General features: G+C 43.5%; 8 protein-coding genes across 20 annotated transcripts; 2 read left to right on the plus strand and 6 right to left on the minus strand.

Annotated features, from left to right (window-relative positions):
* Window positions 1-29,458: 29,458 nt before the first annotated feature.
* Window positions 29,459-45,591, minus strand: B3GNT2 (UDP-GlcNAc:betaGal beta-1,3-N-acetylglucosaminyltransferase 2). Of its 4 annotated transcripts, none has more exons than XM_066546369.1 (2): window positions 45,473-45,591; window positions 29,459-31,892 (listed from the first exon to the last, which is right to left on the minus strand). In XM_066546369.1, exon 2 carries the CDS (start codon window positions 31,881-31,883, stop codon window positions 30,690-30,692), a length of 1,194 nt encoding a protein of 397 aa, XP_066402466.1. In that variant the 5' UTR covers window positions 31,884-31,892; window positions 45,473-45,591; the 3' UTR covers window positions 29,459-30,689. The 4 variants fall into 4 exon arrangements, with proteins under 4 accessions (XP_066402466.1, XP_066402465.1, XP_066402467.1 ...); XM_066546368.1 differs by lacking the exon at window positions 45,473-45,591 and adding an exon at window positions 45,275-45,409; XM_066546370.1 differs by lacking the exon at window positions 45,473-45,591 and adding an exon at window positions 44,837-44,946.
* Window positions 45,592-54,774: 9,183 nt separating this feature from the next.
* COMMD1 (copper metabolism domain containing 1) lies at window positions 54,775-120,923 on the minus strand. The gene is made up of 4 exons (XM_066546372.1): window positions 120,723-120,923; window positions 102,819-103,100; window positions 59,424-59,571; window positions 54,775-54,911 (listed from the first exon to the last, which is right to left on the minus strand). The coding sequence occupies exons 1-3, from the start codon at window positions 120,909-120,911 to the stop codon at window positions 59,464-59,466; spliced, it is 579 nt and encodes a 192-aa protein (XP_066402469.1). The 5' UTR covers window positions 120,912-120,923; the 3' UTR covers window positions 54,775-54,911; window positions 59,424-59,463.
* A 256-nt stretch (window positions 120,924-121,179) lies between these two features.
* Window positions 121,180-126,613, minus strand: CRLS1 (cardiolipin synthase 1). The gene is made up of 7 exons (XM_066547820.1): window positions 126,332-126,613; window positions 125,892-126,029; window positions 125,321-125,450; window positions 124,787-124,872; window positions 124,350-124,418; window positions 123,942-124,033; window positions 121,180-122,493 (listed from the first exon to the last, which is right to left on the minus strand). The coding sequence occupies exons 1-7, from the start codon at window positions 126,611-126,613 to the stop codon at window positions 122,406-122,408; spliced, it is 885 nt and encodes a 294-aa protein (XP_066403917.1). The 3' UTR covers window positions 121,180-122,405.
* A 1,137-nt stretch (window positions 126,614-127,750) lies between these two features.
* Window positions 127,751-142,373, minus strand: MCM8 (minichromosome maintenance 8 homologous recombination repair factor). 3 transcript variants are annotated; one of them, XM_066547822.1, is made up of 18 exons: window positions 142,127-142,373; window positions 141,872-141,946; window positions 141,503-141,585; window positions 141,169-141,318; window positions 140,735-140,838; window positions 139,673-139,871; window positions 138,880-138,965; window positions 137,826-137,977; window positions 136,794-136,992; window positions 135,988-136,018; window positions 135,122-135,262; window positions 133,998-134,139; window positions 133,195-133,390; window positions 132,718-132,931; window positions 131,865-132,074; window positions 131,198-131,274; window positions 130,192-130,381; window positions 127,751-128,448 (listed from the first exon to the last, which is right to left on the minus strand). In XM_066547822.1, the coding sequence occupies exons 1-18, from the start codon at window positions 142,257-142,259 to the stop codon at window positions 128,356-128,358; spliced, it is 2,475 nt and encodes an 824-aa protein (XP_066403919.1). In that variant the 5' UTR covers window positions 142,260-142,373; the 3' UTR covers window positions 127,751-128,355. The 3 variants fall into 3 exon arrangements, with proteins under 3 accessions (XP_066403919.1, XP_066403921.1, XP_066403920.1); XM_066547824.1 differs by having other exon boundaries at window positions 141,872-142,018; XM_066547823.1 differs by lacking the exon at window positions 142,127-142,373 and having other exon boundaries at window positions 141,872-142,054.
* A 168-nt stretch (window positions 142,374-142,541) lies between these two features.
* Window positions 142,542-155,736, plus strand: TRMT6 (tRNA methyltransferase 6 non-catalytic subunit). Of its 3 annotated transcripts, XM_066546375.1 has the most exons (11): window positions 142,542-142,658; window positions 144,045-144,172; window positions 144,573-144,682; window positions 146,948-147,039; window positions 147,127-147,210; window positions 148,367-148,491; window positions 149,715-150,079; window positions 150,305-150,390; window positions 153,377-153,479; window positions 153,562-153,648; window positions 154,517-155,736. In XM_066546375.1, the coding sequence occupies exons 1-11, from the start codon at window positions 142,564-142,566 to the stop codon at window positions 154,688-154,690; spliced, it is 1,449 nt and encodes a 482-aa protein (XP_066402472.1). In that variant the 5' UTR covers window positions 142,542-142,563; the 3' UTR covers window positions 154,691-155,736. The 3 variants fall into 3 exon arrangements, with proteins under 3 accessions (XP_066402472.1, XP_066402473.1, XP_066402474.1); XM_066546376.1 differs by lacking the exons at window positions 142,542-142,658; window positions 144,573-144,682 and having other exon boundaries at window positions 144,060-144,172; XM_066546377.1 differs by lacking the exons at window positions 142,542-142,658; window positions 144,573-144,682; window positions 146,948-147,039 and having other exon boundaries at window positions 144,064-144,172.
* Window positions 155,737-156,405: 669 nt separating this feature from the next.
* On the minus strand, window positions 156,406-166,766 carry CHGB (chromogranin B). 2 transcript variants are annotated; one of them, XM_066546373.1, is made up of 5 exons: window positions 166,646-166,766; window positions 161,598-161,641; window positions 160,294-160,387; window positions 157,826-159,504; window positions 156,406-156,773 (listed from the first exon to the last, which is right to left on the minus strand). In XM_066546373.1, exons 1-5 carry the CDS (start codon window positions 166,749-166,751, stop codon window positions 156,690-156,692), a joined length of 2,007 nt encoding a protein of 668 aa, XP_066402470.1. In that variant the 5' UTR covers window positions 166,752-166,766; the 3' UTR covers window positions 156,406-156,689. The 2 variants fall into 2 exon arrangements, with proteins under 2 accessions (XP_066402470.1, XP_066402471.1); XM_066546374.1 differs by lacking the exon at window positions 166,646-166,766 and adding an exon at window positions 165,368-165,484.
* Window positions 166,750-209,163, minus strand: SHLD1 (shieldin complex subunit 1). 3 transcript variants are annotated; one of them, XR_010783328.1, is made up of 7 exons: window positions 208,662-209,163; window positions 205,844-206,010; window positions 175,417-176,443; window positions 171,627-171,727; window positions 169,021-169,210; window positions 168,795-168,859; window positions 166,750-166,765 (listed from the first exon to the last, which is right to left on the minus strand). XR_010783328.1 is itself a non-coding variant. In XM_066546379.1 (3 exons), the coding sequence occupies exons 2-3, from the start codon at window positions 206,001-206,003 to the stop codon at window positions 175,926-175,928; spliced, it is 678 nt and encodes a 225-aa protein (XP_066402476.1). In that variant the 5' UTR covers window positions 206,004-206,010; window positions 208,662-209,163; the 3' UTR covers window positions 175,344-175,925. The 3 variants fall into 3 exon arrangements, 1 of the variants encoding a protein (XP_066402476.1); XR_010783329.1 differs by lacking the exons at window positions 166,750-166,765; window positions 168,795-168,859 and having other exon boundaries at window positions 168,974-169,210; XM_066546379.1 differs by lacking the exons at window positions 166,750-166,765; window positions 168,795-168,859; window positions 169,021-169,210; window positions 171,627-171,727 and having other exon boundaries at window positions 175,344-176,443.
* A 26,402-nt stretch (window positions 209,164-235,565) lies between these two features.
* On the plus strand, window positions 235,566-278,474 carry GPCPD1 (glycerophosphocholine phosphodiesterase 1). Of its 3 annotated transcripts, none has more exons than XM_066546381.1 (20): window positions 235,566-235,716; window positions 244,071-244,156; window positions 247,606-247,690; window positions 248,608-248,701; window positions 255,051-255,126; window positions 256,920-256,961; window positions 258,115-258,238; window positions 260,647-260,890; window positions 261,928-262,090; window positions 262,182-262,314; window positions 262,531-262,585; window positions 264,176-264,268; window positions 265,339-265,416; window positions 266,240-266,279; window positions 267,029-267,090; window positions 267,970-268,035; window positions 268,876-269,012; window positions 269,794-269,929; window positions 270,246-270,406; window positions 276,758-278,474. In XM_066546381.1, exons 2-20 carry the CDS (start codon window positions 244,108-244,110, stop codon window positions 276,960-276,962), a joined length of 2,043 nt encoding a protein of 680 aa, XP_066402478.1. In that variant the 5' UTR covers window positions 235,566-235,716; window positions 244,071-244,107; the 3' UTR covers window positions 276,963-278,474. The 3 variants fall into 3 exon arrangements, with proteins under 3 accessions (XP_066402478.1, XP_066402477.1, XP_066402479.1); XM_066546380.1 differs by lacking the exon at window positions 235,566-235,716 and adding an exon at window positions 236,212-236,342; XM_066546382.1 differs by lacking the exon at window positions 235,566-235,716 and adding an exon at window positions 236,484-236,501.
* Window positions 278,475-283,078: the final 4,604 nt, after the last annotated feature.

A 283,078-nucleotide genomic window follows, 5' to 3' on the forward strand; every position in this document is an offset into this window, starting at 1 on the left:
CGGGGGAAGGAGAGTGAGAAGCCAAGACACTGCTAATCCAAGAAATGTTACAGGTTATAGCAGTTCCCTGCCAAGCCAGCAGCACAACATTAACCCTACCTTTTGACATCCTGTAACTTTATTTCACTGACTTTATTGGGAGAAAGCTTCAGGTTCTTCTGGATCTGCAAAGGAACAGAGTGACCAGTGCTGATTTGATGTTCAACCAGGAGGAGCATGACAGCAAACAGCTTTTCTCACTCTAGCACCCCATCTTGCTCTCCCCCTTCACAAACCCCCTGGGATGCAGAGGATGTCCCATAGCCCACTGCTCTGAGCCCCTTCTTTAGAAGAATACCAGTTGTTCCCATTTGCTTAGCTCCAGGTCATCTCCCCCAAACAAAAAAGCACAAAATGCTCTCTTCTACATGAAGATTTGGGACATCCCATCTGTTCTTCTCCACCTCCCTATGCCCACACTTACATGATCCTTCAGAGATTCAAGGAGATCCTTTTGGAACTCACTTCCACCGTGAAGAATCCAGTCCTTTGGTTTGATTTCAGCAGTGACTTCAAACAGCACATCTGCCAGAAGACACAAGGATCCTGGCGTGTTCAAATGCACAAAATACAAACAGACTCCCTAAATGAGTTAGTCCTTAAACATCAACACCAGAGCAGCACCATGCTTGTGCAGGTCAGTGCCACAGGGTATTTCCAGGGGTTCTGCATCAGGTGGGACAAGCTGACTAACAGGTGAACACAAATCTTAGTTAATGCTTGTTGATGAACACTAGAATTGATCTTTCAGTGAAAAACTGACACAAAGCTACATTTCCAATACATATCCAATCACATTCACATGCCTTTAGCCCTTCTGTTTCCCAACGGGATTGTCATAGTTATTGATGCAGTCTAAAAGCCAGTTTCTCTTGGAATCCAGGTTTGCCTCTTGGCTGTTTAAAACCCATTTGTTCATCAATATTTCCCCCCGTTCAGAGCTCAGGCTCCTTCTGTATTGACTCCTTTGTGCAAGCTGTTTCTGTGGCTTGCTGGGCCATACAAACCCTGCATTTATATTGTTTAGTTGCTCTCCCATAAGAGAGTTTTCCTTCTGTCCCTGATCTGAGGAGCAGGATTTCTGCACATTTCTGATCCTGGTAGTCATGGAACATCCATTGGAATACACTGGAGGAATTGAGGTTCATTCACCCTCATTCATCTTAGAAAAACCTTATTTAAATAGCCAACAAGTATTGCTTGGACTCAAACAAGCCAGCATATATGCCAAGGTTGGCACCTGAACTCAGGTTTCTCCAGGGGAGACACAAAGTGGCCAAAGCACAAGTGTGGGATTGCAGTGCCATCTTAAAAATAGCATCTTCAGAGTGTTTACTACTCAGAAACAACCCCCACTGCTTTCTAAATGTGATGAGCAGGTGATGTCCAGCATCACCTCAGGCAGCTCCCTGGGCTTAGGACAGTGTTTTAAGGCACTTAACTCTGCATGGCTCACCTCCAGGATGGTGCTGGGATTGCAGTCCTGTGTCATTCTCCACAGATGACATCAGATCTGCCAAAGCAAGGGAAAGCATCAGGCTGCTATCACTGATGTACCAGTAAGGGGGAGGAAAAGTATGTTAGGTCTGTGTCACTTTGCAAAAAGAGTGCCATGTGCCAGCTACTGCCTCTGTTCTCCATACTAAAATTAAATGACAGACTCTGAAGACAATCTCTTCTCCCCTACAGTGGAAAGTGCTCTTTAGAAAGAGATCACCCCAATAAATCTCATTTCCACTTCTGGAAGCAGAAAAACTCTTATCCCTGTAAAACCACCAGAGCTGCCCTACAACAGAGGGGCAAGAACAGTTTGGAGGTGAGGCAATACCATTTGAAAACATCTTCTGCTTTCAGGCAGAAATTAAAACATATCAGTAGCTAAATATTGCCTGTGTAAGTGATCTACCATCAGCTCCTAAACTTTCTTAAGAGACAGAGGATTTTTCTAACATTTCTCCAGCTTCTGGAGCTCAAACTCAGTGATGATGCCTGGAGCTGTGACAGGCTACAGAGGAATCAGTGCAAGACAGGGCTGTTTAAAACCAAGATGAGCACTCCCAGTCTGCTTTGGGGGTGAAGTCACAGCTGGGAGGATGGCTCCTCCATGGGAAACTCAAAACACTTGGATTAGTAACCAGCCTGTCCCTATGATGAGTAGCATAATCCCATAGATGCCCATGTTAGAACTGAAAATCCTGTGTCTTCTCAAGTCCCTTCCTCCCTGGATACAGGAGTCAAGAGTGGTACCACATGGCCCAGCTGAAGGTAACAGCCATGTTTACAAATAAAACCCCTTAAGAGAGTGCTGCATCACTGGAGGAGAATATTGCACATTGTCAGGCATCAGTTCAGCCGGTAATAACCAAAAAATCCCCTTACCAAAGAGCTCTTCAGTCCTTCCTCCCTGAGACTCCACATCAGCAGCAGTCACACCAGGAGAGGGGTAGAGAGGTGGTTTTGTGCTGGTGCTCAGTGGTGGCTCTGCCAGCTCTGGTGTCTGTGTGTGATGTGCAGCAGCTGGCACTTCTGAGGGGCTGGCACTGGCCTGACCCAGGGTAGGTGATGTGTCAGAGACACCTACACTGCTGCTGGGCATCTCTGAGCAAGGGGAAGCAGCTGGGTGACATGGGACCACGGTGACCAGAGCTGTCCCAGGGGAGAGCTCCAAGGCAGGTGGCTCAGCTTTGCCCCCAGTGTCCTGCCCAGCTGGAGCTGGCTCCACCAACATGTCATCTTCAGTTTCTCTACCCTTGCTGCCTCTGTCCTCAAGGTTCCTTTCCAGCCTGGTTTCATCCTGACCATGCTCACCCTGGTTAGCACCAGACTGGCCATCTTCCATGAGATCAGGAGAATGTTGGCCCACCTCTTCTGGGCTCACAATGTCAGGCTGGATCCTGCCACCAGCAGATGCAGCTGGTGGGCCTGGAGGAGCTGTCAGCATGGACAACAAACCTTTGGTCTCCACTGTCCTCCAGTTCTCATTTTTAGAGGTCTCCTGGGCAGGCTCCTGGGGGGCTGCTATGGTATCACTTGAAGAGCCCACAGTTTCAGAGTCCCTGAATACATAATACTGTCCTCTAAAATACCTGTATTCATGGCTTCTGGAGCCACTCCCTGACAGAAACAACACCTGCACCTCAGTGGCTTGTGCAGCAAAGACCAGAGTGCCTCGGTTATGGCAGGCAAACACCACTTTGGTTTCCACGCTTGATGGGACCCCCTGGAAGATGATCCTGTCCTGGTTGTTGCCACAGCCATGGCTCCCCTGGAACCCTTGGACATAGATGACAATGTGCTTCTGGGGGCCTGCCCAGATGGTCCAGTTGCACCAGATGTTGGCTTTAATGTCCATGTGCAGCGGGAGGTGGAACAGGCCAGACCCATCCCGGAAGATGCGGTGGCAGCTCCTGATAGGAAAGTACTCAGTTACCCAGGGAGGGCCCAGCTCTGACACATCTGGAACACAGAAAAGAAACATTCTATCAAAGGTTATTATATTCACAAATTATATCACATAGCACATTTTAAATTATACATCAGACTTTTGGGAGCACTGCAAACTTCCATGGGAGAGGCAGGATTTTTGCATTTCCTGCTGCAAGATTTCTGTAGTTTGAGCCCCTGGAGTCACATATCCACACTTCAGCTGGAGCTAAGCCTCTGTGAGAGGCTGCACGAAGCAGAGCCAGCACTAGGCAGACCAGTGAGGAGTCCTCCCCTGAGAAGGAAGGAGTGGCTAAGGCAAGGTGTGATGAACTGACTGCAGGTCCCATTCCCCTGCCCTTCCAGAGGCACGGGAGGAGGTAGAGAAACCAGGAGCGAAGTTGAGCCTGGGAAGAAGGGAGGGGTGGGGGGAAGCTGGTTTTAAGATTTAGGTTGATTTCTCTTTATCCTACCCTAATTTGATTGGTAAAAAATGAAACCAATTTCCCCAAGTCTGTTTTGCCCATGATGGTAGACTGTCAGTGATCTCTCCCTGCCCTTATCTCACCTCACAAGCCTTTAATCACATTTTCTCTCCCCTGTCCTGCTGAGGAGCAGCTTTGGAGGGCACCTGGTGTCCAGCCAGGGTCACCCCAGCCCAGTTCTCCCCAGACAGCAGGTTAGGATTGCCAGGTGGAGACTGCAGGTGAAAGGCACAGCCTTGTCCTTGCCCCCACCAAGTATTTTCACTTCTAAAGATGACTTGTGCCAAAACACAAAGCGCTGGGACACCTACCAGCATGTTTCCCTTGCTGTCCTTCTGCCATATGGGTGTTCCTGGGTACCCCAGAGGGCTCCCAAAGCTTTCTGTCTCTTGGCAGTGCATCTCCCCATGGAGCTGCAGGCAGATCAGGGTGTGCAGGAGTGGTGCTGAAGGAGGCAGCTATCCTCTGTCCTGCACGCACTTGCACAGCTTCTGTGGCTCCCTGCATTTCAGACCCCCTTGATCTGGAGACAGAAGCTGGTTTGTCACTAGCAGCACTGTCCTGATGCTGCACAGGCACCTTGTGCACCTCTCTGGTGTCTGACAGGGAAGCTGGTGTCACCCCAGAGCCTCTGCTGACATGGCTCTCAGGCTGAGCAAGCCTCACAGTAGGCCCTGGGACAGTGATAGGGACTGGGGAGGGACTCCTGGCCATCAGGCCCACAGAGGCTGTGCTTTCACTTCCCTGTCCCAGCACCAACTTTTGCTTTTGCTTCCCAGGGCCAAGGCATCTGGAGGACCCATCTGTGCCCAGTTCAGAGGCTACTGATGAATGGCAAGGTGGTGAAGGGGAGACCATCTCCTGTCCTCCTGGGCTAACTGGGGAGATGTCCCTTTGCCTGAGACTGACAGGATCCCAATCCAGAGCAGCTGGTGGAGTGGCCACCATGGACAGAGAGTCCACTTGTGGAGGAAGAGGTTCTTCAGGAACTAAATCTAGAGAGCCAAAGCCTGCAGGGACAGGCACTGTGGAGGAGGTCACCAGCACAGGGATGGTTTCTGTCCGCAGGGCAGGCACAGGTGTGAGAGAATGCTCCAGCCCTGTTGCCAAAGCAGGTGCCAGCCCTGGTGCTGTGGGATGCAGTGCTGTTCTCCTCCTGACAGGTCCCCCAAAACTTCCCAGTGGGAAAATATCTATGAGCTTGGTATACTGGAGGCCAGTTGTGCCTAGCTCAGGTTTAGGCATGGACAAATGCCCCAAACTGCTTTGGCTTCTCTCAGGAAGCCACTGCAAGTGGTCCCTGGTGACCACATCAGAGGGGCTCCTCAGGCTGGGCATCAGGCCCTTGGTGAGGCCATCAGCTGGGACACTCAGCAGGGCAGGGCTTCCATCCTTCTCCAGGCTGGCTGTGCTGACCTGGCTGTCCCTGGTGGGCCCTCTGCCCTCCTGGCTTTGTCCTGTGCCAGGGGACAGAGGCTCAGAGTGTGCAGCCAGGGCCAGGTGACCCGTGCCTGTTGGTTTGATGGTAAGCTGCAGGTGGCCCAGACCTTTGGGCCTCAGGGTAGGGCTCAGGACAGGCTGGCTGCTCTCCAGACTCACGTCTGCTGGCTGCCAAAAAGGTTCTGCTCCCTGGAAGGCACCAAGCAAAGGAGTTTCCAAAAGCACACTGTGCACCGGAGCAGAACTCACAGCACTGCTCTCACTCACAGAGGACTTCTGTCCCCAGATGTCCTGGGCTGCAGTGGGGATTATTCCCTCAGGTGTTCCTATGCCTGGAGCCTCCAGCAGCTCAGATCCCAGCCCAGAAGGAGCTTTTGTTTTTGGAGCCTGTGTCCTTGCACTTTCACATGGGAGAAGTTCTGTAGGCCTTCCCACAGCCATGGTGTCCAGAGTGATCCCTCTTCCCTGCATCTGCTCACTGCTTAGCACAGTGCTGCTGCCACGTGTGGCTGCAAAGCCCAGTGCACCCCTAAGGTTTTCAACCCAGCCAGACTGAAGACCACCACCTTTCTTTGGCAGTTTTGAAGCAGAAGTTCCAGAAATTGCATCATCTTTGGAGGAAGAGGCACCTTGCTGGTCTTGGAAGATGTAGTACTTCCCTTTAAATCCTGCATCTCTCTGCTTTGGCAAGTACCTCTTCAGCAGCACAACATGGACAGCCTGGGCAAAGGTGGCAAAGACATGCATCTCCTTTTTCCAGCAGGCATAAACAACACTGTTTTCCACCAGGGAGGAGACTCCTTCAAACAGAATTTTGTCCTCATTTTTGTTGCAAGCATCCATAGCAATAAATCCCTGGATATAAATTATTATGTGCTTCCTGGAGCCTGCCCAGATTGTCCAGTTGCACCAAAAGCTTAGAGGGAAATCAGCATGGAATGCTGGAGGAGAAAACTCCCCATGTTCGTCCTTCAACACTCTGTGGCAGCTTCTTATAGGCACATAGGCCAATAACCAAGGAGATGCCAGCTCTGAAAGACAAGAAGCAGCAACCAAGTTTTCCCCCATTTCCACTCTCAAAGAAATAATTACCATCTTTATTTCCAGAATTATCTTCAGGATCCCTCTCCTCCCCATTTTGGTACCTCCTGCTGCCATTTGCCAACCAACACAGAAACCCATGACTGGGAAAACGTGGGAGAAAGCCCTTGGAAAGCTGGAGAAGCCCTGGCCAGCACCACCTCCTGGCTCCATGGAGAGCCAGGCTGTGCCCCCACAGCCCCAGAGCAGGGCACACCCATGCTTTGAGCCCCCCATGGCCATGCAGGAGCACAGAGGTCCCAGGACAGCCACACAGGGGGTGCCACTCATGCCAGGGAGGCAGCTTCTCCTCTGCAGGGTTGGGCTGTTTAGGGACCAGGGCTAAAGGCTCAGGGAGCTGCCCCAGCTGGGAGAATTAGGAAAGCAAAGAGAGCTCTGCTACATTTGGGTTCAGCCTGTGGGCTGGGTTTGTTGTTTATACACCTGCAGAGCTGAGAGACAAAGCTCTCCTGAAGGCATTTTCAATCTCTTTGGTTTAAAGAGCTCAGCCAAGCCAGAAGCCATTAGAGCCCCAATATTAATATCTCCCCAGAGCACTCAAAGTGGAAAGCAGCTTTCCTTAGGCAGGGAAAAGCAGTGTTTTCCAAAACCACGTTCTCAAAGCCAGAAGAGTGGCAAGTTCAGGACAGATCTACCCTACAGGAGCACGCTTAGTTTGGGTTGGACTTTCGCCACTTGTTTTAATTGTTGCAGAGCTTTGCTCCTGCCTGCAGGACCTGCTCTGTGGCAGGGACTTGGCAGCCACAGGACAGTGGCACAGGTTATCTCCCACACCAACACTGATTTCTCCCTACCCCAGCACTCAGTACTGATCAACATCCCACATCCCACTCCCTCTCCACACCACCCTGCAGCCAGATTGTTGCTCCTGATTTTCCACACTACTTATTGGTGGCTTAAAGCAGCCAACAAGTTCTGAGGGAACAGGAAAAAAAAAAAAGAAAAAACCAAAACAAAACAAAAAACCAAAATATACAAACAAAAGCCCCCAAAACAACAACAACAAAAAACCAAAACCAAACAAACAAAAAACCACCAAACAAACAAAAAAAAACCCAGAAAGCAAACAAACAAAACAAAAAAAAACACACAAAAAATGAAACACAAACAAGCAAACAAAAAACCAGAGGCTGATCTGAGAACTAATTCTTACCTGGTTTAACCTTCCAGTGTTCCTGAGAGGATCCCCTTGCCTATAAAAAAAAAAAAGTCCAATTGCAGGCCCAAATACCAATTCCCAATGTTTATAACACTGCTCGGAGAAATGCCAACACCAGCCTAGTACGAAGGGACAACCAAACCCAGCCCGGTGGGTTGGGGCTTTGCCTACACCTGGACTGAGTCCCAGGGTCACATAATTTATTCCATGTGATTATAAACCCTCTCCCTTCCCTCTTCCCTCTCCAGAAGCACTGCCTGATTTGTGCTGTTGGACCACAACCAACACAAAAACCAGCCCCAAAACGCAGCAAGCAAAGCCAGTCAGGCTTTAATCTCTCAGGGCCATGCAGAAGAGAGAAGGATTTGCAAGCAGACAGGACACCACAGCCAAGAGGGGAGTTTCCCCCAGGGAAGCAAGGCCCCACTGCCCCTCACTCACCCCTGCAGCAGCAGCATCACAGCAGGGCCCCAGCATCACCCCAGGACCCTGCCCAGCAGGGGCTGGCCCCAGCACCCAAGGCATTGAGAGCAGGGTCAGAATAAACAGGGAGGGCAAAGGCTTCATGGCAAGGGTTTACCAGGGGCACAACATTAAACAAGACAAACAAAAACCCCAAGCAAACAAAACAAAACAACAACAACAAAAAAAAAAAAAAAAAAAAAAAAAAAACCAAAAAACCAACCAAAAAACCCTCCCTGTCTCTCCCCAAAATAATCCCTCAGGCAGAGCAAATGTGTGGTCACCACCTTTCCCAGACCCTCTCCAAAACTCATCCCTACAGCAAAAGGGCAACCCTCACAGCCCACTCAGTCATATAGGGCCCTGCTTCACCAGTGCCAGCAATTAGCTAATAGCAATTAGCTAATCAATGAAATGAGGCCAGCTATAGCTTGTTAGGGACAGACTTGTCCTTTCAGTTTGCTGCCCAAGTGTTTTTTCTGTGCTGGGTATTTGGGTAAAAAACATCTTTCCATTAATGACACATAATATTCTAACTTGAAATTAAAGTGGTGCTGATACCCCAATGTGACACAGAAGCAGAGCCCAAGTTGCTTGTTGTCTTATAAAAGAAAAAAATATTCAACTACTAGAGTGGGGAAAAAAAGAGTCCTAATGTAAAAGTGAGTGTTTTCATCACAACATTTTACCAGCTTCTGCTGAAGGCTGTGATTTCCCCCAGTTCTGCACCATCCTGAGACAGGACTGAGTGAAGCAGGTGAAATTGCCTCCAAACACAAGCAGCTCATCTACTCATCTACATTTACTGAAGTGTGGAAAGCAAACAGCCCAGGTGATGATGTATAAATTATTAGATGCTTAAAATTCTTTCAGCTGTAAGAGTCTAGCTTGTCATTAGGAGCCACACAGATTAGGCAATTAGGCTGTTTGACATGCAGCTTTGACAATGTTGCTTTTAAAATGTCAATCGTCATTTAGCAAAATAAAAAATCTTTTTTTTTTTTCATTCCACCTCATCACAGCTTGACAGGATGATGGATGTTCAGGGACAAACACCCCCATGGGTTTTTTGGGGGTCAAATCAAGCAGTTCATCAGACTGTCCCAGCTGCCTGGGTTTTCAGTTGTATTGGAGCAAGCAACTGCATCCCAGCTCACAATTTTTAAGCTTTTCCATCCACCCTATTGCAGTCCCAATGGCCAAAAGGCCAGTGAGAGCCTGTAACTCTTGCAGAAGAACAAACCTTTCCCTCCACAGCCATCTGTCCATAACTACACATGTTCACAGTGACCCCCAAGCCCCTTCTGCTGTCCAGGTGTGGACAGACCTGCACAACCCCTTTCCCACTTACCACAGAAAGAGAGAATCTTGGAAAATCACCTTGAGAGGATGGAGTCCAACCATTAACCAAACACTGCCTGGCCCAACACAGAGCCATGCCCCTGAGCACCACATCCACAGGACTGAAATCCCTCCAGGTGTGGAGCCTTTGTCCTTATGGAGTGCTACAGCTTGCCAGATGTTGACTGGGAACACTGCACAGCTGGCACAAACAGGTTCAGAAGGTTCCTACAACACCTGGGTGATGATTTCCTGGTACAGTACTAAGAGAGCTGACTGAGATGCCCTCCTTGCTTTGCTGCTTGCTCACAGAGAGGGTCTCATGAGGGAAAGGGGCATTGGTGGCTGTCTTGGCCACAGCGATCGCAAAACCATCGAGTTTAAAAATCTCTGTTGAAAATGAGGAAAAGTGCCAGCAAAACTTCAACCCTAGACATGACTTCAGGCTGCTCAGGGAAGCAGAGGGGAAGGTTCCCTGGGAAAATGTTTTTATTTTTTACAGCCACTGCTGTCCATCAGTGCTGGCCACTTTTTAAGCATCACCTTCTAAGGGCACAGGAACAGGGAATTCCCCAAATGTCAGAAGTCAAGCAGACAAGATAAAAAGCTGGCTTAGCTGAACACGGATCTTCTTCTGGAAGTATGGCAAAAAAGGAAGCAAGGTCAGGTAATATGGAAGGAATACACAGGTGCTGTTCACCACTGCAGGGAGAAAATTCATGTGGCCAAAGCTCAGCTGGAGCTGAAGCTGCCCAGAGCTGTGGGAGACCATAAAAACAGGGTTTTTTAAAAAATGCATTAATAACAAAAGTCAGTGCAGTGATAGCATCAGCCTGTTACAGGGTGGGGATGGTCACCTCACAAACAGGGCCATAAAGCAAAGATGTTTAATGCTTTCTTTGTCTCTGTCTTCAATACCAATGATGGGGTAAGGGGCTCCCAGTGCCCCGAACTGAGCCCTGAGGACCATTCCAGTGCTCCAGCTGCACCCCCATGAGGCTGTGGGGCCTGCTGGGATTCATCTGAGAACACTTCAGGAGCTGGCTGATGTCATTGTGAGGCCTGTCTCCATGATTTTTGAATTGGCTTGGGAATCTGGAGAGGCCACAGCTAACCAGAAGCTGGCAAACATTGTCCCAGTTTTCAAGAAGGATAAGAAGGATGACCCTAGAAACTTCAGGCCTGTGACATTCACTTCAGTGACTGGTAAATTATGGGGAGGATTATTCTGGGAGGTATTGAAAAGCACCTGAAGGACAAAGCACTCCTCGGTCGCAGCCAGCACAGCTTCATGACAGGAGAGTGCTGCTCAAACCTGATTTCCTTTTATGGCAGGGTAACCCACCCAGCTGATCAAGAGAAGCCAGTTGTTGTTATGCTTTTGGATTCCAGTAAAGCTTTTGATACTGTCTCTCATGGGATCCTTCTGGACAAAATATTCATCCCTCAGCTGGATAAACACATCCTGGGATGGGTGAGCTCACAGCTGGGGCACAAAGGGTTACAGTGAATGGGGTGACATCAGACGGGGGACCTGTCACTACTGGGGTTCTGCAGGGCTCCATCCTTGGCCCAGTGCTCCTCAACATCTCCATAAATGACCTGGACACAGGACTGGAGGGACACTGAGCCAGTTCACAGACAATACACAAGGGAGAGGAGCTGTTGGCTCCCTCCAAGTCAGGGAGATGCTGCAGAGAGACCTCAACAATTGAGAGGACTGGGCAGTCACCAACCATATGAAGTTTAACAAGGGCAAGTGGCAAATTCTGCACCTGGGATGGGGCAGCCCTGGATGTACAGCCTGGGGAATGAGAGGCTGGAGAGCAGTGCCATGGAAAGGGACCTGGGGATCCTGGTCCATGGCAAGTTGAACATGAGCCAGCAGTGCCCTGGCAGCCAGGAGGGCGACCTGTGTCCTGGGGGACATCAGGGACAGCATCCCCAGCTGGGCAAGGGAGGGGATTGTTCTGCTCTGCTCTGCACTGGGGCAGCCTCACCTCGAGTGCTGGGGGCAGCTTTGGGTGCCATGATATAAAAAAGACATTAAGGTATTAGAGAGTGTCCAAGGGAGGCCACAAGGAAGGTAAAGGGTCTGGAGGGGGAGACGTGAGGTGTGGCTGAGATCACTTGGTCTGTCCAGCCTGAAGGAGACTGAGGGGAAACCTCACTGCAGTTACAGCTCCCTCAGGAGGGGCAGAGGAGGGGCAGGCACTGATCTCTTCTCTCTGTGACCAGTGACAGGACCTGAGGGAATGGCTCTGATGCTGTGTCAGGGGAGGTTTAGGTTGGATATCAGGAAAAGGTTCTTCACCCAGGGGGTGGTTGGGTGCTTGAACAGGCTCCCCAGAGCTGTGGTCACAGCACTGAGCTGATGGAGTTTAAGAAGTGTTTGGACAACACTCAACAGGCACTTGGTGGAATTCTTGGGGCTGCTCTGTGCAGGGCCAGGAGATGGACTTTGATGATCCTTGTAAGTCCCTTCCAACTCAGGATATTCCATGGTGACTCACCTCTTTTGGGCCTGGCCATGCAGTTTTTTACCCAGCAAAGAGTACACCTGTCCCTAGCAGGAGCAGCCAGCTCCTTCAAGGGAATGCTCTGGAAAATGGTCTCAAAGTCTTTAATAAAGTTTAAGTAGACAGCATCCATGGGCCATAGACTCCTGTGTGTCCAAGTGGTGTAAATTCCATGTAGGTGAAGTTTGCCCTCCTGAACACTGAACAGTGTTGTGCTACCAGGATGTAAACCCTGGAAGGGAACCCTGCTGCAAAGCAGGGAGGTCCCTAAGGCATCTTCTGGTTCATGAAGAGAAGAGAAGCATTCACTTAATTTAAGCTTAACAGGTGGTAGAGATGGTGAAATATTAAATATTAAGCCCCGAATGTTTCGGGGTGTGTCCTGCCTGGCTTCGTCTGGCCTCACTGCTGGACCAAAGGCGGCAGCTGTGGCGTTTTTCACCCCAGAGATGCCTGTGGCTGGCTGGGTGCTGCAGCTGGGCGCTCAAAACAAGTCCAGGCAAAATAGGAACTCAGTTTACCTTTGGTAGAAAAGGTTCAGACGGTGAAGAGAAAAGGAGTGGGTTCTGCCGTGTAGCTTAGATCCAGAGTTTATTGTAGCATGGTAGATTTCTGAATGTGGTATCAGCTCCAGCCAGACAGGCAGAGACCGAACCACGGCAGAGACAACGGGAGAGACCCCGACCGCATGGTCTCGTGTTCTTTTTAAGCCCCGGGGACAGGGGGAGGGGAGGGACAGGTGAGGGCCAACCAGGTGTGAGCAGGGGAAGGCTCAGGGGATGTGGACGCTGGGACAAACCAATGAGCCCAGGCCTGGGGGGCATCTGCCAATCACACGACGCCTTGCTGGAAGGTGCCAAGCAGGAGGGCAAAGGGGGAGGGGGAAAGGTTGGCATGCTTGAGGGGGATGGGATAGGTGAGACAGGAAATGGCGACGCACTGCAACAGTGAAATAAATTGTAAGGCCAAGTTTGTTTTTTATGTGCTGATATGTAAGTATTTGAGTGATGAATCTTAATGTGGTTGGTTTGTTTGTTTGGTAGCAAATCTTGATTTTCAGCCAATCTCCATAAAAACATAAACTACCTATTAGGATGTCTGGCCCTTTTGACTAAGTCTTCATGTTCAGCAGTTGCTGATCCTTACTTATTTTGGGGTCACCTGGCCTGAGAGCATCTCTTGGAGATCTCGTGGGCACGTCCACACTGGCCTGGGCCAAGCTGCACAAATTCTGCACCATGGGACCAAAATCCCCAAATGGAATGTCACAGCCTTTCTACCAGCTCCTGCACCCCTGATTTCTCAGGAGGGGATTGAATCACCCCAGGATGAGCTGAGGGACCCAGCATGACCTTCAGGAGCCAAGCAGCTCCACAGCTGCTGAGGAGGGCACAGCTGCCTTGGGGGCTGCCAGTGTGGACAGTCAACAAAATTAGGCTGATTTCAGCAAGTGTTCAAGTTTCTCCCCCAGGCAGCATGATATACCAGGAGCTACTACTTACAACTGTTCTGCTATCATTTATAAGGCACCACAGAGTGTCTGAGAGCTTAGGATAGATAAATTTACCATCTACCTCCCTCTAGTGATTGCATTGCTGAATAAAGAGAAAGTGAAAATCACACTAGGCTAACATTCATAATTCTCTCATGCATCAAAAGCAAGTGGGAAGACCTAAAGTAGGATGAGAAATTAAAATTTTGCTCATCACCTGACTAAATAGAAATAACTAGGGTCCAAAAAAAGGGTGACAGCTAAAAGCTGTTTGCAAAACAAACTTTTTTTTTCTCAAAGACAAGATTATTTTTTAGGAAAAATAGTAACATCACTGGTAGATTTTTTAAAATAGGTTTCAAAAGCTGTGTTCTTTAGAGCTTAGCAATGTGTCCGGTGAAATTCCAGGGAGAGATGCAGTGTGCTCATCTCAACAGCTCCATCCCTCCGAGTGAGCTGGGAGGGCTCTGCTTGCTGGGGCTGCTCTATTATTTATATGTAGACTATGTAGAACAAGATCCCTGTATTCAGTGACCAGAGATAAGCATCAGTTTAAGTCCCATTTCTTTGTGTCGCTCATTAAATTCCCATTTCTTTGTGTCACTCCTCAGCCAGATTGATTTTAGCTCTGTTGGGGCCAAAAGTGCAATTGCACTCTCAGATACAATTAAAGGTAAGGGATTTCTCAGGAGCTGATGCTGTCCTTAAATAGGGAGCTGGCTTTCCTTGATCACCAGTTGCTCTTCCTTGATTCAGCTGCAAATCCTCTGCTCTGTGCTCAGGGATGTTTTACATTAGTGATGCCATCATGCTCCACTCTATCACGGTGTTTCACCTGTGTTGATGGTGGACTGTAGTACTGTTAATATAACTGATATATAGCTTAAACTCTGCATTTTGTGGGATTTTTATAGACTAATAGCACAGATTGTACACCTGCAAGATTTGTAAAAATATTAGTAGTGATTTTCCCCTAGGCTTTCAAGGCACCTATTTCTTCTTTATCCTGACCCAGACATCCTCAGGCACTATTATTTAACCTCAGTGAGAGAAATTAGACCCACTGGTACATCCACAAACAAGAGCTGCTAGTCCTGACCTCCCACCTCACCTTGAAGGATGCTCCTGCTCCTCAGAGAAGCAAAACTGATTGCAGCAACACCCACAGTCAGCTCCTACTGCAGCTGGGAGAAATCTAGCCGAAAACCAGTATTGCTCAAACAAAATAAAATAAAACCCACCAAGAAGTCCAAGTTCAACACCCAAGCTGTAATATCTTGTTTAGCCCATGAGGGCATCCTCAGATGTTGACAGGAATTCTTTTCCTGATGGGATTATCCTACAGAGTAGAGGGAGCTTCATCAGGAGCATCCTGCTGCCAGAGAGAGCATCTCCCTGACAACTTTCTATGCCACTTTGGCTCAATAGCAAGGCAGGAAAAACATCTCCTTCTTTTTCTTTTTTATCTTGCAGGGTGACTTTTATTGGTCCTTCAACACAAGGACTCAGAGCAGCCATTCCTGCCGCCAAGAAAAGCTGCTTGCACCCAAAAAAGAAGATGAAACTCACTGAGATGAGTTTGGTGAAGCGACTCATGATGAGAGGGACAGAATAGCTGTCACCCCAGCCAAGGATTTGGGCCCTCTGCTCTGTCCTGGCAGGGGTGGACATGGCCCTTCTGCCCCAGACCAGAAGGACAGTGGCAGGCAGGAGGGCTGATGGCCGTCTCTTCAACACCAGGAGATTCCAAAGCCAGGGCTAGCTCGGGAGGACACACTCCAGAGGATATGGGAGGGCTGGCATTCAGTCGGACACAGGCAGGCTCATACCATTCCTGGAACAGCTGCCACCTTCTGCAGCAGGAGGAAAATCCAGAACACAAACCCTGCAGCAGGGATGCCCCAGCCACTGGCCCTCCCACCCAGCTGGGCCACTGCTGCTGCTGGGAGGAAAGCCAGGCTGCAGGCAGCTTTGTGTCCTGCAAAGCACTGCAAAATTGATTTATATTAAAAATAAAGAGCACACAATACCGAAGTGCTTGGGGTTTGTCTATTAATCTCTCAACAGTCAGCTGCAAAACTAACAAATCCTCTGAAATAGCAGCGGGGAGCCACGTCCCAGCTCATTCCTCCCTGCCCCCTTTTACAGCTAAAAATAATCAATAATGGCTCTCCAAAACAGGGAGATCAAAGCAACCTCACAGGCTGCGAGATTGTGACTCACATCTTCACTCACAGGCTGGCTGGGCACAAAAACCCCACGGGGCTGTGTTTGCCAGCACAGGTGGAAAATCACCTCCGGACCAGCAGGCACCCAGCCGGAGCTCCAGCATCCCTCCTTTTGCCGTGCCCCTGCAGCACTGCTCTGCTGGTAAGGACTGAAAACGAGAGTGATGCAGCCAGGGTGAGGGTGAGTGATGCAGCCAGGGTGAGAGGGATGCAGCCAGGGTGAGAGTGGCATTATCCTCCCTGCTTTGTGCGAGCGAGGGCTGATTGAACCTCTCGGGAGCAGCGAGCCCCCGGGAGGCAGCGGGGTTGTTATTCTGCAGCTAATTGCTGTTTTCGGCTGCCATCGGCACCACCGGGGACTTGCTCAGGGTGGCCCGGGGTGGTGGTAATGCTGCCGGAGGAGTTTTCCATCCCAATCCCCCTCCGAAGGTGCCACCCTCCTGCCCAGGCAGCTCACCCTGCTCGGGTGGGTCCGTCCTCTCTCGGGCACATCTGCACGCAGCTGTTTCCCCTCGAAAAGCAGCGGTACCGAGGGAGAACCAAAACCAAAACAAAACCAAAAAGTCTAACCCATTCTAACTAGTCTAACCCATTCTAAGCCTAGTCCTCCTGTTAGGAAAATTAATTTACAAACACCTGAAGTTTATGTCCAAAAAGGAGACAGAGTCGTTGTCCTTTCTGGCTTTATTCAAATAAAGGGAGAGGCCATGGGGCATTCCCCTGGGATCTCTCGAAGTTTTGGAGGACGCAGCCTCCTTTTTATCCCAATTTCCATCTCTCTTTCTCCACTGGCTGAGATACTTGAGAGGTACAGACTTCCTGATTCTCCTGATAACAAAGATTTCCCACTAATGTATAACCCTCCCTTTTCATTTTTAACTCTTATGGAATTTAGGGTTTTTTCTTCCCCTTTGTTTCTTTCATCTCTCAATGTCTAATTTCGTTTATCAGCAAACCTAAAGTTTATTTATAAAAGCAAATATCTTTTTCCATTCATCAATCAATGGAATCCTTCCCATTGTTTCTTTTTATCTTCCAGGCTAGTTTTATCTACCAACAGACCCACAGCTTGTTGGTAAAGACAAATCCGCTAGTCCTCTCACCACTGGTTATGAGTAGAAAAGTTGCACATTTTTTAAAAGGTTGCAGAGTTCACAGGTTCGGCCAGTTGCTGCCAGGGCGGAGTTCTGCTTGTTGTTGTAATCACCTGTTGTTAATAATTTTTCGTTAACACCCTGTTGTTGATGGTTGAGAAGTCCCCTTTTTTTTCGAGTAACACCCTGCTGCTTCCTGGAGGATGGCACCCGGGATGGTGAAGAGGAGGGGACATTGGGGCGGGCAGGCAAATGAAGAAGCGCCTCACCAAACCTAGCAAAAACCCCTGAAAACAATGAGCCAACACGGAATTGAGGGATCAAAGTGATGTTTAAACGCGAGGAACAGAATCCAGTATCCGCTAAGACCCTTTTTACCCTCACCCTAACCTAAAAGATATCAGCTGGACAGAGGACCTCGAATGCCAAAGCAAGAAAGTGAAAAGCTTTCGATGTTCTCGTAAGTCGGAAAGCCCCAGCTCTGCCCACAGACCAGGGGACAAAGCTGCGCTTCTCCCGCTCCTGCGAGTCTGTCCTGGGAGCAGCGGCGGCGTGGGTGCAGAGCTGACGGTGCTCCCCACCCGAGCTGATTATTAATAAAGGCACTAAAAGGAAAAAGATCTCCAGCCCTAATTGTTTCAAGGACCGTTTCCTCTGTGGCGACCACATTTCGGGAAGCGGCATCAAAGCCCAAATTTCCCACCTGGCTCGTTGCTCTCCCGGCTCCCTCGGCCCCGGGGGCGGGACAGACCCAGCCCGGTGTCCCTGCGCTGGCACTGCCCGGGAAAAGCCCCGGAGCGCCTTGGGGACTTTCCCAGCCTGGCAAAAAAAATGGTTCTGTTGCGGCCTTCTGTCCCAAAGCAGCCTGGCCTGCGGTGCACAGGAAAGGGACGCGCCAGCACCGCCCCGCACTTTCGGGCTGACGGCGAGCCCAGGTGTGAGGAGCGCCCGGTGTTTGTCACCGCTTTGTCACGGGTCTGTCACCGGGGCCATCCCCGCCCACCACTGCCGCTCTCCGCGGCAGCGCCGTGAGGGGGAGGCGGCCGCGACGCTTCTCTGTTCCTCTGCGTGCTGCTTCCTCATTGCACAGCTGGGGCAGAGGCAGGGAGATCCTGTTTAAAAATAAATAAATTCTAAAAAGATCTGGGGGAGAAAAGAAAAAAAAAAAAAAAAGATAAAATACCTGCCACAAAGGCTGTGGCTGGATTGATGGGATTTACTGCCTGCCTGCTCAGGAATGGGGTGCCAAGGGGTGGCACGGATCCTGTCCTGTTGCTGTCACAGGCCCGGTGCAAGCTGCTCTTTCCCTGTTCCAGGCCAGCGTGGCTGGGTCTGCAAAGGGACTGACCCAGCACGGCTGGAGTGGGGCTGGAGCCGGCCTGGTGTCATGGCAAACGTGCCAAGAGGGCCCAGAGGAGGGATTTTCCCAAAGGCCTGGGTAGGTCTGCACAGCCCTGGTCAGAGGAGCTCCCTGGGGTAACACCCCCCTCCCCTCCCCTCCCCTCAGCCAGAGCTGTCACACACGCTGTGGGGAGGTGGGTGTGGGATCCCATTGCTCGGATTTGCTTGGGATCCCAAACTTTGGCCAGGTGTGTGCCCCAGGCTGGGGCTGTGACTGGAGGCTGCTGGTGGTGAGCTCTGCCCGGGATGTTCATTGCTCCACAGGCAGGCACTGAGCACTCAGGGGCACTCAGACTTGCCTTATCTGGGCTGATATCCCATCGTCTGGCCTCCCGCAGTGAGGAGGTTCACCACAGGCTCCAGGAGGTGCTGTAGCCTTGAACTCCCTGCCTGGGAAAAGGTTTCAATTCCAACGTGCTGCTGCTGCCTTCACTGGGCACCACCAAACTGGAAGGTGCTGGAGGAAGGCAGCAAGGATTGCTGGGGTGTGAAAAGGAAAAGAACCCAAAGGAACTGGTGCTTTCAGGATGATACTGCAGTCAGGAAGTGGTTTAAGAAACAGTGTTGAAGTTCAAAGTGAGAACATGGCACCAGTTTTTCCTCCAGTGCTGTTAATTACACGTGATTCTGGAGCATGACAATGTATTCCTGGTACAGAGCTACCACTTCCTGCTCTTTCTAAAGACTCTCACACAGAGCAGAAGTGAAGGCAAATGTTGAAAATCCAACAAACAAATCATGAAAATGAGGACAAATCCCAGCTCTGGAAGGCTGCAGGAAGTGCTGCTCTGTAAGCCCACGCCACGAAGCTGCTGGGGGACTACAGTAGCAAAGGCAATAAAAGAGATGGATTCTTCTTCCTGCTCTGTGCAGGGAGCAAATGGCTCCCAAATATTGTGCACAGCCTTTGAAATCACCCAGACATGAGCTGTGGTGCCTCCAGCTTCAGACAAAAGCCAGGTATTTTGGTGGAAACCCCTTGGGGAATGGGTGCTCAGAAACATTCTGTTGTACTGGGGCTGTACAGCAAAGCCAGAGGCAAAGCCCTGCCTGATTCAAGGCAGAAATGAGCTCAGCCTGAAAAGTCTAAATCCCAGCTGCTCTGAGAGTGCCTGCAGGGAGGATGACTGGGCCCATGCTGGCAGCTGCCATCACCCTCAGCATCAGCTCTTGGAGAGACAATCAAAAACACATCCAGTTCCTCCAGCAGAGCATTCCAGTGACTGTGCCACAAACGTGAACATCCCCAAACCACAGACTGAATGAGTTGTCAAAGGGGAATTTCCTCCCCCTGCAGCCTGAGCTCTCTTTTACTTCTGTTAATGACTCCACATGAAGGAATCCAGATGTGGAAAACAGCAGTCAGGCCAAAAAGCTGGCCCGTGTCCGTGTGTGACACTTCCCCTCTGTCCTGGCTGGCTGGGCTGGGAAGGAACAAGAACCCAGCTGAGCAACATTGGCTGAACAACTGCCAGCAGCCACAGCAACTCCCCAGCCAGAAAGGAAAATCCCACCTGGAGCAAGCCAGAATAATTGTTGGTTAAAAAAAAAAAAACAAACTTAGCAAACATTGCAGCTCTTCAGGGCTCTGAAAAACAACATAAAAATTTTAAAAAGGTAGTAAGAGGTGTGCTTGAAAAGGGGATTTGTAAAATGGGGCCTTGGTCACCATAGGGAGTGCCACCTACGCTGAGTCAGGGAGGATCTTGTGCCATGGATAATTCTACAGGGCCCAGTTCACATTTATAGGGATTTTCAACAAATTGGTCTGCCTGCAGTGGAACAGGACCTTAATATCCCCTGGTGAGGCTGGTTGGTGGCTCTTAGCCACCAGCCCCCATCAAAAACCCTCCTGGTTGGGGCATTTGTGCTCAGCTGAGCTGATTTGTGCATGGCTTTGAGGTCTCCAGCCCTGGTTTGGATGGAAATGGTTCACCTGGTGCCACCCCTGCCCTGGATGCCTGCTGGCCATGGAGCACAGGGGCTGAGACAGTAATTCTGTAAATGCAGAAGTAATTTGGCAGCTGGGCTTATGGCAAATGATCCTAATGAAAAGCAGCTGTCTCATGCCTGTAAATAGGATTGTCTATGCAGCACTTTGTCCTGATAGAGTAAAATCAGAAGATAGGAATTTTTTATAGAAGAGGAGTTGCAGTCTCAAATCTAAGCTCTACTGACAGGCCAGCACCATTGCTTAGAGCAGGAGGGTTGAGGGGCAGTAAAAAAAACCTCAGCACAGAGAAGTCAGGGTACCTCAAACAGCTTTTAATACCCTCCCTTGCTTTCAGCCACTCTGTGAAACCCTCTAGCAAAAGACAGACCTTATATCACACAAACCTCTCCAATCCTAACCTTCCCTTGCTCTCCCAGGCTTGTTTCTCTGCCAGGCCCTTGTTGGCCTCCCCAGGCTCTTGTGCTGGTGGCTCATCCCCAGGTGGGTTTGTGCTGAGAAATCCAGCTCAGCCTTCCTCCCTGAGCAGGCACTGATCCAAGTGACAGCCTGTCTGTGACATGGAGTGGAAGCTGGGGGACACCAGCATGGTGAAGGGTCTGGAGGAGAAGCTGTGTGAGGAGCAGCTGAGATCTCTTGGTCTGATCAGGCTGGACAAGAGGAGACTGAGGGAAAACCCCAGTGAGCTTTCAGCCTCCTCACTGGGGCAGCACTCTCAAGGCCAGTGACAGTGACCCCAAAATCCACCAGAAAAGAAACTTTCCAACACAGTTTGAAGCATTAGAAAGCTGGCATCCTTTATCAGCACAGGACACACAGAAGGATGTCTCCTTCAGTCTGAGGTGTGTGGTGAGACTTTGCAGCAGGGTTTTTATTCCATCATAATCATACATATTCATTACAATGTGCCTCCTAGCTTATACATAAACATCACTTCTCCTAGAAGTAATTTGCATGCATCAGTCGCCTACTGGAAGGCCTTTTATGGTCCTGGAGGGTCATCTAGAGGGGTCTCTGCTGGTTGTACTCACTGAATCCTTCAATATTACAGGTGGCCTTTCCTTCAACTTTTTTTTGGGCATGCAGTGTTGCTTCTTGTTACATGATTTGCCAAAAACCTACTACAGACCTCATTTTCAGTTTCTCCACACATACGTTTCCAGCTACATTTATCATCCTGAGTGCATGCCTTTACATTCTTTCATCTTTTTTGCTAGTTAGCCTTTAGGCTCTGCCCAGCAACTTCAGGGGAGCTGAAAATTTCTATTCTCTATGTTATTTGTCAACAGGATTTGAGGAAATGGTATGAAGCTGAGTCAGGGGAGGTTTAGTTTGGTATCAGGAAAATCCAGTGCCTGCTGTGTGTAAAAAAGCCCACAGTTTTTCCTGTGCTTCTGGCTCACTCCTGTTGAAGAACCCCATTTGCTTTTCCAGGCTACTCTTGATTCTGTATCCTTCTCTCAGGCCTTTCCTCAGTCATTCCTTCCCAAATCCAGGGCTCACACCTCACACAGACTGAAGCTGCTATGTGTGGTCTCCTTCTGCACCTCCTGCAGTTCACCTCTGTCCCTTTTGGGGTGAGCAAACCCAAACTGTGTGCATATTGAAAATATGGATGGGCTGTGGATTTACTCTGTGTCAGCCCAGTAAGATATGATACAGCTGCTAAGAGCACTTGGAGCTCTTCTAACTCTTTATCCTGCTTCTTGAATACCAAACTATTTTTCCTCCAAGTGTATGTTTATAAAGATTTTCAGATCTTAACACGAACAAAAAATTCCCTGGAGCTGAGGCTGGCATCATGCCGAGCTATATATCACTGTAAAAGACAAATTCCAGACCCTGGGATATTCAGAACAGACCAGAATAAAAGGAAAAGAAACTCGAGAGGAATTTAAAAAGAAGTAGGTGGGAGGGATGTTTAATGTAATGTTAAAGCAGCACCAGTTTATTCAAGCAGATGCCAGGTGACTAAATGAAAGGCTGGTTGTTTTCTTCTGCAATTTGTGCCCTTTTCTTTCACAGATCTCCCTTCTGGGGATAGAAACAATAACATCAGCTCTGGAGCACCATGTTTATCTGCTCACTCTCACAGAACTACACCCACACGGGTGATCTGGAGTCTGTTTGGCCCCCCAGAGATATGCAAGGTGTAAACATGCATCTGGAAATAAACTATCCACGGGTTTTTCAAAACCACTGTGCTTCACTTGAAATCACGGGCAAGACACAGACCAAGGGGAGAAAACAGCCTCTAAAATATTTCTGTGAACCAGATACAGGCACATGAATGGCATCATTTACCACTTCAGCTGCTCCTCATGAGGCTGGGCTTGGCACCATTCCTTCCCTGACCACTCCTGCTGGGCTGGATTGCCAGGGGAAGGGCACAGCTGCTGGGTCTGGAATCCCACTGCCCTGGAACACCTTCTCCCAGCCTGGTGAAACTGGGAGAGGCGGTGACTTTATCACCTGGGCTTCTCCTGTTTGCTGCACTGCTCTGGGACACTGCCCTGCACATTCACCTGTTAGGAAGGTGTGGAGTGACTCTCCTGGATTGTGCAGGAGCCTCCTCTCCAGACAGACGCCATCCACAGGATGGATGTCAGCAGAATGGAATACAAAGATGGATCTTCTCGAGTGGGCTTCCCACTCCACAAATGTGGCCTAAGGGTTTCCTGAGCAGAGCTGTGCTGAGTCTCCCTATCCTCATCTGACCTTGGCAATCTCCTGCAGAGATCTGAGTACTTCCACATCCTGTTTGGATGAGGGACAACAGAGTGTCACTGGGTTCAACCACAGCTTTCTCCATGGAGGGGCTGGACTGCAGCAACTCGCCTTGCTTCTCCAGGCAGGAGGCACAGAGAGTTACCCAACACAAACTAACGAGGGAAATAACTCCATCCAATGACCTTGTTCTTTGAAGTCACATGAAGCAAAGGGCTGATCATAGACACAGGGAATGAAGGACTCTTATTATTATTAAGTGCTATTAAAAATTCCAGTGCAAAACTCATCTGTGTAATTAGGTCAGTATCAATTACCCCGATAGAATGATTCAGGTATCTCCAGCATTAAACACCAGCTACATACAACAAACATCCTCAAGGAGGGAAAATCCAGAATGGACTAACTGGGAACAAGCAAAAATAAATCTAGGAAAGATGTCACACTCTTAACCACCCACACAGAGCAGGAGGTCCACGTTCTCTCCTAAAACACACTCAGAGTACAGAAAAAGCACAGGCAAGCAGGAAAGGACCCTCACATGTGCTGGAAGTGCCTGGAAGTGGAATAAGAGACCAGGCATCCTCTGAGATTCAGTGCATTGGGTCTGTGCCAGGTCCTCCTCCCAAGACACAGGCACATATTTTACTTCACTTTCCATCAGGCAGCTGCAACTCCATCACACAGGATGGCTCAGGCAACACAGAGGACAGCTGGTAACAAATTATGGCATAAACAAATGCTTTCAGAGTAGCAAATTGAAGGATGTCAGTTCCAAACTTAGATCAAACGTGAATATTCTTGAAAAGTTTTGAGATGCTTCAATTAGAGGTCCAAAGACAATCCCTCCATAATGCCCCTACTGTGGCATTCACTTTCTGGCAGCTCTGAACCAAATTTTTTCACATTTAATATTATTCCACTTATAGCTAAAATGGTTCTTGCTTTCCTGTGAGGAAGAAAGCACAAGAATTAAAAATTAGAAAGCTGGAGAAGAATAAATGGATAATCAGCATTGAATAAGAACTGCTGGCATGTATCACATGAAGACACACTTCATGGAGGAAACAAAAGCCCTGCTCAATGCATATATAACCACTGACAACCTATAAACCTTCAGTTTTTCCTGTCACACCTTGTGACTAAAAGATCACCAGGGCATCAGGTTTAAGTTGTATCACTGATAGCTGTACCAGCAACACCCCCTGGGGATGGACCAAAAAGATACTGAAGATATTCCCAGTGTTCACTCAAATTGTATCCAGGGAGGAGGCAGCTGACTGACAATCTTCTCATTCTTGGAGCACTGGAAGCTGCATGTTCGTACAGCACAGGGTTTGTTATAGAGCTCTTTGCCAGTGAAGGTAAAAAACCCCAAAAAAGACAAATTCCTGGCAGATAATTTTGCTGCTTGTCACCAACCACTGTGGTCTAGAAGCAGCTTCTAATGATTAAAGGCTCTCATGAACTACCAGAAGTGTTTTGTTCTTTCTCTGAGGGGCTGGAGGGTGGATGGAGCCCTGGGTAGGTCCAGCTCTTCCTTGAGCACACATTAGAACAATCCAGGTTGTATTTTTATAGAGAAAAGATGATAACTCTAAGAACAAATTCCCAGACCAGCTCCAACAAGGAGCCTCTCTGAAAACTGAAGGGCACAAACAAAGCTCACCTCTCTTGAAAGTCATCCAGTTTCCAGGTATCACAAGGCATGGTTCATGTTTCAGCTTTCTTGATAGGGATACTCTCCATTATCTGCTGCTAAGCATCATCACTGCTGGCATTGTATCAAAATCACGCAGGACAGGCCTAAGGAAAACAATTCTCTTGGCCTCTCTGGCATTTATGTTCTCATAAACAAAGTGGTCAACAAGTAACAAGATGATGAAACTTTTAGGTCTCTTGGGCAGCAGCCAAAAGCTGCTACATCTAAAGCAGAAGTTTGTTTCCTAACATATTAGAAAGATTGAAAGGAAAGGAAAATGAGACAATTTCCTTTAGATTTTTATCTTTAAAAATTTTCTCCCACTTCCCACTGTAACTAAATAAGATATCCACCAAAGTGAGGGTTCATTTTTTTAGTTCATCTCAGCCTAGTATTTCCTACCCTGGCAAGATTTTGTAACATCTGTATTGGGGATTTCTTTCCACCCACTGCTCTCCTCCCTCATTTGTTTCTCAAAAAGAATTTGTACATGTTTTAATATGGGATGATAAGAAATGCAAACAGTCATGCAAATTTTGGAAGAGAAGAAAAGCACAAGGGGTCTCAGGGACATAAACATGCTTCCGCTTTCTTCAATATTGCTGCAGAATAATTCAAATCTCAGTAAAATTTTGCTTTGATAGGAGGCTCACATGTGAGCTTTCAGGTCTGATCTGCTTAAGACAGGTGAGAGCCTCCCCACTTGGCCAAGCAGTTCTATAGACTGAGCATAAATACACAACAATTTCCAGCTCTACCACAATCTAATGTTACAGGATTCCAGGAAAGCAACAGCACAAAATATTAAGAACCGGAATGATTCTACAGGTAAGAAGACACAGAAGAAGTGGCTTGAAGGATGATGTTTTCTGAAGTCACAACTTAAATTTATTGTGCAAATGAAAGGTCTGTGCTCTTAAATCTTGTGACTTCCTTTCAGCAGGGCTTTCAAATGCTCATCACACACAGGCATCCTGGCTGATCTGCCAGCACAGTGTGGATGTAATGTCCCCAGAAAAAGGGAAGATTTGGGCTGTCATGAGACATTGACTTTTCTGGAAGAGGGGGAGTATCAGTGATAGGAGTAGTGAGGAAAAAAACATGACACATTTAAGACAAGTGAGGAAACACAAATGAATCATCTTTGCAGAATTCAGCCAAAATTTATCCAGAGGCATGGAAGAAGAGGGGAAAAGGACACAAAAATACAGCCACAGCAAATCCTAAACTGCAGCTCTGGTCATAAAAATCTAACAGAAGATGTCTGGGGATTATTTCTAATCCCTGTAGAAACTCTCTCCAAATCTGTCCAGAGCAGTTTTGTTTAAAGAAATTACAATGGCAGTGGCAGTAGAAAAGCCACCTCCAAAATCAGGAAGTTCACAGCTTGTTTGGCAGCTCAGCATTTTTCCTCCATTTACTCCCATTTTTCCTCCATTTACTCCCCTGTTTGAAACAGTTTGAAATCAGGCTCTGATAGAAGCGATTTTGTAAATTTTTTGTAACTTTCTCAGCAAACCTTGAGGTTTACTGGAGAGGCAAGCACAGTGTCCACCAAGAGGTGAGAGAGATGAGGGGACAGAGGGAACAAAAACATATGACAAGGCAGGAAAGATGGATCCCTTTAGATGGAGAGCTTAGCAGGGAAGACTGGGAATGACACAGGTTGAACACACAGAGGTAAATCAAGGAGCTTAGAAATTAGGACACTGATTGGAATTTTCTCCACAGAAAATTTGAAATTGTCAAATTTGTCTTGATGCACTTCTGACAGGAAACTTACTGCATTCAACTGAAGCACATAGCTTATGTCTGAGGTCTTTAGGCTTGAAGGCAACTTAAATAAATTAATATATATATAATATATATATATATAACTGCAATAACAGGAAAATACAGTAAACTGAGCAAAAATTGAGGTCATTGTTCCATACCTACACAGACATTAACAGAGCCTGAAGTGATGACTGACACCCCAAGACCAACTTAAGCCCAGCTCACCTGGTTCAGTCAGGTGTTATTAGACAGGGTACAAATGTTTCATTGACAAATGGAAATGGACTCTTTTATCTTTTGAAAAGGCTGGCCTGCAAAGTCCACAAGGTGCTGCTCAGCCACCCCTCAGCAGAACCCAGCCAGAGCTGTTTAAACACTACTTAGAGCAGGCTGAGCCAATACAAATATAAATTGTGATTAGCAATCAAATACCTGGTCTGAGCACAACAGCAGAAAAACTGACCTGCTCAGTATTTCATCACTCCTGACATTTTGAAAATTTGCTTCCAGAACTGCAGTTTACTTTAATTCTCACTCCCACTCCTGTTCTTACCTTCATCCAGCAAGGAGGGGGGCAACAGCTTTAAAAAGTTAGAGGAAGGGAAAGGAGACAATTTGAAGAGTGTTTGGTGCTGGGGCTGATTGACAGCCATTGCTCCATTCAGAACCACCTCCATGATTTCTGTCGATGAAAGGGATCCATTAAGCAGCTCTCCCTGCCCTATTTGCTTGCTAAGTTGGTTTCATGACTATTCTGAGAAGGAAATAGTTCAGTGCAGACATGAACTCATTTGGATTGGTGCCCTCAAGCAAACGCAACTCGAGTGGAAATCTTACACATATGAGGTGCAGCAAGGCAGAAGGGAAAGGAGGCCAAATTTCAGGGGGTGAATGCTGACTGTGGGCTAGATAAGAACAGCAGCACCAGATAAGAGCTGGATTGCTCACTGCTGCATCACAAAGCCCCACATGCAGCATTACCTGCATAAGGATCCTTGATGACTTGCATACCCAATGCAAACCTTCCAGTGAATTCTAATGAGCCTCTTTCTTGTACTTTCCAGCCAAAACCCTTTTTGAAGTTTGGCTTTCTGTGCTCCCAACATTGAAAAGAAGAAAAGGACTGCTAGGAATTCTCTTATCACCAGCCCTGTCAAGTGCTACATTTCACTCAAGCCTGCATAACAAAACTGGGTAGGGGAGGAAGGGATCCAAGTGTAAAATGCAGTCAGGCCAAAGAACCAGCTGGCAGAAAACAGGGACTCCATCCTCTCGAAGATAAACATTATAATTTGTGCATTAATTATAGCTCATTTACCTTCCTTATCCTGTATTTTCTCCTCCCAACTGGATTTTGAAGCAAAGGCCTGAGCCTTTATACAAACAAGCTAATGGATTCTAATGGCTCACCCTGATGCAGCATTATTTAATCATAGCAGCACTTCATTTTCCCTGCTGTATTCAGGGAAGAACAAAGAACAAAGACTGCATCCACATTCAGCTGTCTCAACCAAACACATCTTATTTCAGTTTCCAAATTCCATTCTTTCTATTGTAGTCAAATTTTCTCATGCCTTCATCTTAGTAGACTCCTTCCCTTTAATTTAAGAAAAAATACAACAGAAATTTAAGTATTTAACAGCATTTAAGAAAGATGTGTAGAATGCAGCAGTTACAGGTTGTTGCACATACTTTTTAAGGACTTTTCACCTTCTGTGTTCCAGCTGTCTCCAGATCCCATTCCCATCGTGCTTTTGGATGCATTCTGTTCCTTTATCTCTGTTATTTATTCCCCTTACTCTTCACTCCACACACTCCCAATTATTTGCCAAGACAACTCTTTCTCCGTGGGAGTGGACCAGGCATAGCCATCAGTGCTCCCCCGCACTTGGAGTAAACAAAAGTGGTCTGTCAGATTTCTCCCCCAGCACCTTTTGCCTATTTGGCCCCCCAGCACCACTCAGCCTTGTCCTCTGCCCTTCCTCCTGTCCCTTCTGAGGGTGGGGAAATTGGGGAAATGCTTTCTCACAGCATTTCTCCTCCCCAGGTGCCACTCAGCCTGTTTTTCCTTATTATCAGGTCTGTCCCACGCAAGAGACCTGGTTTTTACCTCACAGATGCCAGGAAGGGTATAAATTAAATAATTAATGCTGGCACTCCACCAATCACACCTGTTTCACTTAACATCACATGTGCACTCCACCCTATCTTACTCACACGATATAATTCCTGGGCTCTTTTCCTGTCCCTTTTTGCTGCAATCCTTCTGTTTGTGTTTGATCCTCCCACAGACCTCAGCAGTTTTAGTCAATGTTCACTTGTCTCTGCCTCTCCTTCCCCTCCTCGTCTCCACTCTCCCCCAGCGCCCTCCTTTTCATCTCTGCCTCACCTTTTCTCTCTCCCCCTTCCTCCACACCATGACTCTTAACACTACATCTCTCCTTGCATCTCTCACCATCAGCATAACTTATTTTTTTTCACTTGGCCCAAATCTTGAGGAAAATCCCATGAATATTTAAAGAAATAGAGTAGGAAGTGACTCGTGTAAAACCTGCAGCTCTTTCAGAAAGGTGTCACTTCCCATAAGGAATGACAAAGCACAAGGGTCAAACCTCACAGCACAACACCAGAGCACAGCCTGTCTTTTATTCACACTGGGGTCAACATGATCATTACAAAGAACAAAGAGGTGGAAGACCAGAACACCTCACCCCTCCCCAAATAAAGCACTCCATTTGTTCCAGATAAACGAAGGAAAAAGAAAGCAGGTGAAAAAGTAAAAAAGAGCTGTTGCTACCAAGTTGTTTCAATCAACAATTCAAGTGCCAGCCATTCAATCCACTCCTTGACTCCTTTCAATTGCACCAGCAATGGTATTGCACAGACAATTATTCCTGTACTTACTGTTTGTCCCAAGGCACTTAATGTCGCCCTTGCTTTCACCAGAGTTGTCCAGCACCTATTCCAGCACCTAATAAATACTGGTACAGCTGTGACATTTTCTTGATAGTCTGCTACGCAAGCTTAGAGAAATCTGTCAAATGAAACCTTTTGTTTCTGAACTTCTGAAATGTAGAATGCAACTCCTCTACAAGTCAACATGAAGCATTACCAGAAATATTTAAATCACATTTTATTTTTCAAGTTCAAAAATAACAATTAGCTTTATTTACCACGTTACACATCTCAGATTTAAAATATCATGCTCTATTTAAATATCCAAGTGACAACACTATACAAATAAAATGTTACACAAAATATATTTAAGAAAATGTTTTGGTCTTCAATCTTAACAATAAATAGACAGGCACTTCTACATATACAAAGAAAGCGACCACTATTTAGAGTAATTCTTCTAAGCAAGATGTGGAAATAGAGAAGATCTGAGTTTCGAGGACACATGGAACTCTACATGAGGCTTCATGCAAACTTCAGCGTTTGGTTTGGAATTCGAAACTCTTGGGATGTGCACAATTCTGGATTCACCGGCGCTTTACAGGAGACCCAAACCATGCTCTCGAGAAGCAATGTGCAATTTCAGTCATTTCCAGCAAATCAAGCTACCTGATCACATTTAGTGCCCAAACAGAAAACAAGGATTGACCAGAGTAGCTTTCCACACAGATAACATGAGCAACAAGTCAGCTTCAGTATGTAGGCTTGAGGCAGGGGCAGCCCTACCTGCCCAGCCCTGAAAAAACCTCATCTTTTTCCTTACACATTGAGCTCTTAGGGGGCATTTCAAGCAGAATTTTGGTTTTTTTTGTAAAAAAAAAAAAAAAATCTTCATCTAATAAAAGGGTAAATCCTTCAGACACTGTGTACACTTTGCACAAAGGATCATAAGTGAAGGGAAAAAAATACTGTTCCAGGGTGCAAAAGAACTGAAAACTGTAAATAAAATTTAAAAAAACCAAAATTTGAAGTCTTGTAACCATAGCACATCTAAAAGTAAAACTACATTCCCCCAATTTGTGTATTTTCAATTTACAGTGGTTTCCACACACAAACACCACTCAAGGGAAAATTATTTTCCACCATCACAATTGATGAAAGATGCATTGTGGTAGGCAATCTCTGTTTCCAGTACAGCTAACCAGTCACTGACAGCTAGTTATAGCCTCAAAGTCTTTTTTAAAATTAAGACCAATATTGAAACATAACGACCACCAGGACCACCAGTGGAAAAGTCAGGACCAAGTCTTCAAGCCATCCCTTCAAATTTTAGTATTACTCTCGATTTCAGAAGTACAGGAAAAAGTTTACAGCAAAAATTCAACTATTAAACAGAGCTTCAGTGATCCAAACTTGCAAAGTTTTTTGGACTTAAGACACTTATGCATATTACTTTAACAATTTAAATGTGGGTCTTGCAAGCGTGTCCAAATCTTAATCATTTCTTGAGGTTTTCTACTATGCACTAACATTAAGTTTGTGTAGGAACAGATGTTATTTCTGTATTTCTCTTCAATATCAAATGTTTTGAAGCCTTTGTGTTTTTCCGGAGCAAGCCCAAGCTTCTGAAGGCACATTCCAGTATAAACATCATCGATGGGGTAGAGGAGTACCTGGTCAGATGCATTATTCAGTCTCAGTGCCAGATCACCAGAGTACAGGAACCCACCGCCTCCTGCGTACGGCGGATACGAACCTTCATAAACGCTCTCTGGGATGTAGTACTTCAATTTTTTCTCTCTGTGAGGTCCAGCATCTTTGATCACGTCACCTATAAATAAGTCTTTGGCTTTTTCCTTTGATAAGCTCTTCAAGTAATCCAGGATCTGATTGGTATTCACAAAAACATCATCATCACCCTTAAAAATAAACTGGACATTTGCGCAGCTACTGCTGACCCACTTCAGAAACAGCACCTCTTTCAGAGTCAGATTGAAGAAAGTGTCTCTGTAGTTCCAGAGGAGAATGTCATGGTGGGTGTCACTCTCAAATTTAATCATGTGTGAAAGGTCAGGAAAATGATCCTCTGGTGGGGTCTGCCCAAGTAAGAAGACCCTTCTGACTATCACATCCCCTGATTCTATTTCCTTGCCCCAGGATTCCCTAATTGCTTGTCTTCTATCAAAATGGGGTATAAGTGACTTAATAGCCAGCAGCAGGAAAGGTTTCTGTTCACACTTGTTTGGCTGATCCATTAGCAATGAGTAATTTCTACACCTCAAATAGAGGAGGAAGTCTTTGAATCTCTCTGGCAAGTTTGCAAAGTCACTAACCTCTGAGTGCACCAAGGGGTCAGGGTCACAGGAACTGAGGACACTCAGGTTAGAAACCAAGTTCTCTTCCACAGTCATATTGGAAAGCAAGGACAGAATAGGGTTGTACAGCAGCTCAAGCTTCTGTTGCTGTTTGTTCCAATAAGCTTTGTGAGGAGTGTATTTCCTCCAGAATTTGCTACGTGGTATAACAACACGGCCTTTCACATTCTTGTCTTGGCTGCCGCTCTTCGAGACTTCCACAATCACATAAATAAAAATGTTTACCATCATCAGAATTCCCAGCAGCTTTAATCTTCTGCGTCCAACACTCATTTCTCATATCTAGAAATAAATTCAAAAAAAGATTTTTAGCTTTCTTCACAGCAAGTTCTTGATCTCATTAAAAATGCAAACTACTTTCAAATGCAAGTTAGTAGCCTAAAAACCAAGGTTACCTACACCCCCGAAGAAGCAAAAGCTGATCTGTCTCTAATACACACACATATGGTTTGTGGTTTCATCACCAAGCTGGTACAAATGTGAAGTTTCCATTTGCAGCTTAGGAAAGTTACACAGCTTTTCATGGTGAGTCTAAATTAGCCAGCAGTTTCTGCTTCTCATTTAGATCCCCTTTAAACACTTGACTGTATAATAATTAGAATCTGAGCCCTTAGCTTGGCAGACTGAGAAACTTTTTTTTTTTCCTGCTAGTAAGGTGAGCTGAAGGGTATAGAATAAATTGCTATATGATAAGGTCAGTTATTTTTAAATTAGGTTTCAAGCTTTTATACTTGCACTCTCACACCTTCCAACTACCTAACAGGCAGAGCCAAGTTTTAAAGCACACAATCAGTTTTCTGACAATTTCACTTGGCTGTTCCTTGGAAGAAAGGCTGACAAAACTTGCCAGCTTCATTGCTGATATTCAGACAGAAGAGAACAAGAACTAGGAATTTTTTTCCCCTTCCAACTGGAAAAAAGGAATTCAAACAGTAAATGAAAGTAGTACTGTAATTATTACTAGGAAGGAAAAAGCCCTGAAAAGAAATAAAAAAGGAGAGGTCTCCCATATATGCAAGACTTGGAACAGTATGTGTACATCTTTGTCATACAAAAAGTTCCATGATCCATCTTCAGTTTTTACTGGGGGAGAAAATGGATCAATCCCGCTTTCTTCCACAGCTGGCAGAATGCAAGGCATCCAGTACAAGGAGCATGAAAACAGTCTGTTCCTCTAGAGCAGTGCCTACCAAACTGTTTACTAGCCCTGGGGTACATCAGCGTACAAGCTCCACAAATAATTCAGAATGAATAAGAAGGTTACAAAGACTGTGCTGAAGTCACATACAGAACCCACTGTCAAAGACGCTTTCATGTGCCAGGAATATAAATGATTATTGGAAGATCAGAAAAAACCTAATGTAATAAAGAATTTGTACTGACTGCTGGAAGCCCAGCTGTGAGCACTGCCTCAGGCCCTGAGGTCACAGAGCAACAGCAGACAGGGAGGCAGACTGAGAAGTACACCTTGTACTTGCTGCTGTTCTCTTTTTTTCAGCCATCCCCAGACACCTGAACTACACTGACCCTTGGTCTCTTATGGTTTCATCAGTCTTACTTTGTTTTACTCCTCAACAAGGTAAACACTAAACTTCTAAAAATTTAGGAAGAAAGCATCAAGTAAATAATCAGTAATCTTTTTTCTCTTATTTGATCCACAGCCATTATTAAATCCAAAAGGGGGTGTGTGGCTGTTTTTCTGGAACTGAAATCTAAATCCAAATCCAAATCCAAATCCTAGAAAACATGGTCTCTCAGAAAAATGCCTGTGCTTCCTCAAGTACCATCTGCGTATTTATCTGTGTATAAGCTCAAGCCAGATCTACTTTATTTCATATTCTACTCTCAGTCAGCTACGAAGTTTCTGTCCTAATTTTAAAGTAGTTTTCCTCTATACCTCAAAGACAAAACCATACTTGTGGTCAGTGCCATCATTTAAGATAAACGGATGAACTGTTCAGAAAGCACTGGGTTTGGTCACATAGACTTCAAAGAAACTTTATCTTCCTCTTTAAATGCCACTAAAACCAGATAAATACACTGGTTTTCTAAACTTATCTTTCATTAGACACAAAAATACTGGAGAAGGAGCAGTCCCCTGTTTTGTGCTGTTCCACAGAGCTCAGCATGAACATCAGGGCTTATCTGCCCTGTCCTGAACAGCACTCCCCACTAAGCAACAAATGAGGTGGTATCTGATCTATGATCCCGGGAGCCCAGAGACAACAGGGTGACTGCTCCCTCCAAGGAACAGCCAACAAACAAGAGCTCGATCAAAGATTGATTTTCCAGGATATGCAGCACCATACAGCTCAGCTGTCACAGCCCCCAGCTTACCAAGCTGAGACTATTCAACACCTCTAAGGCATCTGGATACTTGACCTGGGACTTGTCTGACACAATGAGACACCATTTACAAAGAATTTATTTCAAACACTTAACAAAATCCTTCAGTCCACTATGACTGCAATCCCCTGCAGCAAATGAGACAGGGATCCTGGGCAGAAAAATCCCCATTTACTGTTGGACTTGGTGGAGCTTTTCAGCGGAAGAGGTACAAGTCTGGTGAGGTGACAGTGGCTCCATCTCACAAAGCACAGTAAATGGTGACAGTAGCTCCATCTCACAAAGCACAGAAAATGGTATCACCACCACAAGCAAATACTCACAGCCTCTACCCTGTGCCAGGCTGTGGATCCACAAGCAGCTGAACCAATCTAATCATCTGATGTAAAAGCCCCAGGTAAAACACCCAACTTTTTCACCTCCAGAGTCTGACAGAAGCCATGGCCTTTCACTGTAAATGCCCTTCTGCGGGCAGGAGTTAGGCTGTATTTTCTAAGTGGGCTGAGTACCACATCTACATTATCTGACTGCCAAACCCAAGAATTACAAGTATATTTACTTACTGGGGCTGACAAAAGATAAGATAATCCCTATGACCTGCAGGTATCACACCTACCACCCTACTGGTCCAGGACTAATCTATCAGAATCTGGCGAAGCCAAGCTGCAATTCAGGTATCTAACAGACATCACCACCCTTCTCTCTTTGCAGAGACTGTAACTGGGCAGACTTGGATGTTCCCATATAACTTCAATTTAGGGCCTGATATCCCTTGCAGCGGCTGTACATGCAGCACCACTTCTGACAGTGCCAGCAACAGCACGTGCAGTAGTGACACTGCTGCTTCTGAAATTAACTGGTTTAGCTACTTAACACATCACAAGCCGTATGGAGTCCTTCTAAACCTCCTGTGAGATGAATCAGTTGTCTAATAGCTCAGCTCTGTTCAGTGAGTCAAGAGATTTCTGGACTGAGCAACAGCAGTTTTGGAGCGAGAGGATGTTGAGAACCCCGGGCTGCTGTAACGAGCCCGTGCTATTTCCAGCTTTAAAGAACTTGAACGCTGTTTATTTTCTAACTGCACACCATCAAAGCTCTTTTCCCCCCTCAGAATTTTACACAAATCCCCTTTCATAGGACAGTAATTAAGAAAACCTTAAGAATGGGAGAATATTGAACAGATACCCATGCTGCCCTTCTGCAGAAGCCGGTCTCACACAGTGATTACCACTGGAAACAGTCAATGTTTTCTGTGTTCTCCAACCAAGACAGCCTGAAACAATGTTCCAGCTGCAGGAAAGTAACCACGATAGCAGCACACACTCAGAGCTTGAACAACTGCACTGAAATTCCAGGGCAGCTGATGTTTGTTTTAACATTACTTTTAATTATTTGCGTATACCTGCTTTGAGACATCTTTGAGCATATTATTTAGCTTTGGGAGAAATTCCAGTCTTCCAGTATTTTAATACCAAAGGACACCAGTGAAACTCAGGCATGGAATTTCAAGATCCAAGTAAATATAGCAAGACTAGGGAAGGATGTGCATATATTTTCCTAAAACACAGCCCAAGGCATAAAGAACTAAAAAGAGTTTGAATAAAGGCCAAAGTAACTTCATGTTCTGTCTCCCACTAGTTATCTTCAGCACATTTTTGCTCAAAAACCCCTCAAAAGCAACACCAAAAAAACCAACAACCCTACCAAACCCCCCCCCCCCCCACACCCCCAAGAGAACCAGTGGTAGTGAGTCATTTCTCCAGTAGTGCTCCTCTGGTTTTCTGTAATAAAGTTTTAGAGGACCAGACTTGCATTTGAGCAATGTTTACTTATGTAATTGAGCCTAGTCTCACTTTGTCCAACCATTTTTTTGAATCTCTCTATATTTTCAACTTCTGTGAATTATCCTCATTCCTCAATTTTTCCCCACACTAAGAACTCACTATTCTATTACCACACAAGAGAGGAACCCTCAGAAAGCACTAATTATTAATTAAAAATATATGACATTATTTACTCTATACACATTTGCCATACAAGCTACACTATGAACTTTCATCGGTCAACCCTTCCCCTTCTATCTGGTCATTTTTGATATGACAGTAATGACATCAAAAAGAAATAATTTAGTACTTTAATTTAGCTCTTTAAAAATTAAGTGGAGATTTTTTTTTAGAGTTATATATCAGTGGATTTTGGTATGAGGTGTAAGCCATTCTGCACAAAGACCGTGAAGTCATCGTGCACCCCACGCAAGGGATGGCTCGGGAGTGCAAGAGCAAAGCAAGACTCCACTTGCAGGCTCTGACCTCACCCAAGTCACAGCCACAACCGAGCAGAGGAGACATGTTCCAGCAGGGCTCCTCTCCAGCCCCAGCCACAAGTGACCACATTCCTGCACCGAGCCTCCCTGAGCCAGTCAGCCTTCATTAGGTGAGAGCATCATCCTACAAGCCTGCCAGCAGATGCCAGCTGAAGGCAGCTGCTGCAGGAGCACGGCAGACAGCCCCTGCAGCCATCTGTGGACTCTGTGAGCACTGCCTTTGTATCTCTCACACTGCTACCACCTGCACGGCAGCAGGGTTTTGTTGTCCCGAGTCTTGCTTCTCCAAGCGATCAGATAACTCACATTGCTCGGAGCAGTCACATTCCGGTCAAACTCCAGAAGTTAACTTGTCAAAAGCTGCTACAAACCGGTGGGGAAATCCCGACTGCATTCAGGGTTGTGAAAGCTTCATAAGAACTCCAAACTCCCTCTCTCTAATACCTACTTGACTTGTGCCCCACACCACTGATGTCAGCTCTCAACTGTGCTATTAAAAGACTAAAGAGTTCTTTCATTTACTGCTGAATGCTAAGTTCTGAGAAGCAGAATTCCAGAATCTTTACAGTAAGATTTTTACTATGTTTCCTGCCACCATGTGGACTAATTTCAGGTCTTCCTCTACCCCTAGGTCCTTCAGCAGAAAAGAGAAGCTACCAGAACATTGCCTTTTAAGGTGTGCTATTTAAAATAACATCTATGAAACAGAAGTTTTGTTGACTTTATATTGGTGCTTAGAAATACTGCAGCAACACCCACAGAGTCTGCATCGAGTTATCTTTACAAAGTCATTCAACAGTAAAAACTTACTTTTAACTACTTTAAAATCACCCTATGTGAAATTTCTGCTTGACAGAACACTTAGAGAAGGAAGAGATACCATCGGCTCACCACTGTCTCTAACTGAACTCTTCCAACCCCAAACCTTCAACCAGAGTCATCTATTTTTTCAGCCATTTTTAAATAAGTCAGCTACCAGTAAATCATCAGATTATCCCAACCCTATCTGTCTTTTAAGTTATTTGCAGGTGTCTCTCACAAAAGCTCTGGGTTTGATTGAGAAAATATTTAAATATGGTACACCTACTGAATTCACTGCAAGTTAGACCTAAATACTTTCTTTTAACCTGTTAAAATTAAATCCTTGGATTGGCTGAAAGAATGTTCAGTTGCATATTTGAATTCTTGTGTTTCTATAGAAGATCAAGGCATATGCAAGAAAAGGCCATTATGAAAAATATTCTGTAAACTCAATCCCGGGTTTAATGGATATTCCAATTTTTCTACTGGTATAGACTACTTGGGTTTGGTCATGGTTTTCCATAGGGATGAACAAGCAATGTAGCTGCACATGTACACCACACCTCCATAAGTCAATTTAAACAATGGCAGTGTCTCAATAAATTAGTACATCATGCTAACATTACCATTCTGCACTGGCATGCCTGCAGCCACACTAGACAGCTATGAAGGTGTTCCTAACTGCTCATAAAAAAAACCAAACCCAAACCAACAAAAGACTTGTGATGAAAAAGGTTTGGTTTCTTTGTTTAACAGTAAAAATAGTTTGGGTTGTTGGTCTTGGTTTTTTTTTCCCAGTAATTTAGATTTCACACTGACAACCAAGCGTAAGATCTCAACTCACTATAAAAATGAATATTTAAAGTTTAATATGCCAGTAGTTGAGAGCCTGTGGTAGCAGAGATGACCTGTTTTTCCCAATTGGTTAATACAGAAAATTCCCATGCCATTCTAAGGTCAGTTCAAGCTTGAGAATGATGATGTTGTAAATTTGTTAGGAATAACCCAGAGCTGCCAGCTTCTGCTTTAAGAAGAATTTTAGTTTTCATTTGACAGGCATCAGCTTGAAGGAACAGTAAATTATAAAGAATCAAGAGAAGGGGTTTAACCAAGTGTCAGCAGAGAAATATTTCTTGGAACAAAATTAATTGTCATTCATCACATCAATTAGAAGTTGGGGAGCACAATTCCATGGCAGTTTAAAATAGTTTCAGTCACAGCTGACTCATTCCTGTAATTTATTCCTTCCCCTGCATAAGCTGCACAGTCCTATTTACCTTTGCACTGATTTGACTGTGGTGAATCATTTCAGTTAGCTGGAGGACGATAAAGAGCCGACAACAAAGCAGCAATTAGCGTTCAGCCAGCTCCCATCACCCGCTGATGTGCTGCACAAACACCAGGAGTGGTGCAGGAGAAGAGGGAAGGCTCGCACAGCCCAGGCCACAGCAGAGCCCATCTGCCACCAGCCTCAGCTTTCGTGTACCAGCACACTGCTGCTGCTGCTTCCCACCTTCATCCAGAGCTCCCTCGGGCAGGGCCCGACACAACCAGCACTGCTGCCCCAGAGGCACAGAGAGCCTGGGACACCCATTCCGAGTCTGGGCCATCCATTCCACTACAGGGTGCACCCCGGGCCCGAATTTTTCTGGCACTTTCTGTACCCAGGTCAGGGGCAGTGACTGGCCCAGCGTGACCCACCCACGCCTGCTGTTTGCTGTGGGATTCCTTTCAGCTGCACCTTATCTGCCCGTAATTACTAGAAAGCCAAGGAAGTGGATAAGGAAGCACCTTCCTGGCAGACACCCAGCACTTGGATCAGTGCTAGTTCTGGTGAGAAAGAATGGATATAACACACTGCAAACCTGACTGATGCTTTCAGCAGGCATTAAAGAGAGAAGTCTGCAGGACAGACACTCTCTTACTTCCTACTTTTGTGCTGTATTTGAAATACAACTCATCATTTAGAAACCTATGCAAAATGCAGATAACCATAATTTCCACAAACAAGACAACTCATCTGCTCCTGATCTTTTCCAGTTTTAAGATAAAACCAGTAATTAATCCTGCCTTAACTATATTCCAACCACCTTTATGTCTGCACAGAGAGCAATCATTATTTAGTCAACTAACAAAACCATCCTTTAAGCACCATACCTCAGGCCATCAAAATTCTACCTCTGCTCTGTGTTCTTGCCCGCCGTAGACATAAAACACACTACTAAAAACTATGCTTCAAAAGCAGGAACAGTGTAACTTGGAACTGCGGATGAAGTCAACACCTACCCCTGGTTACCACTGTCGTTTTGGGTTAAAAATAAACGCTGGTTTTCAATTTGACGTCCCCAAACTGCTGCCTTTGTGTGATGGGATACACAACTGGGAGGGTAAAATTCCCAGCCATATTCCCTGCCAGTGCTATGTGGTTACTCAGAAGTCAATTCAAACCAAATTCATACTGAGAATATTCATCTCAGAGTTCTGGGATCTGCCTCTGAAACTACAGTACTGTCTGGAGCTAAACACGCATTGAAGAACGCAAAAACCTACTATTTTAAAATGCAAATACATGAAAAATATTTTTGCCTTCAAGTGGTTTTGGTTTCAGGTGTAATTAACATTTACAGGAAAAGTTCTTCATCTTTCTGAATAATTCATTTAAAGTTCAGAAAAATCAGTCGAGTTGTAATCAGAGAAGTTCATTGTCTTCCTTCAAAGCTGTAAAACATAAGATACAGATCTCGTTCCAGCCTACCAAGTTTATGGAAAAGGGAACAATTTCTCCAGCAGCTTTAGGCAGCTAAAGATGCATATAAGTATCAGGAGGATTTTGTAAAGGAGCTTTAAGCCGGCTAGGCAGCTAACTCCGGTTTTGTTAACAGCAGATAAGCATCTAACCCCATTAGAACTTCTACATCCGAGTAGCCCCTTCTGTACCTGTTACCTGCACACCAAAGTGAGCATCCACAAAGATTGAGAGTAGTTTCAGTAATCAACTTAAGGCTGCTCTGAATGGGTTTTAATTGTTTTTATTCAAAAGCAGATCGACAATAAGTTTGCAACAACAATTTTCATCCCAAAGACAGCTTCCTATTAGCAGTGTCTAACTTTCAAATACGAGATTGAAAAATATAATTGCTCAAGTGAGATAAACCAGCACTACATTCAGGATTCAGTTGGGCATTCAGCAGCAGCTCTCCTTAAACTCAGTTAAAAGGATTCCCCCCTTTCCCAGGCCATGAATTCTCATATTTGCGTGGCTCACTGTGTTACATTATGTATAACCCTGAAGACAGGCAAACAGAAGAGGTTATTTCTCAACTCGCTTAGTTCCTCAATTCAGTTCACCACCCAGCTGCACGAACAGCTACACCAGCACAAGGCTGGGAGCACAGACACCGCTCCAGCCTCCGAACCGCCCCGGGATCCCGCGGGCTGCTCCCGGGATCCAGCAGGATCGGGCAGGAGCCTGCACATCCCACAGCACGTACACCTCGGGGGGCACACAAACCTTCACCCACACCGTGAACTCTCCTGTAAATCCCATACCGATACGCAGGTCGTCGGCCGGTTCGTAAACCACTGAGCCTCGGGGAATTACCCTTTTATGGTGAAATTAGTCATTCACAGCCACAAGTCAAGATTTCTTGCTCATTTGATCCAGATAGCTGGCTTACAATTGAAGGGATTTGGTCAATTCACTCTCAAGACTAACTCTTCTGAGTGTGCTTAAGATGAAGCAGCTGCTAAATTTCAGAAGTTATTTACAAAAACGAACAAAACTGTCTCCAAATTAAATGCTTTTCAATTCTTACAGTTGTATTTCTCCCAAACAACAAAGCTTTCTTAACCAACTGCTGACGGAAACTGTTTCATCAATTCTCCCATGAAAACTCTCAGCGCCGCACCCATCACACACAGGGATTCTTTTCCTTACTTAAATGCTAATTGCCTCTCACGAGGCACCAATTCAATCATTCTTCTGCACAGTTCATCACAAGACACTTTAATGATCCAGTCTTTCACTGGGTTTTACACGATCTGGAAACTGGGGGAGGTTTATACTTTGGCACTTTTGAAATCCTAAAAGGCTCAAGGAAATCAGCGAGGAAGATACAGGCAAAGAGCAGGATCGAGTCCCAGGTACCTGTCGATGCTTCCTATGTAAAAGCAAAATGTGACTGGACAGGTCTGACATTTATTCCACAACTTTTGGTCAGTGATTTCTTCACTCTATGCTAAAACGACAGGAAGAGCCTGTATTTCCTTCTACCATCATCATATTTTATTTCTTTTTTGCTGATTTTCAGCACACGAAGGGTGCTTGCTTACATAAAGGGATACACAACAGTGAACTGATAAAAACATCTAAATATATCTCTGTGGGGTCAGAACATGGCAGAACAGGGATAACACATTAGGAATTTTTGTGACCCGCACTCACAGGCACAAATTCTTCTCCAAAGCACATGAAGCACTGTCCCGTGCAGGGCCAGGAGGTGGACTCCAATGATCCCTGTGGGGATCCCTGTTCCAACTATGATTCCATAATAAGCACTCACATGAACACAGCCCATGACACACCAGAAACATCAAACACTAACCCCATGACTGCACATGCACCCAATGACCCAACCTTCTTCCTAAATTAACTGTTAACATTCTGGTTTAAAATGTATTAGGGACTAATATTGCATATACCTGAAAAAAAAAATTAAGTTTGAATTTAAAAAGTAAATTCATGCCTATTTGCTTCAAAATTACTGCTGCATTTCTACCATAGAGTAATAGAAAATGTAATGAAGATAGTATATACTAAGAAAAGAATCCCCTACCAACAACCTGTGAGAGGGCCTTCAAGAAGCATTAACATGAAAACAAGAAGTTCTCATTATTTTGATGAAATATGTGGCTTTTCTATATTCTGTGCGTTTTACAGAAAAAATCACTCTTGCCAATATTTTCCATCCACCCTGCCTTTGGCCTATTCTTGGCAAGTTGGAGAATCACACACTTTAAGCTCTGCCTACAAGAAACCTCACAGCCTCTACTATGCAGACTGCAAATTCTTCAAAAAGAAGCAATTTACGGTTTTATTACGCAGGAAGCGTAACCAAATCCAGTAAAAGATGAAGATCTGGAATGTCAGCCTGGTGCATTTTCCAGCAGAGCTGCTTTAGTCACTTGGCAGCACAAGTCACAAGTCTGACAGCACACAGGAAAAGCCCACCAAGTAACCAGCTCTGAGAAGTTTCACAACCCGCCTGAAGTCAAGATTTTGCAAGATCGTCTGACACATTTGTCAAAAATTCAGTGATCTGTGGAGGAAGAACAAGGTACCAGAGAGCTTGGTTGAGGATTTGAATTGATACTGCTCAATCTTTTCCCTGTCCTCTGGTTAATTTGGAGCAATATGACCACCCAGGTTTTGGTCAAGTGCACCGATTGATGAGAAGCCAGCCCTGCTTCCTGGCTGGTGTGACAATGACAATATTGTGTGGCAGGAGACACGATCACATCCTATGCTGCAAACACGATCAGCACTGACACAGCCTTTTGTCACTAGTATTTTTCCTCCTTCAAGTGGAATTACACAGCCAACAGGAAAAACAAAGCTGGATCCACTGTGAATATAGCTGCACCAGGTGGCAGTAAAATGACAATTCCTCAGGGTCTCAGCACTCACAAGTCACCATGGAGCAGCACTCCTCCGAAAGGCTTGGTTCTCCAAGGAATCTTTGCCAGGGTAGGCAAGAAGATGACGACTCAAATCCTGCTTCCCCCCCCCATATATACTCTGTGACTTATTCATACAGACAATTGCCCAGATTTGCCAGCACAGAATACAACACCACTTTACTCACTCTCATTTCTCATCAAACACGGCTTTTTCTCTGAGCAAACACCACTGCTCGCTCCACTGATCTCCTCAGCAGCATCTTCATTACTCAGAAGTATTTTTAAAAATTCAAGATCAGCTTCCAGGCAATAATAATTTTTTTTTGACTACCAGTGACAGTGTGTTCGTTAGGAACAAGCTCTGGGGAGATTAGTGAGCTTTACCTATTATGAAACAGGGCATCAGGCAGCCAGCTAGCACTCCCAGCCATCTAAAGCATGACCTTCAAAACAAGTCCCTTCAGCAATGCTACCTTGCTGCATTTTCCTCATCGTAGGGAAAAGAAATGAGCACAAATCCAAGCAAAACCCCTTTACAGGTGACAAGGTGACAGAATTACTTAAAATACATTCTACTTTTTTATGCTCTATCTGTAGGTTCCCTACAGCCATACAGCTCGGTACTGCACAACATCTCCTGTAGAAAGTCACACGTTCAAAGCAAGCAGCAAAACCAGGGTTTCTTTTAAGCCAAAATACTTCGACTCTGTCTGACAATATTACATTTTTAGGTACAAGTCAGAGATTCTGTATTTTAATCCACCTCCACGGCAGTGTTGTTTTTTTAAAGATATCTATCTTCTCGAGTTGTTTACAGCCCCAGGAAGAAAAAAAAGGGAAAAAAACCCCCAAACCATTACAAATTAAATCTGCCGAATGAGAAAAGCTGATTCTCTGTTTCGTTTCTTCCACGCATTTCGTAACAATTCAGCGCTCATTCAACTCCTCCGGTGGCTTATCAGGCATCACGGCTGGTTCCCCGGGCGGCAGGGCAGCTTCTGCCAGCAGCGTGGGCTCCCCATCCGAACCGAACCCCGAGCGTGCCACTCACCCGAGTGTCACCGGCCGCCCCCGCCCCACCCTCCGCACACGCCCTCGCTGGCAGCACCCGAGCCTGTCGCCAAAGCGGAACTGCAAGAAGAACACGAAACGGCTTTGAGCAGCTTGGGAAGAGAGCTGCATTCCGGGCTGTCTCTCTCTTTAAGACGGTGAACAATAATTTACCAGAAATTTCCTCAAAGGACAACGCTATAATCATGTTTCCTCAATAACTCGCAGATGCCATGTCCAGCATGTAATTTTGTGCATGCATCTTTCCACGGCTAGACTAAACTTCTTCTGTGTCCAAACCGAGTCTTTCTGTCCAAAATATATTAAAATTAAAAAAAAAAGAAAAAAGGAGGGGGGAAGTAGAAAACCCCACAAGGAAAAAAAAAATACAACAACCAAACCACGTAAGCTCTTATTTTCCATAGTTAAAACTAACCATGAGTATTTAATAATCAACCCCAATAGCACTGAGCATTTTGGGCAGTCGGATTAAAGGGTTACTCAAGTAACTTTCACCACAAATTTTTGCAGGATGACGAATGAGTCGCGAGCTGCAGTTTAGCCACAATCCCTGCGAGTAACCTAAAGTCCCCTCCTGACGGGGCACAGGATGCGTCGGGAAGTTTGACGGAAAAAGCATCATCTCGTAGGCGAACTCCAGCAAAAACACCACTTTCTCCCCTTTCAGGTGCACCCAAGCCCATACTTTAGCGCCACTGCCTCAGCGCTACACACTCTAGGATCCCGACGCGGATGTTAATCATTAACCCGCTGGGTCTCAGCGGGCTGACGAGGTGACCCGAGGAGCGCTGCGAGTGTCCCCGCTCCGCCACCGCCGCGCTCTGTCCCTCCCCTCCCGCCGGGGAGCGAACTGCAGCAGCCCCGGCACTGCCGCAGCCCCACGGCTCGGGCTTTCTCCGGAAAAACCTCACGGCTTCGGCAGCACCAACGCCGCCTCCCCACGGGTAAATGAACAAACTAAAAGAAAACCTAAAGCAATAAATTTAAAAAGCGAGGACAAACATACGGTGGGCCGAGCTGGCCTGAGTTTCATCCCTGCCCAGCAGATCGCGCCTCTCTCCCGCCGCTCTGGCTGCAACATGTGCCGGCCGCCCGCGCTGCCGGGCAGGGACTCCGCGCCCGCGTGCTGTGACCCCACCCTGCCGCCGCCCGTCCCCTCCCAGCCGGGGAAGGGGAAAAACCCAGCCCTAAAAATCCCCAGATTTACATCTCCGGCCGTTCGCCCCCCGCGCCGCCAGCTCACAGCGGTCGCTACGCAAACAACCGAGAGGCGACGGGCAAGGAAAATCTCACGACCGCAAGAGGAGCACGGGAGGCAAAAATTAAGTTAAAACACGGGGCTTTTCCGCCCCCCGTCCCTCCTCAGCCGCTCCGGCAGCACCGATCCCCGCCGGCCCGCGGAGGCAGCGCTGGCGGGGGCAGCAGCCGAGGCCCCCGCCCGTACCTTGCCAGGCTGCCGCGGGGCTCCGCCGGGGTTCTTGCTGCCGCCGCCTCCGCATCCACCATGCTTTGTCCGGCCGCGGGCTGCCCTCACCGCGGGCTCCCGCCGCCCGGCCCCGGCCTGCCGCCCCACCACGGCCCTGGCAGCTCCGCGCCGCCGCCCCGCTCCGCCAGCCCCCGGCAGCAGGCGGGGGCTCCGCACCTGAGGGCGATGCCGGGGCGGCGCCGAGGCGGCCGCGGAAGGGCTCGTCCCCTGTCCCCGCGGGACGGCGCGCACCCCGCCGCTGTGTCCTCAGGGCCGGCCGCGCCTGAGGTGCGCGGATGCGGCGGGCGGGGCGGAGCGGAGCCGGAGCCGGAGCCGGGGCCGCGGCGAGGAGGAGGCGGAGGAGGCGGCGGCGGGGGTGGTGGAGCCGCGGCGGGGCGGGGGCGCGGCCGGGCAGCGCCTCTCACTTGTTGCCCTGTGGCGGAGCCCCGCGCGCGCGCCCCGCCCGCCTCCCCGCCCGGCGCCGCCGCGCGCCGCAGGGGGCGGGGGCGAGGCGCGGCGCTGAGCGGCGCGCGCCGGCCCCGCCCCCCACCCGGCCGCCGGCGCCGCGGGTTGGCGGAGAGCGAGGCGCGCGCCCCGCGGGGCCGGGCGGTGCAGCGGCCGGGGGGTCCCCGCGCGCGCCGGGGCCGTCCCTGCGGTTGGCGGCGGCCGCGCCCTGAGGGGACCGCGCGGGCGGGCGGGCGGCCTGGAGCGGTCCGGCCCCGGCGGGACACGGCGTTCGTCCGCCGCCTCCGGGCCCAGGCTGTAGAACTGGGAGGTGTTTACCGCAGAAAAGGTGTTTGTGTTGTTGGAGGAGCGAGGGGAAGGGAGCAGACACCGCTGCGTTGCCGCTGTCCGCCTTCCAGCCGGGCCAGGGGCTGCTCCCTCCCTGTGGGAACGGCCCCACACCGGGCACCCTCCTCCTGGGGTGGCCCCGGTGACACCCGGCTCCTGAGCCCCGGTGACACCCGGCTCCTGAGCCAGCTCCCGGTGCTGTGTCCCCGCTGCACAACGCGGGTCGCCGGCCATTCCCTTAGGACAGTTTTCCCTCGTGGTTTTTTCCACGCGGGCTCAAGCGAAAGGGGAAAACCCCTCAGCTCTGCTGAGAAACGCCGTGCTGCATCACTTTTAAATGTTTCTTCCTTGAAAGAAACATTGTTCCTTGCACCTGGCGCAGCTTTTCGTTGAAGTCTTCAAAGCTTCTGCTAACGAGTCCAGGGGGGAGAAGCAAAGGGGTCTTTTAGGCTGTGGAGGCTTCCCTTAGTAAAGAAGTTCGTGAGAATTTCCGATTTTGGAAATTCGCCTCGCAGTGATACTGAATCGTGCATGACTCATTCATTAGTAACCTCTTTTGTGGTTGTTGTTTGCTTACTTGCTAGCTTGATGAGTCTACCAATGCTAGCCAGACGTCCCTGTGGAAACAAACCAAAGGAAACTCAAGAACCCGGGATGCTTACTGGAATAAAACATAGAAATGTGTGCTGCTGCAGCTAAGAGGGCACATCTTATCGTGGACAGATCAATAGCAACCAGCAGACAGATTTACAGTTCCCACGGACTATGAACTTCTCAGCTTTTCGTCCTTCCCTGGATGAAAATGAACACATGCCATTTGTTCCTATTTTTAGCACCTGCATTCTCAATCCAGTATAAGGAGAGGCCTGACCAAAGGAATTGTCTCAATGTCACCTGGCACAGCCACTTAAAAATTGTTGTCATTGCAAAGGGAGGGGTAAGTATGTCCCTGTGATCCATGAAAACACAGGTTGTTCACTTCCATTTTACAGCACTCATTTTCACCAGAATTCAACAGCTGGTGTGCACAGCCCTAAACACAACCAGTTTGGGAAACAGCATCGGTACCCACTGCACATCCCCAGCTCCCCATACTCTGTGTGTTAAATATGGCATGCCAGTGGGAAACCTGCTGCAAGTCTCTTGGAGCTGCCCTAAAACCATCACTCCAGAGTCTGGAAGGAACGTCCCCATTCACAGTGCATTGGTAGGGACGTTGCATATTTTATCCCTCTTCAAATATTTATATATGTACTTCACATTTGAGTAAAGCTGTCCATTTCATCAGAGCAGGAAGATTACAGCAAAGGGAGGAATTACCCTAAATTGGCAAACATCATTGTCTATTAAAGTAACACAAGGGTTTGAGAGGAGAATTGAGTGTCTGGCAGCCAAGAGCTTGGCTCCACTGCACAGGAGATTTCATAATAATATGTTTTGAGATCAACTGTAAAAAAAAATAAAAACAAAAGGCCAAAAATCAACTAGAGCAGTGTATCCCATGACACTGGGTGATGAGGAGCCTGGAAAAACACGTTGAAGCTAAAAGGGTTGGTCAATGCTGAAATGGTCAGATGCCTTTGGGGGAAAGGCATTTCTCCCTCCTCCCAGTCCCACACCCAGGCCCTGCCTTCTCCTCTGTAATCAGAGCTGGTCATGGGGCTGCCTTTGGGACCTTCACGGGAGGAGGTGTTTTAATCCAAATGTATTCCTTGATTCACTCAGCAGCCAGGCCTCAACAGTTGTCTGAAAGCAGGAAAATACCTGGAACCAACGCTGGCATTGCCCACAGCACATTTCAAACCACTGCCTGACTGGGATGGCCCTGCTGTGCTTAGGGCAGCTGTGCCCTAAAAACCCCAGGGGAGGTGAGGTGGGGGCTCATTTTTCAGCCCTGCTCTCCCAGGCAGGCCACTCCCTGGATCCAAATCCATGCATCACACCAGGCAAAGTCCTAAGCCCCGGGATGTTTCTTACCTGGTGCTGCCAATTTACAGGTCCTGGGTGGGGCAGGACAGCAGGGACCACGTCTCAGCACAGATGTGCAACCTCTCCTGGGTGGCTGCTTGTGTGGGGTGAAACCAAGGGAGGCCTGGAAAATGTGTGGGTAAAGTTGTTGTGCAGTTTGCTTCTATGGAAGAAGAAGCAGGTTTTTCATGTTTCAGGTCTGTAAATCCAAGTTTTGTGACAGACATAGCAGTTAATCATTGCACTTTTTTTTTCCCCTCCTGAGAAAGAGAGCAAATCCTTTTGACTGCCCAGCTTTAACTTCTGAATCTGGAATAACATTTTTGCCTGCATATTCAAAAGCACCACCTTCACTCAGCATCATGATGCAAGTGATGAGATGCAGTGTACAGCCCAGAGCAGCAAACATCTCCCAGGAGCTGGGTACTGGGAAGTCTCAGGGCATCGGTGCCACATCACTTGGTGACACAACTTCTTGTTGCCTGAGTTTTTCCATAGGTAGCATGGCATGCATGACAGCCAGAAAGGAGAAACTTTTAAAAATATTCAACTCTCATTTTTTATCAAGTTCAAAATAGTTTATGGGTTTTTGGTTTTGTTTGGTTTGGTTTTGGATTGGAGTTTTTTTCGTTGTTTGGGTTTTTGGGGGTTTTTTGGTTGATTTTTTTTCTCCCCCAGGCTATTTATTCATAGTATTTGGGCTCACTGTAATAAAAGCTGACCTGGGGACTGCTGCGTTTACATCAATGGAAGCGAGCTATGTACATTGGCTTTTCTCTAACATTTACCTGTTAATTAATAATTGGTACATCGCCAGGAGCAAAGGACAATAGCAATGAGATTCAGGTTAGAAAATCTTCAAGGTTATCTCGCTGTCCCTGCAGCAAAGCAAGAGCGAGAGGGGCGGGACAGAGCCGAGGTGCTGAGAGAAGGGGACGGGCTGTGGGCCACTCGCCCCAGGGGCCACGTGCTGCATTCCCGGGGGAGCCCCATCCCAGCACTCCCGGAGCTGCGGGCACGTCCTCCCCCAGCGACGGGAGAGCAGCAGGCGCAGGAATTTCCCTGTCTGCTGCCGGGATTCCCGGGTACCTGCCTGCAGCCACCCTTGGGAACTGGCTCGTCCCCCACTGCAGCTCAGCGCGGGCAGAAACATGGAGCAGCTGCTTTCCCTGAGTCTGGCATGGCTGGCAGTGGCTGATGATACGGAAGTGCTTGTCCCAGAGCCCTCACACTGTGCCCAGAACGTGGACTCACATCTCTCAGCCCTTGCTCCAAAATGTGCTCCCACCCCCCCCCCCCCCCCCCCGCCCCGTGCTGAAAATGCTGCAGGCACAGAGGTTCTGAAACACCTCCTCCCCACCTGTGAACACTCTCTTGGCTCTCCTGAGTCAAAACCCTTCCATAAGGTCAGGACAGCTGGAATTTATTTTCTGAGCTGGACCAAAGCTTATCCAGGATACTGATCTGCCTGATTTTGTGGACAGATTGGTTGGCTAGAGGAACCTGGAGAGCACAGAAAAACCCAAGCATGCTTCTGTGACCAAAGGGGATGAGAACAGGAGATAAGAGGCTAAAATTTAAATAATGACTACAGACTAAGGATTGTGGCATGCACTTCAGCGGCAGTAAAAAAAAAATTAAAAAGCAAAGGTGACATGCAATTCAAGCTGGAGCATCTCCCTTCCTCCAGGAGTAAACCTGGTTTTTCCCACCCAAATGTTTGAGCCTGGAATTCAGACAAGTGAAGAGCCTTTCCCAGGGTAGGCAGGGGCTGTCAGAAAGGCTTGCCAGCAGCATGAGCACAACATTTCAGTGGTCTCCTCACACAGTCATTTCCCCACCTTCTGCCCCTGGCACACACAGGCCAGCCAGCACAGCAGGTGCTACAGAGGTCTTCTGCTCCACTTCCCTTTGCTTTTGTACCTCGGTGAGGTGGGGAGCTGTGGTTGGCAGGTTCAGCTTTGGCAAAACCAGTCAAGTCAAAGAGATTGTCACATGTGCTTCAGAACACCACTTTTTTTCCTCTGGAGCATTGCAGCTTTGCTCTTGCAGGCACAGCAGGACAGGACAGATTGTGGAAAGGAAGTTGCCCCTATTGTGCTGTGTGCTGCCATTTGCAAGCTGTGGGCAGAGCTGCACTGTGCTGGTATTGATGCACATTTGCCAAGAATAATTACTCCTGAGCTGCTCGGATTCAAATCAGTTTCTCTGCTCTGGAAGGACGTACCTGCCTTTTTCAGACACAGGCTGCAGTAACTAACACTCTTTGCCTCCATGTGAGGCTCCTTTTCCTTGCAGACACAAGGCAGACACAGCAGTGCAGAGTGCAGGATGCCAGAGGATGGAGAAGAATCCACTTGAAATTCAATTTCTGTAATAGCAGAAACTGGACAATAATTATTTTGCAAAAAACAAAAAAGGCACCTGCTCTATACAAACCATCTTTTTTTTGTGTCCTGGAAACATGAGCTCCTTGCACCTTTCCTTACCTCTGTTCAGAGGCATCACACTGCATTTTGCAGCAAGACCTGAAGAGCTGCAGAACTGGAAAAGCTCCAGCCAAGACTTTTAAAATGTGAAGAGCCAAAGTCACTTTTCTCTTTTGTTTACACCTAGGAAAAAGTGTACTGGACCCACATCAGCTAAACCCCTTCTGCCTGGCTCTTACTTTTTAGCAGATGCAGTTTTAAGCACAGCAAAATCCCAGATGAGGGAAAACTGCCAGTCCTCACATGTCACTTAGATTTTTCCAAACCATCTTGATTTCAGGCACCTCCTGGATGAGACTCCCTTGGACTGTCACAGTGCCAGCTTGGGTAACTCCAGTTAAAACCAGTCCTGGGAGGGTGCTGGCTTCCAGGCTGGCTGATTCTGGGTGGCAAAGGAAGCTGTGCCAACACCGTGTGCAGGAGATTTGCCAAGACACTCCCAGCCCTGGGCAAAGCTCTCAGCTTTGGGCACAGCTGCTCCCACAGTGAAATGGGAACTGCACACCAGTGGCAGAGGCACTGTGCCATCAGGCCTGGGGCTGCTGCTCCTGGCTGAGGGCCCCTTCTTTGGGTAGCAGGAGCAGAAGGGTCAGCAAAACCAGGGTGAAGAGAGTGCTTGGGCTCATTTATATGGTGGCAGTGTTGGGGTGGGACCTACCTGGGCTGTTCTGGAGCACCCTCCAAGGCACTCATGAGTCTCTCTCCAGAAGGGAATTTGTGCCAGCCCTGTGGGCTCTCTGTCAGGAGAGAAGTTACAAGCCCTGGGTGCAGGGACCTGTGCAGCATGCTGGTGCCCACCCTGGGGCCTCACTCCCAGCTCCCTGTCCTGCACCATCCTGCTGCCAATGGCTTCTTCCACCAGCCAGGCACTCATGACTCACCTGGTTTCCCCCAAGACCTGCCATTGTTCTCCTGTAACCATTTCAGGTGGATTTGTGCTCCTAAAAGCCACCCCAGAGTCCACAGGCTGTTTGCTATGCCTCAGTGCTGACTTAGGCACACTTGTTACTGCCCAGACCACCCGGGTGCAGGATGAGGCCCCCAGTGCATCAGAATTACAATAGATCAAAGGAGGAGATCACAAAGGTTTTCTCCTGTTATTGTAGGATCTGCAGATAATAAACAATATAATAAATAATAATTCAGAAATAAAAGATAGGACAAAGGGAAATTAAATAATCCACATGTCAAGTTTTAATATCCAGCCTCATAGCCACAAGTTACTGAAGAATGACATGGAGGGAAGATACATGCAGGAGCATTAGGGACTGGGATCAGCAACATTATTGAAGTAGATGAAGGGTTTTCCCTATGCTGCTTGATGGAGATGAAGGGTTTTCCCTATGCTGCTTGATGGAGATGAAGGGTTTTCCCTATGCTGCTTGATGAAGGGTTTTCCCTATTCTGCTTGATGGAGAAACCCCCCTGACATGGATGTGCTCACTATGAATAAATGAAACTTCAGAAACCAGCAGAGATGAGATCTAGCCTTGTAAATCAGTAAACCACTGCCCCAAGAACAGAATCACTGCAGGTTTTGTGCCTGATCCTGTACACATTTATCCTCCCCCATGTAAATAGTCCTCTGGTGTTAAGGGAGCTGTACTAATTTGGAATGGCTGGAGATTAAGCCGTTGGGGTTTAGCATTTCAGCCAGCTCTGATTGCAGCACACTGCAGTTACAGGGCTGTTGGATGACTCAAAGGTGCTCCCGTGCTCTGGAATAAAAGCATCCACGGCCATTACACCACGTCCCCAGCAGCCCTGCAATGCAGCCTGGGTACAGCACTGGAGGAATCCTGCCCTGCCCGGCGGGAAAGGGAGCAGACACTTTGCCCAGTGCTGCAATGTAAAGCTTATTTCTGTCTTTCGTTCTCCCTGGGTATGTACCAATGTTTTCCAGACACTATTTCACTACTGTTACACTGCTTGCAAGCATCTTAATTTAAATCCCATTATAGATACACCAGGGCAAAATGATCTGTCCACAGCTGAAATAATAAACTGGAGTGAAAACATCCTTGGGCTGTGAAGAGGCTAGAACAAGCACTAACTGAAATGTATAAACTTACATAACATTATTTACAGAAAGGAGCCCAATTGTCAAAGGCCCTAAGAGAGCTGGAACATGGGAATGTTTGTTCTCCTTGCAAAGAAAAATTAATTATACAAGTTTATAAATTCCAGTTGCTTTGCTTGCTCATCTCCTGATGTGCCTAAGGACTGCCTGGAAAGTATTTACAGTTCCCAGCCACTGGTTCTAGAGGCATTTTTTTAACCTTGTACTTCTGCATGCCATTGCCTCACAGGATCTTGGAGCAGGGATTTAACTCTACACACCTTGTTCCTCAGCCACAGAAAAATGCAGATTTGTTCTGAGGTTTTGCAGGAGTGAGTTTATTTTAGGGAGATGCCTGGAGGAGGCCACCACATGTTTTTCAGAGGGTGGTGGGGTGACTGCTGTGTTCTGTGAGTGCAGGGAGAGCCCTGAGCCACATGCACGTGGCTGGGATCAAGCAGACACCTCTCTCTTTCTCTATCTCTCTCTCTGTCTCTCTCTCTCTCTTCCTGGGCCACCCATCCACTCCTGAGGTGGCTTTGCTTATTTGTCCCTTTTGCTGCCAAGAGCAGAGACGCCATGAAGGCTCTCATGTCCTGCGAGGTTTGATTTGCCAGGCAGAAAAAGTGCCACTAATTACTGAAATGCACTATATAGCTTCCCAGCAGTGCTGTGTTCAGCCAGGGCTGCCAACTGGCCAGAAAACTCAGGAGATGATTGCTGCCTTCCAGGCTCCTCTCAGAAACACTATGGATTTGGGGTTTGTGCTGCGATTGCTGTTTTTCTCCCATCCACTCCTGTAAAATGTCACTCCTCAAGGGTCTGAGGCACTTGCTGGCATCAAAAAATGCCATTTATGCAATTACCTGTTTTTATGTATTCTCCAATACCATCCCATTACAAGAGCTAATGGCTGAGAGCTGGAGTTCCAGTGCTGCTGGCCACGAAGGCAATTAAAATGCAAGTACCAAGTCACCTGTGTGCAGAGAGAATAATAAACAGGAAAACATCTTTGGGGAAATCTCTCTTGTACCTCCTTGCTCACAGATGCCCTCTGCCAGCTCCCCATTTCAGGGACCTCCCATTGCTGCAATAACCCTGCAATTGCCCCAGGGTCAGAACCTCTAGGTGGTATCTCCTCCCCTGACATGCCTTCAAACCTGTTTTCCTGCAAATTCTTACACTGGAAGATCTGCCTTTCTACCACTAAAAGGCAGGAGGAAGGGCAAAGCATTTGGCACTTGAGCTTGGGGTTGGTCAGCCCCATCACACCTGGTGGGAAGCTCCACAGCACCAGCCACAATTTTGTGCTTGGACAAGAAGCTCAGGCGATATCCCAAAATAACACTTTCCAAGGGCACTGGCAGTTCAGAGGTGAGGCTGCAGCTGTGTCCCTCTTGCCACCTCTCCATGGGAGGTGACACACACCGTGTTCTCCGGGACTTCTGTGGCCCTGGGGAATCACCCACAGGATTCACACTACTGGGAAAAGGCATCTTTGGTATTGTGTGTGCTTTTTGAGGAGATGGGGGCAGCCAGATGGGGACAGCTTTGGCAAAGATTGGCTGAACCAGTGTGACCTGGATGGATGGAAACAGCTGGATTTTGGTGCACTGAGGGGAGGTGCACTGATGGTGACAGCTGCCTGTCCCCCCGTGGTGGCATCTTTACCCCCCTCCACGGCACAGTGAGGGAGACCCAGGAGCACAGCTCTAGCCTCCACATTGGATGAAATGACACCCCCAACCACACTTCCCTGGGATTTGGGAATAATTTTTGAGGAGGATTTTAACAGGACCAGCTTCAAGGCAAGGAGCCCTTGCCTGTTTTTCCAGTCTCAAGCCACATGAAACACAACACATTAAAAAGTCATCAGTGGCTGCTGCTACAGGACCACTGCATTCCCCTTATTCAAAAGGCTCCCTCTGTCCCCAGCACTGAGGACCTCTTCATAAATATTTGGAATGAATGAATAAACTGTTGAAACTACCCAGAAGAAAACATTTCTGTGAGCCATCTATGGCCAGTGAGAGCCTCAGGGTAAAACTTCTCAGATACTTGCACACCTACAAATTGTCAGTAAATACTTAAATCAGGAAACCTCCTCTGAAAAATGGTGAGCAATTTGTTTTATCAATAAGTAGCTAAGAATTGACCCACAGAAAAAAAAATCTCTCAAAATATCAATGAGTTTATTAAAAAGTCCAAGCACAGTAAGATGTGGAGATTATGGGCTCCTGCAGAATCCTTCCCATTGTGTGAAACACAATGAGAGCATACACACTGTTATTTACACTTGCAAAAGGGCCTGTAAGAAAAAAAATTAAAAAAAAAAAAAAAGGAGAGACTAAGCAACCTGAATAATCGGAAAGCAAATCAACACCAACATAAAATAAGTGTATCATTGTGAAAAATGCCAATCACTTTTTTTAAAATTTTAAAAGTTTAATAGTAATAAAATGGTTATAAAAATAGCAATACAATTAGAGTAATAATAATTTGGGCAATTTAGATTAGGACAATATGAGACAATAGATACAAAGAGTTACAGACATCTGGGTACCTCTTTCTGGGCAGCACGAGCCTGAAAAAGGACACACGTTAACAGAGGATTAACCCTTAAAAAAATAGCCCGTTGCATATTCATACACCTCATACATGATGCATAAATTCCATTCAAACACAGGATTCTCTCTGGTCATCGTCAACTTCCTCCTCCTCCTCCTAACAGCGCCTTGGAGGCGGGAAGAAGTTTCTTCTGATAAGAGAGCAATAAATTCTTTTTCTGTGAAAGATTTAGGTGTCCTGTGGCTGCTATCTACATAGCATGTGGCTGTATCCTATATAGCATAGTTTCTATTTTAACATTTTTTTATAATCTAAAACTATATTTAACACACTACTTAAGAGAATTAAGTAGCATTAGTTTTAGCATTACTTTCTAACACAACACATATAATATTCGTTTGAATATTTGCGAAAAGCCAATCATAAAAAACTCATTTTTCATAGCGGGGCAGCAGCCAAGTGCTGCTGACTCCGGGGCTGGCCCTGCTCAGCAGCCACCGCGGGACAGGCAGGATCAAACCCAGCCCCCGGTGGGAACCAAGCATGCCCCAGCCCCAGGGTCTGCCAGCAAAGCCGAGAGCAGCGGTGCCGCTGCGGGGACAGCTTCCTCAGCCTAAGGACACTGGAGCCTGGCAGGAGTCCTGTCCCTGCTCCAGCCCTGGCTGCCTTTGAGGAGTGGGCAGGAAAGCCTCCCTCAGGGGGCACTCCCTCCTTCGGCCCTTCTTCCCGCTGCTTCTCCCTCCCTCCCTCCCTCCCTCCCTTTCCCGCTCTGGCCGTGCTGGGCCGCTCGTTCCCTTGCTGTGAAGTGACGCCTGCCTGTTTCCTGGGAGGAAGGAGGAAGAGGAGGAGGCCACACTGCTAGCCTGGCTTAGCAGATGGGCAAAGGAGCTGGAACCATAGTGGTCTCCAAAGCCGGGTGAGCCCCAGTGGCCAAGAGGGCTGTGCTGGGATGTCTGCTCAGCTGGATCCATGCAGGATTCCAGCGGCCACGTGTGGCCCCAGCCAGTGCAGGAATTGCCTGGCCATGCATTCAGGATGAGTCTGGATTACATCTGGGCTTGGGGGGAGGATTTATGAAATCTCTCCTGAACAGGAGCTGTCATGTGCCAGCACCACAGAGATATTTAGCAGGACCACGGATAGCAAGTGACATCCCAACAGAAGCCATGGGTGCTCGTGCCTTTCACTCAAGGAAGCAAAGCAGAATGGCACTGCAGGCTTTGTCCCCTCCAGGTTCAGCCAGAAGTGGCCACAGGCTGGAACACTGCAGGCAGGGGCAGGTGGATGTACACACACAGAAACCACCTCAGCAGGAAGGCACAGCCTTGCTGAGGAGCAAACCTGCCCTCGTGTCCCAGCGGCAGCTGAGGATTACAGCATTGGGAAGCACAGCATCCCCTCCCTTGCCACATCAAACTTGGTGAAGCAGCAACAATTTTGCTGCCCAGTGACTACCAAGGACTGAGCAGTGTGGTCCTCAACACACTCAGTGCTTTTTTTTCTTTTTTTATTTTGCACAGTGGTTTGGAAAGATCCACCAAGAACAAAATGAGGACTGTTAGGTATCCAGGGGAGGGAAGATTAGGAAGAGAGAGAAGCATCCACCCATAAAAACATACCACTTCAGACCTCAACTAAGAAAGTATCCAATTATTTCTTAAATATCCCCTAGACTTTCTGCCTCAGCCTCTTTGCCTTGTTAGCCATTCCACAAATTTATTATTCTTTGCATGAAATAATACTTCCTGACATCTGTTCCCAGTTTGTTTCTCTTTAATTTCCATTTATAGCACATTTTCCTATCCTCTGACCATGTTAAAATAAAACAATAAGTATGTTTGACACAGTGCAAGCTACTTAAGATCATGATCCTTCCCTGACCCTGATATTTTTTTTTAAAATATGTCCTAAAACGCAGAAAGCACTTGAATGAACTGAGTTGAAAAAGGCAACAGAAAGCTCAGAGAATCACAAAGTGCTCATTTCACAGCAGTGCTGCAGCCAGTGACTCAGGGAGCAGCATGAGGAGCAGTTTGTGGTTACAGCCCAGCTCCTCTGAGGAGGATCAGCTGAAGGCAGCTGGGTAACAGAGATGCTGGGGGCTCCATGAGATGAGAGGTCAGAACCAGGAGGCTGTTAGAGAAAAGGCAGCAGTGGGACAGGCACAGCAAAGGAAATGTTAATTCCCTGTGCAGAGACACAAATTGGCTGGAGGGATGTTTCCCCTTCTGACCAGGCAGATGGGAAAAGGTGCCCTTCCCTTGCTCTGAAGAGATTTCATATCCAAGTGCAATCTGGCAACTCCACAAGCAATAACTTCTCAAGGAGAAGAGATGAGGAGTGCTTTAGCTATGGCACGAGAACATTTCATGTTGTCATCTCTATATTGGTACAAGCCCTCAATGTAATTTTAGCTCAGGAGGAGGTTGCTTATGAAACAAATATAAAATGGCAAGAAGCAATGTAGCCTCCAACCAAATGTGTGTACACACCTTCCAGTCAAGTGACAGAGCAAACCAGGAGCCAGCATTGTCACCTTTTTAGGGACCACCAGGCAGCTCTGCTGGAAGGAGATCCTTCCATCCTGTTCTGTCCAAGTGCTGGCCTGCCCAGGCTCAGCTCCTGCTGAGCCAGTTCAGTGTGTGGGACATCCTGCTGTGACCAGGCTGGCAAGGTCACAGCCCTGAAGGGAAACACAGGGAACTGAAAACCCTTCTGGGAGCCTCTGCCAGCGCAGGGGCAGCAGCTGCTCTGCAGCTGGGTGTTCCAGCACAGATGTAGGCACTGCAACAGCCAGGAGCCATCCAGGCAGTGCAGATCCTGTACCCCTGACCTGCCTCTGGCAGATTTCTTCACTCACACAAGTGTTTTACTGATAAGGCCTCGGGCTGCCTTAGGGAGTTTTCCTTTACCCACATTCTGAGCTGAGCTGGATGCACTTAGGGTTCCATCTGAGGCTTTCTCAGGTCAAACCAAGCCATGAAAAGCAGGACTGAGAGCAGCCAAGTTCAGCTGTGCTCTGACAAAGCACTGGCCCCTCAAACACAGCGTGCAGCTCCGTGCCAGGGCTGCACCACTACGGCCCAAGAGCCAAAAGGTGATGAGGCTGGATTGTCTTTGGGGAAGCAGATCAGACCCTGTACAGACACCCCAAAATCCCACCCTGTCCCTGAGAGTCTTCTCCAAATGCTCCTTGAGGTGGGAAGGGACCCACAACAATCTTTGAGTCCCAAAAATCCTAAATCCCAACACCTGAGAGTGTTGTCCAACCTCTCCCTGACCTCTTGATCATCCAGAACTGGAAGGGACCCATCAGGATCAAAGTCCAGCTTCTGGCCCAGCACAGGTCACCACAAATTTTTCCCCCAAATCACAGAGCATTGCCCAAACCCTCCCTGACCTCCTGAATTACAGACTACCCAGAGTGGCAAGGGACCCATGAGGATCATCCAGACCCTGCACAGACACCCCAAAATCCCACCCTGTGCCTAGGAGCATTGTCCAAACACTCCTGGAGCTCTGTCAGCTTTGGTCACTATTGCCTGGAGACCTCTTGAATCATCCACAGCTGGAAGGGACCCATGAGGATCATTGATCCCACACTTTGAAGGCACCATCCAGCAAATATCTGGATCAGGTGCTCTGCACATGCAGGATTGTTCCTTTTGGAAAACCAGCACCTCCCATTGCCCAGGAGATGCTCCCCTGATTGTCCCCAGCCTTCTGCAGCCAGCTTGGCCAGCCCTTGGGAACCATTGAATCCCTGGCAGCACAGAGCTCACAGCTACAGAGAGGTGTGTTTGTGCCTCTGCTCCCTGAACTCCCTGCACTTCAATCTGCTTCCCTGGGCTTTAACTCTGAGCAGACAGAGCTCACAGAGGTGGATTTGTCCTATGAAGTCCATGGTTTGGAAGCATAAACATGAGTTTCCCCTAATCTGCCTGTTTCTTCTGCTCATTTCTCCTCTGCCACAACTGGCCAATTTACCTTTGCTGTTCATCCAGCCCAGCATCCACAGCATCTGGAAGACTCCAGAAGTGACTGAGGAGATGAAGAGAAAAGCTGTGCTACACCCCAAGGCCTGATTATGCAAAGCTTTGTGCAACCAGTGTTGCTGCTGCCTTGGAAAACAGGTTGGGAGGAGGGGATGAGAAAGCTTCACAATGTGATTTAGCCCATTCTTGGGGTTATAATCTGGATTTAACCAGCACCCCCTATTTTATGTGCTGAAATAGGATTTATGAAAACGTACCGAGGGTCATTTTTTTCTAAGTTGCAATCTCTTTATTTGATTAAGTAGTCTGAGTCAACAAAGTCATACTCTCCTCTATTTCTGACAGTTTCTTCAGCATCTGGCTCACCTTGGCCTCATCAAACTCCAGGCAGAGAAACTCCGATTCCTACAAAAGAAGAGAGAACAGTATTTGAGAAAAAAAATTATGTTTGATCCCTGTGCAGAAGTTTGGTGAGGAATTTGACAGCTTAACTCCATTTGTCAATGGACTTTCTTGCATTTTCCTGTCTGATTAGGAGCACTAATTTGTATCAGTGATAAAAATCCAGGTGGGATCTGCCTGAGGCAGATGTGTTTGCAGGAGGCTGAATAAGAAAGTGTGAACAAAATCCTGGAGTATGTCTCAGAGCATTCCTTGATTAGGAAGCACTGGAAAAGTCAGATCTCAAGCAATCCATGAGTTAACCCCTGAGGCTTTGAGGAGACCCAGATCCTTGCTGAGTGAACCATTCTGCATGAACACCAGCAGAGCCAGACAGCATCAGCCTACCCTGAGCAACTGCTGCAAAGTGGGACTGCAGAGCCAATGCCTCCTCAGCTCCTGCTGGATCTCCCCAGTTCTAGCATCCTTGCTTTTCCAGACCTGACTAGAAAAGTCCAGAGCAGGCTTTCACACAACAGCTCCTGCAGGAGGAGCAGCTTTTCTCACCAGCCCAAAATAATCCCAGTATTTGTAACACATTTAAAGTCTTCTTTCACAGACGAGATCCGACAAGAGCTCTCTGTAACCTGACCTCTCATTGCTCCACGTGTGCTCCAGCCAGGGGCTGGTCTCTGTCCTGACCTTTGGGAAGGAGTGGCAGTGCCGTGCTGGGCAGGGACCTGGTCCTCCATGGGATGACCTCCAAGGCCAAGCTCTTGGTGACTCCTCAGGCCTTCCAGCCACAACTCTGCACCCCGAGTCATCTGAGCCCATCCACAGATTTAATCAGGCCAGGACTGCCCATGAAACCTTTGAGATCTGCTAAAGCTGATTTCATGGCTTAATCACAGGCGAATGTGAGTGGACAGGAGGAGATGGAAGTGCCTACTTCTGGAGGAGATGTTTTTCCCTGAGCCTAAACATAAGGAGTACTTTTTTTTTTTTTGTTCCCCTCTTCAGGTTTTGTCAGTCAAAAGGAATGTAAGTTGATCAAAACAAAACACTTCGATTACACAGAACTCTTTGATTACATAAAGACACTGCCACTTGGTACAAGTGTAAGTGCACTCAGGAAACATTCTTTTAGCTATACTGCAGCTAAAACTCTCCCATGTGGGCTGGATGGTGTCTGGTTATCCACTCTCATGTGCACCAACCTAAAACCTGACCCAAGAGGGCTGTAAACCAGGCTGCTCAGAACTCAGTTTCAGTTTTATTTAATGCTTCGTTAGTTTATCTCCCCCATGAAAAACAGAACAAAAAATAAGATGGAGCCATGAAATGCAGAAATCCTTATTCCTTCCCTAAGGCATCCTCCAGGAGCAGGACAAATGGTATCCCTGCTCATCCTCAGCAGGAAACAAGGTATCCCTTCTGATCCTTCCCTACTGCTAAAAAATAATCCAGCCCCCTTGGAGTTAAGCAAAACCACAACCAGTCACGGACTCGAAGTCCTGAATCCCAGCACTGCTGCTGCCCGGGCTGGAACCGGGGCTTCAGCTTCAGGCTGGGAAGCCGAGCTCGGTGCCCTGAGGAAGGTGTGGGAAAGGATGCACATTTCCTGCAGCCGCCTTGGCTTTGTCCCTCCACGCTTTCCCACCCCTCCTCCCCTTTCTCTCCCGAGCCCGGGCTATAAAAAGGAGCTGCAAAACAAAACATCCAAGAAACACAAACTGCCCCCAGCCTTGAATCGGGTTTTCGAGGAGCTGCAACAACAGAGTGCTGCAAAAATATTTATATGAGAGACTAAAAGAAGCACGACTTTTTCTGTCTCAGTAACTATACTTACAAACCCCATGTATTTTTAGAAAACCAACCCTCACAAATTGAAAACTTAAAAAAATTACGATTGTTCTCTATTGTATCACTTTGGTCACCTACTTAAAATGCTTTCTAGCAACTTTTATACACGTTATATTTCTAAGTTTTAGCCACTACATTGGAACAAGAAAAAGGAACCCCTCAGAATTCGCCTATCATTGCATTCATATTAATTTCCCCTTGATTTGGAGGATCCTACAAAAACATTGAGCATTTCAAAGCCACCAGCCAAGGCGCCAGACCCACTCTTAGAAGCCACCTCAACTCGACTGCGGTGCTTGTAAGATCATTAGAGGTTCTTTGTAAAGGAATTATCCCAGCTTGAATTACCAGGAAAGCTCTTCAGACAGAGCGAAAGCATCAGCTTCGGGTGCCTGTGTGCAAACACAGCCAGCCAGCCGAGCGCTCCTGGCCTTGGGTACCCAGGCAGCCTCTTCCCGGGGCAGGGGGGAGGATTGGAGGGGTTTGGGTGCGATCCTTTTGGAGCAGGCAGTGCAGCCATGGGCTCTGCAGAGCCTGCCAGCCAATGCAATCGCACTGCTCCATAAGAGATCTTATTCTCTTCTATTATTTTAGGTTTTGCCTTAGAGTAGGATGTTTTAAAGATTTAGCTTCCCCTTGCATATGTAAAAACTCAATCTGTAATGTCACCAAAACTTGCTTTCAAGACAGTTTGGTACCTTTCGTTGTGATTAAGAACCCACATCATTCATTTTCAGCCTCCCCAATTTTTTTTTGATGAACAGACCCAAAAAAAAAAAAAAAAAAAAAACCAAAAAAACCAAAAAAAAAACCGAGTCAGACTTCCAATCAAAAAGTAGATGAGTTCAGAAGTGCTGCCATTTTGGACATTTTGGGCTTGGCTCCTACCCAAGCGCAGGGCTCCGGTTAAACCAGAGATGTGTTAGCACAGATGAATATCGGACCGTTCCCATTACCAGCAAATTAGGCTGAAACACCAAAGACGGTGGGGGATAATTAAAACAAGGAGCTGGTCCCCAAGACATCACCGAGCTGGGACTCAGAGCCAGCACAGAGCGAACGTGCCCGGGAATTCACAGCACATCAGCTCCCACAGCAACACCCACGGGCGCAAACAAATGTCATTTTGCTTCCAAGGCATTGACTACGCACAAAAGACAAACTACTTGTTTCAGAATAAATCTACTGCTGATATTTTTTTGTCCAATTTTGCAAAGAAGTGTTAAGAGACTGCTTCTCTGGAGTAAAAGAAAACACCTGCAGGGGCTTAGGTATAGCCTGCTGTTGCCAAAAAGCCTGGTTCATCTGGTAATGTCAACTCTCCCACTTCCTCCAAATTTGCTAATTCCATGTAAATACTATTCCAATAAAACACCTGCAGGGACTATCCTGTAAATATTATCCCAAGTCATAAGTGTAATTGTATTTCAGCAGGAAAATCAATCACAGAATCACAGGATGGCTTGGGTTGGAAGGGACCTTAAAGCTCATCCCTAGGCAGGGACATCTTCCACTAGACCAGGTTGCTCCAAGCCCTATCCAACCCAGCTTTGAACACTTCCAGGGATGAGGCATCCACAACTTCTCTGGGGAAGCTGTGCCTCACCACTCTCAGTCAAGAATTTCTTCCCAACATTTACCCTAAACCGACTCTCTTTTAGTTTGAAACCATTCCCCTCGTCCTGTCACTCCATGACTGTGTCCAGAGTCCCTCTCCAGCTCTCTTGGAGCCTCCTTTAGGTACTCCTTTGGAAGGGGCTCTAAGTTCTCTCCAGAGTCTTCTCCATGCTGAACAACCCAAAGTGTCTCAGCCTGGCTGAGGTGCTCTAGCCCTGGCAATATCTTCATCACTCTCCTTTGGACTCATCTCAGCAGGTCCATGAGGTTCACTGGTCAGTAATGGTCAGCTGTGAGCCTCCATCCTCATGGCTCAGCACCAGAGCAGGTTTTGCCTGAGCCAGCACCTGCTCACAGGCTTGCATGGCACACAAATGCAAATCTTAATTTAAAAAAAGAAAAAGAAAAAAAGAAAATAAAATGGGGAGGGGGGAAGGGGATATTAAAAAAAAATCCAAATGCCCTCCCCAATACCAAAAAAGGCAAGAGAAAAGAAACACCACAGCCCCTGCCCCCCAAAATCTCAACATAACCAGAAATTCAAAATGGAAATTAGACACTTATTAACGGTGCAAGGACACATTTTCCTTGGAAAAGGCACATCCAGAAGTCATTTTTGCAATGATGCTGCCAAGCTCTATCACAGAAGCCTTCCTTCACTGCAGACTATCCTTACTCATCACTGTGGGAATTCGGCACTGTGCTGCCCAATGGCAGAAAATAAACCCTGATAAATTCACCCCTGCACTATAAACTTGCTTCCAAACCTTTCTCTGGGTGGCCTCTCCCTGGTGCTAACCATTCCCAGGTGACTCCCCAGGGCTGCCTGGGTCAGAGGGACCTGTCCTGTCACATGTGCAGAGCTCTCTCCCATCCCCTCTTTCACTCAAACATCTGCTGCAGGAATGTCACAATACACAACATCCACCTTGCATGAATGGTCCAAAAAAAAGAAAAACCTTGGATTTTAGCTTGCATTTCCTTCTTCAAAAATCACACTTATAGGACATTAAACTGGATAGTTCCACTGGGTGGAAATATTTCATGTCAGAAGTTTATGAGAGCAATTTATTTTTGCCATTTAGATTCTTGTCTTAGGGACATCTGATAGATGGTAAAAAGAAAATAAAACCACAAAAAGTTGCCCCAAACCAATGCAGAATGATGAAAGTGTGAGATGCTGCATCGATTCTTCCATCACATTGCATCAATCGTGATCCCACTGCGAACTTCTGGAGTTATTTTTATATTCATTAATATTCTGCAAGATGTACTGGGGCATATGATAATGACAGCAAAATCTTGATAATTCCACAAAAAATGCAACGGATTGCAATCCATTGATTTCACACTCCCACATACCTGACAATACTAAGTTCATTATTTTTAATTCAATTTAGAGCTATTTTTGCTAGAGATCTACAATCATGCCCTTCAAAAACTCTAATGTAAAGTGTAATTCATTTCCATAATACTGTATAAAATAAAGCACAAATATATGTAACTGTGAGAGCCTTTTAATTCTCCATTATTTTGGTATTACACGAACCAGGAACCTCTTAAGCAAATTATTATTACATCCCCTTAAAAAAAAAAGTTAACTCGATTGCAGATTTTTAATACTTTTAATGTAACATCAAGCCTGTAATATCACAGATTAAGCAGATTAAGGATTGCAGAAAATGGAACAATTCCGAAGGATAAAAGTAGATCCCTGATACTGCATAGCAAATGTAATGTCATTCCTTTTACATTATCAGCCTCCTGAAAATATTCTACCTCATATTTTATATCTTACATGAAAAATGAGCATTTCTGGATGCAGCTTTAACCTGCTGCTCCCTGTGCCTTTTGGAGGTGCAGCTTTCTTTTCAGGAAGTGTTGAAGAAAAACAAAGCCAAACCATAATTTAATCAGTATAACTAATTAGAAGTTAACATATTCTGTAGCTTTTATACATTAAAAAGCTAACAAGAATAACATGATTCTTACTAATTAACAAGAAAAAAGGACAATACTTTTATGAAAGCCTCTTCTTATACGGCTCTGGTGATATTAACTTTCACTGGTTTCTGTAGACCTTCCAATTTCTCTCTTTTTAACTTTTTAAAAAAATGACACTGTCTCTGGTTTCTGACCTTATGCATTCCCCAGATCCCACCCTGAGTGCTGCCCCTGCACAGACCCATCACTCCAGGGGTTTCCTATCCACTGCTCCCCTCAAAACCCTCCCACCACAGTGTGCAAGCACAGAGGCTGGCAATGGACAAGTGCAGGATGTCCAGCCCAGGTTTGGGATGAGTGATCCCTGATTTCTGTTCACCCAGTGCTCACACAGCTCCAGATGCTGGGAGGACACTGCTCGTCCCCTGGGGATGTCCCTCAGAGCCTTGGCTGATCAGGGGAGGCAAACATTGCAGTGCTGAGGGCAGCTTGCTGTGGTCAGAAAGGAAAGGTTATAAAGCCACAGTTCTGCTGGAACCAACACAATGCACAAAAAAGAGCCTGGTTATGATGACAAAATGCAGATTTCATTCTCATTTATGGATGACTCCAAGCAAGGTCATGCCTGTGACTTTTTGTGTGGCCTCACCAGATCGATTGCTGTTTGCTAAGCCTGCTCACCTGGTTCCTCCAACACCTTCAGCTACCTGAGGCTCAGGCTACCCCACAAAATCTGCTGCAGTCACAGGAGCTTCACAGAACAGAAAACCCTTTATGGCTCTCCCTCACTGAGGAGTGGTGGATGTTTGACTCTGTACAATGCTGCACCTGCACTCTGGAACATGCTCAGCTTAGGCTAAATTCTCTTGGAATTGAGCTGTTGGACAAAAACTCTACCTTGAGGTGTTCAGAGTATCCTAATCTTTTAAGGCAATTCTTTTTTCATGAGGGCATCAAGAGGCACCTTTCTGACCCTGCAGTCACCTTGAGCTTACTATTTCCATTGTTTACCATTTGCTTTTTTCCTCAAAACCCTCCTGCCTCCTGCATTACAGAACTTCCTATTAAAAATAATAATAAAAAAAAGAAAAAAAAAAGAAAAAATATATTTAAGGAAAAACCTCAAAAGTATTTTTTTTCCCTCATAGTCTTGATCTTGGATATGTGCAAAGCAGTCTGGGGAAGGATCCAGGCTGGCATGGGAAATACTGAAACACTGACCATGTAAGCAGGTCATAGCTGAGGGCCACTAAACACAGGGCTGGGTAATCCCAGCCAAAGGCACTGCCAGAACTTCTGTCTTCTGAGATAGGAATGGAATTGAGACAGGGGAACAGAAAGTGTTGTGATCTAACTCCTGCTGCAGGAATGAAAAGTGAAACCTCTCTGTATCTGAACTGTTTCTAAAAAATATTGCAAAAGCACTCACTCCTCTGACCCCTCTCTGCCCCGCCAGACACTGTTTTGTCAAAGAAAGCACACCAAATATTCCCATTTGAATTCCAGCATCTTTGAAAGCACAGCTGAGCTCCAGCTCTTTCAAACCCTAAAACAGTGCTTGTGGAATGTTTAATCTTTAACAGGAGCGTTTTTCCTCTGCTGCTTGACTGGCTTGAGGTAAGTAGGTGTGATGGCATACCAAATAAATCAATTAACCTGCTTAGGCTAATGACACTGTCTTGCTGACCCGGTATGCAACTCTGCCTGGGTCTTGAGCCAGCTGCTATTTAAACAAAGGTGTAAGCAGAGCTAAAATCATTAACTAAGAAATGCATGAAGCGGTTTTAAAAGGAAAAAAAAACCAAACCCAAAACAAAACCAAACAAACCCAGTGATATCTGCAAGCTTCATCAAACTGTACACGGAAGCACATAAAGCCAACATAAAAAAAAATTAAATTACCTTAATTACACCTTTTTGTTTGTGTGAGATTTCAAACAAAACATGTATTAAAAAATAAATTTAAAATAAAAACTATATATAACTATATAAGAATATATACATATATATACATATGTCGTTTATACAGTTATATATATATTACATGGAAAACTACATAAAAACTATTTAAACCCTCTATTTCTGGCAGGGCATCAGGCTCTCTCACAAGGGTACCAGTGATGAGAAAGCTCCATCATCACTTATTCAAGCCCTGCCTGCTGTGTCAGCTCTCCACTAACAGAGTCTCTCAGTGGAACCACTGCAAGGTGAGGTGCTCTCCTCTCAGAGTCCTCTGCAGGGTACCTTAGAGGTCAAATGCCCTTCCTCACTTATGATCTACATTTTTCTACCTTGTTTGACAGCTGTCCTTGTTTTCTTGTGCAGTGTTTTGTTTGGTTGGTGTTTTTAAGGCTGCTCATGGAGCTGAAATATCAGTGTACAGCTTTCCCTAGACATGTTTCATGTCCCAATAACTAGGCTAGCCTTTGTTTTTTCAGTCTTGTAGCTCTTAATTGCAGTGTGAAATTAGTCTAAGAAAAAGAGTCCTTACTGATGCATCTTCTGCTTTTACACTAAATCCAGCTTTTCTAGTGAGAACATTCTTTAGATCTGGAATTAATTTTCATTAAATTAACATCTACCTATTACCTAACATGGGAATCATTCAGCATGGCAAAAAAATTAAAATCAAACATCACTCATTATCATAACCACCCCCCCCCCACTTTCTCAGAATAAAGTTTCAACAACTTTATGTTATTATTTACCATTTTCTTAAATGTTTCAGCAAGTACCCTATCACAGCATCAAACCCTCCCTGCCACTGGGGCATGTTTTTGTAACAGGGTAACCCCAAGACCAGGAACTTGGTTAACTCCTAAGGACACAAGGAAATTTCTGTGCTTTGAATGTAACTTTTTATTTCATCAAATCAGTGTCAACCACATTCCTCTCTGTTACTGCAATAAATAATACCAGGGAAACAGGAATGAACTCAGGGAGGTAAGAATTATTTTATACCAAACCAATCAACACAGTTAAAGTAACCTGCATTTAGAAATAATCCCACAGTTAAAGAACGCACTAAAAACCTGAGCAGAGAGTTCCTGACCTTTAGGAGGCTGTGTGAATTGGGATTTTCTGGCATTTTCTGGCTGAGAGTGCTGCTGGCTTGCAGGCTGAATAATTTGGTTAGGAGCCCCAAGACAGATCACTCTTGCTCCTCCACAGCTCTTTCATGTTTATGTGTTATATAAATGACTCAGGAATCCATTAATGTCCTGCTCAAATATAAAAGCTGAGTAGAAATGAATATCCTCTTCCAAGCCAAATCATTCTATGGTTCTGTAATACTGGGATATTAGGACACAAGACAGATGATGGACTTTGGACCTGGTTAGCATAAGACATTTGATAAAAGGATGCCTTGGCAATAGCAAACAGAACTTTGAGGATTAAATCAAGAATGCAACAAGATTCAATCAGACTGACTTACCAGAAAAAAGAAAATGACATCAAGACTACTGCAAGCAAGAGATGTTTAAAATGTATAAGTTTAAGTGATGATTAACCCAACCATTGTAGTAAAACATTAATAGCCTTCCTAAAATACTATATAAGCATTTGTACTTCACAATAAATTCAGATTCTTTGACCACCGCACCGAGTTCCTGTCTCCCTCTTCATCACCGGTACTGTAACCCTAAAACAACTGATTTTCCATGAGAGCAGACAATGCTGGCTCCTGTTGATGGCAAAGGCCAGAAGATCTTGGCTTTTCCTCTCCAATCAGTCTTCAGTCAAGGCAATAACTGGTTTTCTCAGAGAGGAGACCAAATATTAGAATTACTCTGAAACAGCATTTTGGAATAAGATATGTTTAAAACTCTCCTTTCTGCTCCTTTCTGAACCCTGCACATTTGCCCTGTGGCCTGAAAGGCACCTGGATTGCCTGAAACAAGAGCACATGAGGGGTAGGTGGCTCCTCTTGCTGAAATGCTTCAACACCCAGAGCTGAACTAAAAGTACAAAGGTGTTTATTTTGGTTGCTGCAAGTTTTGCAAGTAGTGAGTAAAGGCCATGCAAACCCTCTGCTGATTTATGTGCCTTAATAGCAACTGGTAATGCCCTCAAAAAGCCCCATTTTAAAAAGTCCCTATGTTCTTCACCTAAGCTCTGGGACCAGCATGACCCAGCTACAGCAAATATGTTTTGTGCCCACAAAATAGCATTTTTCAGAAATCATTTTTGAAGGGCAGCTGTTTGAGCCCTTCTCTCCTGGCCCTGTTCACAGCAAGCAGCAAGGCCAGGCACTCGTTTGCTCCAGGGCATTTTACCATCAGAGAAGGGAGAGACAAGGCTGGCACAAGACAGGCACACACACCCCCAGCAGCATCCCCATCCCCTCCCAGAAACATTAACCCTCTGGCCCTGGCACAATGATCCCATGGCATCTGGAATTCCAAGCAAACACACCTTGAAACGGATGGTAAAAAGTCACTGGCATTTGGGCAGAACTGCTCATCTAAAAATATATAAACAGGGTACCAAAGGCTTGAAAATATGCCTGCAGTCCAGCATGCATTCAGCTGGGCTTTCCTTCTTAAAATATTTAACAAGACAAAGCAGTCAGACCAAACAGGCTTTTTATTTTTGCTGCTTTTACAGCATTTATCCGTAACCTTTCCAATGATCTGAAAATAGAACTTACCAGGACAAAAGGATCTACTCAGAGTTCTGTGGCCACTGCAAACACATCTCCTCAGTGGGACCAAAATAACTATATTTGTTTCTTTTCTGCAATTTGAGTGTGTGAACTTACAAGGGGACAAAAAAGCCAAATTAAAAAAAAACAGTCTAAATAATTTTAGGTATTTTTTCCTCATTACTTTTAGAATGCAAACTGCTGTCTTTCAATTCCCCATGAGAAACCTCCCACAGCAAAGGGGGCAGCCATGTGTTCAGAGTCCAGCCTGGTTTACAGCCCCTCCAGCACTGCTGCTCTTGCTGTTCCACAGCCTGGGGACAGGCATCACACTCGGATTTATCAGCACAACAGCAGCTCCTGCTCAGTGTGGTGCTAAGTCTGCTGAAGATACTGAGAATCTCTGCACTGACCTCAGTGACCTTCAGATCAAATGCACAGAAATATCAGCATTATGTGCCAGCAGGGAGACACCAGAGGAATACAGCTCTCTTCTGAAAATATAGGAAAAGCTCCAGATTTGCATTTTTCTTTGCCTTTTTTTTTTTTTTTTAACCACAGAACATGTCCTTGGTATTATTTGCTGCATAATACATAACTCCTTTTTCTTTTTTTTCAGCCTCTTTTCTTGTATAAGGTGAAAAGCAAAGGCTCACAGTGAAAGCTGAAGCTGGAAGTGCAACCCTGAAGGGACGAGCGTGGGAGGACATTTCTGCCTGAGCAGAATCTCACTGCAGCCAAGGGACTGCCTGCTCTGCCCACACAGCTCTCCTTGCCTCAGTTAAAATCACAACTTTGTTTTATACAATCTGTGATTTCACAATTCCTTCTAGAAATGAATGTGGGCAATAGAGCCTACACTCAACCCCACACCTGGACTAATCTGTTTAAAGTTCTCATCAGGACAGATCATGACACCAATTCTCAACTTGATCCCCAAACCAGCTTGGTCACAAGGATTGTTTTAAAGTTGGAACTTCATAGTCCTCTTGACAGGCATCATGTTTGAACCATATTTTTTTCCAGAAAGACAAAAGGTTTGAAGAGAAGTTATCTAATTTTGGTTGACCTAACATGCTCGATCAAGGGCAAGTGGTACTGAAGTAGAAATCATTTCCATAACTGAGTTGCACAGCAGTCATTTAACGATTAATAAGCAATCCACTCAGCATATGAAAACTGAATAGGAAAATAAACACATGAGAATCAAAGACACCTCTGCAAAGAAGGGCTTCAGCTCTTCCACATCAGATATTTAAATTAGTTGTCTCTTTTTCTCATGGTGAACGAAGGGAGAAGAAGTCAATAAAAGACCTTAACCACTTCTCCTGAGGAAAATGGAGATGATGTGAATGGCTCATTTGGCTTTCTGTGCCTTTGAAGCAGAGGAGAAATCTCTTTGGTTTTTTATTCTCCACAACAGCAGCTTTATTCTGTGTGCATTTTTTTTATTCTCCACCTGTCTTTTTGGGCCTGCACGCAGAGTTTGGACACCAGCTTCCAGCAGAGTGGGCACGTGTCCCCTTGTGGTAAATCTGCTTCTCCTGCATCAGGAAAATGTCCCATTTGTGACTGGCTCCCCATTGCAGATGTAAGGTCACTGCCTGTGCTGTAGGACTGTGAGAAATAGAATGTATTTCACCTCCTCCCCATTCCTGGGATCAGGCTAAAGATTTCCTCCTGGGAGACCAACCTAAGCACAAGGACTTTGCATTGTGGGTCTCACGCTGGCCTGGCACACCGTGGCCAGGAGGGCACAGGGACACCACTCCTGTCTTCAGCATCACCCCCTGCCTGCTCTCTGCAGCTCTGGAGTGGGAGAAGAAGTCATGTAGCAGCTCTCAGAAAAAAGAAAACAGAATACTGCTGTGATTTCAGGCAGGGATATGAGATGGAGAAAATGAACATTACACAACTCCTAAAGAAGCAGGGAAGGGGAGGATCATGTGCAATGCCAAATGCTGTTGCCTGGTTTTGGACAGCTGCCCTTAAGTGGAACTAGAGTAAAATCTGTGAGTGGACCTGTGTCTCTAAAATGCATGTGCTTCTTCTCTTTTCAAGCATCAAAACACTGCACAGGATTTTTTATCCTGCCAATCCTAGGGGTTTGTACCAATGGCTGCTCTTCCTGCTGCCCTCTTGACCAAAAGGTGCTAACAAAGCCAGGACAACTGTGCAGCATTGTAATAAAAATAGCTGGTTTTGGTTTAAATATCTTGCTTTTCAAACCCCCTGCCTCCTAGGAAGCTAAGCCCTTACCTGTGAAAGGGCTGGGAGGTAGTGGAAACTGTATGGAAAGATTTGGATTATTTTGAGGGCTAGTAGGAAAAAAGGGGTCTGAATGTAAAGGCAAAAATGCAAGTGAGAACAGGGAATGTCTGTTTGCCTTCCCTGCCTGCCTGCAGGATTTTCATGTCTCTCCTGACCCTGCTAATGCCTATTACACCTTTCCATGCCTATTACATCTTTCTTTAATGTTAGGAGACAGGAGTTAGCACATATTTTGCAGCAGCAATAAATAATTCAATTCTCAGGTTTATTTCCTCTCATTTTTTAAGCTCGCTTTTATCTGACCCCCTGCTGAATGCCTAACAGGGATTTTCAGTGACCAGCCAACCCTTGCACCCCTGGTGTTGCCTTCCTTCTCAAGCCTCTACAACACACACAGAGCTCAGGGGGGGTTACAAAACCCAAATGACTGCTCCTCCAAAAGCATCATTTCATCTCCCTTCTGGAGAAAAAAAAAATCATACATTAATTAGAAAAGCTGGGTTCAAGTCATGCTAGCTGTTGTCTGTATCTACCACAGAACTGTTGGGATTAAATTCCCAGAGCCTGCCAAGGCATCTGCAGGGAGAGCAGAGCCCAGGACGCTGTGCAGGCACAGCACCCCTGGGACCTGCCTGCTCCATGCCTGAGGCAGAGGCAGAAGTGGAGTTTCATTTTCAGAAGGGCCAAACCTGCTCAAAAATTGAAAACAAAGTTTGATAAACAGCTGTAAGGTTCTAGGAAAAAAAATGTGGCATTCTGGGTTCCCTGCATTCACTCTGCTCTGCTGTAGGCTTGGTAATATAGTGGATATTATAAAATGTGCCTTAATTTCCTTGGAGAAAAGGATTATCCTGAGATAAAGAGTGCTGGGAAGCAGCTTTACATTTGGAATGGCCTTTCATCCCACAGGCCCAATTAACATTCTGGAAACAAGCTGTAGAGATGTAAAGACATTTCTAAAATATCAGCCTGAGTTATGAAAAAGGTATTGGTACTATGGTGCTCCTGAAATAACCAGGGAGAGAATTTGGCATTTCTGACCTCCTTTGATTGGAACCCTAATAAATAAGTTCTTGAAGAGAACTCAGCATTACCATTTTACGGGTTTCTGCTACTACTGGTATGCAGCCACTTAACAAAGGACTGTAATTAAATGCTGATGAAATACCTTAAATTGACATTACAGACTCCTCATTTCAAATCAATGCAGTGGCAGTGTTTGGTTGTGGTTTGGGATTTTTGTGGTTTTGTGGCAGCAGAGCAGGGGAGGCACCATGAGCATCCCCTGAACCTATAAAGCAACAAAAAAATAATAACTTACAAAACAGTAACTTCCACTATACTTTTAAAGAAAGCCAGGCAGTCACACAAAGAAATCTAACACATTTTGGGTGTGTTATAAAACCAGAACAACACACCCTGGCTGAAAAACATCCCAGAGGTGCTTTCCAGAAGGAACACTGAATCCACTCTTGGAATCCTGTGCTACTGCAAAGGGATTATTACAATTTTCAGGCTGAATTTTAAACAATAAAATAGGGACAGACAACATCAGATTTGGATTTCTGTTTCTTAATCTCACTGTGTTTTTCCTATCACACCATCTTCCCAAGAGCTGATCCAAGGGGAGTGCAGTCACAGACCTTGGGCTGGAAAGAGGCAGGGGTCAATCCCCAGCAGCAACTTCAGGGATGCACCTGCACTTCAGACAGTAAGGGGCCCTACACCACTTGTCCTCACAAGAAAAAACAAGTAGGGATGAGAATGGAGCTGCCTGTGAAGCACTTGAGAGGAGTCATGAGGGATTTCCTTTGCTGGAAACCTCTCCCAGAGTTATCCCAGGGGGATAATGCACTCGCCTCCCTCCCCTGTCCCCCAGCACTGCTCTTCAAGAATGTGCCTGAGGAAATTTCTGTCACAAAATCTCCAAAAAAGCCAAAGTCTTTCAGAACAGGGGACTCATTTTAGTGCTCCCACTGCAGATGAGCCTCAAAAATATGAAGTGGTCCTTTGCACTGCATCTCTGCAGAGGAATTAAGGAGGAGGCAAGAAGGTTACTGGCCTTGTCAAAAAACCACACCTCAGACAATATTTTTCATCTGGACCAGACCTCTAATGCAACCCTCTCTTTTCTTGCTAGTTTTTGGTTGCCTTGGATTCTGTGCCTCAAAATGGTCATGAATAGAAAATAAGGAAATACATCTCCACTCACTCCCACCACACATTACACTTCCTTTGTGAGCAGAACTACCAGGACTTGTTCAAAGTGTGGAAAAGCATATTTTTAACTGCTACTGAAGATACAGTGAGTCATTAATGATCTGGGTGCCAGGAGACCGTGATTTGTGAAGTCACTGCTGCTCATTATTTCCAAAAAACAATTAGTCAAAATGAAAACCAAAGCTCTAGAGCTTCCAGGAATTGGATACTGTTCTTTGGATCATTCATGAACAGGATGAAGATGTAACAGCTGTCTGGACCATCCCCTCACCCCTTTAAAATGGGTATAATAACTTGAGATAAGCTCATCTGTAAGGGACAATAAAAAGAGATCTCTTTCAGGAGCTGTGGATGGGGAGGACGGAGAGATAGAAATGTTGAAAAATTATTCTTATTTACTGACCTGGATGCATTAAACTCCAAGCTACCTACTTTTTAATTTTAAACAAGAGTCTTAAGCATATAAAAATAATAGCCTGGGAGGGATACTCATCCTGGAAATAAGTTCAAATAACAAAACCCACAGTGGTTAGAATTGGAATTAGACTTTCAAAAGACAACACATTGAATAGAGACTGTATGACCAGAAACAGAACATTTGAAGACATTTTCTTTTCATTAAAAAATGAATCACCATACTTTCCCCCAGCTAACATCCATTGATCTAACAATAATGAGGGGCTGGCATTTGATGTTTTATTTGATGTCTACAGATTCACGCACCAGAACATAACTACTGCAGGAGCAAAAAGAACCTGGCACCTAGCTCTGAAGCATCAGTAGCACTGTGTAAAGTTCTTTAGTCTCAGAATAACCACATCCATATGGACAGATGCACTCAGCTCAATGAGATTTATTGCTATGAGATAAAATGGCCAGAAAAGCAGCTTTCCTAATTTTTTGTCTTAGGTAAAAGCTCTAATCACTGTCTTTTTAGTTTTCAGCTATGAAGGGCAAAACAGAGTTGTTGGGTTGTTTTTCTCCCTTTACAAAACCCCAAACAAAACCCCAAACCAAAATTTTTGATTTAGAGACACCCATGTGTGACACAGCCAAAGTGTCCAGCACTTACAGCAAAATATTTCAGGTTTCACAACTCCAAAAAGATGATCCCATGCTACAGTGTCCCAGGGCTGTATTAAATAGAAGGAGGCTTAATACCAGCATGTGCTACACTCATTTTGAGTCATGTCCCCTCTCTCTCTAATTCTGCTGTTCATTTCTTGGGCCTGTTTTTTATGGGTTGAGCATCCCAGAGCATGCAGCAACACACCACTACCCCCCAAATGCAAACCTGGGGCACTTAATAGCAGCAGTATTTCACAAGTGCTGTCCCACAGGTACCAGTGGATGTGCTCCTCAATATTTACAGCTCAGCTAAAAGCAGCTTTGAAAATGCCATTTTTCAGCCACAGGTACAAATGTTAATGATTAATGTGCTCTTGCATGAAGTGGGAAAGAAGAACAGATGTAGCAAAAAGAAAACAATAGTAGGAAAAGGGTTGTTGGGGAAAAATATGGTGTAGAAGTTGAAGAATGGAGGCATGGTCCATCCTTGGAGGTACCAAGTGCAGCAGCTCACAGTAAAGGAAGGAGGTACAGTTTAACTTTGGGAAGAAGACAACTTGCCATCAGCACAAATGCTTTCACAGGTGACACAACAGGCCAGTACTCTTTGAAGTGAATACAGAAATGTTTCTTGCTGAGGGAGAAGAAACCCCTTCACAACCTTTACAACAGACATAATTACCCAACACACTCCAAAGGCTTCTGGCTGAAGAAATCAAAATTAGTATGTATTTTCTTCTCTTCCTTTTAGCAAACAATCAGGCATGACAAGGCACATAACTGAGCACTCTGACACTTCCTGTGAAGGACAACACAACTTAGGATGGGAAAGTAAAATCTGAAGCAGCTTTTAAACAAAATCTGTCTCAGAAATATGCTTCAATACCTTAGCATGATTTTAAAGGTTTGTTATCAGAAAAAGCCTGAAACACAATCAGACCTTTCAGGAGTTTGGTTCCCCGTGGTAAAACACCATGTCTGGCTGGGGAGCAGAGGGCTCCTTCTGGATTCCCCTTCCTGAGAAAGGGCCACCAGGAAGGTGCCACTTCTGACTGCATGAGGAGAGCCATGGCAATGAATGACTCTGCTTGAGATCCTTCTCACCTGCTTCTTGGAAATTTCCTCTTCCACAACCCAACAAGTTGTTTAATTTACTTTGTCATGTGCCTGAAATGCTTAGGAAAAGCACAGTCAGGAAGGATGTACAAAGCACCCCACTCCTATGAGGAGAACAGTAAGACAACCATGTATTTTAAATATCTAATCAAGGACTGGGTTTATTACTAGAATTTTATGTTCTGCAGTATCTGAGTGGTCTGCATAAGAAAGCAAACATGCCCAATTCAAGAACATGAATCCCTCTGCAGCAAGGAAGTTCTTGCAAAGCTTTTCCTTTAATGCCTGAGCTGGGCTGGTTATTTGAAAGAGACTCCAGTTCACAGGGCAGGCGACCACGCTGAGAGCTTCAAAACCTGACATTCAGTAATCCATCAGCAGTCATTAGCCTCCCATTTAGGCTCTAATGCCCTTTCTGTTCTGTTCATGGATTACCCAGTTCTGCTATAAAATTGCAGAGATGACATAAGACTCCTGTTATACAAAGCTGTATCACATTCAGCATGGGAACAGTTTGTGTAGGGCTGCAAACCTGTTGCATAAGCTTAACAGAGAACCAGGTTGTATGTGGATTTTATCTTGCTCAATGTGTCTAGTATAAAATCCAGTTTCCAAAAATATCATTATAGTTCCTTCTTGAAAGAAAAAAGACCCTGAAAAGGTTTCGGATGAGATGATGCTACCTATGAATGTTTACATTGGTGATGCTTTAATGTTTGCATAAATGCTCATGTGACACTTGCTTTTTATCCTTCAAAGTGAGCTTTACATGAATTCTAGATGTATTTGCCTTCCATTAATAACAGTACCCATAAATCCAGATTGTTTTCCTTTGAAATAAAAACAGGATTTTAAAGAAGCAGGGAAGAAGCTCACAAATCAATTGCCTCCCACACAAATCAATTTCCTCTGTCAGATGACAACTGGACTTGTTTTTAAGTAAATGGACTTGTTTTAAAGTCATTGGTGAGCAAGAGATCAATACAAGCAGGCAGCTCACAGCCTAACTCAAGCTTGGATGAATTTTCAGAGCTGCAAGATGGCCTTTGTATCCTAAAATTCAGAGGAAGGTGAGAGGATGTGAAAAACCCAAGATTATGACCAAGGAATCTTTCAGATCCTCAAATTCACAGAAAAAAACCCCTGCATTTGAGACTTGCCATCTTAGAAATTGAAGTCCTGGCAGCAAGCAGTCCTACCTACCCCTCCTCCCACCCAAAATAAGGAAAAGTCAGTGTCTTTTGAAGACCTTTGAAGCTCCCTATGCTGGGAGAGGGCTGATCATTAATGAATAGAAGAAACACCAGGCAGAAGTAAAAGCAATGGGACTGGCGCCCATCTGCAACTCCAGACATTATTCCTGGAGTCTGAAGGAATTCTTTATCTGTATTTCAATTTTCTTTTGTTTTTTTAAAGGGATGCCATCCAGGAATCCATCAAGAACAGAGGAAAGCACCTTGCCTGACAAAGGCTTTTCTCCTCGTTTTCAGTTTTCTACAGTGTGTGCTTTTGAAATCAGAGCTCTAATCAGAGCTCCCTCCATGTCCATCAAAGGTGAAAATACAGTTCAAATTTTGATCCAAATCAAAACCAAGACTGCAAACTTCTGCTATTACATCCTTGATTAATTCAAGGCTTGAATATTCTCAGTAGAGCAAGGGTGAGTGTGATGCCCTGTGCTGATGTCCAAGTGCCTCTCCCACTTGAACATACCTCCAGTTTGGAGGTTTAATTAGCAATAATTACTTGTTTTTCTTAAGCCTTTACTTGCACATCTTGGAAAATCTAACAGGTTAAAGGTGGACTAACCTTTAGTGTGCTAATCTTCAAAAGGCTGGTAATACATTTATCCATAAAGTATCATCAGAGGAGAGGAGAGGAGAGGAGAGGAGAGGAGAGGAGAGGAGAGGAGAGGAGAGGAGAGGAGAGGAGAGGAGAGGAGAGGAGAGGAGAGGAGAGGAGAGGAGAGGAGAGGAGAGGAGAGGAGAGGAGAGGAGAGGAGAGGAGAGGAGAGGAGAGGAGAGGAGAGGAGAGGAGAGAGGAGAGGAGAGGAGAGGAGAGGAGAGGAATCTCCTGGTTTCATCTGAGGAGAGCAGCCCATTGGCCCTTCCTGGTCCCAGTCAAGGACTTCACCCTTCTGCACATATGAAATTAGCTTAGGATCACCAGAAAACTTCAGCATTTGCCTTTTATAACTTTGTTTATTGATACCTCTTAAGAAGTTTGTCCTAAAAAATGCAGGAAATGGAGATCTATGGAATCTGCTAATGAAAGATTTAATTGAGACTGATGCTGCATCTGGGTTGGGTTTATTCATTTATGCTGTTGAACACTGATGAGCTCATCAGCAAGTTATGTAAAACAATCCATATTCTGCAACATGAAAAGCAAAATTATTTTCAGCAATCCATGTGAAAAAAAGCAAAATGCATCTCCAAAGCCCTTTCAATTTTGCTCCCTGGGTGCATTTGTTTCAGCAGCCTTGCTCGCTATCTATGTCCTGAATCTTCTCACAACTGTGATCCACAATAAAATGGGGACAGAGTAACTAAACACTGACTTCAACTAACAAAACAAAGTTGTTCACATTTGCTGGTAAAACAATCCCTATTCCTGTTGGACTGAACTTCAAAACACCTCTGTTAACTCACACCACAGATAAAGCTCTAAAAATAGCTTGTTGCCCTTAAGACTAAAACAAATGATCCAGTTTAAAAGGCATCGTTCCCTCTTTATCCTCTGAACGTTATGCATGTCAAAGGAATTAGAAACAAAATTAGTGGGTTTATCCTCTGTATTCCTCAGAACTACCAAACCTTCAGGCTTCTGAGAGAGCTGCAGTGCAGAGGAGTCCAGCAGCCTCAGCTGTACAGTATGGGGAAAGAAGGACAGAAAATGGTTATTCAGCTCTTCAGGTAGGTGAAAGTGCAGGATGAATTACAGTCAGCAACTCCCCAGGCTCAACCTGAACTCCTGCTCCTGGATTATCAGCTGCTGACACTGTCCCCAAGGCACAGGATTACAAATATTCCCTCTGAAGCTTGTCATTAGGCATTCCAAATAAACTCCAGAACAACCCCAAACCTAGAGGTATTTTAAGTAACAGATGACTATAAAAAATACAAAGTGAAGGTAGGAAAAGACCATGACCTTAATGAGGCTTTTCCTTTATCCATCCTTTCTTGAACAATCTGTTTTTCTCCCAAGTGTTTTTCAAAGTTAAATAAAAAGGTTTAGAAGGTTAGTAAAACCTGATGGTTTATTTATGCAGAATATGTCGCATCAACTTTCGTTATAGGTGTTTTTTCTAAGAGAAATTACAGAGGAAGCAGAGATGGCCTTAATTAAAACAATGTAAAATAGACTGTAAATGATTATTTACATATGGTTTAAGAACTTATGGGAGGGGTGGGAAGACAGCTGGACAAATATTGAACACTATCAGTTTCTCCCTCCTTTAGGACAAAGAGTACCCACTCTTACTTAATTCTAAGAACAAGTATTATTTGAAGAATTACCAATTATTTCTGAAGCAAAGCTTAGTCATCAATTAAGCATGAAATATCAGAATATTTTTCTAAATATGCAATGAATTCCAAATTTCTTGAACAACAGTAATAATTAAATATTTTTGTATTTTATAAGATGCAGCACTAAAGTAACAAACAGTATTCTTAGAAATAGGCACCTTAATTTGGAATAAAACATAAATTCATTAAAATCCCCTCTTAGAAAATGAAGCTTAGCAGCTCAGGGATGGGTGATGGACATCTCACAGGGGTAACCTGAGATCACAGTATGTGTCTGCCCAATAAACTGGTGTGTTAAATCAAAGGACTGCTGGCGCATAAGTAACTTTATGAGGGAAAAGAAAAGATGTAACTGCCAATAAAAGCCTTGCCTCACAATTGATGTGTATTTTCCAAAAAACAAAGTCCAAACCAATTAAGTTTATTTGAACAGCAGCTGATGTAAACCTTCCACCCTCAGCGGTGAACATGCCTGGGGCCCTGACAGGGTGAGGGGTTGGGTTCACACTCTGAGCATGGCTTCAGGTCACAAAATGCCCCTAAAGCTTTTCAGGTGACCGTGGTTGAGGAACCACAGGGCATTCTGACACTGGGATGTGTCGTGGGTGGCTACCAGGACAGGTGCCAGAGCTCTGGAGCAACAGGACGGCAGGCAATGCCTTGGGAAAACAAGCCCTGTCCCTGAGAAAACATAGCCTGCCCCAAAACCTTCCTCAAGGACCCATTTGTAAACAGTCAGGCACCAGCATCTGGATAGTTAATGCCCTCCATCAGATGCCAGCCCAGCCCAGCAGCAAAGCTGAGGCAATCCAAGTGCTGCCCAGCTGGGCGGACAGCAGCACTTCACCAGACAAACAGCCTTTCTTGGCAGATGGGACTTTACAACCACTGCAACAAGGGCTGCAATCCAGTGCCCAGAAAACAACAAGAGACTTGATCCTTCCCACATGAACATGAAGAAATAAAGCATAAGGCAAGCTAAGCTTTAGCCATGGTTTCATGGAGAAAAGCCTGAAGGTGCTAAACTGAAACTCTGATGATGAAGGAGATGCTGTGGTGCTTCCTCTCCCCCTCTACTCTTGCACCAGGCACTGAGCAGCCACCAGGAAAGAAGCTGAATTTGTAGGGAAACATCTTCCCTGCTAGAATGAGGAGAGACTCCTCTGACCCCCAGCTGCCACAACACCAGGCAAAAGGGTTTCTCCTGCCTGCACTCCCTGCAAAACATCATTCTGCACAGGTAATTCATAAATGCTTTAAGCCCGATGTGGAACTCACCTCATGCAGGCACAAATGCTATGATAAATTACACTGTGTGCACAGGGGACAGAAGGCAGAATATCATGCCAGAAATAGCCCTGTCTCCATCATTGTTTACTGTTTTTCTTTCATTTTCATTTCAAATACACTTTAGAGATAAGCATAAAAGACATTGTTTTCTCTTTCCAGGTCAGATACAATGAACTTGTCATGAAAGAATTTAACCTTGTTCTCCAGAAACGCTACAAAAACAAAGTTTTCCTCATGCTGAGAAGAACAGAAACAAAACCATAACTTTAAAATCTGGCTGCTGTGGGCTAAGCTCTCCTGTTCCAAAGCCAAACACTTGGCTCATCCTCACCAGGCTGCACCCAACAGCTACAGCTCAGCACTTCAACACCGTCTTCTGCTCTTTTTTTTGTCCATGTCAATACATGTAATATTATGATAACACAGACAGCTGATAACATCAAAATGTGAGGATTTGGGAAGTTTTTTTAACTTGGTATCAGCCATAGTGCAGGATGTGGCCAGACAGCTCCTTCCACAGAAAGCTACACAATGAAATACAGAGGTTTTCCCCAGCCATGAATTATCTGATATGTAATTTCAAAGATGAATATTTACAAATTTCCTAAGAAGCAAAGGCACACAACTCTTGCTAGTTTACAAGTACAACAAATATTCCTATAAAGGAATATTAAAAATATTACCAATAAAACCTTGACTAAAATTTCCCTCTTTTTGACCTATGTATTTTATTTCCTGCTACATTTTTTTCAGGCAGTTTCTGAATTCTGAGTATCAGCAGGGCTGCTCCCTGGCCTGAAACTCCTTCACCCAAGGAGTGCACAGGATAAACAGGGAAAGCAGGCTAAGTTAGGCTAGAAGGTCAAGACACAGAGGTCAGCAGGCATTCCTGTGGATTTACCCCTGGTGAAAAAACTCCACAGATAGTGCTGGCTGCCTCCTGCTCACACAGAAAGGAATTCATGTTACCATTGTAGGTGATGCTTCAATATTGAATAAATGGTTGGTTTTTAGAATACACTGACTTTTTCCAACAAAAAGATAAAACAACCTGGGTTTAATTCTGGCTGTCTTCACAGTCATGCTGTCAAATCTAGTCCCTCCTGCTCCAAAGACCACACAGTCAGCAACTGGATACATAACAGTTTCCTACCGTTTTTTAAGATAGAATATCTAGGTATATATCTATGATAAACCTGTTATACTCTATCAGGTATTCACTGAAAAAATATTGATATGATGATAAACTTATTCAGTTTATTCCATTTAATGATACTAAATTATTCCATATTTTTAAGATATAAAAATACACTTGTTAAAGACTAATAAAGGCAAAACAGTCTCAAGCAAAAGAAAGAGAAAGGAAAGCAGAATTAAAGAGGTTTAATTGTTTTTGCAGAAATGTTCACATCTTTGGTTGCAAGTCTAGAAAACTACTTGGAGCCACTCAGAAATATTTCTCTGGGCAACAGATGATCAGTTGGTGGATGAAGATTTTGTTTCCTTTAGAGCATTAGAGAAACAAATTCCCTCTTTTTTAATCTATATAAAAGTATTTTTCTATTATTTGTATAACAACTTTTATAAATGTGCAATCCTCACCAAAAATTGCACTCACCTTGAATTTCCTTCTTGTTTTAAAAACTGAGAAGTCAAAGTGTAAAAGACACAGGAGGGAACATGACACCACTCCAGCCCTGGAGGGGAACAATCAGCAAACTCTCAGCTTTTACTTAAGGATAACGTTACAGGCACAGCTGTTACAATGTCACCGAGTTAACAGGACACAAATACCTCACAAAAATCCCTTTCACAGCAAACCCTTTCTTTTCACCCCTTCTCACCACTGGTGACAAAAAGATTAAATAGCGTGACCTCCCAAAAGAGGCAGGAGAAGGCTGCCACCCAAAGCATCGGGGTGTGTGGTTTTGGAGGGATCAAGGGGCAGGAGAGGAAAAGATGATGAAAAGTTGAGTTCATCCTCACCGAGGATGGACAGCATGGGTACCACAAACAAACTTTCCTTTGCTGCATCACTTGAACTTGGAAGGTGGCTTTTGGAGGTGCTGGCTGAGCAACCAACAGGCTTTTACAAATATTTGTGCAATAAACCGCACAGAGGAGTATTCACCCCAAGCCCCGTTAGCGGCAGTGCTTAAGGCAGCCTTTGTCAGGCTGAATCTGCCCTATGAACCCACCCGAGCCACTCCCTGGAGAAGCCTCTCCCTCCACTGACCACACAAGGAACCTACAGAGACAAGACTCAACACACACCATTCAGAAGCAATTCTGACTGCCAAAAATTAGGTGGGGAATAAATCTTCCCAGATGTCACCTTGTACTTCTTGGAGGCAGCTGCTTGAATTCTGTGTTTTGTGTTGCTTGGTTTTCTTCGCTGTTTTTATTCTACTGCCCATCAGGTCACATTAATTTTGTATCCTCCTAGGGAAAAGATCTCTTCCAAGGATACCTCTGGCACCTTGGATACAAGCTCCAGGATCTGTCCCATTATCAACAAACCTGAAGAAATAGCCCAGAGGTGTGTATCAGGATCCATAGCAGAGGGGAAAACCACCCTGTCTGCAGATTGAAACTGTGGGTCCAGCCAAGCTGAAAAAGATGAAGTTCTGCCATGTCTCAGGAGAACAGCATCTGTCAGGAATTTCACTGATGTGCTGGCACTGAACTTGAGAAACAAATCCTCTCCTTCAGCTGCTGGAGGGAGGGAGAACAAGCTAAACCCTGAGTAATTCCACTCCTTTCACTGTAATTCACATTTTCTGACATCAGCCCAAGCCCCTGTGCAGCAGGGAAACAGGCAGCCCAGTGTATGGAGGCTGCACTAGGGAAGATGAGCATCCCATAGAAAAGCTGGAATTCAATTCCTCTTGGAAGTAAATAAACCCCTGCAATATTTTCAGAATTCCTGCTGTAACAATACCTCTTTGAGGCAGCAATATTGCCCCATTTCAGTGACATCCTCAGTGAAACACAACCATTAGTACAACAGTAATTCATCACCTCCAGCCTTATCTTGCTCTCTGGACTCTTTTACGAAAACAAGGCCAGCCTTAGAGACATAGCTTTAGCTGAATGAATGCAAAACCCCAGGGATTTGCCCAGGAAGCTTGACCTCAGCTAGGTGTTGCAGGGATCAGCCCCAGGAAAAGCCTGTGGCCTTCTTTTTGAAGTAGGAGATAAAAAATAAACTATTTTGAATCTCAGATCCTGAGATTAATAATGGATAACCCTCTCAAAAATCAGTACAAGTCCTCTTTTACTTCAGATGCTGAAAATTAGCCTTTGTCAAGCCAACACAAGTTATTTAGATATTATAGAACCAGATTTCCTGTGTTTCAATATTTATATTTGTAAAAGTTCTCCCAGAAGAAAGCTCTCCCACTCAAAGATTTATTTCTAGCCCCTGCCCCAGTTTCCCAGTAAGTTTAGTTTCTGGTGCTTCTGGCCACTTGATCCTTATGAGAGCCATGAATTAGGAGAAAAAAGAAACAATTATGGCATGCTTATAGTTTGTCATTAACTTGTTTGTTGGCTTTCTCAAACTCCACAGCCCCTCAAAAGAAAGCTTTTTTGATTGCTGAAAACAAGATATGTTTCAGGTTAGGAGGAACTAGGAATCCAACCTGACTGGGTTAGAGACAGCACAAACCCTTGGCAGCACCATCCCTCACAGAACAGTATCAGCTGGATCATGGTACTAACCACTCTCACACCCCAAGGAGGAGGATCCTGTTCTACCTGGGACTCCAATATGGTTCTGGAATCACAGGAGGCTTTGCCATGTTCTGGGATCACAGGGAAGGGAAATTACATAGCCCTGGTGCCACAAGGGATGTCTAAAGACAATTCTGAGTTGGTTCTGCTCTTCCACCTGTGGCCATGGCCTTGAGGTCTGTGTGCAATGCATTTTCCACGTTTTAGAAAATAATTTCAAGCCCAGAACAAGACTGATAAGAATTGCTTCCTGAACAAGTTAAAGGCCAGGGAAGTTAGGAGAATATTCTTTTGTATTTCTTCTTTCAGAGAGTTCCTTACCAGTGTCCATTTGAAGCCCATGTCCAGAAGCAGAGCTCCATTTGCATTTCAGGGATCAGCACTTTCACACAGGCAGATTCCCATGTCAGAAGCTGCTCCTGTGCAGCTACAGCAGTACAAAGGAGTAAGGTGCTGATAAGCACTAAGCAAATCATTAAAAATTAGTTTCTTCTCAGGTAAATAGCATTGACATTGTAGTGGGGATTAGATATGCCTCTTTTTTCAGCACCTTGGAATCAAAGCAATAAAAAACACCTTACAAAAATGATTTGACAAGTACATGCAGGCAGTGTGACAGTGTTTAAGATCACCATGGTACCTGAATACAATGCTGTTCAATGATGACAGTGACAGCAAGCCAGAAATCTGGAGGTTTTTCAAACAAGACAAGCTCCAAGCTCCCTTTTAGATTCTGGTTTCCTTGGGTGGAAAAAGAAAGGGGAGGCAAGAGCACAAAAAAAAAAAAAAGTGATGATGATGATTATGTTGAGTTCCTGGGGGCTGAAACAATTCCAGGGTGATGCAGCTTACACTAATAAGCAATTCAGAGATTTAAAAGCAGCATGTACTCCCTCTCTTCCCCTTAAAACATTTTCTTAATATAGGAATCATTAGAAATTAAATGCTAGAGGAGAAGCAGTATCTTTGAAAACACACATATACAGTACATAAAAGCATCTTTGTAAGGTTAGGATTGGGCCCATCCATAAGCATCACATATGGAATTAACCCACAGAATGACAGAATGGATTAGGTTGGGAAAGACCTCTGGGATCACTGAGTCCAACCCATGACCCAACACCACGGTGTCAGTCAGACCATGGCACCAAGTGCCACCTCCAGTCTTCCCTGAAACACCTCCAGGGACCATGACCCCACCAACTCCCTGGGCAGCCCATTCTGAGCCTTATTCACCTTTTCTGTGGAGAAATTCCTTCTAAAAATTCCAGAAAATACCTCGGAAAGAAGTCAACAGCTCCTCCCAATTTAGTTCCATCAACAAGCTTCCTTAGTATCCCTTAAAACCTGTGTCCAAGGTGTTTATGGAGATGTGAAGAGCTCTGGGCCTGAGTGAAACCTCACTGGTGCCAGGTTACCAGCCTGATGTCACCCCATGCAGTGTAACCCACTGAAATAACCAGACCTCTATCCTTGCAAGAACCTCAGAAGAAACACGCTCTGGGTATCTCCAGGGCCTCCTCCACCCTGGAGATTTCTCTCGTTGTCAGTAATTGATAATTTGCTCCTGGCACACCCACACACAGCAAATTGGCAGGGGTGCAGCCTTGTGAGTTTGAACACAAGTTTCCAAAAAAAGTTCATGTGCTTGTATGTTTGTGAGGGGGTGAGCTACACGAGTACCTAACACATTGCAGTGACTCAAATGGGGAAATCAGATAAGAGGGAAGATAAAGAAGGAAGAGGAGACAAAGTGAAGAGCAGAAAAAGCCAGAACAGCTTGTTTTAGCCAGCTGTTTGTGCAAATGGAAGGCTGCACATGAAACCAAATACACTGAGAATTTATTAGGGGCATGAAGATGTGCCAGTAGCTTTGTAAAGTGTGAGATTTTCAGCCCATGAACACAGCACAGAACTTACAGTGGCAACTGTAAGATGCGACTTCTTTAGGGGTGTAACATACCCTTGATCATAAAACCCTTTTTTTCCTGTTTAGGTTCTTATGCTATTACTTTAATACTCAAAAAATACCCTGGCAGGACATGAAAATCTCCTCCTGCTTAACCAGAAATCCAGACTGTAAAGGTTAAGCACTTTGCTTCCACAGAATAAAGCCCACATCTTTTCCTCTACATCTGACTCATTGTTTTTCACCTGATTTGTCTCTAATTAGTACCAGTCAAGACTAAAGATTAAACACAAGCCTGAGAGATAAAGGTTTGCTTGTACAGAGGAGTGTGAAACCATGGACAAAACACATCTTTATAATTTCAAGTGTAAGAGATCTCCATGTTCTCGTTTTCAGCACAGAAAGTCATGTTCCATCCACTTTGGTGACCCAACCCCTGCCTTCATCAAAAATACCATTGAGTGTCAAAAGGATGCTGGCATTTGCATTAACAATGCTCATACTGTGAAGCATGTTTACCACTGAGGAGAGGCAAAGAAAAAAAATACTTATTTACATGTGCAACGGACCCATTTGTTCCTATTTGTCACATTGATATTTTCTGAAAAATATTTCTCTGAAAAAGCCCAGGATTTTTCTCCTGGGAAGCTGAGAAGCCTCAGAGAAAAAGGAAAACAAAATCTTATTTCGTTTGCTTCTCCTGTGTTGTGCTCATATGTGGAATGTGTTTAGAGATTGTTTACCCACAGGTGGTTGTTTCATTGGGTTCATGTGAATTGTTTTGACTTATTGGCCAATCAGGGCCAAGCTGTGTTGGGACTCTGGAAGGAGTCACGAGTTTTCATTAGTATCTTTTTAGCCTTCTGTAAGTATCCTTTCTGTACTCTTTAGTACAGTTTAGTATTCTTTAATATAACATAGTATCTTAAAATAATAAATTAGCCTTCTAAGAACATGGAGTCACATTCATCATTCCTCCCTACCCTGCAAATATAGCACATATTCAGTTCTCAAAATCTATTTTCAAGTAAGACCAACTCACAGTAAAGGTCTGAAGAGGGACATTAGAGCAGGCTACAAACAGATGACAGATGAGGTGAGGGGGGGAGAGGGGAAGGGATAATGATCCTTTGGTTTGCTGATGCTCAATGAGGCGTCTGAAGACTTCATCCAGCCTGTGCACAATCGATTCTCTCTATAAATCCATTGAACCCCTTGACAGCATCCTGTTTGAAGCTGGGATTGCCACATGATTCACTGCTCCAAAGGGGAAAAGCAATCAGAAAGAAAGAGCAGTGTCCTCATGCACCCCACAGCCACACGTCCTGTCACCAGCGTGAGGTTCCACTGCTCCAGACTGACAGACAATTCTAACTGACAGGGTGAGCACGTCTTCACTGCAACTACAGCTCACTTAAATGCAAACAGGCTGCTTACTTTCAACTGCCCTCTGCCCAATTCTAATCAACTCTCCAGGGTAATAAGCCTTGCTTGAGTTCACATGCACCTCAGCTAGCAAAGCTGGTACTCAGCATAATCATCATTACGAACAAAATATTACAGCTTAGCTACACAAATGTACCACATCAAGCTCATTACTTCAAACATATTAGAAGAGGCAGGTGCCAAGTAATTCTTCTGTATTCCACCCTTGTTTTTAAAGCTCTGTTCACTAAATCCACAGAATTTTAGACAAGGAGTTTCACTAAAAATTCCAAGTGAAGATTTCATACACTGCTTAAAAAAATACCAAACACCAAACCACACATAACCATAGGAATACAATCTGTTCACAGCTTCCCAGAAAAATCAGCTGTGCTGCAGAGCAAGAACCACACACTGTTTCCATAACAGCACTGGGGCTCAGTGGGATGATGTAAAGCAACAGCACAGGGAGACACCCTGCAAACCTGAACCTTCCTCAGGAGAGCCTCTGTGCCTTCATGTGGCCATGGGCAGCTTTAACCTGGGATCCTTTTTGGTCTTTTGCTGTGTTGCACAACTCCAGTAAAGGAAAAAAACCCAGTAGCTCTGCTGATACAAAACAAGGAACCAAGTTTGGGTGTGAGGATGAAGCCAAGGGAACAAAAAGATGGAGGAAAGAGGCAGAACAGCAGCCTGAGGGGCAGAAGGGAGAAGAGGAGAGGCAGAAGAAATGAAAGCAGAACCAGCAGAGAAAAACAGGAGGGAAAAGAGGAGAAGCAGAAGAAATGAAAGCAGAACCAGCAGAGAAAGAGAAAAGAGAAATGGGGCCTCACACACAACAAGGCAGGCTGTGCTGTTGCCAAGGGGTGACACCTGCAGCTCAGGACCTGCTGGACTCTGAGCCCACTGCATCATTGCTTTCTCCTTTAGCAAAGCCTGAGAAGGATTGACCTGATTGATTATGCAATATAACCAAATTACTACATTTTACTAGGTGCAAAAAGTTATTGCTTCAGAACTGAAAATCTGGAAAAAGGAAGATGTTCAGAGAAGGATAGAGGATGAATAATACCTGGAACTGGCATGGAGCACAGGTCTCTGGGGAAACCACTTCAGATAAAAGGCAGCATTTGATGTAGGCTCTAACAACGGGGAAAGGAAAGAGAAGCACTAAAAGCCATTTCCCAGATTTTGGATGGGGAGGATATTAACAATCTGCGCCAGTATACCTCCATTTCACATATTCTCTGGCTGAAAAAAAAATCCCACTAATATTTTCTCCAGTAGCTTAAAGATATTGAGTGTTCTGCCATTATAATGCATGAAGCCATTGCATAAACTTCTTTGCCCACAGGTAAATGTTCTTGTGTGCATACAGGAGGCCCAAGCCAACATTTGTTCCAGGTGGTAAGTCACTGTGTGCTCCATATTTTTTCCAGATTTAGCCAGAGGCTCCTGGGGACTAGATGTCCATCAGTGCCATGGCTGCACTGTCAGAGATGAACCCTGGCAATACCACAAAGGCTTTGCACTCTGGGAACTTGGGTTGAGGGTTTTTCACACCAACTACCAGAATTAATGGAAATCCTTTTGTTTATGTTCTCCACCTTCTGATGGTATCCTTGAAATAGGAATTAAAATACCATCATAACTGATTATAAGTATTCATTTATGAGTTTTTTACAGCAGTAAGAGGGGTTGTGTGGGAGCCTCCACAATAATAAATACAATTGAAATAAACGACAATGGAATTATTAATTTTGCATTCAAAACACAGCGAAAACAAACATTAAAGAAAGAGAGAATGAATGAAGAAGACAAATTACTTAGCAGCACCCTTTCAACAAACCTCTTATTATTCTGGGCAGTGAATGAAACAGAGTCAGTGTGGGAGAGAAAACAAACACACGAGCAGAGCCAAGCAAAGGGCACAGAAGAAAGGAGGGTGCGGAGGAGCTGCCTCGGGCAGGGAATGCTGCCAAATGGGGAGGACAGCAAAGGGAGAGGCCTGGTGACAACTCCCTGTCTTCAGGAGAAAGGCCTGCCCTCTGACAGGACACAGGAGGGCTGTTGGACACTGCTGTGGGGCTGCTGGACACTGCTGTCACTTCCTAGGATGGGCCATGATGAGCCAGGCTGGCCCGGAGCACAACAAGTATCTGAAGTCAGTGTAAATTCCTGGCTGGCACAAATCTCATGTTCCCTATTTGCACATGGAAGCACTGGCCATCCTCAGCCCTCTGGCCAGGAGCTCTGCCTGCTGCCCCAGGGAAAGGCAGGAGCTGAAACTCTCCTGGGAGCCAGAAGAGTTCCTGGAGAGCTCTACACGGTGTCATGCAAATGCACCAAAAGGGGTAGAAGGAAGGACCAGGCTTGGAGACTGCATCTCAGTTCTCACAGCCCCCTTCCAAAAATCCTCTTCCAAAAAGCAATGCCAGAGAACAGCAACATCTCTTTGAAAGAAAGTACTTGCCTGCTCAGAGCAAGAGCCTGTAGTTTAGGATAAAATACAGAGATTTGCTGAGCACAGTTTTCTAACCAGGTAGCTTCTGCACAAAGATCATGGCAAGCCAAAATCTTTCAGACAACCCAAAGGCCACTGGGATGTGACAGCACCATCTAACTCCCACGTCCCTCAAACTGAGTTCTCCTCCAGCAGCTCTGGAGAACAATCCCCTTCAGAGGTGAGCAAGAACTGTTGGTCTCCAAGCTCTGTGCCGGGATAAATAAGCTTTTCTTTTTTCTTTTCTCTTTTCTCTTTTCTCTTTTTCTTTTCTCTTTTTCTTTTCTCTTTTTCTTTTCTTTTCTTTTTTCTTTTCTTTTCTTTTCTTTTCTTTTCTTTTCTTTTCTTTTCTCTTTTCTTTTCTTTTCTTTTCTTTTCTTTTCTTTTCTTTTCTTTTCTTTTCTTTTCTTTTCTTTTCTTTTCTTTTCTTTTCTTTTCTTTTCTTTTCTTTTCTTTTCTTTTCTTCACTGCCTTCTTCCCTACAGAGCAGCTCCAAGGCCTTCAAACCAATCCATTTGTCCATCATCTTCCAAACCCTTGCTCTCAGCTGCAGGTATTGTCTTTCTTCTTGACTTGGTGTGCTTGCAGAGGAAAGTGCTGGGGAACAAAGTGGCCCAGTCACACCTCCTATCCAGACCATGCCATATCTCCTGTGCTCCTGGATCACAGCCTATCCACGCTGTTAATTGTCATGCAAAGCATTTGGTGTGCTTAAACCTGCAAGTGCTTCTGCTCAGTAAACTCAGTACTTGTTCAATATGGCTCTTAAAAATAAACTCACATTTAAAGAGGTTTTCTTTATAATTTCATTTGTAACTTGCATTAATTTTTAGCCCAAGAGTTTTGATTTAATGCAAATACAGGTCTCTCACCCAGCAGCCTGCACTGCTTTGGCTGACAATTTAATGACATTCACTCAACTACACTTCCCACAGTGTAATGGGAGGTGCTGCATTTCTTTTCTGCTTTTATTTCCTCAAAAATGAAGGCTGAGACAGTTTGCTTCCACTGCCCTGAGCTGAACAAAGTGACAAGGTTTTATCCATACCACTCATTTGAGAGGAGTTGTCAAGCTGCATTAATCACTAGGCAGTTCAGACAGAGGCTGGAATCTATCTCACCAAACCTGAGGCTCCAAGAGCTGACCTAGTAATGTTTGCTTTCCTATGGACTCCATATTCTTTGAGGGAATAGTCCAAGGCAGAAAGATTTATCATTCCCTCAAGCAGTCTGGGTTTCTCCAGCTCCTCTCTGGTGAGCTCTGGGTGAGCACCAGGATGCAGACACGGCTCATTGCTCAGCTCAGTCTTCAGTGAGAAGGAGCAGGTGAATCCACACCTCTCTTTCACCTTCTCACAGCAGTAGCTATTACAAAAGCCAATTCTGTCAAGTGGTGTGTCTCTTTGTATAATCAAGATATTTGTAGGCAGGAACAGGTTCCAGTCTAATTAAATTTGATCAGACTTGAGCTTTCTCCCAGACAGCTGCACTTCATAGCTGTCTCAGAGCATCATGGTGATATTTACTGGGAAACATGAGAGTTCCCTTTCTGTAAAAGCAGGTGGTTTACAATTAGCTGCAGACAACTCAAAACGACTGCTTAGAGCAGAAATGTAATTTTCTGAAAGGGGTTATTGGTCCTGACCATGATGCACTGCACTCCTGATCTGTCACACCTCATTACTTCAGCCCAAGGAAGTCAGGCCAGCGTAACTGGCTCTAACTGGCTCCGTTAGAGACTCTCCTCAATGCTGAGCCCTTTTAAGATGCTGCCTTCCAGGCTGAAGTCTTCCAAAAAAAAAGCAATTATCAAACTCATTTTCTCAAGTCCTGTGGCGTATTTACAGGTTAAATGGAATGAAATTTTTTAATAGTCCTTAAAGCACAGCTTCACTTTTGAGGGTGATTCAACAGAAATGGAATCAATTGACTGAAAAGTGTATTGCCTGTAAGCATTCAAATACCACTTCAGGGCTTTAAAAAAATCTGGATATTATAGCAGCTTTGCATGTTCAACCAAGATTCAGAAGCTGTCTAATTCTAATTCCAGTAGTAATTTGTATCTCATTTAGTTAGGCCACTGCAAATTAAATACAGGGCAAGTACATCCCTGATTTGCATTGGTGGAGCTTGGCCATATTTGAACACGAGGAAACTTTTCTCTTTTCATCTTCTATCTCCTGTCTAACTCTACCTAATGCAGTCTGGGAACTCAAATTACAATACCACAATCCTCACTAGGTCTCCACTGATGCAATTTATTACAATTCAATCACTAGGAATGTGACAATGTGTACAAGGAACACTGATTCCCAGCATAAAGGTCCTTTGGTTGTGCATAGTCAGGGTAAAAAGCACCACAAAGTTATTTCTGTACATAAAACAAGAGGTTTTGTACTCTCCTTGTGATTTAAAAGGGGAAAAAAGTCCTGAAAAATTGGTATCAAGTATGGCTACATCTAAAACTTGGACTGTATTTCAAGCATCTATTAACCAAATTAAGCATATGCAATTTAAATTATGCTTTCCTTGTCACATTAACATATTAATGAATCTACATCAGTGAGTTGAACTAAAAATATATTGAAGATTTGCATGTCTGATTATCTCTGTGGAGTTTTGCAACAGATAATTTGAAAGGAGGACAGGAAAAAAACCCCCTTGTGTCAAGGTCTATGCAAAATTACAGCTGCAAGAGGTTTCTTAATCAAAGGATTGTCTTATATCTTTTGTAAGTTGGAATCTCTTTTTAAATGAAGAGGATTTGCTCCAGGAATTATGTTCAAAGTAGTCATTTCCTCAAGTAGTATATAGGACAATGATGTCTTAACCAAAAGCACTTGCCAGTGATCTCCTCCTAACCATCTCCTTTCAGAGAAAAGCAGGGAAACTTATGCTTCACCCCAGTGCCTCTGTAAGTATTTTCAAAACAAGCAAAAAGAAAAAAAAACTGGACCAGATGCATGCAAGGAAACAGAGAAAGCTGTTTTGAGGATGAAACTGTCAACACCAACCAACTTCTTGTAACTATTGAATAAAAAAAACCAAAAAAAAACAAAACAAAAAAACCCCCTAAACAATAAATGAGTTTATTTGTTAAAGCTGTAAGTCAGGACTGTAGGACCGTTGCTGTTCCCAGACTTACAGGATCACTTCAGGCAACTCAGCCAAGCTGTGGCTCAGCTCACCACATTTCCCACTAACACCAGACAAAATAAGCAGGCAAGGAATAGGACCAGTATTTCAATCATGCTTCTCATTGCTGCCGTCACAAATCCACGTAGCTGAGAAACTTTCTAGAACCAAAGAATATCAATGCTGTTAAAGCATCAAGATTCCCCTGTTCTTGCAATCTGTGCAGATTGCCACCTCCAGATCCCCTTTTAGATCATCTCCATATCAGATACCTTTCCCACCCTTCTCCAGATGAACTCCACAATACAAAACTCATCCAACAGCCGTGCCTCTCATTTTCTATTCCTCCTCCATTCTTGGAAGAAAAACAGGCACTTCAGAGAAGTTATCTTCAGCATTCAAGGAGAGCTGCTTCATTTCTGTTCAAGAGATCACTAGCTAGAATTTTAAATGGTGGCTCTTTCAACATGTATGCTTAAATGAGCATTTTTTTCAAGGCAAGACAGAGCTCTCAATTTCTTTTGCTCAATTTTGCCCTCAACTTGTCCCTTCAACAAATTGATCTACACCAAAAATAATGTGGGTGAAAAAAAATAAAAGGGTAGGGAGGGAACAAAAAAAGATTTCATTTGGACTCACTCAGCCACTTTCAGCTCCATGAACACGTCACTGCTGGGGCAGCACAAGGCTGAGGACACACAGCAAAAGTCAGCAACTTTTCAAGTCCACCTGGCAGCAAGGAAAAGACCTGACACCAAAACCACCCTCTCAAACCCATGTGTGATCTTCTGTGGCAGCTCCATTTACTGCCTTTCTTTCAGTCTACGCTTTGACAAGATGAAGCCAGCACACCAAGGAGCAGACAAATCCATTTAACATAGAGGCAAGTGAACCTGTAAAAAAAAGGCTTTGTTTCCTACAGTCTTCATTCACTCACTTGGGAAGGGGCACGAGCCTCCCCCAAAACTTCTCTGCTGGCCTCTGGAAGTCCCTAAGCAGCACTGCTAGTGGTTTGTAACAGCAAGAGCAACTGCAGCAGGAGTGAGAGCCTGCTTTTATCCAAATAGGGGGCCAGTATCCCAAGCCTTTCACATGCTGATTAACTGCATTTCCGTGCAGGGAGCTCACAGCACCTCAGCATTAATGCTCACCTACCAACTGCCAAGGACAGCTTTGCCCACCAACAGATTCCAGCCAGCTACCTGTGGAATCACTCTGTCAGAGGTTTTGTAAACAGAATGATAAGAAGAAAAGAAAAGGAAAAAAAAAAAGTTTATCTTTTTTCATATTTAACTAGGATGAGTAGAAGCTCTAGAGGGATGGAAAGCCCTAGTTTGCAGAAACTAGAATGGAAATACCTGCTCCATGAAAAGATTACACTGAGAATTAGCCATGAACTGAAGGGATTTTGCTTTGCCACTGTGGACTGTTTTGTTTCTTCTGCTGCATCAATTCTTGCACTGCAAAAACAGGAGTCCATCTTTCATGAAAAGTATACAAATATATATAGATACACACATATATTTAAGATAAAGAGAATACAAAGGATTAAGCAGCAAAAAGACTTTCATGCTCTACAAGTGTTTCTCCCCAGTTATGTGCTAGCTTTCTCCTTTTGTATCTTCTAACACCTTCTCCTGCAGTAGCTCTTCCTAATTAAAATAAATTAAGAAACTGTTTGCTCTTACTTGCACCCCGAATGCCAATGCTCAGAGATTTCAAAAGAGATCATGACACACCTGAAAGGATCTCCAAAGCACTTCTCAGCAGCAACGTGGCATAGTGTCAAGATGGGCAAGGCTGGCTAACTGGCAAAACAATAATTTTAAAGGTATTTGGCCAGGCTAGGCCTGTAAAAACAAGATGCATTGTTAGCCAATGCAGTGGGCATTGATGTTCATAACAACTCCTTTTTTTCCTGAGTTTCCCATGAACAAATTACTTGCTTATGTTGATATCCAAGTCCTCTGAAGAATACAGATTGACACCACCACCAGACCTAAAATGCAAAGAGGCTTTGATTTGCTGTATACAGGCTCTCCAAAGAAATTTCCCCCTTTTAAAAATGTTTTTCAAGAATCACGCAAAACTTTTGACTTCTATCAAAAAGATGCTAGGGAGATTACAATTTTTGGTCCTTCAACAACATTTGACCTCAGTTATAGACTGGCTTTGCTGCAAGGTCATGCAGCCAAATGGTGCCAGCCTGGCATTCTGTCCAAATGCAGTGCTTTAATTTGCATGTTTGCAGACACTCTCCACACAGCCCCAAGTCCATGGGGGTAGGAACTGCACAGACAGTGGGATTGCCTGTGATTATTTACACAGGCAAGTGTAAATAATCACAGGCAATCCCACTGTCTGTACAAATCTGTGTGCAATTCTGTGTGACACAGAGCAAGTATCACACAGAAACTACTCTGCCAACCTGCCCCAAACAGAACAATTCCTCTGGTGACGGTGGAGATGTAATTTAGGGTCTCTGACTCTGTAGAGCCAACCCCAAGAAAAGGTATGTGGTGAAACACTTTTGCTGGGACAATTTTCAACAGCCAGCTCTGTTGACCCCAGCTGCCCCTGTCCCAGACTCGTTACAATTTGTTTCTCAAGGCTGCAAGAGATGCTCTGGAGGACATTTCATCAAAGCTATCCCCACATTTTATTGCTCTGTGTGAACTGATTGATGTTAGATTGCAAAATATTTGTCGATATCACTGATATTATATATTTAACAGATTGCAAATCCTCTGTCATAATGTGCAAGACCTGAGAAGGTAAAAATTTCAAGGGTCCAGGACTGAATCTGAATTTAGGCAGATGAAAGGCAGTAAACAGGCATCACTGCTTCGTACAGCTCACCTTCAATTAATGCAGAATTTCCCCTGTAATATCCTGAGCTCAGCTACAATCAATACTTCTATCTCAGTTAACTTATTCTACTTAATTACTTCAGCAAATCCAGTTCCAGAGTAAAGACAGGGAATATATGAGTATGTGTGCACTTGCACATCCACATATACAGGGCACAAATAAACCTGCATGGAAACTGTCAGCACTACTGATTACAGAATATCCTTGCTTTGTATAGGATGTATACCTGAGGTAAAAAATACTGTCAAATATACCCAGTGGAAAAGTGACACTTTTGAGTCAGACAGTTATTTAAAACCTCCATTTAATGCTCTTATCTCCTTAACATACTTAATTACACTTCCACTTCCCAAGAACCACAAATAACAAAATACTCTTCTTGTTCCCCAAGTTTCTCTCCACTCCAAGAAGGTGACAAAAACTGACCTGTCAAAGCAAAGGACTACAGAGAGTGCCATGCAGAGGATTAAGTAAATAACTGAGTTAAGTCAGTCAACTGTGTTCATTTCCTCTCTGTGGAGTGACCTGCTGCCCTCTCTATTTTTTATTTGCTTTTGCACTGTACTGCCCTTATGTAACCGTTCCCTCCAGCTCATAAATTTCCAAGGTGAACAAAAGCTCAAATGACTACATTCAGCTTGGCCACAAAGGTGATTTTTTTCCAACTGACTTCTACTTACCAGATTCCATCATTTTAATCAAATAAAAATATTAAGCCCATTGGAGTTAAGTTGATTAATTTGGCTTATAAATGCTCATACTTTTCCCATTTTTGATGGGAACATCATTTCTGATGATGTTAATAGCTACAAAGACTAAGACAGATTATGGCTGGAAAGGAAAAATGGTTTGGTGGTTGCTTTTCCTTCCTCTCTGCAGGCCTGGCTGGAGTTATTTTGGTTTGGGTACCTGGAGCTGCTTTTCATCTCCCCACGCATCGCTTTGCCCACACCGATACCCTACAAAAAGCAATCTGCCTTTTCAAACAGTTCCTACATAAAAAAGCCTGGAGATCCATTATCTGGGGCTATTTTCAGCCATATCTCTGAAGCAGCCTGACCTGGAGTCACACAGAGGCAAAAGCAGGCACAGCCATAATCCTTCCTCCCTATGGCAAGAGTGTACTCCTGATGTTCTCTTGGTCTGACCTCTCTGCAGCAGTGACAGCTATGGCTGGGGATAACTGCAGCTGACAAAAGCCAAGAGAAAAATGGCTCAGAAAAATGCACAAAACACCACCACATCCTCAGCAGTGTTCAGTGTGTACTCCCAGCAAGGGACAGAGTTTTTATAGAAGATAAATTCTACGATTTTTTTTATTACATCGTGAAAGCATGCTCATGTATGAATGCTAAAAATAAATATAATTTTTTTATAGATGATAGAAAATTCAGCCTAGATTTCTGTAGTATGGACATAATTAACAAGTCAGAAAAAAAATTAATCTCCCAGAAGTTTACTTTGAGACCTACTTTACTCCTTCTCAAAACATTAATTAAACCTTTATAATCATTGCAACTAAAACTTGATGAAACATCAAGCTCCAGACCTTCAAAATACTGGAAGCATTTTATCTCCAACATACAGCACATGACAATTGTCTATACTCCTTATGAACACTTTCCACACATGAACTAATAGAATTATTACTTGAATTATTATTATTAGTAGTAGTAGTACTAGTAGTACTAGTAGTAGTAGTAGTAGTAGTATTTTCTCTGAATTATCAGGGTCTCAACCCAGCCACCAGCAGACAGTAGGTAAACTGCCAGCTAACAGTTCCTACTTTTTCAGCATCAAGTATGCTGTTGCACTGGCAAAGGTGCACTTCATCTAGCAAGTCTTTTCATCAGAAAGTATTTTATCTCACTGGGGAGAGTTTAAAGTGACAATCAAAATATAATCGTAAGTATTGAATATTAGACTTTCACTGAAAAGGCTGTTACTAATGCTTGCATGTTCTTTAAAGAAAAACACTTGTTTTTTGTGAAGATACACATCCCTGGTGATTTCAGACCAGAGAAAGTATATGGAATGAAAGGCTGCTGTTTGCCCTTAACTTTGAAAGAAACTATCCTAATTTCTTACCTTGTAGGTAGCTTCTAGTATTTGCTACATTGTGGTATTTACTTACTGTATATCATTAACTGTTATGACCCCTCTGGCAGGTAGAGGCTTTTAGAAAAGAGAAGAGAGACACAATATTTTGGGAAAAAAACCCCTTTAATCCATAATCCTGATGTGATTATCTCAGGTCTTTCCAGGAAGAATCCTGCAGGAGAATCCCAGCTTCATGTTAAACCAGGGCAAAAAATACTCTTTGATCATAAAACATGCTTTAAGATCCAACAAAGACCCAAGAGAAGTGATATTACATGGATTACTGGTATCTTAAACACTGGAAAGAAATGTATGTGGAAATACCCACTCTGTAAATAAGCCAAAGCAGAAAAGCCAAGAACAAATTCTCAGCTGATCTATACTATCTGATCAGTCTCAGACTGATTAAACTGCAAAATATATAATGCAAAATATATAATTTTACTTTCTTTATATAAAGGAAGTAAAACTTATTAGCAAATCAGCCCACAGGAAGAACACAGCCCCAGGGGAGAGGCAGATCTCACAAGGAAAATAACATGACAAAATCCAGAAAACAAGTTTGAATATAATATTTGTGCCAAAGCATGGCACAAAACCAATGCAGTAACTTTCTGTCAGTGGCAAGGACAGGTATAAATCTGGGACTGAAATGTGCAGGTAGGCCAACACTGCACAGCAGTGGCTGCCCACCATGTGGAGCAGGGCTGGTGCAGAGGGGCAGGAAGGGCATGAGAAGGAGGATGCTCCAGCTCACTCTCCCATCCCTCTGAGCAGATTCATGTCTAGCTGAAATTTCATGCCAAAAGAGCTTTACAGACATGCTCAGAGAGGGAGAACAAGTTTAAAAAGGACATAAAGAAGGGGACAGGTAGCTACAGATGTTTTAAGAGAAAGACGGCAAGGTAGATAAAAAACCCAAGAGGATAAAACCATTGTGCCAAAGAAAAGATGGAAAAAATGGACCAGCAGTTATGAGCACTGAATATCACAAGATGAAGGCAAATGCAGGCTAAAGTGCAACTGCTTTATAATTTTATTTTTACTCATAATGTTAAAGAAAATGGGCTTTCAAAGCTGATGACTAGCATGTTCATCTGCCTTTAATCTTAATATAAACCTGCCAGAATCTATAAAGACTACAACACCAGCATAAAGGAAACTTTTAATGTTGCTGGAAAATCTTTACTGAAGAAGAGTTCAAACTCCAATTTACAGATCTTGAATCAAAATTTTCAATGTTCAGAGCATGGTATTTTCAAATGTTCCTCATTAGAAGTGTTTTCAAGAGCACTTTAGGAAAAGGGTTCATTTTTTTCTCTTATCAGTAATGGCAAGGCTAGCAAGAATTAATGCATGCAAGTTGTGATGGATTCTCACACCCAAAAGCATCTCTCTCCAGTCAGAAAACATTCACAAAATTTGACAAAATTGACATAAACTCAGGCTAGTGGCATTTATGAACCAGTCACTTCCAATTAATTCCCCATTCCAAACCACGGCAGGTTTCACACACAGAGTCTTTCTCTCATGAAAGAGCTGACTAAAATTCAGAGATGGCAAGCAGGAAGCAAAGTTATTTATTGAAGTAGAAGGAGCAGATGCTCCACCAAGCAGCCTGGTCTTCTGGGCAGAGACCTAAATCCAACCCAGAGGCACTGAGAAGAATCAGAGTGACTTCTGGAAAGGTACATTTTCTACAGAGCATTTCTTTGCTTCTGTTGAACCATGAAATATTCATGTCAATTCATTACATATCAATGCATTTGTATATTCCCCTGTTATCATGTGTCCAAATGAAAACAGTCTGTTGTGAATAATTTACTCCTGAATCATCAGCCAGCTTTCTTCTTCAAAGCCAGATCTTCATTATTCATCAAATCCCATCTATGGCTGACGACTGTTTAGAAAATATGTTCTCTTCTAAACTTAGGAAAGGTACCACTATGTGTATTTGATGTGCTACAAAACTTGATATTTAGAAGAGATGTGCTAGTAATAAAGTAAAAATACTTATAAAGACTATAAAACATGACAGTTTCAAGTTAGTGGGCTAGATCCAGTGTGTAACAAGTTGTTCAACCTCCAGTAGGAGTCTCTGTGACCTATATTTCCAGGAGGTCCTCAAACCCCAAACCTCATCCCATCACAGAAGCATAGAGCCTGATGTAGAGTGCCTCAACCCAAAGATTTACAGCAGAGAATTTATTTAATGCACAGCCAAAGGCTATGTGAAAGCAGAGCTCCTTAGAACAAATGTACATTGACTCAAGACGTGACAATGCTAATTACTCCATGGCTGTTTCAGTAAGGACCAGTTTAACTCACACCAGGCTTGCCACAGCTCACTGGTACCCTCAGGGAAGGAGGCAAAATTGTGATTGATGGCAGTTCCAAAAATGCATTTGCACAAACATTTCCCTTTGCAGCATGGAGGGGCATTGCTAAAATAACTCATTTTGACTTTGTTGTGGGGCTCTTTGGTAAGAGACAGTACAGTGTCACAGAAATGTGTATTCTTCCTCCATACCCTGACTCTCTCTGCAGAGGGTGAAAGGAATATAAATGTCCTTGCTGCTTGATGTTACTGTAAAATCCATTACTGGGAGAAAAAACAGTTTCAAAACAGGAGTCACTAACTACATAATCCCCTTGTGAAACACAACAGCAATTCTGAGTTAAGGATGCATTTTTTAATGAATGTAGGTATTTCTGCCATTTGCTCACTAATGTACTCAATGTACTCATTATAATGTGCTCCCTTGTAACCTTTTTATTCAAAGCAACCTTTTTCCATTTGCTGCTAATAGAACACAATAATTTTCAATCTCAAGATCCTGAGCAGAAAACTCCACTTCTCTGAGGTCAGGAAAAAACCTGAAGGCACACACCATTATTGTATTGGTCATTGCAGAGAACCACAAGTGGAAGGCTCAGGGAGGATCAGCTTCCACTGACTGCAAAGGAAAGTGAACCAACAGAACAACTCCAACAATACCTTCTGCCTCTGTAGGATCTCAGACAATATGTACCTTCATTCTTGGCTTGGCTTAGCCAAGTTGGAATTCAATCACTCCTATGCACATGTATATTCCGGGTGTATGGATCGAGGTATTCCTAATTCAGGCACTCTTGCTATTACAATAATATGAAATACAAGGAACCTTACTAAACATTAACTATTAACTTCAAAATTCCCAAATCAGCTCATGGCATGATTTGCAGTAGCTACTGCTAAGAAATGAGGTTTTGAAATTTACTAAAACATCACAGAGAGAAGATACCAAATTGAAATATATTTCCTGTTAGAAAACAACAGCAAATGTGAAGATGGGAATCTGTGCCTTTAGCTGTACAATCCTATGGACTATAAAGATAAAAAAGGAAGGCAATGTTCAGCACTGATAGAGCCATATATATATATAGATAGATATCTTTCAGGCAGATAAGACAAGATTGCATAATGTGACAGGTAATAAGTAACATAAGAATGGGCGTTATGCAAAATAAAAAGGAGTCTTTCCCTTCATTTGTTCTAAAATGTAATTTGTGAGCTTTACTCTTTTTCAGCTCCTACTTTGCGTACCTTAACTAATTTTAGTGTTGAATTAAGAGAAAAGAAGACTAATTGAATTTGCAGAGCACGGTATACAAACAGAATTATAAGATCATGTTAGATTTCTACATCCTCTGATTTTTCAAGCTTAATATAAAGAGAGCTGTGAATATATATGTCCTATATATATATATATATATATATATATATATATATATATATATATATATATATATATATATATATGTCATATCTTCTTTATATGAAGATAGGGAAAAAAAAAGCAAAAATTGCATTCACCACCCATAATGTTTCTTTGTATCCAAAGATGGACCCTAATTTCAAGTCCATTAAAGGGCCAGTGGTGATGAATCAACTGGCTTGATTTGGATGCAGTGAATTCAGCAATAGGCAATATACCTCAGTGCATGTGCAGCTACATCAGGTTTATGTATTTGCAAAAGGAAGCTTACCTGCCCATTTTTGCCCAGTTCCATTTCAACTATTGCAACAGGAGTGTTTATCTGATCAATGTGTCTCAACTGTGCCTTCAGGTCCACTCTCCAGTTCATATTTTTCAGGACATTATCCCAGCGGCTCTGATTGATCAGGCTCTCGTGGATTTGAGTCCGGTGGTTCTTCCAAAATTTTGCAATGACTGCAGCCTGATCTGATGTGATGCCACCTTGTTTTTTGGTTTGGGCAGTGAGGAAAGCTTCCAGCTGATTCAAATCCATGTCTGCTGAAGCAATTGACTGTAGGAAAATAAAGGGAGTAAAAGGGAAAAGCTTGCTTAACTGAGGACTTTAAGGACACATCTTTAGGGTTTGACAAATACTTGATCATAATGGGGTTGCACAAACAAACCAGGTTATGCAAATAACCTGACACCTTTCATTAAAACTCAAATTGCAAGTGTCTGCTACTAATCCCAGATTCCTGCCCCACAGCAGCTGGAGGGGAGTGGGTTGGCTCCAGCAATGAGCTGGGAGCACCTCTGGGAATTCAGCACTGGTATGGGGTAGCAAGGAGGCTTATCCCTGCCTCCTGGCCCTTTCCCCACTGTGCCACAGGCATTCCCAAATGGACAGTGCTACGAACACTGTGTCAGGTCTGGCACTGCACTGCTGCCCCGCTGGGCCAGGAAACAGGAAGGCTGGGACAAAGAAGGTGTGCTCGTGGGCTGGAACAAGTGAAGGGACAGCCCAGCTCATTGCAACACCCACAGTTTCATCTGCCACCTCCACACCACAAACAAGGAAGCAAAACTGCTAAATGCTGCACCAGCAAAGCAGGGCCTGCAGCAGCAAGAGCACAAGCCTTTCAAGGGAGAATCAAAATACCAAATGCAACTGCATTTTTTCATCTGTATTATTCTATCCATAAGGCCCAAAAAGCCTTAACAATGCACCTGCAGCTTCTTTTAGAGCATTGGTGGACTTTGTCAGGCATTAATTGTATTTTGCAACAGAGTGGAAGGGGTTATTTACTCCTCGTCCCTGTGCAGCAACTGAAATTATTATTATTATTATTATTATTATTATTATTATTATTATTATTATTATTATTATTATTATTATTCCTAAAAAACAATTTTTTATATAGCTATCCAGTTTTTTCCATCTATTTTTTCAAAACTGACAAACCCACAGCCTTGTATTTGCATTGTCTCAGTGGCACTAGCTGCTGCTATATATGGCTGCAAAGGGAGGATGGGAGGTAGGAAAAGGAAGCTGTGGTTAAGCTTTCTCATCGTCATTTCAAGCAGATGCTTTTGCTTCATCTTCACACAAAATGGATGCAACTTCTCCAAAATGAACACACCACCTCCAAGCACAGGCTGACATGGAGCACAGCAAGGTGAAGTGCAGCCAGTCCTTGGGATTTGCCTCTATTTAATCTTCCCTGATGTGGTACTGCTACAGCTGCATTCCAGGCACTGGGGAGCCACGACCGCGTTCCTTTAGCCAGGGCTGTGACATCGAGTGGCTTTGGGCTGGACACACACACTGTGCACCTCACACTGCCTGTCTGCAAACTGGGCAGTGCTGATCTAAAAATGGAGGTGTTTGTAGTGTTTTTTTACAAGGGATGAGCTGCCTTGCCTTGCTTTCACAATAGATCAGCTGCCATCTGTTATGTGACTGAGAAAAGAAATGGCAATCAACACTAGGAGTAAACCCTCGGCTGTATTAAGGCTCCAGCTTAATAGGAGCATCTGTGATTTTATTACAAAATCTGAGCTGCCTAGTGCACCATTCTGGCTTTTCTATAGGGCATTTGACATATTGGTACATACTGCTTGCTTTATATCAGAAATATTTAACTTAAGAGGTAATTATCCTGTAATAACTCATTATGCTGGAAGTGAAAACAGCACTTCTTTTTATTTCCAGAAGAAAAGCTATTCAGACTTACAGTCCTTTTCTACAGCCACATCTTACACTGTCTACTAACAGCAGTGTGGAGTATTTTCTGCTTCAATATTTTTCACATCACCACATCTGTGTTTGTGTGCTGTGTGACACTGCTACTGCTCGTGTACTCCTCCTGTGCTGGTTGATGTGAACGGGGGGAGGAGGGCAGGTGAATCAACAAGCACAGAGCCCAGCACCTTCAGCAAGCCCTGGCAAGATCAAGTTCAGATGCAGACTTTCTTCCCAGTTCAGCTGTGCAGAAAATTGCCTTCTGTTTTATTCCTGTGCAGAAACCAAGAACACAAACTGTGTCCTCTGCACTGAGTGAAGCAAAGGTGTCATGGCAAAACACCTCAATTGTGTTAAATGTTAACCTAATGCAGGTTCATGGTGATACCAGGCACCCCTTTTCTAGGCTTGATTTCATGACCTTCGAGCATTTCACATTTGCAATCTTCTGGAATTTTTTTTTTAACCTCACTCCCTTCACAACAACCCTTTTTGCAAGATGCAGCAAGATTTCTGGCAGCACCCTTCTAAGCTGATAAAAAACCGCAGACACAAAGTTCCTTACTGTGCTTGACACGTGATATAAATCTGACTTTGAAGTGTATCCAGACAAGGAAGCTTATGACCAAACTTGAAATTTTAAGTATAAGGAACACAAACCAGTATTACTAGAGCATATACAGGACAGTTCAACCTGGCTATTTGGTGAAGATCATCAAGAGATTGACAATTCATTAAGGTGTGGTGTGAGCTACATTTAAAAACTCTGCACCTTTATGTATTATAAGCACCCTGATACAGTTTGCTACCAAAAGAGTGCCACATAAAACCAGAGGAAGGAAACCATGTACGATAATTGGCCATCATTTATACCTCCCTCATATACACATGTGCACACAACAGGGACAGTTTGATACTCTACACATAAAAGAAACTGCACACAGCCAAGAACCCAAAAGGCAGCAATCATTCTGTATTTTGGTGCAGTATTTATCAGATAATGCATACCTTAAATAACACAGCCTTGTAATCCATCGTTCAGACTAGAATCTCTCCCTTCTTGGAAATATGACTACTATTTAAAAATTCCTTTAAAAAAATTAACTGGAAGTGAGTACAAACAATCAATGAGTTATATTTTGGTACAGCTGCATGAAGACTTTGATTAGTGGAGACATATTTTCTTTGGAATTCCTAAACAAATCCCACTGGCTATAATGGTTTTCAAGTCACATAAGAGCAGTAACTCATTTTAGTATTCTTTTTCATCTTAACTTGGAAACATTTCACTGCGGACAAAAAACGAAAGACTATTTAGAGTCTTTGCTGATCTTTCTGGTCTCTTGTTGCATGATAGATTTACACAATCTATTCTTTAAACAAATGTAATTCTACTCCATTGCTTATATGAAGGGCCTCAGTTCAGATTTTTTTTAAGCTTGGGAAATGTTTTAGTTTAACTTGGCAAAAACGTATACTTCAAATCATATTCTGCATAGCATTACAAACAGTTCTTTCTATTACTTTTAACAATGCTCATTTATTACATAGAATATCCAATTATAGTGGATACATCTGATTGTTATTTCTAAGGATTGATTTAAGTTAAAACATGAGTGGTTCTTCTGTGCTTATATCTGGAGACAGATGAAATATATCTGATTATAAGTCTCCCTTTCATGCTATTAAACCCCAGGAGCTTCAGATGAGCATTTATCAGCCCCAGGACTATGACAATTATCAGCTGTTGCTCAACTCCAACTGCCATGGTGAGGATTGTTTCACTGCTGGAATATACAACACATGCACAGTTTAGCATCCAACTGGAAAATTCTCAGAGCTTAAAGGTACTGAAACCTGTTTTATCCATCTGCTGCTAGAGCTGAATCACTGTCAGCATTGGTTCTAAGAGTGAAACATCTCATTAATGCCAATTTCTTAGCCCAGACAGACCTTAAAGTGCAGAATAATTGCCATATCTTCAGTCACTGTACTGTTAGTGACACATCATTACATTATAGAGACTTTATACTCTCAGTTTTTATAATTTCAGTTTTTGTTGGTAATCACATGTAATTTACCATTTCAACATAAAAATCTTCAACAAACAAAAACAGAAATGTTTTCTTAAGAATGTATAGAATCGTAGCTGTTCTATGCCAGTGCCAAATGCAAATTAACTTTACTGTGACTATTCACTTAAATATCTAAGTAAGAAAAGTAAGAAATGTCTATTTCAAAACTAGAGTCTGTAAAACAACATCATTAGATATTAAAAATTTCCTCACATTATGTATTTTGTGATTTGATAAAACACTTTTTCTTTTCCCTCCAAGAAAGCACAGCTTATGGACAGTATGTCATTACAAGCACACAAATCCTTTCCTTTCCAGAGGCTGGGCAGATGCTTTTGAACAGCAAGAAACAGTTTTAGTCATACTGAATTCTCCTTGTGTTCTCCTTCAACACAAACTCACTGTGTCTTCAAATACAATTCAGCCAATAAAAATAAGACTTCAAATACCATTTCCTTAATGAAACAATATTTGGTAATCTGGAGAGGATTCTATTAGCCTAATTAGATCCATCAGACATGTGCCCTGGTACACAGACCAGGAAAACAGACTTAAATTCATTATCTCTTCTGAGAAATAAAGCCTGACAAGCCTGCAGTACTACTGAGAAACAACAACTGGTAAAACCCACTGGGAAAAAGAAGAACACATTTCATTTTCAGAAGAAAAACATTACTTGTCAACCATCACAGAAGAGCTCTAAGAGCTGGGCACAGCAGCACGTGGAGGCATTTCCTCCAGCTGACCCCCAGAAGCGCAGGCTGCTGCACAGAGCAGCCTGCAGCACAAAGCAATCCCAAGCTCAAGGAAACAAACAACTCAGTGCCATGGACTGTGCTACTGAACTTGCCTCCTCAGGCTTTTGGGAGGTGGGGTAAAAGGTTATTCCTGCATCACAGCCCCTCTCATTCATGTGCTTTTAGAAACAGAACCTGCAAGCCATTTCTCAGCCCCCAGGAATGCATGCAGGGAGTTGTGGAAGCAGCTGCAGACAGGCGGAACGTGCCAAGGAGCCTTGCTCAGCTGAACATCTTCACCACGCAAAGCCCATTCTGGGTAACACCAACGTGCATCTCCCACTTTTCAGCCTCAGGATAAAACATTTCCTGGATTTGGGGGCAAACAGCAGCTGCCTGCAGGGAAAAGAAGCAGCACAGAACAGCGCATGAGTGCTGCTGACACTGTGCTATCTGTCAGAGTCAGCTCAGCGTGTTCCTCTGCAAAGAGCAGCTTCTGACAGGAGGAATCCAACATCTTCCCAACCCTGTGGTTTCTGGGTCTTCCTTTGTATGTACGAGCCAGACTCTCCCAAGGGCTGCTGAGATGTCCAGCCCTGTAACAAACGAGCTGTTCCCACAGATGGTCCCTGGATGTAAGTCCAGAAAACTTTCCCACGTTTCTGGAGATAATGGAGGTTTTCAACTAGTTGGTAGGTTGTGCCTCACAAACACTGTTTATTACAGTCCAAGAGCTCTCCTGAGAATCAGAATTAAGATAAAATTAGATACAACAGCCTGCAGCCTATCTGCACTTGGAAATGGTCATCCATCTTTTGGGAAAAAAACCCCTAAAACTAAAGGCTTCTACACCCCCCACAAATTTCTAGGTCAGAAATCACAAGTGACCCTAATACATTTAGTATTTCTACCACAAAGTAGAAAGATTTTAACTCATCTTTAAGTCTTCATCGAATCCATGGGGGATCACATGAATTCTTTTATTCACATTCCATACCATGTCCCAGTATTACTTTTATTTACCTCTTACGGGGCTGTAGTGAAAGCTGAAAGTGAAATAAAACAGTTTGCTAAGAGAAAAGAACCACTGAACCTGTGAACCATTAAGAGGTTAATAAATACATTTATTTAAACCCTGTAGCTTACTTTTTTTGTAGTATGTAACAGGTCTTCTGCAACAACTACTTTTTTATTCCAACCTTTTGGTTCCTTGCCAAGGAGGCACTCACCAGGTCAACAGAGGTTCAGCAGACTTGTAAATATTTTTAAATTTGACTTCTGATTTTCATCAAGCTTTCTTCTTGGATGGGAAAACTCGCAACACACACCAACACAAAAATTATGGAACTGCTACTGCAGATGGGAAAAACGTGTGTGTGGATGATCAAGTTTCAGGCAAAATTACATCCTTCCTGTATTCCTGATCTTATTAAGCTTGATTCCACACAGACTTGTCAACTATGCACATGAGAGGAAAAAACTCTTCTCAATGGGTCACTTCCATGCTTCTTCACTCACTCCTCCATCTTCACCCTCACAATTCCCAGGCTCCCGCCTAGCAGAAATCCCCTAAACACCAACCAATTTTTTTTGCATACAAGCTCACTAAACTATGTTCTTTGTTAAAATTACTTTTTTTTGCTTTAAAGTTCAAGCAGAGAGGAGTGAATACTCAGCTATTTTTGACCTAGCTTACAAGTGAACACAAAAGAGACCTTAGCATTAGTTTTTAAAAGCATGTGAAGTGACCACAATATTTTTTCTCCAGCCTGCCCCTGCCAGGAGTCTGTGCAGCTGCTAGAAATGCCCTGTTTGAACTAACAACACCATAAAACACCACTTCCTAAATTTATTTGCAGAAGGTGTCATTTTACTGTGGTGTGAAGATGCATTTGATGACAAAAGAGGATGAAGGGCTGATGAAATAGGCAGCCACCAGAGGAGCCGCAACCTGAGCCGTGTTCCTGTGGTCACATCGCGCTTCCTGGAAAGCTCAAGTGGCTCCCCCGCTCCAGAAAACATCTTTAGCTGAAGGAAAGCTGAGAGTCATCAGGATTACTCAGTCTGGACCTACTCTGTCTACAGAGTAGACACTTAGACACTTACGGCACTTATAAAACAAGAACAAACAATAATAACAAAACCAGAACGAGCCCACCCACAGATAACATCGCTCATAGGTGGATATCCAAACGATGCCTGCAGACTCAGATTATGAGGAGATACTAAAAGCTTGGATTTTAAGCAATAAACATAAAAAAAAAAAGCACCAGCCCTTCCTTCCTGAGTAAGTTCTCAAAACACTTGTATTATTTAAAATAGAAAGAGGAAGAGTTATACAAGAAAAAAGGCAATGGAGAGTGCTTCTCAGAGAGCACAGATAGGTTGGACCAGCTGGAGGGAGATAAAACATGGAACAAAAGTTCTATTAATAGCAGATGTACTTGCAACAATAAAGGTGATATAGCAGGATTAAAAATATAAACATACTGAAATTAAAAATAGAAATATGAATTGTCCAATCTGACCTGTACTCTACTGAATTACAGCAAAGAAAAAAAATCCCAGACTTCATCAACAGTTTTCTCCCCACTCAAGTTCAATTTTTTGCTGTGCTTAAGAAATCATTTTGCCACTTGGGGTGGAGGGAAAAAAATGTCATATTTCCAGTAGTTCTTAAAGATGCAACCACATTACAGAGAAGTTTGAGAGGTTCAACCTCTTTCAAAATGAATGTGCACACACATGTGCTCCCTGAACTCAGTTTCAGCAGAAGCAAGCTGTTTTCTTGGAGAACATACAGATCTTTAGAGGTTACATTATTCAGTCTAAAATGGTTTCTTCTCCAGTCCTGAAGGAACTGGATTCAGAAGCAAGAACCCTCATCAGATGAAAGCCGTTTAATGGACTATTGCCAAAGACAGAGAGGTAAATAAAAAAGGCAGAAGAAATCCAGATAGGACAGAAAATACCAGATGGTAAATAAAAAAACCCAAAAATTCATGGGAGGGAGTAAAAGCAGGAAAAGAGAGACAGACACAGTGACAGTCCTGGAACTGGTGACGTGACCTGTCATTCCCTTAGGAGCCCTTTCTTCATCCCCTCTGCTCTCTTACAATAAAAGAGATCTGTGTTTATCACGTTTCTACAATCATTCTGGGAAAATTACTTGCTGCTGTGGACTACTGCTTCGTGTCTAATCTCATTTCACTTAGGAGAGTTAAAAATAGAAGTTGGAGCACTTCTTCATTTTGAAGACATGGAAAAAAAAAGTTGTAGCCCTACCCTGAGTGCAGTAATGGGCAGACATTAGCAGAGCTTGTTGGAGCTTTGCAAGCAGTGATCCTGTCAGTGAAATCAGCATAAACTTGCTTTATTATGAACCAAGCACAGAAACAGACTCAGTATCGTGAATTAAATTTCCACTTTTACTCAGAGTACCTTGATTGTCTGCATCCTAAAAGTTAATGGTTACCTCAGCTAATCTGTCCCTTGGCTTGCATTTGGACATAAAGCAGAGATGCTCTAGCAGTGAAACACATGAGCTATATGAGTCTCATCCCTTCACTACTGCCATATATACCCTTTTAGTGGCACATTCTGACTCCAATCTTTGCTATCCTTCTTTCCCAGCACTATTGTGCATTACCTGTTATTGCCACTCTAAGCAGCAGCTGGAGTTCCATTTCCTACCTGGAAGAAGAAGGATTCCTGCACTCCCAGCCCAGGCTGGGAACACATCCCTGCCTTAGCCATAACCCTGTGTTTCAGAGCAGCACACAGATCAGCCAGGAAAGAAGGCAAGCTTACAGTAGTTCTACACTGCTTCACAGGAAACAAGCAACAGTGCTCTGCCAGCTGGTCCTTCACCACCTATTTTGACAACTCATGTTACATGCTGACAGAGCTGACACGCGAGAGGGAAGCTTCCATTCTCAGGATCCCAGCCACCAGGGCTTCCTTTCAGCACAGGGAAAATGGTTTTCCCTCCTGTCAGCTCAGTGAAACATAAAACATGTTCCCCAAACCAGCAGCAGCCACAGTGGCTGTGAACAGCCGAGCATTTATGAGGAGAAAGGAGCAGCAGTTCAAACTCCTCAGCACAGGATTCCCTACTGTAAATCCTCCTCTCCATCCCTGTTGCTGGACAACATCACCTGATAGGAGCAAAGGCCAAAGCAGGGAGCTTGGAAGAAACCATCTCTCACTTTCCCATAAAGACCTAGTTGCCATTTCCTGTATCAAAAATTATCTCTGCGCTAAATAGAATTAACATTCTGGGGAGAGGAAAAGCTAATGATGTGATGAAACAGCTAAGACATTGACCAAAGCCCTCTCCAAGAGAATCCCATTAAACACTAATGGGATTACCCCAGAGAGGGTGGTTCTCTATCAGGTTGGGCTCCTGGAATCATCCATCAGTAGAGCTGGCCAAGCCATCAGGTTTTCCCAAGCTTGTAGGAACCCTTCCCCAGCCCTGTCCCTGCCCAGCCCTGTCCCCTGCAGCCCTGTGCCACCCAGCCCTGTGCCCTCCAGCCCTGTGCCACCCCAGCCCTGTGCCCCCCAGCCCTGTGCCCCCCAGCCCTGTGCCACCCAGCCCTGTGCCCTCCAGCCCTGTGCCCCCCAGCCCTGTCCCCTGCAGCCCTGTCCCTGCCCAGCCCTGTGCCCTCCAGCCCTGTCCTTTGCTGCACACTCACTGCTGTGGCTGGCAGAGCTTGCATGGACCCCACCAGTAGAAACTGCTTGGTGCTGAAAATCTGCTTTTAGATTTCACATTTTTAGGCCTCAACTGCTAGAAACTTCAGCAATCAATTGCTCCAAGACACTGCAACCCTTGGCATCAAAATAATTCAATTAATTTTTCTTGTGGTCAAGAAAAATTGTCTTTTAGTCAAATTGGGGGCCACTCCTATTCAGTAAAGTCCATGTCATTTGTCCACATGAACTGGACAACTTCATTAGAGCTTTCTATTCATTATGAGACTTTTTATAGATTTCCTGACATGTCATAAAATGAACAAGTCCACTTTCCTTGCCAAGCAAATGTAAATCATAAATATACCATTTTTTCTTTGACAGAAAAAGGGAGGTACAAGCATTTTTCTCACTTCAAAAATGTTAAAAATTTGAGCTAAATGAAAAAATAAAAAAGGAATCACAACTAATCCAAATACACAAAATATTTCTGCCATGTGTGACTGTGTAAAACTAAAAGGTACTTATACAAACAGCTTGTCAGAAGAGAATAAAAACCACTCTTGAACCAGAAAAGGCAAAAAGAGTCTGAGAGAACAGCGCATCTGATGTGACAGTCTGAAGAGAGACAACAAAGCCATGTGTAAATGTCAGACAAGGAGTAAAAATGTCTGTTGATTACTTGCCTTTCACACAGATACTACTTCAGTGTCTGCCTGTATCTTCAAAACATATTTCATAATCCTGGCATCACAGTTCAGAGAAACTGCAAAGAAAGGAAAGGAAAAACTACCCACCAAGCTGAGGTAGAAATCTTTTGGCAAAGATCCCAAAACATCTCAAACAGAAAAAAATCTAACCTTATTTGGAAAAAAACCCACAGATTTTGCTCAAACTATATTTGTATTGCCACTTTTTACTGTTAGGGAGAGAGATGTGAAAAAACATGCTTTCAGAAATGTATTAACATGCACAATGACATGACACAATGACAAAAATATTTTAAAAATAGTTAGAAAAACACTTAAGGCTATAAACTGTTTGGACAAGTTGGCTGTTATGTCACATTTTCTCTGAATAGTGTATTTTATGTCTTGTTTTCATGAGATTGTTGCAGTCTATTTTTACTTAGATGAAATCACATATAAACCAGAATTGTAAAGAGGTAAATATAGAATATGCCAAAGAATTAGAGGGATAAAAAAATGCATTCCAAGATCACTGTCACCTTTAAAAATTCAACTTGCAGTCCTCAAGCACAGCAGATAAACAGATACTGAACTCCAGTGGGAACTGAGAATGAGGAAGGAGCCCCAGGCTTGCTGTACAATTCTAAAACTACCAACTTTATAAAAGATAGAATACTCTGAATTAGATCTTGGCTATCAACCAGAACCAGGTGCTCATGCACTGTAAACAAAGGAAAAGGCAAGTCCAACTTACATCATTCAAACAGTCCAATTTTTAAATAGTTTGGTGGCTAAAATAAGTAAAGGAAGATTTGGTTTCCCTGTTTATGACTGGTAAATCCAGTGGTAAAAAAATATGGAAAACTACTGTGCTTAAGCTTCAGGTGTTAAGAATACAAAACAAAAATGCCTTCCCCTCAAAACAAACAAACAAACTGCCAAAACAAAACAAACCCAACAAAAACAACCACACAAAACAAACCAACCAACCAAAGCCCACAAACCAACCAAGCCAGTTTGGTTTTCCCAATAATGAACCCTTAATCCTTCACAATGCAGGCCATCAATGTTCCACTCATTCTTACTTACTCCATAAATTAATCCTTCCCTTAAAATTCACAGTGTAAAAGCATACATTTATAATGATAATTATAAAATTAAAAACGAGGTATTTTAGGTCCTGCCTTTAAATAAAGTGACTCAATTCACCTTTTTATAAAATAAATCACCTCCCAGGGATGATCTTGGAGCCCTCCCAGGAAGCTGCAGCTAATCCTGACTGCCCAGGGAGCTCCTGGGGAAACACAGGAGCCACTCAGCAGCTCAAGCTGTCAGATGTTCTCACCTGACAACTTCTGTCCCATTGGGTTTTAGGACTAAAACATCAATGAAAAAGGACTTCATGTAACATTTGCAGTGCCTGGTATTTTCTGCCACTAAAGCTTTTCCTTTTTTTTTTTTAATTAAATAAACTATTGAAAAAACAAATGTCATCCAAATGTTGAAGAAGTCAGGCTCCATCACATTTGGTCACCAGACTGGAAGAAATCCAGAGCACAAGCTTCAAACTGCAATAATTCTAGCCATACAAGCAGACTCTAGCCATACCATACAAAATTTTTAGTCTTGTCTTCAATTTTTCTTTCTAGTAAGTTGTTGGATATATTGCACCCAGTTGCTACACACTAGCACAGTCAAAAATCTAAACTACATCATGCCAAGATTGTAGCTGTTAAAAGGAATTAAAAATTTCAGATGTTCAGCTTGTAAAAAGGTTGAGTTGTAAGTGTCATCCAAAATTTCCTTTTCATACACTAGCTGTGAACTTCACTCAAGTGCATGCCACACTCCTGCATCTTTGACAGAGTGCTAGTCAATGTGTTAACCACTCTCTCTGAAGAAAGAGAGCAAGAAAGAAAGGTCTATTTTCTGCTCAGCTGTGTGGCAGCCTCACATGACAGCAGTGAGGTTGAAATGAATATTTGTACTTCCTTGATACCATCAGTTGGCTCCTAGAGCAAGCAAGAACTCATCTTCCTTCACACCAGTTGTAAGAGACACCATTTTAAGAGTACCATTTAATAAAGAACAAAATTTCAGCACTGAGCCTTTCCTTTCCTTTTAGTCTTTCTTTATGCATCAAATTGAAGATAAGAAAGCCCAAGTTCTCCCCTTTTCAGGGTCCCACATTTACAAGAGGAAAGACAACTCAAAGTAGTCAGAAAATCACCAGTGCTGTGAGATGATGGCACTGAGCTTCATTACCCTCTTCATCATTTCCCACACACTTTGGGGAGTAGGGAATGGAGCCTTGGTGGTACTGAAATAAAGGCACAAAATTACACGTGAAGCCTAAGGGAGTCCTTCTCCCTTTTCAAATGTATTTTATACAGCATGTGTTTGATGAATACTAATTAAGCATAGTAAAAGCATTTTATTTGGAATAATGATCTTCAAATGACTCCCTGTTCTTCAATCAGAGTAGACTCTTGTTCAGGTCAAGAGAAACACCGTGGGGATCAGGTTGGAATAATGAATTTCAGCATAACCAGTATATTTCCTTTTCTGTGCATGGGAGTGTCTGTGTGCACACACCCCTCTATATAAACAGAATATGCTGCTCACAGACACACACATATGTGTGTGTAACTTGTGAAATCACACCTGTAGGGTTTGGAGTTTTTTGTTGGTTTTTTTTGTTTTTTTTTTTTTTGTTTTGTTTTGTGTTTTTTTTTTTTTTTTTGAGAAATGAGGTCATTAATGATGAAAATGCTACGTACTTGCAAAAGTCCTACAAATGCAACAAACGAAACCATATATTTGGATGGGAAAGTGGGAATCAGCAGGACATGAAGCACTGCCACCACCAGGGAATCCAACCTCCTCAGCAGCATGCTGTTCTGGAAGTCCATTACCTGGCAATTAGCAGATTTAAGATCCAGGAGGGCATTCTAAAACTCAGAGGTATGGCAGAGGCATTAGACACGAGAAGAGCCAGTGCTGACCTGCCTGCTCTAGAAATCCTCAACTGGGGCAGAGCAACCAGATCTCTGCTTGCAGAGATGTAATCATCACTGTAATTAGGGGAGAGAGAGAGAGAGAGATTTGCTTCTTGTTTGGGCAATACAGAGTCTACCACACCTGGTACAGATCAGTGACGCAGATCTGATGACGTTACTTTAATCTACCACGCTGCTGTAGCTAAGCTTAAAAAAAAAGAAAAGGAAAAAAGCACTGCAAAAGGTCAGGTAAACCATTAAACTTCAGGTGAGCCATTTTCACTGAGGTGGCACAGTCACAGAATAGGAGCATTTCACAATCCCAGATGAAACGAGCCTGTCTCAATCAGTAATAGAAAATACCACTCATTAAATGGACAATGCAATAACGGTGGGAGCCCTTTTGTTTCTCTCTGCCTGGAGGATTTGCAGGTGTAGTTAGCTGACGTTTGTAATGTACAGGCTCCTTGTTCACACCCTGTTGTTTAAAACAATGCTCGTGGTGCAGAACAGCATCACCTCCACATCCCAGAGCCACCAGCATTAACACCACCTCCTACACATCTCCTCAGGAATCATAGTACCACTGAAAACAACACTGCAAATGTGAGAGGCTCTAACAACACAAGTCCCAACTTTTGCAACTTGAGAATTCACAAGAAAGTCATGAAAAAACATCTCTAATGATGCAGGCACGCTGTTCTTTCTAGCTGACATACCTAAGCAACAAATTGCTGCTGCAGGCAGCGGAGCACTGATCTTATCACTCCTGGCAATGTTCTTCAACCCTGTCACGTTCTGCACCCAACCTTCCTCTCCACTTCATTGTTTTTAAGCATTTTCCCCCTCCACTTTATGTGACCTGCCAGCTGTGCCAGTTCCCTTGTGAAGTGACCACACGTACACCAACCTAAAAGCTAAAATTACATTAAAAGCAGCGAGAGTGCTTAGGGATAGTGCCCATGCACATTTTCATCACTGCAATTCAGTAGGTGCTAGTTCCAGAAAACATTACATTTTCTACCCTCCTAAGAGAATGCCTGAAAAAGGGGAAAAAAGAAATAATAACTGTGGGATTAGAGTTTTTACAAGAAAATGTATGCTGCAACACCAGACACTGGTGAGCTGGCAACTGAGCTGTGCTCAGATTAGTGAGCTACATAATAGTGGTGTTTTGCTAAATTAAAAAAAAAGACTATGATTTTTATTTAGTTGTTCCAGGCAAATATTAATTCAGATAATAATAATTTTCTCATGTATGTCCTATTATAACACTATAGACATTCCCTACCTCACAAAATTCTGTGCAAAGTTATTAATACATTTTCACCTAGCCCAACAACAAACAGAATTATCCATTATAAGCCCAGTCATTCACTGGAGTGAAAAATGTAACGCTACATGGAACACATTTCTGGGTAGAAAACAGGGGGACAAGTACTTGTTTTCCTTTTCCCTGAGTCAAGGAGAATGAGGTTTTTAAAAAGATTTTCTTTTTAGTTAGTAGATGCAGGCACAACTGCAAATCTAAGTGGCTGAAAGCAAGCAGTCTCCCCTATTAGCTCTTCCACAATTATTTTATCTCAGACTGAAGCTGCTCTCCATCTCAGCCTTCCAGAAGTTTGGACAACTGCAAAGTGCTCTGGAGTTCATGACCCAGCCCACACATCTGAGGAATCACAAGGTATCTGAGGAGAGGGAAGAATGGCAACTCTTTTCCCTTATTAAAGAATGCAAGAACTCATTTATTTTCCACCAGTTAGCAGAAATTGTTAGCAGAAATGTTTCTGTTAGCAGAAATCCTTGCTGAAGAAGCAAAGGCCTTTATCCTCCATAGCTGAGGGAACCTTCCAAGTGTTTTTCTGCTCTGACTTCTCCCATGAGGGCAGGTCCCTGTTATGAAGATGGAGTTGTCTCTTCCTTGTCAAACAGGGGTAAAGATGCTTTGGAAACCCCTCTTGAGGTCACAACAGCAACTTCATAGGGAAAAGGGCTCCAGTCCCTAGCAGGAGGGTGAAAATCTTTAGGGACAACACATTTATATGCTGGATATCATGCTCTTATTATTATTTATCTAATATTACCTATATAATATTATTTATAAATATAAATAGATTTAACAATATAATATATTATATATTATTATATAATATATAATAATATGTATATAATATTATATAATTTTAATATATTATTTATATAGTCTATATACCATTCACATATTATTATATTTATTACAGATGGTAACTTCCTCAGTATTTGTCAAAAAAACCAAACAAACAAAAAACCAAACAAAACAACTTATAAATCAAACATAAATTCTACTTCTCATGCTGAAACTTTTATTATTATTTAGCCTACGTGAAGTTTGTTCCAAAGTAGAATACTTTAAACCCAGCAGCAAAGGATGCCGTTCAATAAACGCAAGAGGTTACTGCCACCAAAAGGAAAACAGCGGCATTACTCCACATGGAAAGGAACTATGACCGGTGGACAAATACTGCAAATTAAACTTATGTAAGAAGCAGGCAAATTTAGTGTTTTAATCAGGACGAAATAACCTTTGAAAAACCCAAAAAAGCCGGGGGTGAGAATTCACAAAAGCTGCTCTCCCCCAGCTTCTCAGTGCTTTGCAGCCTTCAGGGACAGCAGGCTGGGAAGGATGAAGGCAGAGGGCAAAAAACAATTAACAGAACATTGAAATCATATGGTTCTCCAGGGCCAGCCTTCCTAGGGCTTTGTCCTGCTTCCAGGATTCTCCACACAAGAAATTAGATTTTTTTTAAAAAGTAAATTTAATATAGAAACATGATTTCACTACAAAATAAATGTGGCATTTTAGAAAGAGGTCAGATGATTCATGCATATTCAGCAGATGGATGGGCAGCAAAGGAACCAGGTGGAAGAAGTAGATCATAATGACATCTTTTATAAACATAAACCCAGCACTACCCTCTGTATAATCCAGGGGGAGAGAAATTTAATTTTTTTATTGCTACAGTAAATATGATAGACTTTTTATTCACCCCCAAGCTTTGCTCAGGTGGAATGCAGAAGGGTACTGGGAAGTCCTTCACCTTGTTTAAGCTCAGATCAGTGAAAGCAAGAGGTTGATTTATGGTCCAGATCCATGTTTACTGCCTAGAAGACACCAACTACTACACCAATTCAGTCACAGGGGCAACGAATCTCTCTGCTTCCAGACTTTGCCATCCTGCTGTTTGCTCCACTTCCTCCACCACCCAGAGGAAGAAGGACAAAATAAAACCACAAAAAGGTAACAAAGACATATTTTTCCCTCAGTTTTTGTAATTATAATCATAGAGATTTTTCACAATCAAGTATCAAAACTGGAATAAATAAGCTCAGAAATTCACATGGCACTTGACAAGGAAGGGAAAAGGCAGATGATCTTGCAGTAAGTTTTGCTTCTTCAGTAAGGTGCTGAGGAGACACCAGCGCCCAAGAGGTGCATCCAAAGACCAAGATGTTGTAAGCACAGAGGATCACTTCTGAAGTTTGCTGCTGTCAGCGAGCACAGTGCTACACAAAAACCCTCCAGGTTTCAAGTCAGGGAGATACTAAAAGAGGAAGATGATTTTAAGCCTCTCTACTTCCAAAGCACAGTCCCAATATCGACCTTCCCTCCTAAAACTGGCAGGTGTGAAGGAAAAAGGGCCCTCAGAGCGACCAGAAGGCCAAGGGGCTCTTTTAGGATGCTCTAGAGCACAGATCCTATAAGGATCCATAGAACTTAGCTCTCACTTCCTTTAAGTGACCCACCAGAAAAAAGCCACAGAGCCCCAAAGGAATCAGTTTTTAGTATTCCACTGCAGGCTTCTCGAGGCACCACATCAATCTGATCATTAAACAAACGACAGAACCTTCATAAGGGCAGAAAGCGAGTGACATCATCCTCAATAAAATTCCAAATCTCTCAATTCTATTTACAACTACCGACGACGTTTATAAATATGGCCAATCCAAGCGTGCATTTACCCACAAGGTGGCAGTGGACATCCAAGGATTGAGCACCTGGAGGTTCCCTGAGCCCATGCCGCTCTTGGGAACTACACAACGCTTTGAACGGAGACCAAAAGGCTCCATTATGGGGAAAAAGGCCTTTTCCCTTGCACAAAAAGCAAAATCTGTAGACTTTATACACTGGCTTGCCTCATGATTGGCGGCGCTTTTCTTTTCCTCACAAGAAAGCTGCAGTTCTTCTCAGAGAGGAACAGGTTCGTGCTCCCAGGAGCACTGACCCCAGAGAGCCGCCCCTCCCTGCACAGCGCGGGCCTGAGGAGCTGCGGCTCCTGAGGGGCGGCCACAGAGCCCGAGGCACAGGACGGCGGAAGGAGCGGAGTTCTACGGACCCGCCATACCCTGGAGCCCCACTCCCGGCCCTGCACAGCCCCATCCGCAGCAGCCACACCCTGCGCTGGACAGCAGTGTCCAAACGCTTCCTGAGCTCCGCCAGGCTGCCCGGGGAGCCCGTTCAGCGCCCAGCCCCCTCCGGGTGCAGAACCTTTTGCTGATATCCAACCAACCCTCCCCTGACACAGCTCCAGGCCGCTCCCCGCCCCGGGCTGTGCCCGCTCGGGGATGCAGCCGGAGCTATCACCGCGGGCAGGGCAGGGCACAGGGTAGGGCAGTGCTCTGGACCCTGTACCCAGAGCCCCCCGTAGGAGGAGATGCCGGACACCGGCGGGAGTGCGGCTTTCCCCAGACCGCGGCCCCTTCCCCCCGCCGCCGGTACCTGCAGCAGGCCGCCCATCTTGGCGCGCAGGGCGCGGAACTCCTCCGGCGTTGCCTCGGGGTAGAGCTGGGCGCGCAGCAGCTCCTCGGTGATGCCGGCGGTGCCGTGGAAGGCGGCCTGGGCGATGCCGCTCAGCAGCGCGCTCAGCGGCCTGCAGCCCTCGGGCGGCGGCGGCTCGGGCGCCGCCATCGCGGTCAGGGCGCGTCCCCGGTACGGTGGCCGCGCGGGGCCAGAAACGCTCCCCGAGCCAGCTCCACTTCCATTAACCAGAACCTGACAGCAGCCAGCTGAGTGGGTACAATAAATCCCAGCTTTTTGAAGTGGTTTAGTCACGGAAAATACTCCACTACTCATGTAGTAGTTTAAGGAAACGTCCACCCTCTATCCTTTGCTGAAAGATGCAGGGCTGACCATTAAAGACGGGGCCAGTAAAAACAAAGAAACTAATAAAGACAAGTGTTTTCTCTGTGCACCATTTTATATAAGTTTCAATATAAAGAAAGCATTAAAATACTTCATCTATACAAACACACTGTCACAAAAGAGACGGTGTGCTCTCCTACAGAAAGTTTTCTTTGCTAATACAACAATAATACAGTGGTATTATTTACCTCCTGATTTCAGTCATTGAAACCCTTCATAGTTGTACTTTTTTATGACATAAAAGAAAAATCATGTTGTTCACAAAGAGAAAACACAAGTTTATGATCAACTTGACCTGTTCTGCCTTGCTCTTTCTTCGGAAGAGAACAGACAAAGAACAAGTTGTCCTTGCATGAGGGGGAGCACAGAGTACATCTTGAAGCTGGAAGTACAGGAAGAAATAACAGCAAACACATCTAAAATTTCTTCCACTGTCTCCATTCATTTGGACAGTATTTTAAACGTTCTCTTCAGCCAGTGGTATTGGGATTAAACAACATCTTTAGGAGATTTAAAGCATCTGGAGATACAGGAACTTCTTTCAATCACTAGAAATGAATACATAGGATGAGAAACAACTCCATTTGGGTACAGACTCCTTGCAGCACCGCTGACCTTACTCAAAAACCCTGAGTACAGTTCATCATTGTTCATCTTTAAAAAGAAAAGGGAGCAGGGTAGGAACTCTTCATGCCTTATCAGCATCACCTGTGGAATATAAAGCAAAATTTCTCTCTGCATTGAGTTTCTGAAGACACTGTCCCTCGATGACAGGCTTCCTTCTGCTGCAGCCTGAGGCGAGTCATTAGGTCCTAATGAGCAATGCTGGTTTACTGACAGGCTGAGGTACAAACTTGTTCTGGTAATTGCTTCTCAGATCCCAGTGTACTCAGTGCCTTGCATGAATATGGCAAAACAAATCTGGTGCCAAGTGTACGTCTTGACTTCAAAACCAGCATAAAATTACTCAGAATGCACATGGCAGCAGCAAGTAACCTGTGTTTTACTAATTATTTATTTGTTTTTGTAAACAACCTCATTTTTCAAGAAATTAAAAATACATCAAAAAGTCTGTCTCTACATATATACACAGTACGTGTTCAAATTTCACTTCATTGCGATGCCATGGTTTAAGCAGAAAAACAAAGAGTGCTTTGATCCAAAACTCAGCTGCAATACCACCACCTCTGGGGGCACAGCACCTTCCTGCCTTTCCAGGAACACTTCACCTTTTGATCACCTTTGATCACCTGGACCACTTCACTTGTTCTTGATCACCTGGACAGTTTTCCTGCCATAGTGGTAATAGCTGTAGGCAGATGTCACTGTTGTGAAAGCTGTGATGCACCTTTGGGGAAAAGAGTTCCTTTAAGTCATGGACAATAGAAAAAGTGCCTTTTTTTAGCATCTGTTTATAACTACAGAGTCAGGAACTATGCTCCACACAAACGCAGCTTACAGTTTATAAGCTGAAATTCAGTGCTATGGGGAGGATTAGATAAACAAAGGCTCTGCCATCCAGGGGTAAGCAGCATGCTTCAGTGTAACTGCATACCAGGACAAATTATCACCACACCAGCACTTGCTTTAGAGAAGGGAAAATAAAAGATTCAGCATTTGCAGCCTACATTAACTTTTACCAGCTTGAGAACTGACAGATGTGAGAAACTATTCCTTGGCAGTGTGAGCAGGAAGCATTCAACTCAAGACTCAAACTTACCATTTTCACCAAATCCCAAAGCTAAAGAACAAGTTCCTGCTTCAGGCTCTTTCGTTTCCCTCCCAGACCACAGATATTCCTAAATGAGCAGTGCTCCTCTGTGAAAGGCTGACACCACCCTGAGGTCACTGCTACAGCCCTGCCTACCCCTCTGCTGCCCTCCCTGAGCACTGCCAGGGAGTTTCTGAGAGCATTCACAGAACACCCGGGCAAATTACACCCAGAGGCAACTCTAGATTTTGTCTTACCACCAGGATAGAAAACCACAGACTGTTAAGATCAGGGTTCATTCATAGTTCTTTAAACACTTCTCGGTTTGGGTTGGTGGTTTTGGTTTCTTTGGTTTGGTTGGTTTTTTTTATTTCCCTAGAAGACAAGTAGCACTGGATTTTGCACTGCTTTAAACTAAGTTACTAAGTAATTCTGAGATCTGCTGTTCAGAACTCTTTGTTCTGAACTTTTGCCAAACAGCTCAGGAAAAATAACTGCACTCAAACAGTTGCAGTTCAGAGCTCCAGTGAGAGGAGAAGGAACAGCATTTCTTAAGGAGGGAAGCTCCTTGATACCTGTTCTCATCCCATCCCTCTCCTTCCTTGCTGAAGTCTAGCAGGAGTCACCATTTCTCCATGTGCTTTACAAAGAGGCTGCAGAAACCTGGATTTCAAGATAGCAGATACAGTATAAAGCAAAAATAAGAATGGCTATTATTGCTGATCCCAAGGTTGCTTGCTCAAGGACACTTCTGGCATGAATAAATGAGGAATCCATGCAGCCTTTCATCCTGCTCCTTTTTTCTCCACTGATCTGAATTTATGTTTTGCCTGTGTGCACCATGCCTACCCCAAAGACTTGTTTCTAAGCTATTATTCCTGGATCCTAGCTAGTTTCATTAAGTACCAATAAATATCTATCTCTGGTGTCATTTAAGACTAAAGGTGTAAAAATTCAGGCATATGGGCTTATTGCATCTTCTGGGCACAGAAGATTTTTTTGTTCCACACAAATTAATCTTGACTACCAGTTTCCTTAGGAGCACATTAAATTATCTGGGAAAAAAAAAGTAAGATATCAGTTACCATAATGTCTGCAGATATATGCTGTCCACATAATTGAAAACGGGTGCTGCTAAAGAAGCTGCCACCAAAATCAGCTGAACTGCTGTGTTCATCTGAGAAAAGCAAAACAGGAACTGTGAGCAACATGAAGGAGTACAAGGAATACCAACATACACTTGTATTACTGCTTTAAGGATTAGTTTACATTAACAAAATTATTTAGAAACCTTCTTAAAATAAAGTATCTTACTCTCTCCAAATTAGCACATCCTCTGACAGAGTACAGTTGAAAACCTTTCAGGATCTAAGTATAGTTGGCACTATTTTGAAACTATACTCAGCAGTAGTGGTAAATTATCCTCACCCTCCAAACCACACAATGCTTCAAGTATCCAAGAGTTATCTTTTGTAACAAGTTATTGCTCTTACCTTGCTGATGAATGTTGGTTTTAATTGTGCAGTAGCATAACAGGGGTTAAAATACCTACTCAGTGTTCTCTGTTGGGGGAGAAAAGAGGGAAAAAATGCAGCCCTTGTACATTCAATCTGAAATACCTGATACAGATAAATTATAAAGAAAAGGCAACTGTAGCACTAAAGAATTACACTGCTCTTTTGTAAGATTTATTATTACACATCACACACAGGAAAAAAGTTATTAGTAGCTCTGACTTATCTTTACAAACCATATTTTATTAAAACACTGCTCTGCTCAGAAATCTGTTTGGCAAAAGAACTAGCATTACATCTTGTAACCATCAAGCCTCAAGATGACAAATCTCTTGGTCACAACGTTGCTATTAATTAAGCTTATTAATGTATGTATTTTTCGTTATGATTGGACATTTTTAACGCTGTGCACTCACCGGTGGAGAAAGAGTTTTGTATCGCACGTAAAAGACGGCGGCAATGAGCGCCGCATCCCGCAGGATGATCATGGAAGTCAGGGGAACTGCAAGGTAAGGCAACACCAGCCAGTGAAAAACTGTCCATGATTAAAGGTAAAACACAACCAAAAGAGCAGGAAATTGGAAGCAAGATGGAAATAACCACACCCAAATTCTCTTGAACGAGTTCTGTGCGTTACTGAGGATGTTTAACACAATCCTTGGAAGGGTTTAAACTGAAGACTTAAAACAATCCAGTCCATGAAAATAAACGTTATAGAGATACTATTATTGCTTTAAAGAAAGAGCACCTAAAAATGGCAGTACATGCCACTTTGTATGTGGCAGCACTTGCTTTCTGTGGGGTCCGTTTGGAAGTGTTTAAAGGGAGCAAAGGACAAAGCAAGAGTTCCAAGAGATACACAGTTTTCCTTCTAGGAACACAAGAAATGTTGCTACACATAAACTGACCTTCTTTACCTTATCTAGAGCACACAACTGACATTTCCTCACCTGGGATAAGATTTGCACAAGTTAGGCTCACATAGAGCACACTGATGAGGATTTTATCCGCCAGGGGATCGAGAGCACTTCCCAGTGCTGATTTCTGATTAGCCCAGTTCCGTGCAATAAATCCGTCCAACTAGGAAAACCAAAATAAAATTTCTCTCTGTTAGAAGAGATGAACCAAAACAGCTCCTGTACGCTACTTTAGAGACATATTTAATGAATGACATGAGGTAAAACAGTGAGTTTAACTAGGATAAAATGTGACACCTCTTAGCTGATACTTGTATCGTTTAACAGACCAGCAGGTGCACAAGCACGGAGTGGCCAATGCCCACAGGGGTTGGTCAGGGAGCCCTGACATTCCCCTTTCCTACATTAGCATAAAGTCCCCTTCAGGCATCTGCAAATTCCCTTTGCAGCACCACAAAGGATATATACAGCATTCCTAGAAACCAACAAATCTAAAAACAAATCTGTTTTGTCCGTTTCCATTCTACACCGGAGTCTGTTCCAATGCACGCCCACGAGATCCCCGTGAGCCCAGTGTTCCCAAAGCCTTTCCAAACCGACATACCAGGTCTGTCACGCCAGCCAGGACAAACACACCGAGGGCAACGTTGAAATTCTCTTCAACAATCAAATAGCCCAAAACTGGCGCCAGACCCATTCTCGCCATGGATAGGATATTTGGGATGGTCCAGGGGTTTTCATACTGTAAAGCAAGAAACGAAAAAACTTCAGGGCAGGAACTCAAACCCCGCCTTGGCACGTAGAAGAGTTTTTAATCGTTACAAATACTTTTTCCACTTAACTAGCCAGAAAGCCTGCAAAGTTCTTGGAAGCAGCCCGCTGCTTTCGCAAGGCGCGCGGCCTCGACCTGCTAAACATTAACTTCTCCTTGGCCAGGAAAGCGCCTCGCTGCGAGAGCCCCCAGGGCAGGCAGAGTCTGTGCCTCGGAGCGCAAGCCGGGTGTGACACGGCTTAGCCCGCCCGTCCCCGCCGCCCCTCACGTACCAGCTCGGCGTAGGGTCCCGCCGCGCCGCGCTCCCGCCGGGGCTCGGGCGGGGCGGCCCCGCCGCTCAGGAGGCGCCAGGCGCCGGCGGGCGCGCGCAGCAGCCGCGGGAGCCCCGCGCAGGCGGGCACGCACGAGACGCCCCCGCCGCGCCGCCCCCCGCTTCCCGCCGCCGCCGAGCCGGGCCGGCCGCCCAGAGGCCTCGCTCCGCCGCCCGGCCGCCTCCGCGCCGCGCCGCGGAGGAGCCCCCAGGAGCCCCTGCCCAGCCAGGCGGCGGCCAGCATGGCGCAGCAGGAGCGGCGCGGGAGAAGCGCTACGGCAGAGGCGCTACCCGCGGGAGCGCGCGGCCTCGCGCCATCCGCCCCGCGGGACTGAGCACGGCGCGCCAGCCGCGCGCGGCGCGTGTGCCGCGAGCGCTGCCGAGGACGCGCGACCTTTTGCGGCGTTTTGCGTCAGCCCCGCCCCTCCGCCGGGCCGCGCGCTTTACGGCAGGCAACCGAGTTGAAAGGCCGGTCCCGGCAAAGCGCTGCCCCAGTGCCTTCCTGCCGTATTCCCGGTGCATTCCCACCTGCCTCCCGGCCCAGACTCTTCCTCGGCGGCCCCCTCGCGCGGACGGCGATGCCCATGGCGGGCCGGTGGGCGGCTGCCCGGGCTCATCCCGCTCCTCCTCACGACGGAGCCCCGCCGTTCTCGGAAAGCCCTTGAGGGAGGAAGGGGAAGGTTCGCTTTGCCTTAAGAAACTGCTCAGAGAGCGCGAGCGGTCTCTGGTGCTCGGCACCTGCTTCTGGCTCTCGCTTGCCCGCGTTTGCTGTGTCTCAAGGAGGAACGGGAATGAGTTCGCTTTTCCAGGTGCAGTCGTTTGTTGGCTCCTGGGGCACGCTCCTGTCCCCAACCCTGCACTAAGCCAAAAGCAGTCTCCAACACCTACTGCCCTTTAGCTGATAGAGCAGACCTTTCCCCTTCAGAGCTCCGATGTAGAACTATGATTTTGTACTTAAAGCATTTCATCTGGCTGACCAGTCTTCAGTTTCAAGTATATTTGGTCCCTGATGTCCCTTAAGTTAAGAGGGTGAGGCACTAAGTTTCAGTATTTCTGCTTTTTGTCATCTAGCGTATCTTACCTGAGAAATGAAAGAGGGAAAACAAGAATCAGCGCTGCCGTCCTGCTTTTTTAAAGTATATTTTTCTTTAGGGAGGGTGTGTTGGTGTTCGTGGGTTTTTAATTCTTACACTGAAAGCTTCCCCAGCTGCTGTTTCATTGCACCAGACCATGGTTCTGATTTCATCAAAGTCAGGAAGCAGCATTCAGCACTTCACCCCTGCTGAACACACATGGGTCTGCCAGGAACAGTTACACAGAAACAAACAGAACCTGTTGGTGTTACAGATCTTGTAATGGCCATTAAACAGCCTTGAACAAATAATATTTCTCATATATAAAGTTTAATGGCAGTCAAAATCCAATCCCTGCTTTACAAATTAAATATTGTAATAAGGATATTTTCTTAAATCAGACTTGGATTTCAAATAAAACCTTGGCTTCAAAGACTGTGTTTCAAAGCAGAAAATCAAGTCAGTTTCAGTGAAGTGTCATTTGGTAACAGCTATCAAACAGTGTTGTCAGAACCTACTGGAAACACTAGACTTTAAATGAACTACAGTGCTGAAAGTACAGCTCATACCATCCTCTCATGAAAGATTCCTGGGCTGAAATTTGTGGGTCCAGCATCTCTTTCAGAAGTCAAGTCCCTTATGGTACTGTAACAGTATAAAAACACAGCTTCCACTCCTGGGGGATGATGAGGTCCCATTTGGAAGAGAGAGCTGTAGGATGAGCCAGGTAGCAATACCATGTGCCAGTTTGTCCTGTTGCAGCTTTCCAGTTTAATTTTCTGCAGGGGAATCTCCAGCCCAGCAAACCCCAGCACTGTGGCAGGTGCAGCTCAGCTCAGGATGTTCCTCCCTGCTGCAGGTCAGCAGTCCAGGGGGACAGTCATCCCAAGGAAGTCCATCACAGTGACTCCTCTCACATGGTCTGGAGCTGATAAACTCTTGAACCTTTCTTCAAAAGATAACCCTGATCATTTAGGGATCCAATAAAGCTTTCAAAATCAGATACCTGGGAAAATAAAGACAAAAATATCAAACTGGAGAATGACATCTTACCTGGTGTAAAGCAACATAAACCATTTGAAGGAACTCGGTGAAATGAAGTGGGCTAAGAATAGGTCAGTTTCCTTGGCAAACTCTTCACCTACCAGCAGGTCTCACACCATCAGTCCTCAGTTTTCTGCTCTAGTTACACACTGGTTTTACTGCAGTGTTACACAGAAGCAGCAGTCTCTCCTTTGTGACATGAAGAAAAGGTGCAGCTACATATGTGTAAATTCCAGTTCTGAAACAGAAGTATCTACCACAGAAATGCACAATTTCTACAACTCTCCCTGATTTCCAGGTACAGAACTTTGAATGGGCAAAAATATGCTATATATGAAGGGAGAATTAGAGTTAATTAAATTAACTTCAATAAGTAGTCTTATTGAAGTTAATTAAATAAGAGCACTTACAAGTACTTCTTGAAGTTAAATTAACTTCAGTAAGTAGTCAATGGAGCAAAAATACAGTTAGCTATCAATAGTTCTGTTTGGCTGAAGCCCCCACAAGTACAGAATGCAAATCAATTACAGTGCAGAATACATTTGTGGCCACATGTCCTAGATGATGTTTCCTTTCAACATTCAACTTCAGGATGTCTGAAGCAGGAATGAAAACCTGAAAGGCATATTTAATCCAGAGGAGGTGATGTGTGGTGTTACATTTTATTTAAATGGTATGCTCTGTCTCACCCCTCAAAAATGTACAGTTTATTCCAAGCCTGTGATCCTCCCCTGAAGTATCATGTATGTGTAATCCCATCGGCCCAAGTCTTATTCTGCACCTACTTTGAATCTCCCTGTTAAGCTGTGCAAGGGAGATGAGAAGCTCTTGGCCCCTTTTCTCCCTAGGCTCTCCCTCTCTCCCCCTCCCTCCCCATTCCCCCTTTCTCCCTCAGAAACCGTGCTGCTCCCGGGGGTGGGACCCCCAATAAACCCTCATCTAATTAGCACCCTCAGAAACCATGTGGAGTTTCCTTGCCTGCCTGCTGCTGCCAGCCAACATACAGGGTGCCCCTCGGGGACTCCCTGGGGATACCACAAACAAACAGGAAGAAATGGTGTCCCTGGGTGGGCAAAAATATTCTATATGTGAAGGGAGAATTAGAGTTAATTAAAATAACTTCAATAAGTGGAGGAAAAATAGTTAGCTATCAACAGTTCTGTTTGCTGAAGCCCCCACAAGTATAGACTGCAAATCAATTACAGGGCAGAATACATTTGTGGCCACATGTCCTAGATGATGTTCCTTCCAACATGCAACTTCAGGATGCCTGAAGCAAGAATGAAAACTTAAAGGCATATTTGATCCAGAGGACATGATGCAGAAACATCATTGCACTGCTGAAATGGAGCACGGACACCACAAGTCTAAACTTGGGAATAAAAATAGGTGTGTCCTCTGGGGAGGCAGAAGGAGTGCAGCACTGAAAGCACCATTGTCTTTCACAGACCAAACCAGGATCTTGCTCAGAACCAGCCTCATCAAGTGGGATCAGCCCTTACCAGTGCAAGGAGCTGCTGTTGCCAACAGCTGTGGGGTCTGTGAGGCTCACAGACCTTTCAGGAGCTCTGCTCAGCCTAACAGCAGCACATTAGTTATTTCTGCTGCTGCAAAGAGGCACACAGAGGTGCCTTTGCCCCTCTCCCTTTGGCAGCACTAGCTGAGGGTGGCCTGGCAGTGTGTGGCTGCTGGAGGGGGAGCTCACCCGTAGCTGCAGCTGGCTGGCAATGTGGCGCAGCTGCTGCAGGTCGAAGAGGTTGTTGTAGGTCCTCTCTGCCACACTGCTCAGGGCAGACACAAATCTCTTGGCCTGCGAGCGATTGCTCATCCCAGAGCCGTGCTGGGAGCGCTCAAAGTCCAGCTTCCCAAACTCGTCCGAGTAGGTGCCCAGCATGCTACAAACAGGTTACAAAAAGAGATCAAACTCTCACTCAGCAGGACATAAAAGCAAACATAGGTGGATCTGATTCCCAAAATGTGATGCTTGAGAGAACTTTCAGAAGCCACATAAAAAACCACCCACTATCAGGTCACTCTCTAGGGAACTTAGATTAAGCATTCATCCAAATCACTCTTGAACTTTAATTGTTCACCTGTACCAGAGAGTACTCACAGGGGAGAAAAAATCCTTCAGCAGAGCCTCACGTGTGCACTACTGTGCCCAGACACTCAGCACCACTGTGACCACACAACTCACAGGCCTAAGTAGTTGTATTTGACTTAGGGCTGCTGGCAACTTTTAAGGAGCAGCTAACAAATCCAAATAATAGTATCATAGAATCACAGAATAATGAGGTTGGAAGAGACCTCTAAGATCATTGAGTCCAACCTATGCCCTAGCACCTCAACTAGACTATACCACCAAGTGCCATGTCCAGTCTTTTTTTAAACACATCCAGAGATGGTGATTCTACCACCTCCCTGGAAAAAGCATTCCAGTACTTTATTATTCTTTTGGTGAAAAACTGTTTCCTAATATCCAGCCTATATCTTCCCTGATGTAGCTTGAGATTGTGTCCTCTTGTTCTGTCAGGTGCTGCCCGGTGGAAGAGACCGACCCCCATCTGTCTACAACCTCCCTTCAGGAAGGATCATGGTTCTAAGCCTGATAAAGTGATTTCTTCATTGTGTTTGAATATATAAAGAAAAGAAGTTTCAAATGAATAGCACTGTGATGCTTTATTTATTTTTAAAGCAGTGTTTTCTTTTACCTGTATTTCATTATCTCTATCACATCCTCGGCATCTTCCTTGGTAGATTTCTCTCTTAATTCCAGCCTTGATCGTGCCTTAAAACAGAAAAAAATATCCCATGAAGGTTTAAGATATATCATAACTGATGTGAAAAAGGGCTACAATCACTCTACAAGGGCCACAAGCACAAATTTTAGGAGCAGAGATAGAACCTAAGCATACAGGATTAGAGGAAGATTTTTCTATTTTTTGTTAGTGCGTCAATGTGTCCTCCTGCATACTTGCACTTTTAGGCTGTGGCTTGGAGTTTATTTGCTTTTTAGCAGTGTAGCCTTGTGAAGCAGCAGATCACAGACAGTGTTGTTAAGGCAGTGTTAGGGAAAACAGAAGCAGTCTAGGTTCAAGCTAGGCAGCAGTTGTTCCTGCCTGCATCTACTTTTTCTCCTTTTGGGGAATGTGATAGATTCTCTTTCCATCTCCTCAAGGGTCTTTTGCTTTATAAGAAGTTTTAAGGAACAGCAGCTCTTAAGCACTTCTAACCATGATGCATTCTTATTTTCTTTTATTTTTAACAAAACAGAAAAAGCATAGTGATGAATAAGCTGTAAAAATGGTAGGATTTGGGTAGTACCTCAGGAATAATCTCTTTGCTTTAAATCCCTTAAGCATTCCAGCTTGCATTTACCTCTGTCAGTCGAATCAGGGACTCCAGCTGCCTCGTGGTGATGGGGGTGCTGTCTGCTCCTTGGTTCTGTTTCCGGAGCTCAAGGTAGAATTCCTGGAGGACTTGTGCAGCCTCTGGAGACAAGCTTGGGTGCACGTACTGCCGAGCGTATCCCACGTACTTCCTCAGCAGCTGATGGGGAATGGCATCAAAGTTTTCTCCTGTTGAGATCTAGCACCATTACAAAGAGTTAGATTTCTGTCTATCAGAATTCTATACAATAAAAATTTTAATATCAAATTATCATCCTTATGCTTTATCTGGTGAAGTCATTACTATAAGGGCTTTGGTGCTGTGTATATGAACAGTGTACTTCAAGTCCCCACGCTATGCTCAGACATGTAAACACACACACTTGGCCATTTCAGGAAAGGCAGCCAAGGGTTCTCATCTGCAATGATAAGAAGTGCCAAATAGAATTCATTATAAAGTTAAATCCCTCCTCAAAAAGAGAAAATCCCAATTCCCACAGCTCCAGAGAAGACTAAACCACCACTGCTGATACCTTGTTTCCAAAAGTGCATGGGTTTACCTCCAGTAAGAGTATTTCTCCCAAGACCTGGCATTTGACAATATCAGTTCTCAAAGCCATCACTGAAGTCTAATGAGAAATGTACTTCCTCTCCTACACTTCCCAAATCCATGGAGTTGCAGATGCCCAAGGATTTGCTTCCACACTGCTCTATTTGGATTCAACACTCCATCACAGATCGTATTACACCAAATTATTACACCCAGCCCACTTCTGTAGCTCCTTACTGAAACCCAACACAGCAAATTTGCTTTAGAGGAGCAGCCCCAGGACAAGTCTCACCTTGAGCCTCTCGAGCAGGGGTCGATCTGAGGTGGTCTGGAGGACAGAGTGCTCCTGGGAGCTGGCCCGTGTCACCAGGGCGCTGCTGGCGGCGGCGCGCCGGCCGGCCCGCATGGCCATCACGTGCTCTGACAGCAGGTGGTCGTGGTCCTCATTGGGCGTGTCCAGCAGGATGAACACCAGATCAAACCTTGACAGCAGAGCACTCCCCATTCTGGAGGAAAGACAAGGAACTTGGAGAGCTTGGAGAAGTGGAAAAATTATAGCAACTCTGTTCCACTTCAAACACAGGTAAAAGATCCTGTCCTGCTTATTCAGAATAAAGTACAACAGGAATTTCTCTCTCAAGAGCCACTAAAGATTATTAAAGTTTGTGTTCACACTCCAAAATTATAGAAAGAGATTGTACACGAGCTACAAGACTGCCAGAAGCATCTATTCCTGAATTATAAAAGCAGCATTTCAGAAAGGGCTTACTTTAGATTCTCAGACACTGTTTTGGCCTTGTTATAATGTCCTCCAACAGGGTTTGCTGCAGCAACAATGGATGTCCGAGCTGGCAGACTGCAAACAATGCCAGCCTTGGCCAGGCTGATGCTCTGCTGTTCCATGGCTTCCAACAAAGCCTGGTGCTGGTTTCCCATCTTATCAAATTCATCTATTCCACAAATTCCTGGAAGCAATTAAAACAGGACAAAGACTTATCAGACAACACATTAACTGAAGGACAAGCATGTCCTATAATCTAGTGCTACTCAGAAATCCAACTTAGAACCCCAGGGACTGCAGGAGACATTGGAAAATCTCCATTTCAGCCAGCTTTGTTTTCATTCCATGGTAATGCAGGCCAAACCACTATGAACTCAGCCTGACTTGGGGATGCAGCATTTTGGTGATTTGTTAAGATGATGAAACAAGCTTTTTAAAAATAGACAACATATCTCATTATATAGTCCTTTTTCAGAACCAGCAAAACTCCAGCAGCTGATATCAAGTCAGATCCCTGAACAAAAAAAATCCTAGTTCTTTGACACAGTAAATCTGGTATACGAACTGGAGAACTGAAGTTTCCCAACACTCTAGGAAAGCAGGAATTGCCCCCAGAGAAGCCACTGGAGAAGCTCAGAACTTCCCATAGTGTGGAAGCCCAGTATCATACTTTAAATAGACATTTTTAGTCCACAGTTAAGCGAGCACTTTGGCTTAGCTGAGACTCAGCAGCACACACTCTCCTGCCCCTTACATATGGCTACACAGAACCTGTGGCATTCCATGGATACCTTGATCTCCAAGCACTAAGGCGCCAGCTTCCAAGGCAAAATCTCCAGAAGTGCCATCTCTGGAGAGTGTAACAGTCAGGCCAGAGCTGGTGGAAGTATTACCACAAACATACACACCTCGAGGAGCGATGTTACACACGGCCTAGAAGAGAAACAAATACTTTTTCCTTCCCCAAAGTGAAGAATTTCATAAGCCTCATTCTAGAGAAACAATTCAAAGTAAACCTAAACTTGTTTCTTTCCACTGAATATGGCCCAACAGTAAAGCTCTAACTCCTTGCAACTCCAAGACACAAAATTCTGCAAAGCAGTAGGAGTAACTTTACTTGGATGGTATTATTTTTTTAAGTAACAATGTGAAAAAACAAATCAGTTACTCTGTGCTGGAGAGTCCTCATTCAACAAAAGAATAATTTAAAAATTTTGTTTGTTAAGATGCTTGCATGCAAATCCATCACCTTGGCTAAGTGCAAATCATATCCTAATGCAATGGTCCATGTTAGAAGGATTTTTTAAAGAAGGTCTAGGTGAATTCTGTCTCCCTTGGACTTCACAGTAACCATGGAAAAATACATGGAATTTAAAAATCACTCAGTTTAAGGAAAAAAAAAAAATCTATTACTAATTGTCATAGTCATGCAGAAATACCTACTGAGATGAAAACCCAAACACAGCATCAGGTCCCTTTCCCAAAAAGATCTGTGCTAGCAACATGGAAATAAGGAGGAGGAGAGTCTCAGGGTATCTGAAGTTGCATTTGTTCACAGATTAATTACTTAATTTCACAATGGACCAGCTAAATGAAGACAGGAAGGAGTGAGCCTCCTCACTGGGGAAAAGGGTTGGTGAAAAGAACTGTGTAAGGGCAGGACAGCAAGCCTGTAAGCCTGTCCTTGAAAACCCATGGGCCTGACAAGGACACCCGCTTTGGTGTTTAACAGGCTCCCTGGATGGCAGGAGAGCCCTTTGGTACTCTCCTGTACTTGAGGCATCCCACAAGAAAAGATAGCTCCAGCCAGGCTCAGTCAACCCTTTGGTCTCAGCACAGTTATCCTCCCATGGCTGCAAGTCAAGATAATAAGGAAATAGAGGAAAACAGGAAATAGTAAAAAAGGAAACCATACTTGCAACATTTGACTTTTTCCTAATCCTGGATCTCCAACAACCAGGACATGTGGATCTCCTCGCACTGGGATTCTGTTCTTGTCATCCACAAACTTCTGACATCCTCCAAACAAGGCCAGGGCCAACCCTGCCTTCACAATCTGTTGTGGTAGAGGCCAACACTGGTAAGCATTCCATTCCATGGTGGTGACCAGCCCTGACAGCTCCCTAGAACTGCTTGCAATGACCTTTCCTTCTGGATCTCTGAACTTAAGGGTGTAAGGCTGCCACTCCCCTGACACCAAAAGAGACTGTGAGCCACAGTCTGTCACCATGATACTTTCTGAAAAATCCCCTTTGCCCAAGATTTTCTCCTGGGAAGCCGAAAAGCCTCAGAAAGGAATGAAAAAACCAACAGTCATCTGATTGCTGCTCCTGTGTTTGCTGCTTTGAAATGTGGCTTGGACATTGTTTACCAACAGGTGAATGTTTGAGTGCTTCCATGGGAATTGTTTTTTCTTAATGGCCAATCAGGGCCAGCTGTGTTGGACTCTCTGAGTCAGCCATGGGTTTTTATTAATCGTTTTTGTTAAGCCTTCTGAGGTATCTTTTCTCTTTCTTTATTATAGTTTTAGTATAGCATAATATAGCATAATATGATATGATATGATATATCATAAAATAATAAATCAGCCTTCTAAGAACTTGGAGTCAAATTCTCATCTCTCACCTTGTCCTGGGGACCCTCACAAACACAACAGTCACATGTAAAAACAATCCCTGCCCCCTCCCCCTGTCCCAGATAAGCTTTGTGAATCCTTTAGGAGTTGAATGGGGCATAAACATTTCAAACTGGAATTACAAGTAGAGTTTTTAGATTATTTACCTCATGGCCATAGATTGCAGGACAAAGAGAGCTGGAAAGCAAATCACAAGGTAACATAAGTGGAAGATAAATCATGTGTTACTATAAATAAATCACTTGTCCTCTCTCTCATCACAGAACACCTTAATAAACATAAAACTTTTTGGGTAGCTGTTGCTGAATTTCCAACAGAAATCAGCAGCAGCAAATTTCTTGAATTTTTTGGATAACCAGAGATGACTGAAACAAGAAAAGCTTTTCACTTGAGTCCCCACAAAGACAAAGGAGAATCAGCTTCCCAGTGGTATCTGCACCTGTTCTTGTCTTAATCAAGTAACTGCCTGTAACCCCCCTTTTAAAGTGCTGGGTTTGTGTTCTTTGACTCCACTGGGAGGGCCTGAGGGACATCCTAGCTAGAAGAGTACTTTTCAGTCTGAACTGAGGGTCTTTCACACCCTCTGCTCAGTTCTTGCACCTCTTTCCTCTACTGTAGAAAACCGGAGGACAAAATAGTACTTGTAAGTTGAATTTACATGGTGAGGATCAAAATTAACTGATTGTTTTTCTACCCAGAGCTTTCTGTCTAAGGTTAAACTAGAACACAGGCAACTCCTTAAATCTCTAAACTGCTCCCAAAGTCCCAACATTCCCACTGCAACACCTCCCTCCCAAGTCCCTTGTTCACTGCAGTTTCTTAGGTCTCTGTGGTTTCTATTATACGAGGCTCAGACATTTCACAGCTTTAGGATGAGCTGTCACATTTGTCTGAAGGTGTCACACTGATTCATGTTTAACCCTAGACCCAGTCTAGGTCTGATACAACTTACTTCACAATGAGCTTGAACAGATTTTCCTCAGCTTGAATTTCTTGGATAGCATAGAGGTCTTTAAGGGAAAACTCCATGAATGCTCTCTGAAAGGTCTCATCATCAAAATTCTTCAGTTTTTGTCCTTTACTGTTGCTGACAGAATTTGCCTCAATGTACAATAAGAACATACACTTGTCATTCTTATTCTTAGAAGGTCCTGTTAGAAAAATTGAGAAAGGATGATGGAGCATTTTTTCTATTAATAAGTGCTCATATTATCTACAAATGGCATAGAGTAATTCAGAAATATCATGTACAGTCATGTTCATATTTAAGTACTGAACATCTGCACTTTGGAAAATTGATGCAAAGTAAGTTTCTAGTTACCTTTGTTCTTTGAAGCTCCCTCCGCTTATGTACACGATAAATATTTTCCTGAAATTGAGGATACATGTCTAGAGAGAATTTTGTCCCAGAATAAATAATTTTTTCCAGAGATTTTAAATTATGATATTATTGTTGTCAAAGCAAAGTTGAATATAAAATGTTTCCACTCAATATTTTGGGGGAAAAAAAGATGCATGGTGCAGAAGCATTAAACATGCAGCACAGTAATTACTCAGTAATTATCAATTAATAATTAATCATTTTCTATATTGATTGATTACTGAGCAGAGAATGAAGTCTCAGAGTAAAACAGTCTTGCAGTTATCTGCAATGTATTCTTTCAGAGCAGTGCACAGCATATTTCTTCACTTTGGGAAAGAAAAGGAAAAAAAGAGTTGAAAAATTTCTCTAGGGAGACTAAGCTAACTCTCCTTCACAACAGTGTGATAGTTCTCCTAATGTCTGAAGGAGATACTAAAGAGAAAATGTTAAGCAAATAATGCCCTAAAATAACTCTTCATTGCAAAAGTTTGGTAACTTCCAAGGAAATTTATATTTTATGGACTTATGGCACCGAGAGCTCCCACTAAGGGGAGTGACTGTTGTTGTTCTTGTGTAAGCACTACCAAAAACCCCACTGTAGGAAAAAGATGCTGCACTCACCTTCCTCAGTGCTTGCCACCTTCACTATGCCTGTGACAGTGACCATGTCTCCAGGGACACAGCTGTCCACGAGATCCTGCGCCAGCTCACACTCGATGGTGCGCGGGATCCGTCCTGCTTCCCGCTGGTCGTCTGCCATGAGCTCCTGCACCCTGCAACACACCAGGGCAGCTGCACACCCTGCAGCAGCAGCACACAGCACCTGCAGCTCTGGGCACCTTCCTCAGGGCACGCTTCACTAAATGGGTATAAACCACACAAAAAGCCCAGAAATGCAGTAACTGTGAACTCTGAGTTGAAATGCAGATTTTCTACCACTAATGAGCATGTTCATGTAGAAATGAGTACAGTTAATAAAGTAAAAGGGACCTATGTAAAAAAAAAAAAAAAAAAAAAAGAACTCAGAGATGATAGCCCCCATGAATTCTTAACAGGTATTCCAACCCTGGAAAAGTCCAAGGAATTTCTCAGACCATAACAGAAGAGCAGTTGACTCTGGTTGTGACAGTTCCAGCTCTGGCTCTGCACCTGGAGCTCTGAGACTCCCTGGAAGCAAAGCCAAGCTTTACCGAAGAAGCTGTGATGAACAGCGCCCTCTGGAGCTGATAAGACCAGCACGAGTTTTTGCATTAATGTCACTTCAAACTAAGATTTTTAACCTTCCAGTTTACTTCCAGCTCATTCAGGTCAAGTGGCACAGCTGACCAATGTAACATAATAGGGTTTTTCTAGCTGACTTACAGCTCGTTAAAGGGAATAATGAAATCATAGATGCAATTAGAAATTATTGATAAATGCAGCAAAGAGCACAAACTGAGCATCTCTCCAAGAGCTGGGTAAGGGCAGAAGGAATTTCCAGGAAACTATGACAGGGTAGGTTACAAAGTATACCAGCACCTGGATAAAACAACTCCTTTGTGATACAAACGTTGGAGAGTGCTTGCTGCAAAAGAGTAAGATTATTAAAATCACACTGTAACATCCTGTCACTTTTTCACACTGTAACATCCTGTCACTTTTTGAGCGTCCTGTCACATCACATTTTTGTGCTTACTTGACAGACTGCCAGTCCACTGTGGTGGTTAGAGGAGAGCTCCTGTCAGCTGTGAAGGACCTGCCCCGGCATTCAGGAACAAGGCACTGCAACAACAGGAATTCTGACTCATTCCCAGCCTTTTTTAAAGTCCTAGGGTGAAATTGTCTTATTTGATTAAAAAAACCCAAACAACAACCCCCAAAAAAACCTACAAAGCAATAAAATTCAGCATCATTCCATGAAAAAACACAATTAAATTAGGGCTACAAATTAGGATGTACATAATTGTGAGGATCTATCAAGCACAGACACATGAACTCTGACTCACAGCTGTTAGAGCAAACACAGCAGAATTGTGTGATCCCCTCAGTGAACTGGTTTGAGAAAAACCAGGCACTGTCCTGTGTCTAATGACTTATTAAGTCCAGATAATAAAAAGCTAAATTAAAATAGAAAGTTCTAAACAAAAAAACCAAACAATGTATGCATAGAAAACCACCACAGCAAGGTGGATCTTTTTAAACACAACTGGTGAAATGGAAATTAAACAAGATAATATTTTTCCAGGTTTCAGGGAATTTCTATGTATTTTTGGTCACATATCCTGTTCCAGCAGCATACATTTTTTACATGTAACAAGGGTCTGAAGTAAGAAAAGTGACATGGTATGTTTAATTATTTTTCAACGTGTCAGTTGTTTAACCTAGCTTTAAAGACTTTTTTTTTCTCTTTTTTTTTTTTTTTTACATTTTAACATCTGTGGTGCTGATTTTTGTGAAAACACACCAAAAAGCATGAAGTTTTGGCTTACCTTGGTGGGAAGGGTGTACTTCCCATCAGGGAGAGGAACACCCTGCACATCCCCACAGGCAGCACAGACGAAGGCCAGGTTGGTGCACAGGGGTTTGATGTTGCTGACCCTCACCACGGTGCCACGCAGGGCGATGTACTTGCCATAGCAGTTGGCCCTCACGTTTTTCAGCTGGGTTAGAGGCTCATAGTTGTACACCCTGCATTAGCACACAGAAAAAAAAAAGGACAAGAATAACCCCCAAACCCATCCAAACACAGACAAAAAAATCCTACTCCCAATTAAAAAGGGTAAAATCCAGAAAAAAAAATGCTTAGAAGTATTTTTTTGGTGAATCCACAGAACAGTTTTTGATTCTTGCTCTAGAAAGCAGCAGAACATTCAATATTTTCACATGAATCGACCTCAACAGACTGAAACAGTACAGTTTGTTTATCCAGTGACACCTCTGGCCAAGCAATACATTACTTTAAGATCATCCATAACTGTCTCTTTCCACAGTTTCAGATAAAGCCTGGAATTTGGACTTAGAAGGACTAAAGTTTTATTATGGCTCTGCCACCACCAGCAGGGAATTAAAAATAATAATAAAAAAGAAAATAATTTTAAAAGGTAATTTGAACTCCAATAGAGCTTACACTCCCAATTCCCTCAGACCCTTGAAGTGTGAGATGCCATTACTTCTGATGAAGAAAAAAGTTCTAAAGACTTGTTTCATTAAAAACTTCTCCAGTCAATAGAAATTTAAATAATTCTGCTTTTAATCAATACAATTCTATTTATAGAATAATTGTTCTGCTTATAAGTCACTTCTCTACTTACAAGCTTTTCTAGTTCAAGCTGTTTTTTCAGTTTAAAAGGAGGTTTCATTTCACTTTTTTCTGCACAAGGATATGAAGTCACAGTGAAGAGAAAAAGCAGAATGTAGAATGTTCTCCTGGAAAAAGCTTCACAGAGCCCAGTTTTCCCTTAAACATGCAAGCCACACATGGACACTGGCAAGGATTAGCCAGGAGGCAAACAGCTCTTCCTTGGGAAAGAAGAAGTGCCAGCCCCCCTTACCTGGCATGGATGAGAGGCACGTTTATGACAGGTTCCCCCTGCAGGGGCAATCCCTCCTGCACCTGCAGCTCTGCTGCGTGCCTCTCCAGGTCCTTGGTGAGCACCTGCATGGAACAAGAAGGGACACAGATGCCCACAGGAATTAGAACTCCCAACAGGGAGAGACACAGGTGTTAGAACTACATTTAGTTTTAGCCATCTGCTCCAATGATTAATAAGGAAAATGCACCAAGACCAAAGCAACTTCAAAACGTGATTTTGTGGGTCATACAGGAAGAGGAGAGATTGAAGGATTTGAGTTTTAAACAAACAGTAATTTGCCCTAAGAAAGAAAAACACAGAGATGTGGGGTTTATAACATAATGGCCTCTAAGTGCCACTGATTCTTTTTGGTTGTGAGGGTTCTATTCCATGTATCAGAACCTCCTGTTTACCTGATGAATTGCCAGACCCATACACTGCAGTATTTTCTGAGGCATGTCCCTGAGTTCAGTAGATATATTTGGTATTGATTTAGTCAGCTCTCTGTCCTGGATTAGCTCCTTATAATCCACGAGAATGCTTCCTTTTCTTTCTATTTCATCCTGGGAAACACCATAAATAACAAAATACACTTCAAATTAGAAGCAAAACACCCAAATTGTGTCCTAGATGTTTCAGGTCTCTGATGGAGGTTACTTTTGATGGGGAAAAAACACTAAAAATCTGTAATGTTCTTGTATCAACAAGAGGCTGTTGGGGTGGGATATATTTGGCTTTGGTTTTTACCTTGTCATAAAGCTCAATGCGCTGCATGAAAAACTTTTCAAAGGCTTGAGTCTTCTGGACAAAAGGAGACTTGTCATTGTAAACTAATTAGAAACACACCATGTTAGTCACAGAAATAATTCTTTCCACTTCACAAAATACATAAACAGGTAATTTTTCTTCCATTGTTTTTCTGCACTGCAAAACTAAGGCAGATGATACATCTCCACAGGATCCCAGTAATGATCACAAAGGTTACAGTATATCACAAGAGTGAAGTCTTTATGGTATTTATGTTTTTATAGATGAAATTTTGGTTGTTCTTTATTTGACTTATAACTCTACTAACACTACATGTAATAAATTCTAGAAAAATAGGTTAAAAAATACCTTCAGAGAAATAAAGTTTCCAGCCCTTATAGGGAATAAATTGGTCCATCGTTGATTGGACTAGGCGAGATTTTGCTGGGAGAAGAAAAAAAAATAATAACGTGGATTGAAAGAATACGGATAGTGAAATTTTGCAAGTTTTATTCTCTGTGATTCTTTTGACCACGGGAGACAAATAGCTGTAATTGCCTAGCACAGTGCGTTAGAATAAAAGCATTATGGCTTCAGAAAGCAGAAGCACAGGGGCTGGCTCACCAGGTTCGGGCATCCTTTTGGGCTCTCCCTTCTGTCCTCTGCCTCGCCATCCTCCTCCTCCTCGCCATCCTCCTCGCCATCCCTGGAAGCCTCTGCCCCGGGCACATCCCCTGCCCCTGAGCTCCCTGCTCATCTCCCGCTACCAGACGCGACGGCAAACCAAGCTGAGGAAAAAAATTGCACCAGGAGACACTTAATTGAAACCAGTGCTGTTTTCCAGAGGACACCCCGCGGCAGGCAGGCCCTAGCTCCCCTAGCACAGCGCGGGGAAAGCTCGGAGCAGCCCCGGGCCCGGGCGGGCGCTCGCTGCCCTCAGCGCCGGCTGCCGGCTCCCGCCTCCCGCGCTGCCGCACTGCGCAGGCGCGCCAGCCGAGGCCTCGCCCGCGCGGGTCCGGCGCCTGCGCGGGGGCCCGGCGCGAGCGGCGGCGGCGGCGGCCATGGAGGGCGGCCCGAGCGCGCGCATCCGTGAGGGCGACTGCGCCGTGCTCAAGCGGGACGAGGTCTTCAAGGCGGTGTCGGTGCTGCGCCGCAGGTGAGCGCCGCGCCGGCGGCTCCCGGTGCCGCTCGGTGCCGCGTTTTGCGCCTTCCGCCTTCCGCCCCCGCCACCCTCGGTGCGGCTGTGGCGGGCCCCGCCAGAGGGAACGGGGTCCCGGTGCCGATCGCTGTCCCGGTCCTGCCGCACCAGGCAGGAATAGCGGCCCCACGAGACTCGTCTGACAGGCGGCGGGAAAGGTTTTAATCTTGTCTCGGTCCCTGCGGGAAAAAACCCCTTAAGCCCGGAAGATCTGCTGGCCGCATTGCTGATAGGACTTTGGAGAAGATTCCGGAGGTTTGGCGGTGCCGGTGTCAGAGCGGTGCCGGTGGGAGCGGAGCTGAGCAGGGTGCCCGCTGGGCCCGCGGTGTCCGTGAGGTGCTGATGAGGATCGGGAATTGCCCCGAGCGTGTTCATCGGTGTGCCGGGGATGCCGGCGCTCCGCTCGGGCTGCTGCTGCTCTGGTGCCAGCAAAGCGCTCCCGTTTCGTTCTGCCGGGCCAGCTGGCACAGCAGGAGAGCGCCTGCAGCCCGGCAGGGAGTGCTGAAATCGCTGGGCACAGCCTGGGCTCTCGCCTGGCAGTTCTGTAGGACAGTCAGTCAGTATTGGGTAACGTGGCCAGGTTATTCTGTAGGATGGAGATTGAAAGGTGCTGTGCTTGAACGGCACTGGTTTGAAAATGATGTTGTTCAGTATTAGTGCTGAGTATAATTTGCGTAATTACGGCTCATATTGGCAAGTTTTGACTTGAATGTGAGTGTGGCATAGCTCTGTTCCATTTGCCAAGATTGGTATTTCCCGGGATAGCAAGGCAGCATTTGTTGGTCAGCCTGAAAGTTAAAGGCTTTGTGGATCCTGTTTTTAGTGAAGGAAGATAAAATGCACACCTGCCTTGGTGCAATTAAAATGAAAGGGATGGTAAATTAAATTTGTTTTAATGAAACATTTCCAGGATTACTGTCTGTTTTCTTCATAGTCTTTTGGCAAATGTTATTTCAGAGGAAATTTACAAAATATAGGACCATGCTCATCTTTTTGCTACTACTCTCCATGACCCAGCTTGGATTTAATATATTTCTGACTTTCTAAAAAATTATGCTGACAGGTGCCATAGCTTTATTTTATCTGTCATTTGAAAATTCTTTTGAACTGGGAAAAAAAAAGTTCTTCCTATATGGTCTATTTAAGTTCTTTGTTCTTTTCCTGACTAGTTCCAGTTTAACGTGGGTTTTGTGGTTAATTTCACTCTTTGTGCTTGTCCTGCTTTTCTTCAGGGATATAGATGAAAATGTTATATAAAAAGCTATAGTTTAGGCTCAAGTATAGAGGGTTTCAGATACAATAAAAATAATGCTTTAAGTATTACTCACTGTTCTGTTATTTCAGAAAAATAATTTTTGAGAAGCAGTGGTTCTACCTGGATAATGCCATCGGACATATCTATGGAACTACCTTTGAAGTAACCAGTGGTGGAAACCTCCAGCCAAAGCAAGAGGTGGAAGAGACAACCACAGGTATCCCAGAGGATTGACAGAAAAACAATTTCAAATTAATTTGTTTCTTTGATGATACCAAAGAAATTGGGAAAGCTTTCTATTAATCATTTGTTAGCTACATGCTGCTTATATTCTTTCTGTTATAGAAGTGCATGGTTTTGTCTTGATCAGTGGTTTCACTAGTCCTGTAACAAATAATCTTTTTAATGTGGGAGAAAATTTGAACCTCAGTCTGGGTGATTTTATTTACATTCAGTTTTACCTCACATATTACATTTCCTTGCTTAGGCTGTACTTTGCAAGGCCATGAGAAATGTGTGTTTAACCACGAGAAAACTGCTTTCTGTGACACTAAAATCGTGTGTTTCTCCCACTTATTTGGAGGTAGATTTTACAAATCTGTATCCTTTTCCTTTAGAAACAAAGGAAGCAGGGACAGATAATCGTAACATAGTTGACGATGGGAAGTCTCAAAAACTGACTCATGATGACATAAAGGCTTTGAAGGACAAGGGTATTAAAGGACAGGTAAAAAATAAGGTTTTGGTGTCATTTCTGTGCTACCTTGATGGTTATATTTTAGTTTCTGAAAAAGGATATTCTTTTTATCTGTGCATAGATTTCAGTGCTTTTTCTTTGTTCAACTGGTCAAGTCTTTCTTTTTTTTTTTTTTTTTTGGTTTTACAAAAATGCTAAAGCTGTTTTCAGAGAAAACTTTATGTAAGGTTGGCAACTTTGTCAGAGGAGAGTAAAGAATAAATTTTTGTGGCATCAGAAGTCATAACAGATGAAGTACAGCTCACATAATCACCATTTAGTTTTGTTTGTGGATAAGGTTCGAAATACTATTTCTGTATTACAGAGGTATTAAAATTGTGCAATAATTAAACTGTCAAAGGTGTAGGAAAAGATTATGGCCAAGCAATGACGTTTTATCAAATGACACTGTGTAACAAATGTACCAGCATTGTGCCTGCGGGCAGTGCCTGCTACACAGGGATGATGCTGGTGCTTTATCTGTACCTGGGAAACTCAGAGTGTTCCCAAGAGATCAGTTCTGTTCTGTTAGAAAAGGAGTTGGTATTTAAGCCTGCACCTTTCATGAAGTAAGGGATCTTTAAGCCATTTAAAATTGTTACTGAGACATTGCAGCCAGTTGTGTTGTGCAGATGCTGTCAGGCACAATCCTCTCTGCTCTTTGGTTTACCCTTTCTAAGAAAATCAGGAAATTGCTCATGCTTACCTCAAGTTCAGTTCCTGGTTGCATCTTGCTCTCTGGAGCAGTTTTTCTGCTTTTTCCTGCTGGGTCCAAGGAGTTTGGAATGGTTCCTGTGTTTCCATGGTTGTGCTGCTGGTTGTGTTATCTCTTGGAGAAGAATGTGCTGATCAGGCTGACAGCTTTGATGGTTTTTGTTTTCACTGTCCATGGCAGAAGATCCCCCTGATGCCTTTCCTCTGTGTCCTCAGCAAGCCTGTGCCATGCATCTCCTGTGCTTTTATTAACTCTGCTTTCTGGACTGTAACTAATATTAATTTTGAGCTACATTAGCAGCAATAGATATTATTCCTCCCTTTGTGTCTGTTAAAATCTGAATTCCTGTTTGTGAATGACGTGTCTTGGTGATGCAGGACACTTCCCTGTTTCCTCACTGTAAATTTTACTGCAACAAAAAAAAAAACCAAAAACAACAACAACAACAAAAAACAACAACAAAAAACCAAACAAACAAACAAAAAAAACCAAACCAAAACAAAAAAACCAAAAAAAAACCCCTACAAAACAACCCAGGCACTGAATTTATTTTTTTCCTAGCATAAAGCAAAAAAGAAAGAGATCCTGTTTCAAATCATTAATCACATATGTTAAGCGTTTGAAGGAATAATGGCCTGAAAAGCACAATAGGAAGTGAGGAATACTTGCACCACTCTGTTATTTGAGCAGGTTTTTGAAGCACAAGGGGAGCTGTGGTGTCCAAATTTAAAATACTCCATTTTTTTCATTTGTCCCCTCCATGTTTAATAGAAGCCATAATTTTTAGCAGTTAAACTACTTGGATCACAGAACCTAAAATAGCAGCATTTTTGTTCTTGTGTTGCTGGCATGGAGATAAACCCCAGGCAAGGAGGGTCCTGTTGGATTGGTTTGGTTTTACTGGAGGTCCTAATGATCCCTCCCAGCTGGAATCTGAAAGCATGAGAAAGAGTTGGGTTGGCAAAGGGGGGAGATTAGAACAGGGAGACCAAGAAACTAAAACTGAAATTCTGGGAAGACCTGGGAGCTAGAAAAGGAAAAAAATCAGGAGGAGTATTGCAGGAAGTAATAAATGCTAAGGACTTGGACATTGTGCAGGGAGTTGGTACAGTAGGGTGGCAAAATTTGTGAGACTGAAAAAATTATTGGAGTGAGGGAGATGTCTGGTGATTAACCAGAGCAGAGGGGAGGAACTACATGGAACAGGGAAAAAAGGTACCCTCAGAGATGCTGGAATCAGAGACCCAAAGAGGGAGTTGGATTAAATGAAATGTTACTGACAATATTCCAGGATAAACATTTTCATTTCTATGATTTTTATGCAAAACTATGTGATGAAATTCCTACACATAGTCAGTGTAATGCCTCACTGGTCCTGTTGGTTAACAGAGAGTGACTTTGCATTAGTGTCAGGAGAAGTTCATGGTATACATGCCTCTACTGGAAGAAAATATTTTCACTGCTTGTTTAAAAAAATACTGTCTATGAAATGAATGAGAAATAAATGCTAGCTGTAACAAAAATGAATTGTCTCTTCCAAGGAAATAGTTCAACAGTTAATAGAGAACAGTACAACATTCAGAGACAAAACAGAATTTGCTCAAGATAAATACATAAAGAAGAAGAAAAAAAAGTAAGTGAATTTTAAAATGTGAAAAATACTTGGTAATTCCCTAAATTGTTGAGATTAAAATAAGACCATGACTATGTTTTTTTACAGATATGAGGCAGTTATTACAATTGTGAAACCATCCACTCGCATCCTTTCAACTATGTATTATGCAAGGGAACCTGGAAAAATTAAGTGAGTTTTCATTTGGTTTCTTTTTTTCAAATGACAACAGCAAGATACTTGAATACTTTTTAAATACCTGATACTTTTTAAATACCTGCACTATACCAAAGTTTACAATACTCACCTTTCTTTTCTTTCCCTTGAACGTGAGGATTATGGTTTAATGAAAGATAATGTGACACTGACAATTAATTAATATGGCAGCAAACAGGAGAGCTCTTCTGCATGCAGCACCAGAATTCACCATTTCCCTGTTAACAGCACCTTGCTAATTGCCCACACACACAGAAGCTCTTTGATTTTCTAAGGTACCTCTTACCTGCTTTGGGTCTGGCTCAGTAACAAGATAACCAGCCACTTACCAGAGGCAAGAATTGTGGTCTTTGACCTGTCAGGGATTCAGAATCCTCAAATCTCCAGAGTTTAACAGCCTGTGGGTAACATTGGGGTTGGAGTCAGACGGGGCCATGATGCCAGGGATCTGGCTCTGTTTGATTTTCACCCACCTCACCTAAGAGATACATCGTTACAGACAGTAACAGTGGACTGATACATTTTTTAATGAAGGAAGAGTACATCTAAGATGCTGGGATTTAAAATCTTCAACTACTTGTTATTTAAGTCTTCTCAAACCTTCTTCCTTCTCCTTCCAACATCTCTGCCCTTGGCTGCTTTTTACTATTGAAGATTAGTTGTAATTTCTGTAGCTTTCTCTGAGTCTCTTCAGTGCATGTGCTGGGTTTTGATCCTGGGTTACAGGTGATGCTGGCTCCTGCAAAACAGGTGAAAACCACAAGGGATTCATTACTCGATCAGGAAATGCATCCATACCACTTGTTCTTTACAAAGCTGACATACCAGAGAAAAAAATCAAACAAAAGGTTGAAAAACTACTTTCTCTGACTGGCACAGCACAAGATGTCCACTTTGCTATGGGCACCTCCTGCATATCCTGCTTTTGCTTTTCCTGGCTGATTTCTTGTTGGCTCCAGCTCTAGTTCTTCATTTTCAGATGTGTAATTATAATTTTCTGTGTGGTGACTCTGAAGGTCACTGATGCTTTTCCCAAATCTACCTGCAATCCAACTGGTTTTGGCAGGTTCTTGGGCCAGTAGGCAGTGTCTGTAAGCAAATTGATGTTTGTTCAATGCCTCTTGTCTTCCAGCCACCTGAGATACGACACCCTGGCTCAGATGCTGACTTTGGGAAACATCCACGCTGGCAACAAGATGATTGTCATGGAAACGTGTGCAGGCCTGGTGCTGGGGGCTGTGATGGAGAGAATGGGGGGTGAGCTACCCCAGGGGGGTGGAAATACACACCTGTGGGACACTGCAGCAGAGAGCAGCACTCCAAAATGCTTCCTCAGCTTTGGAAATCTGCTCTTACCACCTCCAAGATTCAAGGAAAAACTTGTTTTTCCACTGGGGAAAGTTTTTACATCAGTTCAATATTTTTTTCAGTACTTAAAAAAAACATAAAAAATGAGAATTAGATTTGGTATAATTGTTTATATGATTAATTTTATTAAATTTATAGCCTTGTATGTAGATCTGGTTTACTTCCTCTCTTAGCATTATGACATTGGGATCAGAAAAAGCTGTGAAGAGCTTGTATGGAGATCCTTCCCAGACACCTGGAAGTCCAGGAAAGGGAATAGCAGAAAACAGGAATAGTGCCACTGGAATTCTGACAGCACTGGAAATGTTGCAGTTTCTCTTGTTCCCTGCACCAGATTTAGTGTGTGTTTTGAAAGTATGTGTCACTTCCTTCAGCTTATTCTAGGAGACCTTTGGCTCCTGATTTTTCTGTGGAACTCAGTTATCAGTTTCATTATTCTAAGACACCAGGTAGAGGTGACAATTATATTCCAGAAGCCTGGAAAGGCAGGAGGTGATGTGATGTGCACACAGATGTGCTGTCTGCTGTCTGGGAAGCACACAGACAGTGCTACTGCAGGTTGCTTTTTGGCCATAGGGCTACTTCCTGAAGTAAATAAGATACAATTTCAGTTAGCTATTAAGTGTGTTTAACATCTCACAGCTCTTCCTTTAGGGCCTGGATATTGAAGAAATTCTTTGCCAAATAAGGCTCTTTAATTTAACTTTTGGGTTTTATCCAAGCAACTCCATAAATAAGTAACAAACTTTACAATTTTGCCTTTTAATTATTTATTAAATTAGCTTTTTCTAGCAATTTGTCACTGCTTATATGAGCTAACAGCTCATATATTAGAAGAAAGAAGATAATGTTAGCTTCTGAGCTAATCCTAAGTACATGTTTAATACACAAATATTCCATGAGTTACCTTCTTCTGTGTTTCAGTAACTGTTGTCCTTACAATAAAGGTTTGAGGCATATTTCCACAGCTTGTTAAATTTGATGGTTTGATTAAGAGAAGCAGTTTACTTCCTTTTTTTAAAATGGACCCTTCATTTAAGCATTTCAGAAATAATTCTAGATTTTTAAGAATTCTAGCTTTCCAATGTGTTTTGATTCTTTCCCTCCCACAGGCTATGGATCCATCATTCAGATGTACCCAGGAGGGGGACCTGTTAGAGCTGCCACCAGTTGTTTTGGATTTCCCAAACCTTTTTTTGACAATCTTCATGAATTTCCTCTCAGCAAAGTGCAGAGTCTCCTGTCTGGGACATTCAGTATAGAGACTCTGCCTGCAGACCCTGAGGAGAATGCACTGGTGGAAGAGGAAAGCAATGGATTGAGTGAGGAGAAACAGAGTTCCCTGCAGGAAACAGAGGAGGAACCTGCTACTGAAGCACCTATGGAGATCAGTCCAACAGAGGAGCAAGACACAGTGGACATTAGTGCTGAAGATGCAGAGTTTAAAGAGAACAAAGAAAAAGAAAATAAAGAAAATGTAAGAATATTTACTGTGGCTGTTCAGGTTTCACAACATCTGTGGACATAAAATTCTGCTGTCTGATTCAGGCCTGCTGAAATGCAGCTTAGTCAGGTGTTTAGGTGGAGCTCTGGAAGTTGTCTTTTGTCTTACATTAAAATTCAAAAACTGAAAATGCAGGTAATAATTATTTGATAAATAATTACCAGTTAAAGTGCCAACTGTTTGTTTTGTTGTTCAAAGGTTCGGGAAAAGCAAATAAAACAGTGGGAGAGAAGGAAAAAGCTGAAAGAAGCTGCAGCTTTGCTGAGAGAGAAGAATGCTGATGGGTGAGTCTGCTTAGAGCTGTCACAGTTTGGGAATGGTGTTCCCAATTTAGTGCTCTGAAACATCCCAGACCATGGGGGCCATGGGATGGAGCAGAGAACTGGGGGCACAAAAGGCACTGGTGGAGATTTTTTTCTTTCATTTAAATGGCTTGAAATGATCTAAAAGTCATCTAAATATGAGCAAATATTAAAAATGAAAAAAATCTATCCAAAGAAAACGAGAACCCAGGTAGAATCTCATTCAAAATGGCTCCCATAAAATAACAGGATTCTAATTAGCAAAGTAGAACCTGAGGTTTTAATTTCATTGAAGTGAAACTAAATTTGTTGTTCTGGGTTTTTTTTTGTTAGATGTTTTTAGAAACTAATTTCCTTTTTACAAAGGAAAAAAAAAAAAACCAAAACTTTATTTTACCTGTTTTACCCAGGATCAGTTACTCCTGAGGAACAATTTAGCACAAAGATTTTATATCATAAATTTAAAACAAACACAATCAAAGTATTCCTAGAAATTGAGCTCCAGAATAGTGTAAGAGCATTTGGTGGGTGTGACTTTTTCACTGTGCTCTTAGCAAATGCTGGAGTGATTCAAGTTAACCAGGTAACATTAATTCAGTTAATTTAATAACATATTAATTTGTTTTCTTCCAAAGAATATTGGTTCACTGGAAATGAAGCTGTTCTGCTTGAATAAATTTTACTGCACATTTACTGGTTATTTTCAAATGCTTGTGTATAATTTTTGGGTTTTACTACTATGAAATATTTTAACTCATGTTCATTCATATACCTCATGTAGCACATTTAAGTGGTAGAATTTAAAAACATGCAGAACCAGGTAATTCTGTGTTCTCTGAAGAGCTGAAGGAGGTTTGTAAAAAGCTCTGCACGTCTGTCTGGCAGTGCCTGTGACCATGGAGCTGCCTGAATAGTGGCAGTGTCACTGCTGTTTGCTGCACCATCTCTGTAATTAATGTCTGTGCATGATCTGGCAAAGGCAAAATTAATGTTTGACTTCACTTGTCATTTCCTTCCCTGTAAAATAGCACATTCAGTTGTTGATTCAGTTCAAGGAGGCCTGTTTAGTATTTGTCTCTTTATTTGTTTTCAATCACTTTTATCCTCTTATCCTCCTTTTGTCCTCTGTAATGCTAGAAAGCTGTAACAAATGACATTCCTGAAGGGATGAGTGATTCCTGGCTTTAGGAAGGCTCCAGCAGGATGGGGGTAAACAGAATTTATGGTGCCTGAGAGCACTGTCCCCGAGGGCTGATCCCCTTTCTTCAGTCATCTGCCTTTTATAGGCACTGCTCCTTGAGATCAGGAACCACAGAAAACTTGGCATGGAATAAGGAAATGCTTCAACTTAAGGACTAGGAACAGACAGGGAAAATAAGGGTTCGGGGACTTTTTGCAGGAGAGAAGCAGGAAAAGGATAGGGGAAAAGGTGCTTAACACTGGAGGTGGGGAAAAGACTGGCACTTACTGGCAGAGTAAAGAAAAGCTGTTCATGAGGCAAAGGTGGGTACCAACTTTGGGTACCTGAGTTTAACAGTATTTATTAGTGAATGTAGAAAATACCCTTCCAGATAAATTTCTACCTTCTGTGCTGTGGTGTGGTAAAACATTGTTTGTCCGGGATCTGTTGGTTCAATTCCTTTGGTGAGAGTTGAGGTCTGATGTTAGGCCACTGAGGGGAAAAAGGAAGATGTTCATTGGGTGTTTGGTATTCTTTTAAAGAAGACTCTAGAGATAGACTATTCCATTTTCCTGACACTATGGAAGCAGAAATTTGTTCATAGGCACACCAAATGTTTGGAGTTAGACCATGTCCCTCCCTCTGCCCCTTCCTGTTCCCCCCTCACCCACTGCATCCCTTGTGCCTGGCCAGGCTCCCTGCTGGCAGCAATCTGTGCTGCCATATGAAAGAGCAGGATTTGCTTTTCCCCGTCTCCCAGCCCTCACTTCCCTTCCTGGAGTCTGGCAGAGCCCCTGGCAGTGCCAGTGCAGCATTCCAAGGCACAGGATGAGGCTTTCCTTTATGGCCTACTTGGGTCATGATGGAGCACAATTCCTTTGAGGTTTGCGTTAGAAATAAATGGTCTGCAAGGCCATGGCTGGCAAATAACCAAAGTGGGAACAATTGAAAAAGAATTATCTCACCTCCTTATCTCTGCTATATCTACAAAATTGAACATGAATTTTTATCTCCCTTTTGCCAGGCAAGTTTAACTCCAGTGCTGCACATTCCCCTGGAGAACAAATATTAATTGATGGGGCATCTCAGTAGCCTCTGTACACTGTGAAGGAATTTAATTGGCCCCTTCTTTCTGCACAAGCACAACTTAATAGCTAATTAACTAATTATCAACCATTTCTTGCAGTGTAGTTCAGCAGTGTCTTTTTTGGATTAAAACTGGAGATAGTGGCAGAGGATCTCAACCATCTGTAGATCTAAGTTATTGTGTGATGTTAAAATGAGGATAGAGAACAAGAAGGCTTTAGGTTGTCAAGGACATAGTTTCTTTTTAAAAGGTTTTTAGTCATGCCTTTTAAGGATTTGTTCTCTCTAAATATTCTTTTTAATGAAGATTACTCAGTCTAAAGAGTCATGACTGAGGTTACATTCTAAGCAACATTTGGCAGTCACAAAACTTAAATTGTATTTGCAAAATGGTCTTGGAGCAGAGCAAGCAACATGAAATTTCTTAGACTGTAAGAATTATTGTGGAGCTCGACACAGCTGAAGTGAGTGCTCCTGCAATGCTTTTAATATTCTGCACTTTGGGGAGCAATGCTTCAGCCTTTTAATTACAGTAGGAAGTAATGATTTGTTTTTACATTTGGGGACTTGTCAGAGCAATGAAAACATGCTGATGAGACACTTCTAAGCTGTAATTGATTGCTGTGCTAAGTAGGAGGAAATTCCACTAGGTGAGCAGGTTTCAGAAGCAGAAAACTAATGTGCATGAAACTTTTTTTGCAGCTTAATTGTAGCCAGCAAGTTTCATCCCACACCCTTGTTACTTTCTTTATTGGAATTCGTTGCTCCTTCGAGGCCTTTTGTTGTCTACTGCCAATATAAAGAGGTAAATCAGGATGTTACTTCAGCTGTTACAGTTCAAGCTTGGTGCCATTCTGCTGTGTAACCTCCTCTTTGGTTTTTCTAAGCCATTATTGGAATGTTACACCAAGCTGAGAGAAAGAGGTGGAGTCATCAACCTGAAACTGTCTGAAACCTGGCTAAGGAACTACCAGGTAAGGATGGCAGCAGGGGGCTGCCAAAACCATGGGAATTCTGGGGAGCAAAACATTTCCTGAAAATAGGGGGGAGGTTGGACTGACTGAAACAATGTCTAAGCTCAGGCATTTGCTCTGCCCTGGAGTACTGGGTGTTCTGAAGAGCTTTAATGCTTCACTGTCACCAGTTCCAACGGAAAGACTTTACTTGCTTGCATTTTATTAAACATTTGCTGAAATATTTGTAGCAGAGTGACAGGGTTAATAATTCCTAGATGTCCACACAAGGTGGGCCTGGCTGGGGGTCCTGTGTGCAGGTGCAACAGTGAGAACAGCACTGCAGTGTCCTGGACACAGGTAAAACCTCTGGGACCTGCAGTGGCAGTCAGGGCAAGGAGGAGGCACAGTCCTTACACAGAGGTGTGATGTGGCTGCAGAAAGGTGACAGGGACAGAACTGGAAATCACAGAATCCCTTCAGGCTAGTTTGTGCAGCATCTGTGCTTTCTTGCAGAGTACCTCACTTCTGAGCACATCGTGGCATTTCATGGGTCTCAAACCTTGGCTTTATAATATATATTTAGATTTATTTATATAGATATTTATTTTATATATATCTTTTTTGCTGGCAATGCCATGAAGAAGTAACCAGTGAGGCAGCAGCTGTATTATTATGGATTTCTATAACTGCATTCTCCTCTGCAACTACTTTAAAGATAAATACACTTCCCAAATGGCTGTTTGTTGTTGTGGCTGGGAAAAAAATTACATCCTATCCTGTAAGCTGAAATTACTCAACATGATGTACACACAGAGAGTGGATTTTTACAGGTGCTGGTTGTGGGGTGTGTTCTGGGTGTGTTTTGTTGTTGTTGTTTGTTTTAAAGGTTTTGCCAGATCGCAGCCATCCCAAGCTGACCATGAGTGGAGGTGGAGGGTACCTCCTGTCTGGCATCACTGTAGTCTTGGAGAAGGGCAAGTCTGATTCCAGTAACTCAGAAGCACTAGAGATGGAAGAGCCATCATCTAAAAGATGCAAACTTCAAGACCTTCCTTGTTAACATTTGGAGAATGACTCATGGCTTAGATCTCAGGAGTTTGGTGAAATAACAAGTCCTTCCTGTGCTGTTGGCAGCACAGGGCTGTGCCTGTCATGCATCTGTCAGAGAAAGCAGCAGAACTGCAGGAGAGGGAGGACTCACCTGCTCCTTAGCAGTTCACATCATCTGAATGTCAAGGAAAACCCTTGGGAGCAAACATCCCACTGAACTCATAGGAACTTCAAGAGGGAGAGAAGATCAAGAGCAGACAAAGCCTCAGTGCAGACGTTCTGTTTGTTACCAAATCTGAATACGAGGTAGTTTTTTAGAAGGCTGAGTTGGAATCAACACATCCAGCTTAGCTTTCCATTCTCCCAGAAAGGCAGCAAAGGATTCCCTCAGGATTCCGCGTGGTGATCTGCTCCCACGTGGGACACAGAACTCAGCTCTGTTCTGTGATTTAAGAAAGTAGAATGAACAGCAAAAATAATACACTTTTTTTTGTCCAAAGGAACAATAAAAAGAGAAATCTAATGGTAGAGATGACCCCATGCTCACAGCATGACTCCACATTTTTCTGAAATTAATACAGAGGAGAAAGTGCATGTTCTTAAATTAAAATACTAAATATTTAAATAATGTCACTATTAATATTGTCCGTCACTTTCCAAGACATTTTCTGAGAGTTGCTGTATCTTTTTAAGATATGACTATTTTGGAAACTGCTGTATGTATATTTATTTATTCTACTGTTAGATCTTTCAGATGTTGGGCTTTTTTTTTATTAATTTTTTTAACTTTGCATTTGCCATTTCAATTAAACTACAGGGTGTTTTTCCCTAAAGAGATTTATCTTTTTTCTTACTTTTCCCTCTTTTTGGAAATAAAGAGGTCCAGCATAGGCTTTAGGAGGACAATACTCTGCTGGCTGCACCCCCTTACACCCCAGTGGGAGCTTGTAGGGCCAGGAGGGCTTGGCCTCTATTCTGGAACTCCCTCATCAGTGTCTGGACAGAACCTGGAGCTTTGGGATCTAGTTCTGAGACTCAATAAAGCTGTAAAATTCAGTATACTGAGGAGAGTAATGCTCTTTTAGGGCAGCCTTAGCTGGAAACAGGGGTTGTATTTCATGGAAAAAAGCAGTTTAGGGCTCCCCTTGGGAGAACAGGTACACTACATCTTCAGGTTTTATCTTCCTCTGCTTTTTGTAAACTTCCCAGTGTTGTTTTTCTACTTTTGTGGAAGTTTCTCTTCGCTCTTTTCTTCTCCTTAAGTGAGCAACCCATAAAAGGAGAGGATGTAGATTTCACCATCTCTTCATTCTAAATGGCTGCTTATCCTAGATACCGTGACAATAAAAAACAATAAAATGGGCAAAACATATTTGCATAATAGATCAGTTTGAGAAATAAACAATGTTGAGTTAATTTGGGTCAAGGCCAAACTGGCTCCATTTCACCAGTAGTGACACTGACACAGTCTCAACACTGAATCCCAGTTTTTAAGTGTACCATAATCCTTGTAAAATGCAGTGAAAATGAGGAAGGAAACAAGAAATTATTGAGATTTCAAATTGCTTCTTCCCTCATGCCCATGCAAAGTGGCAAACAAAATGCACAAATGGGCTCCTTGTAACTTTTAAAAGAGTGTTGAAGCACCACTGTTCTGTGCACTATCTACACACCTGATCAGCTCACTCTGAGATCACCCCAGCAGCCACATGAACAAGGAGAAGGTTTGGTCCAAGATCAATGGTTTTTATTATTGCAAACTCAGACAAATATATTCCTGAAGAACACTAACACAATTATCTCCAAAAGCATATTAAAAATACCTGCCCACATGAAAGGTTATGTTACTAAAATTCATGCCATTCAGGTCTCAGGAGCATAACAGCAAATTAAAGACACTTTCAGCTGTGTAAATCACTACACAAGAGTGGACAGTGAATAGAATTTCCTGGGTTTGGGGTTAACAACAATCCAGTGGCAGTGACTTTACCACAGAACACAGGACACCTTCAGCCTCTCCTGAGGCTGTTGATCTTCTCTGCTATGTTCTGCAGCTCCAGGTCCATGGTGGCCAGGTTTTCCAGCTGCTTCTCCTGTGAAAACAGAGCGTTTCACACATCATTGTTAACGCTGGGAAATGTTCTGTTCCAGGGAAAGGCCATTTCTTCCCAGTCCCTGAGCAGAGGAGTGTCAACAGTAGTGCAGCAAAGACTTGGGAGATTGGTGAAATTCCCTGCTTTGGACTGAACATGGGCTGGGGAAAGGATCAAAATTTTAATTGTGAGAGCCGGCCCTAATTACAGCCTCATCTTTGTAGATTTAAAGCACCATTACCATCCATAGGTGGCCTCCTGCCATGTCACAGCTGCAGCTGCTGTCACTGGGGGTCGCACAGCCAGCACAGGGGGCAGTGAGGGCACAGCTCCTCAGGCACAGAGAGCAGGAGAAGCTTTATGCACCAAGCCTTTACTGGGATGACTTGTTATCACCAATTCACACCTGTATAAATCAGTGTCCAGCCTCCCTGCTCCCAGCACAGCTCCGAGCAATGCAGACACTGAAACACACCAGGAGGATCTGGCTGAGGGGACCTAACTGATGGCTGTAGGATCAGTTTTCCTGGATGCTGGAGCAGAACAAGTCCAACAAAAAGAAGAGGATTCACTACGCGTGAACTACACATAGGAGCTGGACTTCCAGGTGCAGTGCAGTTTCTGCTCTGCAATTCCAGCTGGGAAGTCCACGGGCAGCTGATTTCCTTCTAAATACCCAACTCACTTTGCAGCTGGGTATTTTAAACAACCCGACAGCCCCTGTCAGTTTCCCCTCTGCCCCTGCTGCAACGTTTATTCAGTCTGTGGAGCTTCGAGGGAGAGGCAGGGCCCAAAGGGGAATAAAATCCTTCCCTTCCTGCCTTGCAGCAAACAGGAGCTGTGTCTTTATCCCACAAATTGTGCCCTGGGGTAGTTCAGCAAACTCAAAATTCCACTGTTCAAAGAAAGCAGATTTTTAAATCACTGAAGATCTACTCATACCTTAACTGTGACTTAATCTTTGTGTTTTTCTGTGCAGTTTCTCAGCTGCCTTGGGAATGGATTTGGAAGTGCGTTTCCCCAGCTTTTCAGAGAAACTGCTGTGCACTTACCTCCTCTTCTGTCAGGGGCCTCTGGCTTAGGCTCCTTCTGTCATTCCCAGCCACGTGATGCTTCTTCAGGTCTTCTCCAGAGCTGTACAGCCCTGGGAGTTCAACTGACTTCTTCCTGTAGTTCAGAAGTTGTGCAAGTTGATCCATCTTGTTGTACTGCCTTTCCACATCGTATCTGTTCACTTTGCCAGGATTCCTCTTCTCACTGCGCCTGTGCTTCAGAGTGCTCTGGAGTTGCTTTTCTGACCACCATTCGTAGTCATTGTACTCAGGGAAAAGGCTCTTCTCACTCAGGGCAGGCCTGCCTTCCTCCCTGCCCTCCAGAAGCTGCTCCCCTGCACTGTCCCTCTTGTCCAAGTGCTGGCTTTTCCACCACAGCAGTGGGTAGAATGGCCTGTAGGATGCTGCGGTTCTCTTCTCTTTCTCTGCGGGGAGATGGCCTCTGTACTCTTCTCTCTCTGCAAACCTCTCCTCCTCTTCATTTTCCACCTGGTCACTGCTGTGATGCTTCTTTTCCACCTCCTCCTCCTCCTCCAGGCTGTCCTCAGTGCTGTAGTGCCTGCTGGCCTGGCCCTTGTGCTCTCCGGCCTTCTGGGACCCCTCCTGTTGCCTGTTCCCTACCCGGGCTCTCCCTCCGACACGGCGCTGCCTCTCCTGGCTGAGGTACCTGGCCAGCTCCTCCTGGCTTCCATCAGCAAGGTACATCCTGCCCCCAGGATGGTGGGATCCACTGTGCTGCCTTCTCTCCTCGTGCCACTTCTCACTGCTCTCCTCACTGTGGTGGTGCCTCTTGTTTTCCTCTTCCCTGCTCTCCTGGCTCTGCTGCCAGCTGAGCTCCTCACTGCCCTGCTCTGCAGGCTCCTCCTCCTGCAGCCCCTCAGGCCCATGCCTCCCAGGAGAGCCACCCTTCTCCTCAGACTCTTCCTGATGTTTCTGTCGGTGCTTCCACTGCTCCCAGAGATTGGCCTCCCCTGGGTGCGATCCCCCGGCTGGTTCCCCCCTCCCACCACCATGGCCCCTCTTCTTTTCACTGGAGTCACCCGCCCTGTGCTTCCCATGATAACCTTTGCCTTTGAAGGGCTCCTTTCCCTCCTCTCTTTCTTCACTCTCCTCAGATGCTTCACGCTGCTGCTGGTGGGAGAAAGCACGTTCCTGAGATTCATGGTGGTATTTCTCACTCCTTTCTTCCTCTCCCTCTTCACCTTCCCGAATTTGTTTGGAAGGGCTCTGCATTCCCTCCTCCAGGTGCCAGCGGCCCCTGGGGCTCTGATCATTCCCACCACGGAACTCATCCACACTCATGCCCTCAGAGTGGGACTTCTTGGTGACAACAGCAGCCTCTTCATCCTCACAACACTTCCCCTCTTTGCTTTCCTCTTCACTGTGGTAATTCCTCTCCTCCTCTCTCCCAGTTTCCTGGTAGTGCTTTTTTTCTTCCACGTGAAGTGTCTCATCCTGAGCAGGTGTGTGGTGTCCAGCCTCCTCCTCCTCGCTTTTACCTTCCTCATGAGCAAGTTTCTCCTCATCACCTCCTTCCATGTACTTTTTAGACTCCTCTTCTGCCTGCCTTTGCTCTTTCTCCACGGTCCCAGGAGGATGTTTTTCAGTCTCTGCTGGGTCCTTGGGATGCCTCACTTCAGGCTGTTCGTTTTCACTTCTCTCTCTGTCATTTTTATCACCTATAATAACAAAGGCAGCATCATGGAGTAATCCAACCCTCCACTGAAGTGTTATTTCAAAGACATGACTGGCTTCCCAAAGCACCAAGGAAATTTGGACAGAACTGATTTCTTAATTCTGCTTTCAAAATCATTACTTTGCCACTATTTAGTATGCTTGCCTGGAAAAGGATTAACTAACTAATTAACCCCACTTAATTAGGCATTTTACAAGTTCCTCTTGAATTTCCAGAATAAATTTCCTTCTCTGGCTTTTTTTGTGATCACATTTTTAGTACTGAGTCAAGCTAGCTCTCTTTCTCATTAAAAATCAATGGGATCTGGAGTTGTGTTCAGTTCTTTGAATGCCAGACCAGGCCCATCACAGATGCTTATTCACAATAAAAAGACAACTATCTATTCAAGCTACCCAAAACCACCAGGGATTCTTTTTAGCAAATTTTAAAAGTTTTTTAAAAATTGACTGAAAAAAAAAGAATCAAAGAAATCTGATGCTTTGCAATAGTTATGCTTCATCTTCTCAGGCTACCTAAAGAGTTTGTCAAGTCCTCTCAGACTCTCCAGGTGGTTCAAGGAGGGAGCCACAAGTGTCAGGCAAGCATCCCTGGGAATTCCCAGGTCAAGCTGTTTGTTCTCTGAGCAAGACAGACAGAAGGACGCCATAATTCTGGCACTGAAATTTGGAGGCACCAGTTTCTCACAGGCTCAAGTAACAGTTCACCAGCTCCAACATCAGAAAGAAACCATGCACCAAACTCCTTTCCTGAGTTCAGATAACGTTGTACTTACTCTTCTTCAGGATTTCTTTGCATTCAGGATTAATGGGGGGTGCGTTGGGCTTAGAGAGAGCATTGGACAGAACCTCCACAATGCACCGCGTTACCTGGAGGAGACAAAACAGGAGAGAAATCCTCATGGCAAAAATGGAAACTTTACTTCTGACCCAGCTGGTAGAAAAGCCTGTTGGAGATGAGAGTTCAGGCTGTTATTAATGAGTTTTGAGTAATCCTGTACATTTGGGCTCTGCCCCTCACTCCTATACCAGCAGGAAGAGAACACACAGGTCTTTTTATCTCCCCTTTTGTTTGCAGAGCTAAGGGGCTTCTTTTGTACCTTTTAAAATAGTAAATACCCTGCTCAGTACAAAGGAAAGTCAAACAACATGTGGAAACACACCCTATAAAATAAACAGACACAACACACATTCAAAGGATGAGGATTATCCTGTAGGATCCATCCATATGAGGATGCTGCACAGGCAGTTTGGACTGCCAATACACTAAAACACCTCCATGTCCTCTGTCAGGGACACACTCCACACATTTTCACCTGTGTGTGCCCTCAGTCCTGCCTGGTCTTTAGCACAGAACATTCAACTGGGCTGTCTGGAAGCAGAGAAAATGGATTGATTTAGCAAAGTCACACAATGTGCTCTAATTCTAAGTACTACCAAAGTATCTCTTGTGTATGAAATGATTTTCAGGTGCTGAAGTTGATGGTGAGAACAAATGCTCCTGTTTGCTATGGGTACAAGAGCCTCAGGCTGAGGAGGAGACGATGAAACATTTACAGAGCCATTTGTCTTTTAACTATTTCTGGTTATTACCAGGTGTTTGCTGATCTAAATGATCACAGGAACAACCAGTGCAGGGGGTCTGGTGTCAGCTCTGGAAGCAGCTGATGGCATTTATTTAATCACACAGGGTGAGATCTCTTTCCACAGAAGGAGAGGAAGGACTACACATCATTGAGTCTGTTACACAGCTGGTAACTGTAACTATTTCATCTTTCTCCAAAGCTGTCAGTACAATAACATGTACTATGCAATATTTCAGATTACTTTTCAAGCAGCTGTACAATGCAGAGCTTCACAAGTACCACACTGACACGAGAGCCAGTTCCCATTTCCACCAAACACACTGAGGTGCAGGCAGGCATCTCCTGGCTAAAGGCACTCTGAGTTCCACACCAGCCATCAGCTTGTAAAAAAATTACCCTTAGGAAAGAAAATGAAACATTGTCCTGAGAGTTTAAAGAAATGGAGAACACATCACTGGTATTTTCTGGGGTTGGTTTGACAAGCAGCTACTCACCATTTCTTCAGTATGGTCTTTTTCCACTGGAACTGTGCTGGCACCTGGAAGAAAAGCCAGTTATTAGAGATTCATCAACACAAGCATCACTGACAGGAGTCCTCAGTCAAATTGGTCTGATGAGGCAGCTTGGGTTTTGGGTTGGCAGTCAGCTAAACCAGGCACGTTCCACATGAAATCTTTCCTTATTTGGATGGAAAAGCAACCTAAAATTGAGGCATAGCACGAGAGAAGAGGCATGGTAACACTTGTAGCACTAAAATATTATACACCAAGAATAATCCCACCCACAAAAAAATGCAACACCAAAGAAAGCCACGTTCAAATTCCAAAATGGAACTTTACTTCAAACCAGGTCCTTATGTAGCTGCACCTGTTTGATGGTTAAAAAATAAATCAAAGCCAACAATCAAGGCCTGTTTGCACCCCAAGAATCTTTTGGCTTCTTGGAGAAGCTCGAGGTGCACCCCTTGCCAACAGCAGACCATTCTTTAAGACTTTAAAGCAGCTACTGTCCCAATCCTGCTGGAGAAATGTTGTCTCACTTGGAGGTGGTTCCTGCAAGGATGGAGAGAACCAGAAGAGACAGGAAAATTTCCATTTACTGAGTGGTCCATTATCATTCCAAGAAATAAGCAAAACCCCCTCAAATCTCAGTGGAAAACTACTCTAGAAGGAAGCAGTACAACCCATCCCTCACCCTCTCTGCCCTGAGGACATGTGGGATAACTCACACCTCCTTACACCAGCTCTACTGTACCTGGGCCAAGGAATTTGCTTTTGGAAAGAAGCTACTGACCATAAAACCTCTGTGCTGCCTGATTTTGCCATCACTGCTGCAATGTCTCCAGCTGGTTAATGAGCTTGGCTGCTGTGTGTTACTAATGAACTGTGTCAATTCCCATGCACCTGGAGATTTCCAGGAGTGAGGTTAAGCCCCTGTGCCAGCCCCACAGCAGTGTGTGGAAGCAGGGCCTGTCGAATCCTGGCTGTGCAGGTCTCCTACACGGTGCAGAATCACAGCACGCACGCACACACACACACACACACACACACACACACACACACACACACACACACACACACACACACACACACACACACACACACAGCTTGAGGTGCAGCCCTGAAGTCCTTACATGGGAAAGGAGAGTCCTAAATACAACCATGACCTCTCTCTGGCTGGGTCGGTGAGAGACCTCCTGAAAGAGATGAACACACAGCACATCATGGAGATAAAGGAGGTCAGTTTTACCTCTCAGCATCAGGAGAATGAACACTGTCCCAAGGAAGACAGGAGCACGTAGCTCTACACTATTTAAAGAACACAACCTTTTTATTCTCTGTGCTGGCAGAGGAAGCAGACATCCCCTGGCACACTGACTCAGAGTGTAATAGCTGAGCATCATACACTAATAACTCTGATATTTCTGTGCTCTCCCCCAAACACACATGCAGGGATGTGCTTCTCCAGCCCCCAGCCCTTCCCTGCCTATACAAGTGCCATCAGAGAAGGGAACCCACACAAGAAGAGCACAGAAGGGATTCCCCTAAAATAGCACTGCATGCCTCCCCCAGAGTGGCAGGTGGTGTGTGAGGGGAGATGGTGCTGCTCAGAGCCAAGCCTCTCCCCCATCTCTGGCGTTCAGAGCTGCCTGAGGCAGCTCCAGCTGCTTTACTAACCCAGTATGCAAATGATTGCCAGCCTGCTGCAGGCAGGAGACAAAGCCCCTCCCACCAAAACAAGTGTTATTCTTACAAAGACATTCTCTCAATCCCACAGGTGCTGGGGATGTTGCTCTTACAGCAGGAGCTGCTCCCCGGCTCCACTCACTTGAAGGCACAGTTATGAATCCCTTCATGAGCTCTTCTTGGGGAGGCTCCTCTGCTCCTCCAGCCCCTGTGAAAAACTGAGAGGCTCCAGGGCAAACATCTGATTCTGTCTTTTGAGTGATGCAGCCACAGCACATCTCCTGTGAGTGACACCCAGGTGATGGGATAAAGCACAGAGCAGACAAATTCCTGGGCGTCTTTTCCTCCTTCAGGCCACCCCCTGAGTGCTGTCAGTGGCACAGGAAGACAAAGTTGGGTTGTAGCCACTGTCTTTGCTGTCATTCAAAAGCTCCCAAGAGCTTGGTTAACAGTGAAAGCCAGCATGAACAAAGAGGGAGCATCATAACAATGTCAGGAGAACCAAATGGTATTGGACAAACCTCATATTAACCTGTCTGGAGAAAAAGGATGAGACTCCAATCCATGCCAGAGCCTGAAATAACACTCTGAGGCAGCTGCTCTGCCAGGGCTGGGCCAGGAAGGCAGTGGGGAGCCAGCAGTGCCCCACTTTACCCAGTGCTGGCAGTGCCAGCCCCCAGTGCCAGCTGGCAAGAGCTCCCTAGGGGCCACCTGCCACCTGAAGGTGCTGGCCAACACGGCTGCCATCCTCCTCAGGTGTGCTCAGGAGGGGGGGTGAGGCCACCACCCTGACAGGGACAGCAGGCTCAGGCAGCAGAACACCCACCCATGGCCTTGCAGGAACACAGCAGGCACAGGGAGCACGGCAGGGTTCCAGAGCAAAGCCAGAGCATGTGGCAGCATGGAAACCTTGCACCTGAACACACAGCAAGAAACAAACCACAGCCCCACGGAGCAGAGCTGAGCCCTGGCTCTGCTTTACCCTCCTGAACCAAGTCTGCCCAGGCAGTTGTGATCAGATTATTTGATTTTGCTTAAGTGCTGAGAGTTGATGAATATCATGAGAAATGATAAATGCAGGACAAATTCACAAGGTTTTTGCTTGCAGCTCCAAGATTAGAACAGATCTTCAGGTGGGTCCCTAATGAAATCCCCACATGGCTTTGTTTCATCAGTGCAGATGACTCAGTGCAGTGTCATTCCTCACCAAAATGTCACAGTGTCTTCCTAGGCAGGATCATTGAAATTTAGGCATATTGATTTGCAGGAGTACTAGAAAGTTCTTGAAGTTAATGTCTAACCAGTTCAACATTTGAAAGCACGACGGCCACAAAGGATGTAAAGTACCTGATCTGTTTGATCAGGTACTTTGATAAACAGGATAAACCTTTGATAAACAAGGAAAAATATTTGGTAATAAACCCCCATAGAATCTATGGAATAAGTGTGGTGAGCTTCTCTGTGCTGGGGTCTCTTCCCCTCCGTATCCCACCCTCTCTCTTTGATTTCAGTAAAGGCACTTGAAGGCAGTCAACTTCCTCACAGTCTCTGTACAAGTCCCAGAATTGTGGAGACTTCTAACAGACCTAAAGCCAAAATACTCAACCCAGAATGACACGGACTCTTTCAACCAATGATGTAAGTATACATAAAACACTACAGAGCCAAGCCACCACCTCATTCTATTGTGTTTAAGGTTCATTTCACCGTGGGGTTTTAGTATTTAATGCCGCGTGCAAAAAAATTAAAAACCCTGCGAGTCAAACCCGCAGAGCCGCTACTTTGCCATCACCTCCCGGCATCCAGCACCGGCTGGCACAACCCCAGCAGCACCGCTGGAACGAAGCGGCACCGAGAAGTCTTTGTTGCAAAGACGCTGCACCGGGATAAAAATAAAGGCGGAGCAGCCGGGGAGCTCTCTCCCAGCGCCATCCCCGCCGCCCCTTCCCGAGGGGCGACCCCGGGCTGCGGATCCCACACCCACCGCCGCCTCCCCGGAGCGAGCCCGTCCGTCCGTCCATCCCTCCCTCCGCCGTTCCCCGCGCTCTCCCGGCGGGATGTGCCCCGTCCCCGCTCACCTGCCAGGGCGGCGGCCGCCAGGAGGGCGAGCAGCGCCGGCGGCCCCATGCTCGGCACGGCACGGCAGGGCTGGGCTGCGCTCGGCGGCTCCGGCGCGGTTTAAAAGGGGAGCGGGGGCGGAGGAGCGGGCGGGGGGCTCCGCCGGAGCTGCGTCACTGCAAGCCCCCGAGCGGTGCCGCCCCCGCCTCGCCTCTCCTCTCCTCTCCTCTCCTCTCCTCTCCTCTCCTCTCCTCTCCTCTCCTCTCCTCTCCTCTCCTCTCCTCTCCTCTCCTCTCCAGAGCAGGGCAACTTTCTCACAGGCTGGGCAAGCCGAGCTCGCTTTCACTTCCCTGGTAACTACCGCAGCCGCCCTGCCCGATCCCCGACTAACACTTCCAAGACCCCCGTACATCCCCGCCCCGCCGTGCCTCAGCAAAGGGGGAAAGCGGGGCTTCCCTGCCTCTTTCTCCAGCTCGGAGGATGCGATAGCATCCTTAGGTCTTTCCCACCGTCAGAGGATGCCGAAGGGAGGAGGTGCGGTAACCCATCCCTCAAACAGCTTCCACAAAGAATCACTGCCACGCTTCCACACCCTTTTCCTATCAAAGCCTCTTCAGGTGCTGCTGCAGCCTTTTCCTCCTGCAAGTTTTTGTCCCTTCTCCTCCCCTCATTGCTCCCTCCTCTTACAGCTTCCCCCCCACCCCCTATCCAGTACACCCAGACCCCGACTGGGAAGTAATCCCAGTGCTTATGGCACCTGGGGAGGGAATGGCATGCAGTATTCCCCAAGAGTTCTACCAGGGAAATCACTGCTCTCAGCATCCATCTCCACAGGCAAACCTCTTATTTACTGTGATGATGCTCTGGGGAGCCAGAGGAAGCATACAGAGATCAAGTTTTACATTGTTTCCTTTAACAGCCCCTGCTATCCCAATTAGTCCGTAGTGGAATAAAAAGCTTAAATGACAAGTTGAAACGAGGAAGTCTGAATGTTCCACCCGGTTCCCTTCAGAGCCAGGCAAAGACCAGAACTCCTTTTGGTTTTCATTAACCCTCAGAGGGCCATCTCCAATTTTAAGTGTATTTACAGCTTTCTTTTTTGTCTTCAGAGCCAAGCAGATGGCCCTCTAACTGCCAGTGTTCCTGGAGGACAATGGATCTGTACACCAAGCTGGCAGTTCCCTCTGTTATCATTCCTGTGCCATTCTATTGTCCATTAACAATGGCAGGCTGCTACAGCCACACAGCCTTTAAAGACAGAAAACAGGACACAAGCACAGTGTTCCAATCCAACTCACCAGCAGGAAGCTGGTGAGGAATTCCAGCTCCCTTTGAAGCCTGCTTCAGGAGACAGCCTAGAGGAGACACCAGGAGGCCAAGCCAGACACCTTGTTCACCTTGCATTCAGTTTGCCATTTCTGCAAAGAAACACAATCCAGTCACCAGGCCACCATGGAAGACAAACCACCTGCAACATCTCCCATCTCCCTCCTCATGCTGTTCTGTACTGCCTATGCCAGCCCCAACTCCACAGGCAGGTGCTTCTTTGGGAATCTCCAGTCTTTGCTTTGGGAAGTCAAGAGCCTGTTTCAAAAGACTGATCAATTTCCCTGGCTCCAAGGCCCCCATATCCTCGCCCGTCTGTGTGAGGATTCTGCCTGTCCTCAACCTCCTCAGCTGCTCATGAGAAAGAATTTTAAGTGTAACATTTGCCTTTTATGTGTTCTCTGCTTCTGCAGGCATATAAATAGCATGTTTTGCCATCAGGGTACATCAGGGTCTGCATGGGAGCACCTTCACACCTTCAGATTTGATCAGGTTCGAGGTTACAAAGATTTGCAAATGTTGTAGGAGGCCTCTGACAGGAGTAGGGACACAACTGGTTGGAGTAGATCCAACTCTGTCTTCGGGGTAGGATTCCAAAACAGGATCCCACAGACTCTTCTGCCAGCACTGGAAAACCAGAGCATCCAAGCATCTTACCCACAGTTAATTAAGTCAGCCTCTGTTCTCAAAGCAGTGTCACTTCACGAGGACTTTTACAGCCAGGTATCAGCTGGAGTGAGTTTCTCTGCATATCAGGAGAGAGCTGTGACTGCACTAAATCAGGATTACTGCAGGCAAAGGCACATTTCATTTGATCAGCTGTGAGTGGCACACCCCAACCTCCTTTCTCAGATGTGTCAGTACTCTGACTGCAGTGACATCCACGCCTCGCAATGTTGTGACAATCTACTGCTCTATGAATAAACACTATTTATCCTGTGGGATTCTCTCAAATACAAATGCTTTAAAAAGTTACACATTTGGCTCATGCTAGAAGCTGGAACTTCAAAGGATGACAAGCAATTTCTGTGCCTGAGCTCCTTCTAAATTGAGAGGAGACTGCATGAGGAAAATGAGGATTGCTCTTCTAATTAGGTGTGCTAGTGGGGATTATCTTCATTCTTACATGCCAATTAGTTTTCATGGCATTAAAATACTGCAGCCCATTTCATGAACAAACTCATCTCTTTCATTCAGGAGGTGCTAAGAGGATGGTTCTGGAGAAAGACAACTGCACCTAAAGGCCACCATCTATCCAGTTTCCCTAACAGAACCAAATCCTTTCAGAAACTTTGCCATATGCAATGCTCATTGTAACATAAGGGTGATGGAGCTGCACAGCTGACACATTTTTGGGTCCTTCTTGCACAAAAGTGAAACATAACTGTCACCACCTGTGGCCTTAGCACATGGCACCAGTGCCCAGCAAGCTGAGCTGCAGCTGAGACCCTGTGTGATACAGATGGGTGATTTCTGCAGCATGGGCAAATATCTTTTTTTAGTTTTCTGTATTTATATAGCACCTCACACTGTGGGTTTTATTCATGCTACATGCACTTAGGCAGTGCAGAAAAAGCTGCTAGAAACCGACTTCCAGTCTTTAGTCTCAAAAGACATTCTTCATTAAAAAATCCAAAGAATTTACAGGGTATTTTTGCTTGAGAACCTTAAAAGTTCAGTCCAACTCTTCCTGAATTGTCTTTCTTAGTCTTCTTAAAAAAACAAATTTTCTTCACTTGTAACCCTCTTCAATCCAGGATCCCTCTAGCTCCTGTTTTTCAGTGATGTATCTATTCCACAGAAATGAGGTCAAATATTATATGGCCTAACTGAAAAGAGGTTTAAAAGAAGCCTACAAGGAATGTCATAACTATTAAATGGTATGAAAAATACATGCACAGACCCTGCTGTGGTCTTTTGGAAAAAGCCCTGTGCTACCTGATATTAATCCTCAGGGCTTCTGGATCCACTCACAGGCTGCAGAATGAAAGAAAAGAAACCACCAAACCCAAAACAAAGCCAAACCCAAAACAGAGGTGAGAGAAGGAAGACCAAGTATAAACACAACCATTTATCCAGTATCCCAGGTTTTCCATAGAACATCTTACTGCTCACACATACCTCTCTTCATCCCCAGTCATCCTTCTCTCAGTTTGTTAGCTCAGACGGTAGAAAACAGGATTATGCTGCAATACAAAAATAAGTTTAAAATGATAGATAGATAGATAGATAGACAGACAGACAGACAGACAGACAGACAGATAGATAGATAGATAGATAGATAGATGGATGGAGGAAAGGAAGGAAAAGGAAGGACAAGGACAAGGAAAAGGAAAAGGAAAAATACTTGTGAGCCTAGGGGCAATTTTTCCATACTGCTGTCAGCATGAAGTGCCACTTCCTAGGTCCTTCCCTAGTAGCAATTTGCTGGCATTGCTTGCTCCAGGCAGGAAATGCAAGTTAGCTCCTGCAATTCCACTGGTAAATGTCTCCATGGGAAAGATGACACTGATGGGAACCAACAGGCACATCTCCTCCTAGAAGAGAAAGTTGTAATTAGCCTAATAATGTGGGTGCCATTGGCATTTTTAGTCACAAGACTTCATTTTTTCTGAGCTGCCACTTCTCACCTGATTGTCTGTCCAAAAATGATCTGCTGGACTCCAAGTCCAAAGTGACCACTCCAGAGGAATTGGCCATCAAACTAAGATGCAGCTTTTAGATCTGAGCAGGGGCACAAGCAGCCCTGACACGATTACTCATGGCTTTATAAATTGGGCTATGACTAAACCTTCTCCCAGCCTCAGTTGTCACCAAATTGCTTTGCTGACAACAGAAGCAACCTCCACAGCCCTGGGTGCCTCCTCCTCTACGAGGGGGGAAGTAAGAGCACCCAACACCCCCTGACCAGAGAGGAGTCTGGACAATGAACAATGCCCAAAAGCTGCCACCACATCTCTCTGGGCTGCCTTTTGGAGGACTTGCATCACTGCAGAACTGCAGTTCTCAGGCAGTTGATGCCCAGAGAGCAGCTGGAGGTTGCTGGAGCATCTCTCCCTGCAGGCTGGGCACAGCTGAGCTGCACACCCAGGTGCTGCCCCATAGAAAACCCTCCATGAAACAACCTCTGCCAATGCCCCCTGCCCTTTTTTCACTCACACTGGTTAATCAACCTCCTTGATGAACTTTGGGGCCTCTGTAGGAGAATAAAAAACAGGATAGAAATTTCTTTCAGCAAGCAAAATGTGGAGACTTAAGCCCTCATATTTTGAGTACTGCTTGTCATTAAGCAAAAATTACTTTATTAGTTGCCTTTGCACTGCAAATAATTACATTTAGACCATTAAATTGCCCCATTCAGTGTTTCTGCCTGCTTTTTGTCAACTGTGCATGTTCCATTTAATATTTAAAGACTGGGGCACTCCTCTGGCTTATTTAGTAATTAATTTCTTTAAATATTCATAGCACTTTGACTATCAGCAAGGGTTCTGTTTGGTAAGAACAATACTGTTCTGTGCTTGATAGTGTCACGGAAATTTCAGAGGCAAATTTCCATTTTGTAGCATAAAAACATATAGATTTCTGCAACAGACTGTAATGATTTCAGAATAAAGTTTTTATTACTGAACATGTATGAACTGAAAAAAATAATCCAACTATGCCCTTGCACATAATTGCATACTGAAAACACAGTGTTGAGAGATCTATTTTATGACAGCAGTATTCACACAGCAAAAGGAATCGCCCAAGAAATTTTCCATCACCTTTTTTTGAATTGCCACTGGCACGAAGAACAAAATCCAATTGCAAAAAAAAGCCTAGGAAAGAGAGAGCACAACCTACAAAATGCAGGAGGATATTTTGCTAGCATCTTTTCCCCTTAGAATATCCTTTTCCTTTTGCATACCCTGATTTTAAGACTTTTAGGCCCTTTGTGTGAAATGCTGTGTGCTTATCAAAAAACCTTGAAAGGCTTAAGCTTAAAGGCAGTCTTGGGAAATGAAAATAGCAGGAAGATGCTCCATCTGTGTAAATTTGTCTAGTAATCCTGATGGTGGGAAGGTGATCCAAACAGGAAAAGAGACCTTGAAAGAGACTCTGCTACCCTGGATATAAGAAAGAGCAAGCCACAGTGGGTGGCTTTGCCAGCACTCAGGTGAGGCACACTGAGCCCGATTTTTTTAGGGAAAAATCAGCTGCAGAAGCACCCCATGGGAATGGGAACAGGAGGAAGTGGCACAGGAATCAGTCTGATGCTTGTCCAGCACACCACTGCATTTTCAGCCTAATTCACTGCTGCCTTTGGAAAGACTCCCCCAGCCCTCAAAACAGCAGTCTGTCTCCTCATCCCAGAAGAACTTTTTTTCGTAATAATTCACGTGCAACCAGGCTATTCTTGAACACCAGACAAGCAGCATTAACACTCCCAGAGATAGAACCCAGCCACAGCGCTTGCCTGCACTCACACGTTTATCATGTGGCGCTCAGCTTGTCCCAGGGAAGATGCAAAAACAAGGACCTAAACCAAGCTGGCCTCACAGAACACGTGCTGAGCTGCTTCTTAAACAGCAGGGCCTGGACCACAGATGCAAAAATCTCTATTATTGTTTGAACCTCTAATTGCAAGTTTCTGAGGGGAACTGCTGTTAGAGATGTGGGTGTAAATGCTCTGCTCTTTCACTCTTTCTTTGAAGCTCTCTGATACCCAAAACAAGCTGCTGGCAACTTAGAAAAAACTAATTGGTAGAAGTCACACTGAAAATGTGTTGCAGGGCACAGCATCCCCACCTCACTATCCTTAATTACAGAATCACTCTGCTTCTCTGGCCAGGAGGTGCTGATTTTAACACCCATTTAAAACCATTCCTGGCTCATCTCTCACAGCAGTGCAGGTAACACTGGAAAGTGATACCTGCCTAAGGCTGACTGACATTTCCCATTACAAGAACCTACCTTCCAATGTAAGTGAAAGTTTGTTTGGCTTGTACTGAGGGTGAAATTTTCTATGATAGTTGTTCTTTCATTACAAGACTTTCCTTCCCAAGTCCCAGCATCTGCAAACAAACAGGCAAAGGCAATTTTAAAAAAGGTTTGACCTTTCAGCCACAAGTTTTCTGGCTTTGGTTAGCTCCAGCTATTGCTTTAATCACATCTTTTTATTTCATGCTCTGTGTGCTATGTGCCAGATTTTACTTTTAAGGAAGAAATGCTGGCATATGCTGTTGCCTAATCGATGTGTGGGGGAAAATAGTCATTAGGGAAAGCCTACAGAACAGGGTATTTTTAAAATGAACTTCTGTGTTGTGGGAAAACATATGCCCCACACAAAATCACCAATGCTCAGTAATGGAATAGCCACATTTACACAGGATGTACACTGCCTGTCTTATAGCAGTTTTAGCAACCTATGTCCTGATACATCCAGGCACACCAAAGCACCTTAAACTCCTGGGGGAAAATCCCCTGGGTTGTAAACAGCCCTGCCCTGGCTCCATTCACTTCATTGAGGCCAGCTCAGGGCTTGCTTCAGCACCTGTGGCAGGAGCTCAGCTCTCCTTGGCTGCTTTGGGCTCCAGGACTGGGTAGGTCGCTGGCATGAATCAGCACCTCCCACCAGCAGCCGAGTGGGAGGGAAAATAAAAATGCAGTCGGAGTAAGCAGCAGAGAGGCCATTGATACCAAACGTCCTGGAGCAGCTCCCAGCCAGGGAATGACTGAACAGCAGCAGCATTCAGCAAGGATGACACAAGAGCTTGGATCAGGCATTTATGGAAGAGAGTAGAGGCAGCACTCTCAGCCTGCCAGAGCTGGTCCTGGCTGAGCCCCGGGGCCACTCCAGTGGCTGCAGTGCATGGGCAGGGCTCAGTGCCTGCAGCAGCTCCCTCACCCTTCTGACACACCCCTCAGGGGATGCTGGCCCAGCTCAGGTGCCAAACACCCACCCCAAAGCACATACACCTCTAACAGACCCTGGCTGGGATGTGGATCTGGGCTGGGCAGCAGGGAAACCCCCGGGCCAAGGCAAATCCTCACCATGCCCTGTGTTACTCCTACTTGGCAATGGGGGATCAATTTTGGCCTTGCTTGTGCTACCTTATGGGACTGAATCCCCATCTTTTATTTCACTTACACTTTGCCTGAGGATCTTGTGGGATCTGGTATACCCAGAGCCCTAAAAGGTGGTGTAGGTTTTCAGGTGTCGTTCTAAGGCTCAGAGAGCCACTCCTTGGCTGTGAGCCTTGAACAAACAGAAGGAAAAAAATCCCTTGGATTTGTTCTGCAGTGTAAGCCCCCAAATGCCTTTGCTAAAGCAGCCTCCACACAAAGGGGGATGCACAGAGGTGCCAGCAGCTGGCTTTGCCAACAGAGGTGAGAACCACCAGTGCTGGGGAGGCCAACAAGCTGGGGAGATAGGGTGAGCTGAAACCACACAAGTGTCATAACTAAGTCAAGTGCAAGCCAGGGAGAGAAGAAGGCACTTCACTTCCCAGGAAGAAACTCAGTTTCTCAGATTAGTGCACAGGCTGGGGGGAAATGGACAGAACATGGGACATTTCTGAGAGGGCTTCATACCACTCTTGGGACTTGCCATGCAAAAAGACTGTCTTTTACCTTGAGGAAGCCATGGATAGTCATACCCACAGCCCACTGGAAGTGAGCAGCACACAGAGCTGCAGCACTCCTGATTCTGAGGGGTGCAAACATCTCAAAAGACTGCATGTTTCAGCAGCACAGAGATTACCATGTCCTCTGCAAGATGCCAGACAAGATTTGTAGATATGAGTCATAATCCAAATTTTTCAGCTGCATCCAGTCTGTTCTGCCTACGTTGGTCCTTAAAATTGAACAGTTTCATGCTCTCCTCTGCCAGTATCTCTCTTCATGCTCTTCCAGCAGCCACCTTTTCTCTCTTTTGTCATTCTGAGCTTCTTTTCTCTTCCATCAAAACCCAGTAGGGATGTCTCAGACATTAGTAGTAGCGGGTCTCTCTTGAAGAGCAGGAACTTCCTATTTTTCTGCAAGCTTTCTTTGTGGAAATTGAATGTCTTTGGCTTTTTTTTAATTAATTTTCTTTAAGTTTGAATAGGAGACCAGATGGTTTTCAAGCTAACCTAAAGCACTGACCAATTCATCAACAAACCAAACATAGCAATTGAAGGGATTCAGATGCAGATGCAGACCTCTGATTTCTCCATCTCTCTCTTCATGGGAGTTTACTTCCCTTAAAATGGCAGTTAAGAGGTTTTGCACAGCAGCTAATTTAACTGTGTGGAACAGCATAAACGCTGGCAAAGATTAAAAGCAACAACATGTGATTCACAATGAACACAATTCCTTTTCCCCTGTACATCCTCAGCAGTATCTCCCCACATCTGTCAAACCAGTGCCCTTGTGGCTGTGACAGATCCATGGGGGTTAAGCAGTGTGAGCTGGCAGAGGGGCCATGATGTTTCTGTAATTACTGACAGCACACTCAGGAGCATGCTTGCTTTTTCCAGCTGTATCTGTGGCTAAACTAGCTGATATTACCATTCTCTATGGTTTTTGCCAACAGGATGCTTTCATCTGGATTTTGATACACATGCACCTGTGGGTTTGTTTGCTACTACAGAAATGATGCTGCATCCTCACCTCTTTTTTTCCCCTTAGCACCATTAACTTGAGTAATGCTGGGGGAGCTGCTGAAGGTCTGCTCCAATATTCTGTGTGCCCTCCAGCACATGTACAACACCTCTGCCATAAAAGCAAGCAAGCAACACACAGAACAGGACCACCACAAAGCTAAATGTATTGGTTCCATGATGACTCAGGGACAGGAAACTAAACCCAGGCCCTTCCAATGTAAATCTATTTGCGAAGAGAAATTAAACCAAGTCCTAAGACTTTGGCCATAACTTGCAGCCAGCTGGGCCTCCTCCTGCTCTGACTGAAGGCAGTAGTCAAATTTCCATTGCCTTTGCTGGAAACACCTGCAGAGCACAGCAGCTGTGCCAATTTGCCAGGGGCAGCAAGGCAGGAATAGCAGCCCCATGTGGGACTGCAGGAGGGAATGTGACATGCAGGAACACAAACACCCACTCTGAGATCTGGCCACTGTGGACAGGGAGTGGATGAGAGGTTTGCAGCTGGGCTGGCAAACACTGGACACCAAATACCAAAACTGGTGTGAGCCCCGTGGCTGTACTGGAGCAACCACACTGATGGTGACCTTTGAGATCCCAACCACCCTTTCCGTCTTTCTCCTTTGCCCATCTGCTGTCATCTTAAACACTTCCCTTCCACTGGCACTCTGTGCTTCCTTGCTCACACTCACGCTGCAGAATGGCCTCCCCAGTCAGCAAACAACATCACTACAGCAAACTGCTCTTTCAGTCCACAGGCCAGTGGGTGGAAAACATGCACAAAGACATTTATCTGCCTGGCAGATGCAGTAAAACAACAAAGAAGCCACCGAGCTGGGAGGCTTCTGAGAGAGAAACCTTAAGTGTCTGTGTGGGCTCATTGCTCTGTTGCTGACTGACATCAGCCTCTTTGGGCTCAGAGAGATCCATTTCATTTTAAAGGGAACTTTCCCCCAGGGATCTCATTAGCACCACCATGAAAGTCAGAAAGGAACTGAAGGTTGTTGGGGGAGGTAATGGTGAGGAGGTAAATAGGACAGAAGCACTGTCAGAGAGCACACTCAGAACTGTATTTTCTCTTTCTCATGCACACACACATTTTTTCTGTCAGAAAAACTCACTTGGCATTGCAGTAATGAACTGTGGGGTTATATGTCTGTAGGTAAAAACACAGAGCTAACAGGCACCCCGTGGAGACAAATACTCAGAACAAAATCTTAACTTTCCCTCTGCAGAGCTGGAGCACACCATGCCAAGGTCATTCAAACATTCTGTTCTAGCCAACAGCATTGGACAGCAATGCCCACCCAGGGGCTGAATTTGGGCTGGACCACTGTTACCCTGGGTTAAGGATGCAGGCCAATTTAAAAGCCTGGTAGGTATAAATTATCATGTCTGATGTCCCAGCAACAAACACTGCATCAGTCAACACATCCCAAGCAGTTGCACAGATGCTCCTAAAACAGTGCTGCCCTTCAGAGAGCAAGGTGCAAGGTCTGGTGTGGGTGAACCCCTCCATGGAGCATCTGGTGCTGAAGGTGGTGCTTGGAGAACAATGTCTGTCTAAGAATGTCACCTCTTTCTGGAGTGAAAGCAAAGCTTCCATGACACAAACAAAGCAGTGTCTTGCTCACTTCTTGTGTGACACATCAGGGCTACGTTCTGCCTGTGTTTGTTTCAAGAGGAACTGCAAGACATCATCTGAGAGTCCAGGTGTCCTCCTCCTGTTTTCCAACAAGACTTCTCCTTCAGCTGGCTTTGAAAAGCAAGCAGAAGGGGGGTGGTTTGGAAAGATCTTACATCCATCTCTGTTCAAGACCAGCTGTGCCATTTGCAGGCATCGTGACACATATTTTGTCCCATCTTTTTGCTCCAGCTCTGAAATCTTCTGTGACAGACACCGTGAGGCAGCCTCGTAGGTCGGATCCTCTCTCTCTGGCTGCTTTCTGCAATACATTTTGTAGAAGCAATCCAGAGAGTCCCTAATGCTGGGATCTTCTGCACCACCACGTTCATACATCCATGAGAGCACATCATTAGGTTCAGAGGGCTCACACAGCCCTGCTTTTAGGTAACAGCTCACGTTTGGTTCCTCAGAGCCTTCAGCAGAACAGGCTGCAGGACCTGCAGATGATGGATGGTTCTCTCCTGCAAACAGAGGATCAATGAAACTCATTAGTTACCAGGTCATCCCTGTGGTAAAGTCTTTTTCTGTCCCCCTCCCACTGCAGTCTGGCAAACAGGCTCTTTGCATGAGAAAGCAAGTGCTGCTCTGAACACAGCTGGGCTGCCACAGGGCCTTCCTGCACAGGTTGGTGTAAGATGGGCTGATTTGGGGATCACACAGTTGTCCCAGCCTTGACACTGCAGTGACTGGACCTACTTGGTGGTACAGATCTCCTGGCTCCTCTCAGTTACACTTCCAAAGAGGTGGAAATTGGGATCTGCTGCTCCTGGAGATGACAGCTGACCCACAAGGAAGTCTGGTTTGCAGCTGAGACGCTTCTGCATCTATTTCAGTTTTTTCCCTCATCCCTGGGTCTAATCCTTACTTTTAATAGTTCTCAACTTTACTCCAGCACAACGTGCAGTCCTGACCTCCAGCTTTCAGCCAGATTCACAGCCTCCAAACCAACACTGTTCTGGTGACTGCATGGAGTTTCAGAATGAGGACTGCAAAGGAGGACTCGTGCTTCCCCATGAAATCCCACTTTTGCAGCCCCACTGCACTAAACGCTCTCCCTGCACCCTGATGGATTTTTTATGGATAAAATTATTGCAAAAGCCAAGGACTTGTTTTTGCCTAGCTCTTCTCCTCCTTCCTTGCTGACCCACATCTCTGGATAACAGGGCTGTGGTTTTCTCTTGCTTCAGAGCAATCAAGGGGGATGCTTTGCACTAATTAACACAGCACAACAGGGACACTTGGCAGTGACAAGACCAGGACAATCAGCCAGCTTCTAGGAGGAAGAAATTCCACAAAGAGACCTTGAATTGGGCTCTGGTAGCCAGGCAGTGCCTCTGACTGCAATCTCAGCTCCAAGCCCACTGCACCAGACCGTTTGCCAAGCACCTGAGTCACCGACAAGGAAATTTTCCAGGGCTCAGCCAGAGGCTGCACAGCCGTCATCTGCAAGTTACATAAGCAGGATGCAGGCAGTCAGAAAACAGCTTGGTCTTTTCTAATTCTGTGAGATGTGAAGCAGAGTGCAGTCCTTCATTCTGGTAGGAGACTATGTTCAAAGGGAGTCTCAGTGTGCTGGCAGAAGGCTGTTTTTCTCTCCTGGTACAGAGAGCCACCCTTCCCTTCCTAAGCAGGGGTTCATTAACGTGAAATTAAGCTGTCTGTGCAAACACACTGTACCTCATCTCTTTCTTCCTGTCCCTACCTCCTATCTTTGATCTTTCTTCCCAATTGCACTTCATCTCTGATTATGCAATTTTAAATAGAACTTTCCCTCCCCTTGCAGTGTCACTTCCAATGCAGTACAAAGAAAAGCTTGGTGGCCTTCTTTTAACAGTGAGCTCTGGCATCAGAGTAGCAGAGCAGAGAACGGGTCCATTTTTCCTCAGTAACCCCTCAGCCCATGCTAAGTTAGAACTGAAGCCTCTTGCATCTCTGATAATTCAATCAAGTGGCAACTGGACTCCAGTGCTACTGGACTGTGGCAATCGCAGACCCCTGGGCTGTGCTGGCCTTTTGCTACCTCTTGCTCACAGCCACATCTTGTGACAGAGCAGCAGCTGCCTCCAGCTACGCACACCAAGCCGGCGTGACTCGGGAAAAGAAAAATTCTGTTGGTTTCAGGTTGTCAGAGGAGACTTTAGCAATGCTGCTTTGCCTTTCTCCTACCATCTAAGTTTGGGTATTAGGAAAGATTTCTTCACAGAAAGGGTTGCCAAGCACTGGAACAGGCTGCCCAGGGAAGTGGCTGAGTCACCAACTGTGGAGGTGTTTAAACAACATGTATATGTGGCACTTGGGGACATGGTTCAGTGGTGGACTTGGCAGTGTGAGGTTTATGGTTGGACTCAATGATTTTAAAGGTCTTTTCCAAGTCCAGAGATTCTACTGCTTTTTATTCCACAGTCAGTATGGCCCATAAAGCTGACATGTTATGCTGAAGCACAACCCACCACAGAAGTGACCAGTAAGTGTCTCAGGGGTATATTCTGGAGTGTGATTAATCAGAACATTCAGAACATATTTGATCATTATTATTATTATTATTGTGAGAACAGTTTTCTTTCAGTTACTGGTTCAGATTTATGCATCTCTATTTCCCAACAGTAGGCCCTATCCTCCTAGTGGATTACGTTTCCAGCAAGCCTTCTTAAAGCAAGATTGCCAACAGGGTTGGATGTCCCAGCCCTGGAGTGTTCAAAGCCAGGCTGGATAAGGCCTTGAGCAGCCTGATCTAAGGGGAGGTGTCCCTATCCATGGCAGGGGCTGGGACTATGTGGTCTTTAAGGTCCACTCCAACCCCTGAGCATGCTATGACATGAAAAGTTGGATGCAGAATTCCCAGAACCAATCTGTACCTCACAAAGTGCTGCCTTTCCTCAGCTTTCCTGACAATTTCCCAATACATTCTCAAACTGTGTGTCAAGACTGATGTTTGAGAATATACCCAAACCTTTTCCTGCGTCAAAGTTACCAGTTAAGGTAGAGATCCTTCCTTGATACCCTCTAAATAGCTGGTGCTGCTGTTGGAAGGTGCAAATCTCCTGAATGATTTATAAACCACAGACAACAAGCACAGCAGCAGGATGCCTGCAGGGTCCAGAAAGAGCTTCTCAGCTGGAGCACACACAGAGCACACAAGCACACATTGCAGACCAGCAAACATGCTGCTAAAGGCAAAGACAGCATTCAACTCATCAATCCCTTTGTCTCTCCATGCACATGCCCCCTCAGAAAATCTGGGATTCTCTCATAACACACAGCAGTGCTGCTTCAAAGCCTAGACCTCTCTGGCCACCTCTCAGCAGCAGGAAAATGTAGTTTTATAAATGCCTTTGTAAAATCCTTCCATGGCAAGCTTAACAACACAGCTGTCACACACCCTTGTGTTGGCTTGGCCCAACACCTACAGGGGTCAAGGCAAAGATGAGCAAGGCTGAAAACTCTCACTTCTTTGCCTGCAATAGGATTTCATCACCAGAGAATCTGGCTCATTATTTTTAGCTATTTTCACTCATTTTTACTACCAAATATTAAAGGGGGAAAAAAAGCACCAATAGAAAAGCCCAAAAAAACCTGAAGCAGTCATTATTAATGTCTATTTCATTCTCACATGATGGATAATCATGAGTAAGAATGTATATTATTTCATCTGTTCCTCCACTCCATGCTAATTGAAGTTCAGCATTTGCAACTAATTAGTAAAAGAGCTGGGGGCAGATAAAAGGATAGATATTCTTGTGTTTATAAACCTGCTGATGAAAATTTAAAAGCTCCATCTGGTACAAGCACATAACCCTACTGCCTGAAGCACAAAACCAAATTCTGCTTTGAACCTGGGCCACTTTCAGTGAGGCAACAATGCAGCAATATTATTAGTTGCACTTAGAGAAAATGTAGCTGTTTGGGTTTCTGTATAACTCTGTTCAAGCACAGTGAAGTTCTCACAGATTGCATTATTTCTCTTATCCCACCAGCCTGTCAGGATCTACCTGGGGTGACTGCAATCAAGAAAGGGTCTGTGGTTGCCATGAAGTGCAGTAACAACAGAAAAGTAAACACAGATGATGTCCCTGAGAGTTTCTCCAGCCCTCACCCTGTTCTTAGAAAATCCCTCCTTGCCCCTCCATCAGTCATGTCCATATGCCATGGGAAAGCTCAAGGAGAGGTGATCCTACTTGGACTAGAGCACAGCTCCCAACTGACCCAAACCTGTGCCTGTTCAGGGATGCATTCATCTGCACAGGAGGTGAGAAGAGGTACCATGCTGCAGCTGAACTCCCTACAGGTATGGAGCACTTGAGACACTTGATGCATAGAAAAGCATATTTTGGTCTTTTTTTCTTTCCACCTGGCTCCTTTCCAGTGGGAGTGCATGTATCACCATGGGAGTGCAATTCCTCTCTGCTCAGGGAAGAAAGAAGAATTTTTAGGAGAATTTGGCAGGAGCTCTTTCTACCCCAATCTCACAAAGCACTTTAGCCTGCCAGTAATCGCACACCTGAGTACTCAGAAATTGCAAATCTGGACATTTGAGGATCAAATTCTAATGCTCTTGCTTGCATTAAGAACATTTCCTCTGATTACAACAGTTAAAAACCCATGTGTGAGCTGCTGATCCCATTCCTTTACATGAGCTGAAATATATTTGCACTACAGGATTTTTATTACCACATTTAAATTGGAATAGAACCAAAAAGACAAGTATCAAGAAAATAAGTATGAATCTGCTAAATACTGCACAAACACTTATCACATTGATTAAATGACAGGTCCTAAAGCCTTTTGGTGTACAGTACTGAATAACTGTAGAGATTACAATATCTGCCTTGCAGAAAACAGCTGTTGACTTCTTGGGCAAAGGGAAAATGAAATTTCTGATGACATTATCATTCAAAAAGACTGTTATAAGCAAAGCAAATTTGTTCCTTGTGGGTATTTAAATTGTGAACTGAAAGTGAAAATAAGAATATAATAAGCCTTGCTACTTTGTTGTCTCCCTGGTGCCACACAAACCAGCTTTCTCCTGTTGTCATCTGCAGTAGGCTGCAGCTCACAAGATGGGATCTGTGAGACAATGCTTTACACATGACATAACCAGCTATATTCTTCATCTTCCAGCCCACAGGAGTGGCACATGTGGCTGTGTCTGACTCTGAGTGCTGGCCAAGAGCTCTGCTAATGCCAGCTGCTCTGACAGGAGACCTGGAGAAAGTGAAGGTGGGCAAAAGGCAGAAAAAAGGGAGGAATTTGGGGATAGGAGCAGGAAAGGGAGACAGTGACAGAGGAATAGCACTGGGTATGGCCCAGTACTGAGGCTGGCTCTCTGCTTTTTTTCTTCTTTCTGCTGCACATTTGTGGTGTGAAAAGTCGGGGGGGGATTCAATTTGCGTGGAACAAGACGTAAGCAGTTATTTTAGGGAAGCATAAAAACTCTTCCTTTTCAGTCTAACCCCCTTAGGAATCTGAAATTCAAGAAAAATAAAAAGGCTAGCAAATAGTAAAGTGCTCTTGAAATGCAATATGCAGGCACAGTGCATTCCCCTAGACACTCTTCCAAATGTCACAGTGGTATTAAACCCTGCCCTGCTCTGAGAGCTCACATCCGACGCCTGCTGTGCTGAGCTTTTAATACAGCTGGGAAACTCAGCTCAATGAAAGCTTTCACTGCTTAAACACACTGGATTTAATAAACCACAGGGAAAGTCAGCTACAATATGAACTACAAATTAACACTCCTTATCTGCTGAAGGCCAAGAGATAAACACCACTGCCACCTCACAGATCTGTTCCTAAGCAACCAGGCCCCACAGGCCAGGGCAGTAGGTATGGGCAGAAGCAGATCATAAACACCATCACTTCCAGCTGTGCTCCAAGAGCCTGAGGAGGATGACACATCCTCAGCCAGGCCCCAGAGCAATGGGCTCTGGATGTAACTTTACATCCAGGCTTTGGATGTAACTGAACAGCTGCTCTAAGTGCAGCAGCACACAGGGACTTGGTCACTGCAAAGATCACAGGTGTCTTTGAAGGGATGGGCAGCAACATAACACTGGGGTGCCTGAGATTTTATTTTCACAAGGAAGCTCCTTCCCTTGGAGCTCATATCATTCTAAAAATACAAACAGCAAATTTAAGAACTCTTCAAATAGGTATACTTAAAGTGGTTTAATTTACATGATTCCCGAGCCAGTAAAAAACCCTAAAGCCTCCTATTTGTCTCAAACACTGCTTAAGATCTAAGGTTAAAGAGTCTATTATTTAGGGTAAACCTTCTTTGAAAGATAAATAATAATTTTTTAAAATTTACATGGCTGAAAACATGAAGTGTCAATTGGAGTTATTATCCAGCAGATGAGGGCATCAAGGGGCTTTATTAAACTGCAATTATCTGCTGCTTTCCTGTTACACACAAAGTCTTGGGAACTCAGCCTGACTCACCATGTCTATGTAACACTAAAGGCACCAATTTCCCAGAGGAAATCCTGATAAGGCTTCTTGAGCTAATTGCTCAGCTTCTAACCAGGCATTAGGAGAGCTCAGGGAAGTGAGTGTAAGAAGAGCAGAGTGAAGCTCAGGTGCACAGACATTGCTGTGCTGGAGCAGCCTCTCCTTTCCCAAACATCTCAGTGGGCTTTCCAGCTTTGACAGTCAGGATCCAACACAAGCATCCCCAAGCCAAGCCTCTGCCTTCTCCGCTGGTGAAAATCAGAGCTGTCCACCCATGTCAAGTCCTTTATCACCACAACCACAGCACTGCTCTGCCCACAGGGAAGACTCATCATTTGAATCAGATTTTACTTCTGTCTTCCGGCAAGCAGGAGGATTTTTTAGTAAAATGATGGATTTTTTCTTCTTTTGATCTGTGACTTGCAGTACTGGTTTTTTAATACATGAAAGGCTCTAATTTAGCCCCAGATTGTATTTGTCTTTAAGCTCATCCTATTTCAGAATAAAAGTCTGGTGCTTGAAGCAAAAGAGAAACAATCCTGCCTACCTGATTTTCACTGTTTAAAAATTTTATGGAGGAAATCTGTGTTCTATGGTGACAGAAGAAGCTTTCTCACTTTACTTACTTTGCACAGATGAAGCAAATGATAGTTATTTCTGTTTATATTTTCTTCCAGCCTAGAAATTGTCAATTCCAGTCTTGCCTAGTCTCTTCTTTTTTCCCCAGCTGATTCTGTAGAGTTAGCTCCCTCTGAACTGTTAGCTTTCTGACCCAAGAAGCATTTCCTAAGGAACTCTATTTCACTAAGGGCAATGAAACTCCAGAACTCAGAAAAGGATTTTCTATGCCCACCTCTTCAGCCAAGAACTGAGAAAGACGCTTGGGACCCTGAGTCATCCAAGGATACCCATCCTAGAGAGGAAGAGGGTCTGAAGACAACATTTTCCATGGTTTCTTAAGGTTAAAGACAAGAAGGGAGAAATCCTTCCTGTTTCTGGCAAGGCTCACAAAGGAAAGGTACTGAACTTTTAGACATTTTGCTGATGTGGTCATTCAGAACTGATGAAGTTGTGAGCTGAAATTAAAAGTGGACTTGAAAATCTGTCTGGATGAGAATTAGTGATCATAGACAAGACCAGCAAAAAAACCCCAAAAACAAACAAACAAAAACCCCCAAACCAACATGTGGGAGAGTTATTAAATCCCATTTTTCTGAGCTTTAACAAACCCTTTCACAGAGGCAAGAATGGGGCCCAACAGGCAAGACACTGAATGCTGTAAACACCATTTTGAGGATGAGGCTGACATAAAAAGAGGAAAACTGCCACTTACTGTGAAATATTCAGTAATGGCCACTGGCAATGACAGGAAACAGCCCTAGACTACAAGTATTATTGAGGAAGTATCGCTCTATTTGCAATCATTGAGAAGAAAACCCAAAGCAATATCCTTTCTTTATATATGAAATACTTTGTCTCTCATTCAGTTACACATTTTCAGCAATCAAGAGGACCAATAATCTCCAGCTAATGCCTTTAGCAAGCATAAGCAGACAGCTCTCACTGGAGATAAACTGCTCAAATCCCACCATCAGTTTACAAAAATTCTACCTTCTGCATCTCCTTGGAGAGTGATGTTTATGACAGTGTGCCTGGAAAAACAGGAAATGATGCTATTCATACAGCTAAAACACAAGGGGAAGAGCCTGCCATGACAGTGATCTTTAATAAGAACAGACTAGAAGACTGACATCTTATATAAAATTTAGCAAAATATTTGCTTTGTTCACAGATTGTGTGAACTTGGAAAAGGAGATGGGGTGAGGGGTTGTTCAGTGTACTCTGCCTTCCCTTGCTGTTATAGCACTTGAAAGTCCAACTCATTAATCTCAACACCCACAAACACACAGAGGTTACACTGAAGAGATTCACAGGCATTTCAGCCCTGCTTCCAACCAGCTCTGCACACCTGTGGACACCAATGACTTGGGAATCACAGGCAGAAATGCAGTTTCTTGACCAAGAAAATCCTGCAAAGCAAGGTATTTTTCAAGCATCCCTCTTGACTTGTAGGTGAAATTATACTACTTGTAAATAGTTTTAAGAACAAAAGAGTTATGACCTGTAATACTGCCATTACTCATCTTCATGGGAAGTCCTGCACTTGGAGACCTGAATCCTGATGTGGAGCTGATGCCTGGGTATCTGATGTAGATATCACAGTATCACAGTATCACAGTAGATCTGATATGATCTACTGTGAAACAGCTGCTGTGGGAAAGGGGAAACGCTCCAAAATTGAAAATAGGTAGAAAACTGAGTCAAATAAGGCAGAGGAAGGTGAAATTCAGTTAAATACAGCTTCCTCTCAACTTTTTACCCCTCCTACCTATAGACTTGTATGTCTCCTAGGTGCATTTATGTGAATTTGTTCAACTTTGTACCAACTTACAATTAGGTTCAGATCTCAGACTGGTGCACTGATTTTCAGGAGTGCTGAATACACAAATGCTCTTACCAAATTTAAAAGAAGCCATAGATATTTTAGCTCTGTGGAAAACATTGCCATCTACATCTAAGCTTTAACTTTAATTCTTCAGGAGCAGAATCACTGCAAGTTCTACAGCAGAACAAGAGGGTACCTTGCAGTTATCAAATTTCAAGATCCTGATCTTTCATTTTTGTCTAAGGCTAGAAGCATGAGTGTGGGAATACTGCAAGAAATGCTTACAGATGGACTGATTCCTTCTAGATGGGAGTGGAACAGCTGAAAGTGTGCACTCTGTACCTCTTCAGATCAAAGGTCTTTACCTCCAGTCAAGATTGATCTTTCAGAAAGAACAACAGAGGAACATTTGCAGAGATGGTTTCTTGAATTTACTTGCAATAAAATGGCTTTGAAACCATGCTTCTTGTCTGTGTCACACTCCTGAAAATATGCTGCACATCAGACAGGACACAGGAGTCTGTGTCACACTCCTGAAAATATGCTGCACATCAGACAAACACAGAAAGGCTTGCTCCTCTTTTAGAAGCAGGGATAGAAAAATAAAAACAACAAAGAAATTATCTCAAAAAGCACAAGCAAATAGCAGGTACAAAGGCAAATAAAACTACTGATATTCTGGTGGAAATCTGAAGGCAGAATGAGCCAGTCTCCCTGCAGGCCTGATCTGGCTGTGAGCACTGAAGAGACTGTGCAGAGATGTGCCAGCCTCCAGTGCCTTGGCACAGAAAAGAGCAGACCCACATCCTCTCCAGCCATGGGGGCTGTAAGCCCCAAGCTGTGTCATCTTTCTTCTTCTGCATTGCCACTGGGGGCTTGTGCACCAGACATTGATTAAAAATCAAAAAACAGTCTCAAAAATAAGAATGGAAGCAAGATACCAATCTCCACCTATCAGCTTTCCACAGGCTAATAAATTAAATAGCCTGACACTGAAAAAATCAGTGTCAGATACATCAAACAGTCATCAAGGAAATTTTCAAGAGACAAAACACAAACTGTACAGACTACAATGAAAAGCAAACAAGATATACAAGTTTAATAACCTGGGAGACATTTTCTCATCACTAGTCTGTGACATTTTGGCTTGCTACTTTAAAGGTATATATTAAATAAATATTTGAGCCATCTAGTTTTGCTGCAGTATTACTAAAGATCACGTAATGAACAGAAATTGGACTACAGCAATAGGCACATTTATAGACCATTGACAAATGCTGGAGGCTTGAGAACCACAAGGGCTTTTGCTTAATTATCTACGTGCTGTTTAGGGAATCACAGACAATCTCTTCCATCAGAACTAGCTTGAGACAAAATTGGGCTTTGAACAGAATTGTTTTGCCATTTAATCAACCAGCTTCCTGCAGGAATTGTCTGTGGCTAATAAACCAAGCACCTGAAAAGTTAAAACCATTTCCAATTTCAGTTAAGAAGGATATTGGGAGTGAATCCTCAGGCCCCAGGGCTGCACACTCCTACCCAGCTTTTTCTAGGTTGTGCCATGGCTGTGATACTCTCTGTGCTTCTGAAGGGACTGAGAAAACCTGAAGTACAGAGCAGAAGGTCTTTGCAAGGAGTATGACTTTAAAAGCTATAAAAAAGAAAAAACACTGAGCAAGCAAGTCTCTATCCCCATCTTCTCACTCTGTCCTCTCAGCCAGTCATGAGGAAGGCTTGGCAATGCAGGCATTTCCTAGCTTGGCCCTCAAAGCGAAACAGCAAAAGGTTTCAGTCACTCCAGACTTGTTTACATCCTTCTACCTGGCTCTACAGCCTATTCGTCCTGCTTTTTATGAAAACTACTTAGCCATGAGCAGATCTGGGCACACCCAAACCTCTTCAGTTCTGCCCCAAATCAAACATTTCACCCAAATGAATTGTGGATACAACTCTGGGTAAACTATGAAGGCAAGTGAAAGCCAGAATCCTGTTTACAAAGCAAACAAAATAAACCAAAACTTACGTGGTCCATCCCATATTATTATCACACAGCAACAGGATGGCTCTCCTAGGAGGCTGCACACACGTCAGGAAAGAGCCTGGGGCTGTGTGTGAAGCACTTGCTTAGAGCTTTTTAGCAACTCCTTGAACTACTGACGAACTGTGGTTAGTAATAGTTACTGCAACCAAATACTTGTGAACAGAAAAACTAATTAATTCCTGCAAAATAAGGTGAATAAAAGGACAGATACACCAGAGCAAGTTAGGGCAACTCTACTGATCCTTAATTAAATGAAACATTTTTCATCCACCTTACACCCTAAGATTGCCTAACTGAAAATACCTACTTCATTCAAAAATAATCATACAAGTAGCAAGGTAGGGAAAGAGAGGAAACTTTTAAGAACTTAACCCATCTGATATTTGCAGGTATAAATATGTTGATCATTTACAAATAGGAAAGAACTACTCTCCAACTATTTTTCAAGGCGATGTGGGAGTCTTTGTATGACTGTCACAGAGCAGGGAGATGAATAATGCTCGTGTTTGTTTAGAATTTGTTCTCTGAGTAGGGACTAGAGAGACTACAAAAGCAGATATGAGGAAACACCAGCAAGTTCAGAATTTGCAGTTTATTGATCAGACTCCCAAAACTGCACAGCTCTTTTCTTTTAATGTGAAGCAACCAATGTAACTGGGGCATTTAGCAATTCCTATTGCTCTCCTGTCATCTGGATGAGAACACAGGTGCAACCACATTTTAAAATGTCAGCAAATCAATGATAGTGATTAGCACTCCTATATAACCATAATTAATAGTATTAACTATATTAATATGGCCATTCACCTATTCAAATGAAAAAGCAAATATCTAACATAATGAATTCCTGAAAATTTACATTCTTATTGAATGATAAAATTGTGTAAGTATGATATGTGTATGATATAAAACAGATCCTTAACAGTGAAGATAGATTCCATTTTTCAAATAAAAAGGAAAGTTTAGCAATTTACCACTGATACTCCTGACAGCTGTGTTCCAGTACAAGCTCAAGTCTCCTTGTTCATATTTGACACTGGTTGGTGGGTGGGATTTGACAGCCCACATAATTTAGCAGATCACACTGTGGGGTAATTTTCTTTTAACTTCTTTTAAATCCCAAGAAGTTCATGATCAGCTCAAGTATTTTGTTTTAAAAGGCCTAAAGAGTATGTAATTCAAACAGATTGGATTCTGTGATTGCAGCAAATACATCAGTTTTATTTCTAAATAAAATGGAATTCTGAGAGAAAGGCTTCAGTGAACCTTTTCAGCTCAAGTTTTGGGATTTGTCTTCAAAGGCTACTTAAAAAGGTTTTTTTTAGACCACATGTGGGCAATGTGAGGACATAACACAGTTAATCTGTGTTCCATTGCCTTGACAACCTGCTACCTTAATCTCTTTCATTTCCTCACAAGCCATCTGAAAGCCTCAGCACTTTTGCAAGAGGACACTTCTGCACAGAATATAGACACCTGAGCCTCTTAAAGAAGGTGTAGCTGCATATACAAGAGCGTGCCAGAAAATGCTCATATTCAAAAGTGATTTGGACTTGAACATTATTGAATTACAAAAAAGGTGTCTATGTGCATTTCCCATTAATAAAACTAAGTCAAGAACAGCTGTCAGAAAATAAAATTAACATTGAGGAGATCCCCCAGCTTTGAGGTTTTAAAACCTCTGTGTTTACAGCACCAGGAGTTTTTTATTCCCTCCACTCTAGACACAAATCTACTTCCCAATTCCACATTCTTCCATATTCTTCCCCTTGGCCACAGTCACTGCTGAAGTTTAGTTGTGACTCTTAATACAATGGAAAATATATCTGATGCTTCCTTAACCTGGAAAATGTTTAATGCATTAAGGGCACACAAACAAAAAAAAATCGTGTCCTTGAGTAAGCAATTGAATCAGGATAAAATAAAGGTCCACTGAGAATTAAAATAAAATCTGCCTGCCTGCACAGGGGCTTAGTGCCCTCTCTGCAGTTACTGTCACTTCTTCTTTATAACAAAAAAATAGAGGCCAGTCTGCTGCAGCACAGCTTTGACACAGTTCAGAGATTAAGGTATTCCCACAGAGGTGGAGACAAAAGGTATATTTTAGACACAGATTTTGGCATTAGATCACAAGTGCTAAGTCTCAAGCAGAGCACAAAGAGCAAAGTGAAGCCCTCCTAAAGAAGGCATGCAAGGTTAATTGTTAGGTGTGATCTTGTCACTTCTTTTTTAAGTCTACCATCACTATCATGTCCTACAGAGTTTAAAACACCTTGGGGTTTTTTTGAGGTTTGGAGCTTTTTTCCCCCCAGTCTTTGGCTCAACACTTCGTGCTCCTGCCAAGCCATGAGGAAAAGAAGGCACAGGAAAAGTTGTTTAAATCTGCTCGTGGTCAACAAAACAGACCTTACAGGCAGCAGAGTCAGTCTGAAGACAGCAAAGGAGTGATCTGTCCTGGTGGAGCAGGGACTGTGCAAAGCAGGGAGAAAGGCATCATTTGCTGCCTTGCAGAGAGGCATTAGGTGCCAGTGTCAGTGGCTACTTTCTAACACCCACTGCCCATCTTACTGGGGTCCCTCTCCACCCACCTGCACCTGGTGCACACATCTCACTGCTTGTGAGTGATCAGTGGTTATTTTCTCAGCTATAGTAGAGAAATTTCCTGATATTGCAAAAAATTAATTTAAAGGAAGTACTAAATAAATATAAATAATGGCATTTCTCATGATTGTACAAAGAACCCTAAGCTTTTAAAGTGCAATTTACATAAGAGGAGACAAAAGGATTTTCAACTCTTTAGCAAAAACCATCCCAAGGAAAAAAAGTGACTGAAAAGAAATTACATCCTGGCTACAATTGTATTACAGACAGCTAGCTGTCCAACAGGAACACTTTGGACTGTGATACACATCAAAATAAATCTAATTACCCCTAAAAATCAGAGAATCTGTAGGTTTACCTAAAAACCAGGAAATGAGCTTTTAATTGTTTTCACTGCAGACACAAACAAGAGACACTGATTAACTTACTGGGCTCAAGAGAGGTAATTATTTTGCAGCAGATGCATCTGTAAGAGCAATTCTGTGACAGCTCCAGATTTAATCTGTCTTTGTTTTATGAAGAGCATCTGCACAAATTACTTTTTCCCTCAGATCTTAGGTTTTGAGGTGAACTCTGCTCAGACAGAATGCAAAAGTCAATTATAGCCCAGTATCAGGCTGATACTGATGCTGGAGACACATGCTGCAGACTGAGTCTAATGAAAAGTCCCTAGCTAAAAACAGAATTTAATTTCCTTTAAAAAACCCCAAACACTCCCCAGTTTTGTAAAAATATTAAAAATATTATGAAAAAAGATGAACAGATTACTGAGCATATATGAAAGGGAGAATATTTGAAAAGTTTCAGGAAACAAGCTAAGAAGTATTTTAATAAAATATTCTCTTACAGCTAATGTGCTATTTCATTCTGCAATATTAACCCAAGAGCAGAACATCTAGGTAACAATAATCTGAAAAATAAAAATCCACAGACTTGAAAGAGTGTTCAGCAAGAGATGCCAACATCTCCATATTAACTTTCCCAATGCAGTTTCCCAGATCACTGCTGACTAGAGCAAGAAAGCATCCATCCCCACAATCCTCATTTGCAGGGCATTTAAAGTCTGGAGCTCTGTGGAGACAGAAAAAGTGCCTTAGGTTTTATTTACTCCAATTAATCTCCTGAATGAACTTTATCCTCCACATCAAGTGGATGGGCCCTGAGCAGTAGGATTTCAGGAGCTATCCAGGATATGAAGCCATACAAATTGCATCTCCTTTGGATGCACATGCTCTCCCCAAGAGAGCTCTTTGTACCAAGGTATAGCTAAGGTGTACCAGGTGATTTACTGCACTGCCTTTGCCTTAGTTTTTTGCCTTTAAGCAGGACTTAACATGCACCAGAGCGCATTTTGAACAGTGACACGTTTTAAAGACTGCACTGAGCTTTAGGCAATACTCACGTGAATGTTAATGAGACCAGAGATGTTCACACAAACACTCACAGAGGGAGGACATGGATGGTTTTGGGCAAAGTGTTATAGAAAAAAACAAACCAAGAGTTAAATCAGCATAGTCACTTCTGTCACTTCATTTGTCACTACAGCAAGAGCAATCAGAGATACTGTGGTGTCCTGAAGACAAGTAAAATCCACAGGAACACAAGGGTCCCAGAAATAACTGTTTTCAAATTGGCAATCAACAGTGTTTTGCAAATGGAAAACCCCAGACACATTACCAGATGTAACAGCTTCCAAAACAGCAGCGAAGCCTGATTGTTTTCTCATGCAATAATCAAGTGAGGCAACCAGATTGCTGCAGCAGCTAATAACTTACTGGCTCAGAAAAGCTACAGAGGTCTGTCTGAGGGGTGAGGAGAAAGGGAGGGCCCAGCTATTGCCTGGCAGGGCTTCAAACAGCTTGGAAGGTTCAAGTAAATGCCTTCACTGAGGCTGCTAAACCAAAGAAAGCCTCCTGTGTTCCCTCAAATTTGACCATCCCACTGTTTTGGGATCACTCTTGCCTTAATACCTGCTCCAAGATCCCACAGGAACTGAGATGAGCAGGATCTTGTGGCACATAGAATTGCAGTATTTCTAAGGAGGCCAATTTGGCTCTAGTTCCAATCGTACAGCCATGAAATAATGTGTCTCTGATGCAAGAGCATCTGGCTCAGTTTGATCCCTACACATTCATTTAGCACCACTTTGGAAAGGCAAATTCTGGCTGTAGTCAATAGGTGAGAGACTTCTGGCAGATCCCCTCTGAAGGATTTCCTTCTGAAATCATATTAAGAAATGGTTAAACTGGTTTGTTTGTTTTCTTGACAGAAGGATCAAGAGAGGGGAAACTGTGGAGCTTTCCTGTTCAGAAAGCACAGGCTTCCTCACTTCAACACACAGTTGGGCACTGGCATCTAGAAACAGCACAGTGGCTTTGTTCTGTGATGGGGGAGAAAGATTTTGGCAAACACAGGATGTAACAAAGCAGGTTGTTAGACTGAAGTATTTAAACCAGCCACATGCACTTTTTAAAGACAAACTATTGCCTAAGAGATACCACTAGGTTTTATATTCCCTCATTCTAACTCTTCAACAGCTATAGGTTCATCTACAAATATTTCATTGCCAGGTACTGTTAATACAAGAGAAGTCCTGAAGAATTTACATGATTGACTGTTTTGTGCAGTGTGTGGGAATAGCACAGGCAAACCCAGCATTTTGTTTGGTGCATGAAGAATCTCATTTACCAAAATCACACCATCTCCCTCTTTCACCACATGGTCTAACTCACCTTGGGAGGTTTGCAGCTCACAGTTGATAATTATGGAGCATGATGCTTTCATTCTGAATATCACACCCAACTATCAACCTCATTTTTGCTTTAATCTTCTGCAAAAGAATGATTCTTCAAAATAAAAAAAAATCCCAGCTAGAGTTACATCAGAAATAAATCACTGTCTCCATTCACTGTCAGCAGGTTGTTGAAAGCTAAAAGCAATAAGTGATTTCTTAACAATGCAAACATATTTCCATTTATATTCCAAGATTTCTGGGCTTAAGAATCCTAATATTTCCTTCCATTCAATCCAAGCCAGGCATGAAACTCACTGGCACAAACTCAGTGTCTCAGCCACTGGAGCTAACTCCACTTCTGGAATGCTGTCACAGGCTCTGCAGATGATTCACACACACACACAGATGCTATCAGGCAAGTGCCTCATACAAAATAATAATTAGCAGCTGTAACAAGCATCCTACCACAAAGCACTGGTGCAGCACAAAATGGATCTTCTCAAGTTATTTTATTTTCAACTTCTGCTGCTTTCTTTACATTTTAATTGAGACTGCATCAGGAGAAAAATTAACCTAGAAATAACCTCATTAGACATCTAGAGAAGCAGCAATGTAGAGCAATGTTAAATTAACCTGAGATTGCAGATGGTAGCTCTGTAAATCAGATTCTCCTTCAATTCAGCTCTTCAGCAGAATGCTCATCCTTTCAAGAAATTGCTACTGAATGGTAAGATATCATGAAACCGATCTCACCTGTGCTGCACCATGACCAGAAGTAGAGATGATACATTTCTTTGCAATCTTAATAGGCAAAAACTGCTTAAATAATTGAATTCAAAATAAATTTGTATTAATAGTACAGAAGGACTTGGGCTAGGCTTTGGGTTAGCATATTAAGGATGAATATTCCTGAGGTCTGTACAAATTACTGTAGTTTTGGTTTATCTATCTATGGGTTATTCATTAATAAAATAAAACACCACTGTAAAATTTACACATACACAAATACACTGTGGACCCCAAAAGAAATTATCCCTCCCTTAAATTCTGCCTTACCTGCTTCTCTAGTCAAACAACCCCCTTCTGCTCCTGATTCTGAGCATCTTATCCAAGGATTTCTTTTTAATTAAGAGTATTTAAGAGGTATAGTCTAGTGAAGGGAAGAGCTGTACCTATAACAGCATTGGTTTCAGCTTTTCCACCTGCAGAACAGGAATATTCTTTTCTAAAGGGGAAAGGAAGGAGGTACCAGGCAGGATTAGATCAGCTTCTAGTCTGGCATGTCCCCTCCACTTGTGGTCTGTTCTAGGTGGCAACCTCGTGGTGGGGATATGTGGGTGTGACCTGACACTTGAAATTACATGGAGATTAATAAAAGCCTTGAAACACCATCAGATGTATTCAATAGCTCAGCAACATTTGTATCAGCAAGAAACACTGAGTGAGCTTGTTCTTATTATCCACATCAGTGCAAAGTCACCTTTATTTCACTGCTAAACTCTTGGCCTCAATGATTTCCTCTTGCATTGAGTTTTTAATCACTAGTTGTGTAAGAAGTGACTGATTTTAATTCTACTGCCTTTCCTTTTCATCCAACAGACACACACCCAACGTTCGGATTCCTGCTGAGATCATTACTGGCTTGCTGAGATCATTACTGGCTTAAATTTAATTTTAAAAATAGAAAAAAAAAGAAAATGTTTGCATCATTGAGACTAAAATACACACATAAAAACAGACCACTGTGAGAGTACCAAAGCCTCCATTGATCTAGAAGACTTTAGAGTATACTTGTCTGTTTTCCCAGGCTTAGTCTTTCTGGTTGTTTTTGTCTCCTATTTGCAGATTAAGAAACCAAAAAAAACTCAACAAACAAACTAACTAAAAAAACCCACCAACAACAGCCACAAAAACCACACACACAAGACCCCAAAACTATTCCTGTCAGACACTGCAGCCTGCACTCCTTTAGTATACTGACATGCATCATTTCATTACTTAGAGCTGTATAAGACAGTCTGTAGGCACTTATGGAAGGTAGGAATGCAAAGGGTTTACCTTCTTCACAAACCCAAATAACTTTTGGAGTAAGATAACCTCTCTGACACAGGCAGTGCTACATTTATAAAACACAGTGAACTTGCAAAGCTCAAGCCCTCCCTTGCTTCCACCTCTACCCAGAGTGAGCACAAACAGAACGCAGCCAGAAATCCCTGGGCAGGCTAAAAGGAAGAGCAAGCAGCACACAGCACAAAATATTGTCATTTGCTTGCCAGTGCTTATTGCAGCAATAAATAACCAGCTGCCTGCCACCCTTCACAGAGAAACCCTTAGCATGGAGGCTTGCTGGAAAGGCAGCAGCACTGCTCAGACTGACAGCATTCCATCTGTCTGGGGGGAGACTTCACAGGCACAGAGATGTCCATGCATATGAGGCCCAGCTCCTATGGAATCTAAGAAGGGAGGGCATTGGGGTGGGAGGTTATTAAACTCATGAAATGAAGGAAGAAATCAGATGCAGGAGGGCTCCAGGACAAACCCTCGTGTACTGCAACCCACACTGATGCTGAATCACTGGGCTGTGTTGTTTTGTTTCAAAAAATATTGTGGATGATGATGTGTGCTGTATTTTATACTTGCAGTCTGCTACTAAGGGGCTATGACTCACTATTTTTTATGCTGCAGCCTCATCAGTTGCACACCAGTGAGCTCAGTGATGTAAACCAGAGAAAGAGAAGAAAAATGAGGCTTGAATTAAGACAGAGATCTAATTTAAATTCAGTGCCAGATGCCCCACAGGTAAGTGGTGATAGGAGTCTGAGCTGTGAGGCTTTGGAACACTTCAACTGGGCTCAATCCATGTGGTGTGGCACAAGCCAGATGTTACAGAGGGGAAGTGACCAAATAACTGCACACAAATCCAGGGAAAATGGACCACAGTGACCCTCACAATCCTGGCATTAATCCAAGCCACGTCACTGCAGACAGAAAGGCCCTACAGCCAGAAGAGGGTAATGGCAGGCAGCACTGCTAAACTCTACATCCTTAACCCAGGTTTGGAGCATCCCCTGCAGCATTCCAGGCACTGCATCCACCCTGAGCACATGGAACAGAGGCATCCTGCCCACAGCCTCCTGCTCAGCTCACTCAAACCTGCCATGGCAAAATTGGGTAGGAGCAATCTGCATCCTTTCACAGCAGCAAGCCTGCCCTCTACACTAAGCAGCATCCTGGGAGCACAGCTTCTCATTTAAGCAACATCAGTATAACTTTTCTGTTCTCCTCCCTGCCACCAGGCACAGAGGATTCCCTGAAATGTGTTTTTCTGTTGCCAGTTCACAGCAGCTCCTAAAGAAGCTTCAATTCAGGGAATAAATTCAGAGGCAATAAGGGACCACAACAATCAGGGCAGACGTATCTTGTTTTCTGTTGCTGCATTTTAACCACTGCCAATACAGGGCCTTTTGGGTCCAATAAACTCCAGCTGATTCTTCTACTACACAGTCACAGGCTACATCTGAAAAAACATCTGAATAACAGAGAGCTAAATGTAAGGAAAGCTTCCCAGTGAAAATTAAAAAGTCAGATCTTGCATATTTGATCACTGGTGCTCAAAATTAGGGTCCACCAAGGTGTTTTGTGTATCAGGACAGGTAAATCTGATAAATTACAAGACAAAATCCCCATGTTTAGACTCAGACCAGGAAAAAAAAAGGTAGAAATCTTACTAATAGAGTTAAGAAAACAAGAGGTTTTAAAGAGACTTGAGGAGTGACATTTCTTATTTATGCATTGTGTATAAGCAGAACATCACAGTGCCCTCTAAACCACAAACCCCACTCACAGCTGGACTGCAGGTGAGATGTCCCAGAGCATGTGAACAAATGTGAAGCTCAGAGTTTGCTGGAAGCTCTGTACCACCATTTACCTGGGCTCTCTGCTTCAGTACAGCTGCATTTCAGGCCAATGACACCGTTCTTCTGCTCCCCAAGTACTGATGCTAATGTGGGTGACCCCATAGCACCGTGTACCAAAGAAATATCCCAGAGGGCTGGCACAGGCTGGCCTCAACATGGCATTCCAAGCCTATTTGCCCTTCTCTTCTGCCCTAGCCCGACATCCCCATTATTTAAATTGCCATTTTTAAGGCACTTTGACAGATCTTTACCACCCACAGCTAAGTGACAGAGCTGAGACACCAAGGCAGGTTCTGCAGACAGCAGGGAAGGGCAGTGCTGGTTTTACACAGCGATGTTGGCACAGGCATTCCATGTTTTGCCACTTGCTGGCTGCTCAGCACTCAGCACTGACACCCAATGATCTTGGGTCATTCTTGCATCACCTGCACTACCATAAAACCATAATACCAAGCTGCAAAGAGCAACTCTATTATACAAGAAAGGACCCAACATCTTGGGAGCCCCCCACAAAATTTAACATTGATAAAAAGATGCCATGAACACATGTCCAGGTAATAGAAACAGCTACAGCCCTTTGCAGCTTTCCACAGTTATTTCAATTACTAAGGATTCATGGCATGTACTTTCTTTTCTCCCTGAGGAAAAAAAAAGGCATTTTGTGGAGGTGTTTCAGCTGTACAGAAGTTCTTGCCCTCCAGAGTAAACAGAACAATTCATGCACACATGAGAATGTTTCACAACTGTATTACTGCATTATTGAAGCACTTTGTTAGAAAAATGACTACCCTGGCTTAGAGGCCTTGGGATTTGTTTTGTAGCTTCTCTTCTCCAGCTGTTAAGAAAAAATGGAAGTTTCACTGAAATTGTTTCCTACAAAAGATGCTTCTCTTTCTAAAAGCAGAAAGATAAACAGGACAAGTCTAACTGGACACTCTACAGGAGGGTCTGCAGGAGCCATAGTCCAAGCCCTTTATGTTCCCTCTGTGAACACCAACTCTCATTCCCATGAGTTCCCTCTCATTCTCCTCTCTGGTCTTTGTCCCTTGTGTAACTCTCATGTCTGTCAATCTTGTAATGAAAACTTCTTGCATGGTTTTAAAGCTAAAAACACATCCTAAAGGGTTTTTTTGTTTTAGTTTTTTAGGTTTTTTTTTAAAGGAAACCAACACTTTTTCTCCACAGTAGTAAAGTGAACTTCTTTGCCTCCCAACGTTTCAAACATTGAGAACTGACTGTTCACAGATACATGGAAATCTGGTTCATATTATCCTTGTTTAGACACAAGCCTACACAAATTCTCCACTACAGCAGGAAAGCAGGGGACATTCTCCCAGCACTCTGCACACTGCTTGGTGAAATACTTTATGGACACCTGGACCCAACACAACACAAATACACTTAACAATAGTCACTTCTCAATGGTAAGAAGCATCTATGGAAGGTTATCTTGGAATTCAGCATATAAAACCATCACTTGCCTGAAAAAGAGGAAATGCATTAAGTTAACATGGTAACCCAAGGTGATGGGTAATGAGCTCACACACACATGCAGAATATTGTCTGCATCAATGGAGATGTCATTGCTATCCATCCTCCCATACCCTTCCAGCCCCACAGCTACATCAGGGATTGTTCCTGAGCTTCAAAATAATGACAGAGTTAACCAAAACTTAGTGATTAAACAACACAAGCCCTTCTGCACAGGATTTCTGATCTCTCCCTCAGCCTGACGGTCTAATTTCCTCCTTCCCTTTGTTGAATCCTGCACTTTCATTCAACCCATATCTTTTCTATTGGCAATTCAGCACCTCTGCACAGAGCCACAATAATGCTAAAGGGAGCTGAGCTGGGCAGTGAAGCAGATGAGGATCTCTACAAGATCAGCCTGGGCTTCCAAATCTGATTGCGACAAGGAAATGGCTCAAGGCCAGCACCTGAGCAGAAGCGGGTGGTAAAAGCAGTGCCTGGGCAAGATTGCACAGATGAGTCTAAACAAGGCATTTATCTGTTTCAGAAAAGAATGGAACTTGAGGAATTTCCACTACAGCTTTGCACTAAAATAACTGTCCCATGGAAATAAGAATCTCTGATCTGCCTGCCTGTAAAAAGCCACACCCCCTGGCTTGCAGCACTCTGTGGATCCCCTGTAGCCATACACAGAAAAATGGAAGAGCACCAAACCCAGTGTGTGAAACTGCAATCACAGCCATTAGTGCACTCTGGAGTCTTGCTCCTGAGGGACTAACAAGGAATGTTATCCATCTGCTGAAATGCTGTCCTGTGCCATGGCTCCCATGCTGGCCACCCAGTGCCACACAGCCCTGTTAACAGTCTGTCCTTGGAAACTCTGGGGCCCAACTAGAGACAATTTATAGGCACGTATGTCTCAGATAGGAGCTCATTGTAGTGGAGACAACCATCCTGAGTGAATCCTTGTTTTACAGGGTGAGGATTCAGTAACCACTCTGCTGCCTCCAGCAGCCTCAGTTGAGTGCCAACATCCAGCATCCAGCTGCCCCAGGATAGACCCCCCCTCCAGTGCTGACTTCCAGGGCAAGGAACAGAGATCATTGCTTTGAAAAGCCTGAGCAGGGCGGCAAAAGCAGCTTCAAGCACAGGAGAAACTTTGCACTACATATGTGATAAGCAAGTATTTGCAGAATGGGGAAGCCCAGAGAAGCACCCATAAAGGAGGAACTCAAGCAAGGAGCAGTTCTTCAGACACACCTGCACTGTATTTGCAGTTTCACAGAGCCAGTAGCATCTGGTTTCCCAAAGACACCCCCATCCCAGTCTGATACCAGTGTGAGTCTTGGTCAGGAAGAACTCCTCAGGTCGTCTTTTACTACCTTGGAAATTGCTCATTGTTCCCTTAATATTTAATGGCATTGTAGTGGTTGCAAATGATGGCTGAATTTGTTTATTATTCCCCTGTAAAACCTTTATTTAAACGGCTTCTGTTCCCAATTATAATTTTCCATCTCAAAGGACTCCACATCTGCACTTCAGAGGATGAAAAATTATTAATAAAGATTTTAACAAACTCTTGTTCATTCTTGCCCATTGAACAAATTCTTGACATTTATTTACAGGATTTAATTCCTTTTCATTTAAATGATTAATGCTCACAGGTAAGATAAAACAGCACTGGCCTGGTAAGATAAAACAACATTTGCACAAACATGTACAAAGCTGCCTCACAGCTACCGTAGGAACAATTACCATAATGACATTACTGCAGTCTGAATTGGATTAGGTCACAGCAAAGGACAAACATTGATAGCTGTGATGAGAGAACTACAAGTCCAGGCTGGAATGACAATTTAGATAAAGGTAAGGAAGAAATGGCCCACTGGGACTCTGACACTTTGGCAGAACAAGGTGATATTAAAAGCTTCCAGTCCCACCAGAGGGCAGACAGAGCTCTACACACCTCACAGGTCCCACTGTCTGTCACGGATGGTGCGGTGGCGTGACCCTGGCTGGATGCCCCCAAAGCCACACTCCCCTCCAGAAGTGGACAGAGGTGAGGAAATACCTCTGAAGGTTCATGAGTTGAAATAAGGACAGGGAGAGATCGCTCACTGAATACCATCGTGGTAGATTCAGCTTGGGGAAATTAGGTTAATTACTACCAATCAAAATCAAAGCAGGGTAATAAGAAGCAAAACAAGTTCTCCTTCCCAAGAGACAAACTCCCAAACTCCCCTTCATGCAGAGAAACACAGAATCCAATCAGACAACTTCAGTGCAGTAGTACAACTCCCTGTCTCTGTTACTGAAGCATTTTCTCTGTAGTTGATTTCTAATTATTAATGGTCTAATACAAACTGTTCACTTTCATAGAACACAGAGATACTCTGAAGCATTAAAGTCTAAAAGGCAAGGCACATGTCTCAGTTTTTCCCTGATGTATAGATAGTGCTCTAATTCTCCTCAAAAAGGATCAGTTTTCTTCCTCAGACTGTGAAGAATAAAACATTGCTTTTTTCTGTTCTAGGATTTACTTTTGGCTGGATGCTTTATGTAACACATCCCTGAAAAATGAATTTCCACAAGATCTAAGACCTACAGTGACCCAGTGGTTCCCAGTGCTTTCTTTTGTGCGCTGTGCAGTTTCACTGTATACCTTTTATGTCAGCTGGCATAAACTCCACCTTGCCTTTTCACCCAGTACTCAACACAACTGGGTCACAAAGAGATGCTTGGAGGGTTGGTCATGCCAAACTCACCAGAGCCATGGAGTCACGCACTGAAGAGCCTGCCCATAACTTCAGTGGAGCTGCACTTCAAGTCCCCTGCCCCACACCATCTATACAAAATTACCAGCGTTGAAACATTTTGCTTTTCTTTTTCCTCTTAATAAGACTCGAGTCTAAGAAAAATCTAGCATTTTGGTCATACTTGAGAGTGCACTTGATTTAAAAGCATCACTTAAAAAACCCTCTTAAAGTTTTAAGCCTGCCAGGCTGGTGAAATCAGAAATGGGTAACATTGAGCACTAGAGGGCAGCAGGAAACAAACCAAAACCGGTAAATCCACACATTCCCAAAACAGGGACTATGTTCTTCATCACAGCCAGGCAAGCACCGTGCTTAACCAATTTCAAACCAACACACTGGTTTTGAAAAAAAAACAAATTCTATTGTTCTATGGTTAATAATAATTAGCTCTGTTTGGGACCACAGCTCAAACTGAAGTGGGTTTGCATGTTAACTTCTGCAGTCAAAGAAAACTCTGCACATCACAAAGCACCTGTGAACAGCAGCCCTCCCTTAACCTTCTAAGCAAACCAAAAACTAAAATATTCTCAGTGTGATCAATATTTTTTTAGGCAAAGGAGACTATCAGAAGTTTCTGTATCTGACCTGGAGTTCACTTATGAGCCCTTTCTAACTCAGCTGTGGCTCAGTCTGAAAGTGATTTAAAACATCACACACCTTTTGGATTTATGAAGTTACACAGACTTCTTGAAGGGACTATTATATAAAAGTCTTTAGCCAAACAAAAAATCCGTTTTGGAAATTTGGCAACTTTTGGCAGCAGTTGCAGCTCAGACAGCCAAGCTGTAATTTCTACACCAAGCAGTGAGCACTGAGTTCTGGGCTGAACTGAACCTCCCAGCACCCACCAAGAGCCAGCCCTAAAAGGTTGCTGCTGATGTGACCAAACACACTCCTTTCATTTTCAGCCTCTACATCAACACTTGTGAACAATTCCCAGGCAGGAAAAGCAGAAGCCATGCTGGACTTCTTCAGTAAACACAAACCCACTTCTGCAAAACAGATTAAGTAACACCTGATGGGCCAGAGGACATGGCAGAGAGTATTTAAGGTAGAGAGCATTTAAGGACAAGTCAGAACACATGCACCAACATCAGCACCACTCCTCAGTTGCTAATAAAAGACATAGCAACTCACCACAAAACTGGGCATGTAAATTCACTGAGAACATGTAGCATTTTTTTTCCAGAGGAATCCCAATTGCCTGTAAAACTGACAGCTGTGTTAACTTGTTGAAAATCCCTGCTTTGTTTTAACATAGTTGCTTGGTTACCTGAAAACCCAGAAAGCAACTGGAACAGTCCAAAACCCCTGCCTTTAACCTGGGCTAACCTTGTGACCAGCTGTCCCCTTGATCTGAGTGGCAAGTTCAGCAGCAGTGCTGTGGCCCAGGCTAACTGAGGTGCCTGAAGCCAGAGAGTCCCCAGTGAAATGTTCTGTCCCATTTCCCCCAAGCTCTCATGACCTGTTCCAAATGGACTGCTTTTGAAGAAAGCCTGCAACACCCCAAAACTGATCAGAGAGAACCTACAGCCTGGCTACCCACAAGGGAGAAGAGATTCATAGCCCAACATTTTTCAGAAACCACCATCCTGGAAAGGCTGTAACCCCTGTGAAAGCCAAGACACATTGCAGAGCACTGGATCTTGGCTGTACCTGTGCTGCTGCCAGGAAGAGGAGCTGTCCCCACTTCATCCACACAAATATTCACATGGCTGCCCAGGAAGCTGGGCCAGTTCCCTGAGCTGACTTCTCACTGTGTACCAACACTAAGGATCAACCAGGAATAGTAACCACAGCCAGGAGCAGCCTGGGACTCTCCTTGCACTACAGAGGTCAGGGAAGCCCATGGAAAATAACTAAAGGTAAGCCTGGGCTCAAACTTGAAACAAACTGCAGGAACAAAAGTGTCTTTGGAGAGGCAACTAAAGGTTGAACACCTCTTTAATTATTTTGCTTTTTAAAAAAAGCCAGTCAGCTTTTAGATATTTGCAGGTCTCTTCAAGCCTACAGGAAACTCTGCCACCCTTCTTTTATTTTCCCTGTTTCTGTGACACACCATTTTCTTCCACTGGGTGACCCTGTCCACCCATCCATTTTAGAACACAGCTTTTCCACTGCTTTTCATTAGAGAGAAAAAGCGATGGAGGCTACAGGACAAGCAGGAAGGCCCATTTGCCCAAGATCACAAGCCCTAGGAAGGGCCATGCAAGGAGATGGGACTGAGCTTTGCCCATGCTTCAAACAGGCAGTCTCCCAGGCATGATTCCACAGCTGAACTCTCAAATGCTGCTTCCAAATTTAGGAGAATTTCTCCAGGGCTGCAGTGGGAAATCCAGTTCTGCCTGACCACAGAGCATGGGCAGGCAGAGCCTAGAACCCTGTGCTCTCCCAATTTGTAGAGCACACCTGTTGATTATTCTCTAACACTTCCTTAGGTTGTAATTTTTCCAGGTAAATAGTATTTTTCCACTGTCCCTGGTACTCTCTGGTTCAGTGCCCTGATTTAAGGCTTTCCCACACACACACACACTTGAGTGCTGCCTGCCAAGTAAGAACTTTTGCTGGCAACTTTTCTTAATCCAGAGGAAGTGGTAAGGTCTTCCTGGTGTATTGAGCAACTGAGTGATGCAGATTTAAAAAATGACAAACAATTACATTTTTTAAAACTATCATCCAGTATGGGATTAAAAAAGATGAAGAATACTGAAGTGTTTACTGATCCCATTTAATTTTCTATTACCACTTAGACACTTGAACTCACTGTGACAATAAGCTAAAGGTATGAATGCCTCTTGCAAGAGCAGAACCCTCACTTCCACATCAATCACAAAACTACTAATTTATAAACCATTTAAGAGACTTAGTAATCTTCCTACAGGACTATTGTTTTCTTGCCTGGGGATGCCTGCTTTCAGAAGGCCCTGTATTCATGGCTAATGAGTACCTATCTTCTGCTATTAGAAGGGATGGAGCCTCTCTAGACTAATAAAACCTGTTTCTGCTGCCTCAGGCAGTAGGGATACCCCATGACCATTTCCACCTCCTGAGGCATGGATGGTGTGGTACTTCAGTCAGTCTCAGTTCATGTGGCAGATGGCAGAAAACACAGCCTGTCCTGTCAGTCTGTTTCATTCCTAAGGAAGCTGCCACATTCCCAGAGACCTGTGGGCCTTTTGGAAATGCTTTTGAATCACTAAGGAAGATCCTCATCCATCCTGCCCAAGTCCCAATCTTTTGGTCATACTGTGGGGTGCAACCCACAGCCACTCCCACTCTTCCCACTTACACAGTGCCACAGCAGCAGCTCTCAATGCCTCGTGACAAAACAAACAAACATGGGAACTTCCTTTCCCAGGATACATTTGACAGAACCTGCTTTTCCAAGAAGATCTGACATGAGCAGATTGTTTGTAAAACCATCTTCCTCTCTCTTCTGTCACAGTGACCAACTCAATGGGCTGGAATGCTGAAGTTGCATCAAAAGAGAGAGTTTAGGTGGGTATGTATATTGGTATGATGTTTTGTGAGGAGAAAAAAGCCAAGATGTTCAGAGCATGAACTGGTTATCCTGTGACACTTGGATTATTTCACTCCAGGAGCACAGAGAGCATCCCACAGTTACTGCTAACTGTTTCAGTTGTGAGCAGTCTCTACAACAAGCAATGAAGGGGAGGGTTCATGGGCCACATCTGCCCTCCCCAGCACACCTGGAATCCACTTGGCACAGGGGGTGCTGGGGACAGCCAGGAGGCAGGATGTGGCCTCTCAGTGTACCCTGGTGCTGAGCTTCAGCTGCCTGCTCCACACAGGCCCCACAAACACTTCCCCAGCACTGTCATTTCCGCATGCGCTGCTCCCACTAAGCCTCAGACATTCCTGGGGCTGCCGAGTGGTCATGCAGTTATTCCATGTGTCCCATTCAACAAAGCAATCAGGGCCAGCTGCCCTGAGCCACACTAAATGGTGTTTGAGCAACACATCCCAGGAACTGGCTCACAGCTCCCAGGATTGCTTCATACCTTCCACACAGGCCTTGTGAAACCTGAGTAGACAAATGCCTTACAGCCTGTCTCACTATCAGAGCAGCTTCTCCATGCTCCTCTCCCATGACAGTGGAAAAGGCTGGCTCAGGACATTCCTTGCAGTGCTGGTCACTACTCTTACACACAAAAATAAAGCAAAACCTCAAACCAGACATGCTATTGCTCCAGTGCAACAAGGATCATGGAATGTGATGTGTTGTGGTTTAAAGCAGAGGTTAACAGCAGAAGATTCCCATCATTATTAAGATAAGACATGTGACCTCCTGGTCTGTGTGAAAAACCAAAGCAAGGCTTGGTCTCTGCTGTTGGCAGATTCCATTACAGTTCTGGATGTCCCACACCTAGAGCTGAAGGCAACTGCACAGGCAACCAGTCAGCATCAGCTGAGAGAGGTCAGTTGGTAGATCCCACTGCTCACCGGTCTAGCACATGTGCCATTCCCACTGCAAGAAACTCACCTGTTGAATTTCAAGCTAATTTCTTGGAAGCAGGCCACAGAAAACCACTTCAGAGTAAGAAGAGGAGCCAAATCCTACTTTTACACTACTTAAGATTCTAAAGCAACAAGAAGTGTTGTCAGTGACATTTTACCCACTCAGGTGTCTTGACAAATCCTCTCTACACATCATTTGTTGACCAGAACTTATTTTCCCCCCAATATTAAACATAATCACTAGAACCTTCATTCCAGCCAGCATGAATATATGGCAAGAATTGCCACTGGGCCAGCATATTTTGATCTCACATTTCTTGCCAGCTGTCCCTTATCTTCTGGATAAACAATTTATATCATTACTTTTAAGAATCTGGAGTAGTGGGACCTAAAATGCTACTTCTGCAGAAGTCAGTCCTGTTTCAAGTGAGGAGTTGAACTGAAGCAGTCCTCACCACACTATTGTCATTAGCACAAACAAAGACTCAGTTATTATTATTATTAAAGTAATAGGATAATGAGGCCACATCCTGAGCATGTGATGAGCACATGAAAAACACAAGGAAAAGTTTAAAAACTCTTCCTGCTGACTGTGGTAATTTGTGACAGTGTTTACTCCTGATGTCTGAAGGACATATTAGTTGTCCTTCTGAGAACACGTTAAACATGAAGAGTGTTGCAGAACATTAGCAGCTGACAGCATCCTCTGAGCTCCTCTCCTGTGTCCCATCAACCCACAGTTCCCACTGTGTGTGTCCAGCTGGAGCAGACTGCAGTTCTGCTAAAATTGTGGTTTATGACAGGCAGGTGCACCAGTATCAGACTGCAGTGACTCAGTCAAGCAACACACTGCCTACACAGATGAAGCACTGGCTAAAGAAAGAGCATGTGGAGAAGCAGAAGCTGTTACCTGTGGGTGGAGAGGGAAAAACATCCCCAGAAGGATAAAGCTCCTGGCTGTTCTCAGAGCTGTGTGGAGGCAGAAAGTGCTCTGCTAGGTCACAAACAGAGGGGAGGTCCAAAATGCTGCTCTCTGAGGTGTGACTCGGTGACATCTCCTTTTCTTCCATGGTCCCACTGCAGACAGAAATGAGACTCAGCTGGCTTTTTAGAGCATGAAAATCTAAGCAGAAGTCAGCATAAATAATTTGGCATTTTTGTACTGCTTTATGAGATGACAGGAGCTGCTCTAGCATAATCATACTTCAATTAAGAAAATAAAAATAAATTTAAAGATGTAAAGAAGGAAGAGCAAGCCCCATAGATAAGAGCATAAGAGCCCTCAGCCTTAAGTAGGATAACTAGGAGACCACGATAAATCTGACTTTCCTAGAGGCTTCCCAGAAGTACAGCCTCAGGCCCCAAAACTAGGAAGCCATGGAGCATATTCCCCTCAGGGTGTCCTCTGTGTGCCATTTAAAAGGAGACATGCTCTACAGGGTACCTTTCCACTGATGCTGCTACAAGACTCAGGTTAAGCCAATCCCTCCTGGCTTATGTTCAGTAGCAGAAAGAAAAAGCATCTTACAACTTGGTAACTTCAATCTCACAGGGATGGCAAACACTTCCTGGCATGGAGACACCAGGGCAGCTGTGTTATATCATCAGTGCTCAGCACTTTGGAAAGCTTTGGTTGAAGCATCCCCTCATCCAAACACCTTTTTATCAAGCTTCCTCAACCAGTTCACCACCACAGAGGGAAAGAACACACAGCATTTGGGGAGGGCTGGTGCCACCCAGCTCCACACCAAGCGTTACAGTGAATGGGCAACTCTTTTGGAGAGAATGGGTCTAAAATGTTCCAGTCACATGAGTGTCTGGGGCAGAAGAGCAGTGAAGTGAGAAAAACTTGGTGGGGTAAGAGTGACAAGAGAGAGGATCCAGAGCTGGTGGTCAGGCAATGGCCTGTGGCCCTGTAAGCTTACATTTATCTTCTTTTCTATAAAATTAAGACAACATATGCTTGTTTTGGGGGTGTTATCAGTAAGGAATATGACAGCCACAGTGGGCAAGGTAATCCCCAGAATGCATTAGTACTGAAATATAAATACCTCCAGGCAGATTAAAAAAAAATAACAGAATTCCTTAGGTGCTTCTGTGCTGAGTAAACTTTTATCTAAGATACACCTCTGACCTTTGCAAAATGCTGGCCAACTCACTGATGAAGAGAGGGGGAGATGATGGCTGTGATACCAGAGAAGAGCAGCTGCTTTGCCTTGGAAGGAAAAGGTCTGTGCACTCACAGAAAGACTCCAGGAAAAAGGCAGTGGAAGGTTAAAAACAAAACAAAGTACACAACCATCTTCCCCCAACAGAAGGAAACTTCTCCTCTACTGCTCTTCATGCACCAAAATATAAATGATCTGTGCATGAGGAATAAAGAGAAGGGAAAACTTTCCTCAAATACTGTGTTTATGATGTGTGCTACTTTAAAGTAGAACGGTATTTTAAAGAACTAAACTACCTATACCCTTCACTGGTCTGGAAAAACCCCAAAAACACACACCACAAGCCAAATGAATTCTATCCCTCCAAGGGCAAATGGCAAATTACAGCAATAGGAGCTGCTGGTGTGATACCACAGCAGCTTAAGGCTGTCACTGATGGCAGCTGCAGCAGCCCTGCATGTCTCTGCCAGGTGCCTGTGCTGCTCCCCTTCCCATCTTGCCACAACAGCACTAACAACATGTGCAACCATGTTTTGATCAGGCTCAGATAAAACCAAGCGGTATTAAAAAATAAGTTTTCTTCTGGATTAGCTCCCTCTAGTCCTTCTAAGGCAGGTACACAGCAGTCCTACCCCAAAGCTGATGGTGAGACCACAGCTCATGGTGTTTATGAGAAAAGGCTCAGCCCTGGGCCTTCAGACAAATGAAGGAGATTCACTATTTCCTCTGTGCCATGCCTGGTAAGAGAGAGCACTGATGTGCAAACAGTCTCTCTGGACAAAGGCCAGGAGCAAACATTCTCTTGCTGCTTCAGGATTCCCTTATTTTTCCTTCATGGTTTGTCAGCTCCAGACTGCTGGAATGAAACAAACAGGTCAGTCAGATGCTTTGGGCCAGCTGATCTGGCAGATGGACAGGGTGACCTTTCAAAGTGCATATGCTAGCCAATGTCAACAGCCACTCATCACATATGCCACTGTTTCTTGGGTCTGGTTCAGAGGAAAAGTTTCTTCTAGGAATCAGAAAGAGTACATCTAGTTATGCCCTTGAACCTCTCGCCAGCAGTGGATACCTCCAGGAAAGGGGCTGGCACATCCTAGAAGTAAAGGCAAGATTTACTTTACAAGAAGCTGCCAGATGGGCTGTTTGTTCAAAACCCACCAAGGAGAGAAGCAAGGAATAGCTGGCAACCTTCCCTGCCTCCTGTGGAGAGCAAGTATTTCCCCAACAGGTTTATCTAGGGCTGTCTTGAAGTCAGCAGCCTGTTTTGTCAAACCTCAACCAGGAAATGTGTTTCAAGAGGGCCACAAAACCCACCCAACACAGCGTCACAAAACGCAAATCCTGTTTCCTTTGCCATTACCTGGGTTATTTTCAGTGAGCAACCAGGACAGGCATACCTAGAGGCAGGAACTGGATGTTTTTCTGGGCCACCCTCAACCGATGGCACCGCACAGATACCAGGAATGTCCCAAAGGCCTGTCCTGCACAGGCTTGCCCGGCAGGCAGCATTACTGCCCAATGTGATGGATACAGCAGGATGTGAAGCACCGGCCTTACCAGCTGCCCTGCTCAGCAGGTGAGGGGGTTCTCTTCCTCCCGGCCTCGTTTCTTTCCCTTTTCCTTCAGGCAATATTCACGCGTTATTTCAAAAACCCCTCCCCTGGCAGTGAAGCACCCCAAGGGTGACACAGGGCATGGTGCGAGCCAGGAGAATGGCGCGGGCCAAAGCCCGAGCACCTCGCGGCCCGGCCACGGCTGCTGCGCCACCTCCTGAGGGGAAATGCCACCGCAGCAGCCCAAGGGCACCCAGAGTTCAGGGGAGGACGGAGTGGAAACACGGGGGAAGTCAAAAGCGCGGCAGGGCTGCCTCGGGCCGGGCCGCACTCGCACAGCCGCGCCGCGGGCCCTCCACGCTGCTGCCGGGCCAGCGAGGGCCCTCCCGCCCCGATGCCGCCGAAGGGCGAGGGGAAGCGGGCAGAAGCCTCATGGCTGGGGGCAGGCACGCGTGACCGGAGAGCCCCGAGCTCAGCGCAGCTGGGCTGGGAAGGCCAGCGCTGAAAGGGAGCCGGGAAGCTAGGAAGCTAAGGAGTCGGGCAGCGGCGGCAGCAGCGGCCCCTCCCTGAGGCGCCCAGAGCGGCTGCGCAGGCCTGGCCCGGCCCCGCGGGGCTGCGGGTGGGAAGGGGGCGGGTGGATTTCAAAATGTTTCCAGCCGGGTTTTCCTCAGAGGGCGTTTAGCTCGGGTTTATCTCTCTGCATTCCGAGGGGAGGGGTTTTGGCGAGCTTAGGCAGCGGCGCTATCCCGTGCCTGGCACACAGGGCGCTCAGCGCTTGGTCGCTGTGCACCGCCGCCCTGCAGAGGCGCAGCCTAGCCGGGCCCTGAGCAGTGATGAGTGCGGCGCCGCAGGTGCAGACATCATAGCGCGGGCAGAGGAAAAAACCAGCACAATTCCCACGCGGAACACAAGCTGCCAGCCTTCCTGCGAGGGCCTGCAGAGCTCACGGAGGAGATGTGCACCGAGGACTCCATGTGCTCCCACCGGGAGTTTCAGCAGGCGGCAGAGCGGAAGCTTTGCAAACCCCACTGGGCAGCGGGGTACAAACCACGCTCAGTTTGGGGCATCCCATCGCTTCGGCACCTGGCACGGTCGGTGTGTGCTGCCACAGCCACAGCAGGCGTGGTGACAAGGACATTTATGGGGGACCGACACAGACATCCTGAGTCTCTTTAGCAGGGCTGCAGGGAGCGTGGCGGACAAGCGCTGGATATTCCTCCAGCACAGAGCACGCAGCGCAGAGCACAGCCAGACATCCCGGGGCGTAGGTCAGGGATCCGCCCTGCCGCCGTCTGGGCAGGCGGGACGAAAGCTGCAGGCCGACCTGCCGGGAATGAGTGCTGCCAGGGGAGAGCTACCTGGGCTCTTTGGCACGCCTGCTGTGAGAGAGACTGGGAAGGAGCTGGGAGTTTTTTCCAAGAGCCTTTGGACTTCAGAGTTACTGAGGGCAAACTGATGTGTTTAGGAGGAAGTCACTAAAAGAAGGGGAAATCAGTTTGAAGTTCTGTGGCTGCCAAGAGGGCTTTGTTTTTCTTGCAGGCTTGAGCTGGGAAAGGTCTCCACAGGGAGAGCCTTTGGATCTGTGTTTCAGGCACAGCAGTGACTCTGCCTCGCCCTTACAGTGTCTCTTGAGCCAGGCCTGGGCATTTGGGGTCACTGCCCAAGTGGAGATGCAAACCTACCTACACCCTGAGCTGTAGCTAACACTGGGCCCTGCTCTAGTGCTAGGCTACCTCTTGCCAGTTGTATGTGTCCCCAAGAACTATCCCTCCCTCTCTGGGGGTGTTCTGTGACCTGGAAAGCAGCACGCCAGCCCTTCATTTCCTTGCAGGGATTAGAGCTGGAGCTGAGCTGAGGAATTCAAAACATCACCAGATCTGCTCTATGTAGCCCTGAGAGCACATGCAATATTACAGCATCCAGAAAACAGCCATCTCTGTGATTTCACCCCACTGGATCACGCCAGGTCTCTGCTACTAGAAAAGCTCTGGCAGTGGGGAACACCACTGGCTCCTGGAAAAGCAAGGAGCTCCAGCAAACAGAACTGCCAAGGAAGCTGTAGTACTCATTAACAAACATACACAGCTTACCAGTTTCTATTTGTCATACTGGGTGGGCAGCCAAATCTTTGAACTTCATTTCCCTCCTCTCCCTCACCAGAATGAGGAGCTCCTGCGGTGCTGGCACCACCACCGTTGTAGTCTACACATTGTAATCTTTATTCCTTATGAACTGCGTTATCAGCAAAAAGATAAAGTTTGCCTGTAGTATTTAGGGCAAGTCTCTAAGTGTGTACTACGCTCCCCTTTATCAGCCTCTTGTTGTTAGCACATGATAAAACTCTACCAGTAGTCATGTCTGAAGCTGGTTAAAATAGAAGGTACATGAGAGCCAGGAAACTCAGAATTAAAACCCCACACTTGACATTTACCAAAGATCAGACTACTGAGAGTCAGCTGGGGAAAAGGAAATGTGTTTTCTGACTATTGCAGCTCTGTCACAATCAGATTTTTCAGTGCTGACAGTCTCAGGGCCAGATGGTACAAGCTGTATAGTTCCATATCATTGAAGATAAGGTGTACCTGCCAACTAACCATCTTAAATACTTAATACATAACATGAAGAAAAAGAGTCTGTCTTCACAAACAGCAGAACTTGCACATTCATGTCTTTTCAGTTCTTTCCCACTGTCACACCACAGGGGAGCCTGCCTACTTCCTTCTTTCTTACACAAGAGCTCAAAGTTAATTTAGTACCTCAAAGCAGAGTAACAGCTGAATTAATAGAAGCTAATCCAGGAAGTGGGCTGAAGGGAGGCTAAGGAGATGCGAACAAGGTTGATCCTTACACAGTTGAATTTACAAAGATTATTCTGTTGATTAACAGAAATTATTTAACCAAAGTTTCTAGTCTATACTTCGGTGTTTTGGGTTCACTCCTCACCATGAACTAGCCCTTTGTTCTCAGAACTAAAAGCAAGAAAAAATACCAGTAAATTTAAATGTATTAATTGCATGCATTTTCCTTCTCAGCTCAAGACACTGTTACTAAAACAGATGGAGTATCAGGCTCCATCCCAGTTTCCATTCTGTAGCTTTCCCCAAGCACTGCAGACAGTGTTTTAGTGGCCTTTGCTCTGGAAAATCCTGTTGCGGTTACCCCAGGAATGAGTGTTCAGGCCAGTGTCAGTGAGAAACAGCTCTTCAAACCCACGAGATGAGAAACAGCAACTGGCAGCTCATCTCCACTCCTTCCAAACCAGTGAGGCTTGCTGACAACACTGCAAGCAGCAAAAAGCAGAGGAAGGCTGTAAGAAAGGCTCTTTTTCACCAGTCTACTATCCCATCAAATGTAATACACCTGGCATTCTCAAGTCACTTTTTGTGTGATCATCATTCCTTCACCTAGAGCTATGTCCTTTGTGTGCCCACCACAGTACAGCACTGAGAGTGCAGCTCAGATGCAAAGGCAAAAGACATTAAAAGCTCTATTATCCATCCTGATTCCTACCTAGGCCAGACCAGGGTTAGCATACTTCTGGGAATATCCTTGCTTACCTCAGAAAAAGAAAATAGGTTGGTTACCCTAAAGCTCATTGATTCCTCCATCTTGTGTTAGTTGATCAGATGAAGAGTATTACAGTCCCTCCAAATTTACCAAAGTTTTCAAGCCTACAGAAAAAGACATTGTATGTTTCATGTTCTGCAATCACTCAAAGCAGCAGAGCTCCCTCTGAATGGTCAGTTCCACTTAAAGTGAAATACTCCTCCTGGTCATTACTATCTCCAAGCAGTGGTAACTGCAGGGCTAATGCCTTTCAGAGTTTCCACTGAGCTATCACAGAGAACTGATTGTTGACTCAGGTTCCTGGTTAACTCTAGGGTTAACATGTAAGATATTTTACCTGTATTTCTAATTTATAAGTTAATCTACCTGTCTTTCTCACCCGCAGTCAAGCAGGCATCTCCCAAGTTCCTCCAACCTCATAAGCTCTATTCTGGTAATTCTCTTCAAGATAGGTGAAGTTTATGAGCAGCAAGCAGTCATCTGCATTACAAAAAGTGGGTCAGCCAAGCAATCAAAAACATTCTTGGCCCTCTTTTCCTTGGCCATAGGACAAATAATGCTTTTTGTTTCCTCCTTCAGTAACAAGAGGTTTAAGCCTTTTGCATGCTGCCATCAACACCCTGAGGTACAGGAAGTTTCAAAGACCAAATGTTATTTTCTGCTGTACCACATGCAAATAAATTGACTTCTATTTATTTTTCTTTTTTTATGAATCCCTTGTTGTGGCTGTGACCTGCTTTTTCTGGTATCTGACTTTTTAAGGTGTCACTTCTAAACTAAACATGAAATCATGGTAGCCAGTTTATGTATTAATACTATGTCTTAGAATTTTGTGATTCCTGGAGAAAATGGTTTTCTCTTCAAAAAGTAGTTTACTGTGGCAAAGGTTTGACAATGTGAATGTTTGGGATCTTTCAGTACAAGCCAGAGCAGGATTTTTTTTTCTGTACAGTTCTGTACCAAATCCCACCTCTCTCCTTTGAGATCCCCTGCTACAATGGGTGCAGAAGCATGCCTTCCAGTGCTCTGAGTACCTCCCCTCTGTTTTGGGCTACCTCCTTGGCATCTGCTGCTGCTTGAACCCACTTTGAATGACAGCTTTTTAGGACCTTACACTATTATTCTTGTTCTGTACAAGCTTTTAGCACTGTGGATGCTGATGTAGGGGTCTGTGGGACCTCTTTCCTCTCTTCTGCATCACAATTGACTAAAATAAAACAGAAACATTGTGTGACTCAGGAGTAGGCATGAAGCATACTGTAACTTATCTCTCAGGATCCTTAAGAGCACAACTTGGGTCTCCCTTCACTAGCATCCTGTTTCCTTCTGCCAGACTTCTCCTCTTGCACTGAATTCCGGTTTAAATCCCCACACCCACACCCTTGCATTCCTGCTGCATAGGAGTTTAGTTCATCCCAATGGCTCTGCCTGGCTCTGACACTGCTGCTGCCCACGGCAATGCATGTAAAGCAGAGACATTTGGAGTTCCTAAACACCAGTCTCAGTCTCCCTTTGGGGCAGAATCAGTTTTTAACCCTTGGGTTATCCTCTGCTGTTTATCCCCTTGCACACTGTTGAAGAAAATGATCAACAGTCTCTTCAGCTTCTTAGTCACTGTACACACCAGCCAGCAGCAGGACTCCTTTATTTCTGGCAGGGAGCATGTGTCTGAGTTTCCAGTTCTTGTATTCCTGGGATCTGGATGGAAATTGTTACAGCTGGACCTTCATCCCTCTATACACACATAAATACCCACCAGGGATATGTCATGTTCTCGTGCTGTCATGTTCTCGTGCTCAGGGAATTTCCAAAACATCCTTCCAGTTTCACTTGAAGTAAGCAGGCACAGGAGAACTGTCACAGTCTGGCTTCTTACCTGGATCTTCCAGCTCCTGATATAGCATGGAGGTAAAACAAGAAGTGTCAATGGCAGTAATTATGCACTTCTCTGCACTGGAAGACCTCCTGTGTTTAGGAGCTGAGCTCTCTTCCTTGACTTTCTACACTGCTAGGGTGTCTCCCCTGTCCAGTAGCAGGTTTTTGTTACCAGTAGCACACCAGCTGGTGAGCTCTGACCTCATTACCTAACAGTCTGTTAGACTGGATCCAAGAGTTCAGAAGTAACCTGAGATAAGAACGTCCACATTGACCCTGTTTTTCCTAGAAGCCAGATCAAAGTAAAGAGTCAGGTGTGTCATCTAAAGGGCTGCTGTTCTGCAGGTGGGTGCTGATGAATAGTGAAACTGAAGGGCAGAGATTGTAGAGTGCCCAGGGAAATCACCCTCTGCTCTCACACAGCAGTATTGATTTAGGGAATTTCTGAGTAGTTTTTGCAGTTGTGAGCACAAAATTTTACTTTGAGTTTCCACGCATAGCACATAGATTTGACAATGGCTTTGGTGTTAATTTCGCCCACCAGTTCTAGGAAAGCATCTTCATAACTTAAAAGGGAGGCTCCATTCTGATGCCATTCAGCATTTCTTGATTTCCGATGACAGCCTTATTACCTGCCCCATATATTGTGGTGGGGTACGTTGGGGCTTTTGGGGGTTTTTTTGGAGTAGTTACACATTTTCCTATAATTCCTGGATAAAGTCTGGCTCTCTATGAGGTTTGTTCAAGGTGTGTCTACCTCTAACCCCCGTGAGTCACAGCTAAAGGGCTAAAGCTCCCCAAAAGTCAGGCATGAGTCAGTGCTCCTACATGGGAGGGACACTGCCGAGCTGTAGCTCTGCAGAGACACACTGTTCATGGAAAGTGGCAAGAATATGCTCAGAGAGATGTTGGCTTCCAGCTATTCTCTAGGAATCCACCTGAGCAGGGCAGAGCACAGCTGGGCAGGGCAGGGCAGGGCAAGACAGGGCTTTTTCCTGACCTGTGAAATGCTCACAAAGTCCTGCTGGTTTCTCTGGAGGGTCTGGCAGTAATACCAAAACAAAAAGAAGTTTCTCTTTACTGCTTGGGGCTATCAGCAGTGAGAGAGTGGGCTTGGGCTTTCCTTTTCTGAGCTATCAGCAGAGTAGAAGCACAATGGAAATTGTCCCCCAGGCTGGAGATCAAGAAGGGGGCAAAACTAAACTTGGCAGAGTGAAGTTCTAATGCATTCCCTCAGCCTGGTCAGCCTTCAACTGAATTTTGAGTATCCACATGAGCTGCCCTGATCCAGTGTCACCAACACCGAGAACATGCTGTTATGCAATGAATCTATGTGAACACCTCAGAAGGAACAGCAAAGTTCTGGCCTCCCACTACACTCTTCACAGCTGCAAAAGCCCCCACTCCTACTGGAAGGTTAAACCAATAATGTTTTTTGTTTAAAGAGATTGTAGCCGTGTTGCTGGCTTTAGGCTGTTTTTGGAGGTGTCCTTCTAGTTGAATTTATCCATGACCTTCTACAAGTATGGAGAGTCCATCCTTTAGGAGCAGGAAGAGCCTTGCATCTTCGAGGGCTGGCACTGCTGCAGCTCAGACTGCTTCTCCATTCCCAGTGCTCACACAGCTCAGGAGAAGGAAAACAGAAGCCTTGGGCTTGCACTGAGGCAGGAGAACCCCAGGAGACCTCTGGCCTGCTGGGGCACGATTCCAAACACTGTGTTCCTGAGTCGGCTGAAGCCAGCCTTGAATTCCTTGGATGAAAGCATCAGACTAAGACTGCCTAAGTGAGCAGAAACAGAAGAGACCCTGCCTCTGGCCTAAGGCTTAATTACTGCCTAAAGGCAAAGACACTTCACAGACAGAGAGCTGTTCTCAGTCTCCAATGTAAGCTCCTTAACTGCTCTTCTGGAGTGCTCCCTCCCTAATATTTTATTTTTAGATTAGCTATTTTTAAGAGATTGCTTACTGCCTACTTAGAGGTTTTTGATGCTCACATTTCTCAATACTGAATGCTGTTTTATTTGCAGTTACATCACACCAATTATTTATCTACTGGCTGGATCACAGAATTTGACCTTGGCAGGCATGGGAACAGAGACCTCTAATTAAAAAACCCAAGTTACTAAAAGAAAAAAAAAAAAAGAAAATAAAAATCAAAGCTGCAATGACTCACTGGCTCACATTACACTGAGAATACAGCAGATTCTCAGGGTGGAGACCTCTTTTCCAAGGGTGATGCAATCTGCAAGTCCTGACCTCTCAGCACTTTTCAAACCAGGGTGTAATACATAGAATCTGGCAATGTATTTCAGGGCTGTTACACTGACGGATATTCCTCTTGTATTTTCAATTGTGACTTCAAACTTTCAACTTCTCCCTCTAAAAAGCAGGGGATGGGGGAGCAGAGAGAACCCTGATTCCCTTAGGAAAAAAAATCTGAATTTGCTGATGGACATCTACCATCACTGCAGTCACCTCCTGGACAAGCATCCTCAGCTCCCAGTACCAACATCACACAGGCCACTTAAATGACTTTCCTTCCTGTCACCACTGCCATTCCCATTGCTCCCAGCTCAGGTGGGTGGCCCTACAAGATCTTGCAAGGAGCTCCCTGGCTCCACACAGCCCCTCCTCTGCATGGACACCTCTTGTGCAACCTGGTCAAGCTCATGCAGCAAAGACTTGGATGAGGCATAGCTAACTGTGGTGGGAGGCTCCTCAGCCTGGGGAATTTCTGTACCCCTTTATACAAAAAAAAAGGAAAGATCAGTGTGCCTAGGTATGAATACCACTGTGGCTTTAGTAAGGGATCACCTGACTTGGAATGAAGAAGTTTGTCACCCTTTTTGACCCAGGAGGGCATCTCAAGTACTCTGTAATTCAGGTTTGAGTTTTGCTGAAGTCTTCTATGAGCTGTCACCACGTCCCTGATCCCAAGACAGGAACAGGCCCAATGTTTGTCAGCCTGTTACCACTTCTTTTTTTTTTTTTTCTTTTTAAAACCCCAATTATGGAGGAAAAAATATCAGCACACATTAACATAGCTTAAAATCTGAGAAGCCTGAGCTGCCTGTGTCTGATTTTGATCAGGCCTTCAAAATCAAGGGATGGCAGGTCCAGGACCTGTCAAACCACAACTCCTCTCCAACAACAAATAGAGGTTTGGGGGTATTTATGTGTAGAGGCATCAGAAACAGCTGAGAAGTAGGATATATCTGTCTGCTACTCAGCTACCTGAGCAAAAGAAATCCATGTGCCTGTGTAATACTCTCTTGGTTTGTTACAAGCCCACAAAACCCTTTCAGGCTGTTACTACCAATTTTTCCTCCTGATGGAGACAACTGTGCTTGGATCCCAAGTGCTTGAATTCACTCAAATCTGCTTTTGGGGAGAGAAAGCAGCAGCCTTTTCCCTATTCTGCACCACAGCCCTGTCTGGAAGTTACACAGAGACCAAAACACACTTTCAGTCACTGTGGCTTTGCACTGCAAGACTTTCAGATCCAAAGCCAGAAGATCAAATGTTCAATGATCAAAAGTCAAATGTTTCCAAGTCACATGATGACTGAGCTGATAAGAAGTATTGAATTTCTGGAATGCAGGCATTTTGGAGGTAAATATATCACTTTTCAGTGGCTATTGGAGTAGATGAACTTCTCTATACAAGTCATACATATTCAACCTGACAAAGGTAAGCTTAGCAGCTTCTGGCTAATCATCTGTAGGAAAAACAGTACACAAGGAGGGCTTCTGATGCATCAATAATGAATGTCTGTAAAAAAATCCCCATTCCCCAACTACACCAAAGAGAAAACCGAAAAGGTTTGATTACACCCCAGAAGCTCCAGCTGGTCCTGTTCCTCTGAGCCAGGTCACTCAGGGCCCAGCATCACAGAGCGGATGCTGCCCATAGCAATTTTGGCTGCAGCTCTCTAAGGCCAGGAGCACATTCCAAACAGCAGCCTCAGTAGCCAAGTGAGCCAAGACATTTGTAGTGTATTTTTGAAGACCAATGAGGAGCTAACCAGAGCCCTCCAAATCACTGCCAAAGATTGTATGTAAACAGCATAGAGGTGTTTTTTTTTTCTTTTTAATGCTAAAAGCAAGGACTGAAATTATTTTTATACAGTATCTATTTTTACTTTCATACCATTGTTTCCTCTTGCTAGAGGTCATGCTCCTTCCTTCCTTCCTTCCTTCCTTCCTTCCTTCCTTCCTTCCTTCCTTCCTTCCTTCCTTCCTTCCTTCCTTCCTTCCTTCCTTCCTTCCTTCCTTCCTTCCTTCCTTCCTTCCTTCCTTCCTTCCTTCCTTCCTTCCTTCCGCCACTTCCTTCCGCCACTTCCTTCCGCCACTTCCTTCCGCCACTTCCTTCCGCCACTTCCTTCCGCCACTTCCTTCCTTCCTTCCGCCACTTCCTTCCTTCCTTCCTTCCTTCCGCCACTTCCTTCCGCCACTTCCTTCCGCCACTTCCTTCCGCCACTTCCTTCCTTCCGCCACTTCCTTCCTTCCTTCCGCCACTTCCTTCCTTCCTTCCTTCCTTCCTTCCGCCACTTCCTTCCTTCCGCCACTTCCTTCCTTCCGCCACTTCCTTCCTTCCTTCCGCCACTTCCTTCCTTCCGCCACTTCCTTCCGCCACTTCCGCCACTTCCGCCACTTCCGCCACTTCCGCCACTTCCGCCACTTCCGCCACTTCCTTTCCTTCCGCCACTTCCTTCCGCCACTTCCTTTCCTTCCGCCACTTCCTTCCGCCACTTCCTTCCACCACTTCCGCCATTTTCTTCCTTCCTGGGAGAGGTTGCTCCTTCCTTCCTTCCTTCCTTCCTGGGAGAGGTTGCTCAGTTCCTCCTTTGGCCACATGGAAGTCTGTGACTTCCTTTCCAGTGTCACAAGATTGTCTAGAAAGCAAGTCAGCCCCTCATCCTGCTGCATCAAGTGGTTGTACCTGCTATGGCAAAACTGTCAGACAAACTGTAGCTTAGAAATACTAAACAAATACTTTACCTCCATTTGACCTTTTAATTCAGAAAATAAAGCAATGGTATATTTAATATTTCAGTGGGATACATTACTGGATTTAATCTGCTCCTCTCTCACCATCAGGGGAACATGGAGTTACTACATAGCAAGTTCCCTAAGTAGATTGGAATGAAATCTTGTCTAAGTACAGCATGTTCCCTGTTACAGAAATTAAAACAGCTATGTGATCCGTGTGAGACCATTATTCTGGCAATAGATGCATCCTGCCTTCCTGCATTTTCTCCTCCTTTGGGTTTATATGAGAAGAATTACACATTCCCTCATAAACATCATGTCTATTGATGCTTCCCTCGCCCTCATAAACTCTGCACTGGTATTTGCTTAGCAATTCCCTGGCACTACTACCAGTTTCCATAGCAAAGGATGTTAAATGAGACTGTAATCACAAACTCAAGGAACTGCTGAGGACTGAAAGTCAACCAAACCACACATGAAACAGCACAAAAATTCAAAATATCCTTGGAATACCCCTACTGGGAACTCCCTGAGAGATAGTGGGAAAACATTCCCTTTAGAAATCCTGTCCTGAGTAGAGCATCCAGAGCTAAAAATGCCAGACTAGATCTGATGTCCAAAACTAACTGTCACAGGTAGGACAGGGAACAGATCACAGCCAAATCTGCCCCTTCTGCCCTTAAATGGCTCGGGAACAGCACAGACAAGGCCAAAGAAGGGCAAGCTGCTCCTGCAGGCTGGCAGTGGTATCTGCTCCAGAGGCCACCTAGGCAGCTGCCCTGTGCCAACAAGTGAGCAAAGGATGGACTTCCACAGCCCAAAAACTGCTGCCAGCAACTCCCTTGCACTGAAGGCTGTCCATTGATGCCCCTAGCAGCCCAAATTTGCTCTTCTCACCTAGGGTACGATCCGGGGGACAAAAATTCACCATGCAAAGATTGCTCCTTGTTCCTGTTGTCTGTCACTATCTCTGAGCAGGAAAAGCATTACCTCATTCAGGATAAGCATGGATACTGATTCATTGATTTGACTCTTTTTAGTGCTAATGGTACATTTAGGTGCCTCTGAATCATGTCAAGTGCAGTGGATTTTTACATTAGCACTAATAACAATTACCCATCCAGTTGCCAAGGTGAAGGATTAATCTGAATTTTCTCCTTGAAAACAGTTTTTGTGTGTTGTGTGAGCCTTTACAATTACAGATAAGGTTCAATCTGCCCAAACCATGACTAGAATACAACTGCCATCTTGTAACACATGTAGCCTCTGTAGTGCTCCAATTCCCTCCTCAAAGGCCTAGCGTGCTTTAAACTAAATTATTCCACTTCCCCTGCTCCCCACCACCCCACAAAATAATTGAGATATTGTTTACATGTTCTCTTGCTCATTTAGCTTTTAGGTTGTACGTACTGTTTTCTTTCAATATTTCTCAAGACAGTAATTTTTACTTCCCTGCCAAGAAATAACTGATCACTGATTCATCACAACGAATGCCAGAGGCTAGCAATCTGACATATTTGATATTTTTAAAAACACATTTAAATACACTTTTTGAATAGTCCTTAAATACTGTGCTACATGCCTCTAGGGATGGCATTCCATTTCTGGAGGTAATACAGCTTCTCAGTTACTGCAGCCTTGAGCAGCTGTAGAACTTATTGTCACACCTCTGCACAAGCTTAAAGCAAGTCCATCTGCATATATTCTGGTCAGAATTAGGTAAAGACAGAGAGAATATGGGTTTTAATCAACACTTGGGCTTTCACACTGATTTTTAACTAGCAGGCTCACTAGCCACAAGGTTCTTCAGCTCCATCCTCCCCCTGCCCCCCATGACAACATTAGAAGGGGGCAAATGTCTGCCTGCTTGTATCTTTAGTGGATCCCCTGCTGCCAGGAGTGTTTTCATACCACAGAACTGTTCTTGCCCTGCCCTGTGCCTGAAGAAAGGCCAGAGGGGTCACTTGGTGGTGGAACAGCATGAGAGCTGCCCAGGAGCCAGCTGGTCACCTGCTGCCATTTGGGGTTTCCTTCCTCCCACTGCATGGTCAGACCTGCAGTTACAAATCCACAGGCTCTGCCCTGAATCTTCCCACAGCAAATGCCAACAGGGAGATTGTCATCCCATGAGTATTTGGCTGCAAGGGACCTTTGGAAGTCACTCGGGATCCCATCCTCCTGGATGACGTCCAATGCTAAGTCAGGTCTGCTGTGGCTTCTCTGTCCAGCAGAAATTTGAGCCCCATTCAAGGATGGAGGTTCTCCCAATCCCTCTGGTGATCTGCTCCAGGGCTGCACATTTTCCCCATGATGAAGTTTTTCCCAACATCCCAAGCCACAATTTGTGATCTTTGTCCCAAGGAGAGTTTGGTTCTGCCATCTTTTCAGCTGCCCTCCAAGAGGCTGGTGGCTACTGTCACATTTACCTCCTGGTCATGCCAGTACTTTATTGCTGGCACTAAAGATGTGACACTTCACAAAGGAGTCACCAAGAGGATCCTGCTGGAGGGTTGTGAGCACTCTTGGCACCTCTCAGCTGAAGTTGCCAGTATTTGCAAACAAGCCACGTAACATCCACGCCAGTGGGTGTGTTACACAATCATGTGCCTTGAGTCAGAGTGCCAAGGGCAAGATTCTGTGCCAGGAATCTCTAAGCAGCTGCTCCTTCAGTCCCCCTGCATCCTTCGTGAAGGGGAGGGATAGGAGATCATATTGCCTTGAGCTCAGAGGTTCATCAAGCACCACCATGTAAACAAAAAATACAAAACGCGTAAAAAAGACAAGAAGAATCGCTGAAGGATGTTTATTTCCAGGACAAGGCTCAGCCATATTCATGGAAATCTTGTGCAAGGACATGCCAAAGGAGATTGCTGTGGAGCTAAGTCCAAACAAGCATCACAGCCAGTGTTCAGGAGGTGCCCATGTGGACATAATCAGCATCACTCAGTGCTATCCAATTTTAGTGACAGAGCTCCATTCCAGTACATTCTATGTTCAGTACAGAGGGGGAAAGGGAACCTCAGCAATATTTAAAATAAGAACAAAATAGATCAGTGAAGGTGGGCAGCCTATCTTCCCTACAAGCCAGCACCTAAGTCCTTTGGGCTCCTGTTGGAAAGCCATTGGTCCCTTATTTTGGACAAAATCACAGCAGCAAGAAGCTAAAGCTTGCCCCAGGCCAAAGCTACACATGAACACTGATCAATTCCTAGTGACAGCTGTACCTGGCTCTCCCTTCTCTTGTATGTACAAACTGCCTCCCCAACCCAAATCAGATGCTGGAGGCAGGGCCACAGTTCATTAATCCTTTCCAGCCCTGATGTTCCTTGAATGCCTTAGTTACTCGTTCCTGCAGAAAAAGGGGAGAATAGGTATTTGGTGAGTCCTTGACAAAGAGGTTTTAATAGGATTCAGAAAGGTTTAAACATATTCCCCATGCAGGATTGGGTTGCATTTTATGGAGAAGTTAGATCCCAAGGGTGTGTAATTCCTGCCTCCCAGAAAGCATTTGTCTCAGGCTTCCAACAAAACATTACATTGTGATTTGCAGAGGGTGAATTTTATGGGATTTTAGTGAAGTGACCTAGAAAAGGCTGTGAGGCTCCACTTATCTCTGGATACCTAAACAGGGATGTAATGCTCAGCTGTCAGTAAGAGTTTGCTTCAGTGATTCATTGATTTGCAGTGACTTGAACAAAGCTGCTTGCTTTGTGAGTCAACATTTCACAATATTTGGGTGCAGAACCTAACTCCCAACCACCCAGATGAAGTAATTTGTGGATAGGAAGAGATTCTTACAAGACTGGAGTTGACTTGATACACTAATTTAAAAATGGTTTCTTTCTGTGACCTTCTAACTACAATAATCCTAATTGCACTTTGCCAGCTGAGAGGATGATGTCACAATGCTGACAAATGGGCAAAGGATGGGATGGTTTGACTGCACTACCATGATCTTGGTAAATTAATTTCATGTCCTTGTGCCTTGTATTCCTGCTTGTGAAAGTGGAGGGAACTAAAACCTCATTTCTTTCCCAATGTGGTTATGCTGCCTGTTCAGATGGTAACTTTTCAAGAGAGGAAAATGCAAAGCAAAGTACAACCCATGAAGAATACTAAAGCAATAATCAATGTCATGCATTTTTTTTTGCATCAGTTTGCTAAAGTGATTTGGTAGTTATAAATTGCTGTGGGTCCATGGCTAGAATTGCAGAGAACTCTGGTTTTCAGAAATGAGGCAAAATCTGCTTTTATAGGAAGAATTTACAGATGATCAGTAAGTGAAATCATCTTTTACTTCCCAAAGAAACAGATTAAATAAAATCCTGAAGTGCCTTATTTTCAGTAATGGGAAAATAAATCAATGTGAGAGTTATTTATCTGAGACATGTAGGATTAAAACAAATTTGTGAAGACAAAAGGAAGAAACACAGAGATAGTTATAGTTTGGTTAAAACAGCAGAGTTTGTGTTACCTATCACATGCCCTGACCTGAGCTCAGCAATAAACCAGGAGCTTGGTTTGAGAAAGAGGGAACTTTTCCTTTTCCAACTCAGGTGTGTTAATAAAGAAGAATATATTATTGCCTTAGGAATTACTTATTTTTGGCATGCTCACTAAATTTGTTTAGGTTGCCAGTTGAAGTGCTGTGGATCACATGGGAAGACTCATTACTTGTCCGGTAAGAAGGATATGAAAAGATCCATAACTGATTGATAGCTTCCCCCCAATTTCCACTTCAGCAACACTTTAAACTAGGTCAGAGCATTAATTAATTTTTGTATGAAATCTCTCCTCAGCCCATCCAGCCTCCCATTGGCTAGTTAATTAAAATCAGCACCATTATTTGGCTGCTACTTTGCAGCAAGAAAAAGAAAAAGCTAGTAATTATCCACTGGGGGAATAATTAATTAGGTTACTATGTGTTAATGCTCAGCAGCTCTCTTGTAGCTAGAAGCCAGAGTCCTTTCTGTCCTGCCTGGGTTTCTGGAAGGTAACTGGGTCACAGGAACATGTGCCTTGGCTTCAGCCTTCGCTGTACTTCCTTTTGACAAATCTTTGTTGAAGATAATCTCCTTAAAATACAGGCTGTTTCTTCCTGCCTCCTTGTTGGAAAGCAGCTCCCTGAGCACCTTACAAGGACCTTGGAAAAGTTTGACTTCATGCTGGCAATGAGCTGGGCTTTCCATTCACAGAGCAGCCTCCAGAGAACCAGACAGGGTTTCTCATGAGGCTTTGCTGGCCACCCACTGCAGGTTCCTGCGCGAGTGTGCCCCAGATGCTGATTGCTCACAGGAATTATCACATCCAGGTAACACCCACAATCATACCTGGCCTGTGTGGAGTGGTAAACATCTGTGCAGCAATATTTAGGCAAGAATCCAATTCCTGTTTTAGGATAGGTCTGTGCTGCTCAACTGGCAAAGAAATCCTGATGCTCACCAGTTCTTTAAAAGAGAATCCAACACCAATAAAACGTCACTTATATCCTGACTGGTGAATTTATACTATAAAAATGCGATTTCCTGCTTTGGATGTATGAGGAAGAGCTGAAGAGATCAAACAAGATAATTGCAATGTAGTAAAATCAGAGAGACCATGGCAAACAGAGAGGTTGAACTAGGGATTAAAAGGATAGAGGTTCTCCCCTAGCTGGCCACCAAAGTTCCCTGCAACAGAAGGAACTTGCCTGTGTTGCACCAGAAAACTCCTGGTGTTTGAAGCTGTGCATTTTGTGCTGACAATACAGCTTTTAAAATGACAATACAGGTTTTTGTACAATACAGGTTTTAGTCCTAAGACCAAGCACCATTTTCTCAGTTATTCACGTTACACCAGCAGTATCCATAGGGATATGCCACTGTGCAGCACCTCTGAGACCGAGTGCCACAAACTTGCAAGCAAATCCTATATTTTTGTCTTTGCAAAACCTTTCCCACTGATAACTGAATCCCTAAGGCCAACATTCTTTCTTCCTTCTCTGTAGGGAAAATTGTTGGCAGCTTTTTTCAAGCCAGCCTTCATACCCAATGGCTCCTTTGCTATCTCTAAGATACTGCTGTTGTTAGAAGTGCCAGACATGGTGCAGTATTTTGTCTAGGAAAATAATAGATTCATGCCCATTCTTTGCAATCTGAGTATGATAAAAGACAAATTAGACTCCTTCCAAACCCTCAGCTCTCATGAACTCTTCATCTGTCTTCCAATTTTGTCTTCCAGATTTTATCTGTATCTATCCAAAGTTTATGTGCAGTTTGTGCAAGATGCAATCACACCATGAGATAAAGAAGACACAATGATTACATACTTCAGAAGGAAAAAGCACAGCTGTAAAACATTGATTTATCCTAGAATTTGTTCTCTTAACACAACAGTTGAAAGGTAATGTCTGATGTAAACAATGACAATTACTTCCTCTTGCCTTTTGAATTCTGGCAATTGCAGTAAAAGAAACTTTTTACTGCTCATAAAGTAATACATAGTAGTTTACTGCTTATAAGATAGCTGTGTACACTGAGATATAAAGCAGTCAAATGTCAGAAAATAGAGTTAAGATGTCAAACATTCTGAATTTAAAGGGTTACACACTCATATTGGCCCTGTAGGCTTTGCTGACCTGCAATGAGGACTGGCTCCTTTCCTTCCCTCACACCAGTCTCTACAATGCTCCCAACCCTTACCCTCCTTTAAAGAGGCATTCAGTGGAGAAATCACCAAATCATTGATGGATACAGATGCTGGATCAGGTCTTTAGCAAATAAAAAAATCATTTCTTGGGTTGGGGACAGCTGAGTAGAGTGTAGGGGACTTATGGACATGCTTTCCAGCTAATACTTTATTCCCATGGATAATCTTCCATTGTGCAAACAGTCCCACTGAACACAGGGATTACAGTTAAGGCGGCAGGATGAAATGCTAAGATGCAGAGTAAACAAAGCATGATATTAAAGCTATTAATGTGTACTAATAGGCAGCTAATGAAGTCAGGATGGCCATGAGTCACAAAGCTTCACTAGTTCCTGAGCTTATCAGCAAAACTGTTCTCAGTGCAAAGCCAGAGTGCCATTTTTAAATATAGCTACTGTCCATAAGCTGAGGCTGTGACCTATCTGTGACTGGGCAGCTAGAGGTGACAATGTCACCCTGGGCCTAAAGTTTCAACAGGAGCTCAGTGTTTTCTGCTCAAGTCACTCCCTCTATCCTCTCAGCTAGTGATAATTTTGCTTTATGTTTTTATCATGCTTAATTTCTTTTGCCCAATACCCTGAGAAAAGTCAAGGTTTATTTATCTAGGCAGTGTGTTTATATTTTCCTATTTTCCAATACATTCTGAATCCATACACTGGTTTTGGACTATATTGACAAAGGGGCAAGGCCATGGGAAAATACACCATGAGGCCATCCCATGGTCTTTGGAAGTCAGATTCCCAGTACCTGAAAGGATGCAGGATCTGCTGTCTATCTTTATTCCTATTTTCATTCTACTGTGTTACAATATCTGTTTCATTATGCCACTTGTTCTTGGGGTTTTCTTACTGAGATCTGGAAAAGCCGTGCACCATCTTGCCCACTTACCCTCACAGGGGTGCAGAGCAGGATCTTGGTCATGTTGGACAGAGGGTGCACAGGCAGGACAGGAGAGGCAGAGCTCATGTGCTACTTCTGAGGGACAACCTGCTGCACAAAATTAGTCTTTAAAACACACAAGTGGGAAAGAGATGCTGACAAAATGTTTTCTACTCCAGAATCTGTAATATTTAATTTTAAAACATTTTGTGAAAGGTGCTGGAGCTCAGTTGATAAATATAAAAACCATCTCTGAGTGGTGAAGGAGTTTGGTGCATCAGTTGGAAAAACAAGATATCTTTGTTTTATTTCTATAGTAGTTTGAAAAATACTTTCCTTGTTGAAACAAAAAGAGTTTTCCGAATACTTATTTTTGTAGAAACATCTGCTGTGGGGGAAGTTATTTGACCAAAAAAACATACCTCTTTATTTATATTAGAAAGCTCTAAAAGTCTGGAGCATGTTGCAAAACAAAGCAAAGACAAATAAACAGGAAATAAGTGACCGAGTAGTCACAACATATTAAGGTCAGTTCCCATTGCTTTGGATTTAAGTTGTACTCTTTCCCAATGTGTATTTTTTTCAAGGAATTTTCTCTCTTTTTTCCTTTTTTTTTTTTTTGTGACTCCTTTTCCTTTCCTGCTGTAATTGAATTATTCCCTTTGGTCCTCTAGAGGGTTTGAAAACAAACTTTTATTTCTACTTCACACTGGGTGTGACAATGCCTATGCACAAGTCACAAACTGCACTGCAGAATATGTCAGACCTTGGTTCATTCACTGTCTTTTCAATCACTTTGATTTGATTCAACCTGATCTTTGGTGTGCCTCAGGATCCTTTGCAGAAGATCCATTGGATAAAGGAATTGGAAGGATCACCTAACAGTTTGTTGAGACAAGGCAGTCTTCTGCCTCAGAATCAGCCTGCTCCATTCAAAATCCTCCCAGTAATTCCCATCCCTGAGATTTTGCAGGTACCTCATTCACCCATTCTCTAGAAGAGTCCTCATTTCAGGCAGCATCTAAGAATCTCCACAGATTTTGATTGCATGCAAACAGTCCTGAGATCTGCTAAAAAAGAGGTTTCTGCTCTTGGATCCTCAGTATTCACTAGTCTGAAAGACATTATTGTGGCCTTTCAGTACTTGAAGGAGGCTTGTAAGAAACATGGAGAGAGATCTTTTACCAGGGCCTGAAATAACAGGGCACGGGGTGATGGTTCTCAGCTGAAGGAGGGTGGGTTTAGATTGGACATCAAGAATTAGTGAGGCACTGGAACAAGCTGCCCAGAGAGGTTGTGGGTGCCTGTCCCTGGAAGGGTTCAAGGCCAAATTGGATGGAGCTCTGAGAACCCTGATCTAGTGCAAGGTGCCCCTGCCCATGGCAGGATGAGATGGTCTTCAAAGGCCCTTTCTAACACAAACCATTCTGTGATCTTTAAAGCTTCCTTCCAACCCAAACCATTCTGTGATTCTAGTTCCAGTGAACAAGGGTGAATGTTTAGTCTCCAAAAAAAGTCCTTTGCATTTCTTATCCTTTTACACCAATTATGTTCTGAGCCCACAGGATACTGGAACTCTGGTTTAATGTTAAAAACTGGTTCACTTCTTGAGGGCTGTAACTATCTGTGGATCAATACTTTGAATGAAAACAGCAGAAATAATTACTGCTGCATCTTCTTCTAGAAGAGAGCAGGAAAACACCAGGCATGTCATTAACACAGATAATTCCTGTGCTGATTTTACTCCTCTATGCTACCCATTCATCTATACTTTAGAAATGTGAAAGTTCTGTTTAGTGCCTAACTGGCCATAGTTCAATACTATCAGAATTTAGAGGCAAAAACTATTTCACCTTGGGAGTAGGTGAGTGCTGTTTCTGGGGCAGCCTGTCTCTGTAACCTAGTCTGTGCCCAAGGCAATTGCTAACAAAATTGGTGAGTGCCTCAGATCACATCCCTCCCAACCAGAGAAGTTTTTTTGGCAGCCCAGAGAGGTGCAACAAAAAGATACTTTCTGCCACCTCAAAACTGTGCCCCCTTTCTAGCCAGTAGCACTCCCAGGGAACCTGCTGTGTTCTGTGCTGCTCTGGGTTCAGGATAACCTTGAACAGCCTGGGACTGCAGCACTGCTCCTCCTCACCAGCAGCCTTCCCCCCGGACTCTTTTAATCATTATTTCACCCCATGCCTCAGCAGAGTCAGGTCCAGGGAGGAAGAGCTGCAATACAGCACAGAGGTTTTGCCCATGTGCAGTTTGTCCAGCAAAAAGCAGTTTCCCTGGATTGTGAGCAGCAGCTGAGCTTTGCAGCTGCAATCTCACTGGCAGAGCTGCCAGCTGCACCAGGACAGAGGCTCACACACTTCAGTTAATCAGTCATTTATCTGTCTGGGGCATGTCTGTGCTTTATCTGTGCTGCCCATGCACACAGGCTTGGGACCAGGCCAGTACTCCAGCACTCTTGGATGCCTTTTGCTCCCATGGCTCAGAGCAGCTGGGCAGGATTTTCAGTGCTTTTCTGTGGGGCTTTTTTTCCCACATAAAAGAATGTTCACATCAACCAACAGGCTGGCTTTGAGTTCTCACTACCTCACACCAGTTACAGCCTAGATTTGCAGCTCTTATTTTGCTGCCTTTGGTCCTGGTACTCTTTTTTTTTTGTCAGTATATCCATTGAACACTCCAATAGATTTTGCAGTGTTCCAGGAGTTTATCTATACTTGTCTGCAGTGAACCTGATAAACCAGTTTTTGCTGTCACACAAATGCTATGCATTGTTCAGCTGCACAATGTGTCTTTTATCACTGATCTTGCATTTTCATGGGGCTTGCTCTTAACTTTTAAGGCTTTGACTAAAAGGTAAATGGAAAACTTGTGAACAGCTTCACATGGAGAACTGTCAGACTCAGCAAAGGATGCTGACATCTTTAAAGTTACATATGCCTGTTTCTATCCTCAGAAGTTTGAGGATGTTCTTTCTTCTTCCCAGCAAGGAGAATAAGAGTCAGAATTATGAGAGTTCTTTCTTCTTCCCAGCAAGGAGAATAAGAGTCAGAATTACTCGAAAAGTTGTCTTAGCTTGTGTCTTATTAACCTTATTAAAAATTTTAAAAAAATTAAGTTTTTTGGTATTTCCAGAGCTGTGGGCAGAATAGGAATGCTTTGTTTACAAGAGTTACTGGCTAAGCACAACAGAGCGAGCTAAGAATACAGAGTAAGTGTAAAGTAAATGACATGTTCTCACATTTCCCCTCACAAGTCCACTTTGAGGTGGCTCACCCTCTGTTTTAAACATAAATTGATAAATCTGCTTGAGCTGCTCTTTGTCACAACAAACAGTTCCCTAAAAGCTACGGACAGCTCAGCTTCTGCCTGCTGATGTCCCTACTTAAACCAAGACGGCTCCAACATTCATCCAACCTGACTTTGAATTCTTTCAGCCCACTGACTCAACCCAGAACTAACCTCATTAAAAACCAACCAACCAACAACAAAACAGAACCCTAAGCAAAACCCCCCACTTTCTGACTGAGAACTGTCCTAGTTCAGTGAAAGTTTAGACAAGGGCCAAGAGAGAGTACCAAGGGCAGGTAGGAGTGCAGGAGGAGGTGTAGCAGAGCCAAAATGCTGCAGCCAGATGTTAGGCTGGCTTAAGGCAGGGACAGCCTCAAGTTCTCCTCAGGCTGACCTTTGCTCCCAAGAAAGAAACTCTCTCTGATGTGTCTGCAGTTCCAGGCACAACAGCACAGTAAACCTTGGATGCTGCAGTAAACATAGGAATTGTTACTGTTTAATAACCATAAAAAGGAAGATGATATTTCATTCCACTTTTAAGGACGTTCATGTCAATAACTGAAACTTAAACCACATTTCTCTGTCATTAGGGGTATGTGTGGCAGATGGAGGAGAACTGCAAGTGATGGAGGACAGGAAAAGCTAACATTTCCCCCCAGTTAGATTTGTCCCATTTGCTTTCTCCATATTGGTATATTCAGTAGAGACACACTTCAAGAAATGTTGAGTCTGAAAGTACAACAGACAATAAGTAGCAAATTTCAGCCCCTTTGGGCCCTTTGGTGTTCACACAGGTCACTGAGAACATGATTTTCCTTCTCCCCTGCAAAACGAGCACCACCACACCACAAACCCCACATTGCAGCTACTCCTTACCTGGAGAATTCAAAGGAAGCACTTACATCACTACTATCGTTATCTGTCAGAGCATAAAGGTCAGCCTCACATTTCATTTAAAACACAAACATGACCTTTGGAATGGGATTTTAAATGACAGCAGAGTCAAACTTTCCTGCTGTCATAGGAAGCTCTGTCTCTCCTTATCTTAAGGTGTTCCTCCCTGTTCTAGAGATAAAAAAAAAGGAATAAACAAAGCAGTATCTGTGTCATATTCCATAACTGCTCTTCATTTTCTGACCACTGTCATTGTTTCTAACACAGTGAAATGGGTGCTGCTGGGAAAACTAGCACAGGAGCACAAATCCAGAGATAAAAGATAGAGATAAAAGAAGATTTTGTGCAAGAACACGAGAGAATGGCATGGCACATAAACAGAGCTAGGAGTTCACAGAAACCACACATACATTCATATTTACAAATGAATGTAAATACTTGTATTAGTATTAAGTTATGGATATAACCTCAGTTTTATGTTTATATACAAAAAACCTGAGTATAAAACTTATTCTAGTTGTATTAAAACCTGAAAAGTTTCCCATTTGCAATTGACTTTGCCAGTTTAAATGTGGTTCTGTGACTGAGTGGTACTTGAATCTTTCACGTGTTTCACAAACAAACCCACTACCACCAAAATCAAACAAAAACAAGCCCAAACATAAAAAGATCCAACATCAAACAAAAACATTCACAAAACCAAACCCCCCCAAGTTATATATGTTTCATTTCAGAAACTATAAACCAGCTCAGATCAAGAAGCAAATTGTGCTGGAACCCTCAAAACTAAATAATAGCATGTCTCATTTCAAATAAAAAATTTAATGCCTGCAATATTCTATTGGCACTTGGGGGTTTTTTTTGAAAACTTTTTGTTGTAACATTGTCTATCACCAATGCCAAATTATACATAATAATTAACAGTGTTTGAAAGTGACTGAATTTTTGATAGAAGAAAGTGAAACTCTTCTTTTTTCTGTTATAAATTTGATTATTGTTAATAATAGCCATAAGAGGGTTTCATCTTATATTTATGATACTTTATACTTGATACTAAATAACAAATAACTTTGTTATTTTTTATTTAGTGATTCTCTCATAGCCCACCTTGCAAAGCTCTAGAGAACATGACAAAAGCATTAATTCTCACTGAAGGATGTCTTAGCCTTCCTTTCCACATAAAAATTGGGACTGGGAGGACCAGAGGGAGGGTAGAGAAGAAGAATCAAAATTGGGGGAAAAGCCCCTAAGCAATCCAAAAATCAATATCCCAGTCATAGAACGGTTTTGGCCATGAGCCCTTCCAAGGACAGGGCATCCACAGCTTCCCGCAGCATCCAGTATCTTGCTAACCTCCAGGTAAAGAATTCCCTCCTAACATTTTGTCTGAATCTCCCCTCTTTCAGTTTCAAACCATTCTACCATCACAAAATGCCCTCATAAAAATCCCTCTCCAGCTATCATTGTAGCCTCTTTTGAGGCTCTGAAGTCCCTAAAGGGACTCCAAAGTCTCCTTGGAACCTTCTTTTCTCCAGGCTGAGTAACTCCAGCTCCCTTACCCTGTCTCCATAGCAGATGTGCTCCAGACTTCTGAGCATCTTCAGAGCCTGCTCTGGACTTGTTCCAGAGGACACCAGAGCTGGCCACAGCACTGCAGGTGGGGTCACCAGGGCAGAGTCACCTCCCTCAGCCTGCTGGCCTCCCTGTTTTTGATGACAAACTGCTGACTTGTCCACAGAGAAAAATACATTATTCTGTACTACAGTAAACATTACAGAAAAAATGCCATTGTGCAATGGGCAATTTTTCTAACAGTCCTTTCTCATCATTCTCCATGAGACTGAGAGGCTTTTGCCATGCTGTCAGCATGGCTCTTTCTTGCTATTATTTCATATCCCTTAGCATCACTTTTCTTTAGTGCCCATAAACTGTCCAGATTTCCCATTAGGTAGTGATACAGCAATATTCTCAGTGCCAGAGAAAAGGTCAGAAGTGTACTTTCAACCATAAGTGACTCTACAAAAGATCAAAGAACATTAATTTGACACTGCATGCCTAATGCTGTGCCTTCATTTGCACAGTTTTAGCAGCTATTTTTATTCCCAATTACCCACCAGACCCAGAACAAGTGCAGAAAGATCAAGTGCAGTAAAATGAGGAGTGAAATTCATCTGTATATGCAGCTTTCATCAGCTGTGAGCACTGGTGTCAGTAAAACCAGATCACTGGAACTGAATGCAGGCTGTGAAAGAGGAAGCACAGCTGTAATTTGATGTTCACAATCTTTATAGCTACTTGTAGTATCAATGAAGCTTGATTATAGGCTGAATCTATAATTCTGGCAGCTGAAGGAAATATTCCATTGCCTACAGAAAAGGACATAAACCCTTGAAGGCCTTTCCTAGTGCCTTTTTAGTATGAGTTTGCCAGTGTATTGTAAACCTATTTCCTGTACTTGGGCAAGTATTTGTCTCATTATTTATAAAAATCATTGCAGTCCCATTGGGCTCCACATCTCAGCCAGTGCAGCCTCACGGCTGCTTTGATATTCCACCTACAGTACACAACACCTCCAAGCAACTTCATTCCACCTTGTCATGGCAGGGAACGAGATACAGTGAGAGGGCAGAGTCCCCAAGGACCTTCAGCATCTTCCTTTGGCTCTTCCACTCCTGCTCAGGGACTTCAGCACTACACTGTCACTGCCAGAACAAAGACAGAACATTTTACCCTCTGGTTAAGTATTTAGCAATTCTCATTCACCTTGTTAAATTTTTATTCAATAAGAAAACATGTTTTCCAACAGGTGCACACATGGTTTAAATAGGGTTTGTGCTTGGGCACTGGAAACACATCCCGTAACCTTGTCTTTCTGGAGCTCTTTGGGACTTTTGCAAACAGCACCTCAATTCAATGAAGGTTTTATAATATAAAAACCCCATTTCTCTAGTTTCATTTCTTTTTTTTTTTCTGTATAGAAAAAGGAAAGCAGATCATCAACCTTAACTTTTTAAGCTCTATAAACTGATCCACATGCTCTAATTACTGCACAGTTTTATATTCCCTTAAAGACTAGCTGAGACTTGTCTGCTGCAGCATGGCAAAGTATGAGTTTATCTGACTCAACCATATGGAAGCAACTTCTTAGGGTGGAAAAAAGAAAGTGTGCTGGCAAGTTTAATTAAATGTAGACTTTTCTTAAGTCAACATAAAACAGTATTGTCCATCCCACACTTTTCCTACTTGCTCCACACTGGTGCACATCTTTAATAAAATGAACATGAGTATTTCTTGAATTCATTAAAGGTCTAAATTGTAATTTTTAGCTACAGTGAATTATGGAATGAAATGCAATATTAGTTTGACAAAATAAAGTCTTTTTTTTAAAAATTAACACTAGGTCTGAATAAAACCAAGTGTTACTTTTCTAGTTTTTAACCAAAAAAATTAATGGTACAATTTTATAATACTTCTGGCATGACATTAAATTTTTGAAAAGTTTAACACAGCAAACCATGCTTGGAAGTGGTTAATTCTATTCCTGCTTTACAACAAATCTTAAAAACAGGGAAGAGAAAACAAGTAGACAATTGCTTTTCTACATACTGTTTTCTCCGAAGTTTCTTTATCCTCTTTCTTCCCTCAGTAGTGAATACACGTGGAGAAGTGATGGCTCCTAACATTTTCCTAAATACCGAGGGTTTGTAATTAGGGTAGTTCACATCTGTGTTTAACAAGGAAACCACTTTCCACCAACCTTCACTCCTCCTTACCTAGAGGAATTCCTCTTATCTTTTTCACTTAAAAATGAGCTGCTTTCAGCTATAATTTCTTTTTATTGCATGCTTCCCCCTACCTTTCTTTCCATGAAGCTTGAAACACTAACACAGAGACCTCAGCAGTTTGGACACATTACACACGTTTCTGATATTAACATTAGTTTTGCCTACAACACCCAGTGGAACGTCACAAATTACTTAAAAACACAGCTAGATCTGCAGGGCAGGAAGAAATGGAAAATAGTCCTCTATTCGAATGGCAGATTGAGGGACAGCACTCACTAGCATTCCTGTAACAGCACTAACTCCCAACACAGGATAAATCGTTTCTCTGCACACAAAAGCTCACAGGGACAGATGGCCACCACCAAAACAAGTGAAATCAAAGCCCTTGAGGAAAGCCAGAGCGTCTGCCCCTTTATACCACCAAAAAAACCAAAACAAAATAAAAAACCCATCACGTCCTTGGTGCCACAGGCTTACAGTCAGCTTCAACCATGTTAGTAAATCTTTAGGAAGCAGAACTCCCCATCCTTAGGGCAGCCCTTACCCTCACAGGCTGGGTACGGAGAACACAAACTGAGGTGAGGGGGACCTCAAAGAGCGTGAGGATGGCAGGAGAAGCCTGACTCGCCTCAGCAAAGCCCCTCTCCTACCCCCACCGCCACTACCCCAGGGCCACTCTCCGTCCCGCCAGCGCCACCGGCCCCACAGCACTACAACGGCCCCACAGCACTACAACGGCCCCACAGCACTACAACGGCCCAGGGCCACCATCCCAGCGCTCCCTCAGCGCCGAGGCTTTCAAGGGAACGGCGCGCGTCCCTCCCGCCCCGCCCGCCCGGCTCTGATTGGCTGCGGCGGGAGGGGCGGGGCGGGGCCGGGCCGCAGAGTGACGCGTCAGCCGGGCGGGTCACGTGGCCGCGCTCTCCCGGTGCGCTCGGGGGCAGCAGAATCCGGCTGCCGGCCCGCCGCCCCCTGCCCTGCTCTGCTTCCCCACGCTGTCAGCGGCCCCGCCGGCACCAACAGGAGCCCGGCCAGGGGCGCTCGCTGCCCCGCAGCAAGGGGTGGGCAGCTGACTGCAGCGCTCGGCCAGGTCAGTGTACGCCGCAGCCGAGGGAGTGCGGGGCTAGCGGGAGTGCTGTAGGGGGGTGTAGTGTCGATGGCGGCGAGGGGTGGTCGGTGCGCGCTCCTGTGGAGGTCTTGGAGGCTGGAGGAGGTCGGGTCGCGCTGCGGTGCCGGGAGAGCGCTGGGGGAGCGGCGCCGCGCTCTCAGGGGAAGGTATGGGGGGCATGGCGCGAGGAAGCGGTGGTGCTTGGCCTGCGGGAGAGGCGGGTAGGGCAGAGCCCCCCCGTGTGCAGGCGGCCGTAAGCCGCCCTCGAACCCCCCGTGCCTGTCGGAGCCCCCCTGCGCCTGCCCCCGCTCCGCGCACTCCCCACGCCGCCCTCAGCCCCGCCCCGGGCCCGCGGCTGTCGAGGAAAGGGCCCGGCCCCCGGCTCTTCCCGCGCTCCCATTGGCGGCGGCGGGGCGGGCGGGGCCGCGGCCGCGGTCACATGTTGGCGGGGGGCAGCTGGAACCGGTTGGGGCCGCGCCGCCCCCTCCCCACCCCCGTCAGCGGCCCCGGGCGGCGGCCCTGGCAGGAGGGGCGGGGAGCCCGGGCTTTGTCGTCCGCAACCCCGCACAAAGCGACCGGGGACTCGCAGCGCCGCTCCGCTCCGCCAGGTCAGTCGGCGCTGCCGGCCGCGTGTGGCGGTGGGACCGCACGGTGGCGGAGGGGGCGGTCGGCGCGGCTGAGCAGGGTCTGTTCGAGCTTGTGCGGAGAGGACGCTGAGGGAGCGCTGTGTTATCTGAGAGGACGTGCGGGAGGAGCATCTCGTCCGGGTACCGGGACGTCTCTTCGGGTTCCTGAGAGGCGGGAAGAGCACGGTTCCATGCGCCCGGGGGCGCCCGCGGCGCTGCCCGGCCCGGGGCTGGGTGCCGTGCCGGGAGGGCTGCGGGCGCATCGCGCTGTCCGGCCGGGCTCTGGCTGACACCCGGTGGGAGTGCGGGGCCTGCGGCTCTGTTTGTTTACGTCGCCGCCTAAAGCCCTGGCCCGGGGCGGTCCCGCCGCTGCCGCATTATGCAAGCGGCTGGGCCGGGGCGGGCCCGGGGACGTGGCGCGCCGCCTCCCGGCCGGGCTCCCGCCGCGGGCGGTGCCGTGCGGGGCGCCCGGAGCCCGCGGTCCGTGTCCGGGCTGGGCACGCTGCAGCGCCGCTGGGCTCTGCCGGGCGTGGGGCTGTGCGCTGCGCTGCTCTTTGTCTCGGCTCTGCGCTAGAGGAACGCAGCGGTGGTGCTGCCGGCTCCAGGTTTGATGTTATTGATCGCATAGGAGCTGGTGAGGCAGCTCTAGATTAAGCGGAACTTTAAAAATTTATTTGTTGTCTGCACCCTAATCAGGCACAGTTTCTTTCTTCTGTTTTTCTCTTTTTCTTTTTTCCTTTACGTTAATGGCATGTTTGTATTAATGTTTTAATTTGTCAGAGCACACAGTGTTAGATGGAGGTTAACCTTCAACATTTAAAATATGTTAATGGTAGGGTGAAATAGTTGATATGTGGAATTATTTTTATCATATATATTTCCATTCTAGCACTGCTTCCTGTAAAATAACTATGTGAGATGTTAAATAGGAGATTGTCATTGATTTTGAATAGACGCTGATAGCCCAAGCTGCCATGTAATTAGTCTTCCAGTAAAGGATGTATCCTCTCAACAGAATGGATCCAGGCTCTGGAAACCTGTTGAAAAAGTGGTTTGTTGAGAGCTGTGGGGAGCATTATACATGTTATTTGTCCAAGTCATTCCTAAGTGAGGAGTGTTAGTGTGATCACAGAGAGCTAAATTACTCCCTGCCTAAGATCTTGTCAGCTGAACATTAATAATAAGCAACAGTTCACAAAAGAGGAATCAGACTGGTGCTGCTCTGTCTCACAAACGTGCCCCAGCTGTTTCCTGTCTGCTTCAAGAACTTCACTGCTGTGGCATAGCTGAGGTGGAAGGGTCTGTCACATGGACAGGTATTTGCCAAATGCTGAAACAATTAACTTATTGTAACTTAAAACAAAGCAGATACCTTGTGGGTGAGCAGAGGGAACCACGGCTGATGTGGCCCCTCGCTTGGGGAGCTAAATTGATGCTGAAAATGTAATCCTCAAAATATTTTTCTCACTTGCTGTGTATTAGTGTGATGCAATTTCAGAGGTATCACTTGGGTTTTCTAAATGTCAGCATAAGGCTGTTGGTAAAATTTCAGCCTTTGAATCAAAACAGCATGTCTGAATCCTCTGTGCAAGTTTGTTTGCTGTCCAGTGTTAGCACTGCAATGCAGAAGGAGAGACCTGCTGAGTTTGTCCTTGCTCCTGCAGTCAAGGTGCAGTGGGGGAGAGAGGAGGGGGCAGGAAGAACCCTCTTTGTTGTTTGGTTGAACATGAAGGAGTTGATGCTGTAGTGCTGTTTCTAAAAATTTGCTCCCAGTTGTTAAAGGGAATGCCCTGACAAATATATCCTCTGACGCTGTTCTAAGACCCAGGTGTCGTCAGCTACTGTTACATAATTTTCTTGCATGTCTAATTTGTTGCTTTAGATGTGTTCTGTAATATCTGATACCTCATTAGGACCAACCACAAGCAAAATCTGTTCATCATACTACAAGGTTAACCAGATACCACTTGGTATCTTTGGAATATCACAGTGTGTGACTTAGGCTCATGTCCCTTTGTTCAGCACAGCAGTAGAGCTGATGTGTGGTGGATTTTCTATTGTTGTGTGTAGCACATCTTTTAAGAAGGTAAAATCTGAGCACAGTACCTTTTCCAGCAGTGTTGGGCTGTGTTCAATTCATGGTTCATGAGGGAGGCTGTAATGGGTGCTCTGTGTCAGCCCCAGTGCTGTCAGTGTGTTCTCCCAGCTGTCAGATGACTTGGCTGGGGCTGGGGCACCTTTCCCCTGCTTCAGCCTGGAGTTGGACTCTCCTGGGTGTTGATACAGCTCATGAATCTCTTCTCTTAAGGTGGAAGTGTCAGTGCAAAATGATAAAAATAAAACCAAAAATACTCCAGCCTGCTAGTCCTTGCTGATTTTATCTTTATATGCAATAAATGGAGAGATATGTTGAAATAATTGGGCATGTTTACTTTTAGGATTGTGCACTTCCAGGCGTGTGCACCAGGATCTGTGATGAAATGTGTGCTATCGTTATGAAAGAGCCTGTTTGTGCTCAGAAGGTGCTTGTGGGTTGATCTTGGCTGTGTTCCAGTTGCCCACCAAGCAGCTCTGTCACTCCTTTCCCCAGGGGGAAAAAGGTGGAAAAAGCTTCAGGGGTCAAAGTAGAGGCTGTTAATACAGCAAAATAATTTCTGGAGAAGCAAGGGGAAACAGAAGATTTTATTCTCTGTTTCACCATTAGGGAAGCGGGGCTTCCGTATGGATAGGAGCTGCTCTGGAAGACAAAGGTCTTAAATGACAAATCCTCTCCTTTCTTTTAGCTTTTTTTTTTCCCCCTTCTTTTTTTTTTTTTTTTTTTAATGTATGAATCTCTGAGCTGATGTCATATGACCAGGAATGTCCCTTTGGTCAGTTTGGTCACCTGTCCTGGCTGTGTCTCCTCCCAGGATGTTGCCCACCCACAGCCTCCTGGTGATAGTGGGGAATGTTGGAGAGACAGCACTGATGCTGTGTGAGCACAGCTGAAACTCTGCCTGTTATCCACACCTTTCTAGCTACCAGTACAAAGCACAGCTCTGTCAGGGCTGTTGTAGGGAAAATTAACTCCCTCTCAGCCAGACCCAGTACAATGGGCTTCATTTTTCTGCAGCTAAATAAGCAAATTCGGTAATAGAGCAGGCAGAAGTAATCTGACACTAAATATCAGATGTTTGAAAGTACTAAAATGCATTCCGGGAATTTCGTGGCACCTGTGTACTTAGTTGTTTTATTACCTTTGAAAAATCCCATTAAGTATCTATAAAATTTATTAGCTTAAAAAAAAACCCCCACCCATTGAAATGATACTTTGTGAGCTGAATTTTTTCATCTCATTGGAAAAATCTGTGCTGCATATTATCCTGTCAGTTTAAATATAATGCTACCCAAGAGAATTTTGGGTTGATACCTTTCCATCAGAATTTTTTACTTTTAGTTTATTGGATAGAGATTGGTGGCTTTTTGTGGGGAGAGAAGGGGAGAAATGGTGACACTTTGGTGTGAGTCTGATACTTTTTTGCTTTCTTACCAGCGTGTTGCCAAAGTCTGATTATCCATAATGGATATGCTAAGTGTAACCAGCCATTCTGCAGCCCTTACAGTCAACTTAGAGTTGATAAAAATCAGCTTTTCATTCGGGTCTGTCAAGGTAGTTGCTTGAAGTGTTCCCTGCCTAATTTTGAAAGCCCTCTGTCCAAAGGGGGGCTGCAACAAAGTTCAAGGCCTTCAGGCTTTTAAGTCTCCACAGTTTAAAAAAGAATCCCATTGTACTTCAAGCCTGCCCTTGGACCACTAGAATCAAAGCCTCAAAACCTGTTCAAGTTGCTATTAAAAATACTGGTTGTAATGAGTAGACAGCAGGTAACCTGCCTGCAAGGCTGCTGTGAATTGTTATGACTCTGGAATTTGTTCAGTGTTTGTCAGATAGGCTTATATTCTATGATTGCCCCAGATTACCTGTGTGTATTTAGCTCATCCTGAAAAAACATGTAAGACATGGTACAGTAAGCAGCCAGCACCTCTTAAATAATTTTGGAAAGGCTAGGGAAGTTAAGGGTGAGGCAGAATATCCACTAAAGCTGAAGGTTTGTGAAGGGTTTTAATATATCACCAGACCTGTAAGCTAGAAGGTTCAAATGAACTTCAAGATTTGAATTAATAAATCAAGTCCCTGTCCTGGTATATTTCTAACTACAACCAAAAAATATTTTGGTCTTTCCCATCCAGGATCACATTTATTACCTCATTTTAGAGGAAATCTATAATACTTTGTGACACTTTAACAGTTGATTGTATTATGTCATCTTTTCTTTCTTACCTGCATTTTCTAAAGTTCTCTTTTAGAATCAGGGAGAAGAGAGTTTGGATTTCCTATTCTTTTCTTCCTATTAATGTTTCATGTTGGGGTTTTTTGTTGGTTTTTTTTGTTTGTTTTTTTGGTGAAGTGCTGATAAGTCTCTGCCTGTGTGATTTGTCTTTCCCATGAGGAGAACTGAGATTCAGGTGTTCACTGCTTTCTTGCATGTGGTTGTAGTCTATAAATGCTGACCAAAGGAAGAGGAGCAATTGTTTGCACCCAGGTTAGCATCTGAATGCCTGTAGCTGCAGCAGATGTGAATTCAGCTTTACTACTTTTGGACTCAGAGGTTGTTTAAAAAGGGTTGTTGCACAAGGATTTCTAGTTTATAAATCAGCTCAATTGATTTTATTAATATTTGCTGATTAGGAAATACTTATCATTTTTAATGTAGCTCTTCTAATTTGCTTCAGTTCCCCTAAGCAGTTATGATGTGACTCCTCTGAGCTGAAAATTATTTGCATTCACTTAAAAGTCCATCATGACAGGAGTGGGGAGCAAAAGAGGATTTTGTTAATTCTTGCCAGCTTCTTTGGTTAAGCAGTGCTGAAAATCTGAAGGAAGGAATATCCCGTTTCAAAGATGCCTGACACTTAGAGGTCAAAGGATTTGATTGTTAAAGCTTTTCATTCCCCTTTGGGAATTAAATTATCATCTCTTTTCAGGAACCATCAGTAACTAGACAGTTCAACTTAGCTTGTTTGGTTTTTTCCCTCTCCCCACAGTAAAATGCTTTTGTATCATGTCTTGAAAACACAGACTGCTTTTGTAAGTGCATTATAATATACCACAGAGGTTTGATTCCTTAACAAAAAGCAGACGTAATTTTTCCTTGCTGTGTGTTTGCATTCAGTGCTCTGCTAGAAAAGATGTTTTTTTCAGAATGAGAGATGGTACTTTGACCCTAAATATAAGAGCAATACCTGTACCTGCAGTTCTGCTAGAAAAAAACACATGCTCTTGCTGGTGAAGTGGAATTTTTTCTTTTCTTCATATACATCCCTTGGGTAGGCTGAGTAGGTTTTTGAGATAAAATGCATTTTGGGTAGAATTTTGGCAATTTTACAAAGTCAGTTTATCAAAACCTCCTTACAACTGGCTACTCCTATATAGAAAAGTAAAATTATTTTACTAGGCAGTTTAGAAAAACCCACACCTGTCTGGAAAGTAGGTACATAGAATTTTTGCAAGATTGGCTAAAAGCTTTATGGACTTAGGAGGATTTTGGATGATTCTCTTGGAACAGTTGGGTAGTTTGTTAATTTGCAGTAGGATACATGCTGGGTTTTGTGAAGTTTAAATTTGAGTTGTTGCATTGGCTCTGGAAACAGCTTTTTTGGTGTTGTTTTTTGTTTGTTTGGTGGGTTGTTTTGTTTTGTGGTTTTTTTGGTTGTTTTTATTTTTTTTTTTTTTTGCAAGCCAAAAGTGTATTCTTACTTTGGGGAACTGGGTGCACATATCAGCTTTCACTTTCCTGCAAGAGATTTTTGCCTACTTCATTTCCCCTTTGGCTCCTCTGCCCTTTCAGTTAAAGGCTGTCCAAACAGGCATTTGGGGAGCACAGTCAAGCCCGTGACTACTTGGTGTCATCATAAATGCACACTAGTAACTTATATTCTCTGTGTTACCCTGAGATTTTTTTGTCACCTTAGACCAGTTTTGTGAGTCCAGTCTTAGCTTCAGCACTGAAACGTGCTGTGCTTCTTTGTCTATAAATAACTGCTAAAAACAAGTGCTAGAATGTGTCACTGAACATACACAGGTGAGAAAGTTCCTAAAGGGCATGCCCTTCATGGAATTCCTGATTATCAGCTGTGCTTATTTCTAGCTTCAGGAGTCTGGGATTTTATCATTTGCAGAATGATAAAATTTGTGAAAAGCAAATGCAGAATTGGAATATGTGAGCAGAAACCTTTATGTGTCTACTGGTTTTTTTGCTCTCATTTCACTACTGAAAAGTCATCTTCCTTGACATGGAGAGGGAAAATAAGGGAGGAATGTGAAGTAAAGGCAGCTGTAGTTACAATAGGAATAGAGGAGGAGAGTTGGAATTGAAAGGAGGAGGAGGAGAAAATCCAGAAGAAACAGTTCTGAAGGTTCAATACCTGCAGTAACATTTTAAATGCCCACAAAGAATGAGGTTTGATGATGAGCTTCTTTCTCTTCTCCTATTTGGTATCTGTCTTTTGCTTTCAAGGCATATTTAACTGTCCTATGCCCTTTGAAGGCAAGGGCTTCCCCTTCTAGTAGTAGAGCTAATGAAAGCCAGATTTTTCTTCAGTGTTGTTAGTTCTTTCTGATGTTGTTATTAAAAGATTGCTGACCAAGATTGTACTGAAATAAAGTGCTATTTGTCCTGTTCAGAAATAGCAATAGTAACAATCTACTTCCTTGGTTAAAAAAAAACCCAACCAAACAAAACGCACACAGAACAAGAAGCCCCCCACAGCAATGTAGAGAACTGGGTTAATTGAAACCATTGCAAAATTAATTCTGCACATAATTAGTACAATTATTTTGTAGCCCATGTCCAGATGGATATACTTGGGTGATGGCAGTCTAGCAACATCCATATGTGGACTTTACTATGACTGCTGCTGTTGTAAATAATACAAAAGGATGTGATATATCAATAGTGTTTCTGCTCTAATGGTGAAAATGGGCTTCTGCCATTTTTTTTTCAGTCAAGGTGTTGTGCATTGGAGGAGAAAATTGAGGCAGAGTCTATCTTCCTGCTGCTGTCCTGGCTAAAGGCAGTCTCTTCCTTCTGGTCTGCTTTGAAGGCTGCTTGGTGCTTCCAGGTGCTCCTGGTGCTTCCTGTGAAGGCCTGGAAGTGGGGGAGCAGGGTCTACAGGGATGGGCAAGGGACAGCAGAGAGCTCTCATCTCTTATGGGTTGTTCCCCTTTTCCTTCAGGGTGGTTGTACTTCTCTGTGGAAACTTCTTGTGCTTTCTAGAGGATGTTGAAGAATAGCACTGATGAGACAGAAGTTACTGTTTGCCAAGGGTCCTAATTTACATCCCTTAAAACCTTCCAGTGGCCTCCTTGGAAGCAAACTTAGTCAGAGAGTTTTGAAAAATCTGCTGAAGACTGATAAATGCTGCAGGATACTGATACTTGCATATGGTATTTGATTTAGTGGTCTTTTTCTTATGCCAGTGTTGCAGCTGGATGCTGTTTTCTGGGTCTGCAGTTGCTTTTAAAGAGCTTTCTACGTCTGCTGCTCACTCAGGCAGTAATATCACAAGTGGCTTGCTTCCCTCTAAGTGGTGGGATTTCTGTTTCCTCTTACTTAGAGCAGCAACAAATGAAGTGGTTTTTCCTCAAATTAGTTCTCTTTCTTCCCACTATAGGAGATTTCAACGATCCCAAGACAAAAGTTCTGCAGAAATGACCTCTTGTCAAGTCACTTTTGAAGTAAGGGGACCATCAGCACCAGGTACTCAAATCATACTTTCTCCTTTTTGTATGGTGTAGGAGAAGACACAGTAGAGGAGTATTCAGAGGCTGTCTTGTCTGTTTTCTTCAGAGATAAAAGAACATATTAGATCAAATATCAAGATGATAAATCATTGTAAAATATATTAAGACATTTCACCAATGAATTTGAAAACGAGAGTTGGGAAATAAATTTTACCTCTTTCTCCAAACAAAAATTTCATAATGTGCTAGGGATTTTGATGCTAACTGAAATGGTTTTGATTGGTTTAAAATCTTCTCTCTTTAGTACCTTTTTATTCAATGGAAACAAGCATTTGTATTCTGACCCATGATACTTAGGCCCACATTGATGTGTTTGTTCTGGTTTTTATTCCCCCTGCATCCCTGTTGAAAGTTCTCACAAGATATGACCTTTATCAGAAGTTACAGACAGAAAGAATATGCAGCTTAGTTCAGTATTCTGTCTATGACAAGAAAAAAAAAGAAAGTGTAAAGTAACTTTTGTTATCCAAGTGAGGGACACAAGGTATCACATCAGGTAGAACATGAAGATCTGGTATTGGTTAATTGTGCATATTATATTGACCTTCATCTTCAGGAACTTGGAAGGAAGGAGTTGTGTTTATCCACAGCTGGTAACTGAGGTCCACAAAACTGCTCCCAGCCGTCTTCCTTCCCAGCTTCTTCCTTCCCAGCCCCCTCTCTGGTAGGGAGAGAACAGAAAAGGCCTTGATGCTGTGAGCACTGCCCAGAAGTAACTGAAATATCCCTCTGTTATCAGCACTGCTTCCAGGACAAATTCAAAACACAGCCCCTGCTAGCTGTTGTGAAGAAAATTAACTCTACCCCAGCCAAAACCTGCACAGAAGTTACACCAAAAAAGTCATTGATTGTTGCCTAACAGAAGCAGATGAATGTGGAAGCAGATTGGCAAAATTCCTGTCAAATACCAGATGGCAGAAGTGTCTCCTGTAGTTGTAGGGGAAGGAAATGATAAAATATTGTACAGGTTTTGACATCTGCCCTGTGTTAGACCTCTCCTGTGTTTCTCCCTTGGGATTTGGGAATTGAAAACTGCTACTCAGTGTTGACATAAAGCTCTTAGTGAGGAGTAGAGTTTTCCTATAGCATTCTGGAGAAAATTTTAGAACTTGAGAGTAAATTGACCTTAGCTCAAGACCTGTGTGGCTGTACCATGGAGTATTGCAAGCTGTGCTCTCTTTGTCCTGCTTACACTGTTGCTTCTGCAGCTGTGGTGGCACTGTCACTACCAAAGCTGACTTTGGATGTGTAACTTCTTCCTGTGCTAATAATATCTGCAATGAAAAGTAGGATTAGTGAGAACCAGATCCTGCCTCAATGGCTGTTCACAAAGAATTATCTGGAAATACAGCATGAAGACATGACACAAAAGGGTGCTTCTGCTTATGACAACATTGATATTGTTGGGGTTTTTGTTATTATTGTTAGATCAATGAGGGTTTTGCAAGCTTTGGGGCAGAAGGCTTAGATTAACCTTCTTTGCAGTAGCTAAAGGAGCTCTGCCAGGAGCAGCCTTGAATTCCATGACAAGGAGAGGGGAGAAGCTGACGCCTCCTGAGCTTGAAATATAAACCCAGTCCAAACTCCACTGAGTTCAGAATTGCCTATGGGGAGGCAGATTGCCCAGCATTTCACTTTGGCTTTACTGGGATAGTTAAGGCAGTGTTTTATAAATCCTAATTTGGCCTCAGTGCAGTTGTTGAAGGGAGTTTAAGGTGGCTGCACATCCTATTCAAGCATTGCCTTTTGTGTGTGGTGCCTTACTGGGTGTGCACGTTTGTTTAAATAGGAGCCCAGAGAACTATTCCAGCTGGCACCTCTTCAGAGGAATATAATTAGATGGCACTTCAAGGTTGGCTGTTGTGTACATGAAGGTGTATTAAGTACTGCTGTTTTAAAGGGATGTTAAAAGAATTTTAGCTTCTTTTCAATATCTCTACTCAGAAACTCTACCTGTGTGGTGTTCAGGTGGTCTTCCCTCCCCACTTTAGCTCCTCCCTGCAAAAACAAATCATCATGTGCCTCAGGATAGGGTGGGAAAGGGAAAGCTGACATAGGCAATAGCATAATAAATATACTTATAATGTAGATTTTTGTCTGCATTTGTGTGCTTACAGTGAGCATCCAGAAAGCTCAGGCTTCTTTTTTTTTAATTAATTGCAGCAAAAGATTTAAAAAAAAAAACAAACTGCTGAAGTTCAAGGTGTTATGTAAAATTTTTTTCACTAAGCTGCTTTCTGAGAAATGTTGTCTTAGTTTCTGTCTTCTGTAGATTTTTTCCAACCCCAGGGTCTGCAGAGTTTTCTTTCATAAGCAGGTCTGTGGTATCCCTTATTAGTTTAACTGGAGAAAAGGGACACAGTTTTAGAGGCAAAAGGGCATCCTCAAAACTGTAACAGTGTACTTGGAAGTGTCAGCTGTCATTTATGGCTTAGGAAGAGGTAATGTACACTTGCTGCATACAGCTGGTCTACTTTGTATCTTGGGATTATTGTGTCCTCCACACTACTCATTTTGAGAACAGGAAATAATTCAGAGATGCTTATCATCCTTTTGTGGTGCATAAGTGTACTTTAAAACTCCATGTTTTCTCATTCTGCAACAGCTTTTTATTATGTTTAAAAATCTTGTTGAAACCCTATGAGAGCAAAGTATTAATTTGTTCTTTCCATTAGTATTTATCATTGTTGTTCTTACAGTCAGATACATACAGGTTTTATATTTAAAACAAGGGTAAGTTGCAATGGTCACTTGGGATATCCCAAAATTAAATATACTGTTGTGACCTTTTGGGTTCTGTATGCATTATCTTAATGTATGCATTAAGATAAGTGTGACAATTTTATGTGAGTTTTTTGTGTAATAATGTTATGTTTTGATACCCAGTAAAAACTGAAAGCATAGCAGCAAAATTAACTTTATTACTTTTGGGAATCAAATTAATTGGGTATGTTGCCTTGGGAATAATGCTAGCAACCTCCTGTTTGTCTGTGCTTTCTAAATTGTTGGTATGAATTTGAGGGAATATGGACATACATTAAAAAATACAGAATATTTAGGGAAATAACCGTGTTATCTTGAGATTAAACATTTTACTGGGAAGATTTGCCTGCTGCATTTGCAGAGATGTTTTGAACACTATTCCTTAAGAATGGTTTGGAAGCCAACCCTTTTTAAGGGCTGGGGTTGTCATTAGTCCCTCTCTCAGGTCCTTGGGATGGTGAAGAAAATGCTGTTGTAGTTTTGGGTGGGGTAAGATTCCTTTTTGGATAGGAGGGATTTTAAATGAGTGTTTCTGGTGTATATATTTAAAATACTTGAAAGTTTAACTGTGGCTGTGCTTTCTAATGCCATCTAGCCTGAAGTAATGATGGTTGTGGGTATTTTTCTGTTTGGATTTTTTAGGAGAGGTTTTTGCAATATGTGGGAGCTGCAGTGCTTTGGGAAATTGGAATCCCCAGCTTGCAGTGGTCCTCCAGACTCCGGATGAGTAAGTTGGTTTTGATTTTTGGTTTTTTGGGGGGATTTTTTTCTTCTGTTTTGAATTTTTTTTACTTATTCCATTTGAAGTAGCTGGCGTTCTGGAGCAACAAATTTATTCTGTCTTTGAGTTTGTAAACTCCTGAGCTGCATGTACTGTTAGTAGAACTCCAGAATTTCTTGGGTTGCCCCTGAGCACTTTGAATGCTTAGGAATATGTTTAAGAAAATATGAAACTTGGGTGTGCTTTTCTAGTTACAGATGATGCTTCTGCTATTGTGGTTGGCATTTCAGTAGTTTAGCTTTAGATACTTGGAGTATGAAACTGCTTTAGGGCAATTCTCAGTCCCATGGCTGTGCAGCAAGTTATAGAAGATGTATAGGATAAAAAGGAAATAAAGACTATAAAAAAGTTATTGTGCTAGAAAGTGATAGGGAAGAGATTATTTAAACTGAGAGTTGCATTGAAATTCTTAAGGGGGAGGGGATGTATGAGTGTACATAAAAAAAGCTTAAATGCAGTGGAAAAATTCAGTATTTTCTTAAAATGGTGCCAGCTTATGGCAGCTCTGTGGTGAAGGAAAATAAAGTTTGCAGGCTGTGTCTGTAATTCTGTCAGTGACTGGCTGTGTGATCTTGGATGAGTCTCTAAATCACTTCACCATGTTTTCCCCATCTGTTCAATGGGGATGAGAATTCTTGCTCTCTTGGAGCACTTCAGATCTGTCAATCAAAAAGTTCAGTTTCAGTTCTAAGTACATCTCGTGTTCTGTGCGTGTTTAGCTAAGGTACTTTTTAATAACTTTCCTTGCAACAATACACTAGACTTTATTTTAGAATATAACTTAGACATGTGTCTGAGGTGGCTGTTAGGCTGTATTTTGAAACTTATTTTTTTGGTTGGCTGTTTTCTTCTTTTCTTCACAGTATATTTGAGAAAAGATGGAAAACTACTGTAGAGCTTCCTAGAGGAATTCCTGTTCAGTATCGGTATTTTAAAGGATATTTTCTAGAACCTAAGGTATGTACAACCTTGTCTACTTTAAGTTGGCTCATTCTTAGGAAAAATTCCCATACTTGAAATAAAAAAAGGATTTCCTGAGTTAAACATGAGATTTTTTTAGAAATAAGTCTTGAATTGCTACATGTGAAACACTAAAACATTTGTGGAAATACTCACAGTTCACTTCTGGAAATATGTGACCATATGCTCTTAGCTGTAATTATATTCTCTTCTTTCTTTTATCAGTGGTAGTGTTCTAAAAATTTCAGTGGTAAGAAATCCCTGACATTATTATAAAGCTTAAATAATATGGTGAAGTTCTTATAGTTAGAATATAGTTGCATATGGACTTCAGCAGGGCATGGATCTCAAGTGATCCATGGAAGAAATGTGATAGTATGTGATATCTATCCTGTATGGTAGGATGGAAGCAAGTGATAGTTGGAGAAAAATGGTCAATGTAGGAGGTGCATTAAAATTTTAAAAGTTTTTAATATCACTGCGGATTTGTTTTTTGTGAAGCATGAGAAGTATTAACCAGACTTTGTGCTGCATAATTAACATAAGTTAATCTCTTGAAGTGAAAAGGTGAAACAAGGGATGAGGCATCCCATTGTTTTCTGTATGTTTGTATATAGGTATTTGCACGACTTGGAGGGGGAAAAAAGAGCCAAGAGACAGAGACAGATGTGTTTTTACAGGTATTGATGTCAAAGTTGCATATGACTTAAAGTTTCATAAATTAGAGTTTAATGTATGTGGCAGTGTACTGGTTTGTAAACATTGCACTAGGGCAGGGGGAAGTTCTTCAGATGAGAAGAGGTTGCATCCAGGAAAAAGCTGGGCTAAGTTGGGAAAATAAGCAGCTACTCTTGAACTGTTTTTCATAATAACAAGTAATAACCTTAAGAAATTTAATGCTGCCTTTGCTGTCTTTCTTATTCTATTAATATCCTGTAGCTATTCACCCTGGGCTTTAGTTCCTCATTGAAACTGGGATTATGAAGGCTGTAGCTAAATGTGCAAAGGAGTTACAGAACCATCTCATCAATACCTTTTAAAAATTTCAAATTACTGTCAAGAGCATGTAAGTTTTTGTCAGCCTTTTTTAACTAAAAAAATCACATTTGATGGAGGTATCATTTCAGTGAAGGGTACTAATTTCAAATGAAACACAGTTCTGGTTTTTTCATTAGAGCATGTGAAATAGTCTAGTCAGAAACTGGTATTTAAATTGGTACTTTGAGGCAAAAGAAGGGAAGGCCAGTAATAGATTTCTTTTGCTGAGGTCAAACTGAGGCCAAAAGTAGATTAATTCTTACAGCTCAGCAGCTCTGATGGGACTCTTACTTTTTTTTTTTTTTGCAAATGTCCAAGTTTAAATGTCCAGAAGGTTAAATGTAACACACTCAAAAAGCAGAGTTAGTGAGCAGAGCCTGAGCTGTGGTTGATAGACAGTACAATTTCTGTTTTACCATTTGCAAAAGTTTACCCTCTGTATTGGTGAGTGTGTTTCTTTGAGTAGGTGCTCTGTATCTGCACCCTTATGCACCGTGTGATGCAGGGTCTGCCAAGGTAAGTATGAATTTAATGCAATACCAGCATAAAGAGCAGGAGAAAAGGAAACCACCCTGCAAAACAAAGTATGTGAATTCCTGGGGTGCAGGGTTGTCACCTTAGTGGTGTCTAACTTGTAACTGTTAAATGCACAGGACTTTAGTTCTTATAAAATAAAGTCTTTTGATGGAAAGAAATCCAGGTACAATGTAGTTTTCTTCCTCTTCTTGTAAACCTCTTGCAGAACAATGAAAAAGTAACAGGAATATAATGTACAGTATAGTGCAAGTGAGACAGTACATGGAGAAGTTTAGCATTAAGGAAATGCTGATAAGGAAAATACACTTTTAAGTTAAATTATTCTGCCTGTTTTTATTTCAGAATTTTTTTCATTAGGCATTGCATGTGATTAATTTCCTAAATTTGACAAGCTGGCAATACGTGATCTCTGACACTTAATTTTTTATATCAGTTTTATGTGTAGTAAAACAACAGTGTAATCTTAACTATTTGCTCAAGTCTGAGTATATGAATTTGACATCACATAATTAGTAAATCATGCTGAGGACAGATCCACTTGAAGTTAACAACTTCTACAGCAACTCCAACTGTGAAGATGCTTGAGTTGGACATGGTGGCAGAGATGGGGCTGATACCTGTTTACACAGAAAAATGGTAGTTCCTAGATTACCCACAGTAGTGCTACAGGCTAGATGTGAAAATAGATAGAATAATTGACATTTTATTTTAAAAAAAGAAAAAACAGTGATGTCTTTTTCTCTCCTTACTTTAAGATCATAATTTGATCTTAATTTTTTTTTTTTACTTGAAGGAAAGTGTGATGTAATGGAAAGTCTTGTTTGTAGTGAAGCATATTGCTATTAACATAATTACAATTATGTAAATAGAGCAGTGTTTTTTAAAATACTCAATATGTTGAAATTAATAGAATTTTTGCATGAATACAAATACATATCCAAAGAACATTTTCCCATAAAATTATTGTCAGGTCTTGGCTTCTGCATATCAAGTGATTTTACTGTGTTGCAAGCATTTTGAACTTAAGCTTTTTAGAAGAAAAATAAATACACAAACTTGGATGAAAAGAGACAGTAACTTAAACTATTTTGGTCAAGGTTGTTCTTTTGTTGAACATAGTCTGGGACCAGTGAGCTCCCTGTGAGGATCTTCCTGGGTTTTATTCTATGCTCCCTTTCTGTTTGTGGCAGTGGGTTGTGAGGGGGTTTGTGTGAGGCACACCAAAACTCCCTTGGCTGGAATTGGTCTACTGTGTATCTTAAGTTTTAGAAGAATAATTTTACATGCATTGTTTGCATGATGTGTATTTGAAAACATTGGTAAGGAGCACACCTTAATCTGTTCAGCTGTGTTCTTATTTGCTTTTAAAACTCTAAATACAGCATGCAAGATCAGGGTTACTTCTTTCAAGGCAAGTGTGAAAAAACTAAGCTGTCTGTGCATGTAGCAGGACTTTAAAAACTGTATTGGAGGATATTTTTCACACTTTCTGCTTCATTACAGAGGTTTCAAATGAGAGTTAGATTTACTTTCTTAAAGTGCAATTAAATAAATCCATTTAGCACCTGGACTGTAGTAATAAAGATGAAACTTAGACCTACACTCAGTAATTAATGCCTTAGAAAAGCTTTTTGTAGATTAAGAACCCATGGTTGTCATGATAGTAACAAAGACATTATTGTCTGCTGAGATAGCAGATTGTGTGTGAAACTGTTACTGGAAATACCAAAGCTGTAAAATCTTACTGAGCTCAGCATTTCCTGCCAGGTGACTTTTATCTGCTGCTGCCTTCCAAGTTGGATGCAGTGGCTGAATGGCTTTAATTATTCAGTTTAGTGCTTAATTATTGTCTTCTACATGGTACAGAAATCCAGAGAGATTTTGGTCAGAAATGCAGCTTTAGCAATTAAGTCTAATTTAGCTGTTTCATATTATTGAAGTAGATTATGATTCTTGAAACATAGTTTTAATTAGTGAAGTGCACTTGGATAAATGTGTTTGTGTGGCATTTTGAAGATTTGGTTTGGGTCATCCCCCCCTTCTCTAATGCCTACTCTATTGTATTGTCTTAAAGCAGGAACCTTGGAACTGATATCCTAAATTACCATTTAAACATCCACAGAAGTGTTTTCATTATTTAATTGTACTGAGTACCCAGGCACTTCATGCAAATGGTGCATCTGCTGTGAACCTCAGAACCATTATGCTAGATAGGCATTTTCCCTTCATTTCAAAAGTGTCTAATGACTGCTGGGGAGGGAGGCCCCAGCTTCTCATAATGGAAGAAGACTTGATTTTTAAAGAAAGTTCTTGAGTGTTCTTTGAAAACTTGAAAATTGAATCAGATGTTCAGCTAATCAAGATCAAGCAACATAATATTCATGTTGGCTTTTAGAAAAAATAAGTGTCTGTATTAGTAGAAAAAAGATCCACAGTGCCACTTATCTCAGTGTACTGCCCCTGAGATGTTTGATGTGACATTTGGATGGATGCCCTTTTAAGACTGTCCTCTAGAGATTCTCCTTTTAGGCAATGTTACCATACTGTTAATATTGATGACGCCTCATTTACTTCTGCTGCTCAGCTGGCTGCTTTTCAGATGTGGTCAGTATGTGCCACAGAAATGACATTACTGTTTTGACCTCATTGTAACAATGGCTTCTGTTACATGTAATTGAAACGTTTTTTTAAATGCCTGTAAACTCAGAGGGGGTCTGAGCAGGGATTGAGGGGGTTTTAGTGATATCTCTGCCTGTTCTCTAATCAATTGCCCTTTTTTTCCAGGTAGCTTTGCTTGGCTCTTCTTAGTATGGAAAGTGTTGAGGGTTCCTGGGATTAAATGCACAATCAGTCCATTGTATTACTTTCAGGAGAGGAGATTGTGCTGAATGTATCTGGCATGGTGTCCTTATTGTTGGGATAATGTTATTCAAATTCATTCATCATTTTAGAACCTAACTTTAGAATGGACAGTTACAGTAGTGTAAGAAATAAATTGACATTTTCATACAATACATTGGGGGTTTTACAAGGAAAAACCTTTGCTTACCTTCTGAAGGAAACAGCTTAGTCCATGTTAGGAAGATTTGCATTGCCCAGGTTCACAAACTAAACCTGTACACGTGTTCATGGGAGCTGCTGTTGGAGATCTTGCATGCCTGCATGATGGGAATAAATGGCAGCCTCCCTGCTGACAAACATGGTTTGCAGCTTTAGAAACTGTAATTGACAGGCAAATGTCACTGTGCTGTGAAAGAAGGGCAAAGAAACTTCTCATTATTTACTTTTCTAGAAACCCTAAGTGTGGTCACTGTGGCAGCAGTGAGAAGTTGGGAGCTAAAACTGCCCCATAACAGGAATAAACTGGAAGCAGTAATATAATTGTATTTATATTTTACATGCATTCTGTCTTTAAAACATAACTAAGCATATGTGGTTTATTCTGACATGACATTTAAGTGTGGATGCCTCTGAACTCATTTAGGAACGTTGCTTTAACTGAGACTCAAAGAGCAAAGCCATCCTACTGAGCTCTTGTTAAGTGTTTGGTGTTTGCTTGCTGTTAGCTCACCCAAAGGCTTGGGAGATTAAATGTGCTCAGATGTGTATGTCAAGAAATCCCATCTGCATGTGAAGAATTTGTTGGGTGAGGTGTAATGAAACAAAGCATTTTGGTGCTGTGTAATTACACTGCTGAGGCTGAAGCTTGTCTGGATGTCCCTGTGGGTCTGAAATCTGTTTAAACAAGAACCTGAACTACTGGGCTGAGCTGGCGTGGAAGTTTCCATGTCTTTGGCAATAGTAGCAAATTTTTTTGGAATTAAGAGTTACTTAGGCTCCAAAACACCAAAACGACAAATTGCAGCTATTTGACAGTGGTTTTTGCATCTGGTAGTAACAACTGTGCCATGCTAGGGGAACCTTCTCAGGGTGACTGAACTGGTAATCAGGCATGTTCTCTCTGTTGTTCAGTTGTGGTTACCTACAAGCTTTTACCTAGAAAGCTATTTCAAAGTTAAATTGTTCTGAAAGAAGATTTTGTGTTACTGTTCTGGTTATCTGAGTCTTGGCTGTGTTTGTCAACAAATGTATTCTTTTGGTGGACAATATTTTCTTTTTAATGAAAGTATCTATTTTATCCTGCTCCAGCTGGAATAGCCTGCAGGGTCTTAATTGCTGGCTGATTGGATCAATTATTTATGTTTTAATTAGATGATAAATAACTTGCTTTCCAGTACCACAACTAAAATAACTGTGTTTTGTAGTCTTTGAATTTAGCTAGGCAAATTTTGAAGGAGAACTCACCCCTGCAACTGCAGTGTGCATGAGTAGGTGCTGAGTGCTGTTTGGAATTAGAGATGTCGAGTATGTTTTTCATAAACTGTTGCTGTAGCTTGAGAACAAAGTGAGCACTCTAATGAATTTAGAGATTTTTTTTTTTGGTATAAGAAGAAAATAAAGTAGTCCAGCAGAGCCTCTGTTAGCAGTAAAGTTAACTTCTCTGCCATGTCAGACTGTTAAAAATTTTGTCATATGTATTCACAACACATCAAACAGAGTCATCAGCAGTTGCAGGGGTAAGAAGCCTCATCTGTTTTCTTTCTTTCTTCAGTCTTTTTCTCTCTCTGTTCCTCTCCCTTTCTTCTTCTCGTTCTTCTTTTACTTCCTTAAATCTCTAAGTTTAGTTCACAACCATCCCAAACAACTTCATGGGTACAAAGTCAGATCTAACAAAAGAAATTATTGCAGACATTTAACTTTTAAATTACAGACTATCGATGGTCCCTGCGAAGTCATAGTTCACACGTGGGAGACTCATCTACAACCACGATCAATTACCCCTTTAGGTATGGGCATCAACTGCATCTGTTTGAGGCATATGCATAAGATTGCTGATATGCTGCACACTGGTTTAGAGGGATTGATAGCTATAGTTTTAAAATACTTAAATTTATTAATGTGTGGGAGGTATAGACTTTTTCTTTGCACAACATGGGCCTTACTCTCAAAATATATATATATATATATATATATACTTAAGTGGCTTCAAAATGGAAGTGGATGGGAAATTATTTGCTGTCATCCTTAAGATTATGTGGGTTGGTTTTTTACTAATTTGAAATTTTAATAATTTTCTGTAAGCTTAATTCTTTGAGACTAAGGATCCATATGATCTTTTTTAAAGAAAATGAGGGGAGGGTGTGAAGTCACTGCTGTTTTTTATTTAAGTACTATTTAATTAGTAAAATTTTAAACAAAAATGTTTAATTAGGCTTCTATAAGTAAATGGATTAATGAAAATAGAAACATGAATGTACTTACTTACCCATCAATTTAGCAGAAATGTATTTTGTTGAAACAAAGGGTGGCATGCAGACTTGCATATGAGTTACTAATGCTTTTCTGAACAGGGAAAAATTTTGGTTTTAAGAGTGACTGAAATAACTTTTGAATGTAGCTTGTAGTTTAGATCTCTTATGCTGCTATGGCATGTTTTATGCACTGTCTTTCCTAGCACATAAAAATACTATTTTCTCCACACTTAGAAGCTTACATTTGTTAAGAAACTTTCTAATTATTTGTAAAAATGTCTTTTAGAAAGAAGGTGGTATCAAAGAATCTGTTAGTCATTAATAGTACCGTGATCATGTTCTGTTCTCCCTTTGCCTTTTTTTTTTAATTTCAGTTTAATTAATAGTGTTTCTTTTCCTGTAAGAAGGTTATTTCTGTATTTGTCAGTAACTGATAAGAGAAGCAACCTATCCTCTGCTAGGGCCTAGACTTTAAATTTAGATAACCTCATTCCAAGTTGAGATTATTTTACCCCAGGTAATACTCAATTCTTCATAAGCAGTTTTTAAGAAAATGCAGCAATTCACAGTATGTTAGCACTGGGTCATTTTGATCCTAAATTGTTGCCTGTGGTTATTAAGAAATTAGGTTAGGACCCAAATGATTCTTAGGGGGAAAAAAAGGGATTAACCACTGTAGAGGCAAAACTATGTGAAGTTTTATGTTTTGAGAAATGGATGGTTTGTTGAGACTATCTGTTCTGTTAATGCTGATGAATTTACTTAGTACCTTAGGATTTCAGTTCTTAAAGCTTTGGAAAGAGTAAGGATAAATGTAAGTGTGAAGTGAGTGTTTTCAGTATTTCATGCTAGGTTGGTTTCTGTCACGTGGGCAGAATAAGCATTTTAATTGTGACTGACTCAATTAAAAAGCTTTAAATGTGCAGCAGGACCACTTTCTTGTATGTTTGCAAGAAAATTTAATGTCTTTGACAAGTAAAGTATCTTAGATACTAGTGGGATGTAGTTAGCAGCAAAATACTGCAGCAAGCCAGAAAATAGTGCAACCTTTTTACTCTCAGTTCAGATTACTTGAAGTGAAATGTGGTATTTTGTGTGTTGGTTTTTTTTTTTCATGCAGAAACTGAGAAAAAACATAAATTGAGATCAATCATTATAGAAGGTTGCAAAAAACATGCTGCCTTGTCTGTTTCAGTTTTCCTGCATTTTTTTAGATACACTTTTTAAAAGTGAAGTGGAGAAGTAGGATTAATTTAACTTGGCAATGATTTTTAAATGTGAATACTAATTACTTTTTTTCTATTCTTTTCCGTTCCTTTTAATTCTAGAAAATAAAATTACTGTCGATGATGGACACTTTGGAATCTGTAGTAAGTGAGATATATTAACCTCTATTCCTTACCATGAATTTAATTTAAACAAGGTTAAGTCTTGTAACTGAAAAATGTTTGAGATTATAGGTTTTGAGAAGAATTGCCTATGATAGTTTTCTCTGCTTTTACAGTTATTTTTGTATCCAGCATTTGTGAAATCACACTCAGGCTGTTATCCCTTCTAATGTTAATAAAAGAGTGCTAGAAAGACTTGAAGTCTTGTCACTCTGATGTTAAAGGTTGAAATTTGGGAACTAAAGATCATGAGCATGCATTTTTGAAAGTACAGAATAGGCTTAGCTTTCTCTTAATACCTAGCCTTAGAAAAACTCCTCATGCCTGGAAAAACATAATCACACACTGAATTTACCCACTCTGCCTCTTCAGTCAGAGATGCAGCTGCCAAAGGCTTCTTGTAAGCCCACACCTCATGTTCTTGTGTGTGCACAAATGTCTCACTTCTGACAGTTCTGACCCACCTCTCACTTAATGTTCAATCCTCTGACACTGAAAGTAACTCCTTATCATACCTCATAAATCTTGTCTTCAAGCTTTTCCATTTCCCCCTCATATCCTCATCAAATGATGGGTTTGGCTTTTTAAGAGCTCTTCAGAACTGTGGGGTTTGCTTCAGCACCTGGTTTGCAGCTTGTGTTTCTGGTCCTCCTGCTTGCAGGCTTTCCTTGTTTTGGTGTTCAGGGTGAGGATTCTTCACACTTTTCATCAGAACTGTTGCTGTACCCTGTCCTGCAGACTCGCGCTGCTTTACTGGCACTAATTATGGTGGGCTAATGGACACAGCTGTATCTCATCAGAAACAGGGAGCCTCTGATGGCTTATGAGCCTTCAGAGTTCCTGTCAGTATTATTCCATGTGCTGAGAGATCCAGGACAAGGGAATGTTGCTCAGTGCTGTCCTGCAGATAGTTCACACATGATCATTGTTCCTGTTTAATCCCATTAAAATCCTGTTGGCTGGTCTGGGTAGCTCAGAAAGACTGGGGAAAGACTGCACCCAACTTTTTGCATTACTGTAGATCAAGGTTGGTGATAAAGAGGATTATCTGACAGGTGATGGCAAAAGGAACTGCCTAGATCTCCCTAAAATGAGTTACTAAAATGTCTTCTCCTTTCTGTTTGGCTTTTGATAGATGGTATTAAAACTGTGGATGCTGGGTGGCTGACATGTCAGACAGAAATCAGGCTACGTCTGCATTATTCTGAGAAACCCCCTGTACTGATTTCTAAGAAGAAATTTAAAACATCAAGATTTAGGTAAGAGCCTGCTCATCTCAGTATGCAATTTACCTCATCTTAATTGTCAATACTAGGGATATATATTTTTTTTACATAATTGATGTAGCCTTTAAATTCATTTTGGGTTACTAATAGCCCAGTTTCCAAGTGTTAAAGCACAGATATTTACTCCATTATTATCTTGGTGTTTCTTGCTTTTTGGCTGGAACTGTAGTGTTCTTAGGTTCTTATTTAAATCAGTTTGGTGCTTTTCTCTGCAGAGATGCCTCAAAAAGCAGGCATTTTTATAATTCCACAGTTAATTGTCAGAAATGGGTATCTTAGCCCTGGTGTTTAGAGGACTGCACTGTTGCATGCAGTGGGTAAGGATTTGGCTGGGTGGTTGCCCTGGGTGTTGTGGTGCAGCTTGATGTCCTAAGTGAAAACCAGGGATGAGAGGTGTCCCTCAGGGGTTGGTGGTATGGAAAATAGGGCTGAGTGTCCCTTCAGTAGTTTGCTGATGATAGCAGCCTGAGGGGTGCAGTCACACTGGAGGGAAGGGATGCCATCCAGAGGGAGCTTCAGAGGCTTGGCAGCTCAGATCTCACCAAGGCCAAGTGCAAGGTCCTCCACTTGAATTGGAGCAATCCCAAGTGCAGGCTGGATGCAGAATGGACTGAGAGCACCCTGAGGAGAAGGACTTGGGAGTGTTGGTGATGAGAAGCTCCATGTGACCCAGCACTGCACACTTGCAGCCCAGAAAGCCAAGTGCATTGTGAGCTGCAGCAGCAGCAATGTGGCCAGCCAGTGAGGAGTGGATTCTGGCTCCCTGCTCTGCACTGGTGACACCCCACCTGGAGAACTGCATCCAGCTCTGGGACCCCCAGGATAAGAAGTGCATGGAGCTGTTCAAGTGAGTCCAGAGGAAACCATGGAGGTGCGCAGAGGGCTGGAACACTTCTGCTGTGCACACAGGATTAGAAATTCTGTGTTCTTCAGCCTAGAGAAAAGAAGATGCTGGGGTGACCTTTGCAGCAGTCCCTAAAGAGGGACTTTGGACAAGGGCCTGGAGTGATAGGACAAGGGAGAGCTGCTTTAAACTGAAGGAGGACAAGGTTAGATGAGATATGAGGAAGACATTCTTCAGTGTCTGAGTGGTGAGGCACTGGCACAAGTTGTCCAGAGTTGTAGGTGCTGAAACCCAAAAAGTGTCCAAGGCAAAGTTGAATGGAGCTTGGAGGAACCTTGGTCAAGTGGGGGTCCCTGCCTGTGGTAGGGGGGTTAGAACTAAATGATCTTTAAGTTCCTTCCAAACCAAACCATTCCATGGATCTGTTATACTTGATTTAGTTCTTTTTTTCCAGTTTTGATTTGATTTCCTTCCCACCAATTCCAGATTTGCTGATGAGGGGAAGATTTATTTAATATGATGCTCTTCAGTGAGATTTAATACTTACATGTGTTCTGTACAGCTTTGTCTTTTTTCCTTGCATGTTATAGCAGGTGGAGAGAACAATTTCTGAAGCCAGCTTCTTGTCTAAGTTAAACGGTTGAAATAAAACTTGATAGGCTAGATGCAGTCACTAAACACTCTGTCCTAAAATGTTGGATCTGTCCAGTAGTTTCTGTGACTGTCACTCGCTATGGTAGTGTCATTTTTCAAGTTTCTGGAATACCTGTGTTGTAACTTCTTTTCTTTTTTTTATGAGGATATATTTCAAAGTGGACTTAGTGTAATAGATTTCCATGATTGTAATTATTTCTTTGAGATATGACATAAGCTTTACTGGTGACTTGGCATCTATAAATGATAATCCTGTATCTCATCTGCTGTGTCTGTGATGCAGGAAGGGATTTGGTTTACTCATGTGTGCTTACTTCACTGACATAACTAATTTTGTCTGGAAGGTTTGCTCTGTATGATAAAGGACTCTGAGTCTTATAGAGAAGCTTATGCTTCTCAGTCCAGGAGTTTTCAGAAATCCATTCAGTTTAAATGCTCATTCAGGATTTTTCAAAGGATTTAATTACTTCAGCCTATATTACTTATGTCTATTAGAGTATACTTATCTGCCTTATCAGAGAGACATAGCAGCAGCCACCAATGTTCAAGGCCTGATCTTGATGATGACTGCTGTTTTCAGTGCTTTTCATTAGCTTGTTGGCATTATGGGGGTCAGCCTGTACAGGAAGGCTGTCTATTTGGCAGCCCAAATAGTCTGGTGGAGTGCTGCTTCTCAGATCCCTAGTAGAATTCTCATATTTACCCAGGTTCAACTTCTAGCAGTGACTTGAGCAGTGAAATCTGACTAAAATAGGATTTAGACAATGGCTGCAAGCTCTTGCTCGTGTGAGAAGCCTCTGTATACAGTCCTGTTCTAAATCTTTATCATTTGTAAAGGCCCTGCAGTGACTTAACCATTTGTTTTGTGTTTCTGGTTGAGTAGAGTAAAATTGACCCTAGAAGGCCTAGAGAAAGATGATGATGAAGAGGGCCAAGACAAGACATCCCCTACTGTTCCCCAGAAAATGGCAAACACGGTGGAATTCTCCTTGATCAGTAACGAGGACTACAAATGTCGGCACTCTCAGCCAGACTGTGGCTATGCCTTGCAGCCAGACCGATGGATAGAATACACAATACAAACCATGGAGCCTGATAACTTGGAGTTGATATTTGATTTTTTTGAGGTATGTCTCTTTAACCCTGAGAAGCAACTCCAGTCTGCCTTTTGGAGCTCAGTTGTTAAGATTTCACTGTTGAAACAGAGCTACTGCCTGATGTTCTTCATCTTTTGGATTTATTTACACAAGTGTGAGACTACTGACTCCCAGCCCATTGTAGAAAGGTTTTTGTGAGCCTTCTTGATGTGGCACAGGAAGTTTTTCAGTTCTGCTTATTTAGAAGTCAGTACAAATTAGACTTGAATCTGCAGGTGTGCAGTATTGCATGCTGTTAGATTGGCTTGATATTAATTCTTCATCAGAATATTAATCCTTTATCAGCTAAGTTATGCTTCTGCTTCAGCCTGTACAATGTGTATATGAACTGGTTATATCACAGCTATTGAATCTAATTTTTTATATTTATAAGCAAAAGACATTATTCTGAACTAACTCATGCAGATTAAAACTGGATTCTCACTATTGTGCCTGTTATTTTGCACTGTTTTTTCCCCTGAAAGGTCTTAGTATTTGAAGTTCTTTTTAAAAGGAAGCAACTTACACAGAATAAAGTTTTTTAAGCATTCTCTTTTTGGTCTGAAAATGCCTTCAGGATCACTTACAATCATAATTGTGAAGTGTCTACATAGTTCCTGAACTTGACTATGGTCAAGTGCGCATTCTGTATATTAGTTCTTCCCTGCAAATGCATACCAAGTTTTTTAGCATTTTAAGCATAAATATTATTCCAGTTAATTTTTGTCCTAAACAAGGCTTGGGCATTTTAGAAGACAGACTATTCCATGCATGCTATTTTGATGTGAAAAGCTTATGAGATATAAGGGGTGTCAAAGAAAAATGTGAGTTTTGTAGATTTCTGTTAAAGTCTTCATTTTCCTGATAGTAATTCATAACTCACTGTTACATTAAACAATTTTATCTGAAATTAGTGTTGTGTGTAACACACAAGAAATCTGTGTTGTGTCAAGCCAGAAGAGTTTGTTTAGAATTCTCACTCACATCTAACAGTAGGGGTTTTGTGTTTTTGTTTGTTTTGTTTTCAGGAAGATTTAGGTGAGAAGGTAGTACAAGATGATGTACTCCCAGGTCACGTAGGCTCTGCCTGCCTCCTGTCATCCACAATTGCAGAACTTGGAAAGAGTGCTGGAGTTCTTACACTTGCCATTATGAGCAGAAATCCAAGGAAGACAATTGGAAAAGTTAGAGGTACAGTTGATGCCAGCAACAGATAGAGATAACTTTCCTCAAAGCCATCTGCTGTTTACTGACATGTGAAGCATTGCTGTTTTTCTTGCAGTGGACTACATAATTATCAAACCTATCCAGGGATACACTTGTGATATGCAGGCTTCATATGCAAGGTACTGGAAACCAAGAACAACTCTGGATGTTGGACACAGGGGAGCAGGGAATTCTACAACAACCACTAAGTAAGTTTGTTTGCATTTTAAACTGGGGAAATTGTTTTGTGTCACTGACATCAGTTGAGGAAGTGGACAGTTTGAAAAGCTGCAACCCATAGTAATTTACTTCAGTATCGAGTTGTGGGTATTCTCTAAAACAAAAACTTCTGATTTGTGTTTTTGTTGTTTCAATTCCGTGCTATACTGCATCTAACAAACCCTTTTTCTTGGCTGTTGTTTCAGGCTTGCTAAAGTTCAAGAGAACACCATTGCATCCCTCAGGAGTGCTGCTAGTCATGTATGTACACACATTTTCATACACACAGCACCTGTCTAGTGCAAACTAGGTTGGCTTGTACACTTAATTTGCATGATTCAATACAGTGAATGGTAATTGAACTGATGTAAATTAGATAAAAATCACTGTGGAAATTGCCTGATTTATGGGAAGTTAATAGTAGGTTAGACTCATTCTCAAGTCCCCTAAAAAAACCAGAACTTCCATTTAGTATATTCTGCTGGTATTCCAATACAGGGAGAATTTTAGTCTCAACCCTCTACAGACAGTTTGAACAAGTGAATCAAATTTTGGCACTGCTAGAGTCTGTCAGCATCCTCTCATGTGGCAAAGGTCTTGCTCAGGGACTGCTGTGTACTGAAACTTGGTGTCTGAAAATGTGACTTGGGAGCTGAGCTGGTAGAATGAACCAGTCCTTGTTTTGGTGCTTGTTGCAGTGAAGACTTGAAATCCTAAGACAGAACTTCCAGTTCGGGAGATAATAGCTCCATGTGCCCAAATTCTGTGATGGAAGTGGTAACTTTTATTCCTTCCAATAATCTTGATCACTGAACAAAACTGTAGCTGCTAAATGACTGTTTTGAACAGTTTTTGAACAGTAGTTCTTAATCCTTGAGTGGACACTATGGGTTTATAGACAGGCTTTTAAAATGCTCACAAGAAATATGCATTGAGGCAGAAATTTGCTGTGAAGTCATCAGCAGCATCACTAGAGAATTGCTTTCATCCATTTGCAGATTGAAAAGGCTGAAAGCCACCACTTTGAAAATATTTCTGCTTAGAAAAGGGCTGAAAAGAACCCATGTCCTATTTTCTCTCTGTGCTGATTGAAAAAGTGGGTGTCAGGGTGATAATTTGATTAATGGTATTCTTGGAGGCCTTCAAAGGAATGACTTGCAAGCAGTCAGTATGTGTAAAAAACCCCAAACTTGTTACTGTCTTTTTCTTTCTGGGCCTCCCTCTTTTCTGGAAGACTGTACTTTGAGCTTTTGGATCCTTTTTCCTTTTTTAAAGCCTAACAGAAAACATTTACAGCTGAAAAGGGCAGGAAAATGCTGGATGCAGCTCTTTCTGCTCTTGCACAGATTATAACACACTGCTGCTGTGTTACTCACTAGTGACTCCAGAAGTTTGTTCCTATATGGAATATCTCCCTAAAGCCTTGGCAATATGGAGCCATCACTTGTCTCTCAGTGTGGTGGTGGGGAGGAGGGAGGAAGATGCCTCAAAGTTATCTGTGTTTTAAACATTTGTGTCTAAAAATAATGTCTTGGTCTTTCTCTGTAATCAGGTTCACAAGACTTGAATCTTTTTAGGGAGTTTTACAAGATTAAGCAAGATATATGTATCTATATTTATTTATTTATATGTCTATATTATGGTAATTAGGATAATTTGCCATATATTTTTTCATCTTTAATAATCCATTGCTGAGCATGATTTAACTGGTAACAGCCAGGCATATTCAACTTCTACTTGATATCCAGGACCTTGAATACTTGACACTATTTGCATGCAGTTCTGTAGTCCTCATGCATAAGTAGTTAATGGGCTTTTGTTTTGTTCTGTGTGATTTTCAATTTTCTGTAGGGAGCAGCATTTGTGGAATTTGATGTACATCTTTCTAAAGATCATGTGCCTATAGTATACCACGATCTCACATGTTGCATGGCCATGAAAAAGGTAAAGAAGATAATAGCTGTATTTTATGTGTAGATATGCCCATTCTAGAAATGTAAAATGTTAAGCTCTCATAGAAATAATGCTGGCCTCTCAAGGGATAGAATGGCAATAAAGATGCAGCATTACTTATTGCATTGAGAAGGGAAGTTGAGTTTTTCCTTTTGAATGTTGTAGCAACAGCATTTCAGATGCATGGTTTGGCACTCTTCAAGCTCACATTGTAGTTACTATTTAGCTTCTTTCTGACTTAAGATTTGGAAGAAAAACAGCAGACAACTCTGCTATATTCTGTGGTGCCTATGGGGCTCTCTTATACTGAGGCCTGAATGTTTGCATTCTGTCCTGTTCTGCTTATCTTCTCTCCTAGTTCTGGCAGTAAATCCAAAGAGACGGCAGAGCACACTGCTCTGTCTTCTTGGCACTGGGTCTTGTTTTTCAAACTCCCACACTCACTGCAGTATTGCACTTTATAAGAAGCTTGGTTTAGAACAGTGTGGAAATGGAACTTTGCCTGAGGGGAGTGAATATTCAGTGTATCTTCACTCACTATTGTCTTGCTCAGTAAAAATTTCTTAGTGAAGAGGGGAAGTGAGAAATGGACAGAATTTTTTTGACACCAGATCTTTATTTTGAGGGTGGTCTGTGTGTATGAATTTTACCCCAGGACATTTATATATTTTTTTTTTGTTTCTGAGACATTGGATAAACAGCTGTAAAGTGAACTGCCTTGAAATATTTTTTACTGCATTTCTTTACTTGTAAACATCTTTCCTGAATACATTAACCAATCAAGTTTTTAGAGAATAATTATGCTAATGTTTTGGGAGGAAAGAACTTTAAAGCCTCTAACTTGCATGAAAGACTCAACACTGAGTTTCTTTCAAATTGTTTTATGCTTTTAAGTGCCTGTGTTGTCTTGTGAAAACTGATCATCTTATTCATAAGATACCACTTGTATCTTTATCAAAAAAATAGGAACATTAATTGCCTTTATGGCTACTTTATGAAGGGTGTGTGGCTTTTTTGTTGCTTTCAGTGATGCTTAATTATGTTGTTGGTTCTCTTCAAAGAAACTGGACACGGAGCCTTTGGAACTGTTTGAGATTGCAGTCAAAGAACTCACATTTGATCAGCTGCAGTTATTAAAGGTATTGTTTCCTTGGCTACTGCAATATGCTGTGTGTAGAATTTTATGAAGCTTGGAGGTTTTGGGAGTAACTACAGATAGTTCTGGGGAGTACAGTTTTAAAAATTGGACAAACAGAACAATTAGGTAATTCCAAGAAAAATTCATTTGCACTGTTTTTACAGGATGGATAAATGTCATTACTTTTATCCTCTAGAAATGTGGTATCTGATTTTCAAATGATAAAAGGGCTGTGTGGGACTGTGTTGAACTGCTCTACCTTCCAAACAGAAGGGCTCTGTCTAGATAAAAAGGGATGAGTGGGCTACTGAAGACCCTGCTGAGATACCTGCCCTCAGTCAAGGAAACCATCTGGCTGACCCAAGAACCATATGATTCTTTTTTCTTAAAATTACTTGGTCTGCTCCTTTTTGTGAAGAGAAAATTTGAATGGAACAAGGGAGTTGGCTGTGTCTGGCCTGATTCTAGCTCAGTATGTGTGACTGTAATATCAAACAGGTCAGCTGGATTGGAAAACAGAGGAGAGATTAATGTTCAGAGTTCTTCACATCTTGATGTTGAATTATAGTTTGTATGGGTTTACCCTTAACACAATTCCTGAATTTTCAGTGAGCATGTTTTCAGTTTGGTTTTGAGCTTTTCTTGAAATTGTTAAAACCAAGTTTAAAAGAAAATTGTGATGTGTACAATTTGTCTTTTATTCTTTTACAAATTATGTCTATAATAGACTTTTAAATTGTAAAATTATTTACAAGCAAAATTAGTTACATTTTACATGTAGGAAGATGTGGGTAGAGTGTTAATGTTGCTCTTATGCTCTTCAGCTGGCTCACGTGACGGCCCTGAAAGTAAAAGATCACAATGGTATGTACTAGTTTGGAAGAGTGTTGGGATTGATTTATTACCATGTAATTATATAAATTCTGTGGTTGCAGCTGCTTGTTGTAATCACGTTTGTCCTGAACATTTCTAAATGCTTAAGAAGATAATTTTGTGCATGCTGTAGAGTTCTTTGCTGGGAAGGAAATATCTGAACACTTGGGGGGCAGGGACAGGGCAGAAGGCAAATATATAGATAAATATATATTTCTGAGTAATCATAACAAAATTGCCACTGGTGTTTCCATCTTATGCTTCTCCAGCTGTACCTTCAGCTCTTCAGACTTGCTGACAAGAACTTTGGTAACTGCTGTAGGATGTCTTATCAGTGCTGTAAATTTTTTGCCTTAATTGTCCCTTTTGTAGGGACAGCAAATTATCTCACACATCCTGCCTGTATAAGAAAAGATAAAATTTTAAAAAATTAAACAAATAAGCCTTGAAAGCCAAGGCTTATTGTGGATATAATTCACTGGGTGAAGTGGTGAGAGATGAGAGAAGCCATTCTGAGATATATGTATTATGGCAAGGTTTTAAATTCCAAAACAGGAATTGCCAACATCATCATGGGAGTATGTCAGTGTTAGGGGAAAAGGTGTAGGTAATCAAAAGGGAGACATGGTTTCATTGTTCATTCCTAAAGGCCTTATGATTTTGAGCCAGTCTTTTCCTGCTGGCATTACTGGGATTATGCTTCTGTTTGTTTTAATTCAATATTTTATCTTTCTTTACAGCATCTTTTAACGAGGAAGAGAACTCTGCTTTTGAGATGCAGCCGTTTCCTTCTCTCCAAAGAGTAAGTGGTGAATATGGAGCAAGATGATTGGGGAGCATGAAAACCTGTGTTATACTTTCAGCTTTGCACACATAGCAAGGGGGAAATTGATTTTTGGGTTTAGGCCTCTGCTGTCAATGCTGGAACTGAGAACAGGAGTTTTATTGTTGGACACTGGAGGGTTTTCAGTGCTCACAAGTAACAGTCTGTGTGTATTTCAAGCTTCTGAATTCATGAGCCCAAGCTGTGTAGCTCAGAGTGCACTCAGTTTTACAGCTGGTTAACATGTGAGCATTGCCTGTTAATGCATTGGCAGTTTCTAATTTTGAGAGAAACCACACCTGGCCTTTGGCAGTTCCTCACAGTGTCTTGGCCATCTCTCAGAGCCAGACACTGAGAAATGTTGAGTGAATTTCCAGTGTGTTTCCATTTAGGACTGGTTTGTGTTAACTCCACCTTTTGAAATCACCTTGCAAATAATTCTTTACAGGAATTTCACGTGAAAGAACTTTTGTTATCATGGTAACGGCAAGCTCCTGGATTTCATACTTAAGATGCATTTTGCATTCAGAAGAACTTTCTGGAGAAAGAAAAAATATTTTTTCTTTATGAGTACAAATGGGGCATTTCTTACATGTGTTAAGATGAATTGACTCACATTTGTACCTTGTCAAAATCTTGTCCTTAAGATTGTATCCACTTCTATATATTCATTAAGTTTAAACTGGAGTAGAAAAGGGTTTATATGTATTGTATAAAATGTTAAAAACCTAGGGTTTTGAATTTTACTGTTAGACACCATTAGCATTAAAATCCAATGTATTCTCCCAACAATTACCTTCCCAGTGCTTTGTTGTCCTCCTTTGCTGTTGGGTCTCTTCATAGTAAAAATTTTTTCAGGTCCTGGAGTCTGTTCCTAACGATGTTGGGTTTGACATAGAAATAAAATGGATCTCCCAACAAAGAGTAAGTAAACATACATGTGATTTACTTTGATTGTTTGACATTCTTATGGCTAAAGCTTGTAATTTGATGTGACAATTTATGAGCTGCAAAGGCATAATTTTTGTGTGGGTTTGTGCCTTTTAAAAAAAAATACTGCATTATTTTTAAACTGGGGGTATAGTAGCACCACTCCCACAAATGAACAGTCTTATTCTTAAAATGATAAAATTCATAGGATTGAGTTCAGACTGCTTTTGGTAGGAGATTCTTTTTAAAGTCAGCAGATCACAACAGGGCAGACAGGCAAGTGCCAAGAAATTCAACCTCTCCTGGCCCTGTGCCCGAGCAGCTACAACATGGTGCAGTAATTCAAGCAGCTGCTTCCTTCTAGTCAGCAGGGCTGCAGACTCAGCTGGATTGTGCAGCACTCAGTCCAGAGGGAAATGGTTGTAAAGGCTGGGATTGGAAGCCTGGAGTGGGGGAAGGAAGCTGAGGACAGTGGTAGGTGGAAGTCAGTATGCTAGAAATAACAGCAGAGAGTAGCTGCTATAATTACTGGTCTTCAGGGAATTTCTTTGTATTTTTGTAGCTGTAATAGGCTTCCAAGGAATGCATTTCTTGGATGGGGAGACAGGGAATTTTTCAGTGAATTTTACTGCTCTGAGAATTCAGCTGCACCTCTCAGGCTGTCAGTCCTGGAGAGCTGGAACCAGCACTGAGCAGACTGAGGGATTGATTCTGCATTCAAACTGTCCAGCTGAGTTCTCATTTTGCTCAGGTTGACTGAGAGACCATTGCTGGTTGAAATAATTTTAGCAAGCATTAATTTAAGTGACTCAAACTTGTGCTTTCTTTTTCCAGGATGGCCAATGGGATGGCAACTTGTCAACTTACTTTGATATGAACCTTTTTCTAGATATTATTCTGAAAACTGTTTTAATGAATGCTGGACGAAGAAGAATTGTGTTTTCTTCTTTTCACGCAGATATATGTACAATGTAAGTTTAGAAGAGAGAAATAATGTACTTTGGTTTTGAAATTTATTTTTATTTGGGAAAATTTACTTTGTATTTTAAAATGCACACCAGGAAATAAGTAACAGGTGTTTTCCTTAGACATAAAATTTGGGTGCCAAAATAGTTGGGAACTGAAATGAGACCACTTTGCTATCTGGAATGAGCCTGAAAAATAAAAATAGGTGAACAAAGTCACAGTGGGTATTTTTGTCAAGTGCATTTCTGGATGCTTCACTCTTTCTTTGCTCAACAAAAAAGGTCAGGGTTTCTTCTGGTATCCCAAAGTCTTTTCCAGTCATACTTGAGGGGTGTGCAAGTCTAACTTGGGAACAAATAATCTTGTTACAGTTTTCAGCTTGAAAAATGCACTAGTAAGGTTAGGAGCTGTGTATTAACCATGTTTAGAAATTCCTGTCGTGGATCTTCATGATCATCATGAATTTGTGCATTTAAGATGATAATTACAGAATTAAATGGTCTTTGGGGATTATATATAAACATATTGAGAATATAAGGCTGAGTTCAACTTCAAGTCTAGCTTCCCTTAACATGTGTGTTAATCTCCAGTAGTGGCAAAAGGACTCATTTGAGCAGTTTGTCAGCACAGTTTGATGCTAAACTGTGGGACCATCTCCTTGCACCAGCTAGGAACTAGAAGAATGTGCAGGAAAGAAAGGAATTCCCCTTGAAACAGTGAGATCAAATCTTTGTTCTTTCACTTTTATTTATTTCATGTGCTGCTTGTGAACTTTTTTCCTGACAGGATCCGACATAAGCAAAACAAGTATCCTGTGTTATTTCTCACCCAAGGGGAATCTAAACTCTATCCAGAGCTCATGGATCTTAGATCTCGCACAACTCCAATTGCCATTAACTTTGCACAGTTTGAAAACTTGCTGGTAAGCTGACAAGTTAAAATCAAACTGAATTATTACTGCTTGTTTTAAATCTATGGCTTTTGGCACTAATGCTTTAAATTATGGCTAACCTTACAAAAGAAATACACTAATATTGGGCAACTGCCAAAAAAATGTCCATTGTTTGAAATGTTTTTTAATACAGTGTTTTAAAAATAGCACTCTAATTAATCTCTCTAATGTAAAATATGTTCTATTATTATGGATGAAACAGTAAGGAGCTGCCAGTGTTAAAAGATTAAAAAAGCTGATGTGTTTCAAAAACATGGATTTTTAATTGAAGTCTTTTGTATTTCAGGGAATTAGTGTGCATTCTGAAGACCTGCTGAGGAATCCAGCATTTATTACACGGGCCATATCCAAAGGCCTGGTTATTTTTTCATGGGGTGATGATACAAATGACCCGGATAACAGGAAGAAGCTGAGAGAATATGGTGTTCATGGGTTAATATATGACAGGTACTTAGTTGTGGCTTTTTAAAAGAATGATCATAATCACCACCATCATCAAGCTTAGAAACTATTGTAAATTGATTCTGGTGAAATTTCATGTTGCTTCTTGGTTGACTGGGTGCAGAAAGTACAAGGACCCCATAAACCTGGATCAAGAATAAATCTAACACCAGTCCCCACTCTTTCAGCTGTGTCTATGAAGCAAAATAACTTTCGTTTCTCCTGAGATCAACATAAATGTAATTAGATCCTTTAAAGAACAAGTGTATGGCATACATGTTTAAGGTGCTATTAATATTCATGATAGTAATTTTTAGGTTATATAAATGTGTCACAGCAAGGAAAATGTCATTTAATTGTTTGACTGGAAGTTTCAGTGTTCTACACTGAGCTGTGGAAATAGTTAATACAACATTCTCTTGTGTTTCAAAGCTGTGAATTCACATTTTTCTTATTAAAATTAGCTTGGAGTGACTCCAGGGCAAACTGCCAAATAAGTAATTTAAGAAAGTTGCTCTTAGATCAAAAAATTCACATAGAAACATCAGAATACTGTGTTAAATATTTTAACAAAAGCATTGTTGTGTTATTTTGTTGCTTACAGCAACCCAAAGTTTTAGGTCTTTTGTCTTTGAAGATAAGAAATTCATCATTATGAGGTGAAGTTTAATTTGAAAAACTGTATTAAACTAGATTTTCCGATAGAAAGGAATTGGGAAAGCATTAGGTGTAACTGAAGTTTCAAATTACAGAAGGCTTTCAAACCTTCTGCTTTAGCAAGAGTATTGCTTTGTATATTGTTTTACCTACCAAAAAAAAACCCCCACAAACCAACAACAACAAAAAAAACCCAACCAAAGGAAGAGGAATCAATAATTGTCAAAGGCTCTGTTTTATGAAGTGAAAACTGAGAGTCAATTTAATCACTCTAGGGGCAGGAAATCAAATATGTTTGCTCCTAGGGTTCTAGGCTCTCAGTGTAAAAATAAAATAGTTAACTCTTTTCAATCAGTTGTTGACTGCTGAGAGTCTTTTCAAGGTCCATTGCTTCTCAGGTTTGCCAGAGGTGCCGCTTCTTGTGCTGTACAGAAAGTCTCCCATTCATTGGCAGTAAAAAAAGGAATAACTAGGTTTTTACACTGGGGATCAGCTTCAGACTGAGGACATGGACACATAAGTCCTCTTTCCTGCTACAGCAGTGCTGTGTGTTGCACCTCTGCTGCAGCTCAGGATTGGGGCCCCTTTAGTCAATGAAAAATACTTCTGGACTAGAATGCAGGTGAAAGAATCCTCTAACTACTTAGTGTACAATCATAGAGTAATGAAGTTTTATTCTGTGGTATGCATAAGTTAAAGTATTATATTATTGGTGGGGTGTTTTAATCAAACTCCACTGCATAAAGTGTTTGTGAAATGTCTCTTCATCTCATGTCTACTAATCCAGTCTTCCAGAGTTGTTAATTACTCCCTGTGCAATAATATTCACTACTGTGGTAAAACAGTAAAGCAGGGGCCAGCCTAACTTCTGACTTCATGTTGCTTTTATTGCTTTAGATACTCCATGCTACTTAAATGTTGTGGCATTTACGTTGAGGTTGCAAGTCAGCTACTCGTCACCTTATGTGTCCTATTGTACTGTTTGGTGTGTTTTAAGTTGTAGTAGGACAGTAGAACACCTTTTATCCCACTTTCTGATAACCAGCCAATTCTTTGGAAGGCTGAATTCCCTTGTGGATTTAACTGAACAAAACTTTCTTAACCTTCCTTCACTGTTTAGATGATCTGGATTCTTAGTAGTGTTCATCTCTCCTCTCGCTGCCTGGCTCCTCTATCACTTCCACTTCAACATCTTCCCATTTTTTGGAGAGGACCCCCAAAATTAGCATTAACTCCAAAGCTGTTATTGCAGGCTTGTTAAGTGTAATTTCTAAATGTAATTTCCCTTTTTTTTCTGTAGGCCAAAACAAACAATGGGATGTCCCTTTGCAATTCTTAATTACTTTTCAAGTTTTACTAATTGTGTGAGTAAAATTAAATTCACTCTTAATGCAGGTTAGGGATATGACAGTTTCTGAAAGTTGCATCAGATGTCTCAAGGGGGACATTTTGAAATGCAGGTGGTACCTGGAATGTAGGGATGTAAAACCTGGCAGCAAATGTTTCCACTCACAGCTGGAGCTGCTGGGTAAAGAGCCAGTCTTTCAGATCACTTGAGACTTGAAGTTGATATTTAGAGTGTAAATAGGTATGGTGTCAGCATCCATATCCTGTGCTGTTTGGAGTTTAGAAATAAATAAATGTAAAACTAAATTTAAAAAGCAGAACTCGAGAGAGAGATGTACATGACTGTTCCAAGGTGTAAGTAATAAGTAGGGACTGCAGTAATCTGTTTTAGTGTAAAGCCAGTTCATGCTGCTGTTGTGTCTTCAAATTCCAGAATATTTCCAGGGCTGAATTAAGATGGTGCTTCTTCCATGGTTTCTGTATTTTTGTTCTCTGGATTTATGGCCAAGTCCAAATGTCTATTAAATATGGTATTTTGTGTTGCTGTTTACTAAGCCTTTACTTACACCATGTTAAGTGCTAATTATCTGAATAATCTAGGAAGTGAATAGAGGAATTGTAGTGAATTTTAGGTTGCTTGTATGTGGCCCTAAGTTACTGTGTGCAGTAGTTATTTCTGAGATTATGAACTGTGTGCATAGAGATTATTTCTGTAAGCTATTTTTTTCCAAACTTTAATCATCCATGTAGAATTGACCAAAACACTGTAGCCAGTTGTGAAGATGGCAGAAAAACTGTGTCCTGAATACCAAAAGTTGATGATACCAAGCTCTGGGAAAAAAAAAAAATGCAGGTAGGGGGTCTGGCTTTGCTTTGCATGGAGAAAAACTGCAAGACTAAATCTGGGAAGCTTACAAATGCCAAAAATATTAAAAGGCTGATCTCACTGGGGCAGAGGAAAGAACACAAATGCACTCCCTCCCCCCATCCAGGCCTTTCTCCACTTGGGCTGCAAATTATTACATACACCCGAAGTTATTAATCCAAGCAGATGTTCTGGGATGCTGGGATGATATTCTCCTATTTTCCTACATTGAACTACCATTCATCTCAGTGTTTAACCAAATTATTTGAATTAAAAGGGCAGCCTCTACAGAAAGGTGCCATGTCTGCCTTCAGGCTTTTATTTGGGCTCTTAAACAAGAAGGTACTTTATGTGCATGACTAGGTATCTTCTATCTGCACAGAAATCCCATCCTTAATATGCTTTATTAGTCTGATGTTTCAACTTTAATTAAAGAAGAAATTTCAACCTATTGTGAAATTACTCTGGCTTGGTTAAAATGCTGATTTTTAAAGCAGGATTTCTGAGGTGATTGATCTGGTGTTTTTCTCCTGGATAGGCTTTGGAAACAGTCCAGAAAATATTTCTCTATTTGAATATACTTGACTCAGTAAGAACAATGCAGCCTTGTGGTTTTACACCTGCTGGCTGTATATTGAATACCAATGTGGAGAGGGAGTGGGTGCTAGCTTACACTTGCATCATCTTTTCTCATTCACTTTACATGATCTGAATTTTGTTTGTTGAATAATACACAGAACTGCATAAAAATATGAAATCACTATTTCCCAAACATGGATGGTGAGAGCTTTTCCATGAGAGCTTTGTCCAAACACTGCAGTTCCTTTGGCTGCATGTTGCATTTGCAGGCAAAAGCTGTGCTTGACTGGTATTAGTAACTTCCCAACATTTACACAAATTTAGCTGGCAATCAAATCAAAAGCATTTTAAACACTTCTCAAAAGCACAAGACTGCTGAAATCTGGGCTGCCCTGTTTGCCTGAAACTGCATGTTACCTAAATAACAGCATGGATATGTGGAAGAAGTGTAGTATGAGTTTATTTATAATCTAGTCAGTAATTGAATTAATATGTTATGACAGTTGTTAAGACAGTTTAAATCTTCCCCATTTTGTGAATCGCAAAGTAAACTCAAAGTTTTTCCTCGAGATCTAAAGAAAAGTGAAAATGTTTAATCAAAAGCATCAGAGAATCTTTTGAGCATGAAAACAGTATTTCAGTGCTGCTGCCTCTTGTCTTGTATGTGTTTTCAGAGGTTGCAAAACACCTTTCAGGAGCCAAGCACATCAGTTTTACACTCACTGCAGAGCCCTGCAATGTCCTGCCAGCCTTTTGTAGAAGGTGCTTACTCAAAAAAGTAATGGTTAAAGGACTTCTCAGTCTTCTGCAGGGCTTGCTTATTAACAGGAGGTTGGATGGAGAAACTTTAGTGCATAGTTGCTTACAAATTATTGTCCTGTTGAAGAAAGGAGGATAGGGAGATGAGAGTTTATTCCTTATCTTTACAGTGATGTTGGAAATAATTAGAGAAGTACTGAAGCTCTGTTGCTGCAAACTGGTGGTGTACTTTTGTGGACACAAAAAGTAGGGTCAAGAAATTTGGAAGTGTTGCTTTGAGTTGTCCTCTCTGCCTTTGGTTTAAAAGAAACCATTGGAGTGGACTGGCTCTAGTGGGCAGCTTGAAAGGAGCTTGGAGGGTTGAGTTCATCCAGAATCTCAATTGAAAAGAATTTAGAATGGAGCAGGAAATAGAGAGTTTATACATGTTGTAGTAAAGAACTAGTAATAAAATACTTGCTAGAAGCTGCTTGGAAACATGCTTAGCCATGTTCTAGGAACAAGGGCCTAGAAAAGAACCATTCTTTTGCTGTTCTAGTGTCTAACTGATGGGAAAGACTTGATATTCTTAGTTCCTAACATATGTTTATATAGAATACTATCCTCAAGTTTCAGTGTTCTGTGTGGAATTCGCCGGGAAATTCATAAGGTGTCAGCTGACTCAACTGAAGAAAGCACAGGAAGGAAGGAAGGAAGGTAGAGCTGTTACTTTGCAGAAAGTTTCCATTGGGCAGATTTGGGTCATATCTTAGGCCTGTATTGGATTACAAGTAAGTTAAATTCTATGCCTTCTGTTTGAATTTCATCAATCTGGACAGCATCTATCCTCACTGCTAGGAGTTTCTTCACAGAAATTGTCCTTGACCTTATTGTGATCCATATCAGTATTTCCTGTGGAAGTGTTTCCTCACCTGAATCCCATTATTGTACCCATCTTTGAGCTGCATGTTGGTTTTGGTGTCTTGGAGTTGCCAGCAGTTCACAAGTTGTGTTGTCAGGGTGAAAGGGCACCTTGCACTCTCTCACTTGAGCACTACATTGTTTTGTTAGTGCCATTGGTTCCTTTTGGGCATAACTTGAAAATGTGTGAGAGACAAAGAGTGATGAAATAAAAACAAACTACTTTCTTGAAGGAATCATAGTGAAGTATGATCATTCTTAAAGACTTAGGCAGAAGCCATGGTAATTTCTTGCAGAAAGTTTTCATTTGAAGGAGAAAAACTTGAAGACCTGCAATACCTGGAACTGTGTATGTGCAACAACTAAAAGTGAGAGCAGATGGGTTCCAGGATTAAAATTTTGAATATAAACATGCTGATATTGAAAATGAATGTTGGGAAATCAAGGTATATCCTCATTACAATAGGTGTTGTACCAATGTTAGGTTACAGGAGCACCAATGCTCCTTTTTCTTTGTAATGAATTACACCAGAATGGTGTTTGAGTTGTGCTCAGTGCTTGCTGAAAATTTGTTTTGATTTTTTGATTTTACTGTCACTCAAAATGTGGTTTGGATTTCGACGATCTGGTATGATGCTGACATTTCAAATCTGCAGCTTTGTTTACATGTGTGAAAACAAGAAAGTGAGAAGAGGATAGACTGTTTAAAGTAGTGCAGATAGTTAATCTGAATTAGGTGTGCAGAGAGGTCAGATTTTCTATTTTTCACTCTTCACATAATATTGTGGTAATGGTGGTAATTTAAAAAAGAAAAAATTCTGAACTGGGGGAGATGGAATTCTTCTTGAAACAGTAAGTATACACTCAATGCAGTATTATGTGCAAACAGTATATTACAGTCTGTTCAAATAATCTCTAAAATTTCTTATGCTTTGAACTTTGAAGCCTGGAACACTGCTCTTGTTTCACTGCTTTGTGCCACCTGTAAAATCACATTTGTCAGGAGATTAAGTGAGTATATGCCAGTAGGTTTTTAGTATATCCAATGAAACTAAGTAGTCTGTGTAAAGGGAATACCATTTTATATTGTGAGATAAGAGCAAAACTCAGGGTACTAAGCCCAAGTAAACTGACTTTGGCACCTAATTTTGCTCTGTTAAGGAAAAAAACCCAGGTGCTTCATCTGGTGTACATTTCTGTGGACTGCTAGTTTATTCTGATCAGTGTTTTTTCTTTTCTCATTTATTCAGGATATACGACTCAAATCCTGTACAACCAAATATATTCCAAGTGGAGCAGCTGGAACGTCTCAAGAGAGAGCTGCCAGAGTTGAAAAGCTGTGTGTCCCCCTCAGTTAGCCACTTCAAATCCATAACTCCATGTAAATGCCATCATTGTTGCATGGAAGAGAAACCTGTAGATAACTTGAAGAGCTTTCAGATGAAGAAGGACTAATTTTAGGCAGAATGCTGTTTTGTATCTATAGAATTTTCACCATTGGAATAGTTCTGTCTATGCTTTCAGCTTGGTTTGGTTTAATTTTAAGTCTTCAAATAGCAATAACTGTGTTCCTCCTTCCTAACAGTACTTAGTAAAATTTCAAGTAATGTTAAAATATTCAGCCAGTTACAGTTATTGTTCTAAATTACATACACAGTTTTAAGTTTTTCCTCACATCATATCAAATCTTGAAAAAGAAAATTATTATTACATTATTTTGCTTTTAAAAAAACCAAAAATTAAGTAGTCTCAGTAGTTAAAGCTCAGAAACTAAATTGTAGAGAAATTACAATAATCTGATATTGAATATGCTGAAAATTTGTTTTAATTTTGATTTTACTTACAGGCTGACAAGCTGTAGCATTTATCTGACAGCAGGAAATTGAGTGATTTTAAGATACATATAAATAGATCTGGCCTATACATGATCTGAACAAATTGGTACCTCATGTATATGTATTTGCACTGGTAGAAACACCTGTACAAAGCTTCGTGCCATTTTAAAATATTTTATTTTTTAGCAAACTGCAGCTCGTTTTCCCCCACTTGATTGGAATTGAGGCTGCTGCCTTTGTTTCCTCAGCCCCCAGTTGAGTGGTACAGCAATCGGGGGGGAACCATGAGTACAGGTTGTTCATTAATCGCACACAGGCCTGCTAAACTTTAAAAATGTTGCTAATAATCATAACAGAATTACAGAAACATCTTCAGTGGTTGAGAATCTTTTTTTGCACAGTAACCTTAATGAACAGAGTGTGTACCCTGCACAAACTCTACAAAATGCATGCTTTATCTATTAAGCATGAATTTTAGGTGTTTGCTGAGGTCCTTGCATCTTTATGGTGCTAGTTATGTGTGAAGGGTGCAAGGACCAACTCAACAACTTAATCTCCTTTTCCTGAGAAACCACAAGCCTGTTATTCACAAACATTTGGAGAAGAGGCTCTACCATACATGGTATGTATGTATACCATACATGGTTTGTCTGTCTTACTTATAATACAAGCTACTGGCTTTTGTATTTTGCAAGATTTTTGGCTTTTACCATGGAGCAAGAATCACAAATGTACTGGATTCAGATAATCAGTATTCTGTTGGCTGGTATCTATCCTCTGTAATTTATTACAAAGTCATAGTTTAGAGTTCTTAATAGATAAGTATGCATGTCCCTTCTCCTCCTGATGTTGCAGGTCATGCCAACACAACAGCTGTAACTTTCTACTGAAATGTTAATGTATAATAAGAATGGAAAATATTTATTTTTTTTTCTCTTGTAAATTGACAATGAAAACAATAGTATGTACTATATTCTTTATATACAGTCATTGCTACATATACAACTGATTGTACAAAGAGTAAAGCCATTGCAAATAAGTGCTTGAGCCTGCACTGCTGAGCAGTTCAAAACAGCTTGTTTTGACTTGTGCATTTTAGTATTTAAAGTTTGTCCTGCACAACAGCACAATAGTATTAGGTATCTGGAAGCCTTCTTTTATTAAAAAAAAAAAAAAAAAAAACAAAACCACAAAACATCCCTAAACCAAAACTGGAAGTGTGTGAGCTGTTTTTGAGGAGGGGAGGGGGCACTGAACCAGAATCTTGGCATCAGGAACCTGTGGCTGTTACTTCATACATTCCTCATTATGTGATTAATTCTTAAATTTCTTTTCTTAATTTTTTTTCCTCCTTTGTGTACCCTGTGGGATCCTCTTGGCAGGTCTTGAGGGCTTTGCCAACTGTTACTCAGCTCCTAGCAGAGTTTGTGTCACTGCTTGTGAGAGCTGGGCACCACATCCTCAGAGATGCTGAGACACCTGTTCTGTGCAAAAGGGGTTTAGAAGCTGTGCTGTGTGAAGCACCCTCTCAGACTAATCCCAGTGAGATGCTCAGGCACCCTTAAAATCTTTCCCAGCCTTCAGTGCTCAGGGAATTGCACTTGCCAGTTCTGTTTGAGGGGAGTGGGGGTGGAAATAAATCCACCTCTCAGGTTTCTGTGGTTGAAGTGACCCCTGAGGTATAGAAAGTCTTTTTTCCCAACCTCAAGATGGAAGAAGGAGTTGAGATTCCTCAGTTCTGCTTTTCAAGGTTGTTTATTTTCTCTTATCTATTACATTCCTTCTCTGACCTGCTGAGATCTGTCCAGCAGGTCAGGTTGCAGCACAGCGCCTGCCCTTTGGGTGATGTTAACTTTTTATACTAAGAACTGTATGTACTTTATTTGCAATAATTTTCCAATACCTGTCACCTATGTTATACTGTCTCTATTCTAAACCAATCAAAAAGTGTCACCATCACAGCAGAAGATGGAGGACAACAAGAAGAAGAAGGACAGGACACACCCAGATTCCTCCATCTTGCTTCTTGAACCCCCATTCTAAAACCCCAAAATTCTACTTTTCCACCCTGTGACCAATTAACTATCATTCTACACAAAATCTTGTGGCTTGTAAATCTTCACACAGAGTTGGTAATTTTTTCCATGGACTAAAATCGAAGGCACAGGTGTTTTTGACTCCGTGCCAAGGTCTCTGAGCCCCTTGCCAGGGTCTCGAGTCCTCCAGGGCAGCCAGAGGAATGTCCTGGGTTCCAACATCCATGCACTGTAATGATTTTACAGGACAGTTTTGAGCAGTATTAGTGTTGGTGTTTTCTTGCTGATTCCTTTTTTTCTGAGTAAGTTGTGTCAGCAGCTTCCTCCAAACCTGAGGAGCTTCAAGAGCTCTGCTGCTGTGCCAGTTCTTGGAGCTGAGCTCAAGCTTGGGCACGCTGAGCAGCTGTCACTCAGCCACTGGCAGTGCAGAGGGGATAGAAGGAACCAAAGAGCAGGAATTTGGGATCTGGCAGGGGAAAGTGCCCCCTCCTGCTCTGGAGTGCTTGTTGGAAACCAGCATGGTCCAGGGCAGAGATGGCTTTGCTCCAGCCAAGGGACTGCTACAGATTTTTAATCCCGAGATGTGGGAGCTGTAGTAGGGGAGACAGAATTTCTCTCTTGATTTTTGGAACATTTCTTTCTGGCCCACCCAAAGACTGGGCTCTGCATCTATAGTATTGGTTGCTGAATGACACTCTCACTTGATGCCTGTACTTGGGTGTGTGCACATATATATTTATATATGTTTGTGTGTATGTAGCTGGATAGTGTGGGAGCTGGTCACGACAGAGCTGGTGTGTTACGATATGCAGTTGGATGCTACCTCCAGAATTTCTCCAAATAATTGGGCCTTCATGTATTTTCAGTCACAGAGATCTTGTACTTTAACTGTAAACCTGCAGCAAAGTCTTGGTCATAACAGATGCCGGCTGAGGATACACTTGCTGACTCCACATTTGTCTCACACCTCTGGAATTACACCCCACATCCTGGAGTTTGCACTTTCCTTCTCAATTGCATCCATCATATCAATCTCCCAGAGCCCAGCTTTGACCCTTTAAACAGCCAGTGACTGCTTCCATACAGTTCTTGGGGAAAAAAGCCAGCCCTGGCCTTCCCCTTCCTCTTGCAGCCTGTAAACTGCACCACATGCAGGTCTTTGCTCTTCCTGTGTGCCCTCAGATTTTCTTACAGAATCTATGTCCAAAACTGAAAAAACTCCAGTAGCTGCTCCCTCAGAGAAGGTCCTGGAAGAAAGAGCCAGTGCTGGACTGTACCTTTCTTTTGTAACCTCTAAACTGCACTGACGTGATTCACTTTGCCTTCTTCAGGATCCAAACGTGAAGCCCTCCCCTACTTGCTCCCACTAAAGTTGCCAGGACAAAAAAGATGTTGGCTTCCCACTGTCACCATTCAGAACTCCACCCTGTATCCCTGTGTACTTCTAGACAATTAAATGTCATGTGGTACTGCCTCAGAAACCCAAAGCGCAGATCTGAAGCCAAAAGTGTCTGGACCCTACTGGCAAAATGTGCCTGGACAAAAAGAAATACATTTATTTTGGAAGGCAAGCAGCTCTCCCTGGTGTTCCTGGTGCTGATAAGAGGTTCCCCAGGGGAGGTGAAGGCCAGCACCTGCTTTCTTTCATGGCATTTCCAGTGTGGGAGCAATCCCCTCCCAGGAGCCCTGCACCAAAATTTGAGTGCTGCCTCCAGTGTTGAATGCATCCACCAGGGACTGCTCTAACACAGTTCTCTCCAAGGAGCTACTGCTGCTTTGTACCTCCCTGGGGCAGCACCTCCTGCACCACCAACGATGGGATGAGGTGCTGTCCTCAGCAGATAAAGGCATTCTCATCCTCTTTCTGGAGCTCACCTGCAGTATTTGGATACCAGCTCCAAAACTGTGTGTGTCCAGGGATCTCTTTCAGAGAAGCTTTCCAGAACAGAAAGTTCAGCGGTTTATACCTCCCTAGGGAACCCTGTAATGTCATCCTTTTCTTTCAGGTGGCCAGCAGCTGACAAGGACAAGGATGAATAAATGACTGCTTTATTTAAATTGACAATGATTAGATGAAAATGTAAAAAGAGAAAAATGCAAAATGGCAAAGCTCCGATCTGATCAGAGTTATTTACTACACAATTAAGCTGCTGATACAGTGCTCTATTTATTGCACCAATAACATAGCCAGTTTAATAACTATCAAATAGAGGGTGATGTTACTCACCCGTGGGCAAGTCTCTCACTCAGCCTCCAGAGCTGTCCCTGAGGGGTGTTCTTACCCAAGGGAAGGATCTTCATGCATCTCAAGGAGATATGCTGGGAAAACTGGGACTGATCTTTTGTAGTATGAAGAGGTTGATTGTCCTGCAACTTTTAGATTGTGTGTTGTCCTCAGCAGAACATGTTTGAGTCAGATGTTACCAGCTCTTTGGTTTCTGCTCAGAACTTCCATCTCTCACTTCCCTACGAGGCTCTTCCACATCCCTGTTGATGCCCACCTCAGTCAGGAGGAGCACCCTCATGAGTGGCCTAATTTAAGACAGTTTGGTCAAGTTGGTCTCAGCATTCTTCACCACTGAACCCAGTGTTCTACTAAACTCTCTGGTTTTTAATCCATCACCAAAAATTTGTAAATAAGACAAAGAAGGAGTTCTTTAGAGCTGTCCCAGTCCTTCCAAATGGAACAGCTCCAGTGCCCCTACCCCTCATACTGCACTTGCTTGTTCCTCACAGCAGTCCTGTGGTCCCAGGAACAGGAGAGCTTCATCTCCATCCCTCACAGAGACAGTGAGACCTCTCTGGAACTGTGTCTGTGTCTCTAGCTCCAATGCCTACATTCCCACTGCTTCCAGCTCTCCCTCTTTGCTGACTGGTTTCTAGGTCTGCCTCATATCCAAGGTTTCATCCATTATATGTAGCTCTGTAGCCTTAGGGCAAATGGAATCTCACAGGAAAAGTGGAAAATCAGGTGGATGCAGCAAAAACAATCTCCCACCTCTGAAGAAGTCATGAGGCTCAGTATGGACTCTGCATTTAATTGAGAAGAGGCCTCCAGAAGAAAAAGAAAGATGGCATTATCTATTTAGATGTTTTTGCTTCAATTGACTGGAAATAATAGAGCTCAAGGTCTGGGGAAGAGGCATCCATCCCACCCCTTCACTGTCCCACCAGCTCTGCCATATAACCCTGCCCCTCACTTAATCTGCTTATTAAAAGCATTTCCCCAATTTTTCCAACGTTGCAGCCTCCTCCACTCATCTGCCTCACTGCTTTCTCCAAGGGACAGGTTTTGCCCTGCCTCCCTTTCTCAAAGTCATTTCTCTGCACTTTTTGGCCTCAGCTTCTGGAGTTCTGTGGTTTTTGCTGTGTGCCCAAGTGTGTTTAAGAGGAGTAAATATCCCCTATGAAGAAGAAGGGGAATGACTTGCTCCCATGGACTACAGACAAAAAGGTAAAATTTAAAAAGTGAAACTGCCTGGGAAGTCTCATCATTTTAGGTCATTTGTGTTACCTTGGTATTTCCAATATCCTTCAGAGATGGTGGAAGTGGTTTGCCCTGCAGTTTGATTGCCCTCATCCCTGGATGTCTGTGGGACATTTCTAGGCCCACTGTTTGTCCCCTGTCACATCCTGGCCTGCCTTGGCCACCAGCCACCCTCGTGTCCTCTGCTGTGACCACCTCAGGTGTGCAGGGCCA

The sequence above is a fragment of the Molothrus aeneus genome, chromosome 3 (genome assembly GCF_037042795.1).
Source record: "Molothrus aeneus isolate 106 chromosome 3, BPBGC_Maene_1.0, whole genome shotgun sequence".
Lineage (NCBI taxonomy): Eukaryota > Metazoa > Chordata > Aves > Passeriformes > Icteridae > Molothrus > Molothrus aeneus.

Coding starts and splice junctions, on each gene's coding strand:
- COMMD1 (XM_066546372.1), bottom strand. CDS start 120,911: ATGGCGGCGCCCGAGCCGCCGCCGCCCGAGGGCTGCAGGCCGCTGAGC. Junction 103,101..120,722: donor AGATGGGCGGCCTGCTGCAG/GTACCGGCGGCG, acceptor ATTTTCCTACAG/TCAATTGCTTCAGCAGACAT. Junction 59,572..102,818: donor AACTGGGCAAAAATGGGCAG/GTAAGCTTCCTT, acceptor CTTCTTTTGTAG/GAATCGGAGTTTCTCTGCCT.
- CRLS1 (XM_066547820.1), bottom strand. CDS start 126,613: ATGCTGGCCGCCGCCTGGCTGGGCAGGGGCTCCTGGGGGCTCCTCCGC. Junction 124,419..124,786: donor ACAAAACTCTTTCTCCACCG/GTGAGTGCACAG, acceptor CTCCCCCAACAG/AGAACACTGAGTAGGTATTT. Junction 124,034..124,349: donor AACCAACATTCATCAGCAAG/GTAAGAGCAATA, acceptor TGCTTTTCTCAG/ATGAACACAGCAGTTCAGCT.
- GPCPD1 (XM_066546381.1), top strand. CDS start 244,108: ATGACCTCTTGTCAAGTCACTTTTGAAGTAAGGGGACCATCAGCACCA. Junction 248,702..255,050: donor GATATTTTCTAGAACCTAAG/GTATGTACAACC, acceptor TTTAAATTACAG/ACTATCGATGGTCCCTGCGA. Junction 262,091..262,181: donor GACAATTGGAAAAGTTAGAG/GTACAGTTGATG, acceptor TTTTTCTTGCAG/TGGACTACATAATTATCAAA.
- SHLD1 (XM_066546379.1), bottom strand. CDS start 206,003: ATGGAAGAAAAGGAGATGTCACCGAGTCACACCTCAGAGAGCAGCATT. Junction 176,444..205,843: donor TTTTCCCTCTCCACCCACAG/GTAACAGCTTCT, acceptor CTCTGTTTGCAG/GAGAGAACCATCCATCATCT.
- CHGB (XM_066546373.1), bottom strand. CDS start 166,751: ATGCAAGGTGAACAAGGTGTCTGGCTTGGCCTCCTGGTGTCTCCTCTA. Junction 161,642..166,645: donor TCCTCACCAGCTTCCTGCTG/GTGAGTTGGATT, acceptor CTTTTCTTCCAG/GTGCCAGCACAGTTCCAGTG. Junction 156,774..157,825: donor GGCCCCTGACAGAAGAGGAG/GTAAGTGCACAG, acceptor CTGTTTTCACAG/GAGAAGCAGCTGGAAAACCT.
- B3GNT2 (XM_066546369.1), bottom strand. CDS start 31,883: ATGAGTGTTGGACGCAGAAGATTAAAGCTGCTGGGAATTCTGATGATG.
- MCM8 (XM_066547824.1), bottom strand. CDS start 142,259: ATGAGCAGGGAGCTCAGGGGCAGGGGATGTGCCCGGGGCAGAGGCTTC. Junction 137,978..138,879: donor GTGGACTGGCAGTCTGTCAA/GTAAGCACAAAA, acceptor GGTGTGTTGCAG/GGTGCAGGAGCTCATGGCAG. Junction 132,932..133,194: donor ACAGTGTCTGAGAATCTAAA/GTAAGCCCTTTC, acceptor TCTTTCCTCCAG/AATGGGGAGTGCTCTGCTGT.
- TRMT6 (XM_066546375.1), top strand. CDS start 142,564: ATGGAGGGCGGCCCGAGCGCGCGCATCCGTGAGGGCGACTGCGCCGTG. Junction 148,492..149,714: donor TGTGATGGAGAGAATGGGGG/GTGAGCTACCCC, acceptor TCCCTCCCACAG/GCTATGGATCCATCATTCAG. Junction 150,080..150,304: donor AAAAAGAAAATAAAGAAAAT/GTAAGAATATTT, acceptor TGTTGTTCAAAG/GTTCGGGAAAAGCAAATAAA.